Raw genomic sequence first — 288358 nt, forward strand, 5'->3', positions numbered from 1 at the left:
AGTTCAATTTAATTCTGTCTGACTGAAAAATGCATGTTCTTCCAGTGGATTTGAAATTTCAAAAAGAAAGTGTGATCTTTCCCCAAACTAAACAATATGGATCCTCAATAACTTAAGCTAAAGCCCTCCCTGTCCTGCCCCTTCTTCCCTCACTGCCTTCCCCCACCCCAGCTGTCCCCCATGAAGGCTGTCCTCCTGCCGCACCCTGGATTGCTGGGACTAGGCAGAAAGGTCTGGGTCCTCCCTGCCCACCACCCCAATGTGGATGGGGGAAAAAAGGAGTCACTTGGGTGACAATCGTGCGTGAACTGCAACCAGAGGGTCTTCAGTTGATAACACGGAGGAGGTGTGTCTGGTTGTGTTCCAAACAGCAGTGTGAGGAGAGCTGAACCTCACCCACGCTCCGCTCACCTGCCATGTGCCACTGTGAGGGGCTGCATCTGCCCCAGACAGGACAGCTTCTTCTAAATCACAAAAAGGCACCTTAGGGTAGTTGGGAAGGAAGAGGAGGTCGGGGAGGGGAAGGGGAATCCTGTATTCACTTGACAAGTGTGGCTTGCTGAGGAAGAGCCCAGGCTCTGTGGTCAGACTCCCCAGGGCCAAATCCTGTCTCCACCACCTGCCAACTGACCTTGAAGAGACGGACCTCTGTGACTCAGTTTCCCTCTCTTTAAAGTAAGATGAGAACAGTTCCTCCCTCTCCAGATGAGGCTTGCATGAGTTAATGGGAGGGAGAATGTGTGTTCCAGGAGGCAGGCTCATAAATAAGATGGACCTCAGCTGGCCACAGAAGCTGTGATGCAAGCCCAGACACTCAGGCGGGCCTGGGAGCCAGGGCCTCGGGACCAAGGCGAGGGCCACGAGCTCCCGACCCCAGCTCATGGAGCCTCTCCCCTCCAGTCTCTGCCCCGCCCCCAGGCCCCAGCCCATAGAGCCTCTTCCTTCTGCCTCCTGCCCCTCCATGGCCCAGGCCCAACACAGGCTGGCTCGCCGTTCCCACACTCCACCCCTCCTCTCCTAGACCCCCCCCCTCCCTCCTCCCTCCTTCTGCTCCTGGATGGCTCCGCCCCACTCCCATCTCAGCATGGCTTGGGATGCAGAGAAAAACCAGCTCAAATCCTGGTTCCACTGTGTTCTAGCTGATCCTCTGTGGCACCAGCAGGACTAAGGGCTCCATCCTGGCACATGCGGCAGGCCAGACCCCCATTCGTAAAAGGAGGGGACACATGACAAGAGTGGGGCTGGAAGTCACATTCCTTCCTCTCAGGGGCCACTCACCTCAGGCAAACCCTCTCGCCTCACCAAGCCTCAGTTCCCTCACCTGAAAAGCAAGCACAGGTGCTAATGGCGCCTTCCCCGGGGGCTGTGAGGGTGGGCAAAGGGAAGGATGGAAAGAATGAGAGCCCTGCCAAGCACAGCGAGTGCTCGTCCAGGGCTGTGGTCCTTGTCCCGCATGTGGTGCAAACCCTGCCCCACTCGGTGGTCTTTGGTGGCTTCTCACGGGGCCAGTTTCACCTCTACAGATGATTCCGAGTCCTCCTATAGAGCTGGCTCAGCCGTATTTTAGATGGAGAAGAAGATGGTCTTTGCCCTTGCTATCTCACTCTTAGCGGAGAAGCTAAGTCCTAAGGAACTGTGCTAAGTCATTGTCTCTCGCCTCCTGTTTGCACATGTCTGCATAACAAGCCACCCACACCCCCAGTGAATAAACGTTTGCTCTCCCACTCTGGGGTTCTGTGGGTGGACCGCGGTGGAGCTGGTCTGCATTGGACTTGCCCGGTGTGGCTCTGGGCTACAGATTCTATCCCCCTGTGCTCCACACTACCGCTGTCCTCTTCGGACCAGCAGCTGGCCAGGGCAAGCTCTTCTCCGCGGCGGGTCACCCACCAACAGAAGACACGAACGAGCCCTGCCGCACAGGCGCACTGGAAGCCTCCGCTCAGAGACCAGCCACGAACACCCGATCCGTCAAAGAAAGGCCCGCAGCTGAGCCCAAAGTCAAGGTGTAGGGAAGTACGGTCGCTGTATCCACAGAGGCCTAGGCAGGGCGGTGGATGTAGAATGTGGGGGTACCAAGACTTAGCACCCATCTCCTACTGGAATCTGGATTTTAATTCCTTCTGGACACAGTGGAGGTGTGGAAGCAGAGGAATAGAGATCGCGCTGGTTACATTGTAAGGGAGGGATTGCAGGAGGGAGGGTCTGGAAGCAGAAAGATCCTTTGCAGGCCACCCTCTGGGAACTCCCAGCCTGACCCTCGTGAGTGACAGAGGGATGAAGAGCAGGGATGAATCCGAGAAGCCACTCATACTCCCTAATGCTGTGAGCCAGTCCCAAGTGTTTTCCGATAAATGAAAATAGCTCCCCTAGGTCACTCAATAGCTTCTGCAAGTTAGGTCAGGAGGGTGAAATGATTTTCCTAAGACTCCATTAGCAAGGATCAGAGGACCACCAGGATGAGCTTTTCCTTTGATGTCCGACCAGCATGGCTTTCCTACACTGCAAATGCAAATTATTAGTTGCCATTTGAGAAGTCTTAATTATCTGGGTCCACTGGAAACCGTGTCAGTTATTTGAAACCAAGAGGTCGATAGCTCCGATCGATGCCTAGCCATTAAGGCACAGAGCACTCAGTGGAAGCAGCCCCAGCTCCAGAAGAACTTGCGATGCCCGAGGCGCCTTCATTTTCTGAAAAGAACAGAAAACTTTTAAAGTCCGATGGTGTGGTCACCGATGAAGCTGTAACCACAGCTGTCGGGAGGGTACAAAATTAGATTAGTATTTTTCATCATAGATGGTTGTGAAGCTTTTGCCTTTTATCCCCTAAGGAAACTTACTTATTTTCAAGTTGAGCCCCGCCTGGAGGGGGAGTTGGGAGTCTTCACCTGTCTTCCCTATAACCAAGTCTGATTCCAAAGCAGCTCTGCAGGGAAGAGAGCTGAGCTCGGCTCTGATACTGTCACTGCTCTGCTGGGTGACTCCTTTATCTGGTAGCATGGGAAGCATGCCTCTTGGGCACCCTTAACATGGATCCTCTGGAGAGAGACAGGAGGTACTGTCATGCAAAAAGCCCCAGAAAAGTACCAAGTTGCCAGACTGACTATGAGAGACCCACATGGGCAGCCCATGATGTCAAAAAATAATGAAAAATCTTTGCCACTGGTCATGGGTCATAATCACTTATTTGCCACATACAACGTGGATGCTTGGGTTCCAGCCACTACATCCTCATTCTAGGGAGCCAGGTGGAAAATGGGTAAAGGCAGAAGCATTTCTAAAAGCCTATCCGACAACTTTCATTTATCTTATTAACTGAACTCAGTCATATAGCCAAAGCCAACTACAGGGTCAGGGAGAAATGTAATTTCTCAGCAGGTCAATGTTCCCACTAACGAAATGAGAGTTTGATTTTTTGTGTTTTTTGTTTTGTTTTGCTTTGTTTCAAGTATCTCTACACTCAACGTAGGGCAAGAAGACAGCATTTAGGCCGAGGGGGAGGGGTCTAGGTGCCAAACAGGGTAGCTGGGTTCAGGGCAGTGCTCTAGCCCCACAACTGGCCCTTGGTCCTGTCAGGGACCAGGACCAACTCGTCTTCCACCCAGTACAGGATTGGGGAAGCTTGAGCACTGAGTTCAGGTGCGATAGTAAGGCAAGCAGCATGGATTTATAATTCATTATTTTCAATAAAATGGAGTTCTTGAGATTTTCCTCTTTTCCTTTTCTAAATCTTTTAAAATATATTTCAGCTCCTTCCATTTTAAAATAAGCCAGCAGGGCTTAGCTTATTATAAAATAATAATGTATTATTATATAACAATTATTATTAATATATAATTTAATTATAATTAATATATAATTTAATATATAAAATAATACTTATTATTGTAAAATAAGCTAATCACAAGTCCTGCCGGTGCTCTCTTCCACACCTTGGAGCTGAGACCCTCTTTCTGTCCCTACTGCTCTGCCTCAGGCTGACCCTCATCTCCTTGGCTCTGGACCATCTCAAATGCCTCCCTGCTTCAGGTATCCCTGCCTCAGTTTCCCTTGCCTCCAGGCCATCCTCCACCAACTGCCAGGAGTGAGGATTCTAGAACTGTGGTCCTGGCCCAAGTAGCAGTGGGCTTCCTGGGAGCTTATTTGGAATGTTGACCCCCTCCCATCCCTCAGGTTCTGTACCAAATCTACAGACTGAGGCTTCCCACATACTAAGTACGAGAGGCACTGTGCTAACTTGCACTCAACCACGGTGTGTGTCCTGGACCAGCAACTCTTGGGACCCTGAAACACATGGTCTTTCACTCCGCCCTCCCACCCACCTCTCCAGACTCATCTTTCCCCTTTCACCACTAGAACCTTCTGCTCCAAATAAGGTGGCCCCAGAAGGCTCTCTAGATAGTCCTGCTTGGCCTCAGAGGCTCTGGTAAGGAGATGTAGTGTGCTTACTTGAAGCTCCAACCTCAGTTATCCCATCTTTGGAATGACCAGGCTGAGTGTTCTAAAATGTCTCTCTCTAGGAAAAATTTGTAATTCTACATTATTCACAGAGGAGGTCCCAAGTAACTTGAGAGTTATCCCAGGTTTTTCTATGGTGACTACAAAATAGCAGCCATTGCTGCCTGTCACTTGGGTGGAAATATGGCCATATGTATGAAATTGATTTACTACCAGAGAAAGGGGCATTAATCCAGCTGCAAATTCTCTCTGCTGGGACACGAGGTGGTAAATTTCAGCTAGCCGGCAGCAGCTCTGATTCAGCATGAAATATAGTGCTTATGTTGTGTGTATGTGTTTTAATAAAGGGAACGCTTTTTCAGACTCTTAATTGACAATCACATTTTCCCATCTAAAAACCATAGCACATGATGAGATCGTAAAAATGTGAAGCAAATAAATGCCTTTTCCCTGCCCTTATTGGTACTTCAAACTATGGAGTTCATTGAATAAGACTTCTTGTCTGTAGTCAGGACATTCCAAAATCAAAAGGAAATTAAACCAACCAGAATAATTTATTGGACACCTGTTAAATGCAAGGTAGCTTTCTAAGCACAAGGAATACTAACCATTATTATTATGACTATCGCCTATTGAATGCCTACCACGCACTGGGAACCCTGTACAGCTCTCTCCTGTACATTGTTCAATAGCCCCAAAAGACAGGCTGCTATTACCCCCCATGCTTCTCTGGATGAGCGGGATGCTCAGGCTATCTTGCCCAGGGCTGGGCAGGTAGATAGCGAGCCACGTGTAAACCCAACGCTGCATGTTCCCCCCATATCACATAAAAGACCTTAGCAAACTCAACACCCAAAGAACATATAATCCAATCAAGAAATGGGCAGAGGACATGAGCAGACATTTCTGCAAAGAAGACATCCAGATGGCGAACAGACACATGAAAAAGTGCTCCATATCACTCGGCATCAGGGAAATACAAATCAAAACCACAATGAGATATCACCTCACACCAGTCAGAATGGCTAAAATCAACAAGTCAGGAAATGACAGATGCTGGCGAGGATGCGGAGAAAGGGGAACCCTCCTACACTGTTGGTGGGAATGCAAGCTGGTGCAGCCACTCTGGAAAACAGCATGGAGGTTCCTCAAAATGTTGAAAATAGAACTGCCCTATGACCCAGCAATTGCACTACTGGGTATTTACCCTAAAGATACAAATGTAGTGATCCAAAGGGGCACATGCACCCGAATGTTTATAGCAGCAATGTCCACAATAGCCAAACTATGGAAAGAACCTAGATGTCCATCAACAGATGAATGGATCAAGAAGATGTGGTATATATACACAATGGAATACTATGCAGCCATCAAAAGAAATGAAATCTTGCCATTTGCGACAACATGGATGGAACTAGAGCGTATCATGCTTAGCGAAATAAGTCAAGCAGAGAAAGACAACTATCATATGATCTCCCTGATATGAGGAAGTGGTGATGCAACATGGAGGCTTAAGTGGGTAGGAGAAGAATAAATGAAACAAGATGGGATTGGGAGGGAGACAAACCATAAGTGACTCTTAATCTCACAAAACAAACTGAGGGTTGCTGGGGGGAGGGGGTTTGGGAGAAGGGGGTGGGATTATGGACATTGGGGAGGGTATGTGCTTTGGTGAGTGCTGTGAAGTGTGTAAACCTGGTGATTCACAGACCTGTACCCCTGGGGATAAAAATATATGTTTATAAAAAATTAAAAATTAAAAAAAAAAAAAAAACCTGATTCCCAAGGCTGACACCCCTCTTCCTGCTCTGAAGTAAGCACTTCAAACAGCCTCCACTGTCCTCAGTCGGACCTGCCTCCTTGGGGTTTTCGGGAAGGTTCTGTAAGGCCCCATCCAGCTCTTTCCCGGATTTACTGATCTGAACTGGACCTCACGGCAAATGTCTCCTCAGAACAAGGTCAGTTGCAAAGGGTAATTTTCCTGGCCTTAACACGAAAAGGGTTTTTGCCAGAGAGCAGTCATTTTCGGCCCTGATTGCTCTCATTTCATAAATAGTATTGAGCCCCTCCTGTAGGTCAGGGAATGCCCTCAGCACTGGAGAGGCGATGGTGTGCCTCTCGTATTTCAGCAAGAAGAGAGGGAGGCAAGACAAGACAGGCAAGTTCATCACCCACACTTTGTACCGGGACCCCTGCCCCACACCCCCACCCTGCACCCGCACCCGCACCCCAGCCCAGCGCCCGATGGAGCCCGTCTTCCTGGAGAGCCAGCCCCCGAGACAGGTGGAGGTGGTCTGGCCAGCAAGCCTCGCCTCCCAGGGACAGAGGCTGGGAAGGCTGATCTGCTCATGCCCAGACTGTCCACCTGAGGACAGTCACGTGGACCCTGATCCCAGCCAATGAGCGTGAAAGGAAACGACACCCCCTCCCCACGGGACTTCCGACGGATGTTGCTTTCTTGGTTCAGAAGATGTGGGGGCACTGGAAGGAAGTCCGGCAGAGTGTGCGTGCGTGCGTGCGTGCGGTGGAGACATCACGACAGTCGGAGGAGCAGGGGGCGGGACTGAAGCCGGGTCGTCCATGGCCTCGGGAAGCCGCGTCCTGGGCTGTGCAAGGAAGAGCGTGGCCGCGAACGCGTGAGCCGTGGGTCGGGCCGCCGCACGTGCAGGCGGAGGCGGAAGAGGCCCGGCGAGCAGTGGCCGCTTCTCGATCGGACGGAGCGCGGGGTGCTCCGGGGGCAGACGGGGCCGTGCGCTCCGCACCGTTCCTTCTGCCCGCGCCCAGCAGCGCGTGTCGCCTCGGGGGTCCGCAGGCACCCGCCGCCACCCCGGCCGGACGCCGGTCCGCGCCGGCCCCGCACGTCGCACGTTCGCCGGCCGTTTCGGAGCGCTGCAGCCCCAGCCCGAAGTGCCCTCCTTCGGCAGCCCAGGGTGGACTCGAGCCGTCCATGAGGGAGGCAACGAGGAAAGGACGGTGGGACTGGCGAGAAGTAGATGAAGTACGAGAGGAAGCTCTCTCTCACGCATTTATACACGAGGACGTCCAACACAGCGCGTGTGAGAGGCCGCGTTTCCGTGCGCAGAAGTCACTGCAGGTCCGAGAGGCCGCGGGGAGGTGGCACGGCCCCCCGCTGGCCCCGCGGAGCCCAGGGCACGGCGCACCCTCCCGTCCAGGGCAGCCGCACGGCTGCTCCGGAAACACAGGGCTGGCCTGAGCCTTTCAGACGCGAAGCGGCCTTGGCTGTCCGCGCTCCTGACAACGGGAAGCGTCGGCCTTCCGCGGAGCCCCGGGCGCTCTGGGCTCTGACTCGGCCTCCTTTCCCGCTTCGCCCACCGCCGGTTCCTGGAGCTGCTGCCTCATCAGAACCAACCCACTCGCTTCTGCCCCCTTTACCCATGTTGTCCTTTCTTCGTACACACAACAAGCATTTATAGAGTGCCTTCTGTATACCTGGAACAGCAGCAGGCAATAGTATATATAGTATATAAGGAAGTAAACCAATTCCAAGTTTTGAAGAGTTGCCGAATTTCGTGGGGAAGACGAATCCATAAAGGGGTCATTAAAAGCAGTGTGCAGAGGAGGACCTACATGCTCAGGAGGGCTGAGGAGGGCGCTCCCACATGGGGCAAGAATAAGAGGACATACGCCCGCCACGGTGGGCAGGAGAGATTTTACCTACAGGAGGATTAGTCACACAAGGGAACAGGAGGATGGAGGCCAGGTTTCTCTCTGTTGCAGAAGGACTTATAAATACAGATAAGAATAAAAGAAGAAACTCTCTGGTGTTGGATCGGAATTGGACACATCAACATAAACATACTGGTTTTCAGTATGTTGGGCTAGATCTAGAGATAAACAGAGGTGTCCATTGAGAGCACGTGGGGACCAGCCACCCTCCTGCAGGAGCCTCTCACACCGAGCACACCTCTCACCTACCATCTTGGCTTCTAGGCACCATTCTCTTGTAAAGGGAGCCAGGGCTTCTTGAGAAATGGCTATTTCCAAGGCTAAGGCAGGGAATGTACAAGAGGAGCCCACAACACCCTGCGCCAGAAATCAATGTAGTGTTAAAAGAGTGATGGAGGGTTGCCTGGGTGGCTCAGTCAGTTAAGCATATGACACCTGATTCTGGATCAGGTTACAGTCTTGGGGTTTTGAGATCAAGTCTCGCATTGGCTCCACACTGAGCATGGAGCCTGCTTAAGATTCTCTCTCTCCCCCTGCCCCTCCCCGCCCCTCTCGCACATATGCCTGAGCTCGCTCTCTCTAAAAAGAATGATGGAAACGTACCCAAAGAATATAGAAGCTAGGGGCACCTGGGTGGCTCAGTGGGTTAAGACACTGCCTTTGGCTCACGTCATGATCCCAGGGTTCTGGGATCAAGCCCGACATCGGGTGCTCTGCTCTGCCGGGAGTCTGTTTCACTCCCTTCTCTGCCTGTTGCTCGGCCTACTTGTGATCTCTCCCTGTCAAATAAATAAATAAATAAAAAGAATACAGAAGCCAGCTCAAAGGAACCCACACTGGCCAGTCGGAGAAAACAATACATGAAAAGGAAAGTAGCAGAATATAACTTGTAACCTAGGAAGCTACAAATCCATAGTGATACAAATGAATAAACGAATGCATGGAAAATCTCTTGAGGAAAGGGATATCCACATACTTGGACTGTAACCTCCCTACAAACTGCTTATCACTTGCAAAAAGGAAATCATTTACAGGAGAAGCTCAGGACATCCCATCTTACTCAAATGTTAAAGTGATAGGACAAATCAAAGCCAGGCACCCATCACTTCTGTGATATTGTCACCAAAGGTGAATGCTCTGGATCTCCTGGGGCAAACATCAGCTCACTGGGAGGGATATTTACAAGAGAGCTGGACTGTGGTTTTGAAAATGTCAAGACCACCAAACACAGGGAAAGAAGAATTCCAGAGACACCCGACAACCAAAACAACAGTCTGTTTGCTCCACAGGAGGTCACTGGCTCAGCTCAGGAAATCCGGGAGAGTCCGAGGAGGGGCTGGAGGTGAGGCACGAGGCGGATATATGGATTTTGGGCCTTGTTTCAGGAAATATACACTGCACCACGGAGGGATGACAGTAGCAGGTCAGGGACAGACTCTTGAGTGGTTCCAGAAATGTGCCCCCTACTTCCAACCTTCTCTTGGTTTGCAGTTTCTGATATAAAAAGAAGTAAGGAAAAGTGCATGAGTGGGGCCATGCAGAAGGATTAGGAAGGCTGTGGCAGAGTCAGGGAAAGGGTGACTGAACTGCGGCTTCCTCCCTCCCATGCTCCTTCTCACCCTCAGTCACTCATCATTCATTCACTCACTCATTCATTCGCAGAAATAGTCACGCCAGAACCTTAGAGAGGGATGAGTAAGGGTAAACAAACAAACGAAAAAGATGAATTCCCTGCGTTCAGGGCCCAGGGATGTGGATGAAGGAATGACAGTCATAAATGCAAAATTAAATGTGCTTTAACAGTGAGGCTTGTGAAAATCAGAGAACACACCATAGAGAGAACTGACTGTGTCAGGAAGGTTTAAACAGAATCCCTGTGGAAGGAAAGATGGGAATGACTGAAGGAAGGTTCTGGGCTAAGGTTCTGCACTCCCAGGCGGACATGGGTTAGTCAGGCAGCCTGAGCTGCTGTAACAAAGAGGCTCACAGCTACAGAAGTCAAGGGAGACACTGTTTCCATCTCAGTCCGTGGCAGGGTGGGTCAGACAGGGGTTGCTTGGCTCCACAGGGAATTTCTGGTCTGAGTGCTTGCCCTCCCCTGCCTGCATGAAGCCAGCCACCTCCCACATCTGAATTCTAGCTGGAGGAAAGGCAGAGTCTCAGTGGAGGGAGGCAACAATTTCCTTTTAAAAACACAGAGCTGGGAAGTTGAACAGGTCACTTCTACTTGTATCCATTGGCTAGAATTTGGCCCACAGGAAATGAGATGCAGGATGGGGGGTAATTAGCAGCATACCCCAGACCCCACATCTGTCCTGTATGTCTGGGTGCTGGTCATTTCCAGACAGAGGCAGTAAGAGGGCTTCACTGACGCAGACCTCTTGCCCTGATAGGGTGTCCATGCTACCCTGTCTCCAGGCCTGCAGGGCACAGAGGGCCGACAGAGAAGTGGGTCAGTGATTAGGCAGGGAAACTGGGCAGCGTCCCAGGGACCTGGGGTATGCGAAGAGAATACCCAGTGGGTGCATTATCTTAAGAACAGTGGCTCTCATCACCAGTTTCCCAGGAAGCCTGTGCTTCCTGTCATGTAAGGCCTCTTCCCCTCTCCACACTGAGAAATGCTGTGAGTTCACAGCTGGACAGCCCAGGCTCTGTGCCAGCTTAACCCCTTGTTCCTGTGTGACCCTGGGCAAGGCTTTCTTGAGTCTTTATTCCTGTGGTAAAAACTTAAAAAGTGCAAGCACCAGCCCAAACCTGTGTACCTGTCTGTTCACGGTATTGAGCCTGGGACCCTCCCCCCACTTCTCTCTCTCTCTCTTCTCTTTACCACATTGGACCCCACTTTGTCTTTCACTTTCTCTTGGTAAACTTTTTCTCTGCTTTGGGACTCTTTGTCTCACCAAGTAACCATCCTCATCCCTGCCCATCTGGAGAGTGTGTCACACCATCGCTACTCCAAGTGTGGTCTACCAGGCAGCAGCATCACGGGGGTGGGGGGGCGGTGAGGGTGGGCTGTCAGGAATGCAGGGTCTCAGGCCCTGCCCTCATCCTCTTGGCTCAGAGGCCTTGGCCTCATTTAAGCAGGATCTTCCCAACTCCCTGAGCAGAGGCCTGTCATCGCCCTTTTCCAAATGAGGAAATGTGCCCCGAGACTGAGAAGCAGAGTGAGGACTCAGACCTGGTCCCCTGCCTGCCCCCAGAACCCTCGGGCACCCCTTGGCCCATAGAGAGAACTCGAGAGGGCGCACACAGCTCAGCTGGGCTCCCTTCGTGTTCCAATCCACCTCCCCGAAGCCCCTGCAACTCAGAATTTAATATTACTGTGGGTCACCTCATCACCACCGCATACAAGGTCACCAGGGGAACAGGAGAAATTAAAGAGATCAGCAAGGAAAATAATTACGGGGCTGAAAGACCTGATAATTGCCAAATGATTAAAGTTTGCAGAGAGCTGCAACTATGGAGATTGGCTAATTGATCTTCTTGACAAGGGTTAAGAAACAGCACCACTACCTGTAGCAGTAATGGCTGTTTTCTAGTCCCTGGAGGGAAAGGCGAGGTTCTGTCCCCAAGACAATGATCTGTGAGGTCACATGGATACCAGTCACATGCCCCGCCACCCCATGCTCTGCTGGCCCTCACAGCACAACGAGGAAGTACACATACAGGCTTGGGGGTCAGGGTGGTAAGCTTTTGAATTGTTGTCAGGACACTTACTGCCTACGTAGCCCTGGGCAAGTCCTTATTCTGTCCAGGCCTCAGTTTTTTCTTCTATAAAATGGGTTTAATACAAGGAGCACAAGGTACTGGAAACATTAAGTCATGTGTAAATTGATCATTACTGTTGGAGCCCAGAGAGGGTGGCGCCTCCCACAGGGACACCGTCTTCTGACCTTAGAAGCAGCACTGATAAAGAACAAAATGGGGGCAGAGGAGTTCAGAGAGGAAAGCAGAGCCAGCTCAACGCAGGGAAAGAATACGGATTATGGAAGAAGTCTCACTTTCTCCGTGGCTTCTCAGGGAGGACTCACCAGTCCCTCCCTCCCAGCTCTGCTACAGCAGGTACAGGCTGAGTCAAACCCCCCGGACCACACCAGTCCCTGGGCTGCCCTTCCAGCACAGAGCAAGTCAGGGACCTCTCACCTGGTGCTCACGCTCGCCTCGGCTCATTGTAACATTCCCTCAGCCCCCAAATTACTGTCTGTGTTTTTTGAGTCTAACCTTGGAATTGCTCTTTGGACTAATAACAGGTTTGGCTTCTCCGGGTCAGACCTTTGGTACTCAAGTCTCTCTCTCTCTCTCTGTTTGTGTGTGTTTGTCTGTCTCTCTGTGTGTCTGTATGTCAGTCTGTGTGTGTTTCTGTCTTTGAGAGGCTCACCTCTGCTCCCTAGCTCTCAGGAACCCCGGCCTTGTTCCCCATGCTCTGGGGAACAGTAGGGTTTGCGGTACTCTGTACCAGGACACCCCCAGTTGTCCTGGAAACCACCCATCACCACCTCGGCTCCCTCCTCAGGGATTCCAGCTCCTGTTCCTTCTCTAGGACCCTCTAGACCCAGGGGTTTTCAGGAATGCAATGAGACTGCCTACTTCTGTTGCCAGGGGTCAAAGGATATGAAAATCCCCCCATTTGTGCCTCTGAGATGCTGATAGCAAGAACATATCTGCCTAACGTGCTGATTATCTCACAGACTATAGTAACATTAATCCTGGCTTCCCGATCTTGGGCTCACCACATATTCCAGCTAGGTGGGTAATATTTCTATAGGCCTGCAATTCCCCTTTTTGGGGGCTCATTTGTTTTTGTTTTTGTTTTTTTTTTGACATATTTAACATACTATTTACCAGACATCCTGCTACTCTCAGTAAAAAAGCAACCAAACAAATATGGGTCCTATCCTTGCAGAATTTTCATATCAGTGCAGGAAATAGATTTTGATCAAGTGGTCACACAAATGGGTGTCTCAGCGCTGGTTCAAAACCTCGGGAGTGCCCTAGGCGGAATCTGAAACCAGCCCTTCTACATGGAGTGTAGGAGAGACGAAGAAAGAGGCAGACCACTGCGGACGGGTAGGCGGCTGTTTAATAAAAGGGACTCACTGCCAAGGTTTGTCTTGAGTAGATGCAAGATGGGTGGATCTCTGCACCGGCCCTGGAGAATCTTGAAAGTTTATAGAGAGACTTGAGTGGGGTTCAGTCCAGACGGTCTCAACAACACCTTAGTCTCTCAAGGCTGAACCCTTGGAATAGCTTCCATATGGAAATGGGATTGCATCAGGGCCAGCTCCCAGGTCAACCAGCTGTTCTGTCCTCACGAAAACCTCCTCCAACAGTCAGTTTGAATCCAGTGAAAGAAAATACCAACATCAGGACATTTTCACTTATAAGCCTAGCACTTTCATATGGTTCAACCTAAAATCTAGAATGATAAAGCCCCATGTCTTACTTTTCCAGCATGAGTGATAAACCACTACTGGGAATCTTTCTATTCGTTATCAACAGATTTACCCAAAGTTCAAACCAAATCTTACCTGTTTGTTTGAGTTTTTTCCCTTCCATTCATGCACTTGTAATTTTTTTAAAAAGAAGTGCATGCCCGCGCAAAACCCTGCTTTAACATCGGCTTTCTCCCCTCTTGTTTCCTTATATCCTGCATGTTGCAACTAACATTGAGCTTGAAATTGAAAAAGGGAGTTTGGAAATTCAAACCAAAGGTAAGCAAAAGAAAATAAATAAGTAAGTCCCTCCATGTGCCCTGGCTATTTGCTGATGTACCTCTTTCCTGACATTGACTGATAGCCAGCCTTTGCTGGGTTTCTCCCTCCCCTCCCTTCCCAGGCCACCATCAGCCAATTTGATGATGACGTATTGAAACCATGGCTGACATAAGCAAGTAGGACTCCATGGCGGCCACTCAGGTTCCAAAGTAAGTTTTCAGCAAAGATGAGCAACTGTGAAGGTCTCTGAGGGCAGCTCCTCACCCGCAGCCCTCAGCGTGCCTGGGTGGGCGGCCTGGAGACCCCCGCGGGTGTTCTCAGAGGGAGAAGCAAGACTGGCAACCACAGCCTGGTTTGGGATGGGAGAGGGCAGATGAGGACGGTGGGGCAGAGTGATGATCCCAGCTCATCTGCTATGGAATCTTCCAGAAGATGGCCTGTACTCTCCTCGTGAACTGTCCTACAGTCTTCTCTGTGAGCTCTTTCCCAGTATTTGCACAAATATCTTGCGGGATAGGGAGCTCAAAATAGAAGACGTCCAGTTCATGCTGGCCACCCCACATCACACACGTTGTTTATCCTAAACATCGGGTTCTTACATAGCATGACTGAGTCTCAGGACAGACTTTGGAACATAACTGGGGATGAGGAAATCAGCTCATGCCTCTACCAATGGTGTTTCTGGGCCTTCATAGAGTCGAGTTGGCTTTTATTTCCTTTTTTTTTTTTTTTAAGATTTTATTTATTTATTTGACCGGCAGAGATTGCAAGTAGACAGAGTGGCAGGCAGAGAGAGAGGAGGAAGCAGGTTCCCTGCTGAGCAGAGAGCCCGATGCGGGGCTCAATCCCAGGACCCTGGGATCATGACCTGAGCCGAAGGCAGAGGCTTTAACCCACTGAGCCACCCAGGCGCCCCAGCTTTTGTTTCTTCTATTGTAATGACTATGTCCTTTCTCCTTGGGCAAGTGAAATGTGCAGCAGTGTGCCTCTGATGGGGCTGATGCCATCAAGCAAGAAAGGACGAGGAAACTGACTCTTGAGCTTGACTAAACCCTGACTATGTCCAGCGTCAGTCACCCCAGATCCCCAAGAGAACTCTGCATGGATGTTGTGGAAGCCAAGGCTACTGTAACTTTTTATTTTTTTTTTTTAGATAAAAACATTACCGCATTATTATTTATTCATATAGTTGAATATTCAGCAAAGAAAATGATGGCATGATAGCTGAACACATCAACACACAGGAATCTTGATGCAAACCTTTGAAGAAGGAAGTTACAGAAGAATATACTGGGTATTACCACATTTATGTGACGTTTTTGAAACCGTGACATTAAGTAATATGTTGTTGGGGATGTAAAAATAACTTAAGTAAACTTTATATGAAGTAAAGGGAGGCGTAGATACACACACACACACACCCCGTGGTCCTCAGGAACTAGCCCATCCGCCTGCAGGTCTGATCTTAGGTTGAGCAGCTTGCCAGCCGCGGCAGTGACCACTAACCGAGGCCCTTCTCCGTGCTAAGAAAACAGGGAAGGGAGAGAAACGCAGTTCTTTCACTAGAGAGGCTCCAGGGAGTGGAAGAAAGAGAAACGGAAGGAGCTCACGTGCTCACATTGGGGCGACCTGTGCTGAGGACAGGCCCAGGCTGTGGAGGGGTGAGAGGTCGTCCGGAGCAGGCAGCACCCAGGCCAACCCCGGGGAGCCAGGGGGCTGAGGAACAAGAGTGCTGGGACTGGCCGCTTGGACTGAAACTCTGTGAGCCTCTCATCAGCTGGGGAACCGGGGCCTCGCTCGGTCTCTGTTCCCAGCGCCACAACCCTACGATGGACTAGAACCCGAACCTGCCTCCTGGAGCCACTGGGAGGGAAAACTAGCTGGGACATTCGGGAAATCCGTACAGGCTCACTGGGCTGGAGAACAGGTAGGACTGGCCACAGGAGCAGGGGCAGCTCCCGGGCCAAGGAGCAGGTGGCGCACCTGGGTGGAGGGCTAAGCGGGAGTGTGGAGCAGCGACACTTAGCGTCACATCCCTCTGCCACCGTGTCCTGGAGCCTGAGCCGCCTCCTCTCACCAAGGGACTACAACAAGGCCACCTCTGGGGCTGGTCAGCAGCCATCTGGGAGGACCCAGGACTCCTTCCCAGTCAGCCAGAGGCCGGCATCTTCTCCTCGGGCTCTGAGGACACCTCCCTAGGGTCAGATGCCATGTGACGAACTCTGCAGCCAGCAGGAAGCCCCGGACCCCGGACACTACCTCCAGCTCACTGCCGCCCCCGGGTCAGCCTTCATCATGATAGCCTGGTGGTCCTGCCCGTGGAAGCCTGACCTGGAAGCTTCTGAAAGGAGCCGGACTCAGGGTTTCTGGATTAATCCCAAGGCACTGGCTGTTACTTCTCATCAGAAAAAAGCCTGCATGACACCAAGCTCACCTTTCTTAAGATGCAAGGTGTGCGGATGGTGATGCATCAGGGCTTGGGTCCAGGCTTATCTGGCCTGTGCACCTTCGTAGCCTGGGATGGGGCCATGGTCCCAGTCCATGCGTCCCACACTGACCTCCTGGCTGGGCCCTGGGCGAGGGGCACATTTGACAAAGCAGGTGTCCCCCATCTCCTGCAGTACATGACAGGCCAGGGAGAGCAGGACCGTGGGTCATCGGGCTGAGGACGGGGACTCGGGGGTGGGTCCACTTCATCCCTTGCCAGCTCTGGGCCCTCAGCATCTCACAGGTCAAAGCAGATCATGGTTATTGGAACTCATGGAATCGTCAGGATTAACTGAGGTAACTCAAGGAAAGCTCTTGGCCCAGTGCTTGGCTCATAGCCAGGGCTGAACAAGTTTATCTAAGAAAGAAAGACCAGATTCGGTGCCCACGTAGGTGAGAGGCCTGTGGTGCAGACGGCCACCTCCCTGTCTCTCTGTTGCCTCTGCTCCAGAATCAGGCGATGCGCACACTTTTCGAGACTGGACGGATTCACCAAAGTTACCCCCCAGGGGTTCTCAGCACTGGCTGCAGTGATTCGCAGCCTGACACTGTGTCAGAGTCACCGAGGGAGCGTTAGGGAAATACCCTGGACCTACGAATCAGAGCGTTCAAGGCGGAGCCCAGGTGTGTGCATTTGAACTGTCTACACTGTCAGTCCTGTTGGGTTGCCTGGACTGAGGGCCCCAGGCTGGAGGCTCAGATGAGGGTTCTGTGGCTTACCCTTGGCCATGACCCTGGCCAGAAAGGCCGGTGTCCCTGATCGGTCACCAAGTTGCTGTCTCGTGAGCCTGGGAAGTTCTTTGGCCCTAGACCTTCTAATGCTCTCGTCCAAATATGGCTTTCCAGCTCCCGCACAGGTGTCAGGAGGCTCCAGACACTGCTGAAGGGCAGGCCAAGTGCCTGGCCCGGGAGGGTGGCTCCTGCCCTGCCCCTCCCCTTGCCCAGGATGGACAGCGTGGAGTCCAGCAAGGAGAGACGATTGAAGGCCTAGGATAGTTCCGCTGGAACATGATTCCCATCCTCACATTCTAGAAGTGTTGTCAGGCAGAGAAGAGGTTGATCGGTTTTTTATGCCTAAAAATCAATGAGTAGAAGCAATAAGAAAGCAAGTTTTAGGTCAATATAAGAAAGTACTACTTTCCCCCCTTTCCTACCTCTGCTCTCCTTAGATAATGGGGGGAGCGCCTTACTTCCCTCTACATATGTGGGATGACTGGGTATTGCATCCCAAGCATGGTGCTCATGGCAGAACATAATGGTGGGCTACACTCCCTACACTCCAGAAGCCCACTGTCCAGCTGAGGACAACAGATCCCCCCCCTCACCCCACTCCGGTCCCTCTAGCTCTTGTCCCAGCTTCTGTCTTGACACTTCCCACAGTGTCTTGCCAATGCTGTGCAACAAGGAACAGATTGCCTTGGTAGATAGTGAGTTCCCCATCAGTGGGGATGTGCAAGCCAAACAGAACAGATTGCCAGTGCTGTTTTTGGAGGATGGGTAACAGAGGGGTGGCAATCTTACAGTGAATGGTGGAAAGGATGATCACTCCTAAAGGTGGAGGGCTTTGGTCAAAGGGAGGCGACATTCCCTGTACCTTCACACATCGCCACTGTGGCCAGGACTGCTGACCAGCAAGGAGTCCTGGCCTCCCAGCACTGGGAGCTCCTCCACTGCTCCTCGTCCTATGACCCCTTATCCCCTCTGCATGGATTCCTAAGGGTCCCCACGCTTTCCCTGCAGCTGTATGGCTCAGTCCCACTGGCAGGAGGAGTCACTCCTACAGCGCTTGGAGACCATCACTCGCCATCCCTCTCCCCTCTCCCCTCCCTGGCTCCTCTCCGGCTCCTCCCCATCCCAGATGCTCTGGAGGCCCAAAGCTGTGCATGTGGGAATGGGCTACTGTGACATCTCCCCAGGGACCAGCACCCAGGGACACAGAGGAACGGCTTTGCCAGGCCTCAGAAGACCCTTTCCACCCTTTCTGTGGGGGCTGCCCGTGCCCATCAGAGGGGCCATCCAGCGGGCTCTTCTCCAAACTGCGGACCCGCTCAGACAAATGCCGCCACCTGCTCCGATGAAGAGCCTCCCCCTGCCTCTGGTGACCCGCTACGGCCGTGCTCCCAAAGCCATTCGCAATTATTTTAACAAAGAAAAAAAGAATAAAAGCATAAGTGGGCAATGTCACGATCCTCCCGCATCCCCTGTGCAGAGCTGGCGGCAGGCGTGAGCGGTGACGGGCAGGGTGGCGGTGGGGAGAGGACTGGACGGTGCGCGCTGTCTGCGCTGTCTCCAGTAGGCTCCGGGAGCCAAGCCGCCGGGGCAGTAAGTGCACAGCCCCTCCCTCTTCTTTTTCTCTTTAGGTTGTATAGTGTGATGATTTTTTTTTTAATTGAGACATAGTTTACATATATTAGTTTCAGGTGTACAACCTAAGTGATTAGACAATGCTATACGTGACAGCATGTTCCCTGTGATAAGTGTGGCGGCCATCTGTCACCACGCGGAGTTATTACAATAGCATTGACTCTATTCCCTATGCTGTACTTTTCATCCCTGTGACAGATTTATTTAGTAACTGGAGGTTTGCACCTCTTCCTCCCCCGCAGCTAGTTTACCCATCCCCCCGCGGTGCCCCAGCCTGGGGCGACGCCCGATTTGTTCTCGGTATTTATGAGTGTCTCTAGTGTCTCTATTTTATTGTTGTTGGTTCATTTGTTTTGTTTCTAGATTCCACATATGAGTGAAATCGTATGGTATTTGTCTTTCTCTGTCTGTCTCCTCTCCCTGAGCAGAAGAGCCTCCGGGTCCATCGCTGTTGTTGGGAACAGCGATGTCCCCTCCCTCCCTGTCCCCCAGGCACCTGGGAGCTCAAGGAACAGCTCAGAGACAGGCACGAGTTTTCAGTCCAAGTACCTGTTACATATATTTTTCTCTGCTGATTTTAAATTGTCTTTATTTTGTGTAGGGTGGTGTTTTTTTTTTTTTTTTGCTTCTTTTATATGTGTTTTAATATTGTAAGACTCCTCAAATCCTTTCCAAGGAGTAGACAGACTATAAATGATAAATGAATAAACACATAAATAAGTAAAAAGGATACAAATGTCTTTTCCAAACCAGTTTTTCACTCCTTCGTGGGTGTTTGCCATTCAAGGTAAGTGCCCCGCTCATGACTGTGCCCTGACAGTTTACCCCTTGGTGGCCTTTGCCCACTTAGCACGTATGAAGCACCTACTATGTGCTGACACATGCTGGGCCCTGGGGGCACATGGATGAGGAGAGAGGGTTCCTGCAGAGCACGCTCTCTGGGCCTAGGGAAGGAAGCAGCTTCCATTCATCATCAGCTACCCCCTGGAGCATGTGCACGTGTGGGTGTGTGGGGCAAGTTATTCCTAACTGAGCCTCTAGTGAAAAGATTAGGGATGTCTGGGAACCTGAGATGCCCAAGCCTGTGTTCCACTAACCTCCTCCACCAGCCCATCAAGATGCCCAAGGCCCAGGGAAACCAGATGAAGACAGACACAACTAGGGCTCGCGCCTCTCACCCCAGGACTGGACATTAAGCCTGCGAGCCAGACTCGATTAACTAGAGGCTGAAGAGCAGACCTAGAGGGCCATATTGAGGCTTTGCCCTTATTCCTAATTGGTTTTTGAGTGAATGGGGCAGGAGGAGGAGACTGCGTCCTTGGCCTTGACCCAGCCTCTACGTACCAAGATGAGTCCTGAGCTCCCCCTGGAGTCTTACCCCTAAGTCTCACCCCGTGTGGCAATAGGAAATTCCCAGATGCAAAGTTGAGCCCAGAGAAATCCTCTAAGTGTAATCAGGGCACCTCATGATAGAACCTTCCAGAAAGCTAGGAGACCTCTACCTGAAGTTGAGAAAAACAAAACAAAACAAAACTCTATGGTGACCAACACTTAGGGTCACTGGGCCTCACGGAGGAAGGCGCCTCCAAGGTTGTCCGATGTCCTTGTTTCCCAGCACTGCTCATGCAGCCTGGGCTCGCCGAGGGTGAGCACAGGAGAGCAGCCCGATGGGGTCCAGGGCATGGTCTTAGCCAGTGCAGTTCCTACTTCAGGGCTTGTTCATGTGGATAAGATTCTGCTTGGAGAAGTGTAGGAATCGCTTCCCCGAACAGGGGAAGCGTCCAGCAGCTGTCTGAACCACTGTGTAGTCCAGGCTGATGTGAAACCCCCCTCTTGCCCACCTAGAGTCAGAACCAAACAAGAACTGTAGGTCAGGTGAGTGGAGATTAAAACGGCACCTACTATTACTTGTTGCAGAGGCTGGAGATCGTTACACACTGTTCTTTCTCTCCTTCTCCCTTCATAGCATTATTTCATGCATGCTGTTAGAAGACTACATTACCCACCCTCCCTTCTAGCCAGGATTGCTAAGGACTGGACAAGAAGATAGGAAGTAAAATGCTGTGTTAGTTTTCCAAACAGTCGTGTGAGAGGAGCTGCCCTCGCTGGGACAGATACCCCTTTAGTCCTTCCTCCTGTTGCCAGCATGGAATGTAGAGGCAACGGCTAGAACTCTAGCAGCCATGTTGGCCTGTGAGGTGACTCTTAAGATGGAAAGTCTGTGCCTCAGTACAGACTGAGTGGAGAAGAGGAAGGTCAGAAGCCTGATGGCCCTGTAGTCATCGTACCTGCCCTATGTTACCTCGCTTATTTGAGGGAATCCTTTATGAGAAAGAAACAAACTTCTGTTATGTTTAAATGAGTTATTTGGGGTTTTCTAGTATATACAATTAAATAATGGTTCTTTGTGAGTAAGCTTGATGTGGCTAAATGGACTTGTCAACACTTTTGCCTCCCTGATGATCCAAGTCTAGAACTCGAGATGGTCCCCCTCTCTCCTGAGGGGTCTGGTTTTACACTGATGGCATATTCTCTCAGATCACGACTCCTGCTGGCCTTGCCCATGGATGTAGAGAAAAGATAGTATCCCAGTGTGCACAGGAGTCTAAAAATGAGCCCCCAACTGAGAAGGTCCAGGGGAGCTCCTTTGCATTAGGTTATCAAGGTGGGGAACACAAGTTCCACTAGCAGACACCCCTCCCTTCCTCTTTGGAAACAGAATCATTCTGCCACTGAAAAATTGATTGCTGGAAGGTTCCTTATCATACTGAGCTGGGAAATCATTTTGGAGGGGGTGATGCCCACTGGGGATAAGCTCTGCCCGCATCCACACAGACAAACATAATCTCTCTCGGAAGGTCTGGGGATGCTTCAGAACAAATGGAGACCCTAACTGTAGTGTCGTCCGATAAACCAAAGGGCATCCAATGAAATCTGAGTTTCAGATAAAGAGGGAATTTTTTTTTATGGTAAATTATGTCCCCAATATTGCCAAGGTCATGCTTATACTTGAAGACTTTTTTGTTGCCTATCAGAACTTCGAATTGTACATGGCATCCTGTATTTTCATTTTCTAAATCAGACAGCCCTGGCCTAGAGGCACCCAATTTCCAGACACTCAGATGGGCACGCTCCAGTGCTGGAGAAAGGATGTCATGTGAAGAAGAATGGCAGCTTATCTGGGACTCCCGCCTGCCCTGCTCTCCTCCCCCTGCCCACGGTCCTCCAGGCTGAGGCAAAGCCTGCCTTGCTCAGAAATCCGAGCCTTCCCTGTCCACCATAGCCCACAGCAAACCCACCTTGCATGGTGACCCCCACATACCCACCCGCTTATGGCAACTGTATCCCAATTTTGCCTTCCCTCACCTCCCACGCCCAAGATCAGCCAGACTCCGGCAGAGCCGATCAGATTCCTCGTTCTGGGGGCGGGCAGCATGTGACCCAAGTCTGTCCAGCAAGTGACGGCGGAGTTTTGGCTGGGTAAGGGTGGCCCACATCTTGCCTGGAAGGACACTGAGCGGCCTGAGCCCTGAGGACCGGCCAGTCCAGAGCCAGCCCCAAGAGACCATCTCATTCTCCCCTCTAGACTTTTTTGCTTACTGGAATCCGTAATTCCCTTTTGACAGAAAGCCAGGTTGTTCTGGATTTTCCTGACTCGTGCAAACAAAAGGCCCCGATACAGATCTCAAAGATCTGCTTGAGAATCCAGAGCTCTGTCCTATCCGTGGGCAAATTGCTGGTACAGTGCTGCCTCTCAAAGGTTTGGGATCCCTTACCCCTTCTGCGGTTCCCAGGGTGCTCTCACGTCACCCCATCACAGCTCTGCGAGAGATTCCCACTGCAGATCATCAGAGATATACTCATAAAAGTAGCTGCTGGCATCGGATCCGCACCCCAACTCTGAATTGAGTACTGTGTAGTCTACAGAGGAGGAGACGCGACCTCACCTGCCCCTGGCAACATGGATAGACCAGAGGTGAAGGTGAAGTTTTCCTGGACGGTTCCAGAGCCTGTGCTCCTTGTCACAATGGGCCCCTGTCCTCGTTATAGGCATTTTGAGCAGTAACAGAAGCCACCAGCTAAGGAATGTGGACAAAGTGCTGCTCCTAGGAGAGGGTCATCTCCTGGCCCCGGCCCTCTCAGCCCCAGAGAGGACAGCCTGCCCCCCTCTCCTCACCTCTGTGTGCTCATCTCCCCTTTAGGGACCTGAAAGCCCCCTTTTCCCTGGATTGGCAGCATTTGGTGTATAGGGAGGAGGAGGAGAGGCAGGTAGGTTAGGGATGGTGATTACTCCTTGCTGCCCTGTGCTCAGGGGCAGGGAAAGGAGCCCCACGAGTGGAGCCAGCTTGGGAGCACACAAGTGGGTTGGCCTGTCTTAGAGAAGCACCTCTGGCCACCTGAAGACAGCAAGGAGGTGGGGGAAGATGCTCCTTCAGCCACAGGGAGACCTGCTCCTATGGACAGAGCCTCCCAGGTACCAGGTGGTAGCAGTGGCTAGGGCTGGGGAGGGCGGGGGGTCTCTGGGCAGCCCAGGCTTTCTCAACTGACCACTGCTGGCCAAAACGTCCTTCCATACTGCCAGGAACACCCTGGGTTCCATCCGCTGCCTGGGTCTCCAAGAAGCAGGCTGAGTCAGGAGGGCCAAACACTGGGGATGGGGAGACCCTGGCTTCAGGGGTCCTTGCATCTCTTTCTTTCCTGCATGCCCCTTAGATGATTTGCCATGTAGCCTGGAGTGGGAGACGGGACGGAGAGCAAGCTTTGGATTCAAACAGGTGTTCTCTCTCCCAGGATTCTTGCTGGAGCCCTGGGCGGCCTCCAGGTGGCCTGCCATCCCCTTCCACAAGGCAGTTAGCTGCTACTAAAATGTGCATCTCTGGTGCCACTCCCCAGACTAAACCCCCTGGGGCCCTTCACCGCTTCGGAGTCAAATTCTAGCTCCCTGGCAAGGCGGCAAAGTGTTCGTGGACTTCTCAACAGTGACCCCCGTACCCCTCCCACCCCCTTTGCCGCCTCCCAGCCTCATGGCCCTCTCCAGCAACTCAGACAGGCTTGCATCAGCAACACACACTCCCCATTTCTGCCCACCATGCTCTGCTCACGGTGCTCTTGGCCTTCTCCTTCATTCTACCCCCCCAACTACACTATCCCAACCCGTAAAATGAAGTTCAAGCATTTCCTCTTCCAGGAAGGCTTCCTGGTTCCACCTTGTTGCCTTCTGCACCTGAACCTCTCTGCTGCCCGTGGCCTCCGGCTGATGGAGGCTCCTGTGTGTTGTCCCTGAAGGTCGTACCTTGTGGTCCCTTGAACCTTTGCAGTTAGCCTCATTCAATGCTTTTTGTTTTGGCTACTGGAATGCTCAGGAGCCCCTCTCGGGCTTTATGGGGTGCATGTTCCGCTCCAACCACACCTTCCTCTGGCTGTAGCTCATTATCTCAAGCCCACTGGCCTCCCCCACCACCACCACCATTTCCTCGACTTTTCCTTTTCTGCTCCGGTACAGCGCATGCTGAAACCATCCCCAACTCCTTCTATGTGGAAAGACACCAGCGCCCAAACAAGGCCACAGAAACTACAAAACTCCCCCAGCTTCTATGAATCCAATTACGTAACTAATACGAGCAATTTCTTGGGAGAGGCGATGAGATAGCGTGTCTTCTCCTCACAGAATGAAAAATGTTGGTGGTATTGTTATACCCGAGTTTTCGCGTCCAAGAGACCACCAAGGAGCCAAGCACTGATGCAATCACACGAGGGTTTATTTGACCCTCAAGCTTAAGCTTGAGCCCAAGTATACCTGAAACAGCGGAGTAGGGACTTGGACCCCGAACCACATTACAGTCAGAGTTTTTAAAAGCAGAATAGGGGTGGACTCAGCGGTGGGTGAGGACTAAGGGGATTATGGATGATGTAAGTCTCCAAGGATTTTTAGAAGCAAGGTCTCCAGGACCTTGCAGGGCTAGCTATTGTTGGGAGAAAGGTTATTTATTACCAATAATAAAAATCTTCTCGTGAGACCCTTTAGATGTATATCAGTGGACCATATACTTGGGAATGATTCTTGACACTGTCTTGGAGGTTTAGAGATAAAGGAATTGTTAAAGTAGACTCACAGGATCCTGGTCGGACCCATTGGGGTAGGAGGTTGGTCAGGCTAGGATTGTCCTTAGCAAAATCTCAAGGGGAGGGCAGTTAAGTCCCCAGGGGAGAGCCACTCTGTTTCGAGGGTTTGTCAGTAGGTAAGGAATTTCAGTGATTTCCTTCTGCCTCTGTTTCCCACATCAGCTAAACTTGAGGTGGGATGGCCTTAATTTCCTCGGCCTCCACAGTATTTAAGGGAAAGGAAAAAGAAATCGCTCCGGCTTCTTCCTGCAGCCCACCTCCCGCTGAGTCTTTTCCTAAGCAACCCTAGAAATCCGTCAGAAAGTCAGAATTAAGAGGTCGCCTGAGACTATGGACTCTGAAAAACAATTTGAGGGTTTTGAAGGGGCAGGGGGTGGGAGGTTGGGGTACCAGGTGGTGGGTATTGGAGAGGGCACGGATTGCATGGAGCACTGGGTCTGGTGCAAAAAACAATGAATACTGTTACGCTGAAAATACATTAAAAAAAAAAAAAAAGAGGCCGCCTGAGTCACCCCATACCTCCCGGCTTGTTAGAGGAGCAGGTTGCCCCCCAAACCTTGAGCCCGTTTAAGCACAGTCTGGGGGCATGGAAAGGGCTTCTGAGCTGCGCATCTGTGTCCTGAGGCTGCAGGAACAAGTCACCGAGACGCGGCAGCGCACACAGCACAGACTTACGGTCTGAAAGCTCTGGGTTAGGCTCTTGCCGGGTCTCTCTGGGCTAACGTCGGGGTCTCGGTAGAGTCCCCGATCAAGTTCTCCAGCGGAGAAGCCGTTTCCTCGCCCATTCTCGCTTCTGCGGAGACCAGCTGACCCCTCTCCCCGGCCTTTCCGGCCGCACTTACTGCCATTCTGATGACACTCGGCAAGCGATGCCTTTCGTCTGGTGAATGTCCCCGAAAGGGCCTCAGAGAAGGGGGCACAGCTCAGGTAGCGCTCGGGACCCCCACCTCTGACGTTCTCCCAGCTCTTCGCTGCGGGGCTGTTCTTGGAGGCAGAGGGAGCGCGGCCAGGCCCCCGCAGGGGCTGGCCCCCCCCCCCCCAGCAGCTGTTGTGTCCAGCGTCCAGTCTACAAAGCTGGTCAAAGAGAGCGCAGCTGTCTAGAAACAGAAAGCCACTGCGAGCGGACAAGTGTCTGTGCTTGTCCTGCGGGAGCTGGGGCAGCTTTAGTTTTCCTTCTCTGTCCCCTTTCCGCTGCCCTGCCCTGCCCCCCGCCTTCTGGTCCCAGCCTCCCACGGGCTGGGGACCTGCGTCTGCTGAACCCAGGTTTCGCTTTGATCCCCGCCCCCTGCCCTGTGAGGCTGGGCCATCACTCCAGTTTGTCAGCTGAGGAAACCGCATCTCAGAGGGTATGGGACTGTCCCCAAACCAGGAAGCCAGGAGGTGGTCGAACCCAGAGGGGAGTGGGTGGAGCTCAGGGGGAGCGTCCTCACGCGGCACCCACCACGGCATGCCCGCCCGGGCACCATGTGCGGAGACAAGAGCCACGTGCCCCGGCTTCTTGAAGAGATGCGAGGAAGGGTGGGGTCCCTTTCCCAGGGAGCTGGTCCCAGGGTGGCGTGGCCCTGGGTTGCTCCCAAGCTGAGCTCAGAGCTCTGAGCAACCCCCTTCCCCAAAGTCGGCCTGACACAGCTGGTTTCACAGGCACTGGCCCCCCTCCCCCTCCGGGGGCCGTGGCCTTGGCCCTTACAGGGAGGACAGCCGTGCACATGGGGACCATGGACCCAGCACAGGCCCTGTGGGATCTGATGTAGGCGGAGTCCTCCCTGCACAGTTCGCCCTCCTCCCAGCCTCTTCCATTCCTTCTCGGGCCCTGAGGACCCATTCCTGGAAACCGGCAAGGACACTGGCCAGTCCCTGACTCTACATTCTGGCTGCTGCCCTTTCAGGGGTCCAGGCTGTGTGGGGATCTGTGGTGCAACCTCACCATGAGGAGCCTCTCTGTTCTGGATTCCAGCGCCCCTCCCAGCCCAGTGTGCTTTCAGCTCCTGCCGGGGGCCGGGGTGGAGCCCTTCCCCAGTGAATTGGGAGGCCAGCTCTCTGGGATGGGGATTGTCTCTGATGCCTTCTGGGAACAAAGCCATATAGAAAGCCACAGGCACGGATCTGCAAAAGGTCCCCGCCTAGGTCCAGGAGGTCCTGCCTCCACGGAAGCACTGGCCAGGACAGCTATAAAGCAAGTATAGGAATGAGAACCTGCCCACTTGACGGAAGGCCCCTGGGTGCCAGAGAGGCTGGAGTTGGGGGAGGCAGGGTGCTCTGCGCCGCTGGGGGGGTGGGGTGGGGAGGGGAGGGGAGGTCAGATTTGGCTCTTTGGCGGCAGTATCTCTCCTGCCGCTGATTGGGAGCCCCTGTGGCAGGGCCCCTCTTTTCTCTGCTGCGGGGGCTGCTGTTGCTAAGTGTCCCTGACAGGCTTCCAGGCTTGGGGGCCATCAGGCCGTCAGCGAGGAGAGGGCAGGCTTTCCCCGGGGACTGGGGATGGGCACCACTCCCTTCCCAGGCCTGTGCTGCCAGGGACTCAGGACACGGGCACTCAGGAAGGCGTCTGTGTGGTTGAGTGGTTCAAGTCACCATTGTGATGGCAGGGACTGAAGCGGACACTCTTTCTGGCTAACTTGACTTCCTCCCGCCTCAGGACAGTGAGCCTGGAAGATGTCTCGCCTCGGGGCGGGGGATGCCAAATGCAAAGGAGGCCGAGGGGTCACCAGCCCCCGCGAGCCCACAGGGAAGAGGGACTGGGTGACACCGCGGCTTGTGCGAACTGAGGGCCGTGTGGAAAGCGAGGCTCCAGATCATCCGCTTTCTCATGAAAAGCCAGACATTTAGGGATTTGTGGGGCGATGGCTGGTAACCGGTGAAGTCAGCTGGAGGACTGTGTGAGCCGAGGAAACGTGCTGGTGGGGCAGGAGCGGAGACACGGGCATCTCATTTAATATTGTTTAATGAAAAGAAAAATTTCTCTGGAGCATCTGCAGTTTGACCTCAATTATTCAGTATTATAGATTTACAGGAAAAAAGGTCTGAGGGAAATAAATATTCTGTAATACAATTGCACTGTTTGGTTTAAGATGGAGACATTGAGTCGTGGACGGAACATCACCTCAGTTAAGCCTGTGTAGTCTTTGGGTTGATTAATGCAACATGTGCTTTTTCACTATGAAAATAGGTTCTGGTGGCCCTTTAGGAGTGTTGGAGCCTTCCCCATCTGGAGAGCTCAGGCCGAGAGGCCTATACCACCTCTCCCTCCTAGAACTTTCTGGATTTAAACCTCGTGTACAGATGCAGACACAAACAGCGCTGTGGCCACAGGGCCCAGACGTGTGGTCTTGGACTCCCCTGCTCCAGCTTTGCTGGCCTTGGCCTTCCCTCCTGTGAGGAGTTTGGATCTTGCTTCTGTGATCATCTTCTGGCGTTCTGGAAATCATGAATCTCCTGCCGGAAAAGGGAAGCAGAGCCAGTTCCCTTTGTCGGCACTGTTGTGTTACCGGGATTCTCCCTCAGCAGCTGCAGGCTGCCGCCCTGGGGCGTGGCGTTGGGAGAATGAATGAGCACATCCCTGCCTGCTGGTGGGGGACAGCCTCCTGCCTTTTGTTCACCAGGAACACCGAGTGAAGCTAGAGATTTGAACTGTTCTCTGGATTCTGGTTTTTACAGAATGTGTGTGTGACCCTCCAGCCACCTTCTCGTCTCTCCTCAGTCCGTGAGTTACCCGGGGGCAAGCATGTCCTCCCTTCCTAATGCTGGGGCACCAGCCCCACAGCCAGACAGCAGGAGCTCAGCCCGCGCTGGAAGAGTGAATAAGCCACAGTGACACTTTCCTTCGTCCTGCCTGGGGCCCACTATCTACACCAGCACCCAGCTTCTGAGGGTCTCTCAAAAACATTCCAGGGCCATCCTCAAGAATGTCCATTTCACAGATGAAAGCACTAAGACTCGGGAACAGCTCTCCCCGCGTCACTCGGCTCATGGGGTAGGAAGGCAGAAAACACACGCCTGGCTCTGGAGGGCCAGTCTGGTGAGAGGACACCAGGGGCTGCGAGACCTGGCGCCCTGCCCGAAACCCAGGTGGTCTGATCTGGAAGAAATGGGCAGAAGAGCTACTCGCTCAGCCTCTTGCTTCCAGTGAGTCTAATGGCTGGAGGCAGGGTCCAGCAAGTGGCTCCAAGATGGGGGTCCCCCAACAGAAGAGACGCAAGAGGAGAGCTAGGGCTTGGGCGGGGGGGCTATCGATGGCCGGGGCGGGAAGAGTGGCAAAGGCTGAGCCCCGCACACCAAGGACAGAGCATGTGGTGGCTGGCAGTGTCGAGGCCGCACCGGCTGGTGGGAGGGAAGGGGCTGCCAACTCCCCGAGGTGGAGGACCCAGACGTCACCCGGCAGGCCTTTCCCTGGGCGCCTGCTTGTGTGCAGAGCCCGGGTCATGTGGGGAGGGCGGACCCTCAGGAGGTCCCTGGTCTGGGAGGAGACACAGCGTGATGGCGGAGGATTTTCATTCCTGCAGAATCAGGGGGTGACATCTGTGTTGAAAGTGCATGTGTGTGAGGGCGTGTGTGCGTGTGCATGTGCGTGTTTGCACGCGCGGAGGTGTGTTTCTACAATAGCTAACGACTAATTTATATCACGTGCTTACAAGGTGCGGGGTCTCCCTCTGCCAACCCCCTGGAGGCAGGCGCGGCACTACCCTCCCCATTTTGTAGGTAAGGACGTAAGGCTCAGAGACGGAAGGTGACCTGCCAGGTGCGGTGGGGGGTGGTTTCCAGCACTGTCCCCCGCCCCCCAGGATCCCTGCCTCCTGGCGTTTGCCCCCAGCTGTGCAGTCACCTCACACTGGAGTGGGACTGCCATTTGCCAGTAGCTGCTGGGGAGGTGACACTGTTATATCTGGGATTCGGGTATGAAGGCCTGCGGCTCGGTCTCGTGTGTTCTCTCTTGTGGACTCTCCTTCTTGGACCACTTGCTCTGGGGAAGCCAGCTGCCATGCTGTGGGGACACGGAGGCAGCGGTGGAGAGACCCGTGGGGACCCCTGGCCAACAGCCCGGGAGCGGCTCCGTGAGAGGTCCCTGCGGCCCCAGCGGACTCTTTGCCATCCCGTGAGAAACTCCAAGCCAGAATGTGACCCAGACTCCTGACCCTCAGAAAACACAGGACATTGTAAATGTTTGCTCTTGTAAACCTCTGAAGTCTGGGATAGCTCGTTCAGCAGGAATTGATAACTGAGACACCAGGTGTCCGCTCTGGTTAGCACCGGACTCTGACGCGCTGTGCTGTGCTCTTGCTAGAAGCCCCAACAAGGACCGCTTTGGAGGAAGGGCATCTTGGGTCAAGGGCAGAGCAATGGAAAGGCGCCATGTGGGGCAGGCTGCGTGGGAAGGGCCCACATGTAAGTTCTGGTGTGTGGACAGGCCGCTGAGTGGGACCGGGCCCATTGGGACAGAGGTCAGAGCTGGACATTCAGCGAAGGGTCTGCAAGGAATGAAACCCCGAGGTCACTGCTGAGCAGGGCCACGGAGGAGGGGCTGTCCACTTCCCACAGAAGCACCTTTTTCTCAGAGCTTCCGGTGGGTCAGGGGTACAGCCCCTGGCCCAGGTCGCCCTGCAGAAGACCCTCAGACCGCACGGCAGCAAGCGTAACGTGGACAGCTCCGTGACCACTTTAAAAAGCTAGCTTCAGGATCGACTACAAATGCGTTGAAAACCCCATCAGCTGTTGTTTTTAAGACCATGAGAAGTCACTGGGATCCTTTGCAGTCCAAGGCTGGAGCGGCTCTTTCAGCTGCCCTGCCCGGAAGGCTGCAGGGAGCAGCGGAGAGGACGCGCAGGAGCGAGCTCAGCTGCCGGAGACCGACTGGAGGGAAAGGACAAGTCGTCAAGTCGCGTTTCACATCTACAGGTCTCCTCTGCTCACTGGCGCTCCTGGGCTCAGTGATCCACTCTCAGGCTTTCCCCAGCCCCGCGGTGTGATCTGTGGGGACGCCCAAGGGGTCCTGGCCAGGTCGGGCCCTGGGCCGAGTAGGGAAAACAGTCCCGAGAGGAAGTCTGTCCCGTGAGCCGGAGCCCCGGAGCCCCCAGAGCAAGGGGACCTGCACCCTTGGAGCCCCTGCTGGCCCCCCACTTCCCACCCTGCTCCCGGGGCGCCCTGTGCTGCTGGGGCCCAGCCTCCCCTGCGGATCCCTCCCCTGCGCCCCTCCCACCTCCCTCATTTCGGCTACACCCTCGCCAGCAACTTCTCTCGAATCTGCTCCCCGCTCTCACTCTGCGAAGACAACCAGGGTCACAAAGGCCTCTGCGTGTCCCCACCGCCAATCCGTAACATATCCCTGCTCCTCCTGCATTTTCCCATCGCAGGGAGGGGATGCATTTCCTCAGTGGCCCTACGCCAGATTCTCTGCGCCGTCCAGTGCCACTGCCCTGCGCGCCACATCAGCCCGTGGACAGGCTTAAGGGCTCTACTTCCCAGGCACGTCGAGCTTGGCAGGTCCCCAACCTTTGCACGGCTGCCCGCGGGGCCAGGCTAGCATTTCCTCTTCCCTTCACTGCCGTGGCCTCTGAGGAGGTGCCTCCAACTGGCCGCACGACAGCCTGTTCTCAAGGAGGCTGCCAAAGTGACTTAGAACACACGTTGGGTTACACCACTCCTCTGCTCAAACCCTCCTGCACAAAGTTCTCTTTTAAATAAAGCTCTCAGGCGGCCCTACATGCTCCAGACGGCCCCCCACCCCCGCCAATCTCACTGTCCTCTTCCTTGCCCCTTGCTCGTGCCACCGCTTCGACACCGACACCCTCCCTGCTCCTCAAGCCTCCAAGCCTGTCCCCACCTCAGCCCCTTTGCACTTGCTCGCATCTTGGTGTGGCTCACACGCTTCCTTTTCTAGGTGCTGCTAACCTGCTGCCTTGTCAGTCGAACCCCCGTCTCCCATGATGGTGCACTCCTGTTCCTCAACAGCACCAGCACCACCCGGCCCTCTCCGGGCTTGTGGCCGATGGCCTGCCCCCTCCTGGTGGAACGTGAGCTCCCCGAGGACCGGCTCTCTGATCTGTTCGCTGCCCGCTCTAGCTTGTAGGGTAGTGCCCAGCACGGAAGAGATTCTTGACAAGTATGGGTTTCGTGAGCGAAGTAAGGGAGGAGTGGGAGTGAGGAGAAGGGGACAGACAGGAGAGGAGCTGGAGAGTTCGAGTCCCTGGGACTGTTGGTAGGTCTACGACTAGTGTCCCTGACTCTGTGGGTGGAAAGGCTGCAACCAGTGAGCTCAATTTTTTTTTTTTTCCCATTTGTAACAATCTGGCTTATGGTTTGAAGTTCCTGGTTGTTCAGTTAATTTCAAACAAAGGGTCCCTGGAACGGTCACTGTGCACCGCCCTCCGGACCGAGCACTGAGGGGCGCTCACAGCCTCAGGGGCGGGGCTCCCACCTGCTGCCCCTGTGGCCTGTGCTGCACTCTCTCCGAGCTGGGGCTGTCCGTCCTCGAGCTTCTGAGATGCACATCTGTGTATGTGACAAGTGCAAAGGCATGATGGCCGAGTGAAGACTGTTTTTTGGATGCATCATGAGAGGATAAAGAAAAGTAAGCTTCTTAGAAGTTACTCGACGGTTAACACAATGCTCCCAACGTGGCATGCAGTCGATGTGAATGCCTTAGAGGAAATGTGTCTTTGAGGTAGGAGAGTGACAATTTAACAATGCACAAGACTGTTCCTGAAATTCCAAGACTAGGAAACATGTTGTGTGAGCTTCCAGCAGAAGGAATAAAACATCCTCCTGGGGCATACGGAATTAAAGTCACAATGCAACAGTAAATGAAGAAAGGAGAACGAACAGAATAATACTGTCCACAGGGATTATGACCTTTATGTTCCATAACAAATTACAGAGAGGCATGAAAATCAGCTTTCTTTTCTGGCTGTACCACTCTGCTTCCTGCAAAAGCCTTTATATTAACCTTTTATGTGACAGGATACTTTTGGAAGAACACGTCCGTATTTATTGGTCCATCACTGAGACACACAAATCATTTTCAAATCTGGATTACGTATATAATCTGGACTTCTCTCATTGAGTTTCCAGGCATAGATGGTTCTCAAGTGTGCAAAATTTAAAGCTTGTTGAAATAACAAGACTTTGTTTTTCTAGGTTTATAGTAAAGTGCAGGAGATTGAAATGGGCAGCTTTTATTAAGTAACACACAAATCATTTGTTTGTTGTTGTTAGGAGACCACAAAACAAGATCGATTTTCTTTCCTTTTTTTAAACAGGCTTTCCAAATTAAAAAAGCATATCATTTTATAAAACATTTCACAGGACATAAAATTGTGAAAAAAATTCAGATGATTTTTATGCTCCCAAGTGAATTCATTTACTGACTAGGCACGTTGGTGAGTCGACGAATTCTAAGCAGTCCATAATTCGAAGGAAAGCCCCTGAAAGAGAGGAAGACGAAATACATTTGTATACATCAAGAAGCTAATAATTATTTATGCTCTGTTGGGGAAGGCAGGATTTAGGCAGAGGAAGGAGGCAAGTAGAAACTTAACAGAAATAAGGATATTTATGGAAAATGAGGCAAAATAAGAATTACAGACATTTAAGAACATAAAATATTTGTGTTCAGTAAGGCAGATGCATGGTAAATTAGTATGAGGAGGATCAAAATACTCTCCATTACAAGGTTTTTGGGTGTGATTCCAGAACGGCCCTTGTTTGACATGGAACCTCTAATACCAAAATGTAAAACGGGTCCCTAGGGGTACACACTGGACAGTCCTTGACATCCTGTCCTCTGAGATGAGACCCAACGTTCAGATGTATTTACAAGTTTTTATTAATTAACACCAAGGAATATATTTTAATGTGCTACACAGAACATAACTGTTGTTTCAAAAACCCAATGGGCATCAGGAAGGAAGAAGAATGAACCCAATCAGCATGGAGAAGTGGCCGTCACAATGCTTGTTCCTCATGATTCTGGTCACACACCCTGGCCCTGGGGGGACCTGTCAGCACCATACTATTCGTGGTGCCCCATGACCTGGCCCCTCCCAGCTCCCCGGCACTGTCCTGTTCCTCTCCCAGCTTAGGCACCTGCTCAGGTCCCCCCACATGGCGCAGCTTCCTGCCCTGGTCAGTGCCTGCTTCACTCACCTACACCAGCCTGTCAATGCCTGCCCATCTCTGCGAAACCTTTTCCTGCCCCTCTGCCCAGGGTTCGCCCCCTTGCCCCCCGGCTGCACCACCTCCCCCTTCACTTAGCCTCTGATCGCTGCACATGACCTGAGACAGGAGCCACGTCTCGGGAGCCATGTGGTGCCACCTGCGCGTGCTTCGGGGGGGGGGGGGGCTGGGACCCATCGATGCCACCTGAACTGAAAGGCTGATACTGTAAAAGGTAAACATCGAATATAGTAAATCTATTAATTGGGATTTAGTTTAGTTCATCGATGGGTCCTTCCAGAACAGCCTGATGACTGTTTCAGGGCACACAATGTGACGGACGCATTCCTGACCCTGAGGGACTCTGGCCCAAAGCTCCAAATTAGGTGTTTGCCAATCGAGTGCCAGCAGCCAGTACTCTCAGAGTGAACAGAAAAAAGGGTTCTTGGCAAAAGAAGAGAGGGAAGATCTCAAAGCGTGGGCAGGATCTGGGGAACAAGAGCACAGGAAAAGCTGGGTGGGGACACTGCAAAGTAGCACCCCGGGCCCCCCGAAGCAAAGCCACTCAGGCTCGGGAGTTGGGGGCTGTAATGAAGGGGTCTGGTGCCCCCACATGCCTCACTCATCCACACCCAGACCTGACCACACCGTGCCAGCCGCCATGCTGGGCGCCCACTTGGAGTGGGGCACAGGTGCTAACCGCTGACAGTGAGGAATGCATGCAGTATGTAGGGTTCAAGTCTCCTCAGGAAAGCAATACAGTAATAGTCATAAAAAATGGAAAGGTTCAATGACCCTACTTCAGAAATTTGTTCTTAAGTTGTATACAAATGTGTGCAATCACAGAGATGGAGGGCTAGGCTTTCTAGCACTCGCATTGATGAGTGTAAAATGCTGGAGGTGAACTTCATGTCCATCAATACTTGTTTAAATTATAAACCACATAACTATTATTCAGTCAATAAACAGAAAAAGGTAGCTTTACAGAATGATAGAAAATGAACTTTAAGATATCCTCTAAAATGAAAAAAAGGTGGTAGTAAACTGTGTACTGTTTCATATGCAAAAAGCTAATAGAAAAGAAACATGTGCTTTGCTCATGTACAGACTATCTCTGGAAAAGTATACCAAAACCAATGCCAACAGCTTCTTGGGGGCTTGGGGGTTTCATCATATACCCCTAAAATTTTTGGATTTTGTACCAAGCACATGTATTAACTATGAAATAAAGGACATATTTTGGCTTTCCAGCTTCCCATTTCCTTCCACTAAACAAGTCAGCAGTTGCAGAAGTAACTATCTTATTTCCACTAAGAAACCAAACTAATATTGCAAAGTGCTCAGGGCTGGCATTTTAAGAATTACAAGGTTGTTGGCTCGTTCCCTCCCTTCCTCTTGTGTTCCACACCGAACACCTCATCAGCCCCCACTGTGTGCCAGGCATGATGCTGGCATCTGGGTGGACCAGTCAAGACAGACATGATTCCACGTTCAAAGAGCCTCGTCTTAGAGTTGGTGAGAAAGACCCGTCAATGAGCGGGGCAGAGACGGAGCCCGGGGACAATGCCTCCAGCTCCAGCCCGGCTCACTTCACACAGCGTCTGCCCATTTCTTCTCTCTCCCCATTTCTGGCCCTGTCAGGTATGAGGCCGCAAACACGGACACATGAGCAGGGCCCGGGTCTTGCCAGCAGTGGTGGTCAAACGAGACTTTTGGGAATCTCTGTCTACACCCGAATGACCACATTAAGAACCTGCCAAATTCTCTCCAAGTTCAAGGATGGCTCTAACTCCACCTGGTAAGGCCAAGGACGTCCCAGTCCACTCTCCTCTACTGTCGAGACCCTGAAACACCTTGTTCATTTCACTCACTCGCATATTCAGCTGCTCGTACACGGATCCTTTGCCGGGCAGAAGCATGGGGCATACACTAGAGGTTTCTATGCTGGTGCGGGTGCGTGGAGAGGAGCATGAACGATCCGTTGAGGGACAGTTGTTGCAGAATTCAGGCAACTCCAAGAGTTCTCAGCAGGGATTCAACACTAGGCCTGAGGTGGAGACAGTGTGCCAAGGAAGGCTTCTGGGACAAGGGGAAGCTTCCAGGCTCACTTTGAAGCTGGACAGACCTCAATGACTCACTGGGCCAAGAGCTGGCTGAGAGGGGTAAGGAAACGTGATTTCAGGCAGTGGACAACCCAGACAAGAAAGCACCAAGGGGGATGTCCAGCAGTAAGGCTGGTGCAGCCATGGCACTGATGGCGCTGGAACATAATCACGCTGGGCTTTGGGTTCAAATCCAAGAGCCTGAGTTCTACCCTGCATGCCAGTGTGTGTGTGGGGGGGCAGGGGGGTGGGGCAGGCAGCGGGGGGGGGCTCATCACACTAAGGTCTGAAACAATTTTGGTGCTAGGTTCCAATCACTGAAATCGAATCCTACTGAGAATCAACCTCAGTTGGATGGGATTTTCCATTAGGTAAGAGGGGGATGCAATTTAGATCTGAAAATGTTCTACAGCCTTTCTGAAAGATGGACACAGAATCAAGACAAAGTAGATTTCATGATTTTCAATATAATCATAGGGTTTTTTTCCCCTTTCTATCTGTACAAGACACTGAATATCATTGCAAATAGATCTTATTTGCATAGAAAATAACAAACTTTATTATTTATATTCATTACCTAAACCCGATAAAGTGGCTTCTATTTTGGCTAATTAGACTTTTCATTACATTTTTATTTTTTTCTCCAAATTATTGGTTTTAGACTCTGGGATCTATTTCTCTGTACACAATGACCAGAAGCACTGTCTAATTTTGAGTTAAACCAATGGAGCTAGACCTTCTGAAATATAATCCTGTGGACAAGAGTAAGGTTTTTGTTTTTGTTGGGGTTTTTTTGGTCTCTGCTAACTATTCCTAAGCACCCCTGACGCTGTCTGCTAGGAACCCTCTCGATCCGCTGACAACGTCCCTCTCTCATATTCACTGACTTGCTGAACACTTACTCTGCTGAGAGGAGACTGAGAGGGTAAAAGGTGGGAGCCCTATTTTCTAAGACACTCTGTGTCTGGATATCAGATCAATAGCCAGTGCAAACAGAGGGCGGTACGGCCGTTGAAGCGGAGACTGACAAGGCCCTCTCTGCCTAGGGGGAGGGAGCGGGGCAAGCGGAGAGGTGAGGAGGATGTCACAATGGAAAATGGGGTCGCCCTGTCTCAGCTTCTTAGACGGGCGTGTGCGACCCTTCATACGTGCTCCCTGCTGCCCTGACAGCACATCTGCCGCTTTCTCTGCTTACCTCATCTAGCTGCCGGCTCCCAGACAATCGTACTTTCTTATCATTGCGTGCATTTACATTAAACAACAAACAAGCAAATACCTACATCAGTGTTGCACGCGGTTCTAATCCTTCCCCAGTAATACCGAGGTAGAGGTAGCCGGCATTCCTGTGCCATTTTATGGGTGGGACACGGCCATCTCAACTGTAGTTCTGAGAGGTCAGGCAATTAAGCAAGGCCATCGAGCTGGTCAACGACAGAGCTGGGATACGAATGCTTCCCAGAATGCCTTCCCCTCTGTGCTGAGGTCATCTCCTACTGGCACTTACGCCCCTGCTGGCACCTGCCTGGCAGACACGTCTCTCTTCCACGTGCCTGCACCTGTGCTACGAACTCCTTCCTCGCCCATCTCCCCAGCAGACTGTCGCGTCTTCAAGGACAGGACTATGTCATTGGCACTGAACTTCCAGGATCTGTAGCACAACGTATCTGCATGGACACTGATGTTGATTCAAGCCGACGTCCTGATCAGAAGATGATTCAGAACCTAAGTACCATCAAAGAACATCCAAAGGAATCTGGTGGGAGAGTGGAAGAGACAGGGAAGGGACTATGGGACAGGAGCTGTGTGCTCATGATGCTCAGGGCTCTGGGAGTTACAGGAAACATGTCGACTAACCCCTGCGCTCAAAGAGATGATGGGGGAGTAAGTGCTAGTCCAGAGCCTGGCCAACAACAGAGACTCTGGATTAAAGTTTAAAACTGGCTCTACCAGTTGCTGGGTGTGAGTTTTTTACCTAAATGATTTCACGTTTTGAAGCTTAAGTGTCTTCCTCTGTAAAATGGAGGCCACACTTACCTTCTTGTAGTTGTGAGGATTCAGTGAAATCATTTACTGAGAGTGACAAGCTTATGCTTGGTCGTAATGGCAACGTGTGACCCACCTACGTCACTAAAATGAGTATAAACTCAGCATGCTACTTCAGAGAGGGCACTGGGCCACGTCCTGAGGAGCGGGCACGATTTCTGTGGGTGAAGGAACAGGGGCGAGCACGCTTCCTTTCCATCCTGAATTGCCGCAGTCTGAGGAAGGCCCGCGTCTTAAAGATCTTTACGTTCCCGGTGCCGCTTCTATGTCTAGTACAGAACTCAAGCTCAGTACACACTGTAAAATGAGGAGAGAAACTAATCCCAGGAGGGTAGACGAAGGTTAGGGGAAAAGATCTGGGAACGATGCAACGTGCTCTGAGGGGTGGGAAGACCGTGTCTACAGCAGAGTCTTCATGTGGAAACCGGAAGCAATAAGGCTCGGCAGACTATGTGCTAAAAATGGGAAGCCCTTGGAAGCCAAGCAGGAGGATTCTTGTCCAAAAGTATTTCTACTGCTTCCTGACCTTTCTGGCTCATGATCCCTTTTTATAGTCCAATGGGGCTATGGGTTCTCTATAAAATGAAAATAAACATAACACTGAACACTAATTCCTATGAATTAGCTCTGAAGACCATCTGGGGGTTTACCCTCTAGGGACCTATTTATAATCTCTCAGTTAAGAAACCTACATTATTATTCAATATGCTAATCCCCCCTCCAAAATTACTTACTAAGGAGGAAAGAGTGAAAAATTCCAATATTAAAACCACACATTGAAAAAATGCATGATGTGTCACATTCTCTTTCTAAGCAAGAAAAGTCCCCCTGCCCCACCCCCCAAATACCCCTCAAAACCAAAAATCTTATTTTGATCCATGAGAATAAAGAGACCTATTCTCTTCCCAATAGTTAAGGTAATTATTTCAGGTGAATTTTGACTATTGGAGGGGAAAAAGGCTCAGCTATTTCCCATACACATTAAATACAGGCATTCAACTTGACAATTAAACTTCACATTTACTGTAATACTTTTTAGGTTACAAAACACTCACAATATTAGCTCAAAACACTAACAGTATTAGCTCACTCAATTCTTAGTAACAACTATATGCATTAAGCATCATTCCCCTTATGCTGATGTCCAAAGGCACATAGTCAGGGGCAGAGCTCAAATACAACTACTTTTAAAAAGCAAGACACTCTGTGATGTCAGGGCCTAAGTAATGTTTCTGATGGTTTAGAAAAAAAAAAAAAAAAAAAAAAAAAAAAAAAAAAAACAAGACAAAAAACAAGAATACCCTGAATCAACCAAACTAATGATACATTTTCCTTACAGATCCCTAACTTAAAAAAAAAAAAAAGCGAAATAATTCTATAAAACAACTGTTATGCTACTTGTCTTATACAAGTAATAACTTGTTTTGCAAAAAGGACAGAAAAGTACACACACAAAGTCATACTTTCACAAGCCTAAGATAATTATTGTCAAAAATCTGGTGCATACCACTATAATTTTTTACCTACAAATATATAGCAAGTACACACAGTTTTAAAAAAAAATAAAATTGGGGGTGCCTGGATGGTTCAGTGGGTTAAAGCCTCTGTCTTCAGCTCAGGTCATGATCCCAGGGTCCTGGGATCGAGTCCTACATCAGGCTCTCTGCTGGGCAGGGAACCTGCTTCCCTTCCTCTCTCTGCCTACTTGTGATCTCTCTGTCAAATAAATAAATAAAATCTTTTAAAAAATAAAATAAAAAATAAAATTGGGGTCATATTATACGTTAGGCTTGATAAACTGCTTTTTTGCCTTAATAGTTTGGACATTTTTTCATGTTACTGCCTGGGCTTCGATTTCTTATTGAAGAAAGCAACCCAAGTATCAACTGCTGTGACGACTTACGCCTCTGCCTTCCGTGGCACCAGCAAGGCTGGGTGGGTCTGACTTGTTTATATTCAGGGAGCTTCTGTCCTGACTGGAGGAGTTAATTTGCCGTAATCACCAGTGCTGGTAATAGGAACCAGCGTGGGATAGTTTCCATGGGACTTTAGATAAGCATGAAATTGTCTTCATCTTCCGTAACACATCACAGTAATTGGAACAAAAGGCACTCACCTTTGTTTGCTCCTTGGGCACAACCAGTTCCTCTGAATTCCCAAGATGGCTGACATTTCCTAACAAAAGAAAAGACCTTTTTAATCAAAGAGAAGGAAATCTCTTAAGAAACAAAAATTAAACATTTTACATCATCTACAATTAAAAACAAAAACAAAAACAAAAAAAACTTAAGCCAAATGATTAAAGAATAACTTTATTAAAAATTTGTCAGTTTTAAGAAGTGCCCTCAATTACTAACCAAAGAATGTATTACAAACAACTAGTTATGAGGTTTTACATTTGTTTAATAGGGAATAATTGGCCCCAATTAAACTGACTGAACTAAGGCTTTTTAGATTACTAAAACAAATTAAACTTTTTAAAATGAGAATTTAGGTGATCTTAAAACCTCTCTAAAATGGATAATGAAACTTGCTAAGTTGTAATCTCCCTGGTTTTATTAGTTATATTAAGATAAATTAAGTGAGATTAAAATCTTATTTGATTTATTTACCTTTGACAATGAAGACCGTTTAAGGGTTACACATCCTCAGCCTTGGCGAGTGCGACCTCAATTAGTCAAGTCAGATTGTCTTTAAAAGCTTTGTGCTTATTGCTTCCAGCATGGAGCGAGGTGTTCATTAAGGTACCAAAATTCTCATAAAAAATCCAAAGTTGCACTAGTGAAAAAACGCTCAACAAGATGAAAACTGATCACATCTTTTTCAGAAAATCAGTAGTTATTTTAAAACCAGTTTTTAAACAAGATTTGGTTTTGCGTCGTTTTAACGTGCTACTCACGCAGCTTAACACCATGTGGACTCTTTAAACAGCATTTAAATCTACGGTGAGTATAGAATGGTACATTTAATTTTATACCATTTTTTAAGTCAGTTGTACAATGTTTAGTGTGACCCTTTTATGACAAGCGTTGTTAAATGAACTCTTTCCCTGTTTACAACTATTTATGAAGGCCTTTTTAAATAAGAGAAACATGAAATTGTTAGCTCACACACACGGAATTTCTTTCAAAAGTTTATTTAGTATCAAGCAAGAGAAGACTTTGCTCAACACTACAGAACATTTCAAGACTTGAGTTACAAAAGAATACCACATTATTTGCACTTGTAATTGGCTTCCCTTTTTACGCATGTTGGCAAGAAAAAAAAAACTAGCATATGGCTGAAAGATAAAATAACTAATTGCTATGGAAACCTTTAAAATGAAAGGTGAGGCTTATGTTAAAAGGATGGATTAACATATTTAGTAAACCTAGTTTTTTGTTTAACACTAGTTAATCAAAGTTATTTTTTTCCTTTTGATGACCTATTTTTTTTCATATACAGACTGGAAATAACAAAATTTTACATGTCTTTTTTTTTTTTTTTTCTGCCCAGGTTGATGTTTCCACAAAGTAGTTTTAAACTTCCATCCATTCAGGTTTTAAGCATTTTGATTTATTTAAAAAGGGATTGTTCATAGAAAAACATTACTTTGAACAGTACACAGGACTGGTGGAGACTGGCTATTTCACAACACCAGACAGTACAATCAGTATCTGCCGTAGGGCTGGTCTCTGTAGACGCCCTTTGAGGTCCTCGCTGCAGGTGCCTTGTGTCTCGAGTTAGTCCAGTCCTCTTGCCCTAAAATCAGTAAGATATCGAATCACAATTAGATCATTGCCATGGATCCCGCTGGCTTCATTTTTCAGAATCTACCTTAACCCTAAACCAGTGGTAGACATTATATTGAAGACAGATAGCCCTGAGGTACTAGGGGTAAAGAACAAAAACAAAAACAAGGGTAATTACTTAGAGAAAAATTACAAACACAATAGAAAATGGTCGCCCCACTAATAATACCTATCAGTATGGGGAAAAAAATGATTTTTGTATCTTAAATGGCAACCGACTTTGCAAGAACTTTCCTTTTAGTCACTCATTTTTAACAAAAGCTCACACACTCAAACAGCAAACTGAACCGCCTTTTGCTAAATGTTAAGACATTTATGAATGGGAAAGAGAAGGGGAAGAGGATTACTCAGACTTCTTTTGACAGCAAAAACAAAGACAACACAAAGATTTGTGCAGGCAGGAGCAGACAAACGCGATGAGCACTGTCGGGGTGGGCAGGGTGGGAGGGAGTCCCGGGTCCTGCTGCGGACAGAGTGAACGGAAGTCGTGTTCGGGGAAATGTAGCCTCAACAATACTTTCCGCATATGAAATAAACTTGAAGACAGAATGTCAAATCTCACTCATCATAATACTAAATCCATACAAGACAAGTGTACAAATAACAAAAGGCATTCCATCATCTCCATCTCCTGAAATTAAACACCTGTTCCATCCCAGGGCTCTCAACAAGTCATCTACAAGTCTCCAACTACCAACAGTTAACACCTCTGCAGCAACATACAGCAATTTAAAAGCCATGTGTCCACTGAGACCAATTTGAAAAGGCTGTGAAGAAAAAATACTTAAAATGACCTCTTCTTTTGAAACAAGCATGCAATCAACGTCATTCCCTCAAGCTAACTTGCATCCATTTAAGTAACTTGCATCCATTTAAGTAGACAGCATTCAGCAAACCAAGGTATTTCTCTTAAGTGTTTGTTACAAATAACCAAAAAAAAAAAAAAAAAAAAAAAAAATCCAAGGTGAGGTCATCACGGCTTGGGGCAGGTGATATAACAAAATGCACTTCAAAAGGAGCACCGGAAAATGGTTTTTCAGTTATGTTCAGAGAAATGTCAGAACATCCATTAACCAGAATCCTGATTCACTTGCACTGGGTACTGGAGGCATTTATCAGAGCTTTGCCACTGATTGAAGCTTCCTGTTCTCTGATCTCTTTGCCCTCCGGCAAAGGAGCTTCTTACTATCATTATGTTGCTGCCGCCAATTCTTTTAATTAAACCTGTCCTCCTTCTGCATAGAGACTTTGGACCTGGATTCCCCAGCATCTCTACCAGGTCTCCCTGAATTAAGTGGGGTTTAGCTGTCTCCCCATAAGCCTGAGAGAGCTTTATGGCCCCCCACACCTGGCTCAGTGCTTTTGTAACCTTCATGGAGTGACTCCCACTGTAACATTTTTCGAGGGTTTGGGATCAGAGATGAATTAAAATATGAAGATGGGGGTGGGACAATCCTTTGGGAGCTGCAGTCTCCAGGGCTTCATTTTCCTTCACTGTCAAGAAGCAAAGACACTTCAAAAAGTCCCAAGCTATCAAGTGTCTGCAGTCTGGCAAACGACTCTATAAATGAGAAAATCAGCACATGGCAATCAACCCAAACAGAAAATCTAAGTTGAGAATGTGAATGCAGGCAATTTTCTTTGAGTTTTTAGTCCTCTTTAAATATTAAATTTAAATCTTAAAGGAGCGGAAAATAGCTAGATATGCACAGACGAACTGAAAGGGGAGCCGCTGTTTCAGTCAAAACGTCCGTATGGATTTCTCCTCAGTTCCGTCTTGAAGGTGTTCCTGGGGCCACGCTGCCCGCTGTGGGCCAGCTACTCACCGTAGGAATCGTAGGTCTCTTCACTGAGTCCATGTCCATAATCATAGTAATCAGCACCACTGTATTGAACAAAAGACGCCAAAAAAAAAAAAAGGGTGAAAACAGGATAAAATAACTTGACCATGAGCTTAAATCATATTCAGTGAAGTATTCTAAAACTTAAAGATAAACCAATTAAGGGCAGGGCTACACACTGAAAGAAAGAATTCGCACTGAGATGACAGAGATCTAGCACGGAAACTTTAGACCTCAGGAATATCAAAGATTTCCAGCTGTAATACCTGAAAAATGTGCCAGGCACTTTAGCCACAGGCTTTGGCCAATGAGCACCACGTGAGTGTGTCTGTGCAGAGGGATACACAGCCTGTGCATCCTGGAAAGGCAGGGTCCGCACACACGACGGGTGTGCCACGGACAGCACAGTGCTCCGGGCCGGGCCCCATGGCCCTGGAGAGGACGGAGAACCACAGGTCCAACAGAAAGAAGGCGAGGACGTTCCTTCCTCTTTAACTCCTGCCTACCAGAAAACCCAACGCTGAGCAATCTGTAGGCTTCACAGCGCTTTATAACCGGGACTGAGGTCTAATGTTCTGTTTTACCAGCACTGTGGCATTATTGTCGGGAAGTCGGTGTGATGACTGTGTTGCGAAGGACAGCAGGGTGACTCTGTGCCCTCTGGTCATGGCCCCCTTGTAATGTCCATGAGGATGGAGGCGGAGCATCTTTGCACAGCACAGGCACATCTGTGTTCTAACGTACGGCATCCTTGAGATATGGGGCGGAGTGGGGGGCAGAGGGAGCCTGTTATCAGGGCCTTTCTGCAGATAATACGAAATAGGCTACAATTTTTTACAGGAACAAACCTATGAAAAATCTAGATTACTAAGCCATGGCAGATATAAGTAGTTTATGATGCTATTCTGGGTATCCGGGGAGGAGCTTCCACTTACCCTCTCAGGCTTTGCGCTTTCCCACTCTACTTAATTTTGTAGGGAAACAATCGTCCTGAATTTGTTATCTTGGACTGTCATGGAAATAAACATTCTCATTATTCCAACCTCATGCAATCAAGTAAGAAGTTCTAATCAAAATAGAAAATGATCCAGCTCAGCTGCTTAACACCTTAGGAAGTTGCAAGATGAATAATAAAATCTGCGGAGTGAGTGTTGCTGAGTGCCAGCTGCCGAGGTTCCACGGAGTCCCCACAGCAGCCCCTGAGGTGAGTGGGGCTGTCATACCCATTTTAGAGATAAGGATGCTGCTGCAGATCGGAAAGTCAGGATGCCAGCCAGAATCTCAGAGAACAGATACGTGACACACTCGTCGATCAAATCCACACCTGGCTCTCTTCCCACGCGTCCTGTCAGGTAAGCGGCATCAGAGACTCAGCCGCTCTGATGGCTGCAGCACAGCAGAGCCATCCTAGGATGAAGCAGTAAGCAAGGGAACAGCTTCTTTTTTGCCTTAAGCACGTGCAGATGGCTCTTCACCTCTACTCCTCCTTCTGCCAGAGATGTTCTTTGTTCTCCTTCCAATCTCCGTGCTGCTCAGTCTGTAGTCCAGATGCTGCCTCCTTGGAAAACCTTCCCAGTTTCCCAGGGGCCGGCTCCCCGGGATGGCACACTTTCCTTGTCCCCCCCTGCCCACCCCCCGCACCACGCCCAGCCCCAGGACCTCCCTCTAGATGCACAGAGGAGGCGTGCCTCACCAGCGGCTGCATCACACGGCTTCCCAGAGAATGTAATGTCAGAGCAGTTCTGAGCCACCCGCCAGGAGGGTGAAGCTGAGGAAGGGGTGCAGAGAAGGGACGGACAGGTAGACAGTGGCGGGGGCCTTCCAGGCAGAGCAAACTGCACACGTAAGGCACAGATGCAAGAAAAAGTCTGAACAATCCGAGTGTCTACAAGTACCTCCACCGCACGGAGTTAATAAGCACTGATCAAACGCCGGGGCTAGACTATTCCTCGGTAGAAAATGCTTCCTCCACGTGCAAAATATAGGTCAGATCTTGTTATCCTGGTTTAATCACATCCTCACTAGTTAATTAAACACAGTGCAACATACTGGTTATGAAGGGAGCTCGCCGGAATAGGACATAAGCTCTCTGGAATGTGCCATGTTAAGAAGTTCCACGGCTTTTTACATGTTGCCCAGGAAGAGAACAGTCACTCCTACAGCTGACCTATTATACCACGTGGTAACGTGCAGCTTTTCTGAGGAGGGGCACGTGGTTGCAGTTTTATAAAAAGGTCTTCAGGCTGAGAGCTGACACTCCTAGAGGACGTGGGAGGAAGCCAGCGAGAGGGAGGGTGGGCACGCTGCTCAGTGAGACCCCTTCACTGACCACGTCTCCATGTCAATCACTGTCCTTGAAGACGGAGCAGCAGAGGCTCAGTGAGGCTGGGCCACCTGCCTGGAGTCACACAGCTCAGAAGGGACAGCGCCCACACCATGTGCTGAAGACCTACACCAGTTGCGGGCTGTGCTCACTGTGGGGCCACCTTGCACTGGTGGGGGTAGAGGGGAGTTCCCTGTCTCCTCTCACCTGCTCTATCGCTCTTCCAGAATGTCTGACTTGCCCCCTCTGGGGCATCCAGGATCGCTCCTCATGCTCGGAAATAGAAGGATTTACACAGAACTCATTGCCCTGTGATCATGGTGAATTATCACTGCCTTCTCCGCCTGGTCTCAAATTCCCTCTCTCCCTTTCAGTAGCCCTCACTTTCTCTCGAGGCAACAAATTTATCTCTGGTGAGAAGCAAATGGGAGGAAATAGCTAAAAAAGGATCAAAGAAACATTTATATTAAAAAACAAAAATCCAGCAACACCAAGGAATATAAGAATATTGCTTTCCTACCTTTTAAGGTTTTATAGCTTTAAATATGAGAATTACCTTTAAAGTAGAGTATTTTCTTTTTTTTTCCCATCTTGAGTTCAGAAATTCAGAAACTAACCCCCGATGAAATGTCAGTGTCAAATACTGGTCAAGACACTGGAGTCTGAACTAGGGCCCCCACCTGCCGGGCTCCCTGGGACATCGGTCCTACCTGCTGCCTTTGTGCTCCATCCGTCAAACCACAGGCCTGTTCTAGAAGCTACGCAGACCCCGGGCAGCTCTGACATTCTCGATGGCTCACGCACAGCATTTGGCCACAAAGCAGTCAAAATAACTTCTCATTTTGTTGCAAATAAATTGGCTAATGTTTCATAGAAACTCAGCACTAAATTAAATGAACCTCAGTCCTCTTTCCAAAGGTCAGAAGTTACAGCATAATGGCTCCTTAGACAAATAAAACCCTGATGTTCTTGAGAATTGTATCTGTTGCACAAAGTGAGTTACATCTTCACAGGCCTAAGAGAATATCCTTTACAGAGGTCCCCTCTATGCACCTCGACGTTGTAAATGGCAGGCACTGAAGCTCACCAACAGAGAGGTTGAACAGTGGCTTTTTGACCCAACCAAGTCTTGATCAAACGGACATCACATCAGTTTAGACTGGACATCGGTCTGTGAAGTGCCCTAAAACTGTTCAGCATAGAAAAGTCCGGGGCGAAGAACGTTTCCAGTGAACAGGAGGATCAGAGAGAGCGCAATTTGCTGCTCCGGCAATGGTCTGGTGATAAGACCATCACGGTTTTGACAAGTGAAAACTTTAAACTGACATTTTCTATCATTTCACCCAGTTTCCGATTATTTATTGCAAGACTGTCACTGAGCCAGGAAGCTGGGAGCAGCTGAGCCCATTCTCAGAGCTGTCAGTTCCACTGAATTGCTTTGCCAGCCCTTCAGCACGTGCCCCTCAAATGTCTACTAACCAAAGATGTGTCCTATTTCCCAAGGATAAACTCAACACCCAACATATGACAAAGGGTAAAAGACATGAAGAATCTCTTCACTTATGCATATGACATTATACTATAACATTAATAATAGATTGGAAAACACATTAGGCCAACTAGGCCTCAACTCCATCACAAGGGATCCATGAAGCTGGTCCCTGAACAGATCAAGAGTGGGCTGCTCATGCTGGTACTAAGGCCATGTCTGCCCAGGGCCTTTTATTCCTCCACATTCTATCCCATCCCAGTAGCTGAAGGAAGTATGAAGATGCGGCCTAACTCTTGGCTTTCCTAGAGGTTCTTGGTTCCGTCAACCAGCGTCAAGAAGCAGACAACAGAGGGGCCAGGGAGCAAACTGCAGCCCTGGGACTAAGTCCACTCTCTAGACCTTCCACTCTCCATTGACAGGGGTCTAAGAGGAGAACAGAAACTCTGAGGCCCTTATCACCTTGTCCCTGTGGGATCAAGAAGGCAATCCCGACATTTATCTGTCTCTTGCCCTTGCAACCTCTTCAAGACTCTCAACCAATTTCTACTTTAAAGTCACTGAAGCCAATCACATGAGACCCCTTCCTTGTATTTATGTTAGCTCAGCAAGCCCTAGACCACTAGGATGCTCTTATCCACAGGCCTCAAAGTCCTGCCCACCTGCTGCTGTCTGTCCTCAGCTCCTACCCAGCTCTGCAATCCTTTCTCTGTACCCCCTGGAATTCATGGCCCACCACTGGCAAAACTTCCTATATAGTCAGTTTCCAGTGCACTCAGGGCAAAAAAAGTTGTGTAGTCATTCTTTTCACCAGCCATCCCCTTTGCCTAGAATACTCTGACCTCTAGATATGTGTGGCTAACTTCATCTTTCTAAGACTTTGCTCAAATGAGGCCGTCTCAACAAGGTCCACTCATTACAACTGCAACCCCCCTGCTCCGGCAACCCTCACCCACAGGACTCTGCTCCATTTTCTTCTACAGCATATGTCGCTTTCTATCATGCTACATGCTCATTTCTTATACGTACTATTTCCTCTCAGCAGAATGAGAATATATGCTCTTCAGGGAGGGACTTGGGGCTGTCTTATTCAATGACATACCTCAAGCTCCTTTAGAATAATACCTAGTACAAGGTAGACACACAGTAAAATTTATTAAAATCACCAAAGCAGTGCAAGAAATACAAAGTGTTATTAGTGAATAAAGGTGAACGACACACTACTCCTCTTGCCTCACTTCTAAAGGTACAAAATAAAAGGACTTAAAGGATTTAATATTTTGGGGATGTTGAATAGACTTGGAAAATATGGTGTGATCATTACTCTCCAGAAGCTAATGAAGATGAACAAGTACATTTCCACAGAAGAGGGTACAGGTGTGTCTGAGCACAGAAGGGGTGGCCAAAATACCTTGGGATCAGAGTCTCATTACATTGGGAGGTGAGAGGAAGGTAGGAAGGTGACACGGATTGGCTGAGGGACTGAAAGAGGAGGGAAGAGGCAATAGATGAGTCAGGGTCAGGATACAAAGAAATTTATGAACTCTCAAAAAAGGGGGAATTACTCCACTAGTAGTGGTCAGCTGGTATACACAGGGGCATAGGAAGTGTACACCCATGTGTATTTTTTCTCATTTAACCTCATGACAAATTGATGGAAGTAGATATTATTCTATCCCTTTATATATAATAAAATTTGAAACTCTCGAAGTTACCTAAACCATCCAAGGACAATCATGAACACATAAGACCCAAAGCTGTTAAGCCAGGTGGGTCTGGCGCTATAGCCGATGTTTATCCATTAGGAGCTGCCCTATCCTCTTCTGTAACGCTAGAAAGTTTGAAGTTAATCCTAGAAAGTTTGAAGTTAATCCTTTCAACAGGAAAGCTAGGGCAGTATGCTTATCCCTGGCCCTAATTCTTTCCTCATCTCATGTTACATTCACAGCTCTCTGCACACTCAGTATGCCCTTCAATATAAATAATAACTTGTGTCTTCAACTTCTCAATTTTTTCTTTTATGAAATTCTCTCTTTCCCTTACTCTTAGTTTTTTTCTGTCCTGGTAATGCCAGTTAGGTTACTTATGAAGTTTCGGGTTCTATCTTCCATCCATTTTTTCTATCCTACTTGGTGACTCTTTATCCTTTGGTGATACTCAATGGCCTTCTGCTGACTTTAAACCCAGGCTTTCTAACTGGTTTGGCCTTTGTGGCTTTCCATGTCCTCTGACCCATATGAAGATTTAACTACTTACTTTAAAGAAAAATTCCTTCTACTCTTTGAACTCTGTTCTGTCCAAGTATTAGTTTTCCAGTTTGCTGAGTGTTTTTTTTTTTTTTTTTAAATGCTCTGGACTCGCTGGATGTTTTTGATTTGAGATTTTCAGTTTGTCTGTCTAGGGATGTTACCTCTTATTGTTATTATTTTTTAATACTGAACAGGGCTTCTTTTTATTAATATATAATGTATTATTAGCCCCAGGGGTATAGGTCTGTGAATCGCCAGGTTTACACACTGCACAGCACTCACCATAGCACATACCCTCCCCAATGTCCATAACCCCACCACTCTCTCCTGACCCGACTCCCCGCAGCAACCCTCAGTTTGTTTTGTGAGATTAAGAGTCTCTGATGGTTTGTCTCCCTCCCAATCCCATCTTGTTTCATTTATTCTTTTCCTACCCCTCAAGCCCCCCACGCTGCATCTCCACTTCCTCATATCAGGGAGATCATCTGATAGTTGTCTTTCTCCGATTGACTTATTTCGATAAGCATAATACCCTCTAGTCCCATCCATGTCATCACAAATGGCAAGATTTCATTTCTTTTGATGGCTGCACATGTCACCTCTTATTTAAAATAGCTTTATTCTGGTGGTTGTGGAAAGGGAACAGAGTGTACTACTGGGTGGGATACATCAGTAATTTGTCTCCTTTACCTGGGGCTCCTGGTTGCTCTACCGGGTGACACAGTCAGCTTTGGCTTTGCATGGCCACAACAGTCTGGGAAGAAACACTACCGCTTGGCACTGCTGAGTGCCTCTCAGTAGCCAGACTAGCCTGGCTACTCCAAATGCAGCTCTCCAGTCAATTCTCTTGGTGCCCCATGTTGATAGCCACGTGTGGGGTTGCATCTGCCCTAAACCCCCCACCACAGCAGCAAACTTCTCTGCCACGGCTGGGCTTTGTTTCATTTTGCTTTCTCATAGATTGCCTTCCATTTGCTCTCCCTCCCTCAGGAATCTTTCAAACTTTTTCCTGTCACTTCCTGGATTCTGAAAGGGGAGGACGGGTGGATCAGGTAAGTGTTCTTAGCCCATCCTCCTGACTCAATCTTCCTGTCTCTTTTTAAATCCTTTTTTAGTTTTATAATGCATTACAGATTATCCCTTAATCCTCAAAGCCCCTGTCTGAAGCAGACATTTTTAATTTTACAGGTGAGAAAAATGAGGTCAGAAGATGGGAACCTGTCTAATTCGTAACTGTCTTCTGTAGAGATCAGAGGAAGACCGATATTAACACTAGGACTGAATCCTGTCCATGTCTCAATCAAGAGTCTAAGATAAGGATATCTTGTTGCGATGGTTTTGGCAATTTTGGGGGGTGGGGAGGTGAATCAGGAATTCATCCCAGAATTGATCTTTAGTGGATCTCTTCCAAAATTAAATTAGTAAATTCTGCGCTGTTGAAATTTAACATAAAAGGGTTGGTGTTTTTCTGGATTGTCTTGGCTCATTCCTTTGAGAAAAAATTTTATCTATAATCCTTTGGCAAAAATTAATATTTGAGCAGGCATTTAGTGAAAATTCATTATGTGACAGGAAAAACTACAGGAAGGGGCACACATGGCCCAGGTAACAGTTCCAGTCCGGCGGCCCGCAGGCCAGTGCTTCCATTCTTCTTGGAGCCTGGGATCCTCACGCAACCATTAAGAATTTTTATAGATACAGCAGAACAGATTAAAAGTCATACTTAAAATGAAATTCTGGGACTACTCTCATTTTCCCATTATGACAGATAACAGAAAGATCTGAAATTCCTTCAGGGTAAGTGACTAAAAAACGTCCAATACGCTCTCACTGAGTCCTACTTCTCGAATAGTCCTTTTATAATATTTAATAATATTTTCCAGGGAAGATGCTGAATAAATACATTTCAAACTCGGTTGCACAGGTCAGATGGGAGAAGTCTAGTCATTTGCTCACTGCTCTGCTACATTTGGACCTTCCAAATGTGCTTGGTCACTCCAGCTCCTACTGGGGCTACTCTCTGAACTGAACCACTGCCCTCTGAGATGGGAGAGGTCAAAGCATGACTTTATTCCCATCTTCTGTGTTCTGCTAAGTGTGTTGCAGATCTAAATGCAAGGCTATTCATCTTCTGCCCCTCTTCCCCTGAGGACTACAAATTTGGACAATGTAGCTTTGATATGGGAGGGAGGCAAGGGCCAGCTGCTCTTCCTAGACACACATGGGGTTCACAGTATCCCATTGTGGGACAGGCACCCAGTGGCGATATGCCTGCCCTCGGGGAGTTTATGGTGTGAGGACAATGCACTGAATGGGAAGGCTGTACAAGGCTTACCCTTAGAGAACTTGCTTCATCCCTCTCTTGCTGGTGTATCCATCTCTAACTTAGCGCTCTCTTAGAGCATTAATACAGTCTGCATCTCCAAAATTGGAGGGGGAGATGAATCATGAGAGACTGTGGACTCTGAGAAACAAACTGAGGGTTTGGGAGGGGCGGGGAGTTGGGAGATGGGTGAGCCTGGTGGTGGGTATTAAGGAGGGCACGTATTGCGTGGAGCACTGGGTGTGGTGCATTAACAATGAATCTGAGAACACTGAAAAAATAAAACAAATAAAGTAAGGGCTGTGGACTCCCAGGAGCCCCTGCCATCCTACAGGGGGCCCACCAAGTCAAACTATTCTTATGAAAACAAGCGAACACTGTTCATCTTTTCACTGTGCTCATATTTCAAGCAATGTGGTGGGTAAAATTTTCAGTGCTTTGGCAAGAACCAAGGCAATGGCATCAAACTATACTAACAGTTAAATTAAGAAAAGTACTATCATTTACAAAATATCTTGTAAAACAGTAAGAACTGCTAATCTTAATAAATCTCAACTGTTAAGTCCATGCCTTTTCATGATTTTGCGTGATGACATGAAAGTGTGCTTACAGGAGCTCTGCTGCTGGGTGCAGGACAGGCTGAGTTCAGGCTCTGCTCCCAGCACCCCTTTCTACTTGCAGGACTGAAGCACACCAGACCACGGCTACGCAGACTTACAGATGTGGCTGGTGTGTTCTCAAAAATGAATGAAGTGAGCTTGTCGCTTCAAGAAAAAATGACAGTATTTGTTACCAATGATAAAATTCAAGCTTGTAGGTATGAACTACAAATCTGAAAAATTATTTACCCCTGTAAACTGAGAGCAAGCCAGTACTTAAAGACTTCTCTATTGAGACTGGTGGGGGTAAAAACGAATATGATTTTTTTGATCTTGCACAAGGAAATGTGTCACAGCATTGTGAAAATATGCACAACTCAGTGAATGAGGACTTTTTAAATGACCATTTTTCCAAATCCACCAAGGGTAAATGGACCAAGGTATTTTAACGTAACTGAGTATGAAAATTTTATGGACATGGTTTCAGAACCCATATTAAAGCTAACCTTTAAGAAACTAGCACCTGCCAAGTTTTGGTGGACTATCAAAGACTAGCCACAGTTATGCAGAACGCTGTCAAAATACTTTTCTCTTTTCTAGCCAGGTATATGTTGTCCCAACTACTTCAACCAAAACAACGTATAACATCAAACTGAATACAGAGGCAGATGTAAGAATCTAGTTAGCTTCTGTTAAGCCAGACATTAAAGAGACGTGCAAAATATAAATCAACGCCACAATTCTTACTAATCTTTGTCTTAGAAAATAGTGAATTTTCCATAAAAATAGACTATTTAATGTTAACATGCAATGGGTTAACTCCTGTTATATATTTCATGATTAGTAACTTTTTTATTTTATTTTTTTTTTAAGATTTTATTTATTTATTTGACAGAGAGAGATCATAAGTAGGCAGAGAGAGAGAGAGAGGAGGAAGAAGGCTCCCTGCTGAGCAGAGAGCCTGATGCGGGGCTCGATCCCAGGACCCTGAGATCATGACCTGAGCCGAAGGCAGAGGCTTTAGCCCACTGATCCACCCAGGTGCCCCTAGTAACTATTTTTAAATGTTTCTGTTTTAATTTCAAATATGGTAGATGTTAGCAGATACAAGCCATACATGCCAAACCACAGTGACTCTAATTTTTGAGAGTATAAAGTATAAAGGAGTCTTGAGGTACAGGATGCTTGTTGGCAGGAAGTGTGAGGAAGGTAGAGTGACTATTACATACTTGCCTGAAGAATGATTCTTTTATCTGGAAAAACGTCTCACCGTCCATGTAATGATGGGGAGGAAGGGCTCACTCACAGAGCTAGTCCGGTGGACAGAGCTCAGTGTCACAACTGCCTGGCCAGAGATCTCACACACACCAGGACTGAAAATCTAGATATTATGGGGTAGACAGGCAAAAAGAGTCAAAGGAAACTTAGACTTCTTATAAGCAAGGCAGATGTGTAGATCCTCCAGACTCATCAGGCACAGTTTTAACACGAGGGTAGTTTCAATCCCCTCACTGGTACATGTCACTTTTTAGTGTCTAAAATGTAAGAAAACAAATATACACTGAGGTTTGAAATAAATAACTCTCTTTAGGACTAAAAATTACAGACATGTGTCAATAATTGGAATATTTAAATATTCCACTTAAATGGCCAGGTATTATTTATAGTTTAATCAGGGAATCCCTCTTTCTCTGAGAGGAAGCTTCAGTTATTGTATTAGCACAAAATTTTAAGGTCTGACTTTCAGAATTCTGAACCTTTCAGAGTTGACATCATTAACCTGTCAGATATTCCATTGCTTGGAAGAAGACCCATCACAAGACTGACAGGGGAGGGAAAACAAAGGCAAATTTAAAAATGATGTTGCCTTGGGGCGCCTGGGTGGCTCAGTGGATTAAGCTGCTGCCTTCGGCTCAGGTCATGATCTCAGGGTCCTGGGATCGGGTCCCGCATCGAGCTCTCTGCTCGGCAGGGAGCCTGCTTCCCTCTCTCTCTCTCTCTGGCTGCCTCTCTGTCTACTTGTGATTTCTCTCTGTCAAATAAATAAATCTTTAAAAAAAAAATGATGTTGCCAGATGTCTGGGTGGCTCAATCGGTTAAGCCTTGGAATCTTGGTTTCAATTCGGGTCGTGATATCGAGCCCTGTCTCGGGCTCCACGCTCCACAGAGTCTGCTTCACTCCCTCTCCCTCTCCTCCTGCCCTGATTTGCAAGTGTGTGTGTTCTTTCTGTAATAAATAAATAAATCTTTAAAAATAATTTTACTATGTTTTTTAAGCTCGGAAATAAGATTTGGTAAAAAGAGTAAGTGGAAAATGGGGTTTAAAACAATGTGGGGAATTCGTTCAGCTCCCTAATCAATTAAGAGTTAATATAAATTTCAGTTTACAATGGAATCCTATTTAAAAAATGGGTTGATACCAAATACATACCCCATGAACATATTTTAAAAATTGTAATTGACATTTTTTCTCCTTTGTTTTCAGAGACAAAATAGGATTTTAAAGATTTACTTACTTACTTGAGAGCAAGCCAGCAAGCAGGGGGAGGAGCCGGGGGGAGGGAAGGAGAGAGAGACTCTCAGACGCCCCACTGAGCGTGGAGCCCAACAGGAGACTCACTCCCCCCGCCCCCCCCGCACCCCCGACGTCCCCCGTCCTCCAGATCATGACCTGAGCCAAAGCCAAGAGTCAGACGCTCAACCGCCTGAGACACCCAGGAGCCCCTCAGGGATGAAGTAGGCTTTTAAAACGATGGGTGAGAAAACAGAGCTTTTTCTTCTTTATTAATAAACTAATAACTTAAAACAAAATAAACGAAACTGGTTATATTTAAATATGTGTTAGCCCTCTAATTTTGTAAAACTGAGACTATTACAATCTGAATTTTACTGGGACATTAACAGCAGTTCACGATGCTGGAAGAAGAATACACTCCCCCGACTCAGCCAAGTCTCGTCACGGCTGAGGCGCGCCCCGCGGCCAGCGCGCAGGCGCACACAGCCCAGCACGCGGCCCGACTTCCGGCCCTCGGGTCCCGCCTCCCGCCGCCGTGCCTCCCTTTACTGAAGCCAATGCTGCGAGCCGCGCGCCTGAGGCAGGCATTCCTCGGTTCAGTCAGGGACTCCGTCACACAGAATGCCCACCGTCATACAGCTCATGCTCTGATGCGAGCGCGGACAACGAGCAGTTTGTAGGCACACACAGTGAGAGTAAGAGCCAGCAGACCTGCCTGGCCGGCCGAGAGCGGTTCCCTCACAGCGCACCCGAGAGCGGCCGTCAGGGTGTGCTGTCAGCAGGTCGGGAAGGCGAGGACGGAGGCGCAGCCCGCGCCTGAGGGGGCAGGGCCCCAGCAGTGGCCGTCGGGTGTAGGAGGTGGGCACGTTCCTGGGCCTCGCAGGGCCAGAAGGGCAGAGCGGCTGGCACAGAGCGCCTCGGCGGGGAAGCGTCCCGGACCGTGGGAAGAAGGCGGAGCTCCCAGGCCTACAACCGCGGATGAGGAGGGAAGTTACAGGGACGGTCCCACTAACCAGCTCGCGCAGGGGCGATGAGGGGCCGGGCCGGGCACCCGCCAGGTTGGAGGAGCCTCTCTGACTTCTGGGACCGGGAAGCCACCGTCGGGAGACGCCGCTGCAGGCACCGCAGACATAAATCTGGAGTCCTCGCCACACATGCGGCCCTTACCACCCGGGGAGGAAGACAGCCCTGGGGGCCTGCACGCAAAGGCAGGGGCGCAGACTTGGGATTGGGAAGGTTCCCTGGGTTTTGAGGCCTGTCCTTGCATTCGGAAGTAGTGTCACCTTGGGCAGGCAGCCTGTTGACGTTCAGCGGCTACAAGTGTCCGAAAACAAAAGGTGCTCAATAAGAGCACTGCAGGAAGGAATGAGGGAGTGTCTGGCTCACAGCTGCTGCTCAGGACAGACCGAGCAGCGGGGGCTCTGGGGAGAGGGTGTAACGATGAGTAATAATTAAGTGAGCTCCTGTCCACAAAACACTTGTCACGGGCTTGCCACGTCGTCGGAACAAAATAAACGGTGACTATTATTCTTAACCCTACTGTGGTAATTACATCTGCAAAGCCTCATTTCAGACGTAACAATTACTTTGTCAAATAAAAAGATTTTAAATGTTAACACAGGTTCGCCACATAATCAGAGACCGAGTTCGCGGTTTACAGCGGATGCTCCACTTCTCCACCATGAAATGCTTGGGGATTCGCCCCCACTACAAAGTGCAGGAACTTAGAGGTGCTTTGCTGAATCAAAGGGAAGAAATCGACCTGGAGAGACCACGTGGCCCATCCCCTGGCTTCAGGCTAAACTGTCTTAACCGTCTGAGGGCAATGATTCTCTCTCCACTTTCCAAGACTTCCAGAAATGAAGCCCAAGTAACCTGCCACAGTAACACACCTGAGCAGCCCTGCCAGAAAGTACTTGTTTCATGTTTAACCTTAATCTCTCGTGAGACACTCAGAACCCTTTTTCTTTCCTTCTGTTCTCCACAGAGGTGGAAAGTACCACCTTCTGTGTAAGACAGCTCAGGAAGACAGATCTGCACAGACGGAATGGCCAGGAAGCCTGTGCCCTCCAAGTGCCTGGCAAGCCTGATTTACAGAGGACCTACTTCAACAACCAGGACCGGCCGATGCTCACCTTTGGGGGCCGGACCTGCGAAGATTTAACGTAAGAGTAAGAGCAGACAACACTTGCCAAATGCCTACTGTGAGCCAAGATCGTGTTAGGTACTCCCCACAAAGGATCTTTCATCTTTAGAACAAATTTACGATTGGGTATTATCTCTGTTTTAAAAGTTTAGGTTAAAAAATAGTAACACTTTTCCACTCTTAAAGAAGAGACTCTTACTTGTTACACTATCTCTTGAGAAAGATGGTCTTAGTAGAAGTTAATGAAATTCAGGTATCTTCACTGAACATTGTTCAGCAAATACTTATGGAACAGCAGCTATGTCCCAGACACTGGAGATGCATCAGTGAAAAAGATTTGGTCATTGGGTATTTTTTGTTTGTTTTTTAAGCTCTTATTTATTTATTTGTTTACTTATTTATGTTTGTCTATTTTTATTTGAGAGACAGAGTGTGAGTGAATGAGAGAGAGGAGCAGGAAGAAGGGCAGAAGGAGAAGGAGAAGCAGGCTCCCCACTGAGCAGGGAGCCCAATGCAGGGCTCAATCCCATGACCCCGCGATCATGACCGGAGCCAAAGGCAGAGGCTTAACCAACTGAGCCACCCAAGATTTGGTTTTTGTGATAAAATTCGCTTGGTCTGGTGTGCAAATCAGACAGTGTTAAGTGGGCAAAGGGAATAATATGACAAATGAGACACCCAGAGCTCTAAAGGAACTCAGAGGCAGGGTGTCTGAATCAGTCTTCGGGGGTACGAGCAAGCTTCCTGGAGGAGGAAAGGTCTAAGCTGACTCCAGAGGGAGGAGCCAGGCAAGGAGAAGAAAGGCGTTCCAAGCAGAACCACAACATTCACAAAGTAGCCAGTCAGAGACAAGAAGTGACTTCTCTAAAGTCAGGTGTCTACAGCGCCATGGAATCAGGGTTAAGTCTAGTTACCGTCACCTCCCAGACTGATTCTTTCCACACCACTAACCTTGCACCACTATCTAAGAACTGTCTCACCGTATACTCGAAAAAATAGGAAATACGTTTGGGTCCTTTTTTTTTTTTTTAAAGCCATGTAATTCTGGGAGACCAAGAGATGATGGGAATTAGCTATTCCAGAGAGCCAAAAGCAAAAGCCAGAGAGCTCTGGAGTGCCGGACATGTCCTCCTGGTTGTAGGGGTGCACACACAGGTAAGCAGTCACAGAACCACACACTTCGGGCGGGTGTGAATTTATGTGCTTTGCTGTATATACATTATATATAATGTTATTAATTATATTAATATTAATTATTGTTGTTAAAAACAAGAAAGTCTTAGAGAACAACAACAACAAAAAAAACCCTAATTTATATGCTAAAAAGTAAGGTCATTTGTTGTCTGTTTAGCACAATTTTCCTTTCTTTCTTACCAAAAGACTCCTTATAAGATGGGGGTATGGTGCTAGTGATAAGGCATCAGTCCCCAAAACTTCCTTTCTTAGATACTTCCGCAGGTTCACAGAAGCAAACGCACGGACTGAAATTTCTGGGAAGTTCCCTAACAGAAGGCTGACCCAGCCAGGAGGTATGGCCTTTTCCTCTTCCTCCTCCTCCTTTCTGCCCAAGCCCCACTGTGATGGTTGACACGTCAACAGCCGTATGGAGACTGGGAGGAGCCTCAGGACACAGGGTGGAGAGACAGGAAAGAAGGGGCCTGGCACTTAGTAACTATAAAGATGTGTCCCAGAAACCTGCAGTTGCTTACATTCTCACACGAGAGAAAAGAAAACTCTCATTTGTTTCAGTTTATGGGTAATTCAGAGCTCATCTTAGTCCTAATAAACAGATACATTCTGAAATAAGGGATGTTGAGTATCTCTTTTTCTAACGCAGAAACATCCCAACTATGCTTTTTTATTTGAACATCAAACTCCTCTGTTGTGCGACTTCTTCCTATCAAAACCCTGCTTAAAAGGTTGCAGATGGATCTCCATACCTTAAAAAAAAAAAAAAAAAAACAACTATGAATTTTGATTAGATTCCAGGAAAAAGGGAAGAGTAAAAAGGAAAGAATTTGTTTACAAGAGTATCTTTAGTTCACATTGTGCCTTTCTTCTTCCTCCAACAGCCCTGAGCCATACCTGCAAGCCGGTCTCAGTGATGCTGGGTGTCTGTTTCCCAGCCCCACGCACTGATGCTGGTGGCACGATGTCCATGCATGCCTAACGTGACTCTCTTTAGAGACTCATACTTTCTTTTTTTTTTTTTTTAGAATTTTAACAATTTTTTAGATTTCTTTTCAGCATAACAGAATTCATTGTTTTTGCACCACACCCAGTGCTCCATGCAATACGTGCCCTCTATAATACCCACCACCTGGTTTCCCCAACCTCCCAACCCCCGCCCCTTCAAGACCCTCATTTTTTTAAAAAAGATTTTATTTATTTATTTGACAGGGATCACAAGTAGGCAGAAAGGCATGCAGAGAGAAAAGAGGAAGCCCGCTCCCCGCAGAGCAGAGAGCCTGATGCGGGGCTTATCCTGGTATCACGATGAGCAGAAGGCAGAGGCTGTAAGCCACTGAGCCACCCAGGCGCCCCGTCATACTTTCATTTTTTAAGCAGGTTTCTTTTCTTAGTGTCATCATTTTGGAAGACAGCCTAGAATTAACAGTTATGAACCAGGCTTTGGAGTTGAACAAAGGTATTATCAGAAGCCAGGCTCCAGCATCTACTGTGTATATAAACTGAGGCAAAGTTAATCCAATTTTCTCACCTGGAGACAAGTTTTAAAACTAAATCTTTCAGGGGCATCTGGGTGCCTCAGTTGGCTAAGGGTCTGCCTTTGGCTCAAGTCACGATCTCAGAGTCCTGGGATCGAGCCCCACGTCTGACTCCCTGCTTATCAGTGAGTCTGCTTCTTCCTCTTCCTCCCCCCGCTTGTGCTCTCTCTCTCAAATAAATACAATCTTAAAAAACAAAACAAAACAAAAAGCTAAATCTTTCATAAGATTGCTGTCAAGTTCATATAAAATAATGTGGTGCATATATACCTCAAGGACAGTCATTATTAGTATTATTAAAGCAGAGGGGCGCCTGGGTGGCTCAGTGGGTTAAGCCGCTGCCTTCGGCTCAGATCATGATCTCAGGGTCCTGGGATTGAGCCCCACATCGGGCTCTCTGCTCAGCGGGGAGCCTGCTTCCTCCTCTCCCTCTGCCTGCCTCTCTGCCTGCTTGTGATCTCTCTCTGTCAAATAAATAAATAAAATATTAAAAAAAAATAAAAGCAGAGGTTCTTCCTAAACAAGTATTATTTTTCTCAGAGTTCTTATTTCGATGTTACATCATTTATTTCTGCTTAGAAAGAGAGGACCTCACATTCAGTGATACAAATCTAACGACAACAAAAAAAAACCCCAGCAGCTAAAGGTTTCCTTCTGTTTGCACAGTGCTCCACAATTTCATAACCTTATTTAAGTTTCCAGAGGTAAGTACTGTTTTGTCTACTCACTTTATCAATTAAATACAAGGTTTCATGAGGCTTACTGCCGGGCTGGCTCCATTCGCACAACAGAAGACAGAGCGGGGTTCAGTTAGACCCGCCTTTGACTCACACATCAGTATTTGTACCACAGCTGTCAACTGCAACAATGAATTCATCTCACAGAAACACTAACATTTAGAATGAAGATTTCTTATGAAAAAAACACAAGGAAACAGATCTGTTTTTTATAACATTTTTCTGGCAAAAGAGGATATAAAAATTGTTATCAATTATGTATATCACCATGAGACATCCCAAGAAATTCTAATGCGAATTCTCTGTATGAAGCATCAAGACTGTGGATTATAATGTGATGGAATATAACTGTCAAGACAGATGGGAGTTTTGGGGGGGAGCCCGTGAAGGCAAAGGGTCAGAGATGGGTCCCCAAGTGACAACGAGGTTGGGAAGGTTGCAGAGAAGTTATTTCAGAAGCATGAAATATGTACCTACAAGTTTAAAAAATAGAAGAAGATATTTTGGACAGAGAACAAAATGGGGGTTGGGTTGATGAGCCTATTTATTTGTATCTGTGAAGACCCATGTCCAACTACATTGTGTGCCAAGGCACATAATCTCTCCATACCGGTTCCTTTGGCTCTTTCCATTGCATTCAGAATGGTCTGTCAACATTTTATGAGCAATTTGCAGTATTTCATGGAATCGTTTGTTAATGGGAGTGTTCATGGGATCTTGAATTTGTTTTTGTAGCCAGTGCTTCCATCTGCTCTATGGAGGTATCTTCTAGAAGAGATTTCTGACACATCCGATAGTGGGATATCAAAGCAATTTTGTGTTACTTTTAAAGAAATTTGATTGTGATCAGCAATATCTATGCACGTGAAATATTACGTGAGTATGGAAGGAACCTCATTTGACTTTTTGTGGGATTTTCAGCATCCTTGTGAGACAATGTAGGACTAGCAAATGGTTCTCAGTCTTTCTGGAGAAGCTGGTAGACACTAACTTGCATCAATGCGCATATCAAATCATTCAGTCTCACTCTTCAAATATGTAGAATTAAGATAATTTTCAGCTATTCCACCCATAACAATTGTTTTTAAATTCAAATCCAACATTAAGAAGTTCAAATCATATACCTACTCTGTTTTTAAATTACTGATGTGAAGTTAAATTCTCTACCTTCCCATTTTAGTCAATAAACATTTACTGAGCATTTTCTGTTTTAGGTGCTGTGCTAGGCACTGGGGGGGATGGTATGACGGTAAAAAACTTCAAGCAGACAGACACTGATCAGAGAAATTAGTTCAACATAAAATTGCAGTTATGAAGAAAAATTGCTTAATATCATGAGAAAATACAATCACAGCACACTTGGAAAAAAATCATTTAGCTGCAGTACAGAGAAATGACAGGAAAGTGGTTATAAGTGGAGGTGGGGCAAACAGCACAGAGGCTACTAGTATTCTAGAAGCAAACAAGATGATGCGGGCTTGGACCAGCATGGTGGTGGTGGGCATGAAGCACAACTTGGTCTAAAAGAATCAAAAAACCATGTCATATTCTTTAGCCTGGTATTCGGGTCCACCACAAACTAGCCTCTACTGATCTTTCTCTGGACACTTTCTGCACCCTCCTGAGGCACTTGAGGCCTAAGCCTCGCTGAGGACAACTTATTATCAGCACACACCAAGTCAGTGCCCTTCACCAAACTGTTCCACTGGCTTGCTCCCTTCTCCCCTTTCTGGATTGCCAGATGCCGGGTAAAACGACCATCTATGGTCAGTGGCAGTTAAGTAGATGACGATTAGACACCAACTCAGACTGAGAGCTTTGTAGCAAGTACTTTTTACAAGTTTTCTTAGTTTCATCCATGTTACTGCAACCGCCATGATTCTGTTCCTTTTCACTGCTGAACAGCGTTTCATGGTCTGAAGACATTACGGCTTATCCCTTTGTGGAAGGGCATCTGGGCTGTTACCAGATTCTGGCTCTCAGAAATAAAGTCACTTTCAACACTGTTAAATAAAGCTTTTTCTCAGTACATATTCTTATTTCTCTGGGATAAAATTATTAGGAGTAGAATTACTGCTATATAGGATACATATATTTTCAACATTTTTAAAGAAACTGCCAATCTTCTCGTCGTCATGCTGCTCTATTCATGTATGAATTTTTTAGTTGCCCAATAACCTTGTCAACATTTGATGTTAATTTTTATTTTAGCCATTTGAGTGCAAGTATAGGATATCTCACCGAGGTTTTGATCTGTATTTGCACTTCCTCCATGACCTATGACTCCGACCACTTTTGCATATTCTTCATGGCTGTTTGAATATCTACTTCTGTAAAATTTCTGCTCTAGGTTTTCTTATAAAAATTGGGTTATGTTTTTCTTGATGAGTTGTATAGTTTCTTTATATCGTATAGATAAAAGTCCTTTGTCAGATGTATGTGTTGCAAAGATATTTTCCTTGAGACTGTGGCTTATTTATTTTCTAATGATGTCCTCTGATTAGAAGATGTTTGAAATTTTGATAAAGTCAAATTTCTAAATCTTTTCTTGATTTCTATTTTTTCAATATTTTCTTCTATAAGCTTTATAAATTTAACCTGAAATCTCTAACCATCTCAAATTAACATCTGTAAATGTATGAGAGGGTGTGTGTGTGTGTGTGTGTGAAATCAAAGCTATCCCCACCTACACAAATATCTGTCACAGCATTACTTACAGAAAACATAATTCTTTACCCACTGAATTGCTTTGGTCCCCTCGAAAGCAATTACGTGCGGGTCCACTCCTGGATACCCACTGGCCTGTTACCCCTTCCACAGCACCACCCTGGCTTCACTACTGGGGTTTTATACACCGAAAAAGTCAGTATTCCAGACTTGTTCTTCATTATTGACTACTTTGGCTATTCTAAGTCCTCTGAATTTCATGTATTTTAGAACCATCTTATCATTTTATACCAAAAAGAAACAAAACCCCAAAACAAACAAAAAAACAAACCAAACCAAACAAAAACAAGAAAACTCATAGGAGTTTAGATTGGAATTCTACTGAATTTACAGAAAATTTCAGGGAGAATCAGTGTCTTTATCAATATTGAGTCTTCCAATGCAAAAACACGTGGTATGTATTGCTATTTAGTTTGGCCTTTGTTACTTTCGATAAGCAAAGTTTTAGTAACGGTTGTCAGTATAGAGATCTTGCACATTTTTGTTATAATTATCCTTAAGAATTCTCACACATCACTGGTAGAAATTTAAAATGATAGGATCACTTTGAAGAATCAGTCGGGCAGTTTCTTAAAAGGTCAAACATGAAATTACCACTTGAGTCAGCAATTCCACTCCTAAATATCTACTCATGGGAAATGAAAACACAAGCTCGCAGACTTGCACGTAAATGTTCATAGTAGCGTCACTCATAAGCGCTAAGAAGTGAAAAACAACAGTATCAGTCACCTAGTAAAAGTATAAACAAAATGCAGTGTATCTATAAATGGAATACCATTTGGTAATAAAACAGGAATAAAATACCAATAAATGCTGTGATGGGGATGGACCTCAGAAACATAACGCTAAGTGAAAAATACCACTATAAAAGATCATATATTTTGATTACATCTAAATGAAATGCTCAGAGAAGGCAAATCTATAAAAACAAAAATGAGATGAATGGTGGGCTGGGGCTAGGAAAGGAATTAATTGCAACAGAGATGAGGGAATTTATTGCAGTGATGAAAAAGAAAAAAGAAAAAAAATGTTCCCAAATGGGATTATGGTGACAATCACACAACTTTGTAAATTTACTAAAAGTAGTAAGTTTTTAACTTAAATGGTGAATTTTACTGCATGTAAAAATATGTCAAGAAGGCTGTTTAAAAATGATCCCTAAGTATTTTATGTTTTTGACGCTATTGCACATGGTGTCTCTCTGGGGTTGCCTTCCACTTGCTAACTGCTGTGGAAGTCGAGTCTGTGGAAATACAGGACTTGTATACTGGCTGCATTACAACTGACAAATGGACTGAATAGACTGAGTAGTTTTTTAGTGGGTCCCTTAGGATTTTCAACTACCTGATCATGTTATCAGTGAATAAGAACAGTTTACTTCTTCCTTTTCAATCTGTATGCCTACTGTTCCTTTTTACTCACCTTCCTGCCTAGATCAGGCCTCTTAGCACAACACTGAGTTCAAGTGGAGAGTGGGCAAATCTGCTTTGTCCCCATCTTAGCAGGAAAGCATGGAATATTTCAGTAAAGAATGATGTTAGCTTGATATGTGTGTGTGTGTGTATGTGTGCGTGTTCTCTTGCAGATGTCTTCTATCAAGTTGGGGAAAACATTCCCATTATTTTCAGTTTGCTCAGACCTCTATTTGTTATTAATCATCAGTATATGTTAAATTTTGTCAAACATTTTTCCTGCATTTATGGAAACAACCACATGATTCTTCTCCATTAGTTAATGTGGAGAATTATGATTTACTTTCATGTATTATACAAATACTGCATTGCTGAGAGAAACTCTGATCATGATAAAGTAACCGATTTTTGATCTGCTAACATATTTTGGTCAATGAATTTGTGGCTATGATCATGAGGGATAATCTCCTCATCTTAAGATCCTTAATCACATCCGCAAAGTCCCCTCTTCCATCCAAGGGAACATAACTCTAGGTCCTGCGGTGAGGTTGTGGGTGTTTTTGGGAGCCATTATCTACAAGCCAAGGCCATCACGGGCCAAGACAACAGTCTCCTTATCTTCATGGTTTTAAGTCTGCAAGCTCCGTCAATCATACTGAGACTCACAGACAGGAAGAAAAATTACAACATATTCTTGGACACTTAAAACATTTTGTTCCAAATTATTCAAAATTATCTTATTCCAAAGGGAAATTTGAAGCTTCCTATTAAAAACTTCGAATTACAGACTCAAAGGGAAGACGACAGACGTTAAGGATGCCAGAAGACATGAGACAGACCCCATCAGGGGTCTTCTGCATAGACCCCTGCTCCCACAGATGGCCCCTCGGGCGAACACTGTTACCTCCTACAAGTCTTCCACCACCGCCTCCATGGAGCTGAGCACGACTGCCATATTTAAACATGAGGAGCACTAGAATTTAATCTCTACAAGGGCATGATCCTTTCCTTTTTTGTTCACGGATACTTATCAAGCACCTGGGACGGGACAGTTCTAGGAAACAGTGGGTACTCGTGTTGTTCACTGAATGAATGAATGAAAGCCATTACAGAAATTAAAACACTGTTCTTCTTTGGGAAACAAACATTTACTTAGCAACTATTTGGTAGACACTGAGAAAGGTTATATATATATATATATATATATATATATATAAAATCACCTCATTATGTAATGCTTAGTAGTCAAAAAGGACATTTCTCAATGTTGGCTGCCTACTGAAATTATCTGTAGTTTAAGAACTTTCAGATAGCTATGCTACATCAAAATCCAGATTAAAAACAAGCAGCAGCAGATTGGTTTGGGCACCTGCTTGTTTTTTTTAAATTCTGTATCAGTGACCCTTGTATACAGCCAGAGTGTGGACAATGTGCATTTTCACCAGAGACTTTCAATGCATCAGACTTTTTACTGTGTTTCCAGAAAAGGAACTTTTAAAACAGATACAGACTTCTTAAATGTTATCCATTTAACTGAAAACCACAGAGAGATCACTTCTCTGACCCGTAGTGTCCAAGGTATGGGGAACAAAAAGACAAATAAAAGGGTCCTTGCTACTGAGAGCCTCTCTGTATAAAAAGGAGACAGAGTCTCAGTAGTCTAGTAGGTATGACTGGAAAATGGAGTCGAGGAGAGTGTTTTGAAAACAGAGAAGATCAGCTCAGTGCTTAACAGCACACGGGAGGAAGGGGGGTTGGGGGAAGCTCGCTGGATGGCAAAACCCCTCATTCAAGGAACTGCCGCTCCACTGCAAGCAGTTTGGCAAGGAAGAAAAGGCAAAGAAAAACAAATCCTCCTGTTTGTGCTTTCTTAGAAAAGTCTAAAAAAAATGCACGTAATGTTTATAGAAAAATATGGACTCTGAAAAACAATCTGAGGGTTTTGAAGGGGCGGGGGGTGGGAGGTTGGGGAGCCAGGTGGTGGGTACTAGAGAGGGCACGGATTGCATGGAGCACTGGGTGTGGTGCAAAAACAATGAATACTGTTTTTCTGAAAATAAATAAATAAAGAAAGAAAGAAAGAAAGAAAGAAAGAAAGAAAGAAAGAAAGAAAGAAAAGGAAAAGAAAAATATAACCACAATGTCTTTAAAAGGTGTGTGTGAAGAAATAATTGAAGGAGCCACAAAGGAATTAAATTTACTGTCCTACTTCATGCTTTGACATCTACTTCATGAGTAATCGAGCAAATTGCCCACAATTCAATGTAAGGTTAGAGCATCTGGGGCTGACGACATGAGGCTATAGACAAAAATCAGGGCCAAATCGAGAGAGGCCTGGCTCCCATAAAGGCTCCTACTGGACAGGATGGTTCCCTCCCTATCCTTTAGTCCATCCTCTTTAAAAATTAATTGCTAGCATTCACAAAATTATGGACATTTGCAAGATTACAAACTGCCAAGACTGAACACCACGCCCCCTTCAGAAATCTCCTTGTTTTTCTATTTGCCATACACGCTTTTCTTCTCTCTGTAGTCACATTTTCCTTGATCATAAACTTCAAATAATCCAAGGGGTAATCACTCTCCTGGAGAAGCACAAGCAGACTCTACTGGAGATGTACAACATATGGTATGCAACTGTACTATCTTCCCGAATTCAGAAATTCTGAATCTCAGACTCTTAGCCCCAAGAATTTTAGATAATTACAGTAATGATAGCTAATGATAGCATGTACAGTGTGCCAGAGCTGTTCAAAGAGCTTTCTGTCTATTAACTCACTTAACTCTGTAACAATCCTACGAGGAGCTTACTGTTACCATCACCCATGGTTTCCAGATGCGGAACCTGAAGGGCATGTTCCGTACTGGGACCTCAGCCACAGTGCTGGTCAGTGCCGAGCCCGGGTTCAAATCCAGGAGACTGGCCCTCCGCCCTCACTGACCAAGCCCTGACTCAGCCTTTCTTAAGGCACTGTTTGACCTGTTACTTTGGCTGAGGTGATATGGATAGGTTTCGTTCCCGTATCTAAAATGTTGTAACTCTTTCCCTGAACTTTGCCAAGACTGTTGGTTCTTTTTAAAGAGCTTTTAAACGTACTTTCTTACACTGTCGCCTACTCACTGTACAGTAAGCTCAGGCATGTACTGTGCAATTGCTGAGTCAAGGGTTACAAACACTTCTGAGGTGGACACTTGCAAGGGGTGGACATCCCTTCTGATGGACACTTGCAAATTACTTCCCAAAACGAACATATCCCTTCATGATGACAAACAGAGGGGGTTAATACAATTATACCATGTCTGAATTATTTCAGCCGCTAAAGTCGTGAGTCCAATAAATGAGGTTTGACTAGATTTTGAGAAATTCAAGCACCCTGACGTTCGCTATTATAAATCATTCTTCACAAGTAACTTCAAGCTTTGACCTCAAGTCTGTGCTTCCAAACATGTTATGATTCTAAACAATCTAAATTAAATGAAGCCTTCAATACCTTTCTACTTCACAAATGAGGAATCAAAATGGCAAGTATAATTTTATTCAGATTATTTATTTGTTAGGATCTTACTGACAGAAGTCTTCCTCAGAAAAAGACTGCAGAAGTTTCTAGACGCAGAGATTATACTCCTAACAGGCGCATGGAGAGGAGTAGAGCAGAGTGCTCAGACTGTCGGGGCTCACACAGGAGCTCCAGCACTTACCTTCTGCGTCCTATAAGGCCTGTGCCTCAATTTCCGCATCTATGAAGTGGGGTAATAGCAGCAGGCTACTGCACAAGGCTATATGGTGCTCAGTCTCCGACGTGAGTGGGCTGACTGAGCTGCTCTTCATGTCACATAGGCCATTTCATATAATCTGTCTTCTAAGTCAGATATTGTCGTCATTTCACAGATGAGGAAGGACTGGAGCAAAACCATGCAGCTAAGGAAGTGATGGGGCTGGGGTTCAAACCCAGGTGTTTCTGGTTTTATAGCCCACAGTCTTTTAAACTAAATGACATCACAATGTAACTAAATCATATAGGATTTGTCAGGAAAATTCTTCTAAACATCAATAAAAACACATTTTAAGGATGTGTGAGACATGAGGAAAGGAGACATGGGTAGAGTCAGAGCAGATCGCTTTCTCTAACAGACCTTAAGACTTTGTAGTGAAGGTTTAATATCGGGGTTTGAAAAGCAACACCCCGACTTTTGGGCACCCTGTCGCATAGTCCACGTTTCGGCAGTGCCCCTCCTCCCCTGCGTGCTCCACGGCATCTGTCGCTGCTCTGAACGGCTGATCATAAGCACCGCTTTAGTCTTCTCAACGCCATTAAGCAGATGGCAGCGCTAAATCCGAATGATGTAGTACATCTCCCCGGTGGACTGTGTTTTCACATGCTGCCATTATTCTGCAATTCCTCAGTGATAAATCTCATGAGTTCTCAAGAACACGAAGGACTGAATTGACAGTGGCAACTGACTTACTACCACTAGCCTGTGTCTGCCCCATCCTGTGTTCCCGTGGACTCGTCTGCTTTGCGCGTGAAGATTTCACATGGCTGGCACGAAAGGTGGGTACTCTCCACGAGGAGAGGGACAGGTTTGTCCACTTGTTGCCTCCAAGGGGAGCAGAAGAACAAGGACTTGGGCTCTCAGAGAGCTGGGTATGAGGCCTGACTTGTCAGCTGCATGACTTCGGTCAGGCTCACGTTCTCTGAGCATCTGCTTCCTTCCTGATGAACTTACAGATTTGTTCTGTCCCCAGAATATCCCTATTTTGGGGACAGAACAAAATGGCAGGCATCAGAGCCTCTGACAGGGTAATGAACGTTTCCCCAGTACTCAAGTGATATTTGACTTCTTCAAAGTGTGCTCACCTAATAAATCTGGAAACTTTTCCTTTATTTTTTTTACTACTTTAATTCTAAGGAATTTCCTGCTGAAGCTATAAAACTTCTTGGCTTGCTCTCAATATAGTCAAGGTATTGAGTTTAGTAACTCCAAATGAGGCCCGATCATGGCCCTGGTTCACTGATCGCCCCTCCCACCTCAGCAGTGGCATACCCCAGGGGGCCAGTCCCCAGAAAACAAACCCAGTGCAGTGTTGGTCACACTGCAGTCCCTCCAGGACGGCTGTCAGGACTTCTGTCACCCATGTGCACCACTCATCCTACCAGTGACTGAACAGTAGTCTCTGTATCGACTCTGATTTTACCTCCATGGATCAGAACTGAATTGCAGCAATATTCATAGAATCGTGTGCTTGACATGCTAAGTATATTTTCCCAATAATTTTAAAATCTATCATAAGAACTGTAAAAAGAGGTCTGCCTGTGTGCCATCTGAAAATCGTGTTGTGAAACATCAGTGGTATGTGAACTACTCTTGGAAAAACACTCCTATAATAGAAAGAAATGGGCTGAAATCAAGTCACCAAGTGAGTAACTTATTAAATCTTTCTCTGGGTCTGTGTTCCCAAGAATGAGCTGGGAGTGATCATTTGCACCTGATAAACAGGTTAAGCTTCACACCAGAGGAGACAGACACCACATGCACGTATCTCTCGGAGTGTGACCCATACTCTGCAGGGCTGGTCAGCGTGCAGTGATGGTCCTCAGAGCAATTCTCAATCCTGCCAACACTTTAGCCTGGTCTGCCCTTCCCTCCTCCCTTCTAGGTGCTGGCTTCCCCTTCGCACAATAGCCCCCCTCCTTTCTTACTACAGAGTCCTTGGCTGAGAATTAAGGAATTTATGGGTTTATGGTATAATCTGGGCTGGTATCTCTGCTTTTCGCCAATGTCTATACAACACAGGAGGGACGTACTTGTTCGTCGACCGCTCCCACTGCCTAGTCTGCGCTCAGCGGCATCATAGGTAGCCGTGCAGCGAGCAGAACATGGCCCAGGGGAGGCGGCTGGGTGAGAGCACACTTGCAGAAATCTGACCAGGCAGAGTGAACAAACCCTGATCCACACCAAACCATTACTGCCTTTAAAAAAAGTCCTCGACAGGCAAACAAGACACCACACACACACCGATTATCTTCTGAAAAACAGTTACATTGATGTTGAAGTGGTTATAATTTAAGCTAAACAACAGGTCCTTGTTTCCAAAGTGAAAATCCCAAATCCTTCTCCGACCTCCATGGTCGGCTCTTGAGAAGGCGTTGCTGGACATACAGTCCCTCCAGCCGCCAAGAGCAGGGACAGCAAACAGGCGCTGGGCATATGGCGACATTAATTTTTGTCTCACCGCTTTCCTTGGAATTGGTATTTGAAAACAAACCCAGGGCGCACAGCTTCTGGCAGCTTCCGTCACCCTGCCTATCCGGATAGAGGGCATAGCTGCTGTTTTACAAAGACAAGTCAATACGATTCTACATTTTGAAAAATTTTTCTTAGCTGAATAATGGTTCTTGGCATTAGACAAAAACCCAGGCTCCTCCAGCACTTCTCAGCTGTGCATTCTTGGGAAAGTTGCTAAACACTGCTCTCCTCAACTTCTGTGTGCGGGGCACTCACCACGTGCAGCCACTGTGAAAATCGGAGATACTGACTGTGAAGAACATAAATGCTGAGTGCTAGACTCAAGAGAGCCTCCAAAACAGGCAGCTATTATTCCGAATTCTTTCCTTCAGAAATTTTAAGTGCTTTCACAGAGATTTTGGAGGATGGAATGAAATATGTACGTGAAAGTACGGTCAAACCACAAAACTCTTGGGAAACTGGAATGTCCTATTAAACTCATCCAGAAACTCATGATTCTTACCACATAGTCATCCACTAACACTTTTCTGAAACCTTTTTGTTCTACTTTCTTTATGATCACAATAGGAATCAAATATTCTTTTGAGAATTCATAATTACTAGGTACACAATGAAGATACCTTGATATTTAATAAACGTGATGACTTGATTTACAAATTTATAGCAAGATGATTATTACAGTAAAGCTCTTAACATATTCTCTCCTCATACTGTTGTTACCTTCTTGTGTGTAAGAAGCCTGCAATCTACTCTCCCGGCAACTTCCTGAATCTATGGTCATCGTGTTTTACACCACAATTATTTTAGGATAAATAAAACGTTCAATAAAAAATGAATTCTATTTAGTTTAGAATGAGATGGATATATTTACAAGTGATTTCTCAGAGTCAAAATTAGGACTTTTGTGAAGTCTCGAGTCATGTGAGGGGAGGGGCAGGTGTCTGAGGGCCGAGGCCGTCCATCACCAGCTCTATGTACCATTGCTGTCTACAGAAGTCCATCATAACTATTTTTTTTTAAAGATTTTATTTATTTATTTGACAGAGAGAGATCACAAGTAGGCAGAGAGGCAGGCAGAGAGAGAGGAAGGGAATCAGGCCCCCCACTGAGCAGAGAGCCCGATGTGGGGCTCAATCCCAGGACCCTGAGATCATGACCTGAGCCGAAGGCAGCGGCTTAACCCACTGAGCCTCCCAGGTGCCCCCCATCATAACTATTTTTGAGCCAATGTATATTAGAACAATTCCAGTATTATAAAGAATAGTTCATATTTCTCTTCGCAGTAATTTTGTGGACAGCTTGTCACTCATTAAATGTGTGACGTTAGAGAAACAATGCCTTGTTTTACACTACCGTATTAGCACTATCAAGGTCATTAGAAAAATCAGTAGGGAAATGTAGCTGAACTATACTGAATTTTCTATCACTCTGTAGGGATTCTCGTTTGTACTAATTTTAATACAAGGTATTTGAAAATCGGGAGAAAATAATTCCTAGTTTACAAAACCTCCTGAGAGAAACTGTTGTTTCTACAGTAAAATGGTGTCATACAATGATTACAGCTTATGAAGTTTAAACGTCATTAGTGAAAGGGACCCTTCTGCAGAGCAGGTAAAAATACCCCGTGGCCACCCATATGAGTCTTCTGTTTTGCTCTATTTTCTTTTCAAGTGGGTTCTAGCTGCTCAGTTCTAGCTAATCCCAGTTTATGTTAAATACTGATACTGACCATCCAAGGGGGAGGAGCCCTCCAAAAGGTCCCCTCTCTTCTCATTTTCCTTGTAAATCATTCACTCACACAATCCTTCCAGATTTTCTAGTACCTTGCCTATGTGGAATGAGACGCAGAACAATTTAGAACTGGGAAAGGAAGGCAGCAGCCAGGATTTACTCAGCGCAATGTGCTAACTGCCTTACACTGTGCCCTAACTGCCGTACACAGATTACCTCATTAATGCTCTCACAGAAAAGACACTGTGGATGACATGATTTCTCCCTACCCCCAACAATTCCCACAGGCTATAGGCTTTCCATTCTCATTCAGCTTGTAGGCTGACCATCTACAGAAGAAACAGAGCTATACCTTCTAAAGCTGACGCTTAGAGAGGTCAAGTAACTTAGAGAGGTCAAGTAACTCGCTTAGAGAGGTCAAGTAACTTGCCCAAAGCCACAGAGCCAGCAAATACTGAAGTGGGGTCTAAATACAGGTCAGCCAGACTCTAACCACTATGGCCCAGACCTCCAGAAGTTTTTGATAACACATCTGTTATCAGAAAGAAAACTACTTTTGATCTTATACCTGTAACTGTTTTTGTGTAACATGTGCACTAGAGTATTAAACGGTTATATTTACACATAACACGAAACATCAAAATAGAAATTTTGAAAGTATGAATACAAGTTGACCTTCCCTAATTCTCTTTCTGCACCTGGTGAGCTGACTTGCTTCTCGGAAGGGTGTGGACCCTAATCTGGAGATGCTACACTGTGTGCCAGAGAGACAGAGTGAGCCTGTCTTTAACTCTGCATTATTCAAGAGAACTCTATAATTTAAAGTTCTCTAGTAGCCACATTAGAAAGAAGAGGAAGAGGAAGAAGAAGGAGGAGGAGGAAACAGGTAAAATAAATTTTAGTAATGAATTCATTTTACATTCTTTATTTCATGCTAAGTTTAGGACTCTGGTGAACGTCCTACATTTCCAGCACACCCCCATCTGTACCAGCCACATTTCAAGGTACACCGGCCACATAAGCTAGTGGCCACCGTGGTGGACGTGCAGGCGAACCTCTGCTCATGCTTTCTTCCACACCATGATGTGCCAAAGAATATTTCAGAACAGCTCTGTCATCTCAAAGCAGATCAGGTGAAGAATTCTGAGTCATACTGAACCTTACCACTACGGCACAGAAGGGGAGAGCCGTGGCACTGGGAATGCTATTTGCTGAAAGGATCGAATGTAAAACTGGAAAAACAAGATCCTTCATTTCATGAGTCCTGGCGTACAACATTAATATACAGCATAAATGGAATTTTAGGTGTGATTAAGGCAGTCCAATCTGATAAGGAAACACCTCCAGTTCAGATGGAGGCCTGATGCCTGATGCCTATGGGATTCTAAAGCCCCATGAAGTATTCGATTACTGAATACTGTATATGGGAAATACTAATAGGAATTCCCCCCGCTGGAATCAAAGCCATGACAAGGGGAGAATGGAGGCAAGGGGACACAGGACAAAGAGGATGCTGTGGCGCCAGGCTGGGTCTGGACCACGCTTGGGCTTCGGAGTGTGGTTGAGTCACTTCACCTCTCTGAACCTGTACGGGAGGGGAGGACGTGAGTCGTAGGAGCAGTATTTTAGGACGTGCTGAGAGGGAGAGAGGACGGACAGGACCAGGCGCAGAGGAAAGGCTCAACAGCTTAAGACAGTGGTGGTGGTGATTTCCTTGTTAATACGCACTATCTGATCCTAGGGAGGCTCTCAAAGTTCGCTATTCTAATTCTGACATACAGACTGTTGTGCTTAAAGCGCTGTCAACATATGTGCCTGTTATGGGCCGGACCGTGTCCCCCGCCCAAAGCACATGCTGAAGCCCCCAGCCCAGTACCTCCGAAAGGCACTGGAATCAGAGACAAGGCCCTCGAAGAGGTGATTCAGTTAAAATGAAGCTCTTTGTGGATCCTAATCCAATGTGACCAGCACCATCAGAGGAGAAGAAATGCGGACACACAGGGACACACCAAGGATGCATGTGCACAGGGAAAGACCATGCAAGGCCACAGCGAGGAGGTGGCCGTCTGCGAGCTGAAGGAAGCAGCCTCAGGAAACACCAAATCCCCCAACACCCAGACCTTGGACTTCCAGCCTCCCAACCATGAGGAAATAAAATTCTGTTGCTTAAGCCGCCTGGAGTGTGGGAATTTGTTACGGTGACTCCTACAGACTCCCACAGAGCTTGAAACCATCTTTCCAGCCCACCCCACAGTACAGCTGCTTCCCTTGGGTTTATCGGACGGAGCTGTCCTGTGGGGCCTGCAACGCTGCGGGGAGGACGCGTGTGGCCGCGGACCCCGGGGGAAAGCCCGCTCCTCTCCTTGTAAGCTGTGTGGTCCCAGGCAAGTCCCCGCGTTCCTGGAAATCACAGTCTCCTTCTCCTATAAAAGGGCTCATGTCTATGTCGCAGGTCATGAGGATTAAATGAATACTCAGATTACCTAGCAAAGAGTGGCTTCTACATTTGTCAGTGTGGGCAACCCGCACACAATTCTCTGTCCTCCTTCAGGTGTGATGAGTTGCAACACTGAAAAAATCACTTCAAAGAAGGCAGACTGGCTGTCAAGCAAGACGTCTCTTTAAGTGAGTCTTCCATGACATTGAAAGGCCTTATAACGTACCAGCCTCTTAATTGGTCCCTACCTCTCGGCTCACCACCTGTCAGTCCAGCCCCTCCGCTGCCCTGGAATGACAGTGAATCCAAGTCGAAAAGCACCGTCCCCGCGTGTAATTCTACGGGCTGCCCCCTGCTCACCGCCTGCAGCGCGGGGCCCCAGCCCCCTGCAGGGAGTCGCGGGCTCCCACCTCATCGCCTCCCGCAGAGCCAGTGCGACTCCAGACGCCACTTATGCTGCCAAGCCCCGGCCCTGCTATTCCAGCTCTGTGAAATGCCCTTCCCTGCAGGGACCCCAGTGACTCTCCCTCCCACTTCCCCTTTCGCAGTGAAATGTCCTCAGTGTTCTCAAGCAGACATTAGCACTGCCTACTTCCAGAAATACTGAATTTCCCCTCAGACCTCTCATAATGACGGTCACATTACACTGCTCTTGAGTATTTTGTTGTTGTTGTTTCCTTCTAGACTATGAGCTTTTCAAAGAAACGGTCTCTGTCTCAATAATCTTTGTATTCCAAGCATCGGGCACAGAGCCCAACACACATGGACATTCGATACATGTGGGTGAAGGAACGATGGAAGCAGTGAATGTTTGTGACCCGCCATATTAATACTGTCACCATCCTCATCGTGACCACTATCACGGCTTAAAGTGGAAAGGCGATACGCTTTCTAAGTCTGGGCTCACACTGTGGATTGGTCAGTGACTCCTCTGAGCCCTTTTCATCATCTATAAAACAGATACAGTAACTCCTGCTGTTACCATGCAGATTAAATGAGACATGTGAGTAAGGCTTACACTCCACCTGGGACTTCTGGCACATTACTCAATCCTTCCTCTCTACAGTGGGAACAGGGCCACACGCTTGATATGGTTGCTGGGACACTAACAGGAGGTACCATATGTAAAGTCTCGGTCAGCACCCACCAGTGCCAGTCCCCCGGCTGTGCCAACCCTCTCAAGGACACGAGTACAGTGCACCAGGCTCCTACTCAAAAAGACCAGTGGAGACTGCAATTTTGAAGGCTCTTAACTATTATAAGTTATATGAGAAAAAAATCTGACATGAGCCAAAAAGAAGAAAGAACTTCTTATCCATGTCAGCCTCAGTGCCAGAACTCAGGAATAACAGGACCAACCTATTCAAAGTTGTCCGGCACGATATGAGTTCATTGAAACAATCACATAGTCCTTATTTTTTCATGTTTTGTAAAGCCAGTATTTTGTATACATGTCAATTTTTGTACTCCACTTAGAATTTTAAACAAAAACCAGAAGGTTTCTAGGCATTTAAGAAAACATTCTGAATAGGAATAAACTGATTTTATATATCAATGAACATCAAGGTATATTATATCACAAGAGGTAACTATAAAGCTCTGTTTTGCCTTGGATAACACTTACTTATTTCTGGGTAAATACCTCTTTAGAAAATGAATTGGAGCTACCTCATTATTCACAAATAGGAATCTGAAGTTGTTAGAAAATAGGATCACTGCTGCTAAGAAACAGAAACGTTATGTGAATGCCAAACAAAACTTCTGGGTCTTTACACCGCAGGCACTGACAATGTAGGATATTTACACATTGCTGATGTGGTTTTAAGACTTAGGACTTGCACAGCCACAGACTTTGTAGACACTCTTCCTCCTCAGAATATACCGAACACCTAAGTTAAATTTTTAGAGTAAAAAAAATTCCCATTTTTATTTGTCAAGCCTATTGCTTTAGCACTATGATAAATTTGGGAGGAGTAAACATGCTAGTTGGTAGGATAGAGAGTGCTTCTCCAATTAAAACAAACAAAAAACAAAGCAAGCCAAGTCATGGTACCCTTGCTGTCCGATCATCCCCCTTTCCCAGAATGTACATATGTGGACAGAGAAAAGTGTCTGTTAATGGGGGTCTAATCAGAGATCGACTCTTACCTTTGGGCAGGGGTGCTATAGCTGTTATCATAGGAATCATAACTCTGTTCGTCATAAGCAGTGCCATATCCATCATCATAGTCCTAAAATAAAACAGGAGAAGTATAATAAAAGGTCAGAAAAGTTTCTGGGAAAAAAAAAACAACAACAACACTCTTCTTTCAGTAACTCTTTATTAATTCAGCTAACATTTAAATATATATCTGGTATGGTACAAAGAAAAATGTAAGTGTGACATCAGTGAAAATGATGAGTAAAAACCTCCAAAAATTTTCTCTACAAAAGGCAAAAGAAACTGGGAAAATTCTCAGAATCCACAATTTCAAAAGTCTGAAAATTAACAAAAGGTTTGCAGAGATCTGAGGAGCATTTATTTCTAAAAACTTGGCTGAATCTTGGTACAAGCAGTGAGCTCTGTGATGTTTTAATGAGTCCCTTTCCAACCCACCATTCCCAGCTCGGCAGGAGCCCTGAAAACCAACAGCTGTAACCACAGTGGACACCAGCAATCTGGGGACCACTGGAGGAAGCAGAAAAGGGTGAGGTTCTTCAAAACCTCATTTCGCGAGTATTGTATTTGACCTGACTTGGAGCTCATCCAGTGCAAAATGCCTTTTCCCTGGGGGTATTCAAAGAAAATAATTAGAGGCAATTATATAAGATTTTAGCTGCTTGAGGTAGTGGAACAAACAGCAGTCTAATCAAAAGCCAGCAAGAGAAGTGGGAGGACAAGATATCCATTTGCCCTTTGAATAGTTCTGACACACTCCTGGCAATCTAGAAGATTACATGTCTACAGAGTACCATGTAGAAGCCCAGGAAAGACCTGGGAAGGTCCTGAGCTCTCCTCTCCAGGGATCTGAAGGTTCAGCACAAGAAAGAAAGGCAAAGCCAAGGAAGGAGTTAGTTGTAAATCAACTGGCTGAGTCTTAACGACTTGTTCCAACATGTTAGGGACTTAGTTTCCAGGCATTCATTAAAATCTCTGTCCAATCATTAGCTAACAACTAAGGTAACAGGAGACACTCAGTAACAACACATAATAAATCTCACAATATTAGCTTGGAAAAGTCATTAAATAAAAAAGGAAAACAAAAAATACTGGAAGAAGGAGCATTTAGTTTCCACAGTTGGCACATTAAGTTACATATCTACTTTTATTTTTTATTTTGGATCTTATTTGTTTATTTGAGAGAGAAAGAAGCAGACTCCCCACTAAGCAGGGAGCCTGATGTGGAACTTGATCCCAGCACCATGGAATCATGACCTGAGTTGAAGGCAGACATTTAACCAACTGAGCCACCCAGGAACCCCTAAATTTCTAGTTTTAAAAAGAAATTAGGTGATATGCAAAGAAACATGAAGGTATGGCTCACACAGAAGAAAAAAGTAATCAACAGAAACTGTCCCTGAGGAAGCTGAGACACTGGACTTACCAAAGACAAATAAGTTACTTGAAATATATTCAAGAAAGTAAAGGATACTCTGTGTCTAAAGAACTGAAGTATGAGAACAATGCCTCACAAAATACAGAGTATTAATATAGATATAGAAAATAATAAGGAATCTAAAGAAACTTTTCAGTTGTAAAGTACAAAAAGTGAAATGGAAAAATCACCAGCGAGGTTCAACAGCAGATATAACTAGGCAGAAGAGAGAATAAGTGAACTTGAAGGTAAATCAATTGAAATTATCCAGTATGAGGAAGAAAATACAAAAAGATAAGGAAACAAGGTCTCAGAGACATGTGGGATACCATCAAACATGAATGTATGCATAATGTGGTACCCAGAAGGAGAGGAAAGCAAGGAGCAAAAGATTATATAGAAAAATAATGGCTAAAAACTTCCCAAATTTGATGAAAAACTTTAATCTACCAACCTACCAAGAAGCTCATAAAATTCCAAGTAGGGTAAGCTCAAAGAGACCCATGCCTACGTACGTCATCATCAAAATGTTAAAAGACAAAGAGAGGATCTTAAAACAGCAAGGGAGAAGTCACTTATCATGTGAAAGAGATTCACAATAAGATCAAAAGCTGATTTCTCAAGAAAGACCGAGGAGGCCAGAAGATGATGGGATTGCACATTCCAAGTACTAAGAGAAAAAGATTGTCAACTAAGAATTCTATAACCAGCAAAACTATCCTTCAAAAATAGAAAAATTAATGTATTCTCAGGAAATAAAAACAGAGAGTTCATCAACAGGTGATACGTTCTACACAAAATAGTAAAAGGAGTCCTTAAGGTAAAGTGAAAGGTCATTAAAAAGTAACTTGAATTCACATGAAAAAAATACAAGTAACACTGATACAGGTAGCTACTTAAAGAAATACTAAACTATAAATGTGTTTTTGTTGCAATTCCTTTTTTCTCTTGTTTGATTTAAAAAGCAACTGGATGAAGAACTAACTACAATTCTGTGTTGATGGGCACACAATGTATGAAGCTACAACTTGCATGACAGTAACAACACAAGAGTGGGCAGGTAAGGACATAGCTAAAGAGGAGCAAAGCTTTTGTGTACTGTTAAAATAAAGTTGGTATAATTTTGAAAAAGATTGACATAAGTTAAAAAGCAAATTGTACTCTCCAGGGCAGACTAATAAAATAAGAAACAAGAAAAGAGAGGGGCCTGGGTGGCTCAGTTGACTCAGCATCTGACTCATGGTTTCATTTGGGTTATGATCTCGGTGTTATGAGACTGAGCCTGCTAAAGGCTCTGCCTGAGATTCTCTCTCCCTCCCCCTTTGCCCCTTCTCAGCCTACACATACATGTGCACTCTCTCTAAAAATAAATCAATAAAATCTTAAAAAAGAAAAAATATCCAAGAAGGGGCGCCTGGGTGGTTTCATGGGTTAAAGCCCCTGTCTTTGTCTTGGGTCCTGATTCCGGGTCCTGGGATAGAGCCCCATGTCTGGTTCTCTGCTCAGTGGGGAGCCTGCTTCCTCCTCTCTCTCTGCCTTCCTCTCTGCCTACTTGTGATCTCTGTCAAATAAATAAATAAATATCTTTAAAAAAGAAACAGAAAAAAATGACAATGCAGTTAAAGTGATCAAATTAAAAAATCTAACAACAGAAAGAGATAGTAAGGTACAAAAAAGACACAAGACACAGGGAAAAAATAGCAAAATGGCAGATATAAAACCAACTTTATCAGTAATTACACTAAATGTAAATGGATTAAATAACAGAAATTGGCATCAATGTTTATGAGATCCAACCACTTGCTGTCTACAAGAGATACACTTTAGATTCAAAGATAAAAAATACATTGGAAAAAAAAAGGATGGAAGAAGATACACCATGGAAATACGAATCAAAAGAGGACTACCATAGCTGCACTAATATCAGGCAAAATAGATTTTAAGATAAGAATTGTACCAGAATAAAAAAGCACATTTACTTATAATGATAGAAGAGTCAGTCTATCAAGATGGTAATTATAAAAATGTATGCATGTGTGTGTGTGTATATACATATATATACACACACATATATATAAATATATATAAATACATACAAGCATATATTTTTATATATGTTTATATATTTATATATATTATATATATTTATATATGTGTGTGTGTATATATATATATACACACACGCATACATTTTTATTATATGTGTGTGTGTGTGTGTGTGTATAAAACAATAGAGCTCAAAATATATGAGGCAAAAACTGACAAAATTTTAGGAAGAAAAAGATAATCCAACAACAATAGCTGGGAACTTCAACATCGCACTTCAATAATAAAAAGAACATTAAAAAAAAAGATCAAAAAAGAAATAGAAGATTTGAACAATATAATCTAAGTATACCTAACAGACAGATATAGAACAGTCAGCCCAGTGAGGGTGAAATACACATTCTTCTCAATACACATGGGACATTCCCCATGTTAGATCATACATTCTCTCAATTCAAAATTCACTACAAAGCTAAGTAATCAAAACAGTGAGGTACTGGTAGAGATGCAGATCAACAGAACAGAACCAAGCGTATAGAAATAAACCCTTACAGCTATGGTCAACTCACTATCAACAGACTGCCAGGTCAACTCACTATCAACAGACTGCCAAGACAACTCAATGGTGAATAGAACAGTTTTCTCAGTATATGGTGTGGGAAAAACTGGATACCCACACACAAAAGAATAAAGCTGTCCTGTTACCTCACACCGTATACAAAAACAAATACAAAATGCATCATACATCTAAGTATACAAGCTAAATTATACAACTCTTAGAAGACATCATAGGTGTAAATCATTGTAATTTTCAAACAGTTATGAGTTTCTTAATATGCCAGCAAAAGCACAAACGGCCAATGAAATATAGACAAAAATAAACTTCATCAAAATTAAAAAACATATGCATCAAATGACATTAGAAAGACAGTGAAGACTGTCCACAGGATGGGAGAAAATATTTCCAAATCACATATCTGATAATGGTCTCATATTCAGAAAATAAAAAGAACTCTTACAACTCAACAATAACAACAACAACAAGAGCAAAAGCCATCCTCCTAGTGCTACTGGAGACAGGCTTCAAACTGAGGACATTCTGCAGATTTAAAAACAAGCACACTGTAGTTATTTGAAAAGCACTGTGGAAGTCAAGAAGGTCCAGAGAAATGACCATTTTATAAAATCAAATTAGATATATTACAATGACATTTATGTCCATGAACGTATGAATCCTACCCTGAAACTGATCATCAAGTTTCTGGTATTAGTCAATTATATAGTGACCTTGGATTAATTGCTATATGCTTAATATTTAAATGAGCCTGAAAAAAACACCTATTTTGGAACATTGGTCTTACCAGTATTAATCAGTTTAGTGATTACCACCAGGATCTCTTGAAGTACAGAAATGTGGTCAAGGGGTGAGAGAAAGGATCTGGAGTTAGATGAGCTTCCATAAGTTACCATCAATGATTTTAGGCAGGCTCATTCCCATATCGAAATCTGTTTCTTTACCTGTAAATTGTGAATCCCTTAAATATTCTGAAGGGATGGGAAATTATATATATATATATATACATATGTACAGATTACAGCAAAAGCGCACAACATGTATTAATAACTTTATGAAGAACAGCTTATATAATTATTATATTAAAGCATTACCCATAAAGACCTCTCTCCTGGATTTCTCAAACAACACAGCTAACAGATACAGATACAGAACATCAGAAGCCACTGCGTGCAAGGGTATGAGCCAAATAACTTAGTGAATAACTTAGTCTCTTTTAAAAAGCATCTATTAAATATTAGACCTCAATTTACTTGGCTTAGGCAATCACAAATATCTAAAAAATTATAATGATTTCCATTTTGTAAAACAAACATCACACTAAGAGGCAGTACTGTCTCTGTAGGAATGAGGCTCAAACATTTTGCACAAGATCACCTATTTTTCTTTTAGATGCTTTTTCACAAAGGAGGAACTTAGTATTTGTTGAAGAGCTGCATGTCTAGTACTTTGGGCACAAGACAGAATAAAACATAAAATGAAAACTCAATAAATAGGGGCAGAGGAAAAATAAAAGTGAAGAATACACTTAGCACACAATATATAAACCACAGTGTTCCTCACAGTCGCAAAAGGCAGATTATTCATTTGGTGATCTTCCAACGACCAATGCAAGGAGAGAGCTATCGGACAAGATATAGGCAAAGATTACAACAACAAAACTGATGGGATTTTAATAACACAGTAAGTCATACAAATGCAGGTATTACTGATAATCCTGGTGAGTTCATAAATTAAAAAAACCTGGTGTTCCTAATAGGAAGAGTAATATTAAGTTAAATTAAAAAACAGCAAGAACAAACCAAAGCCCTTCCGCTTGCCTCCTACCCTGTTCCTAGCATTCAGTTAGACATGACGAATGGAACAGGAGTGTCATTGTCTACTCTGGTGTGGTGCAAGGGAGACAACGGACCCCTAAAGAGATAATGATAACACCACAGGTCAGATGCTGTGGCAAATGTGAGCACTGAGGTGGCACAAAGTTGCCCAAAGGGAAATGGGAATGGAGAAGACGACCCTAAAGTGCCAATGTTAGCACTTTGTTACAAAAGCCGAGAAAAGCAAAAGCAGCTGTTGAAATCATTAAAAATAAAAACCAGGCAGAATGAACAGCAGGTGCCAAACAGCAGAGGTACAGAAATCTGAGAACCCTCACATCCAGGAAAACCAGCAGCTTGCTGGGGGCACCCTGTAAAGAGCAGAGAGCAATGAAACTGAGAAACCCATAAACAACAGCATGGATTTGAGTTCTGAGTGACATGATCCACCTTGTGGCTTAGGGACACAGGAAACAGGGTGCAGACACAGAAGACGACGGTGAATCTGGAGGGCTGGACTGGTCATTAGGTCATGGCACTGCACAGTGCGGCAATGAGGAGCTCAGGGTTCTCCAGGAATGTGTTAGGAGCCTGAAGAGTATGGCTTCACCAAGTGAAGAATTCCACGGCTCTGTTTATTTAAAGGATCAAGATTGTAAATGAGTGGAACTTTCAGTGCTATACTAAATGTTCAGTGCTATAGTAAATGTTCTAAATAACTAAATGTTCAGTGCTATACTATTTTAACCCTACAGTTATGTCATTCATTCCTTGTTCAATTATTGTGTCAGATATTACAAGGCTAGAAATGTACTTGCATTTTCAAATTGTTTAGGTCACTGAATTATTGACTTCCATGTTTTTACACTGAAGATTTTAAAGGATGAAAATTGCAATTCTCACATAATTTCTTTCATGATGATTTCACAGATGGATTTGGCCATGGGGGGCAGAGCTCCTCCCATGACAAAAATTGTCTGTTCGGTGGACGACACTTGAATAACACAGGGAAGCGTGAAGAACAACGTGACTGGAGAGAAGAAAAGCTCAGTGTAGGTGCAAATACGTTTGTAAGTTTCTAGGAAGGAGTACAGGGGTTCTTGTTGATCATCGGCCATCTTACTGCAAGGCAGGAGAGGAAGTCACTCATAGACAATCGGGGATTTCATCAGAAAGGATTCAAGATCGTTACATGAGGAAGGGCGGCAGGCAGAGTGAGAGCCCCTCAGCATTAGGTTTCTTTGTCTGAGAACCAATCTGGGCATCAGCAGTGCGCTCTCACTTTTGGTTTCTCTTTTTTGTTCTTTTTTTGAATGCTCTTAGTGTTTCCAACTACTGCTTGCTGGTTTTCTTACTTATTTAATTTGATATTAAGAAATTCCTCTTTGGATTTTTCTGAGGCCAGATCAGGGATTTTAACAAACAGTGAATACATTATTTGTTACAGATTAACATGTAATTGGGTAGAAATCATAAATCTAGTAGAGACGGGGCATCACAGACTTGGGTCAATCACACCACTAAGCTGAGAGTCTACTCTAAAAAGCCTTTCAGAACCTGGTGTGGGGGACATCTATGTCCCTGTTGGCAGTGCACAGACGTGTTGAACGATTTTCTTTACACTTGAAATCTTCAGGTAATTTCCCACATTTCTGTATTTTCTCCAAGAGAACATGCCCCTTTGTGACATGGCCTAGTCAACATGTCAGCCTCATTTTTTACCGTACGTCCTGAGCTGCTCCCAACAAGCCTCTGCATCCCCACCCTCTGCCAAGGGAATTTTTCACTCTGAGGCTCGAAGGACTCTCCTCTCCTGCTGTATCTGCTCAGTCCCAAGACGCCGTGTGATGCAGTGACTGAGCAGATACGCACATCTCCATTCCTGGGTGGGAAGGAATGGGCCTTGGCCTCCCCCACTGTTACCCACACAGATAGTGTCTTGTTTACTCTTTTACACAGAGCAGGAAGAGTGCCTGGAGCCTAGGAAGGGCGGCTCGATGCATCAATGCTCATTCGATTGCTGGACCGAGTGCCTGCAGAGGAAAAAGCATGCAGATGCACCCCCGCCTGGTCCTGGGTCCTGCCCTGAGCATGGGCCTTATGAACTTGCTTATTCCAAGAACCTACTGAATTCCCTCAGAAGGAAGCTTAAGAGAGTTCCCTGACTTTATTCAAATGCAGTGCAAAGATGTTTTATCTCCTTTGCCACACTTATAAAAAACAGGGTCCTGTACCTGTGAGTGGGAAGGCACAGGAGATACACATGTCTGTTAAAATGCTGAGAATCCCTGGTCTCCACAAAGTTCTCTGAAGGCACCTTCATCTGGGCAGAGTCAGTGCCTGGGGCTTTCCCCTCCCCCCAGCATCTCCCCCGGCAGGAAGTCCTCAGCTACCTCCATGCCATCGCTGCATCCCCATGATGACTGCGGTACAATCGCCCAGAAGGTCTCAGCTGGACTCGTAGTAAGATATTCTAACTCATCTCCCTGGAAGTGCTCCCTCCTCTAAACCTTCCTCCAGAAGTAGCCACTAAAATGTGGGTCTGAGCTTGCTGCCTCCCTGCTTACAAATCTCCACTCCTGACTCGTCCTGTTTCTACAAAATAAAGCTCACCTCGCCAAGCCTCGCATGGGCTCGCCTCAGCATCCTGCCCAGAGACAGCGCAGGGTGTGCCACAGCACCTCTAGAAGCTTCCCCGCTTCATGCTGTAAATGCTCTGCACCCGCTGCTCCCTCTGCTACCCCCTTCTAGGTTTTCCACCAGAAGACCTCAGGCTTAAGTTTCACACCCTCCTTTGTGCTTCCACGATAACTGAGAACTCGCTAATACAAGGGACCTGGAATTATCCCTCCGCCTCCCTTCTTTCCCCTGAGTCTGCAAGGTCCTCATGGGTAAGACCCAAGCCTTGCTTGTTCTCATATGCTCAACGTCTGCCATGTTGGAGGCTCACAGTGACCTTGTTGAATAAATGAATGACGACGAAAACTAAGTATGGACCAAGCAGCAGGAAGTAGACCAAAAACTTCTTTAAGATGAATGCAAATTAAGGAGATACTGTAGAATCAAATGCAGTATTTATTATAAAATACGATAAATGTTGGCAATGAGACCTCACCCGAATTCTTCTGTCAAACATTACCTACCGGTCTTACATCGCCTGTCCTCAGCAAAAATTCCCTTTTAAAACTCTGTATGCTATTTCTGAAAGTCAGAACATTATTAAAAACCGCAAACAAACATGGACAAGAAATAAATGTATATTGATATGAAGTCTTGCCTTATTAACAAAGAGTTACTGATTCAACAGGTTACACCTCCGAGTTTTCATCTTTAACAGTGAAGACGTCTGTCTATGTGGAATTTAACTGAGAGGGTGACCTGGACACTTGCTTGATGCCAGAGCTATATGAGAAACATGTTCTCACATAGGTAGAGATTCTCTGTTTGCCATTCCCGACCTAGAAAACTCCAACCGACACATGGTCAAAATACCAAAGAAATCTTGCTTTGAAAAGAGATTTTTCCGAGATAAAGGAAACAGCATGACCTATTTTTAATTCTATTTCTGTCACAAGTAAAATCAAGCATAACATTTAAGCTGGGAAAAGCCATTTTAAACAGAAGAATTTATAAAAGACTTGAATTTCAAAAATAATATTTCAGTTTTATGTCCTTTTAAAAGGAAACAATTACCCTATATAACACCTCACTTTAATTAGGGTGATATCTAGTCATTTTGAAATGCAAGAAGTTTTAATTTATAATACAGCACTAAAACATTAAAATCTATAGTCTTGGGGTGACTGGGTGGCTCAGTCGGTTAAGCGTCTGCCTTTGGCTCAGGTCACGATCCTGGGGATCGAGCCCCACGTCAGGCTCCCCGCTCAGCGGAGACTCACTTCTCCCTCTCCCTCTGTCTCCCCCAACTCATGCTCATGCTCAAATAAATAAAATATTATAAAACATCTATAACCTTATAATGATTATTTTGACTTTATAAGATAAACATTAAGCTAAAAACAGTCTTTTCAAAAACACATTTTCCTGGGGTTCTGAGTAATAATATCCTTGTCAAGTATTACCAATGATCATGAACATATCACATAACTAAATTGATTTATAATTAAGGACAAAAATCACAATATTAATAATAATTCAAAATAAGAATCTTTTCCATAATCATTTAAATATCATTAATTCAACAATCAAATCACATCCTTAGGTATTGTTTACAGCTAGGAGGAATATACTATACACAGCTTCTAGACTATACAAATTCTTCCCATCAGCCTTTGGAGTCTGATGCTGTGTTCAAATTCCAGCTCTAACTGTGCAGCATTGGGAATATCACCTAACCTCCTCAAACCTCAATTTTATAATTTGCCAAACGGGAATCGTGATCCGTGTTATGGTTATTTCCAACGATTAACCAGAAAGTATATACAAAACCTGCTTGACTCGCCCAATAAAGGTAGATTTATTTAAGGATCTATCCCTTTTAACATTCTCAAACTCTTAAGCCAGAGAAACAGCAAAGCTATCCATAGTTTTGTCTTTTATAGAATGTGATCAGTTCTTAGAACTTTGTCTAAAACTGCACTGTCTGCGTGTCCATTCAGCAAATGCTGCTGCCGCCATGGTTCTGGATGAAGCAGCAGCTGCCCACGACCAGCTGTGATCCTCTCCACAAGTGAACCCAGCTTGGGAAAACAGAGCTACGTCAGTCATTCACAGAACGATTTCTCTCCTCTCAGCTCATACCTAACAGCCACAATTACATCTGTTTGGATTTGACAAGGTGTTCAAAAACACAATAAAGGAAAATTAGATAACAAAGAGGTTAACCCAGTAATTCCACAAACAAGGGAAGGGAAAACTGTATACAGAATATTAAAGAAAACCAAATTAAACCAGAAATCCCATGAGGATGGAAGAAAGGGGAATTACTAAACTGCATGAAGGCCACATTATGCAGATCATGCCGAAGATTTTTACATCTATTTTTCTGCTTTCCAAAGGAGGTAGGCATTTGTTGAATGCCTACTACTTGCCAGGCATCTCTCTAAGCACGGGGGACACAGTACCAAACAAACAAAACCAAAATGCATCCTTGTCCCTGGGGGTCTGACATTCTGGTGGGGCGGCAGACAGAGAACACCAAGCATCCCAATGATGGCACAGGGGAGGTGGGGGAGGCAGCCAGAGGAGCCTTAAGCAAGGACTCCCGTACCAGTGTGAAGAGAGTGAGGAGCTGCTTATGCAGATTTGTTTAAGGGGGTGGGGGGTAGATTTCAGGCAGGATGAATGACAAGCACAAAGGTCCTAAGCTAGAGTCAGCCACGTTGAGTGAGCCAAAGCAAGGACAGGAGCCAGGTCATCTGGGACCTGCAGGACTTGATGTGAGGGAGGTGGCCACCAGAACCTGCTGGGCCTCGCGAGAGTTTCTGTGTTGTCTGAGATTGTCTTTCTGCTTCATTTGAATTGACTTCTTCAACATTGTTTCTTCCTTCATCTGCATCTAATCTGCTAAAAACCATTTACTTAGTTCTTTTTGTTGCATTTTACAGTTCTACAATATCTGCTTTCTGTATTTCTATATTTTCCAGTTCTCTGATTAAACCATCTATCTCATCTTTTAATTCCTAGATGATATAGAACATAGAGTTATTTTAAGTTTATATCTGATATCTGAATCTACTATCTCTATTTTTTTCCTCCATTTATTATTATGGGGACTTCAACTTGTATTTATATATAAAAAATCAACAGAAAAAAATTTAAAGTCTATGTTACATATTTCTCTCGAGAGAATTTATATTTGCTTTGGGTGGAAGGATAGGAGAATTAGCAAGTCCAGCTTAGCCTGGCCCAGAGGGACTGGGACCTCCAAACAGCCTTCCCACGTAGGTGCTTCTCTGAGCTCCAACGCAAAGCCTACGGGGTTATCAACCCTCTGCACCCAAACCTGGGGGGCCTTGAATTCCATTTTTTTTTTTTAAACCTTTTCAAACTCCAGGTTTTTTAAAGCTCCATTACCTTCTCAGCAGCCTCTTCAGGAACTGGCAAAAGGCCCCCCAGGGGTTCCCAAGCAGGGTTCTACCAGAGAATAAAGCCCAATACTCCAAAGTGTACAAAGTGAATTCACTTCTTTCCCATGCATCTAGAAAGGCAGTACTTTCCTAGCACCATTTGCTACATCCCGTGATAGAGATGAGGCAGCCCAGTTGAGAAAGGCTGCCCAAGGGAAAGCGCGCTCAAAAATGCTGAGCTCACCTATTTGGCGTTGGTCAAGAGGCTAGCCAGTATCTGTTTTGTTTGCATTTTGCTCGCTCTTATACCTCCGAAGACGTTTTCTTTGTTGCTTCTGTCTCACCCCTCCCAGCCACTCTCGGCAGGGTCTGGGGCAGACTCTCACGTATGGGGGCTTCCTGTCTTTCGGGCCACCATGTTCTCGGAGTGCCGAGAGGAGGAAGCATTCAGTAAATCCTTTCTGCATCAGTGGGTCAACAATGAATGAGCAACAGCTGTGGATTCATTCACTCACTCTTCCCAGTGAGAAGACAGCTCCTGTGAGAATGACAGCTGGCCAGGAGGGAGGCACCAAGTGACTCCAGCGTCACCAGGAAGAAGGGCCTCCTGGAACACAGAAATGCACACCTACTGCACAACAGAGCGTCCTCCACAAGGAAACCAAAGCCCCAGACAATCAGAGTTTACACTGTTAGCACTAAGACTGCTCTGTGCTTAGCTTCGAGGCAGAGAACCCTTCGGGTCACCACCTGGTCTAAGGGCAGATATGCCTGCAGGAAGTCGTGCTGTTGTGTGATGGACAGAGTACTGGGACTGTCTGGTACAGCATTCTTCAGACACATATTGGTCATATCTTAAAACCATTTATCCAAGTATACAACAAGGCGTAAAAACCCCAAGTGTGCTGCTTAGTGAGTGAGCAGGGAGTGCGCACAGCACGTAACCAACACTCAGATCAAGGACCAGAACCCCCCGGCCCTGCTGCGAGGCCGTCCCCATCCTCAGTTACTACCTACCCCCGGCAGTAACCACGCTCAAGTGAGCGTGAACTTTCTATCAGTGGAATCCGGGTAACTACCGCTCTGCCCAGCACAGTGCCCTGAGACCTGTCCTTGTCGTCAGAGGGAGCTTCAGCAGGAGAAACCATCCTTTCTCGCTGCCTGAAAATACGATCTGTATCGTTACACTGCGGCTGGTTTATCTACTCTTGTTCTGAAAGGTATTTGGCTTCTTTCTAGTTTTTGCCTACGTGGCCCTTGCACAAGCGTTGTGTGTGTCCTCGTACGTTCCCAGGAGCAGCACCGCGGGGTCTCAGGGAAGCACGTGTACAGCTTTAGCGGGGGTGTCCAACAGGTTTCCGAACTAGTGCGATCAGCCTACGTTTCCACAGCAGCAGAGGAGAACTCCTATTGTACTCCGTTCCATTTCAAACTGGAAATTATCTTTTTAACTATTTCTGTAGGTGTGAACAGCACTGGGTATTATGCTTATCGTAAACAGCAATCCCCACTTATCCAAGATTTCGCTTTCTGAGGTTGTGGTTTCCTACAGTCCACCACAGGCCAGAAGCAGATGGTCCTCCTTGTGGCCCCTTGTTAGAAGGCCGACAGCAGCCTCCCGCTCCGCCACAGGCCTGCGTCACTCCCCTTGCTCCTTCTGGCCACGTGGACCTTTTATCACCCCACATCCTCCCAAGAAGAAGGGTGCGTAGCACAGTAAGATATTTTGAGAGAAAGAGAGACCACATTCACATAGCCTCCATTACAGTATATCGCAGTAGCTACTCTATTATTGTTGTTGTTAATCTCCTATGGGCCTCATTCATACATTAAGCGTTATCATGGGTGTGTGAACAGGAAAAAACAGTGACTGTATCATTGAATAGTACCTACAGCTTCAGGCATGCCCCGGGGGACCTGGGACAAACCCTCCGCAGTTAATGAGGGATTTCTGTATCAATGTCCTGGGCACAGTTAGCAAGGGTCTGGCATGAAAGACAGAGCTACTTGGTAAACTGAGGAACTGAGATTTCGGACCAAAACTCAAATGACTTATACACTACTTTTTACGTGCCAGGCACTACTACTTTAAATACATTTTTTTAAAGATTTATTTATTTGAGATAGAGTGAAAAAGAGCATGAGCAGGGGAGAAGGGCAGAGGGAGACTCCCCTAGCAGCTCCCTGCTGAGCATGGCAGCCCCACTGTGAGAGCTGGACTGGGGCGGGGGGGGGGGGGGTGTCTACCCAGGCTCCATCCCACAACCAGGAAATCATGACCTGAGCGGAAACCAAGAGCCATCTTTATGGCTGTTTAACCCACTGAGCCACCGGGTGCCCCTAGATACTTTGCATATGTTAATTTGTCTAATCTTCATAACACTATGTGTTAAACAAGTACTAATATTTCCACTTAAAATCAGGAACTGAGGGATAGAGCAGATAAGAAATTCACTCAAATGACGCAACAATTAAAGACACAGCAAAGATGTGAATCTTTGCTTGTAACTATGGCTTGTAACTATGGCGATAAATACAGGGCTCATCCCCATAAAACAGAGGATACTATACTATAATCAGCTCCCCGGGACAGGGCCACACTCTGAGGACACATCTGGACGGCCAGCCGGCCTTCCGCACGTGTTACCAAACCTGACAGTGTACTTTAGTCCTGAAATACATCTTTCAAGGTTCCATGTCCCTCACATTCTGCCAACGAACTGGATGAAAGCAAAAGGATAAAGATAAAGATAATAATAAACCTCATCAGTAAGATGGCACCACCACGCCTCTGCTGGCCGCCCCGACATTCACCGGCACCTCCCGTGGGTCTCTGCCTGCCTGAATGCTGCTAGCGCCCTTTCTCTGTTTGGTCTGCTCACGTTCCATCAAGCAGCAGTCTTCCCTGATTGGTCCTCCTGAAATACTCTGTATGTGTGTGTGTGTTTTCTTTGCTGTATTAAGAAATCAAATATTGATTACTACGCTGGGCACTATGGATAAAAAGTCATGGCATCTATCATCAACAACTTGAAATGTAAGAAAAATAATGATATAAGTGAAGGGAATGATCACATTGTTCTAAGAAAGTATCTTAAGTAGGGTGTTTACACATAGACATGACAAAGAACCACCACCTGAAGCAGACAGAGTCATGGGCGGGTTCAACGTGCACAGCAAAGGTGTGTCTTCCTAGACCCTGATCTGCTTGACCGCAGGGATGGAGTTCGATGAACGTTGGTTAATGCATGAAGAAAATGACAAAACTAAGATGGCAGGTTCTTGTAGGGGATCCATTAGAACAGAGGGCCATTCCCATGGTTCTCAAGGCCCTCCCTGCCGCAGCCCTAATTCACTTGAGGGACACGACACCTCCATCCCAGTAGCTCAGATACAACCATCATCGCTCGCTCACTTCAATAGCCAAGCCCTCACTGCAGAGGCCAAAAGCGTTCTCCATGCCCTAGAGACACTGTCATTCTGGAGTTCTCCATGCTCTTAAAATGCTTTTCTGGTTGGTTTGTTTAAAATACAGAGAAGAAAAACAAACAAACAAAAAACAACCTCTAAATACATAAATTTAAAATCTGAAATCATTTCTCAAAGTTCTGTGTTTCCAAAATAGGTCAACCTTTCCAACAATTTAGGAAAGAGATCAACTTATGAAGGTCCTGATAGACATTTCAAGTAAATTGCATGTGGCTCTTGCTTCCGGTAAAATGAATGTAAAAAATTACAGAACCTTCATCTTTTTATCTAAAATAAAAAGGTGTCCCTAGGCTTTTCAATTCACATTTAAAATGCATTTTCATAAATAACCTTTTCACAATCTGTACTCTGTTTTAATTAAATTTCTCACTATGGAAAACAAGATAATTGAAACAATTTAGAGATTAGTTAACTGTCAAAAAATTACGCCAGTAGTCACTGCACTGGGAAAATTTGCCAACGGTACAACGTTTTTCTGTAACTAAAGTCCCCAAACTAGTCATGTAATCAAAACTTCATGTGAGCTCACAAACGAAAGAGGACAATGGCTTCACTGAGTCTTCAGAACAAAATCTACATCACAGATTTACACTTACGTTCAAACACTGCATTTGGTTTTGCACGGATGTTTCCAGTCACCCAAAATTTGTAAGAGTTTATCCCTCTGGCAAAAGAGTCCGTGGCAGTCCCTGCGTGGCCAGGTGTTGGAGGGGACACCGACTATGGCGGGAGCAGGCTGCCTGCTTCGAGCCAGCTTCATCTGCCGCAGCGTTACTGCGCCGTGATGCGGGAGAAGAGGCAGAAGAGGCATGTCTGCTTGTGAAACCCACCCTTCAGATTTCTGCTCCCATTCAAAACTGTCTGTGACTTTTTAAACCTGGTTTAAGTGAACAAATGGCAGATGTCCTGTGAGGAAACGCCTCCGAAGAGCTGCACAAGACAGTCCTGAGAAGCCCCATCCCCACGGGGCAGAGCACAGGCTCCGGGGGGGCCTCCTTGTGCCCGGCCGTCCCCCGGCACGACTGCACCCCATGAGGGAGGCAACCCAGAGGGATAATTAGGGCATATCAAGTACCCGCAGAGCTTCCATATTCAGAAGAAGTTGTAGGACTTCTAGAGCGCCCTACCATGTTCATGTTTAAAGGGGATCAACCCATCCGCTCAGCCTCCAAAGCCTACAGGGATTCACAGGAAGACAGCGGGGACATCACTGACTGGCACGTACTTCCTGCGAAGAAATAGATGGGTGACATGGGCATCATTAAATGAGTTAGAAAAGAACATGATTAAAGTTTCGAAGATGATTTGAGTTTGTACATCCTGAATGGTGAGTATGCATTTGAAAAGAACTCTCATTTTTAAAACATTTTTCAAAACTTCTGTTCTAGAATTCAAGAGACTCAGAGCCACTCACTCACTTTCCACTTTCAGCTTGTTACTCCCATTAACATTTAGTTTGCTGTGTTTGTTCTGTGACTTTCTTTTCAGTACCAAGATCTCTAGCTGATGAAAATGAAGTTCTTTATTATAAAAAAGCATTTCTGGGTGACAGAATGAAGAAAGCTTCAGAAAACAACCAATTACAGAATTTTAAAGTTGGAAAAAAAGTTAGGACAGTGTCTGGCCTAACCTGCTGGTTCCTTGGGTGAAGTACCATGACCGGCACTTTGTAGTCACAGAAACCAAAGCCCAAAAGGTTAAACAATTTGCATACGAAACAGTGGTGACACTGATAAGAAGGGAAACAAGAAACCAAGTATTTGCCTCACAGAGTAACATTCTCTTTATTAAATTGTATTGTCTTCCACATTTATTAGTTCACTAAATGAGCCATGTTATGTTGCTAAAATCGGTGCCAGATACTTAATTTTACTTCACTAAGAATATTTAACAGTGCACATGACACATGGAATGACACCATTCATTGGTGGTAACGAAGACCACCCTCCACATGTTAATGTATGATCTCTGAACTGTCAGGCCTGTGGCAGGCTTTGGGCAAACTCAGAGGAGAGGAGAGGGAAGAGGGGAAGAGAGAGGAGAGGGGGGTGGGGAAGCAAGAGGAGAGGAGGGAAGAGGCGAGGGGAGAGGAGACGGCCGGAGAGGACCGATGGAAAGCTGGCGGCAGGTGAGACATGGGGACAAGCATTACAGACAGGTGCAGACGGGGACAAGTGCAGGTGCTCCTGGAGGACATGGTCACAGCATGTGAGCGGGATGCTGCGAGGGAGGGGTGTCTCCCGAGGGGGGCAAGCACCTTAACTAAAGCTGGGGTGACATGAGGAGCTGGAGAGCAAAGAGCGATGCAGATGTGAAAAGACTCGGTTTGCTGTCTGCTTACAGGGAACGAGAAGAGGCACCGGTGCGCCCTGCCGCCTGGGGATATGCCGACCACCCTCACCAGCCTCTGTGAGCCCACGGGGCTGGCCCAGGCCACAGCTTTGACAGTGCTGTGCGGCACTCTGGGACAGAAAGACACAGGAGGTGGACACTGGACGGCACGCAAGGGAGAGGTGAGACTTGGAGATTTAGATCAAGTAGTTACAAGCAAGCGGTGTTTATTGTTGTTGTTATTGTTTTTTAAAAGACTTATTTATTTGACAGAGAGAGAGCACACGTAGGCAGAGAGGCAGGCAGAGAAGGGGAAGCAGGCTCCCCGCTGAACGAGCAGGGAGCCCGATGCGGGGCTCGATCCCAGGACCCTGAGACCATGACCCAAAGCAAACGCAGAGGCTTAACCCACTGAGCCCAAGTGCCCCGCTAACATGCAGTGAAATCATGGAAATGGACATTTTTCAGCGACAATAAAAGATAGTGAGCGTTTAAAGAACATGGATCTATTTTGATTGTGTGTTTTCTCTGCATGTGGAGCCTAAAGTGATTTATCAAAACTGGTTTCATTTTAGAAATTCATATGTAAATTGGGCTCTGCCAGGAAGCATCAAACATGTCTTTCTATGTAATTACACCAACACTTTGAATTGTTAAAGTGCTCTCACTGAATGTACTCTGGGTTATGTTAATTACTTTGTCAGTTATTTAATTATTTGGACACAAGTAATGAATCAATGTCATTTTGGGGAAGAGGTACTTCTTGTTCTCAAAAAAGAGATGAGAAGTTACAGTAATTATGTCTAATTTTACTAAGTTAAAAGTGGAGCAGAAGGTCCCAAATTTATTCGCAAATGGTTGAAAACATATCCATTATCTGTTTTCTTCTCTCCTGGAAAAAAAAAGCTAATCATGTTGAATTGTCTTGTTTCCTTAGAGTTACTCTTAAAAGACAAGCGTTCACTGACAGGAGGATCTGGTCTTCCCGACGTTGAGTCTGTTCCTCACGCATGGCCCCTGCCTGTCACCTGCCCTCTCCTCACGCTCCTCTCCTCGCAGAGCAGCAGACTGATTTGCCAACAGATGTTCTTCTCAAGGACACATGCTCAGGGAGCATTTGTGACAGTGACTGTGATGAAGAACAGTTGGCCCAGGTGACATTAGAAATGATCAAATATCTTCGCACACACACCTTGAGAAAAATCAGTCCAATTTCAATAGGCACATTTTGACAAGGAAATACCTTCAAATTATCAAGCTTTCTCACTGGGGCTAATCAAGTATATTCTTATAACAGGCCACTCTAATGCTCACCACTCGCTGAGTGTTTGAGCCTAGTGCCACACGGGGACCCCTTCAGGCTGGCGCACGTACTCTGAAGAACATGGAGTATTTTAAGGACTGAAACGTGTGCTTTCTCAAAAAAGTAGCAGCTATGGCAGGATCTGAAGGAAGAGGATGTTACCCCCTTTTTGGTTTAAATAAGCAACTGATAGGATTTTTTTGTCTTTTATTCTGGAAATAATGTCCTCAGATAATAAATGTTAAGTGGAAGTTAAAATGAAAAGCAAATTGAATTGGTTGGATAGAACCAAACAAGTTCATAGAAATAAAACATTTATCACTATGGATGTACTTCAAAGAGGATCTTTAAAAATCGCATTTCTAAGTTCCAAAGGAATGACATGCCTTTTTGAGAGTTACAGGTGCTCTGAAACTCTTAAAGAAAAAGCTATTTTTGGTTTTTTTGCTAGTAAATACAACACTATTGTCATTTATTATTTTTAAAATTCCTAAACCCATCCTGTTTTTCCTAATTATTTTCAATTTCCATTTATCTAGTTAAGGTAGCTTAACACAAGTGGCTGACTATATGGCCAGGCCACAGGGGTCATCTGACACAATCTCTTGTCTCCTGGCCCACAGTCCTGGGAAAGCAAGACGAGGTAGCCGATGCATTTTCTCTAAAGAGGAGAAAGGCCGATAGTCTCATCTACTAGAACACGGTTCTTCATAAAGCACTGACTGCTAGAGACAGACAGCCCCTGAGTCCTGAATCCCGCATCTGCTCCGTCTTTATCTGCCACGCAACTTTAGGTGAGACACTTAACTTCGCACTTGCACAACAGATCATAACATCTCCCTGCGTGCCTATGAGAAGAACATGACAGAACATACATGAAAATGCCTTGTGGAGAGTAGCTTCTCATTAAATATTACATCGTCTGGAAAGTTCATTCTTATACTGAGATAAGAATTATGTTACTCTGCGACTTTCAGGAGCTACACAGAATTAGTCTTATCTCTTTGTAACCTGTAACTGCCCTTTGAACACCAGGGACACGGATAACTAAGGCAAGATGTTTTGTTAAATGCCAACTCTCACACTGCTTCCCATCGGATGGTTACAGTATGACTTGGAAAAGATCAATGGTAACCTTCATTAGGAAAACTTACCGGGTATCTAATCCAGTAAAGATTTACTAAGTGCATATAATGTGCTGGAAACTATGCTACAGGCGAGAGAGTGTTTTTCCCTAGAAGTTTATAATCTGCTGAGAAACAGATGTATACTAATGACTGCACTATACAGCTATATGCCAACAGTGAAGAGAGAGAGAGAGAGCACAAGTAGGGGGAACAGAGCAGGGAGAGGGACAAGCAGGCTTCCTGCTGAGTAGGGACCCCCCCACCCCCCGACCTGGGACTCGATGCCAGGCCTCTGGGATCCTGACCTGAGCCAACAAACTCAACAGACTGAGCCACCCAGGAATCCCTTAAAACTCAGTCTTGAGAACAGTCACTCATTCAGCAAACACTTAGTAAAGACCTTCTATGTGCCAGCCAGCATACTAGGTGAGGGATCCATATTCTCAGGGCGTTTAGAAACTCCTTTACATTCGTTCCAGTTCAACGATATGATTTTTTTAAAGATCAACTCCAACTTTCCCACTTGCCGCATGAATGAAGAACTATTTGGGGGGTTATAGGATCTCAAGCTTTCTAAGTTGGATAATGTTTAGGATACCCACCTCTTCTAAAGTCCTACAAACAAACAAACAAACACATTTTTAAGTTTTCTTTTTTTAAGTTTGGGCATTTTCTCCTTCCTGTGCTCCAAAGCTAAGCATGTTGTGTGAATAATCTTCAGGATTTCAAATAGTTAGGACCAAGGGCCAATGTCTGGGAATAGACCAGACACTGCAAAGCTGTGGTCAGGAAACAAGTTGAGGTCAAAAGAGCACACCTGAGAGGCAGAGCTACCAGAGTGAGCCGCGGAGGTGAGGGGACTGTGTCTCCTCCTCACAGTAGCTCCCAACATTGTTTGCTGTGTACAGTGTTCCGCTATTGAAGCTTTCAGTATAGAACAGCATAAAAGGCCTGCAAAATGCAAGGCAAAATGGGGAAAATCCTTGTTCTTGGCTATAACTTCCGTAAGTGTTTCCAGGAGTAACAGATACAAATCAAGAGGGAAAGGTATTGCACATAATCCAAACTCTTCATGATAGCAATCCGACTTGGGGAAGAGGCCGTACTCATGACAGCGCAGCTGACCCTTGAACAATGGGGGGTTAGGAGCCCTGACTCCCATGCAGTTGAAAATCTGTGTATAACATTTGACTGACAAAAACCTAATTACTAATAGATAGCCTACTGCTGACCAGAAGCCTTCCCAATAACATACACAGTTGAGTAACACATGTCCTGTATGTTGCATGTATGAAATTCTATACTCTTATAATAAACTAACTCAGAGAAAATATTAAGAAAATCATGAGAAAGACAAAATACATCTATAGTAATGTACCATTATTTTCAGAAAAATCCACATACAAATGGACCCAGGCAGTTGGAACCCGTGGTGTTCAAGAGTCAGCCATCTTTCTTTTGTGTATGTGTCCGACTCCAGCGCCTAGAGCACATTCAGAAAGCAGGCGCATGTGCAAGGGCTATTGTGTGAACATGACAGAATTGCAGATGCCGCACTCCAAGTAAGTTTAGATGAGTGAGGGAAACACAGCCGTCGGTTAACTGGGAAAGGAAGAGGCGGCCACCCTGGAACTGTGGCCGCAGCCACAGTTAGTGCCTGAAGGAGCGCCAGGTGAGTGTGGGACCCGGACCGTGAAAGCTCCCTTTCTCCCCGAACCCCATCTGCTCCTGGGAGGACACACGGATTCTTCTGCATGGCCACTGTCGCATCATCCACGTAGTCCATGGGAAGGGCAGTAAATTAACTCAACCGAATACTTCTCAAATCAATTGTTTTAACACCTTTTCTCCTCTGGACTTGAACTTGTCCAGAAAAGTTCATTTGTATTCATCTAATTGCATTCTGGATTCACTAGAGTGTACACCTAGAGACAGACGGAATTCAATCCATCTGAGTGGAAAGGTGAATTAATGTATGGGGAGAAGGCAACAGCTCTTTCTGAAATGTGACTGTAAAGCCCAACAAGCAGTTGACAGACTCAGATCACACTGTCGGCGCCAGGGGCTGAGGATCCAGGCTTTCCACACCCTCTGTCTGAGGGTCTGGCGACACCATCTAGCCACACCTACATTAATCCAGACCTAAGAGAAAGCCCAGGTGGAAAACGACAAACACCGAACAGCACTTTCCCCCCCGGCTGCAGTCTCTACTATTCTCGGGAGACGCCGCATCTGTGGAAGAGCTTGAGGCATGATTATTATTGTCAGTTTGGTCAGAATATCAGGACACAGGAACATGTCAAACTGTAAGAAAATAAGGAGAAGACATAGAGGTCACATCCTTTCCCGACTGAATAGCAAAATGGTGAAAGTGTTATGGGATTTATTTGTTAAATTCACTGAGTTCCCAGGATCCATTCTCTGCCGCTCATAGATACAAGCCAAACATCCTTGCCCCTCCAGAAGTCCCAGTGTAGGTGGGAGAGAGACGTGTGACTCCAGCAGTAATGCTCAATACGGCAGCTCCTGTCTCCTCTGACTTTCCCTAGGGATAGCTGACCTGGATTTACAAGGACAAACAGGAAGCATGAGATTCCAAGCAGAGAGCAGCACCACCAAAGGTCTGGAAGCCCAAGAGGATGCAGCACACCGAGGGAAAGACACAAAGTTCAGTACATCCAGGACAAAGACTTTGATCTTTCCAGTGGCTGCTGATGCAGCCGAAGATGTCCCAGAGAATGAACGCAGCCTTCCGGACACCATGCAGGGGGCCACCGGGCACCCAGCAAGAGCTCTCCCTGACATAAGACATGAAAACCCATCGGTTCTTGTACTTCAGCCCCATCACCCGTCACTGCTTCTCTTTGACAACCGTTCATGTACTGTTTCTTTAAGACTTTCAATCACTAACATGAAGCACCCATCCACCACTTATTTTCTTTATTTATGTTAAACTCAGAAGTCACAAGAAGAATCCCAGGGGGCTTGTATTCTTGTTGCAGAACGCCTCTGTCCTTCCCCTCTACTCAGTTTCCATGGATATATTTTCTTTCTCTTATATCCAGTAAATCTATGAACCGTATCAAAGAATTATCGAATGGTAATGGAAACACATACTGATTTGCATTAATATAAAAAATTGGGAACTTTTGTTTTTTTCACTGAAAAAAACTTCAACTAAGAATCCATATTCAATAGCAGCACTTAAGAGGAAACACTTCAGGGTAAAAACAACTTGGTATATGTGGGTGATTCTTTTTTAAATGACTGAATTACTCAGAGGCAACCTGTAGTGGAACATGAATGAATGACTGTTACATTAAAACCCGTAAGAGCCTGATGACAGGTCTCCGTGATCCTGGGCTAGAACCTCCCCACCACCCAGATTCATCCTCCCTATCACAGATATAAGTTACCTGACAAAAGAGGCTATGTCCTTCTCAGTTCTTACACTGCTAGTATCACATCTCATTTGGCACTCAGTAAACGTTCGCTGAACTAAGGTAGCGTTTTTGAGGACTACAGCAAGTGAGGGTGGACACTTGGTTATTACAACAGCCAATGCTGCGTGTGGTCGGCTTGATCAGACCGGCACAGCTGCTGCATGACTCCTTCACTTACATAATCTCCATACGTCTCTTGTGTTGGGGGTGGTGGCGGAGGTCGGTACCCAGTTGGCGGAACTCCTCTTGCTCTGGGAGTGAGAAGTCCTCTTCCCCGACTCACTGGCCCTCGGGTGGAAAGGACTCCCCTGGAAGCTGGCGTCCCTCGTGGTACACCAACTCCAACTGGCCGGGCTGTGACTCCTCCCCTTCCCCTGCAAGCAAGAGGGGCAAGTTAGCAATAGTCATCATTTCTCTACCAGGCCACGGTTCACATGCATTTACACCTCAGGAAAATCAACATTCCATATTACTGTAAAAAGAAAGAAGGAAATCAAATGCAAAGTGAAGATTAGAGCAAACAAAAAACAACTACATCCTGAAAGGAAGTTAAGTCATTTAAGGCTTATCCAGTGGTCATGAATATTCTAACATCAAAGAAACCCCAAGACTCAATTTCTGGCTAAGACACAGAGTAGTAAGCGAGGACATGTGGGAAGGCTGCATCATCTACTGAGGACTTCTTTGTGATGCCAGGCCAGGGTCACTTCCGACCTTCATGCCTACATCATGAAGTGGGCTATATTCTACTTGTCTACGGACAAGGAAACTAAGGCTAGAAAGATCGTCAAACTGAGAACACAAGTATACATCAGAGTTAGATGAAAGAGAAAATTAAATGTAACTTCCCAAATAACGTATTGAACACAGTAATTTAAAATACCATTCTTAAATTAAATAAATACAGGTATTTTCTAAGGTAGAATTCAACTTATTTATGTATGTCTAACATAAAATACGAGATTCCAAGTCAGAGAGGACAGAAGAAACAAGCTGTATCAAGAATAGCTCAACATAAGCAAAACTTGAGAAAACATTTAAACTCTGATGAAATAAATCAAAGAAGAAATATCCCATGCTTAATGATTGTTACAGTCAATACTATTCAGTTGCCAATCCTTCCCATCTTGACCTATATTATATACTCAATATAACCCAGTAAAATTCCTGAGAACTACTTTGTAGACTGACAAACACATTCTGGAGAATATATAGAAAGGCAAAAGACCCAGAACAGACATCAAAATACTGAAGAAGAAAATTTTGGATGATCGCAGTATCTGATTTCAAGACTTATTATAAAGCTATAATAATCAAGGTAGTAAGTATTGATGGAAAAATAGATACACAGAACAGTGGGACAAAAGAGACAGACCTGAAACTGATTCACAGAAATATAGTAAAGTGACAAAGTTGCAAAGAAAATTCTATGAAAAAGTCTTTTAAACAAATAGTACTCAAGCAAATGGACATCCATATACTACCAAAAGACAGACAGACAGACAGACAGAGAAAAGAACATAGAGACATCTTTCATAAAAATTAATTTAAAATAGATTTTAGACCTCACATAAAATATAAAACTCATAGAAGAAAATTCAGAAGAAATCAAGAAATCAGTGTGATTTCTTGGGTTTGATGATGAGTTTTTAGAAACAGTATGAAAAACACAATCTACGAAATAAAAATTAGTAAGCTGAACTTTCTTAAAATTAAAGACTTTTCCTCTGAGAAGGACACTGTTAAGAGATGAAGAGACAAGTCACAGAAAAGGGGAGAATGTCTACGAAACACGTATCTGATAGAAAACACGCTGTCCAAAATATACAAAGAACTTTTGAAACCCACAATAAGAAAATCCAATTAAAAAATGGGCAAAAGAAGAGACAGCTCACTGAAGAAGTTATACAGATGGCAAATAACCAAAGGGGGGAAAAATTCTATATCACTTGTCATTAGGGAACTGCAAACTAAAACAAACCTATTAGAACAAATAAAATCAAAAGAAACCAAATATACCAACTGATGTTGAAAATGTGAAAGACAAGTGTTCTCAATCATTGCCAAGGGGCAAGCAAAAGAGTACATTCACTCAGGAGGACAGTTTGGCACTTCCTTATGAAGTTAACATGGTATTATCATACAACCCAGCACCTATATTCCTAGGTATTTACCCACCTGATTTGAAAAGCTGCTTCCACACAAAAACCTGCACATTAATGTTTACTGAAGCTTTACACATAGTGGCTAAAACAACCAAGATGCCCTTTAAGTGGGGGATGGATAAGCAAGCTGGGGAGCACACATATGAAGGAATATTATTTGGTCCTGAAGAGAAATAAGCTCACAAACCAGGAAAAGCTATGGATGAACCTAAAATGTATGTTTCTAACTAAATGAAGCCAAGGCTACGTACTGTTTGACTCCAATGATAGGAAACGGTGGAAAAGAAAAAAAAACTAGCGAGGAGTTAAAAAACCAAACAAACAAGAACCAGTGGTTGCTGCAGGTTAAGGGAAGGAGGGAAGGTTGAACAGGTAAAGAAAGCCGTAGGAACACTTCAGGGGGCTGACACTATTCTGCAGGATGCTGAAATGCTGGATACGTGACACAAAGCCATTCGTCAACACCCACAGAACTTTATAGCATGAAGAGTGAACATTAACGTATGCAAACTATATATATATATGTGTGTGTACATATATATAATTTAGGAAATCAAGGGCTTCTAAGATGTAATGCTAAATGTGACAAAATATTTTAACTACATTAAAAACATATAAAACATCTTTATGAAGTTGAGAAGTAAAATAAATTTAGAAATGAGTGAAGCTTATAAGACTAGGCAAAAGAAAATGCACGTAAGCACTGCTCTAGGTGACAGGCTTATTTCCCATGAAGAAGCATGCAGGTACACATAATGATTCTGATATACTCTGTACGTACACTGGACACAAGCAATTAAATGGACGATGGATAATGGAAGCTACACTTCTTGTGTGGGAGTGAAGGTTACAGGTGAGCAAGCGGAAGAGGCTAGAATGAACACTATGGTTATGGACTGGAATCGGAGACATCAGTATCAACTCTTGATTCACTTACTATGGGTACAAGCAGTCACACACAGAAACACATACACAGATGTGTATACATACATGGGCTAGTAGAATACATATGTTTCCTCACTCTGTCAGCCGACAGGGCCTGGAAGCAAGGACCTACCAGCAGCAAGAAACAGAACCAGCACCCAGATCTTGGTCTCTCACACCATTCTCCAATAAAAGGAACTGGGGCTCCTTGGAGAAATGGCCAATTCCAGGACTAGAGCAGGAAGTATGCAAGATGATGCTGGAGCAACTTGTAGGACAGAAGGCAAGGACGTACTCAAAAAATAAATAAATATACATATGTACATATTATAACCAATAAAAAAATTATGAGGGTATATGAGAAGAGTAGAGAAGCCAAATAAAAGAATACCCACAGGCCAAAGCTAAGACAACATGAGTAAAATAAAGCAGTATTGGATTTTAACCCAATGTATAAAATATAAATATCCGTAAGTCCACACTAATATAAACAAATGATTGAAATAACAAACTGGAGAGAAGAAGAAAATCCTGCAATAATTTATGTAGGTATTCTACCCTTCATGGGGGAAAAAAATTCAACTTTAAGTAGGGAAACCCAACAACTATGACCTTAGCGCAGTTACCAAGGCAACATCAGCAGCACAAAGTCATGTGGACAGTAGACACCACTGATAGGACGTGATGAAAATGACAGGACGAAATGAAAATGATACTTCATCTTCGTGGTTTTTGTTCCCTAAACCCGTAACCCCAGGCTTATCTTGAGAAAAACATTAGACCCATCCAAGATGAGGGACATCTTCAAAGAACCTGACCAGTACTTCTCAAAACATTAAAGCCATCGAAAAGATGCAAAATCTTAAGACTTTCACCCTTAGGTCACTTGTATTATTCCTTTTGTAAGTATTATATAAATTAGGTCTGTTTTTGCTCATCCTAGGCCATACAAATTGGCACAGTAAAAGTGGTGGTCAAGAGAAAGGTCACGGGAGTCAGACCTGAATTCAATTATAGACTATGTTTGTTACTGTCTAAGTTCTGCCTTCCAGTTAATATTCAAACAAATCAAATCTGAATTTTCCAAGCCAGTTACTCCACTGTGAACTGGGTTACACAACCCATTTCTTAGTAATAGTGTGCAGAAAAACGACACAGGACACAGAAAGTACCTACCACATCTCCTACTCCATCAAGATCAACAATTTATGTACATTTCAATCACTGAATTACAATGACAGACACTATAAATTGTCTTACTCGTATTTTTATCTCCAGGATATATCTAGAAACCTCTTAATATGATTAGAGAAAAGAGTAGTTTCTAATTACAGTAGATCTAATTCATATGTGATATTTCAGTTAATCTGTGTATATCCAAACTAAGGCTCCTGCTTCCTTATCTAATACCCCATCCTTGCCATCCAAGGTACTATATGGACCACAAAATATTCAACATGGTTTCTCAATCTATAAATTAAGTGTTCCATTAAATTGACAGACATAAATTTATATATTCAAAAGGCTCACAATTCTTCCCCAGCACCATCAACACTGTTTGGTTATGTGCCCTCTGGGTATATGGAATCACAGTAAACTACTTGTTACAGAATTTCAGACAAGTCATTTGATATATGTAGCTCTGGATACTTATCTAGGAAAGACCCTTCGAAGATTCATTTTTATGTGTTTGCAATTCCATGGGAACTGCGTGAAACAGTATAGTTGCTTCAAAGGATACTCTGGTGAGACGGAGACATGCAGGAAGTAGCGGCTAACATAAAGATCCTATGCAGAATGCCCCCCGTATGCGACAAATGAAGTTCAGGGTAAAGTTTAACAGCTGGAATGATAATATGGGGATAAGAAAAGGAAAAGTGTCTGTTAAATGAGATAATAATCAGTGGGAATTTATTTTTTTTTTTACTTAAAAAATTGATTGAAATTGATAAAATTAGGTTGCCACACTGTTCAGAATGAGGCTAATGAGAAAGAAGGAAGATCACACCTCTGAACAGAAAGCTTTGTAAGCCGAGGAATCGGTGTAATGGTCACGGTTCTTTTTGTTTGTGTTCTTCAGCACTGAGAACCTGGTTCCTGGTTTGAAACTCACATGTGGAAATAATCTAGAAACGTCTGTGAACAGGTACTTTCACGGGAACAATAATTTGAATGACTCATCAGGAACCAATTATTTATAGACTGCCAGCCGTTTTAGCATGTGATGAAAGAGTACATGCCTTCAGTTCCAGCATTCCCATCCTCAAATCTGCTCTGTCCCTTAGTTGCTGAGCCTCGGTTTTCTACCTGTAAAATAGCCTCACTAATACCTAGCTCTCACAGACAGTCATGAGAGCTACACACAGAAGGTATAAAGTGCCTAACCTGACACAGCCATTTAGTAAGTGGTAATTATTACGCAGTCTTCCACTTGGAATCTGTCCTGACACCTTCCTTGGGCCACTTACCAGAGGACAAGGGGAGAACAAAAGAAGATATCAATCACATCGGTTAGCAACAGCACCTTTATGTACACTCTACCCTTTTCACAGCAGTAATGCAGTCTGGGAGAGAAAGAGAATAAACATATACTATTACACTGTTTGGCCTTTATCTATAAATTTTACGAGGAGGAAAAAGTACTGGGTAAAACAATGACTTTGGTGGCAAAAGCCCTGAGTGCTCAAGTCAGCCCCGGCATTATTGGCTGGGCAAGAACCACAGCTGGTCACAAGCTGGGTGCCCGAGCGAGCCGAGGGCAGGGTCTTAGCTTGGTACCACCAGTATCACAGCGGGAAGCTAACCTTCCCAGGGCGCTGCCTGAGGCCCATGCCCTGGTGTACTAACCACCCAAGGGGCAATTATTTCTCCCACAGACCCCCGAACAAACTCATGGACTTGTTTTCATATCTGCGGTTTTCTGAGAGGAAAACTTAATTATTCGGAGACTTTCCCTTCTTGCCAGAGGTTGACAAGTGAATGAGAGGCTAGGTAAGAGCAAACAGGGAACACAGCCTAAGGTTATAATCCCTCAGAACATGCAAAAGAAATTGTCAAAGCCAGTGACGACGGAAGCTTCCAGACCCTCTGGCAGCCCTTCCTCTTAACACCTTTAAAGATGATCTGAAATGTGGCTCTCTGGCAGCAGGTCCACACTTGTGCGTCCTCATCTCCCACTGAGGACCTGTGTCGGGAGCCAGGAGGTCTGGAGTTCCATTTCCAACAAACTCTTGCTGCTCCTGGTTTCGACCCAGAATATACAGACCTGTTCTTCATTCTGGGATCCATCCCATTTCCAACACAATTAAAAAAAAAAAATTATGAGCAACTGTTTCATTATCCTACATTGTACAGAGTACAAAATAAATCTAAGGCCATTTGTTTCTTCCTCAAAAAGTTACCAACTAGTTATTAGCAAAACTACTGGCAATTTAAGACACTATGAGAAACACAACCTCTTATAAAGTGCAAGAAATGCATTTATCTTCTCTTTCCCACCAGTGATGTATCCCCCTGAAGACAGAGAGCTCATTACTTACTTTGAAGCCTGTCACTGTCTTCCAATTCTGTAAGCATGCTTGTACCTTTCTTCTTTATTTAAAAATAAAAATTGCAAAAGTCTTTATCATTTCTAACTAACAGCCCTATTTCTGCCTTTGCAACTTTGAGGACAAGTCTTCCTCTCTGGTAACAGTGAATTAATAGTAAAGGAGATTAAGAGAGATGCGTACTTTGCCCAAGGTCCTCCATAAGAATTCAAATTGCAATGTGGGATCATTTTGTGTAATCGGAAAAGGAATCATGAACAGTTGGGCTTGAATAAATTAAGCCCACGGACATGATAAAAATTAAGCGGCGTTTGGATTAGCATGTGCTCAGTGTTCTAGCTCCATTTTACAGATGAGGAAACCAGGGCTTAGCTTGGGGAGAAACCCGAGGAGGCCCTACAGCTCCAAAGAGCCAGGGAACTGATTTTCCCAGAGTCACACCCAAATTGCAAGCACAGTCCCCATCTTTTCTGCTTTCTAGTCTCTGCTCCTCCGCTTAGGATGACCTCCCTCTCGCACTCTCCTGCCCTATACCCATGTCCCCCATTCAAAGTTATTTGTATCCAATGGGGCACCTGGGTGGCTCAGTCAATTAAGCATCTGCCTTTGCCTCAAGTCATGATCGGGGGATCTTGGGGTTGAGCCCCACACTCCCTCTCCCTCCCCACTCCTGTGCTCTCTTTCAAATGAATACAGTATTTTAAATAATTATTTGCCCCCTCATTTCTCTTTCCATTCCACTTGTTTTTATATCTCCCATCCCCTTTTTACACTATTCTGCCATAATTACTTGTTTCTCTGACTTCTACTTCTGAAACTCCCTGAAGTCAAAATGACGACTTAGCCATCTCTGTAACTTCAATACTGTCACAGAAAGAGCTCGAAGAAACGCTGTGACATTAAATGACCTAACAGCAGGAATAGACGGACTGATTTTCAAAGAGGAAGAAATGTGTTAAAGCTTCTGAACAACCGAGGTGTGGTGGGAGGAGTCCGCTGCAGGGGAACACTCTGCGGTCCCGTCTGCCTCCAAATGGCTCAGCTTATCAGTAGATCTCGTTTACCGTTATTGTAGGGAAAAATCAGGCGGTAAATTGGGTGTCAAAAACCTTCCTCCAGTTGGCACTGACGCCTACAGGGGGCTGAGAACATTGACCTGACTGTGTGCTGCACCTGACACATGTGCGGCCGACCTCACCGTGACCAGGAGACCCGCGCTGTGCTGCCGTTCTTACCTGCCTGCCCCTGGCTGGCTTCGGAATCACAAGTTCTTACACCGAGTTCTCACACTCCTTATAACACTATTTGCCATGGATTTTGTCTTCCCAAAGCCTATTAAAATGATTTTAAAGAAACCACACATTTTCCATTTTCCCCTTAATCCACTCCAGTATGGCCACTCAGTAATATGCCCCCAGGGACCGTTGGAACCGAAAGCAAGTGGATACTGAGGAAGGAGGAAGCAGCTCAGTAGGAGAAATCCATGAACCTTATGGCAGGAAAAGAAGAGAAATTCATTTCCCAGGGAAATCCTCTACTACTCTCTGCCTGGGAAGTACGGCATACATGTCATGTACCAATACCCAAGTTTTTATGAAATCAGAAGGAAAGAAGGAAAGGGTGAGTTCTGACAGTTTGGTGGTAGAATGTCCTGAGAAGGTCAGTTCAACAGAAAATCAAATAATTTAAGTTATATCTCAAGGAAATGTTGTTATTTTTTAATAGACAACGTGTATCAATAATGTGGACTAGTAGAAAAAGAAGTATATTGTCATTCTCCTATATCTGTCCTTTCCTTATTTAAAAAAAAGACCTTTTAATATAGATGGGTAGATTAACACAAATCTTATCATATACTAGCGAAATATTTAAGACTCTTATTTTAACTATTCAGTGTTCCTGATAACACTTCTCATAGCTTCCTACACTATGGGAGAAAATCTATCACTTTCAATCACTGAAACAATCATCAGCATCTATGATATCATTCACAATGGATTTAAAAAACGGTGAAATCACATGGAAATCAATGTGAAGGAGGACACGTGACCGCCAGGGTCCCATCCGCCCCGTACGTAAGAGGTTAGATAGCGCTCTACAGAACGTGCCTACTTGTTTGCTCAACACAGCAACTGCCAAACCACTGGTTTTACAGAGAGAAGACATCAATGGGGCACAATCTAATGTTGAAACTATAAATAACTCCCTTACGCTGAGAGCTAGAGTGGTGCCCACGCGATGCTGAGAACTGCGGGGTCCCGGGGAATGCCGCAGCACCCTAGCACCTTGGCAGAGAGTTTGGGTAATACCACCCAAAGATTTACTGTGGAACTTCAGTCCATGAAAGAAAAGAGGAAGGAGCAGGTAAGAAAATTATAGAAACCAGAGTTGAAAATGTCCCCACTTTAACGAAAGCTTATAATAAGCCTTGAGTGATTGAGTCAGCTTCATATCCTGGGTCCAAACCACCACATTCAGCTCCCCGTGCTGATGACCATGAGTCACTACTCAGAAAGACAGCCTTCATCTGCTTGGTCCATTCTTCTTCCTACTGTTTTTGGTCTCACCTGCAGGGAGAGAAGGGCCAGCTACCTGGGAGGAAGGGCCAGCCGGCCAGAGTAAAGGTCAGCGGGAAAGCAGCACAGAACAAGCCAGCTGTTTCGAAGAAGGTGTAGAGGAGCATCCCCACGGGTCCAGGACAGCCTGGCCGAGACCACTGGGCAGCAGGTCAGGGTGGAGGAGGGGGCCTGCCCAAAGTATGCTGCCTGCAGTGGCCCCCTCTCCAGCTTCCCTCTGCTCTTCCACAGACCCCGAAGGGCCAGCAGGCCACACTTCACAGCAGCGTCCCTGGAGGCATGCACAGGACAGACCGGAAGTGAGGAAACTTCCTCACCTCCTGAGTTATAACAGGTGTTAAGTTTAGTTCTCACATTTGAAACTGAAATGAAAGACTTATTTAGAGTTTATTAAAACTTCTCACTGCAGGATTTAATTTTAGGTCATTTACATCTTTCAGCAGAAAAGTATCCTGAAGTGATAAGAATGGGAAACATTCATGAAGCCTCCAGTAATAATTTACTCCACTCTGAACTTCCAAAATGGTGATAGCCACATGACCATTCCCACAAAGCTAATCCCCTAGTGCATTCAGTCATGGGACAGCGAACTACATCAACACAAAATACTGCAAATGACTGACACTTGATCAGCAAGAGCCTAAAGGATTTGCTATTGTACCGCAGTCACTTAACAATTATTTACTAAGTGATTCCTTTATGCCAGGTCCTAGGGACACAAGAGTCTTTATGGGTTTATATTATCCTGAGGAGAAGCCAATGAAAATGTGAACAAAAAAGGTAGAATTCAGTATGATAAATGCTACGAAGGGACCCCAGCTTTGGGACTGGGGGACAATGACTCTCAAGAAGGTGCTCAGGAAGGCTTCCTAGGCATGGACCTGTGTCTGCCTACCATGTGAGGCCTGGACAAAGCATCCCGAGGTGGGGTCAGTGGGGGCAGTGAATGCAAAAGGCCTGGGAAGGAAATAAGCTTGGCCAGCTGGTCAGAGAGTTAGGAGGCCAGCCAGACCACAGTGCAGAAAACCACAATGTCCGAAAGGGCAAGGAGATCACTAGGTTATGAGTGTGTCCCCGAGCACAGCAGGAAGTTTGGACGTTCTCCTAGAGGCAAAGGGAGCCACCCAAAAAACTGAAGCAGGGAGAAGACAAAATCTACTTTAACAGGGTATTAAAGACTGCAGATGAAAAGTGGAAGAGCACTGTGGCTAGACTGAGGTGGGGAGGAAGAGGTGATTGATGAAAACCAGACTTCAGGTTTATTTTAAAGGTAATATTAAAATGGCGTACTGAGGGATTGGATACAGCAAAGGCCTACTAAGACTGTGTACTGGAGACAATTCTCACAGGTCTCAGGACCTCAAAGCCCTGTGCTTCGAGGAGTATGTTTGTCTTCTGTTTTATTACTCTTTTAGACCCTGAAACAGTGTGATTCTATGACAACGTCTTCCTAAGCTCTGGCTACAAGGAAGTTCAAAGCAAAATTTGAAGACCATCTCTGTGACTGTACTCCTGTGTGCTAACCTAACTCTTGGGGTTTGGTAACCTTCTGTCCTAATTCCCACAACCATTTATTTTTTATTCTGTGAGATGCGCATACTAGTCTGGCAAGTTACTATATGTGATTTAATGAGAAAGTAGTAAAAAACATAAAAGTATTTCCACCATAGATTGTATTAAAGGTGCCATCATGGGCTGCAATAAAAGTGCAGTGAAAGGGACAGAACCAAAGCTCTATGGAGGAAACGCAGCAGCACGATGGATGGAGAGAAGCCCAGCTCTAGTTGAAATGCAAGGGAGGACCCAAGAGAGGAGAAAGGCATAGACGGTGGAACCAGGGTCTATAAATCTTGGGCGCGTCATCACCTCCCTCCCTTGAGAAATGGTGAGTGAACACACCAGTGGCCCTCACAGGGCTGTTATGAGGCGTAACCTAGTTAATATCTGTAAATGCTTAGAAAAGTTCTCAGTCAGTAGTAGATGAAGTAGAGGTGTTAAAGTAAGCTTTGGTGTGAGACACAGAGAACAGCAGGAGGTAAAGAGGTAGGGGCTGGGAAGGACGCAGAACTGCGGGCAGAGGGACCATGTCCACGGACGTGTGGGAAGGACGGGAGCCCCCGCGCCATGAAATAAACAGTTTCCAGCGGGGGGTGGAACACAGGAGATATGGCAAAGTAATCAGTAAAGACTAAACGGAGTGAGGCCTTAAGAAAGAATACAGGACGGCTCTGGGTACCTCTTCGAGGAAGAGAAAGGAGTATTTGAAAGGTCTGGTGCCGCGGAAGCCCACGGTCAAACGGAGGACAGAAGGTAGGGGTGTGTGATGCGCTCTGCCCAGCGCCGACTGCGATCCAGCCACACCCGCCACAGGGACGGTACTCACTGAGGCTGTCGGTGGCAAGCCATGGACATGCGTCATCAAGAGGAATAATTTAATTTTTCATCTGGGTAGATGGAGGGGTTTCTGCAGATACTATACTCAAAACACCAAAACGTTTCTGCTTTCCTCATCTGTTTAAACTTAATTTAAAACCTGATAGTGAGGGATGCCTATGGCTCAGTTGGTGAAGCATCTGCCTCGGTTCGGGTCCTGGGATCGAGTCCTTTATCAGGCTCCCTGCTCGGAGGGGAGCCTGCTTCTCCCTCTGCCTGCCACTCCCCCTGCTTGTGCTCCCTCTTGTGCTCCCTCTCTCATTGTCTCTCTCTCTCTGACAACAAAATAAAAAAAAAAATCTTAAAAAACAAAACAAAACAAAACAAAAAATCTGACAGTGAAACGAGAACTTATCTTCAGTCAAAATGATAGATCTGGTTAAGGAACACAGCATCCCCTAAAAAGTGCCCTCAACAGTGACACTGAGTGAGCTCTCTTCACTCCGCCTCCGTCCGGGAGGGTCATTCTGTGAATGTTGCCTTCTTTAGAAAAAGGGTGTTTGCAGACGTGATTATCAGCTGAGCATCTTGGGAAGGGAGGAGTACTCTGAATCACGGGGCGGGGGGAGTGGGGGCTAAATGCTATCACATGGAAGAGGGAAGCAAACAAGAGATGCCAGACCGGACAGAAATCAACATGCAGAGACCAGAGTGATAAGGCCACAAGGGAAGGCAAGCTGGCAGGCACCCGGAACTGCCACCAGCAAGGAAAGGATTCCCTGCTAGAGGGGAACCACCACCTCCACCTTGACTGTGGTCTGCCCAACACTGATTTTGGACATCTAGTCCCCGGAACTGATAAACCTCTGTTGTTTAAAGCCACCAAATATGTGGTCATTCATCACAGCAGCCCCAGGAAACTAACGCAGTGAGTACAGTGGACCCCGGAACAACACGGATTTGAACTGCATGGGTCCGTCTGTGCACGGATCTTTTTACAATAAATACAGTACAGTAGTGTAAATGCATTTTCTCCTCATGAATTCCTTTTTAACACTTTCTTTTATCTAGCTTATCTCATCGCAATAATAAAGTATTTAACACATGCACAAAATGTGGTCATCGACTGTGTTATGGGTAAGGCTTCTAGTCAACAGTAGCTTATTAGTAGTAAGTTTTGGGGGAGTGAAAAGTTATACACAGATTTTTGACTATGCAAGAGGTCAGTACCACTATCCTCCCACAATGGTCAAGGGTCAACTGGAATTTCTTATGATTTAAAGTAAATTTAGGGGCACCTGGGTGGCTCAGTAATTAAGCTTCTGCCTTTGGCTCAGGTCATGATCCCAGGGTCCTGGGATCGAGCCCCACATCAGGATCCCTGCTCGGCAGGAAGCCTGCTTCCCCCTCTCCCACTCCCCCTGCTTGTGTTCCCTCTCTCCCTATGTCTCTCCCTGTCAAATAAATAAAGTAAATTTAATGGTAGAAGAAATAAAAATGAGAGAAATTTACCATTTACTGAACACCTACATAAATTATTTCATTAAACCATCAACAGCGATCCATTATTAGCCTTTTTTAATAGAATAAACGCACTTGGTTCCATGAGCAGATCTGTTTATTTTACATTGCAAGAACACCTGTTTGTAATTTGCTCTCTTTGACCATACACTGATCAACAACACTCAATAAGAAAACTGACTTTTGGGATGCCTGGGTGGCTCAGTTGGTTAAGCAGCTGCTTTCGGCTCAGATCATGATCCCAGCGTCCTGGGATCGGGTCCCATATCAGGCTCCTTGCTCAGCGGGAAGCCTGCTTCTCCCTCTGCCTCTGCCTGCCATTCTGTCTGCTGTGCTCGCTCTCTCTCCCTCTGACAAATAAATAAAATCTTAAAAAAAAAAAAAAAAAGGAAAAAAGAAAACTGACTTTTATTCTCCTAAATAAGTTGGAGATATAAAAGAATGCTATTTGAAATTATTTCATTCAAAATCGATCTGAAAAAATATATATGTAGTCACCAGTGAAAAATCTGCTACTTCTTTCTACTGAGTTCTTTTTGGATGCAAAGATTAAAAAATTAAAAATATTTTAAAATATATCTGAGATACATCTCAATATATTTAAACTGTCTTATGAATTCATTAAAACATTTTTTATTTTTCATTATGTTCAGCTAGCTAACATAAAGCACATCATAAGCTTTTGTTGTAGTGTTCAACGATTCATTAGTTGTGTATAACACCCAGTGCTCATCCCAACACATGCTTTCCTTAATACCCACCACCCAGTCACCCCACCTCTGCACGCCCCTCCCCTCCATAACCCTCACTTTGTTTCCTGGAGTCCAGTCTCTCTCACGGTTTGTCTTTCTCTCTGATTTCATTTTTCATATTAAAAGTAGTCATCAGTCCAAAGACAGAAAAAAAATTCTGTGTATCTGGACCAGCTGAGGAGTTTTCAGATACCACAGAGCATTCACAGTGAATAAAATGACAACAGGCTTCTGGATACTCACTTGGTGCCTGACATGGTGCTCAACACCAGAGATGTGGCAAAGAACTGGCCTAATCCTGTACTCAATGGGGAAGGCACATGCTTCCAAGACTTCAATTTGCGTATCAATATTACTATTTTAAAACAAGCCTCATTTTAAAAAAATTTAAAAATTAATATTAGGGGCACTGAGTGGCTCAGTAGTTAGCCATCTGCTTACGCAACGGGTAATGATCCCAGTGTCCTGGGATGGAGCCCCGCACTGGGCTCCCTGCTCAGCAGGAAGCCTGCTTCTTCCTCTCCCACTCCCCCTGCTTGTGTTCCCTCTCTCACTGTGTCTCTGTCAAATAAATAAATAAAATATTAAAAAAAAATTTATATTAGAGTGATAAATAAACTTGCCTATAGTCATCAGCCAGTAAGTGGTACAGGTTCTATTTAAACCCAGGAATATCTCACTCCAAGCAAAGTGAATCCCCTTAATTACAACATCATAATGTGTGAATATATTCTTGCAGGCTTTGTGAGGATATACTGATAGAGCTGTTTGACTATTAATAAAGGACACATTAAAATGGTTGCCATGGTACCCTATTCTAATGACAAAAAAAGTAAGTCAATTAATAACACCTACCTGGTTATTGCTGGGGTGGGTACACCTCTTGTACGCAAGGTGGGTTTCCCTCGAACAACTGGTACATCCGCATTTTCTGAACCACCGTTCAAATATGTTAATTCTTGGAGCTGGGCTTGCCTGATTTCATCATTATAGTCCTACACAGAAGACAGAGGACAACATAACTCAGCTCATGTGAAAAATACAAAAGTATTTAGGACAAGAATAAAACAATTTTTAATAGAAGAAAGGACAAGTAAATAGCTGAATTCATAAAATAAGATTTGAGACTGTTGAAATGAAAATGCATCAATAAATTGTTATAAAAAAGGGGGGGAGCGTATTTTTACCAAACTATAATTTTCTACAATCAGCCATTATTCCTTCTGCTGGGCCTACTTTCCAAGTAAGATACTTATAAGCAAGTTAAAATACCATATACAGACACATGGCACTGTTACTTACAACTCAGTTCAACTAGTAGTTACCGCGATCTGTGAAGGACCACTAAAAGAGCTAGAGGAGGAAGCCTGGCTCCCTACAGCCAAGGAGCTCACAATCTCACAAAGGAGGAGGACATACATACAACAGGAGAGCTTTACTGGAATTAAAAACCACGCGGACACGTTCTTCTTGTACATTTCCATTTGGATATTATACTAGAAAAACGCACCATTTTCAAAGCTGAATGTATCTTATTCTTGGAGACTTGCTCTTCTTTATCTTACGACTGTTTAAATACTCAACTGAAAAACCCAGGGAGCCATCCTTGAGTACTCCCTTCCCGATTATCTCCAACCCCACTCAAGAATCATCAAGAAGTGTGATCTGTTTTACAATAAAACGAAAGTTCAGGTCTAAACTGTCAAAAAGGAAAGTCTTGTAACTCAGCTGTAGGCAAGAAGAGCAGGTTCCCAAAAGAAGTATCATCTAAGGATGAGTGTGAACTAACTACCAGAAGAGGGGCAGTACAGTACTGTAGCTGGAGGTAAAAGCACATTTTAAGACCTAAAGAAATGGTGTCCAGGGAACATGAAGAAGTGCCATACGGCTGAATTACAAGATCAACTTGGGGTGTGTTTTTTGGGGGAGGGGGGTTGGGCTCAAAGTGGAAAGGAAAGCAGAAAGCAAATTAAACAAAGTCTTCAGTCATTTTAAATATAACTTTAAAGGTTTAAAATTAAGGGTACTAAAAGGCACTTTAGAGTTTTAAGGAAGAAAGTTGCATATCTAGGTTTGTGTTTTAGAAATATTATGAACAATTGGATGCTATCAAATTAGGTAACTAAGATGACAGAAAGACACGGATGAATTTCTATAAAGACACAAATTACCAAAACTGACTGAAGAAGAAATGGGAAATCTGATAGATAAGCCAAGAGACTAAATTAGTACTCATTAAGTGTTCTGCAAAGAGAAGCCTAGGCCCACAAAACTTTAATGATGAATTCTACAAATAATTAATAAAGAATTAATGCTAATCCTTCACAAACTTCGAGAAAAATGAAAGAAGAGGGAGTACTTCCTCACTGTTTCTATAAAGCCAGTACTGTCAGGGACCACAACAGACAAAGACATTGCAAGAAAAGAAACCTATAAATGAATATCCTTATGAACACAGAAACAAAGGCTCTCAAAAAAATTAGGAAGCCAAATCCAACAGCATGAACAAAATAAAAGGGGGAAATATACACAAGAATAAGTAAAACTTATTCCAGAATTGCTAGTTGCCTTAATATAAAAAAAAATCAATTAATATAACAGCATAAAAACAGAATAAGGAACAAAAAAACGATTATTTTAATACAAAGAAACCAAATCACTTGTGAGAAGAATCCAATACTTTAATGATACAAACACTCAACAACTAAGAAATCCCAGAGTTAACACCATATTTAATAGTAAAAATGTAGAAGAATCATCCTGAGATGAGGAACAAGATAAGGATGTCTACTCTCACCCCTTCTATCCAACATCACACTTGAGGTTCTAGTCGGGACAATAATGTAAGAAACAAATAAATAGCGTTCAGATCGAAGGGGAGAACTAAACAACCTTTATTCATAGATGGGATAACCCTGTATATAGAAATCAAAAGAATCCACAAAAACATTATTAAATAATCACATTACAAAAGGTTTCAGGATATAATGAGATCAATATACCAAAATCAATTTTATTTCTTTATGAACAAAACAAAAATAAAATTAAGACAATAATTCCACTTAAAGTATCATAAAGAACAGCATAGGAATAAATTAAAAAATAAGAGCAAGATTTGTATACTGTACAACAAAATACTATTGGAAGAAATTTTTTAAAATCTAAGTAAATGGAAACATACCCAATGTTCATGGATAGGAGGACCTAATATTGTTATGATGACAATATCTCTACCTTACTGTCCCACCTCCCAGACTGATCTACAGAGATGAGGAAATCCCTATCAAAATCCCAACTGGCTTCTTTGTTAAAATTTCTATGAAAATCCAAGGGACCTAGTATATCCAGCATATCCAGTATATCCAGCATAATTTTAAGAAAAAAGAACAAAATTGGAGGACTAATATAATCCCATTTCAAAACTTACCACAAAGCCATAGTAACAAAGACTGTGCAGTACTGGCTTAAAGGGTAGACATAAAGATCAGTGAAATAGAATTGGGAGCCCAGAAATAAGTTACTATAGATTGATGTTCAAACACTCTCTTTAACAAGTGGTACTATAGTAATAAGAACACTGAAGATAATGGAAGTCTTACACCTTGCTGGCGGCAATGAAAACTGGTCCAGCCACTTGGAAAAACCAGTTAGCACTACCTCAAAAATACTTTTTTTTTTTCCTTAAAGATTTTATTTATTTATTTGACAGAGAGAGAGAGAGAGAGAGAGAGAGATCACAAGTAGGCAGAGAGGCAGGCAGAGAGAAAGAGGGAAGCAGGATCCCCGCCGGACCATCCTGCTCCATCCCAGGACCCTGAGATCATGACCTGAGCTGAAGGCAGAGGCTTAACCCACTGAGTGACTCAGGCGCCCCTCAAAAATGTTTAACACAGAGCTACCATGAAACCTAATAATTCCACTTTTGGGTCAGACCCAAGAAAGTGAGAACATACATCCCTCCAAAAATCAGTACACAAATGTTCACAGCAGCATTCTTGATAATAGCCAGAAAGTACAAATAATCCCAACCGAAGTCCTTGACTAATAAAGAATGGACAAATAAAACATAGCATATCCATACAATGGAATATCACCCAGCAATGAAAAGCAGCTTCAATGCGCTGAATGAAAGAACGCAGGACAAAAGACTACACATACTGTTCCGTTTTACACAAAATGTCAAAAACAGGCAAGTCCACAGAGACAGATTATTGGTGGTATGAGACAGAGAGCTGAGGGACAGCAGGGGACTGGAATGGGCACTGCTTGCTCAAAGGTATGGGGTTGCTCTGAGGAATGATGAAAATCTAAAACAGATTGTAGTGATGGCTCCATAACTGTGAGCGCACAACAATCCAGTGAACTCTGTGCGTTTAATGGGTGAACTGTAGGGTATGTGAATTTTATCTCCATAAAGGCTGCGTAAAATGCAAAAAAGTGAGTGAGTGGTTGACTAGGGAGGAAGAAGAATGGGAAGTCACTGTTCATTACGAGGTTTACTTGGGGGTAATAAAAATGGTCTTGGGTTATGGTAACAGCCACAGAACTCTATGAATACACGAAAAGCCACTGAATTATATCCGTTATAGGAGTGAATTTTATGTGATGTGATTTAGATCTCCATAAAGATATTACATGGAAAAAAGCACACTAGAGGCAGAAATCCCAGATGGAAGCTGATAATTCCAGTATGTGGTAAGGACAACCTGGAGTACAGAAGTGGCAGGCAGGATGAAGAAAGGTAGTTTTGGTGTTATTTATAATGTTTAATTTTTCTTAGAAATGGTAATATCCTAGATGGCAGAGGTATATCAGCAAAGTCAAGAATGTCAGTGGACATCTGGAAAATAAGAGGGATAATATATCATGTTGTAATCAGTTTGGTACAGGTTGACTCCACACTGGCTTATGACACATTAATTCTGAGAGGTCCTGTAAAAATCAGATATAAAAACTAGAAATTTAGAAGTTAAAGATATGGATACAGAAGTGGACAAGGAAGGGTTGCTCAGGTGCTACACAGCACCGAGCAGGTGCGGTCGTCAAGGTGGGCCTGTGGCTGGCCCCCGGAAGACAACCTCGAAGCCCACAGAGGGGACCGCCTGCTAAGAGATTCTGTATGCGTGGGTTTGAGGCCAAGTGGTGCAGTGGGGCCAACCAAGTCTGCCCTAGTGATGGGATCAGTGGGGAACCTTTGTTTTGGCTCAGGAAGTGGCGTGGTGGTGCTGGACTGGGCGCAGCTGAGTTCAGACCAGGGGCGCCGTATGTGTACGTGATGGATCCCCAATAAAAACCGTGCAGCGGGGGACGCCTGGGTGGCTCAGTTGGTTAAGCAGCTGCCTTCGGCTCAGGTCATGATCCCAGCGTCCTGGGATCGAGTCCCACATCGGGCTCCTTGCTCCGCAGGGAGCCTGCTTCTCCCTCTGACTCTGCCTTCCACTCTGTCTGCCTATGCTTGCTCTCGCTCTCTCTCTGACAAATAAATAAAATCTTTAAAAAAAAAAAAAAAAAAAAAAAAAAAAAAAAAAACCGTGCAGCGGGGTGCCTGGGTGGCTCAATGGGTTAAGCCTCTGCCTTTGGCTCAGGTCATGATCTCAGAGTCCTGGGATATTGAGCCCCACACTGGGCTCTCTGCTTGGTGCGGAGCCTGCTTCCCCCTCTCTCTGCCTGCCTCTCAGCCTACTTGTGATCTCGGTCTCTGTCAAATAAATAAATAATATCTTTAAAAAAAATAAAATAAAAACCATGCACGCCATGGCGCAGGGGAGCCTCACTAGTTGTTGTGTGTGTTGTCGCGCATCACTGCTGGAAGAATCAAACATGTTCCTGCGGAATTCCCCGCAAAGGGACCCTTGGAAGCCCAGGCCAGACTTTTCCCTGTGCTCCTTTTCTGATTTTGATCTGTATCCTTTTGTGGAAATAATCCATAATCACAGTGTATAACCAATTGTCTGAGTCCTATGGGTCCTTCTAGAGAATTAATGAGCTTTTGCGGGGACCTCTAGCAAGAAATCATCTGTGTACAAATGTCAGCAATAAGCAGGATTGTTTGGGACATGTTACTGGAGCAGGAGAAGGGCTCTGGACAGCTATGCACGGTAACAGAAGAAAAGCCACCCAGGGGAGATGGATAAGGGGAGGCAAGCACCTGAGAGGGACACGGAGTTCAGCCTAGCATGAAAAACACAGGAAGTCAATGCTGCATCCCATGGGATCCCACAGGATCCAAGAGTAAAGCCAATACTGACTTCAGCAAGGGTAGTTTTGGGAAGGGCGGAGCTGGAATCCATCTCAGGGGAAGGGAGAGGGAGGGGGACAAAGTCACAGACACAGAGCAGGCAGGCAGGTTCTCCAGCTGTGTGGCTCCATGAAGAGGAAGAGGAGGGACTGCCCCTGGAGTGAGGAATGGAGGCTCTTACGATACAAGTGTGAATAAAAGATTCAGGGGCAACAGTTTCCTGAATTATTTAGAGTTTAAAATACGAAATAGACTTCATGCACTTATTAAAAAATAAAATATCTGCTATCTCTTCCTTACTTTTCCAAAAGCAGAGTATAAAAAATGACTTGAATTCTGTCGTGGAAGGCACTGTGGAATAGGAAAAGTAGTGTGAACATCAGTCGAAAAGAAAGTCCAGAGAAGGCTGAAACCATAAGAAGCAAACACTTGCAGAGGCAAATTCAACCTGCCATGATTAGTGGGACGGGCACACGACCAGGCGTCTAGGTTTTCTTGCAGACGGAGGTTCTTTCTCTAACTTATTTAGGGCACTATGATCTCAAAAGACTCATTTCAATCTATCATTATTTCACCCTCTCTAAAATAAGCCTTTTAATATGCTCCTTACCATTTTACTAAAAATGTGTGAAGATTCATAAATTATTTGTAAAGCACATGCTAAATAAAATGTGAAAATGTGCTACATAAATGCTAAATATTTGCCCTGTTGGAAAGTGCAAGGAGGTGTGACACAAAACTGTATGTGGTTCCAAAATAGGTTCATGGGAAAAGAACACAGCATCCAAAAATACCATTAAAAATTTTAAACGGAAAAAGAAACTGCTCTAAGTGATTACAATGGTGTCACAAAAATTAGAATGAAAGCCCATTTTAGACATCACCTTTGTAAAGATACATTCTCAAAAAGACAGACTGTGTAGTCAGAAACAAATTATGGAATTTGAGTCAACACATCTGGGTTAAGCCTGAATTTAATGAACTGGACTCATCACATTTGTGATGTAAGACAACTTTTTAAAATTTTAGGGAACTGTTTCTGTCAGATAGGACTATTGATAAAAATCATTGTAGTTATAGTTTTCTTGGTCTGTAATATGATGATTTGAAATCAAGCGAGAAACCAAGTGACATATATTAGCACACAGACTAAATGATAATTCTACATTTTAAACTAGTCATTAGTAAATTAACATTTTAACTTCCTATCAGAAAAGTGAAAATATTATCACACTAATTCAAACATGTCATCAATTGTGAAGAGTGGAAAAGTGATCAGAATTCTAATTACACAGGTACACGTGGGATTTTCCTGTCCAGTAAATTCAGAACATACTTAGATGTGTTAGCCTAGAGAATGGGAAAAAAACTTTTTAAATGAAATAATTAAAAATAATTCATTAAAATTTAGTGGATACTCAGCTATGAATGTTCTCTTCAGATATATCTGCCCAAATACACCAATGATTATGTCAAAACTAATCGTGGGATCAAAGTCTATATTATAATCTACAGAAATAACATAAATGCTCATTATTTGAAGACTGAATACATACTTCTAGAACATGTATATGATGAAATATACAGACATCAAAAAGAATGAAGGGAAATTTTATACATCCTCATATGGTCAGAGGTCCAAAATACTCTTTAAGATTTCAAAAAATAAATGTTATGAGAGAATATAGGACTTGTGATATAGCTAAACATGAAGCTTAGTAAAACCTTTCCATAAAAAGCAACAATAAAAGCTGACCACACAGTTAAAATCAACCATTTCAGGGGCACCTGGGTGGATCAGTTGTTAAGCATCTGCCTTCAGCTCAGGTCATGGTCCCAGGGTCCTGGGATCAAGCCCTGCATCAGGCTCCCTGCTCGATGGGAAGCCTGCTTCTCCCTCTCCTACTCCCCTGCTTATGTTCCCTCTCTTGCTGTCTCTCTCTCTCTCTCTCTCTCTCGCTGTCAAATAAATAAATAAATAAAATCTTTAAAAAACCAATTATATCTTAAAAAAAAAAAAAAAACCATTTCCGAACTCTGGGAACTGACTGAAGTTGCATAAAAAAGTGAAAACACAGTAACTTTATTAGTGTCAGGTACAAAACGTGGGAGTCTGGCATTTTTTCTGGGGAGGCTGCCATCCCTCTTCCCCACTCCAGATGACGTGTCAGTTCCACTGCTAGGGAAGGGCATGAAAACCAATAGTTTGCTGCAGGAGGAAGTTCACTTAATTTGGAACAAAGTGTGGGAAAAAAAAAAACAAAACAAAACATGCCCAACAGCACTGTCAATATCAGTAATAATTCTGGTAGCAAATACATAAAATTCCAGTGAATTAGCAAGCCTAATATTCAGGTTTGGGGTGGGGCAAGCAACAGACTGGAGGACTAGCCAGAAACTTAACAGTCATGGAGAGTCCTGATGTGTTCTCTGCACATCTCTGCTGAATATAAGGCCTGAAGAGAGTGTAAAGCTCCCCCCCACCCTCCCATCCCTTCCCAACAGTGACTCTAGGCATGTGTAAAGGACATACAGAGATCAAGACCTCAAGTCACAAGTCAAGACTAGGGCAGCTGGGACAACTGACCAGCCTATGGGCGCTCCCCCCAGTTCCATCAGCAGAGGCTGGAATCCTTATCAACACATGCGTGTTAGCACGGCCTTTGGTTAACCGCGAGTGATGCTGATGCCGAGGGCGCAGCCAGTGGCCCAGGTTAGAATACAAGTGAGGTGAAAAATGAACCAAGCCATAAACCATGAAGTAGACAGACTGCACATTTAGTCCAACTAAATCACTAGAAACGAAGGGAAAAAAACCCACAACAACAACCCTGGAGACTAAAATGAATCAGAATGCAAATGTGCTATAATATGTTATCTGAAGTGTGGAGTTCTTACGAAAAGAAAAGTTAAGAGACATGCAAAGAAACAAGAAAATGTGACCCATATACAGAGAAAGCAAGCAAGCAAGCAAGCAGGTGAGCAGTAGGAAGAAACTGTCTTGGAGAGGGTCCAAGATGTTGGGGAGAAAAAAAAGAGAGAGAGAGAGAAAGATTAAAAGAAAAAAAAAAAGAGAGAAAGTACAGCAACTACAATGAAATTTAACCAAAGGAGTTTAACAACAGATTTGAGATGGCAAAAGAATGAGTCTACAAACTTGATAAGCCAGTTAAAATTACCCAGTCAGGAACACAGAGAAGGAAGGATGAAGAGAAAGGAGCCTCAGAGATGTGTCAAACACCGTCAAGCACACCAGCACACGAGTCAGGGGACTCCAGGACTGATGGGAGCAGAGGAGAAAGAAAAAGGCAAAAAATCCTAAAGAAACAATGGCTGAAAACGTTCCACATTTCAAGAAAAATGTACACTTATGGATCCACAAAGCTTAATGAGTAAGAAGGATAAGCATACACAATTACAGTCCAATTAATGAAAATGAAAGACAAAATGTTGGCAGCAGCAAGAGAAAAGCAACAGATCATGTACCAAACAACAAAATCATTAAGGACTTTTTTCATCAAAAATAACGAAGTCCAAAAAGTGCAGACTGGTGGTCTCTACCACCTGAAAGAAAAAACTGTCAGCCAGGAATTATATAAACTATCGTTTAGAGGACAGGTGAAATAAAGACATTCTGAGGAAAAAAAAAAAAAAAACAATTTTGGGAGGTAGCAGATCAAGGTTACAAGAAAGACTAAAGGAAGTCCTTTGGGCTGAAAAGGGGTAGTACCATATGGCGACTCTATCCACAGGAAGTAACGAAGGGCACCAGAAATAGTAAATGTGTGGGTTAATACAAAGGTTATGGAAATATTGCTCTACTAGCCAATATCCCTCATGATTATAGATGTAAAGATCTTTAATAAACTACTAGCAAATCAATCCTAGCAACATGTAATATGACCAAGTGGGATTTCAGTTGGGAATGCAAGGTTGGCTTAACAACTGAAAACCAACTAATGCCATACACTATTATTAAAAAAAAAAAGAGGGGGGGGGGATAAATCACATGATCATTTCAACAGGCAGAAAAAACAACTCGCAAAATCCAGCACTCATCCACGATAATATTCTCAAGACCCAGGAACAGGAGAGAACTTCCTCCACAAGGTAAAGGGCAGCAAGGGAAAGCTTACAGCTGGCGTCATATTTAATGGTGACAGACTAAGAGCAACAAGCAAAGATGTTCCACCTTCACCATTCCTGCTCAACAACGCATCCAAAGTTCTAGTCAGTGTGATGGAGGAAGAATAAAATAAAAAACTAAAGGCATTAAGATTTCAACCGAAGAAATAAAACTTACTTTTTCCACAGATAACATGATTCTGTATGTAGAAAATCCTAATGATTCCATAAAAGCCAAAGCAACAGACCAATATAATCACAAGGCTTTTATACACTGATTATCAACTGCATTTTATACACTGATTATCAACTGCATTTCCATATCCTGGTAACCATCTGAAAATGAAATTTTTTTAAAGATTTATTTACTTATTTGAGAGAAAGGGTTAAAGGGAACACGTGCGGGAGGGGCAGAGGGAGAGGGAGAGACAATCTCCAGCAGACTCCCTCACAAGCCTGGAACCTGATGTGAGGCTTGATCCCAGGACCCTGATATCCTAACCTGAGCTGAAACCAAGAGTCAGATGCTCAAACAATGCACCACCCTGGTGCCCCTGAACATGACATTTTTTTTTTTTAAGATTTTGTTTGACCTAGAGAGAGAGATCATAAGTAGACAGAGAGGCAGGCAGAGAGAGAAGTGGGCTCCCTGCTGAGCAGAGAGCCTGACACAGAGCTTGATCCCAGGACCCTGAGATCATGACCTGAGCCGAAGGCAGAGACACAACCCACTGAGCCAAACAGGCGCCCCGAACATGAAATTTTGAAAGCCCCATTCACAACAGCATCGACAAGTATAGAATACTTAGAAATAAAGTTAATGAAAGAAGTCTAAGACTGGCACCTCGAAAACTATAAAACACTGTGGAAGGAAACAAAAAATATCTGTTAAATAGACACTTCACAGTCATGGTCGAGAAAACTAAGTATTAAGATGGAAATTATCCCCAAACTGAGCTACAGATTCAATCCTCTATCAAAACCTTTGGAGGTTTCTGTTTGTTTGTTTGTTTTGCAGAAATTGACAAGCCAATCCAAAATACATGTAGAAATGCATAGGAACTGGAATAGCCACAACAATTTTGAGATAAAACTTTTTCTTTAAAAAAGCATCAATAACCTGGATTTGAACCCAAATTGCTAGAAGGCTAAAGTAATTAAGAGCATGACACTGGCATAAGGACAGGCATATAAATCAATGGAACAAACTGAGAATGCGGAAACAAATCCAGAGATCTTTCAGTGGATTTTCAACAACGGGGTTGCAGTTCAACAGGAAAAGGACTGCCTTTTCAACATACGGTGCTGGGATAACCAGCCGGATATCAACACAGAAAAAGACAGACCCAGATCCTAACTTCATACCATACATAAAAATTAACCTGAAATTCATCATAGGCTTAAATGAAATAACTAATACTAAAAATATTAAGAAAACACAGCAGAAAATTTTTGTGACTCTGGGTTGAGCAGAGTTCTCCTGGTCAGCCCAGGTTCAAGGGGAGAGAAGTCAGATCCATGTCCTGGGGGAGAAGGCTAAAGGGGATGGTGTGGGACGTCCTGTGGCAGCCCCCATGGCTAGGTCAGCACTCCCTAGTCCACACTGAATGACCACTAAGACATTAAACTTCTTAGTCTTGTCAGAGTAGCTTATATGAACAGAGTAGTTTGTATGAACATCTGACTCTTACCTGTCCTCCCATTACATAGACTCTAAAGGGGCAGAAAAAAAGAATTCTTTTATTACTTCCCATGTATCTATCACATAGGAAGTACTAAAAACTTTGTTTCTACACTGAATGAACAGGGGAACCTGGTTGGCAGGGTTGGTTAAGCTTCTGACTCTTGACTTGGCGCAAGTCACGATCTCAGAGTTGTGAGACTAAGCCCTGTGAGACTGGAGCCTGCTTAAGATCCTCTCTCTCGAGGCATCTGGCCAGCTTAGTCAGTAGGTGGGTGTGAGCCTTCAGCTCAGGTCCTGACCCTGGGATCAGGATTGAGCCCCACGTCAGACTCCCTGCTCCATGGGGAGCCTGCTTCTCCCTCTCCCTCTCCCTCTGCCTAGTGTTCCCCCTCTCATTGTCTCTCTCTGTCAAATAAATAAATAAAATCTTTGAAAAAAATTCTCTCTCCCTCACCTTCTCTCTCCTTCCTCTCTAAAAAAATAAAACTAAATAAAAAAGTAAATGAATAAATGGATCTTCATATTGGCCTTAGGGAATTAAGGAAGTTGAACCATTTTCAGCTCCCAAGTAAAATAACTTATAGGATCCATGTCTCACCTTTTCCAAGGCAATCATGACTTAAAATATCCTTTCCCTATAAATTCAACAGTTTTCCTCACAGATAATATAGTCTTGATGCATGTGCTGTGTATGTACACACCTGTGTATATAAGCCAACCCACTAGACCAGCCTGGGATTGCTGAACTCAGTCCTACCTCAGGCAACTGTCTGGCAATAGGACAGCTTCTCTATATAAATTGTCTAAAGAACCAAAGTGTTCAATGTCTGTTTTTTTTTCTTTTGTTTTAAATCTAGTACATGTAAATTATATAAAAAACCTAAATTAACTTTCCTAATAGAGGTATGGGTACGTTCTCTTTAAGTTTTCACATTCTTAGCAATGCCAAAGTGTCTGGGAAGGGTTAAAACAGAAGAACAATTGTTATATTAACAAAGCATAAGGGGCACCCGGGTGGCTCAGTCAGTTAGGCCTCTGCCTTCAGCTCAGATCATGATCTCAAGGTCCTGGGACCGAGCCCTGCATCAGTTCTCTGCTCAACAGGGAGCCTACTTCTCTCTACCCCTCTGTGATCTCTCACTCTCTCAAATAAATAAAAGTCCTAAAAACAAAAACAAAAAATAAACAAGAAAACAAAGCATAAAACACTTGGCAGAAGCCAGCTAACTGTCAGCATGGTGCCTTTCTTCTCTGTGCTCCTTGAATGCGTACGTCTGTAGTTATGCTGACCATGCTATACTGAGACCACTGGCTTAGGCTTCTCTCTTCCCCTATACTGCATTGCCCTGGAGAGGATGCCTCGGTCTTTTATTTATGTCTGCTGGTGCAACACCACACACAGCGCTTGCTGCAAACTAGTATGTTAATTTTGGAGAACAATGGATTTGTAGGTGATTTTAGTGTCACAAAAAGGCTTAGGACGTGTGAGTTCTAAAACTTGAACTAGTGCTTACGCTCTTCAACTTTCTTGGCTGTGTAGCCTTACCAGTATTATCTAATCTCTTTAAAAATACCTTGCCTCATTTATAAAGAAAGAAAAACGCCAATTCCCAGGGACAATTTTAACAAATAAAATGCTGTGTAAATAATACTTACTGGTAAGCATTACCAAGGATTAAAATAAAGGAAGAGCTTTTAAAGTATAAATTAACTATCAAGGAAAACTGTACTAACAGGAATGAGGAACTTTTTGATTTCTTCCAGTGCGTGTCCCATCCGGGCATATGCTTCTGCTGGTGGAGCGAAGACTTCAATGAGAACATGGAGGTCATCATTGAGGTGAAAGTACTTGGCCTCTCCACTTTTCCTCAACTCTTCTTCCTGAAGAAAGAAAAACCATGCTTGAAAGGGTGTCTGTGTAAGAGGAGACACAGGAACGCTCCACAGAGCTGATCCAGCACGCAGCCATCACAGAAGGTTTGCTCAAGGGCAAGCAGCACCCTCAGGAGGAAGGATTCAAACACAAATCTGATCCTGCCATGCCCACCTTCCATGAAAACACCCAAGGCTTCGAGATTCTACTGGAATAAGTCTCAGCTCCTGCCTCTGGCCTAGAGGGAGACCCTCGGCCATACGCTCCGGCTGCTTTGTCTCCTCCCGTCTCCCCCAGCCTGACACCCATCCAGCGGCTGCTCAGACCCCCGGTCCAGCCGGCTCATCTCCTAAGCTCCCTCTGCACCGGTTATGGTGAGTATCCGTGATGCTGCCACAAACCATTTCCACTGTCAAATTACTGAAAATACCTATTGTTTACTTGATTATTATCTAATTTTCCTCACTGGAGGTGATTGCAACAGAACAAAAACCATGATTGTCTTCTTTGGCGCTCATTTTCCTTGTCTAAGAAAAGTGCTTGGTATACAGCTGACACTCTACAACTGCTTCTGAATGAATAGGTAAACATTATTCATCGTTTCTATGTTCATTTGCTCATTCATACATTCATTCAAAAAAAATTTCTATATGCCAGGCCCTGTGTCTGAGGATAAAACAGTGAAAAAAAAAAAAAATGAAAGATTTTATTACAGGATATAACAAAATTATGATACACATTTTTTTAAAAAGTGTTTTTTTGTTTGTTTGTTTACATAATGAAATTCAGGGGGAAAAAAGAGGAGGAAAAAAACCTAGACCAGTCAGCAAGAGACAAATGGTTTTGGTCCATTATTTTCTCCTAACTAGTATTCATTATAGTGGTGATTCATTATAGTGGCATTAAAATGACAAAATCTGGGTCTTTTAAAAGTCTTTGTTTCCAACATTCAAATCATACAGACAGATTAAGATGAGTAGGTACCTACACCTAGAGTGACTTCCAAAACAGGGAAACCTTCCCAGCCTCTTTAAAATACCAAACCCATGAGAAGGAGAACCCCAGAACTCCTGGCAACAACACCTTTTAATTCCACCATAGGCCAAGAGATCAAAGAGGCACAAGCACCCTTGATTTCACCATTTAAGCCTTCAACCGATGTTACTTCACTAATCTGATTGCTTTTAAAGAAAGAGAGATCTCCATCTAGAGCATGACTAGGACATGGGGTTTTGAGTCAGATATGCCCAAAGCGTAGTTGTGCCAGACACCAGGTGCATTTGTTTAGACTGACGAAATGTAACCCAACCCTTAATTTGAAAACTCAGGTTGGTGTTAACATAAGTGTATTAATATAGGACCACTGAGAAGAGTGAAAGGACCAACTTTCCATAAATGCCTGGTGAAGGAGATCACATACACACACCCAGCACACTGCTTTACACACGCCAGGACTGAGTATATGCCAGTTGCCTTCGCATTTACAGAAAGTAGCTCAGAAACTGAAGGAAAAGGAAAAATGTTTGAAGCAAGGAGGACGAATATAAGCTACCATAATATCCTCTGCATTTCCTTCACACTTGGTCACGCATAAGAAGAATGATTCTTTTAGGCCAACTATAGACTATTATTCTAATCAGAGCACTTTCTATCCCTTGATCTGATACTCTGCCTTTGAGAGCTGAAGCTTTAAAGTCCACAGAACCGAATTTTATGTTCAACAGTTCACTTCTGAAAAGCATAAGCTACTGACGTAAACACTGTCTACCTATGGGAATACGGCATCGCACTGGGGACATTCAGGAGAGTTTGTGACTGATTCACAGGGCAGCGCTCTGCCACTGCTGCTGCAGATGGAAACAGGAAGGCAGGCCTTCGTAGCCCAGCCGGTTGTCCTCATCTCCACACGGCCAGGGGCGTTACCAGCTCCTTTCCTGGGTTAGTGGGGACAGGCACGATGGAGTTTGGGGAAGAACGTAGACTTTGTTTGGAGTTCCGCTTTCAAATCGCAGATTCAACATGTACTGTATAATTTTGGACAGGTTACTTTATCATCTTAAAGAGGTGATTTTCAGTGAAGAGTAATAGTATAGTATCTACTGCTCAGAGGGTTTTTGTAGTAATAAAGTTATCAGAATTGTAATTAGAAGTTATTAGTAATATACAGGCATTGTAGTAAAAAGGGAGTTTCATGTTTGAAGACATAAAAGTCTTTAGAACTATGCTTAGTACATAATAAGCACTCAATAAATGGTGACGGCAGTATGAATTAGTCTATTAGTCTAGAACTCAGACAATAAGGGCAGAACAGCTCGCATGCTTGGCTCAAACTGAAGGCTCAGCAGACCACAGCATTATAGTGACTATGATGCTACATAACCAACGGACAGGAGTCAGTAATGACTCCCAAAATTTCATCAATGTATAAAGTACAACAATTAAATGAAATATGGTCTCATTAGAACTTAGTGAACACTTTGAAAAGCTAAAAGATGAGATTTGTAATAGTAATGGAAATCTCTTTAGCAATAAACATTATTAACTGAGAATTTCTGCAGACTAAAAGGAACAAGAGAAATCAGCATTCAAGAGTTCTGGCAGTGAGGACCTGGCTGCCGTACAGGACACGGGATCCCCGTGGTCTCCGCTTCTGCAGCAAGCCTGTGACTTGAGTTATGACCTATGGTGATATCACTGAAATGCTTTGGAAGGTGTGACAGTTGGCCATGTGGGGCAGAGGCCGGCCACAGTATGACGCACAAATGGAAAACAAGGCAGGGGTAGCGGGTAAAATTGTACTGAAGAGTTCTAAAAAGAAAACAACAGACTCAAGATTTGACCTGATGAGCTCAAGCCTGAAAGAGCCAGAAGAAGTCTAGAAAGTTTACTGCTTATGGCCACGGGCTGAAGGGAGCCAATAAGCAGAAGCAGAGTTGAAACCTGTGTGCTTCTGAAGGACAAGACAAACCGCCTGGCCCCCTCTTCTGTGAGGTTTAGGAAAATGTCTGGCGAACACTGGAGATCTGAAAACCGGACTGGCAACGCTGGGGAGGATTCGAACAACGCTTAGTGTTCAAATGAAGAGCCCAACTGAGCCTTCCGCAGGGGCAGAAGCCTATCTGGTGAAATTTGTCCTACCTTGTTCTGAATAGCCAAGGTAGTTCCTTGAAAGGAGATGACAATTCTCAGGCTATTTTTTCTTTTAAGATTTTATTTATTTATTTGAAAGAGAGAGCAAGAGCAGAGAGCATGTGCATCAACTGGGGGGAGGGGCAGAAGGAGACAGAGAAGCAGGCTCCCCATAGAACAGGGGGCCAGACACTGGGCTCAAGTTCAGGACCCTAGGACTATGACCTGAGCAGAAGGTAGACACTTAACCAAGTGAGCCACCCAGGTGCCCCACTTTATTACTGCTTCTTGGTATGACCTCCTGGTCTAGGATCCGATCCTTGCTTGCCCCGGGGATGCAGAGAATAAGAAAGCTAATAATAACTGTGAACACCTCCTGTGTACATGTGACACGTCTTCCTTTTCTTCCCAACAGGGGTCTCTTCCTAGAGTGACTATGCACTGAAAAGAAGAAATATCCAAAAAGCCTGAGGATTAACAAGCTTGACTCTGAGTACTCGCTGCTCCACTGAGGACCACTGGTGATGGTGGGGGGTCTATGTGGTCGAGATATAAAGGACTTCTCATCCTGTCCCTTGAGAGCAGCTCTGTTGGACTGTAAGCCCCAAATGTATGCTACTTCCCCAGTTCCTGGGTGTCCTGATGGAATGGAAGTGATCAGCCACTTACATTACAGCACCTCTATAAAGATTCTCAGACCAATGTGGTCAAGGACACAGAAATGAGAGGATTCGTAAAGTGCTGGTAAGTGGTCTAGGAAAGCAGCCTAGACCCACTGAGTATGTAAGAGAACAGGGTGCCCCACGCAATGAAGAGCAGGCACTCAGTAACCAGGGAGACGAAGGGACTCATTTTAGTAGATGGCAAAGCACCTCATTCCCCAGCCACCTCAGTGCTACTCAAAGGACTCGAACAAAGTGTCTTTGGTGACATAGAGAGAGGTTATATATCACTTCACAACACAGACTCCCCTTCAGAAAGGACTCTTGGTTACTGCACTCCTGAATGCCCAAAACACCAACAGCATAGACAGCCCTTAAAACGACACATAATATAGAACCACCACCAAGCCCTGATAGCAAGGGGATGATAATTAGAATCCCTTTTATTAAATGGCTAGCCAGGCACTTGCTATTACTTGGACATACAATCTAGCTAGAGACTTGCCTTCCCGGCTTCTTTTGTACAGTAAAATTATCCATGGATCCCTGACCACTGCCACTGTCTGCCACAAAACATTGCTTCTGACCAAAAAAACTCCCTTAACAGCAAACAAAATAAGCAGTATGTTCACAAATTTCATTGGTCATATCATGTACCTGATGACCAGAAGGCCTTACTAAAGACCTAATTAAGGTATCAGCAAGGATGGACTATAACTTTCCTACAAGTTATACAAAACTTCTGACCAACTAACCAATATGGTTCCTTTCCCTCCAGCTTCCAGAACAGATGAGTCAGGCAATCAAAGTAACACCATCTGAGACAGCGATGCTTAGTGGGTAGTGAGCCTAACCTGGCCATGCATTAGAATCATCTCAAACACCCATGGAAAATTCCTTTTGAGGTTCTACCCTGAAAAGTCTGTATGGGGATCTATATTTTAAAACCACACTCCATGTGAGTATAATACGTAGCCCTACTTTAATCAAATAATTTAACTTTGCTGATTAACCCAGATAATATACTCAGGTTCTCTAAATCTAAGTTTTTTTACCTGTAAAATAAGGAAAATGTTATACGTCTTCCATCATTTTTCTAGGGATAACACAGAGTAACACACTCACAGTAGCTGTCCGACAAACAAATGGCAGCCATTTTTTATTATAAAAGCCTTTGTCTAAATGGACTTTTTTGTGCATGCCAGGAGGCTGGATTTTGTCTATATAACTTTCTTGCCTGACACAATCATTGTTCAACATTTCATGGAAAGTGACCACTGTATGTGGGTTTGGTTTTCAGTAACCTCAATCTTTCACAGCGACAGAGCAACAAAATTATAACAGAGAACAATATAAGTGATAGCACATTATGAAATGTGAAAATTTCTTTCAGTAGTGGTATATTTAAGAAAGAGATCAATAAAAATAACTCAGTGATTTTAGGTTACTACAAAAAAAAAAAAAAGAGGCAGTTAGCAGGAATAGAACCAACTAGAGCTACTGTGTGTGAGAATACAAAGCCACTATTAAAATATTGAAAATCAATTTTAACTTGATAAAATGTATAGGGTATCAAATGGAGGGCAAAAGGAGCAAATCAAAGCATGTTCTTTATAAACGCAACTATGTGAAATACAGGCATAGAAAAAAAGCCAGCAGGAACTTATCCAAGATGCAAACAGTGGCACTAAGACTGCAGTTAACTTTGATTTCTCTTTGTGGTAATTTCCATATCGCTGTACTTTCTATGAGGTATTGCTTATATGGTCAAAACCTCAGGCACTGCTATTGCATTTTACAAACAAACGTACATGTAGCACATCATATATTCTGAAACTGGCCCGAGTGACTCAGTTTTCTACACAGTATCAGAAACTCCATCACTGTATACAACATTTTCACATAATTTCATTTGCAATCTTAGCTAGCTCTAATATAATTTGTGTTAATACAATGCATAACCTAATAATGCATTATATAACTTGTCTGCAAAGCAGCCATTTGTCTATGATGAATGTTACCTTTGCCTTGTCTCGCATGGAACCTTTCCCAAGGATGGACATTTTTGTCAACGTTTCTTCTTGTAAACGCTTCAGAGAATTGCCACGGGGACCCAAAAGTTTCCCCACAAAGTTGAACTAGGGAAAAAACAAACAAACCAAATTTGTAACATTCATATCTGAAGGCAATTTATTAATCTTGAATGTCAGTAAACACTACAATATGCTATACATCACTAATTAATGCCAAATAAATAAGTTCCTGTGATATGCCTCGCGCTGTACAGTTTTCCATAAAGCACATATAACGGGGCTAAAAGTTGTAAAGTAAAAACCAATCATTTCAATGATGGCTAGATTTAACAAATTATAAATTAAGCTAATTCCCAGAAACCCTAGGTTGCTATCCCAACAATTTTAACACACATTTGACTTCAGCCGTGGGAGGGGAAGACGTAAGGTGCTCTGGCTGGTCACTGTGGAGGGTCTGGGTCCTTCCACCTAAACAGCACTTGAGCTTGGTTAGTCAGCCAGGGAGTGTGCTGGCCTAGGCAAGTCCTCAAGCATTCAGTGGCTCACAAAGCTTCAGGACAGAATCCATCTATCTCTTCTAAAATAACTAGCTACGGAAATGATGACAAATTATTTAGTCTTGATTCTTAGGGTTCTTTATTTAATAAGCAGAGCAGAAGTGAATTCATTAACAGTATTGACTCTGAGGCTACACTGCCATAGTTTTAAAACCCGGCTTTTCCATTTACCAGCTGAGTAACCCAGCTACATAACTGGGTTACTTGACCTCTCCGTACGTTGGGTTCCTCGTCTATGAAATGAGAACGGTGAAAGACAACAGAACATAGCCCCATAAGGCTGTTAGGAATATTAAAGGTGTCCATATAAATGAATCAGAACAATGCTTAACACAGAACTGATAATAAATATATCTTGAATGAAAGGATTATAATCAGGAATTTCATACAACTTTTATGCCTTACCATGATTAAGGTAAGTCAAGAATACTTCTTGTTCCCAGAAGGAAAGTTAGCCCTATTGACCAGGAGGGAAACTGTTCTCTTTGGCAAGATTCCTGATTACAAACTCATGCAGCTGCTGCTTTGGTATCAGCTCTCCTCCATGAACTGTGCCATTGCTGTGCTATTGCCGTTTTTAAGAGAAAATTGTTCCTCAATTTCCCTATAGTAATTGAAGTAATTTTCTTAAAATATGTACTTTTAAAAAGTCAAAATGGTATTTTTTTTTCTTGGCCTACTTTTAATTTTACTGGTCTTCAAAGAAAACTCAAATATTTACAGTATTTTTAACCTTTACACGTATTTTTTGCTTTTTAAATTTAATTTTAAGTCAATCATTTCTTAAAAATATAGAAACGTTACATATTAAGTTAAAAATATCAAATAATACAACATAGGGGAAAAAAAAATCAGTGTCTCCACCAACTCATCTCTACCTTATTCTTGGTTCCCCATTTACTCTGCTTCATCATTCTGGAAATTCTACCATTTCGCTATTAGGATCTCCTGAGCTGGACACTAAATTTCCCTCTGATTTTTCTTCTTTTCCTCTCACCTTCTCTCTCTGTTTTACTTTCTGGCGGATTTAAGTATATTTCCTACATATCTATTGATTTTTCCATTTCTGCTATCAAATGTTTAACTACTAATAGTATTTTCTTTTATTTGTTCTTTTTTTTACAACATTTTAAAAACATTTTATGGAAGTGATATAAAGTCTCATATTTCTGAATATATTAATGGCAGTGCTCCCCACCCCCACCCCCACTGGGAGCTTATCGTGTCTGCTTCCTCCAACAGATTCACATTTTATGAATTGGTCTCTTTCTACATCATGGGCTTTCCTCAAGTGACTGGTCATCCTCCGCTGCCTGTTCTTAAAATTTAAGGTTGAGGCTCCAAAACAGTAGCTGAAGTCCTGCTTTCATCCACAAGATTTGACAACTGGACTTGACAATTCACTTTAGGATAGGAGACCAGTATTTCATCAAGAGTTACTCAAGTATCAGTATCTGTGTTTCTCTCTCTTGGCCTAGGTAAGCATCACCCTGAACAGGAATTCCCCAATCTCCCAGAAGGAGGTATCAGCTTGGCTACTGGAATGCTGGGATTCCCAGTAGTAGGTACACACACTTTTATTTAAGGAAAATAATTTCCTCATTTTCAGTGTGGCATCTCTAGCCCTCAGTCATATCTCTCTGGCTCTTAGAGTCCAAGTCTTCTTTATTCAACCCCTTCGGGCAGTCTCTAGCCTACTGTGGTTCCGATGGCAGATACCTAGTTTTATCAGCGAGGCACAGCATCCAGTGGTCTCAACACTTCTCACCCAAACTTAGAACCTAGTCATCTCTTGTTCAGTCCTGCCCACCAGTCCACCTTCTCAATAACTGGTGTCCAGGATTCCGGAGTCTTCTCTAGCTATTTCTGAACTAACACGCCTATTTCTGGGACACTTCCTCTTGCCTGTAAGCCCAAATTCTGCTTTCTCTTGTTGCCTAAGTCATTACCATGTGTCCATTTATTTGCAGCCACCACAACTTCACTCCCATCATTGGTCTGTTATTGCCTCAGCCTTCCATTCTTGTCTTTGAGGATTTGTGCCTGTTTCCTTCATTTATATTCATTTTGGCAGGTTTCAAAGATGGCATGAGACAAAACTTGTGGTTGAGAAGCCATACTTACATCACACCTTTAATAGCTAAATATTTTCCCACTAAAAAAACCAAGACACCTTAGAAATCATCCAGTGCAAACATCTAATTTTATACTGATGAGGAAACTGACATCCAAAGAATGATATGACTTATTCAAGGTCACTTGCAGAACTCTATATAAGAAGGAAAAATGTTTTTATAATTTTATATGCCTTTAGGAGTTTTCTTTCTGCATTGAATTTCTATTAACCTTTCATTCAAAAAAGGACATAAAAGAGCGTTTTGACAGTCAGAAACATTTTCACTCCCTTCTCTGTCCAGGCACATACTGTGCAGGAGTTACATATTCCAGATCAAGTCACAGTCATGAGTCCCAGACTTCAGCTACAGCACAAGGACTGCACAGCCTACTGATTGATGAATCAGTAAATATGAATTAAACAGAGAAAGGTATAAAAAAATCACCTAACAGAGCAACCAACAGACTGTGTACACTCCATGCCAAATTAGTAATAAATTGATGAATTCAACTATTATGGACATACATAAATTTATATGAACAATACCCACTGATTACCGGAAACTAACTCCCCTCCATCTGCAAAGCTACCAAGGAAGCCAGCACACTGAAACGGCAGGACTGTGCCCAGGCCACCCAGGCGAATCATGGAGTTGGCCTCTGACTAGAAGTCAGGAGAGTCTGAGGTTTAGAACTGAGAGTGCGACACTCATGCCCTTATTGCTGAGTCACAACAATGGCAATGCGCCCGGCTGCTGGGTGCTCGGGTCCTCAACCCGAGTGCATCACCTCCCCAGGGAATCTGGAAATACTCAGCACTTCTGTTTTGTTGTCACGATGATGTAGGCCAGTACTGGCATTTAGTGGGCAAAGGCCAAGGATTTCACAAACCGGAGGTGGATGGAACCGCCCTTCACAAGGAAGATGGGTCCTGCGGACAATGTCAGTTTTGTCCCTGCTGAGAAACGCCGCTAGGGAGAGCAGTCACTGACGCCGGCTCCTCTCTCTTTCTTCGGCTCTAAGTCCCTGCGGCTGTCCTTCTTGCAGATTACAAGTTCCATTTCTCTATAGATTCTACTAGGTACCCTTCATGCTTGGAAAAACAAATAAAAACTTAAGCTAGCCCAGGTTCATACTTGCAGCAAGAAAAGGTCAGAGTGACACTAGCTGAATAGATGTTTTGGATTCTTCAGACAACATGAACAATATACAAATCGGGCAGCACGGCGGTCTCATTTGCTCTGAGTACTAGGACCATCCCGCTGGAGCTCCCGGGCCAGAGCCTCCTGAAGCAGTGGGGTACCCTCTTAGCAGCAGTGTGACCAAGGCAATTCCTCAGCCTTCCTGGTCCTCAGGAAGTCAAGTCATGGCTTATGAGAGACTTCACACTGAAGGGTTATCAGGAAAATTAAGGTGCATCAGGTAAGTGCTGAGCCAGGAAGATGCTGAATTTAACCCAACCCTGTGCTCCTGACTAAGAGTGACGATGAGGACAAGTTCAGGCCCTCTTCCATTTCTAGGAATGGCTCAGTGCAGTGAACTACTCCTCCCCAGGTGATTTAGGGAGGACTTGTGGAGGACCTACTGCCCACCTATGACAAAGCCAGACAGAGACCCTTTAAATTCACATTCTCTGCCCCACCAAAGATTAGCTGACCTGTTTGTCCCCACTAATCAATCAGAAAACGCCCACTAACCTGACCTGATCAAACTTCAGGCAAGTTCTCCCTTTCCTCAGGCCCCTGAATATGACCCACCAGCAACCTAGGCTACCATACAAGCCCTGAAAGACACCCCCCCTGCAGGTGCCAGCCTCAAGGGGAACATTCTCCGATCTACTGTCCCTTCAGTAGGGACGCGCTGCCTCCACCCACTCCTCCCACTTCCCCCACCTTGCTGGCCTCATGCCCTCTCCTCATAAAAGCAAAGCCTTTGCCATCTGACTGATCTCATGAGGCACAGATCTTCTATTACAAGGCCCCCGCCCTGCTCTTGTAATAATATTTCAAATAAAGTTTTCCTTAACTGAAGTCAGGATCTGATTTTTGACTACCATATTCTAAAATGATAATGTAATATATTTTAACTTTCAATTTTATTAACATTTTCATTTGTGATACAGATGTAGTGAAAAGAAGGGTCATATGCATCCCAGTGTTTATAGCATCAATACCCACAATCGCCAAACTGTGGAAAGAGCCAAGATGCCCTTTAACAAATGAATGGATAAGAAGATGTGGTACATATATCCCATGGAATATTATACAGCCATCAGAAAGGATGAATACCCAACTTCTGCATCAACATGAACAGAACTGGAGGAGATTACACTAAGTTAAATAAGTCAAATGGAGAAAGTCAATTACCATATGGTCCCACTTATTTGTGGAGCATAAGGAATAGCATGGAGGACATTAGGAGAAGGGAAAAATGAAGGGAGAGAAATTGGAGTGGGAGACGAACCATGAGAGACTATGGACTTTGGGAAAAAATCTGAGGGTTTTAGGGGGAGGAAGGAAGGGTGATGGGTGAGCCTGGTGACGGGTATTAAGGAGGGCACAGGCTGCATGTAGCACTGGGTGTTATCCACGAACAATGAATTATGGAACATGACATCAAAAAACTAATGATGTACTGTATGATGACTAACATAACATAATAAAAAATAAAAATATAAATAAATAATTTGGGGTGCCTGGGTGGCTTAGTTGGTTAAGCGTCTGCCTTCGGCTCGGGTCATGAACCCAGAGTCCTGGGATCCTGGGATCAAGCCCCGCATCTGGCTCCTTGCTCTGTGGGAAGCCTGCTTCTCCTTCTCCCACTCCCCCTGCTTGTATTCCCTCTCTTCCTGTCTCTGTCAAATAAGTAAATAAAATCTTAAAAAAAAAAAAATAAATAAATAAAATAAATAAATAAATAAATAAATAATTTTATTTGTGCCTAGATTTGAATAAAAGGTAAAAGTGATATTTCCAAAGCAAATTATATTTTTCCAGATGTTAATTATTACATTATAAATACATTACCATATTACAAGTGTTACAATTGTAAATAGGAAACTTTTCAAAGATGGTAAACCAACAGAGTTTTCACTGCATAATGTATAAGATCCCACAATTATGTTCTTTGTTGGTAAAGACTAAATGCTTTTCTGAACTGGCTTTAATTGGTTTAAACAACATGTGTGATGTGACACTGTTCCTCAGGGAGCAATTACATTTAAGCTGTCATTTCATAAACTAAGCCTCAAGAACATGTCACTATCTTCATTAAAAGTTCCCCTTAAGGGCGCCTGGGTGGCTCAGTGGGTTAAGCCGCTGCCTTCAGCTCAGATCATGATCTCAGGGTCCTGGGATCGAGTCCCGCATCGGGCTCTCTGCTCAGCTGGGAGCCTGCTTCTCTCTCTCTCTCTCTCTCTCTCTCTCTCTCTCTGCCTGCCTCTCCATCTACTTGTGATTTCTCTCTGTCAAATAAATAAATAAAATTAAAAAAAAAAAAAGTTCCCCTTAATTGGGTGCTCACCAAAAAGTTGGTTAGTCCAACAAAGGACTGCTTTAATGACCTTCAACTCAACCCTACTGCTGAACTTGTAACCTGGGCCCTCGCAGCGTCAAGCGTTATCTTCCAGAGCTCCTGGGCCCAGGCAGCCGCCCTGCCGTAGGACCCTGACTCTAGCCAGGAACCGGACATTCACTCTGTGATGGCAGTGATGGGGCCTTTGGTGCCCACAGCTCCAACACCTGTGCAGAGAGAGCATTTCATAAATGCTCACTGGACCCATGAGAGCTCACCGATGTCTCTCACAGTCTACTCTACTGCAGTCACACCACAAGCTCCCAGCCTCTGCCACCATCCTCACTCACCTCGCCTGCCACAGAAACCTTTCGCCTAATCCACCTCTGTCTCCTCAGTTAGCACAGAGCTCTTCACATGAAGCTCACTTGGATACCTCTCTGATTCAAATACAACCCCCAACCATCTTCAGGGTCAAGTTCCAGTGTCCTGACTCAGCTGAGCACGGCTCCCGCCCTCCTCTCTGGCTCCACTACTCTCCTGGCTTTTGACTTTAGCCATTTCTGGTTCTCAAAACTACCAAGAACTACCCATTTCAGCTCAGATGCAGAGCTGAAAAGAAGGTCCCTCATGCCCTGTGAGACAGACAGGAAGAGAGCTGGACAGAATGCAGGTTAACTCCCAAGCCCCAGGGCAAACACCAAGTGGGTGGGGGGGTGGGGGGGCACCCAGGCAGAGTCAGGTGCCGGCAGGGAGAAAAGAGCCCCCAGCATTTGCTTCCTGCTTACCTGGGGTGGGATCCCGTGAGAGCGCAGAAGCCCTAAAAGCTACAGAATTAGGAGTTGACACTTGCGCAGAAATTCAACACTCCTACCTCAGCCTCCGGGTGTTCACAGGAAGATCAGAGGGCAGGAAGACTCCCGAGCCACTCTCCTACATGCCATGTGGGCGAAGGAAGCAGCCACTGCTGAGATCTGCTCAGACCCATGCCCTCATAACTACCCCCCACCCAGAACAAAAGCTTTATCTGCAGGAGCAAGGACAAGACCACTTTGCTTTGTTTTTTAAAAATATTGCCAAAGTCAACAAAGCATGTAGTTAGATCAGGTTCCAGCCCTCAGTAGATGTTAAGACTACACACGCTGGTGAAGAGGCAAGCCCGTTCCAGGGGCCGAGTGGAAAAGAGAAGGAGCTGATGGCCCTGCTGACGCGGACTTTCATGCCCAGCAGTAAGAGCCCCGTACCAAGAACAGCTTACACAGAGACGACCACACTGCCAAGCTGGCAGGGAGCACGCAGGGCGGGGGATGAAAGCACCAGAGAGCATCCCGGTGCTCACAGAGGGCTGGCCCATGATGCTGCGCGGGCGCTGCGTGCTGAGCAAGGGCGTGGGTCACTGTTCCCTGCAATGTGACCAGCTAGTGCAAAAGCCCTGGGGCACAACAGGGCTTATGAGAACCAAGAAGCTGGCAGCCTGAGAGGAGCAGAGCAAGTCGGGGCTAGAAGGAAGAGAGGGTCAGAGACAGCCAGCAGGCCTCACAGGACACTGTCAAGAATCCAGACTTAATTCTGAATTTAAGATACAGATGGCAACCTGGGTGGTTTCCTTTTCTTTTTGGATTTTGGTCACTGCTTACCTGTTCTCTGTTGATAGGAACTCACGCCTTTCTTTAAGGAGGGCCAACTCCACACTTGAGGGAAAGTGAGTGCCTGGGGACAAAGTACATGCCTGGCCAGTCCCTACTAATGGCCAGTCCCTGCACACAGCCTGTCCCTGCTCACAGCCCATCCCTGCTCAAGGCGTACTCCGTCTCCCAGGCCCAGAGGGCTCCTGCTGTGGGGGCCTCCCAGCATCTTCCTTCTCCTCCTGCTTTCCTGTGTGACTTATCAAGCCAGATTTTAGATTCCTGAGAGGAGGGAATGTATTTTACTCAACTCTGAAACCAACATCTTAATTCCCATCTCCACTCTCAACACACTGCTACACAGGAGGGAGTTGTGGAGAAGGGAATTGAGGGAAATTGGAAGGGGAGGTGAACCATGAGAGACTGTGGACTCTGAAAAACAATCTGAGGGTTTTGAAGGGGCGGGGGGTGGGAGGTTGGGTCAGTCTGGTGGTGGGTATTGGGGAGGGCACGGATTGCATGGAGCGCTGGGTGTGGTGCAAAAACAATGAATGCTGTTATGCTGAAAATTAATTAATTAATTAATTAATTAATTTAAAAAAAAAAAAAAAAAAAAGGACAGGATCAACAAGAGAAAAGAATAAGCTCATGAGCCCTGGGACCAGAGCTCCAGCCTCCGGCTGTCACTGCTCCATTCTGGGAAATCCACAGCTGTACCAGCTGTGTCACAAAATAGAAAGCACTCTTTGGCACAAGAGGAAGAGTTTCTAACGGTCAGGTTCTGTCTGGGGTGGAGTCCCTCCTGGTCACAGTGACAGACACGCTCACAAGTGGTACGGGGCCTTCCCTGACTGTAACTGAACTTTCTAATGCTCCCTGCACCTCCGCTGTTTTTCTTAATGCATTTTACTATTCATTACCAAAATGAAATCCTGGGCTAACCCTGACCAACCCCTTCGGTACATGATGGCACTTCTCCCCCTCACAGCCCTGCCACTCCCACTCCACCTCTACAGTCCTGGCGTGCAGCCGACACAGGCACACACGGGTCATTTCACACACCCGGCCTGACCTGGAAGCGAGAAAAGCACGCTTTAAAGCTATTTTGGTTATCTACAGCTACACTACAGCTGCAAACTAACCCAAAACTCAATGGCTATCAACAATAACCATTGAATTACTTGCTCACAATTCAGCAACCTAAGCCCCAGGGGAGTTTCATGTGGCAACGGCCAGATCAGCCGGGGCAGGGAAGACCCACTCTCAAGATGGCTTTGCCCCATGTCCGGTACTGCTGATGGTCGCTGTCAGCGGGGGTCCTCAGTTCTCCCTGTTTTCACTGATTCTACCCCACCTAGGTATCCCGGGTTCCCACTTATCCTCAAGTGGCCTCAAGGTGGCCAAGCTCCCTCCTGGCCTAGGGCTCCGAAGATCACAAAAGGAGAAGCTGCCCATTCCCCTTAAAGCACATGCCCAGAAGTCAGCATCCCATTACTCTGCTGCAAGTTCTCACAGGAAGGTTGCCGCAAGGTCAGGGCAGACTCAAAGGAAGGGCAGGGAGTGATCGCTCGGAGCAGAGCCGAGCACAGAGAACAAGGACAAAGCAGTCATTTATCAAAAAGTTAAGTTTTCATGGCCTCAAACATCAGTCTTTTCTAGGCCTAGCAATGTACCTGCCTACCTATATCCCCTAACGGGGGCAGAGGTTGTGGCCCTCTGAGGGCGGAGAGCCTGTCTCATTCATCTGTGCAACAACTGAACAACTGTGTACAACAGCACCCAGCTTCTAACAGCCAAGCAGTGTCTCATGCATTCAAAGAGAATGATGAATGTCAATCAAAATTAATGCCCAGAGTATAACAGTCACTACCCAGGGGTTTAACACAGTTTAGTTAACATAAAGAAAACCTAGAGGATGCCACACAAGCACAGACGGAAGGCAGCAGATTTCTGGTATTGGGGTCCTAACTGGCCAACAGCATCTTGTAACTGAGTGTCTTATAAAATCTAAAGTTCATTAAAATGCTAAAAAAGACAACTGAGAAAGACTACAAAATAATAGGGTACCGCATCAGACGGTGTAGTCTAGTAATACAGAGATGGGTCTGAAGTAGGACTGTGAAACAAAGGAGAGGATATAAAGAATTTTTTTTAGATGCTTGGATGCAGGAAGAAGTATGTCTCTCATTAATTTAAGAGCTAAGAAGATGTAACAGAGGAAGGAGGACAAAGGGAGCAGGTCACCAGTGATGGCGAATGCAAAATCACCTTTGGGACTCTGCCTCAAGTGTGGCAAGATCTTCCATGAGACAGCAAAGAATGATCTCCACAACTGGTTCCCACACCTCTCAAGGAGATATATAAATGTACACACACACACACACACACACACACACACACAATGTATTTATGTGTGTACATATGTGTCGGTGTGTACATATGTGTTTGTGTGCATATGTGTATGTGTGTACATATGTGTCGGTGTGTACATATGTGCATGTGTGTATATATGTGTCTCTGTGTGCATGTGTGTATTGTGTAGGCACTCATTTATTTTAAAATTCTGTATGTCTTCTATCATTGGCTAATGTCGCTAATACTTAGGGCAAAAGATTCATCATTAACCATACTGGACATAGAGAAATACTTCCAGTTGAGAAGATTCTTCTTGTCATATCCAACTGGATCACAATTCTTTTTACTTTGCTGCAAGGCAGCTTGGACTCGGTGCAGGGAACGATCAGTGCCGCCATTTTTCTTGCTCACTTCAAATGCATTTGTAGACCTTTAATTCAAATGCATTTGTAGACCTTTAATTTACAGTTTCTTTTGTAGTAATCTGTGCCCATTTAAAGGTAAATTTAACTAAAACTAGCTAATGTAGTCCATGAATCCATACCAAGGCACATATCACAGCCTTATGCCCAGATATACTGAAAGAAAATTAAGACCTAGAGAGACCTTCTACACTGTGGAACCCCCCCTCCCTTACTGGAAGATATGGCCTCCACATGCACAGAACTGCAGGCACTATCATAAACCCTGTAATGGAATCAGCATTCACCTAGGTACTAAATACTAAATTAAATTTCATTTTTTGAACAAAAGCATGGGCTCTGGAGCCAGATTTTTGGGACTCAAATGCCTGTTACTTAGTAACTGTGTAACCCTTAGCAAATTAATTCTCTATTCTTTTTTTTTTTTTTCCCATATGTGAACAGGAGATGATCATTCCCTCCTAAAGTTGTGAAAATTATTTACATGTAGTTAATACATATAAGATGCTGGAAAAGTGTCTGACACATAGAAAACCGTAAGCTATATACATATACATTAACACAGAAGTTCTAGCAAGTGTTTCTAGCACCAAAAATATTGTTGTGCATACATCCCACTTTGGAAAACATCACCCGAGCATTTGCTTTTACCTTACCTGGGAAAGAGAATTAGACACTCAAGAAACACATTTTGTTCATAATCTCCACACTCCTCTGATTCCCACCCAAGGGCAAGAACGGAAAGTAAAGAGTGTACAAGATTTATCTTACGTGCCTTCGCTGGAAAGGAAAGACCAGATCACCACTTTTATTAGCTCTACGGGCCATTTTAGATTCCAATAATGTAACCACTAACCCAATGGTTAGTTAAATAAATCCACATTTTAGTTGATATTCAGAATACTCATCTTATTTGAATTAAATCGATGTCATAAATGCCAAACTCCAAACAACTTTAAACCTATTAACAGACTCGGGACCACAGCATCCACATGAAGGAGTGGATGTTTCAGAAACAACATGCTTGATTCTTAGCAGAGCTAGTAACTAAGTCAAGTTTTAGAGTACTGACTTCCATGGCATCTCTACATAGATGAATTTCCTAAGAATAAAAGTCATGCCAAACTTGTTTAAATTCCAAACTTGTGTTTAAATCAATCATTCCTAAATTTTAAGAGGACTTTAAAGAGTAAGTTCTTTCAGAATATAGAACACCTTCCCCTATACATTCTAGTTGTCTGTCTCAGTGTCATCAGTCTTCCAGGGCTCCCTCCGGGCTATGTAAAATTCTGATGCCCAAGTACAGCACTGAAGGCTGTAGTTGTCATCATTCCAGTGACTGCTACAACCTACTATTTCCCATAATTAAATCATTCTGGCTCAATAGTTACTTTGCCCACCCCTCTGATCTCTACTTATTTAACATCCTGAACTTACACTTAGAGACTAAATCTAATTCCGTCTGTAATTCTTTCTCCAAAAATAGCTCTCTTACATGTTTAAATTCTTGTAGTGTCTGTCTGCCTCTTACGTTAATTTAGTATTTACCCCATATTATTTAGTGAAATGTACTCTGTTTTTCCTATTAGAGTATCAATCCTTTGGGAGTAACTGGGACCCATAGTTGAGTCACCATTTTTCTTACATAACGGTTTCTCAAGAAATACTTGTGGAATTAAAATTTATTTTATCCTGGGACAAATGGCACTAGTCAACACAGTTTTTATTGATTTTCTTTGCTGCAGAAATTATTGTGATCTATTAAAGCTACAGATAAAAATAATTATTTAAGTTTATTAATTTGCCAACCGCAAATCACTAAGTATTACTGGTAGTGAAGATTATTTGGTGCTGTCACATTGATTGTAACTTTAACATAGTATTAAACTTCTAAACAGCAAGGAGCTCAACTTATTTAGACATCAGCAACTCTAAAAATCAATGAAACGTACAAAGAACTCCAGGAGATTATATGGGCAAAATCCATACATACAGGCATCCACAAATAATGTGCAATATGAAATAATCTACATTACTTTTTATCTCTCTTTGCTCAAGGCTGGGTTCTACTCCTTGGGAGGGCAGATGACAAAACAAATTAGAAAAAGCAAACTATCCAAAAATGAGATTGAAATTTTAACCAGAAACTCCCAGACTTCAACATTCTGGCTGTGAGGTTATGAATCTAAAGGCAAGAAACTGATCTGGACAAGAGCCTGTTACATAAGATGGGCAAGGGACAACAGCATAAATTAAGGAGTAGGAATAGAATACAAACATAGAGATGAACTGTAATTAATTGAAGAAGTAAAAATAATAAATGTAAAAGTCATGGCATTTCAAGAATGGAGGGGGAGGAGGTAAATCAAGTAGAAGCTGGTAGACAAAAATCACACACCAATTTCAGGCGTGGGAACTTAGGTATGTATGTGTGTTGTCATTCAGTGAAATAAGAACACAGGAGAAGGTGTAGGTTTGCCAAGAAGAGGAGAAATTAAAGTAATAAAATTTGGTTCTATGTTTCAGGAACATAAATAATATTCTCCAGGAACACAAATTCTTTTTTTTTTTTTTAATATTTTATTTATTCATTTGACAGAGAGAGATCACAAGTAGGCAGAGAGGCAGGCAGAGAGAAAGAGGGGAGGAAGCAGGCTCCCCGCTGAGCAGAGAGCCCGATGCGGGACTCGATCCCAGGACCCTAAGATCATGACCTGAGCCAAAGGCAGCGGCTTAACCCACTGAGCCACCCAGGTGCCCCCAGGAACACAAATTCTTTCAGAAGCCCCGTAATTTATGCCTGGCTGTTTTTGGAGTCCACTTAACAAATCTAAACTTGGTTTAAGTGCTACTTTCCTGGTCAATAATCAAGAACTATAAAGAAAAACCAATCTATAAAGAATTAGAAAATTATTTAAAGAGAACAAAGGAAAAGTCACAGCATAAGATTTGAAATTTCTTCATAATATTTTTGAGTTGCTATCATATTTACAAATACCAATTTAAATAACTTTCTAATTATCATGACACCAGAATGTGTCACAAGATCACAATAGTGGGGAAAACAGCCTCTGCTGATGTACCCCTCCATCTCTACCTGCGACCACACGGCTCTCAGCTCCCTGAGAGGTGTGGGCTGTTGAGATGGAGGGAGGTTGACCTGGATGGTTCATGGTCAAACAGCAGCCTTGGGGCGCCTGGGTGGCTCAGTGGGTTGGGCTGCTGCCTTCGGCTCGGGTCGTGATCTCAGGGTCCTGGGATCGAGTCCTGTGTCGGGCTCTCTGCTCGGCGGGGAGCTTGCTTCCTCCTCTCTCTCTGCCTGCCTCTCTTCCTGCTTGTGATCTCTCTCTGTCAAATAAATAAATAAAACTTTAAAAAAAAAAAAAAAAAAAAACAGCAGCCTTATAGGTTAGTACATTCCCTGAGGCACTGGAGTCCAGAGTGACCTTCCTACTTTATCATGGTGTCCCAAAAGTTAATGCATAGCAGGAGGGAGACTAATCGCAACTTATCATATCAAATACATGTGTCTTGAAGAGAATTTTTAGTATCAGCCTTCCTTGATGTCAACAAGTTTCAAAATCCCCACAACACCAACGTCAACTTCTGTAATGGTACTTAACATACATACATACAAGTACCATACACACAAGTATGCTATCACGTTATTTCTACAGATAAACTACCAAGTGGACACAAAAAATAAACATTATTTTCACACTGAGCCTCTGGAAAAATAGTATATGTTTCTGAAAATCAATTAGGAGTCACATAAAAGGCAAGTGTTAACATACCAACATAACTGTCAAAATACTACTGTGGGAAATTTTTAAACCCATCAAGATTTCTATGAAATAGGTTTCTACCCTGTAGTAAATTCAGACTTTTACTTATCTGCAACAGGCTACAAGCAAAAAATACAAACCAACTTTTAAAAAGAAAAGTCTTTTTGAGCTTTAATTCAAACTCCACGACGGAACATGTTTCTGTAAGTACTTCTCTGTTCTCTCTCTTAAGACCCTTAGCCTAAGAGCTTCTGTGAAACAGGAAATAAATCAAATTCAAAATATGGTCATAATAGGAAGACATTCAATGTAATAAACCATGTTGATTAATATAATGTTACTTGAAAATAGTATGCATATATTAGAATAGTATGCATATATAATTAGTATGCATATATTAGAATAGATTAAACAACTAGCAGATTAAGACCATTAATAAATCTAACTCAAGCTTACAACTAAAACTGACAGAATTTAACTCAGTACCCTAAATCTTAACAATCACTGTTCAAAGGTCTCTCCCAAATTAACAATTGCAGGTCCATTTTCCCCCCAAAATGGCAATCTTTTTTTATGCCAGTTATAAAAGATGCACCAACTTGTTGTACATTGAAGTACGGATACCTAAAGCAGACAGTGGCACATGGTCCTACCTTCTACATAGCATCTGCTCTAGAGTCAAGTGCCTTTTTAAATTTTCCCTAAATAACCGTCCAACTGGGATTGTCCCCTGCTTTACGTGTTGCCTCACTGTAGCCGACACCCGACCTCAGCAGCACAGCATCGCACTTCCTCGGAGAGCCAGCCTTCCCGACGCGTGCCCCGGAGTCCGCCCCAGCGCGGCTCCGCCCCAGCGCGGCTCCGCCCCAGCGCGGCTCCGCCCCAGCGCGGCTCGGACGGTTCCCAGCACCAGGCGCCTGGAGAAGCCCCGCATCCGGCCGCGCGCTCACACGTCACTTCCTGTGGAACCGCCGCAGCCCGCGCTGGCCGGCCCTACCCCGAGCTCCGCTCTCTGGTCACTTTATCTATTACTACTCTATAAAAATCCGCACTTCTTACTGAAATTGCCCTGTTTCGCCAAGTAAAATGGCTTATAATTTCGCAACTGCTCTCTGCCCTGGGCCTCCCTGTCACCGCTGCCCCGCGACCTCGCCCTGACTGACTTCCGACCCAGGCCCAGCCAGCTTCCTCAGAGACAGCCGCTCCCGGGACGGCCTCTCCCCGAGTCCACACGACCCTCCTCTCTGCCTGCCCGGAGCACCCGGCCCGTGGGCCCCTCATGCCATCTCCCGGACATCAGGCTGCTCATGTTAGGAGTAGGAGTGGACGGACGGATTCAGCCATGTGTGAAACGACAACAGCGACAACAACACAACGTAACAGGGAAACCACAGAGGCCCTCCCGGTTCCAACGCGGACTTGGCACCTACGGCGCATCAGCCGCCGCTCAGGACCAAGGGTAAGGGTTTCTCCACAGGAAAACTCTGGAAAACGATTACTACAGCTTTAGGTCTTAAAAAACACCCCATAAGACAGTGTTTACTTTGAGTTTCGCACTTTACAAGCTCTGGCGCGAATGTGCCTGAGCTCTGCTCTGAAAACACTCACGTCCAGGGCTGTCCCCCGAAAGAGTTCGAAGTGGTTCACTGAGCGAAAACATTCAGTTAATGGAAAACCTCTCACTGGATGGAGTTTCACAAACAGCACTGCCCTCTTGCCCCAGCAGCTGAAGGCCCGTCGTGTCAGGTAACTGGGTGCCCACCGTCACCAGCTTCCTTCAGCTGCTCTACACACGGACACCAGCAGGAAAGCAGGAAAGCTTCTTCTTGGAATGGCCGCAAGTGCCAGATTAGCCTTCACAAAAGTCTGGCTTGAAACTCCCAGGCTCAATTTGGCGAAGCAGAAATCTCTTTTCTCAGCGTTCTGGAAGCAGTGGAATTCTAAGCAGCCTAATTCAGATATTGTATGTACTTGAAATAGACTCTGCTCTCTGTTAGACACACAAATTATAATTTGTCTGCCCCCATTCTCATCAAAGCTGACAGTGAAAAACAATATTTGAGATTTTATTTCAGGTACTTTCACACCCATATTTTATTTCATATATTCGCTCATAATCACAAAGTATTAATTCCAGATTAATCACCTACCAGACTATGAACTATTTAAGGACAAGAAGAGTGTTCATCTTTCTATCTACTGCATATTTTGCATATAGTGTATCAAGCATAGTGGTCAATTTATAAGGTTTCTGTAAGCCAAGGTATGTTTAGTAATGAATCTGTCTATGAAATGTTCACAACATAGTTTTCTCTTTTCTAAGAATATGTATCTTCAGTTCTGCAAGTATGGCTGTGTAGGCCCCTAACAGGATGACCATTTATAGACAACAACTATAAATTCTTAAACTGCAGACAAAATACAAAAACCAATTGTCTGAAGCCTTTGGAGAATGATTAAAAACAAGGGGATTCTGGAAGGGAGTCAAGACTTGGAAGAGTGGGCCTGGACAAATTTACTGGTTTAGAGTTTTTAGCCTGGGTGGCAGAGTCTGAGGCAACCACAGTGCCGAAATGGGAGCGAGGGATACTAGGAAAGATAGAGTCAGAGACTGGGGGGGGGGGGGGGGGGGGGCTCTAAATTTGTGTAAAAATCTGCCCAAATCTTGACCCCTAGGACCCTGTTGCCAAAAACAAATGCAGAAGTCAAACTAAGAAAAGAACTGAACTGAGATGTGCACTATACTCAACAAGTCTGCTGTCTGAATCCAAAGTCACCGACATTCCTCAAACAGCACAAGAGAATCCAGGGTCTTGATAACACAACACTCACCACCCCCAGGGTACAATCCAAAATTACTCGACACACAAAGAAACTGGAACACTATGCCTGACTATCAAAATAAGTTTATCAATTCAGGCCAAATCCAAGATGACTAGGATTTTAGAATTAGAGACTTTAAAGCACCTATTTTATCTTGACTCAATAACACAAAATAATGTAACACCTATAATGAATAAAAGCAGAAAATCCCAGAAGAGAAAGAACATTTTTTGCATATACATACTTGTATAGGAATCAAATAATAAATTCTGAAACAGATTGTTACAATGCCTGATATAAAAATTTATCTGATGGGCTTAACAGAAAAATGAAGATAATGTAAGAGATAATCCATGAATTAAAGATTCAGAAGTATAAGTCGATCTGAAGAATGTGGCAGGGAGAGGGGAATAGAGAAAAGAGATAGAGGAACCATTCTGAGAATATCAAAATGGTGACCATACGTGTAACTGGTTTCCAAAGGTAGAGAAAGAAAGGGGCATAAAAATATTTGAAAAAGTAATAGCTAAAATATTATGATGAAATAGATAAATCTCTTGTCAGGGGGTGGGGGGGAGACCACAAAAGATGAAATGGAAATCTGATTAGCACACCATGTCAATTAAAGACTTTGAATTCACCATCAAACTGAAGGCTCAAAGGGTTTCAATGGTGAATTCTATCAAATACTGAGGATGAAACAGCATCAGACTGACATAAATTCTTTGGGGTTAAAAAAAAAAAAAAAAGGAAAGGAATACTCCTCACTATATGAAACCAGCATAACACTAATATCAAAATCTGACAAATATGTTATATATGAAAAAAAATTATAGGCCAGTATTGCCCATGAACATATAGGCATTTGAACCCAACAATATATAAGAGATAATAATAAGTAGGGTTTAACCCACGAATCCAAAGTTGGTTTAATTTAGACAAATCAATCAATTAAATTCACTATATTAACAGTATAAAGAAGTAATCTTATACGTTCATTTCAATAGATACAGAAAAGGCCATTCAACGGAATTCACCACCTAGTCAGGATCAAATCTCTCAGCAAAACTGAGACAGAAGGGGACTTCTTTCACCTAACAAAGGGCATCTACAAAACCCCCTGGCTGTTACCACTCTTAATGCTTTCCATTCTGGGAACAAGGAAAGAAGGCCTAATCTCACTGCTTGTACTCAAGCATTACACAGAGATCCTAGCCAATACAATAATGTAAGGTAAATAAATAAAAAGCATAAAAATTGGAGGGAAAGAAGTAAACTGTTTTGTAGGTGATAAGACTGTATACACAGCATATCCTAAGTAATCTATAAAAAAAACTCATGAAAACAATTGAATTTGGCAAGGTAGCAGAATGTAAGGTCAATATTCTAATTTTCTATTAAAAGGCAAAAAATGGAAAATAAACTTTTAAAATATCCATTGTACAATAATATCAAAAAAACATAAAAAGATTTAAGAATGAATTTAACAAAACGCAACTAAGAGTTTTACCCTGAAAAGTATAAACTGCTAATAGCAATTTAAAAATTTATTAATAGAAAAAAATTAAAAAATAAATAAAAATCTATTAATGGAAAGATATACCATGTCAAGGAAGAGAAGACTCAATGCTATTAAGATGTAGTATTTCCATAAATTAATCAATACAGTGCAACTGTAATCATTATCCCAGCAGAATGTTTTGTGAAACTTAATAATTCTTAAATTTACATGGAATTGAAAAGGACCTCTATATAAGTAGTCTTTAAAAAGAAAGGACAAAGTTGAAGGGACCGCATCACTCAACTTCATGCCTTATTATAAAAAGCTACAGTAATGAAAACAGTATGGTAATGGCATGTGGATCCATAAATAGATGAATGAAACAAAAATGAATGTGCAAAAAACAGACCCCCATTTACACAGTTATGTAATTTTCATCAAAGGTGCTAACACCATCAATGGGAGGAAAACATTTTTCAACAAAAGGTACTGGAAAAACTGGATTCCTACATGGAGAGAAAATAAATTTTGAACCCTCTGTACCACAACATAAACAAAAAGCAATTTGCAATGTATCATAGACCTAAAAGTAAAAACTATAATGGTAAAGCTTTTAGAGAAACACAGGAGACTAGCTTTATAACTTATAAACAACTCTAGCATCTCTTTGAAGCTGGCAAAGATTTGTTAGTCGACAGAAGGTAATAATCATAAGAGGAAAGAAAACTTGATATAGTAGACAGACATCAGGAAATTAAAAACTTCTACAGATCATAAGACACTATGAAGAAAATAAGAGGAAAGCCAGAGACTGAGCCAAATATTCACAAAATACATCTAACGAAGGACTTATTTTGGGACATTTAGAAAAGCTCCTACAACTCAATGACAAGAAGACATGCAGACCATTTACAAATAGGCAAAGGACCTTAAAAGACACTTCGAAAACAGAAGATAAAGGAGGGGCCAGTAAGTACATGAAATGGACACATCATTACTAATCAGGGAAATGCTAATAAACACCACAGGAAAATACCAACATATGATCCAAATGGTCAAAAATTCAACAGATTGAGAACATCAGACACTGATGAGGATACAGAGCCACTACAACTGGCTCACACTGTTCCTGGAAAAGCAACAAGGTATGGTTGCTTTGGGAAAAAGTATGGCAATTTCTTGGAAAATTAAATATATAGCAAGTTAAATCTTATGTGTATATTTACTCAAAAAATATTTTTGAGTAAAATATATTTACTTTCAAAAGAAATAAAAACATAACACAAAATGTATGAAAATGTATGAAAACTTGTATGAAAATGTTCACAGTAATTTAATCTATAATAACCTGAAACTGAAAACTGCCCTGGTGAATGAATGAATAAATTTATTGTTGTGTATTCAGATAATGGACTACTACTGAGCAGTCAAAAGTAATGGACTACCAGTGTATGTAACAGTATGCATAAAACATGCCCAAGAACACTCACCAGAGAGAAAAATAAGATAGAAAGAGTATCAATGTATCAAATCATGCCAAACTTAAAATGCCAAGATTTAGAATCAGATAGAAACTTTAAAGCACCTATTGTAATTATGTTCAATGACATAATGCTTGCAATAAATGAGAAATAACATTTTTCTGGAACAGAGAAGCAGAGTAGATAACATTTTGAACATTCATGTATTTACACTCAATGCTAAGCATTTAATATGGATAATCTTATTTAATTCTTAACAATCCAACCTCATCTTACAAATTAAGAAATTAAAGTAGAAGTTACGTAGGTTATCCAGAGTCACATCACTAGGATGATTCAGAAGCATAATTCTTTAGGGCTCCCTAACTCACATTAAAGTCAAACAGAAAAAGATAAGATCACTAAGTAAGTTTTTAATTTTTAATTAACTTTAAAAGTGTGCCTGTGTTGGTATGAGGTAGGGGAGGGCTATGCTAAAGGAAAACACCTCAAGAAAATATCAAACAGAACATAAACTCAGTATCTGCTCCCTTGTGATTAGGTTTGCCACAACCTGCAAACCTCGCTGTCTTACCTTAGGGAACTGCTTTACAGGGATTAACACTTTCTGTCCCAGCTTCATGTTCTTATTAATCACCACATCGATGTACTTTTCTTCATCCTTGCCTTCTCCTTTTTGAAACTTTTCTATTTCTGTGGAAGAAAAAAGATAACCATGAAGTGTCTGATTTAAAACCCCAGAGGTTGGAAGTTCTTGTTAGCATTATTGTGGTATGAAATCAAGTACAGAAATACGGACTATCCAATCAACAGGAGTTTTTCAAGTAACGGCTTATTTCCCACTTTATCAAACCTCCTTCACCAGCAGAAAAAAGGCACGTACCATGGCTCTGCAAAGTCAAATCTCAACAGCCCACGTTAATGGACGGAACAATGAACTAGCTAAAAAAACAGACACAAAAATAAGTTTCTTGGGGCCTTCTGGAATCCTAGTGAGAGGCTGCTCAAACCATTGAGAAGAGTCAGAAAACATTCTCCATTCAGTGTTACCAGGTACTGACATCCCTATCCATTAGCTTCTGGTTCTCCGAGGATTACACCACAGGCACTGATTCTTTATGATGGCATGAAAAGTCCCACACAACTTTGTGCGTTGACCTCCCCAACCAAATCTACCCTTCTCATAAGTGACACGGATCAACTACACATTCATGTCTTCATTAATGTTCTTTTCGCTGCCTGAAATGTTATTATTTCAACGTCATATACCTCCTTCAAGATTCAGGTACACTGAATACTATCTTTTAATGTGTGACAATCCCTTTCACCAATGAGGCAGGCAGGAAGGAATCAATCACTGCCACCTTGATGCTCAGAAAACACTTTATATACAACTCTACTAGGACTCCTCTTGAAAAGAAAATGTGGTGCCTCCATAATTTATCTCTGTTACAGACAATGTCTGGAACCTCCCATTCACAGGTTGAAATCCTAATCCCCATCGTGATGGTCTTAGGAGGTGGGGGGTTCTCAGGAGGTAATTAGGTCATGAGGGTGGAGCCCTCAGGAGAAGGACTAGTGCCTTATGAAAGAAACTCTACGCATGGAGCTCCTTCACCCCTTCTGCCACATGAGGACAGCAAGAGACCTGCTGTCCAAGAACTAGGAGATGGGCCCTCACGTGACACCAGATCTGTAGGTGTGTGAGTCTTAGACTTCCAGCCTCCAGAACTGTGAGAAATAAATTTGTGTTGCTCATCAGCCCCCCAGCCTCTGGTGTTCTGTGAGAACAGGCCGAGTGGACCAAAATACTCTCCCACCAGAACATAAATCTCTCTTAGGTAAAAATCTGTCTCTTCATCCAATAAACATCTGCCACTAAACACATATCCCGTGCACCTCCCAGCCCCTGGAACATTTCAGATGCTGTTTCCTCACGCTGCTGCCTACAGCATCTGGCCATCCAAGAGGTACACAAGCAGGTGTCTTGAGAGCTGAATGAATGAGAGCTGAATGAATGCGTACACACACTGCTCCTTCCAGAAGGACCACAAGATATGCAGGTTCAGGGAAGGGAACCACAGCATGGAGAAGACCCAAAGATGGCACCTGGTGTATAAAAGGGGCAAACATATTCACTTGTTCTGCTTGTTGGGTTAGGACTACTTAAGAATTTAATATGTGCCACATTCATGACATAATTCAATCCTTACAAGAGTTGGCAAACAGGAAGTTCTGAAAGGTTACTTTGCTGATAGCAAAGGCAGGATTTACCTCCAGTTTTGCCTGACCATAAAGACAGTGTGCCACTTCCGTCTCTCCCACCATTTTTTATGTCATGTAAGATAGAAAATAAAATTGTCATGGCACCTTAGGATACATGGAGGCTCTGCTGACTGGAGACTTCAGTCACCACTAAGAAGCCCAATGGCATTGATGCCTCCCCTCCCCCGCCCCCCACTCCTCCATCTGCTCCTCAGAGCTAAACGCCCAATTGTCTTGCTTGTATTCAGAGCTGAACCTGATCTCTCTTCTCCACAAAACCGTCTTGTCACCTATCGTGATAGTCCCGAATAAAGTCGTCCTTTCTATTTTAACAAGTATCAGAATAATTTTTTCTTTCACAATGCACGGTAAAAAGTCAGTATATATGTGGGACATAATAAAATATATATTTGGTCTTTGTCCCAGGTTCCTGGCACAGATTTCCCAGAACCCTACGAGTTTCCTGAGAGGCAGGAGTGCACTTTATCATTCCTAACAAGCCCCTTTCAACGATACAGGCCTTTATGCTAATGAGATGACTTGGAGGAAGAGGGAGCTGGCTGCCAGAAAAACCAACCATGTGAAAAACCAAGCAAGTGCCAAGCTGGCACGTTCAGCACTCCCACCCGTGGAGAGAAAAGAGGAGCTCGAAGGAGTTCAATCATCAATGACTTAGTCAATTGTGCCCACATAATAAAAACACCATAAACCCCCTCAACAACAGGGTCTGGGAGGGTGGAGTGCCGAGACAGGGCAGGGAAGACCCGCGTCCATCCCCAACACCTTGCCTCCACACCACCTCTTCTGTTTGGCTGTTTCAGACTTGTATTTTTTAGAACAAACCATAATGGGAAGTAGAGTGCTTTCCTGAGTCCGAGAGTTGCTCTAGCACATTCCTGAACCTGAGGCTGAGTCGTGGAAGCCCCACGCTTGCAGCTCATCAGGCGGCAGTGTGGGTAGCCCAGGCACCCCATCCGCAGCTATGTCTGAAGTGAGGGCACTCTTGCGGGACACAGCCCTCCTCCTTGTTTGGAGGGGGGGGGTGTCCGCTCCCCTAACTCCAGGAGCCACTGTCAGAACTGAACTGGATGGAGCTGTTGGACAGCCAGTTGGTGCTGGAGACCGGGCTGGTGTCAGGAGACACTACACAAAAGGGATTACAAGTGCAGGGGAGGAAGATGGAGACAAGCAGAAAAAGCCCAGAAGAAAATACTAAACTTCCAAATAAACCGATTCTTTTGTCTGCTTTCTTGTATTATCCTAGGTTTTCATCCAGAAAACAGATTCTAAACAGAATCTGTATGGGAACAATGTACACGAAGGTAGAAGAATGTGAAATGCAAAGATTTACTTAGATGATTCTTGTTACTGTTGTTGAAAACACCTTTAAGGGTACTTTGAATTTTTTCCTATAAAAATGAAATATATACATGGTAAAAATTTAAAACAGTATAACAGGACACAAAATCAAAAGAAGAGGGTCCTCCCACACCCATACTCCAGAGGTTAAGGACTGTAACAGTATCATACCCTCTTTCAGAAGTTTTCCAGGAACACATAAGCACACACTTGCAGGTGCGTGCGCACACACATGGGGTTTAAACCTGGAGGACTCGTGTACGTGAGCTAAACTAGTTCCATTTTCCTCGGTAAAGAACAGTAAGTCGCAGGCCATCTGCTCCACCAAGTGTAATAATTCATGACTTCAGCTTTAATTAGAAGAAAATTAATTCCACATTTTTATTTATGCATTTATGCTACAGTTGGAAATGCCTTTAGCATATAAGATTCAACAAAATTAGATATAATTTGTAGAAAGAATAAAAGAACTTTTAACATACATAAATGTTAAAATAGGTGTAATTATCTATTTTCAGATAACACTGCATTTTTATGATTTTAAGCACTTATAATGTACGGACAACATGTAACTTCAGAGTCAGCATTCAAATGTTATTCCTAGCATCAGTGACAGTAAACATTTTAAGCAACACATAAGATCATAAAGATTAAAATATTAGAAAAATATGTATTTTATAATATGTTACATTAAAGTTTGAGATACACCTATGATTTTGGAAGGGAAAATAAAAATTTTTTAAAATATATAAAATATCTAATTTCCTCTGTAGACCATCAACTTTGAAAATGTTCTGTTGCTAAAATATCTTGTTACTTTAAGTAAGCTTGGAATTATGTTAAAATAAAGTATTTCACTGTGTAAGATTTATTTGAAAATTGTGAAGACCTGAGGCCATTCCACGAGCGTGCTGGCCTGCAAGGAAAGGACCCAGCAGACTGCACAGCGGCAGCGGCAGAGGGAGCCCCAGTCCCAGGGGTCCAACATGCCTGGCTTAAATCACGGCTACTGTACTTTCCCCAGACCTTCCAGCTACCAAATTCAAAACTGGTCAAAACTTCTGTGGTCTTTTTAGGGACTATTCATTCAATCAACAATTTTGTAATTTCCACCTGACTGAGGATTATAAGTAATCTCATGTTTTCATTAAGTCCCATAAAATACAATGCAAAAAAAAATCAGGGGGAGGGGGATTGTACAAAATGAGGTATGAAATCATGGAGCAGCTTTCTGGTATTTACTCCTCTCCCTTCCTGGGAGTTTCATTTTCCAAAGCCCATGCAACCACCTCTCTCAACTTCTGTAGGGAAGGAAAGGTACTTGACCCCCCACAAGGTGGATATGACCTCTTAGTTAACTGTAGCTAGTAAAGGCCAACCATAGAGAAAATCCAATCCGGTTTCTGAGGTCGAATGTATGAGGGATTTGACTTTTACTAATCCCCAGATTACATTTGTTACCACACAGTGCAGTGTACCAATGACATCTCCCAGCTCCGAAATAATAAGCAAATGTGTGATTAGGTTTTAGATAATGTAGGGGATTATAATGTTAGGCTTGCAAACCAAGGACATCTTTTTTTTTTTTTTTAAGATTTTATTTATTTATTTGATAGAGAGAGACACGGCGAGAGAGGGAACATAACCAGGGGGGAGTGGGAGAGGGAGAAGCAGGCTTTCCGGTGAGTAAAGAGGCCGATGCAGGGCTTGATTCCAGGATGCTGGGATCAGGACCTGAGCCAAAGGCAGATGCTTAACCACTCAAGCACTCCTGCAAACCATGGACATCACATTTCTGTCATCCCAGAAGTCTAGGGTCAGTTACAATGTCTTTCTTTTTTTACAATGTAATTTTTATTTGTTCATTTCTTTTTTGTTTTTGCCTTGGGTGACTACAGAGCTTCCTAAGCAATGGCCATTTACCTTTTTATTTTAGCCCATCAAATACAGTCAAGTCCGATAATCCTCTACAAAACAGCCAAATTATCTTTGGATTTACATGTGTTAAATTTTCAGTTATTCATTTAAAATATTAAATAATTTGAGCACCATAAATTCTCATTAAAAATGCTTACATTCAGGGCACCTAGGTGACCCTCAGTTAAGCATCTGACTCCTGATTTCAGCTCAGGTCATGATCTCAGGTCCTGGAATTAAGCCCTACAACAGGCTCCATTCTCACTGGGGAGTCTGCTTGAGAGTTTCTCTTCTTCTCCCTTCCCCTTGCTCTCTCTCCCCCTCAAACAAATCTTCAAAAAAAAAAAAAAAAAAAAGTTTAAATTCTCTCACAGAATCAAGCATATTTAAATTGATATCTTCCTTTTTCCGAGCAGCTCCATTTTTAAGAATTCACCCACAGACATGCTTAAACGTAAAATATTATGTACAAAGCTTCCAGCATTGTCTTTAATAGCAAAACACTGAAAATCGTCTCAATGTCTATTAACAGGAACCTGGTTACAGAAGCTAGGACACACATGCACTATGAAATAGCAGACAGCTACTTTACAAGATTAAGAACTCTCTGTTCTGATAGCAAAAGGCTCCACCAGATACATGGCTGAGTATACACAGACACACAGACAAACACACAATGTAAAATGAAACAACAACATATGTTTGTATTTGCCTGTATATGCGCAGAAAACACCCTTCCACTTACAGATAAGAAACTAGCAACATTGATAACTAGCAGACACGAGGGAATCAGGTGACAATAAACAGGACTTTATCTTTTATGCTGTTTCACACTTTTTTTTAAAGATTTTATTTTTTTATTTGACAGAGATCACAAGTAGGCAGAGAGGCAAGGCAGAGAGAGAGGAGGAAGTAGGCTCCTTACAGAGCAGAGAGCCCAATGTGGGGCTTGATCCCAGGACCCTGGGATCATGACCTGAGCTGAAGGCAGAGGCTTTAATTCACTGAGCCCCCCAGACACCCCTGTTTGACATTTTTTTTTAAATATTTATTTATTTGACAGAGAGGAGGCAGCGAGAGGGAACATAAGCAGGGTGAGTAGCAGAGGGAGAAGCAGGCTTCCCTCGGAGCAGAAAGATGCAGGACTCCATCCCAGCCAGGACCCTGAGCCAAAGGCAGACATTTAACAATGGAGTCACCCAGATGCCCCTGTTTAAAATTTTTGAAACATGAATATTTTACCCATTTAAATTACATAAAAGTAAAATTCTAAACATTTTATAAAATTTTTGAAAATAAACAGAATAGAATAAAAATTTGTAAAGAAAGGGCCATGATTATATTTTGCATCTTGGCTAGTAACCCAGAGCCTTACTCTCTCTTGATCATTCATTTTAAGTTATTCACTCCTGTGTTATTTTAATGCAACTGTAGGGGAATTTACCTGGGCTGCTTATTCCACTTGAAGCAACAGGCAGATGTCCGAAAACTACATGTAAAACATTTTATTTGAGAATCCGGTTTTTTAAATGCAATAAGTTCACTCAGGTGAGCAGTTCCCTTAGGTGAGTCACCTACCCAAAAGCAAGGACTAACTGGGCTCTGATATGTTGAGGACAGGGACTAGGAGCTGGGAGCAGAATACAGAGAATGTGTGGCATGGAAACAGAGAATACAACGCACACAGTGCTGCAGGAAAGCGACTGGCAGCTTTGGAATTTGGGCAATTATTTGAAAAGCTAGCTCCAAGGCAAGGAATGGAGTTTGTCAGGCAAGAAAATGAATTTTTCACTGAAGGTGAGTAGCCCTGTGTAACACGAGTTCCATTCGCTCATTCCATGAGTCAGACTGTACAGTCGATAGAAGTCTTACTAAGATAGCAAAACCTATTTTTCCCTTTTCTCTTCAAACAGTACAAAATGGAATAGATCAGACGAGTAAGGATGACAAGATCCTGCCATCACAGAGCCCGTCAGGGAATGAGCTTAGGCATGAACTCCTTTTCCTGACTCCAAGCCCTGGCTTCCTGCAGAAGGATGGGGCGGGTACAGGGTGAGACGAGGGGTCAGCACAGAGAAGAAGTGAGGGCAAGAGCATCAAAGGGCAGGCCAGGTTCCGGAGGCCAAAACTTAGATCTTAACAGATCAGGCATAGGGAGCTACTACAGGTCGTCAGGTGGGGGGTGCTGTGCTGGAAGACGTCCTTAAGGCCATCCTGGCCACTCAGGAGCAAGTGGCATGGATGGGACAGAAAGAGAAAGAAAGAGAGAGAGAGGCAGGTTAAAACACAACTAGATAATAAAGCAGTCTCTTGGGATGAACAACCACTGTGAGATGGCACCAGACAGTTTATTTATAGTTGACGTGGACAGATGACAAATGTGAATGCTGTCAGAGGCAAAGTCTTCATATTTAGAGAAACCATCTAGTTTACTGAAAATGCAATCAGAGAAAACACACAGGAGGAATCTGTGCTCCTGTCCCCATGCTGTTTCTCCTAACCCATAACACCCACTGTTGTCCACAGCTTCTAATGCACCTCATCCACCGTGTCACATGTAGGCTTTTGGTCTCTACATGTGGTCTCTAAGACTGGAACACTGTGTAGGCTTTTTGCCTTGAGGTATCTTCTCTTGGTACTGCCAACTAAATTCTACTTCTTGGAAAAGCTGTCCTTGAATTCCCAGACCAGTTAGCCAAAAAAACACAGCACTCTAGCATGATGCTTACCACAGGTCTAACCTGCTACTTCCCGTCTGGCTTCTCCAACAGACTGTCAGCCACCCCCTTTCAATCCCTTCCATGATGCCTGGAATGCGGTGAGGGCTCCCACACACACGCTGTGAGACTGGATGGTGAAAAGAACTCATCATTAAAATACACGTGCTTATAGCCTTGCCTTTTATTCAGTCTTTTTGCTGCTCTGTCTCCATCACCCTGACAATATTCCAGGACCGGTGAGCATTATTCACATTTTACACATGACGGAAGTTTGAAAATGCATTTCTAAAAATCCTACAAATGTGAGCAACATCACCGAGACTCAAACTGAGGACTCTGAATGAGGACACTTTCCCGACATACTCCATCCACGGGTCATTAAAACATTTTCTCTGGCTAACAACCCACTGGAGTCGTAGCACATAGTGTTTCTATAGAGGAAAAAATGCATTCTTTATACAAGGCCAATGAAAGAATGCATTAACAAACCCACACATTCCTGTGCTGAGCCCATACGGAATTGATCTTTTAGGTCAGAAACTGTTACTAGAAACCCTGAGATTCCGCAACTCTGCCTATTCCTAGAGCTTCTGTTCTTTCCCTGGGTGAATGACTCAAAAAAGAGGATTCCAGAAGGGAACACATGGCATTCAAACGGGGTAATCTGAAGCAGCTTTAATTAAGGGCCAATGTGTTACAGGTGCAGAGAATCTACAAGAGCAACAAAGAATGGTCCAGCACTCCGGGGTTACCTAGCAAAGGAGGGGTGACTGCCCCAAGACATGAAGCACGAGGGGGCAAGGGAAGGCAGAGAAGGAGGCTGGCTGGCGAGGGCAGCCTGACAGGGGTCAGAGACTCCCACGGAGGGACCCAGACAACTCACGGTGACCTGACAGGGAAGAAGCCATAGAGAACAAGCGCCCTGACCTCACCTCTCCCTCCCGACAGTCATCCGCGGGGCCTTCCACGGGGCAGGTACCGACCCAGCCACAGGCCGGAGGGCAGGAGTGTCTGCTAAGACCGCCGTCGTGCCATGCACATCGGCGCCCTGGGCACAGAGCAGAGAGGAGAGGCTGGAAAGAGGACGTGGCAAGGCAAAGGGCAGCTCTCCGGCCCTACATCTTCGGTAAAAACCAAACGAGTCGTTAAAAGAACTTCCGATGTCTCCTTTCCACATGAGCTTACCACATGGAACATCACACAGCCGAAGGCTGACCGGTAATGACAGCCGCTTCAGGGGCCACTTCCACCAGTACTCACGAGGTGATTATTGTTACTATTCGACTGATAATCATTCACCACGTACAGGGCTCTGTCTGACTTACAGCCTCTCTTTATTCTACCAAATCATGATCTATCATGTCCATTTTACAGAATAAGACCTGAGGGTTCAAATGGTTAACAAGTTTGACAGAAGTTAGGTAATGAGGACTTGGTCAGGATTGACAGCAAGGTCTATCGAGGGTCAAAACCATCTTACTAGTTGTTTAAGAGCTTCTTAGCAGGTACAGGGTGGCTCAGTCAGTTAGGTAACTGACTCTTGATTTTGGCTCAGGGTCATGACCTCGTGGACCTGAGCCGCACCTTGGGCTAGGCACTGGGTGGAGCTTGCTTGAGAGTCTCCCTCTCCTCTCTCTGCCCCTCCCCCGCTGATGCATGTGCGCTCTCTCTCTCCCTCTCTAAATAAAAGTAACTTAGTAAAAAAATCACTTAAAAGGGTCACAAAAGTGTTGATAAATAGCACCAATCAGCCTGCACAATAAAGTCCGAGTGGGGACAGAAATGCAGCCAGGGGAGGCCCTTTCCAAGCACCGCACCCTCTACAGACCAATCAGGCAAGACAGGACTCGGTCCATACAAGGAGGAGAATCACTACATGCTCGACATGCAGAAACCCAGTTCAAAATAACACAAGAGCCCAGCTGGAGGAGTGAAGCTGATCTTAAAAGATGTTATAAATAGTGTTCAAGGCCACTGCAAATTCTATTTGACAGATTACTAAAACATTACTGTGGCTGCTGGTCTGAAAAGAAATTTTTTAACTTCCAACATGACAAATGTTTTCACTAAAGAATTATTTAAGTAATCCAAACCTAACTGAATACCTATTAGACTCAAACCAGAGTTGAATACACTAAACCTTCCCAGACTGGATTGATTCATACAGCTCATGATCTTGCAAATCATCTTCCATAAACAGAAATAAACGGCACCGCAGCATTGAGATGCGTTATCACTGTCTAACAAGGATGGGCAGACTCGTCATAAACACACACACAACATCCAGGAAGCAAGACAAGAGCCAATACTCTAAATATTACAAATGTTTGGAAGTAAACTATTTTTATAAAGACAGAACAGATGTTTAGGCACAAATATCCTTAAGTATATATACAACACATAAGCTTAAAACATATATAGAAAGAAAGGAGAGTCAAACTGCTCCAAGAAGAAAGAAAGGTTGATAAAGAGGAAGGGAGGAATTCCTTCTACTCATCATAGGTAATTGACAAAAGTATAGCAGTAATATAGGCGCCGGGATTTATCTGCTCTCTTCCAGGTAGTTAATCCATGGAACACTGCAGCGACGCAGCTGTGATCTTCACTGTACAGAAAGGGAAGAGCTGCTTAGAGACCTCCAAGGGCAGAGCTGAGGTCCCAAACATAGTCCCGACTCAGGACCCCAACCATCGTTCACCTCTTCCTAAAGCTATGCTCACTCCAGTTTCTGGTACTACTGTAGCACAAGGACCTTGACTCTGAATGAGAAAAAAAAAAAAATGCTTTGGATTATTTCATTTTTGCAGAAAGCCACCAAGCTATTGAAATATCAAAAGAAATAAGGTTTATCACAGTGCTTTAAAAACTATTACATATAGAATAAATATAGTCTAGCATCTCTCACTTAACACAGCGTTTAATTTGCAATGATTGATTTACAAGTATCTCATTACAGAATGGATTTCGAGAAGAATCTGTGAAAGCTATAGGATTCTAAACAAGAGCTATAAGATTCCAAAGAATCAAATCCAGGTAACTTCTGAGCACTAGTCAGAATTATTATGAACATTTTGTCAAATTTTTTTTAAGGAAAGAAAAATGCACTGGCATCTCCAATGCACTGGCATCTCAATTTCTCCTGAAATATATGCAGTCACTCACCAAACAAAGAAAAAACCATCATACGAAGATACAGCATGATCAATTCAGTGCCTCAAGGGGAAAGACTCAAAGACCTTCAGAAATCAGTAGGTTACTGGATTTTGGTTCTAAATTCTAACACTTTTCAAAATAAACTTACAAAAGAATTTTCCCCCCTCACAATTTTAAAACAATAAAGACCAAAGCATGTAAACCAGAGCTGAGATGCCCCTAAAACTGGTAGAAGGTGTCTAACAAGTTAAAAGAGTTCCTACACGCGAGACAGCACACTGGAGGCTCTACCTCCAGTCACTGCCCCTGACTCCTCAGAGCGATGGGGCCGCGATCCTCACCCTCTTTTCCCTTATACCGGATCAGCAGCAGAGCTGACAAGGGACTGCAGGATTATGGACTCTCAAAGGTTTTGCTTCTTTTGCAAATTACCATACAACTTCGGCTTCAAAACCAAACAAAACCTTCCAAGCCAACAGGTAAGCACAAGAGATTAAATTCCACCATCAATAAATGAACAGAATGTTATAGGAACAGTCCGTCAGCTGCATCTACGGAATGCCCACTGTTTACTGAGAAGCACGACAGAAGCAACAGAGGGAGTTAAAAACATAATAAATGCTCAGCAGAGCAAAATCTTTTCCAGCCTGCTGCTATGCAGAGCGGCGAAGACAACCAATGACCGGGGCTCTGGCTCACCTGTGGTTTTACCAGTTCTAAAGGTGAATGCTGGCAAACTTCTATCGACCCATTTTCATCTGGTAGCAAAGAAAGTTCAGAAGAATTTATTGGCATTGGCTACAAAGAATGGTTCAGCTTCCACTTAAATCACCCGAACAAGGGAGGCAGGGAGAGGCTAGGAGTTCTTGCCTCCCCAAACAGACCAGTACCATGGCTGCTCCATATGCTTCGGGACTATTCTTGATAGAACCTAAGACATCTGTCCAATGAAGATTGGGTAAACCCATAGATTAAATGCAGAAAACACTACATGAGGTGAATTCAAGTTAATAATGATTTGAGTTGCTGACTACTGAAAGGGAGGATGGGAATAAGTACTAAAGACTGAAATAAGGAAACTCTACTTTTTAGTTATACCTGCCTGAGGGTTACACCACATTTCTCACTTTTAATTGCAAACATCATTAAGTATACTGCAAAAGACCAGCTATCTTAAACAATTATCAGGCTCCAGAGGTCACCAATTAGAACCCTGCAAGGATTTGAATTTAAAAAGGTTTTATGATTAGGTGAAGTAATGATCCAAGAAAGAGATTAGTTCTGTTCCGACTGTACTCATTATAAAACCCATTTCCTTTGTGTGAAGATTCAGTGTCTTTCTCATTTATCCTGCTGGCATTACCACACTTGGAGATAGAAATATGACTGTACTAATGATATCCTATAACAACCATATAATGCAAGCATTTTGCTATTACTTTCATATCTAATAAGATTACCAATGAATATTTTCTATTGGTTAGAAATTCCAAATACAGACTCTGTGGCTATGATGGACTATTCAAAATAAATTCAAAGCAGGATATAATCATGCAATGTCTAGATAGACATTTTTAAGCCAGTTTTATAATCATAATCAGTCTCTATTTACACAGCAAAAAGAGTAATTGAGAGAAAACAATCCTTAAGATATTAAATCATATTTTTCTTAAGCTGATAAGGGTCACTTTTATAAAAAGAATACAAAAAAATTAATAGCACATCAAGGATTGCAACAAGATTCCAAAGACCACATCTACTCTGACACTATTTAAAAGTATATTAACAAAACCATGGGATATGCTAGAATAATGAACACAGCTAAAAACAACAACAACAACAAAAAACACAGCTTAGTATTAATATAAAACATAAAAGATACCTAAAAATACTGTTATTTCCCTCATAATTCAATGTCTTCTAAGATACCTGAAAAGTGCCAAACAGGCATAAAATACTTTAAAAACAAAATACAGTAATAGCAGAGACAAACATTTTGTCACTCAAACTTCATCATCATGGAAGCTAAGACACTGATTAAAAAAATGAATCTGGAAGCACTTTAACAGTCCCAGCTTCTGAGGACAGGAACACGCCAACACAGATACATACAGTTCACTGGAAATGAGGACAGGCTTCCCAGGCCAGCAGAAAGTGGGAAGAGTTACCCACACAAGGTCATTCTCCACCTACATTTTGTCATGGCTTCTCCTTAGAGGAGTCAGATGCCGTCTCTTCACAGTGGACGTTCCCACTGGGAATTTTCTTAAAGGTATTTGTCAAGCAGGGTACAGATCTTCACTTTCTAAAGCAAAATGTGCATTAAAATCCTCTAGGGATCTTACAAAAAAAATCAGCCAGGGTAAAGCCAGTCAATTGCATTTGTTTGTTTTCATTTTGTCTTTCAACCATAAAGAATTTAGTTAAGCAATTATGCACGCTAGTGGGTTCCACTTGTCAAATCTCCTGACAACTGACTGATTCATTTTAAGGCTGAAAATACAGATTACTTGCTACTTTCCAGAACTGGCCTACATGGCCTGTCCGGGCAAATGAGACAGGATCTAAGGACGGATACAGGGCTTTACTTTGACTAAAACCAGCAATTACTACCTTGGGTTGATGTTTGACAGTCTTCTAGTCTCTTGTCTTTGTCACTGGAGGTGGGATAATTGGCTGTTCTAGTCTACAAACGGATGAACAAACTAAGATGAGAACACGAAGGGGAGCAGCGCGGCCAGGAATCCAGAGAAGCATTCCTCTAGACCAGCTTCAAGAATCACCCAATTCGTGTAGCAGCTGCCGGTCGCAGCAGATACACGGATACACAGTGGACCCTAAACATCACTGACTCATGAGAGAGGGAGAGGCTTTTTCCCCCATAGTCATTCCTTCTAAAAAGACTCTGTAAGGCAGGAAATAATGGGGAAAAGCTGAAAAGTGCTGCCTGGGAAAACCAGCTGAAATAACTGAAAATTCTTATCCTAAAGGATAACATCATAACTCATGAGAAAACAGAATGTACGTACAAATATTTCTGTATGTCACACACTGGGGCTAGATCTGGTCAGGACAAAGTCCAGTGGTACAGTTAGGACTGAAAGGTAGACATCAGAAAGACGAAGAGACTAATGACTAGTGAGCTTCAGGAGACTGAAGTTCACCTACAGAGCTCCGCCCCGACACAGATGAGCCGACCGGACAGGAACGTCACAAAGAGGGCTCGGTCATCGGACGGCAAGTTGAACTTGGGAGGTTCTTTTCAACCCTGAGATTTACACACGTCCTTATCATCTGTCTACCTGATCAGCTCTTACACACACAAAACTATGTTCTTCATCACCACACCCCAGTACCTAGTTCTCCGCACCAAAAATACAGTATGTGCTGAAAACATCTATTGAGTGAATGACAGAGAACGCTGGTACGCTCCACAACCAGACCTGATGAAGTTTTGAGAATCCCCACAGGTTTACTTAACCCAAACGAAAGGCACCTGTCTGTCTCTCGCTTCTATAAACCAACTGTCCCTGCGGCGGTCTCTCCATCTGGATGCGGACTTGCTCGAGGAGAGACTGAGGGCGCTGACTCTTCCCCCTTTGGCTTCCAGTTCTGGGCAGCATGTCCACATGCGGTTTCCAATTTGAGCCGTGACGGCGGTTCCCCCACCGTCCCAGAGCCACACTCACTGTATTTCCTCAGCAAGCCAGGACCCTCCACTCAGAGGCCCAAGTCCCGGCCCTTGAGCTCCCTTGTCAAGCTCCCTGAGTAACACACAGACGGGGCCTTGGTCCCAGCTCCATGGAGCTCCTCCTCCAAGTTTCCTCAGCTCCCCACGCCCTATGGATGAAGGTCTGACTACTGTGACTAGTCAATGTCACTTCTGTGCCCTCACTTGCTTTGCCAGCCACCCAGCACGTGTCTAACCAACTCGGGGTTTCAAAACTATGGGCCAGGCCCCTGCTGGGCCTTCACTGGGACCCTCAAGGGTCCCAACCGAGAACAAAACAGGCAGGGGAGTGGCAGGAAGCACAGGGCTGGAAGGGTAGCCTGGGCTTGACCACCAGAGCATCTCCGGCAAGTCCCTGACCCTCCCTGAGGCCTCATTTCCTCACATACAAAAATGGGGAGAAACCCGGGCCTCTGGGATCTGCCCCTGACACCTGGGGTTGGGAGTTGCTAATCGAATGGCACTGAACCGCTTCTAATTTGATCTTTCTAGTTCCGTACTGCTTGGAAACTCAATTAAATTCTAGACTGGTTATTTGTTAATGGTAATGAGGCCCCGAAGAAAAGGCCAGACAGCTTTCCCGGGCACACGGTCTACTTGTGCGGCGTCTCTGTCACCCGCGGAGAGTGCAGTCTTACTACCTTGGCCTCGGAGAGGTCTGAGAGGGCGAAGAGCAGAGGCTGGGAAGCAGGACGGAGGTGACGAGCTCCTTCCCCACTCCACCCCGACTGTACCATAAAGATCACAGCAGAGCTGGGAAAACCGCATCTCTGTAATGGCATTAGCATAGATGTTCTCTATACAGTGGAGCCATAATGAGTATCCTGGAGGCTGAATTATCTGAGCTAAATTTCTGATTTCCCCTGTGAAAAGCACAGAACACAATATAATCTGGGAATGCGCGACGCAGGTGACGTCTACCTTCAGAAGCACACCTACCCGCATTCTAATTTGAGGAACACAGAGTAAATTCCTATGAATATATAACCATTCACCGCATTATTCAGAGGGAAAGTGTTTATCATCTTCAAAACATTTGCTATTCCAGGAACTAATTAAGTTTACAAACTGTGTTGTGAATACCAGAAGGCAGTAGATGTACAAATCATATTGTTAATTATGCCTCTGACAAAGAAACTCTATCACAGGTATTACATGCAAATGCTACAACCAGCCAAGTCCTTTAAATTCCATGATCTCAGGTTTGCGAACAAATGAAGCCAAAACATGAGCATAAAACGAACGTAAAATTAAGTTGCTTAGAGGAAAACTCAAAAATATCCCCAAGTGAATGGTTACTCGGGTTATTTGTCACCTGTTTTTGCTTATGGCGCTCCCAGAATAGCATATTAACCTACAACCCCCAGACGAACACAACTGTCTAGCTTTCTGACACTTGTAATAAGAGTATAAATTATAATATGGAAAGAAGAGCTTAATTTAGTGAGACCTGACGTGATAAAAACGAATAAAAACAAGGGTTCAAACCACAGATCAGCACTTGCTTACATGATGACACCGGAAAAAAAGGGAAAAAAAAAAGTCAGAGGGTTCTCCGTCCCCTTGACAATCAACCAGGGATGCCGACACCTACTTCTGCAGCTACGCCACATGCCAGGCCTCGGCACCGCGCACAGAAAATTCCAACCTCCCACACATCCCATATTCTGCATATTCATGTGAGCAGAAGTATATAGGAAGAGAAGGCTAATAAAACTTCAACGAAAAGTTTAAATATTAATTTAATTAGCAAACGAAGACTTGCAGAGAAACTAGAGACATAGTAACTCCCGATTCTCCTGCGGTCAGCCACCGGAGCAGGGGAAGTGGTGCCCCCGTTGGGAAGGCTCCGGGCAGGGTCACACCAGGGTGGCCCACACATGAAGCTGAAGATGCTTGAACACATCTGTCCTGACTCACTTGAAGCAAATGCTCTACTCGGGGGAGTGCTTTACCCTCCCTGAGACTCCATTTCCCTACCGGTAGAACGGGGCTCACCTATCATCTCACTTGGTCAAGGTAGAAATTCAAAGAGAGACCGTGTACAAGACGCCTGTCCACAACAACCTGCGAGAGCGACTCGAGCGTCGGGGACCGGCGGCAAGGGCCCAGGTGAGCCCCGGCTGGACAACTACTACCTCCAAGCGGCACAAAGAAGCCACAGACCACAGGGCACGACGGGGAGCCTTTCCAGCTGCAGTTATTGGAAGACCTGCCAGGTGACTCTACACCTCCCGTTTACAGCTCAGCCGCTCTGGAAGCTCAGACATGAGGAAAAACACATCTGCTTCCCTCCAGAAGGCAGTGAAGAGTGTGTGCTGGGGGAGGGAACAGTTCCTGAGAACAGGGAAGAGAGTGGGGCACAGGCAGTGTCTAGAGCGAACTGTGCCTCTGGGATGATCCAACAAGGCAAGAATATCAAATTGGAAAGTATTCTGTAACAGTATACGCAGGTGTATTTCCACAAGACAGTCTGTGCACTACGTCATTCCCGTCCTGACAGTACGTCACACGCTCATACCACAGGTACACAGGCATTCTCTAGAAGGCAATCAAAACCGCACACACCAGCTCAAGAGAACCTTCTCTGAGGATGGAAATGTAGATCCAGGCGGTCCAACAGGTGGTCACAGGCCACGTGTGGTTACTGAGCGCCTGAAATCTGGCTCGTATGACTGAATTTTTCATTTTATTTCACATTAATCAATTAACTGAATAGCTTCGGGATGGCTGGATGGGTCAGTGGGTTAAGAGTCTGCCTTCAGCTCAGGTCATGACCTCAGGATCCTGGGATCAAGTCTGATGTTGGGCTTCCTGCTCAGGGGGGAGCCTGCTTCCCACTCTCCCTCTTCCTGCTGTTACCCCCACTTGTGTACACCCTTTCTCTCTCACTCTCTCTCTGTCAAATAAATAAATAAATAAATGAATCTTAAAGATATTTAAAAGGCAAAAAAGAAACTTTGAATAGCTTCAAGTGGCTAGACGCTACAGCACAGATCTAGAATATAGCTGAAAACTAAAAAGAAAGTGAAAAGGTATATGATCGGCAGAAAGAGAGGTCATGAAGTTCAACAACTCACTGAGCCCTTACAACATGCCACCCACACTCCCAGCCAACACCTGGATGGGATGGACAAGTCCAATGTGGACTCTGGAGGCAGGCAGCCCTGGGCTCTATAAATGGAGGTTGTTACTGAATCGTGTCATGATATTGACCCCATCCTCAAGAAGCACATACATGTGGCTACTCCCAACACAACCTATATATTTAATCACTTTAAGAAAAGCAAAAATGAAGTACTGCAAAATTTAAAGGAGGCAATAAGCATTTCCAGGTCCAAGATCAAAGGGAACCTGGGCATAAGCATTAAGTTAGCAGAGCCTAGATGAGCGGGCCTGGATATGTGCGGGGGGGGGGGGGGGGGGGGTCCCAGGCATGGGGAGCAGCACCAGCAGGGCTTTGTAGATGGATCTGTGGCAATGTCTGCAAAGACAACAATGTTGTTGGGTGGAAAAAATGGGGAGTCAGGGGGGAGTGTCTGGTGACAGAGCTGAAGGGGCAGGCAGACCGTGGGCAGGTCAGGAAGGGCTTGCAGTGCTGTGCGAAGCAGCAGCTCCTTCAGGACGGGCTGGGAAGCCTGGAGCACTTAGACGGGGCAGGAGCAGCAGGGGGTCTGGTCTTCCGAGGAGAGAACCGCATCCTGCGGCAGTGCCCAAGGGCTGTTCTGTTCTGATGATTCTGTGTCCACAGCTGTTTAAGGCTAAACTACTTCAATAAACAAAGATCCCACCAAAAGTATGTACAGGAGTGAAAACATATGATAAAGAAAAGTGAGTTCTGAGACCTCTACAGGCCTTACACATCAGAAGTAGGAAGCAAATTAAAAGCTTTAACTCATGCAAAATGTACAAGATGTAACGGTATGAACTTGAGTGGAAAACTCACGGATGATATGTCAAACCTAGGGCCAGAGGAGAGGCTGAAGCCTGCAGACCATGAGAATCCCCAGAGGGCAGCCCCCCAAAATGTCTTCTAGTGACCGCAAGGCCATTTTATTTTGAGACTAAAATGTGAAAGAGAATTCTGTTATATAATACCTATGAAAGAAGAAAAAAAAAATCCTTACATGACCACTTTTCTACAAGACAGGATGAAAAAGACAGATAAGCTACATTCTGGGACATCCCGTAAACAGATACAAATCTCAATGGAGGTTGGGTAGAAATGTAGGATTTCAAACTTCTTTTCCTCTAATCTACGTGTAACTCAGATCTCTTGAATTCATTCCTCTGTCCCTCAAATGCATTCAGATCTCTTAAACATTCTGACACTGTTTCAGTTTCTTGCTCAACAGGTATATGTGATTCTTCTCAAAATGACCTTTACAGGGTTGCCTGAGTGGCTCAGTGGGTTAAAGCCTCTGCCTTCGGCTCAGGTCATGATCCCAGGATCCAGGGATGGAGCCCTGCTCAGTGGGGAGCCTGCTTCCTCCTCTCTCTCTGCCTGCCTCTCTACCTGCTTGTGATCTCTATCAATCAAATAAATAAATAAAATCTTTTAAAAAATGACCTTTACAATTCATAGAAATAATATGCTAACAGGGACATTGTTTTTGCCTGAAACAAGCACCACATCATGACTGTGATTTTATGTGGACTCGTAAAAGTCTTAATGCCAGGACATCACACCTTTATGTATGTCACCAACTAGATATATTCAAAGGCCCTAATTCTAAGAAAGAAAATATAGGGAACAGGGCTCCAAAAATCAGCCAATGCTGTTTATGTCTATTTTCTAAATTAAATTAAATGTTTGTTCAGCCATGCACTATATTGCATATGGTGTAAGGAGAGACAGAGATGGAGGTCAGCATTGCTGAGAAGGCCTGACTATCAGAGAAGTATATTTCAGGCACTTTTAAGTATCTTGTCTTAATTAATCTTTGAGGGAGGTAACAAACAAAGGGAGCTCTTGCCTACCAAAGCAACAAATGGAAGTAACAGGTACTGAATGCACATCTGATTAAAGGCCCATGTTTTCGGCTATAGCAATAGCATTACACTCTTCAGGGAGAATATTTAAGTTCAGTATACTTAATATAAGCTTCCACTAATTCCTGGTTAATCATTTTACCATATTCCCAAAGCACTCATCCCAGGCTGCTTTGTAGCATTTACCATGACTGTGTAGCTCCGTAATCATGGCTAACTTCCACCACTCAGGATGGTGCTACGGATGTATGGAGCACTGGATGAATGAATGAACACACGGTCTTCCATGATCATAAGACATGAATTCCCTGCTGGTTTTTACCATGAAGTAGTTAAATGACCGTTAGCGAACTACAAGTTTTCTGAATTTTATTTTCCCTTTCTTCCAGGAAGTATTTTTTGAGCTCTCTATCTCTTCCTACCCCACTGCAGACAGCCACTAGGGACAACTGGAACTAACAGCCTCTGAGACGATGGCATGGTGACATCTGCTTCCTTTCTAGACAATTCCTCTTTGAGGGCCCGTTGCTCCTGTCCATTTCAAAACCTACTACTATCATCCTCCACTGGCTCTGATGTTCAAGCTCTGGTGGTGAGTCAGTTTCCATTCTTTGGAAACAAAGGACTGTGAGTGATACCATGTGAAGTAAGACACCCTGTGTCTCCTCCACACAGAACAGTCTCCAATAACATCAGTTCATCTAATCACTTTATTTATTAAAAAAAAAAAAAGTTAAGACCAAATCTCAACAGGATCCTGGCTTATCATACTTCACAATGAACTGCATTTCTCTCACTGGCCACTGGACTACTTTCAACTGAACTTTTGTCTCTTCTTGAAATCCTTTTGTCCGAGTTTTTAGGGCTATGTCTGACCTACCTTAGCTACAGGGATTTTCTGAGATGAGTGAAAAACTTTCTTCAATTAAGAGATGCAACGTCGTTAAGTATGACAACCTGATTTTCTGTGGAAAAATCCTGAAGGTAATTGCAGCCAATACATAACAGCTTTAACTCCATTGCAGAACTAACAAAGGGCAACTGTACTGTAAATGTAACGAATATTTTCTATTTCATTTTGACTCTGTAGAACTGTAAGTGGGGCAAGAGCTCTAGCAAGGAAGGAGGTTGGATAAAAGGAAACTGCTTAAAAATTTTTTTTATTGTCACCTAATACAAAAAGTATCTTTGATCAAATAAAAATCCGAGTAAATCTCCTCCTCCTGGGGAAGCTAAAAATTCAGGAAGCAAAAGTTAAGGTAAGTGAGCTTAAAACACTCTGCTGTGTTTCTAGAGTAAAAATTAATAGTTTTGAGAAGTGCAGTAAAAGTAAAAACTAAGATGTGTAGATACTGTGCCAGAACAAAACATCAGCTGCTGGCTAGATTCTGTATCTCAGATTTTAGAACCTGAAAAAGGAAATTTATAACGAAAGGGTTGCAATTTTCATTTTGTGTAATGGGACACACACACATATAGCTAAGTGTGTTAGGAGTTTTAAAGGCATCAAGGCAGATTTACAGGAAGACGAGAGTTAAAAATGGGTGGAAGTAGATTTAAATGACATCCCTGACCCCTCAAACCTCCGCAACTTTGGTCGAACCACTTAATCTTTGACACTCTCTTTCTTTATTGGCCACATGTAGACACTGATGCCTGCTATGCAATCCTGTCAGAAGCAACTAAAACAGTAAATGAATACAAATAATGCCCAGCAGGCAATAGACACTTTTATTATCTGTTAATATTGTTATATTTATGTACTTTTAAGTGATATCCCCTTATACCCAAAACAAACAAACAAAAACCAAACACCACACACACTGAAAATACCTACTTTTCCCAACTGAAATCTGCAACACTCCTTCCTTTTCTGCACATGATTCACCTAGAAGAGGCCCCAAAACTGACTGTGGCCGTGGGAGGGTGAGAGAAAGATGAACATCAAGACAGTTCCAGGGGTGGACGCAGTGACCAGAACCAGTGTGACCTGGATCTAACCCACATTTACAATAATGAGGATTCTTTCAAAGGCCAATACCCAGTACTGAACAGAACAGAGGGAGACAGACAGGTAAGAGTGGGCGGTACAGACCACGCCCACCACAGGAACCAATGCACATTCCCTCCCCACTCCAGGGGGTAAGCCCCCGGCGGGGGAGCAGGGACAATGCCTTTCTTTCTTCTGCAGCCTTTATATTTCAGAGTAAATTTTGCTCAACATACTTTAGATTACTAAATTAATAAGTGATTAATATATGTGTACTTAGTGATCCAAAAAGAGTAAGAAAACTAATCTTCACTCATGGGTTCAAAATCATTTCATTCATCTATTGATTGAATGCCTTTCCCATGCCAGGGGTCATGGTGGCTGCAGCGCTCTTTCAGAAACCAGACAGACAGAGTTTCAGTGATCAAAAAACTTAAAGAGCAAGGAAGGCAGACATTAGGCAGATAATTATAGCCAAGGGTGCTCGGTGTCCTAACAGGTGAGTGAACAGGCTACGAAAGACATTAGCAGGTCACAGAAGGCAAGTGGAGGCTAAGACTTATTGAAAGATTTTCAACACAAGAATTATGTGCTCTGCTCTGTTACACGATCAATCTGGCTCTCACCTGCCAGGTACAGAACAACCCAGCAAGGCAGGAGATCCGCTTAGGACACTGCTATAGAGATATTTCTTAATTACAACCAAAAGTGCTGGTACTCATCAACCCCAAAATCCCCAAAGACAGTGTATTTTATGTACTATGGTTTCAATCCCTCCAAGCAGTGCAATATGGATAGACCACAATCAATTTTTTTTTTCATCTTTGGGTCTGTGCACATCTTGAAGAACTCATTCTGTTCACAGAGAGCCATGCAATACCCTTAATTTGACACATGACCTAAGAATTGGTGCACAAACCACAGGGTGGCACAAAGAAAAGGCTGTTCTGTGCGGTGGCGATTTACTGCCCAAGGACAGGGCTGCTTCCTGTTTTACCACCGCACAGAAATCATCTGATAGTGACCCAATTAGTGACAGAATAATCATATATTTTTGAGAAGTTAGATGGAAGAGTACCCCCACAATGGCTAATTTTTAGCCTTATGGCCTCAGATAAGTTACTTATCCACTTGGTTACACGTTATTCACTTGTAAAAACCCTTTTCATGGGTTACTAAAAAACATTAAGTCTAGTGCATAAAGGAAACCTACCCACCACAGTACTTGATGATCATAAATGCTGCTTTTAGGCGCATTTACATTGAAGCATACTGACACTTTCTTCAATTGCACAGAGGCAGCCTGATACCCTTACAAATCACCGACCTTCCACTCCCCATCGCAGCCTAAGAAGGAGCTTTCAGTTCGTAACAGACCACAAGAGATGCCTATGTTAAAGCTAATAAGGTTGAATTCATGCAGAAAGGAAACATTTACAAACTAGGAAAGCCTTCAAAACAGCCATTCAAATGAAGCATAAAGAAGAAAGGGCATGTGGGAGAGGCTGGTCAAGCCATGGGAGCACACCTTCTTCTCAGAAATACCCTTATAAACCTACCATTAGGTCACATGGAGCATTGCTGGCACATCCACTAGTGAGCGCGTTTCCTACAGCCCCGAAAAGGCACCCAGAGCCCTGCCAGGGAGCGAAGGAGGGATAACCACGCTGCCCTGCTCCAAAGACCGGCAGGAAACCTTGCTTCTGCTCATCACGCTTCAAAGCATACAGGCGCTGGCAATTTCTGTGCCACTCCCCCATGGAGACAGGGGAGTCTAATTTCCCCTTATATCTGGGCTCATTTTCGGGACTTAAGCACAAGCAGGCAGCAGAGGTGGCACACTGGGACTTCCAGGCGTGGTCATAAGAGGCATTCAGGGTGGTGTCTGAGCCTCAGGAAATGCGCTCTTGGGACACTCCCCCTGGGCACCCTTCCCCCACCCCACCCCACGCCACCCCATCCCCCGGGTGCTAAGGGCACTAAGAAGCCCATGAGGAGGCAATGGGCAGGCCAGACGGGGTGGTCACCCCCTGAGGCTGGCTCCCAGCCACGAGGAGCAGGCAGCACCTGCCAGCTGCCGGAGGGGGCAGCCTGGACACTGGCCCTGCCAGGCCTTCAGATGCTGTAACCCTGGCCACGGTCTCAGTTCCACCACGGGGAGCTCCCACGTGGGAGCAGCTCTGCTGAATCCAGAGCTTTGTGAGCTCACACCAGACTGGCTTGCGCTACTTTAAGTCTGGGTAGTTTATGACACAGCAGTAAAGAGAATAAAAACATTGGGCTGTGCGGATTTCAAGTTAAGGAATATTATCAAGGTAGCCACTTGCCTAAAGCTTTAACTAGCCTCCCTCATGTTCAATTGGCAGATTAAAAACAAAACAAAACAAACAACAAAAAAACCTGGTATTTGCTGGGGGGGGGGGGGACTGCTTCTCAAAAGTTTTCTTCAATTCGCTGACCTGTCTTCTGGACAAGTTTCTCTCTGTCTGCATGACCTCCCCGCCCCTGCAGTTTTCCTCCCATTTCCGCATCCGGGCTCCTATGGGCCGGGTCTGCAGCTCTGCAGCTCCGCCCCCCGCCGGGCCCTGAGCTCATCTGCAGGGTCCACCCTGAGTTCCCTGGAAAGGAACACTTTCTCTGTAGTTCATATTTACATTTCAAAAGGAATATTTACTTGCTTAAATTATGCTTCCTAAAATATTTAAAATGCCACACATTTATGTTTAAAATGCAATGTCTATATAGTTCAGTGATTCCATTCCAAAGTTCTCTAATCATCTCCCTGAGGCAAAAACAAGACTGTTCACACACTGCTCTTGTCCCAGCACTCACTGCTCTGGTTCTGCATCTATTCACCCCACTCAGGCACCAGGGACTCTACCTCCACCAGGAACACCACACCAAGGAACCAGCCTCCAACCTGAAGGCACTCAGCCTTGGTCAGAACAAAAGGACCCATAAAGACAAAACCCTGATACAACCCAGTAAGGGAAATATGAAATCACAACGGACCCACAAGCACTCGGGTGGCGTAACCGCTTTCAGTAAGGAGCCCAGACCACCTTCCTGGCTGATGCAGTGCCCTGATCTGAACCAAACTCAGATTTCCTTCCTCCAGCTGTGGCTCAGCTACTTCCTAGGCTTCTCAAGGTAATTCGCTGCTTACATTTCAGAGTCTCGCAGGCTGAGGCACAGCTTACACCCACAATGCAGGCAGCAGCAGGACAGCATGGCTTGCTACTTAGCACGGACAGAAGCTGGAAGATCCACAGAATAATTTGTGAGTCCATCCGAAAGCTGAGATACGAACCTGGTGAACTGAATCCTAAAGCCTGGCCGGCTCCTCCAGGGAGAAATGGGACCCAAGAAATCCTTTACCCTTGGCAAAGCATGCAAGTGGCAGCCATAAATGAAAGTGTGAAGAAAAAACCTGAAATTTAAACAAATTCTTAGAGGCTGCCTGGAAGCCAGTAGGACAGTTTAAAATGCCTGGGAAAATATACCCACTCACCACAGGCCTCCACCAGGTGCTTAAGACCAGGGAGGAACAGGAGATTTCAAGCACAGTTTCTAGGTGCGACAAGCAGTGACAAGAAGCCACTGGGAGGCAGAAAAAATAAAAAGCCCTCTGCACCCCAGATCCTTCTCTCACAAAGAGCAGTTGCATCTGTCACTGAGGCAGGGTACACAGCCCGCACGGTGCCCTCCTCACCTGCAGTCAGAGGGCTGGAAGCAAAGTCATAGCTCACTGAGGGTGGAGGTGAGCAGAACCCACTGGGGAAGATTTTTAAAATCTGTTTAAAAACAAACAAAACAAAGCAAGTGAACAAAAAAATCGGCCCCAACACACATACTATATTGACAACAGGAAAAAATGCATCTGCTACCAGAGGAAGAGCAGGAAGCCAGACTGCTCAGCATCCTGCACTGAAACAAGGCTATTAGTGCTTACATTTCAAAGAAAAGAGTCTCAATCTAATGATGTAAGCTTCCATTTGAAGAAACCAGAAAATGAAGAGCAAATGAAGCCCAAGCAACAAAGGAAGGAAACAGCAAAGAGCAGGTATCAATGAAATTGCTAAACCGAATCAATGGAACCAAAAGCTAATTCTTTAAAAAGCTCAGTAGTGATACAATAAATCATAACTTATTTATCATAAAAAAATAATAATAAGCCTCTAACCAGACTGATCAAGGGGGAAAAAAGTGAAGACATAATTACCAGTATCAGGAATGAGAGTGACATCACCGAAGATGTCACATTCACTGAAAGGATAAGAAAATATTATCAATAGTTTTCTATCAATAAATTTGATAATTTCCGTGAAATGGATAATTTCCTTAAGACACAAACTACCAGGGCACCTGGGTGGCACCTGGGTGGCTCAGTGGGTTAAAGCCTCTGTCTTCAGCTCAGGTCATGATCCCAGGGTCCTGGGATCAAGCCCTGCATCAGGCTCTCTGCTCAGTGGGGAGCCTGCTTCCCCCCGCCCCCCTGCGTCTCTGTCTACTTGTGATCTGTCATATAAATAAATAAAATCCTAAAAAAAAAGCAAAGCCACTTTTTGCATTAAAAAAAAAAATGCAAACTAACAAAGATCACTCAAGAATCAAAAGATAACATGAATAAGCCTCCATCTATTAAAGAAACTGAATTCATTGTTTAAAAACTTCTCTTAGAGAAAACCCTAGGCCCAAAGAGTTTCACTGGTAAATTCTACTAAACACATAAGGCAAAAATAATACCAACTGTACACAAACTCTCCCAAAATAGAGAGGAAGAGTAAACATTTCCAAACTCATTTCACTAGCCTAATACAAAAATCAAACACAGATTTTAGAAGAAAGCTACCTATCAATAACCCTCATGAATGAGAATGAAAAAGTCCTTAACAGAATATTAACAAATTGAATTTAGAATATCTAAATAGGAGAATACATGACTACCAAATTTGGATCATCCCAAGAAGACAAAGGCTTAACACTGGAAAATTCAATGTTTTTCACTATACCAACAAACTGAAAAAAGAAAAGCCATATGGATATCTGAATAGATTTAAAAGTTTTTTTTTTTTTTTTAATTTATTTTTTTCTAAATAGGCTTCATATCCGAAGCGTGGAGCCCAACCTGGGGCTTGAACTCACAACCCTGAGATCAAGACCTGAGCTAAGATTCACAGTCAGAGCTTAATCAACTAAGCCAGCTAAGTGTCCCTAGGAAAAGTATTTTATTTTTATTTTTTTAAAGATTTATTTATTTGACATAGAGAGAGATCACAAATAGGCAGAGAGGCAGGTGGGGGGGTGGGGAGGGGAAGCAGACACCCCGCCAAGCAGAGAGCATGATGCGGGTTGATCCCAGGACCCTGAGACCATTACCTGAGCCGAAGGCAGAGATTTATAAATTTAATGCAATTCCATATCAAAAGCCCAGTAATTATTCTGTAGAATTGATAAGCTAACTTAGAAATATATATGTATGATTTTTGACAAAGATTCAAAGGCAATGCAGTAGAGAAAGATAGTCATTTCAACAAATTGTGCTACAACATTAGATATACTTAAGCAAACCAATGAATCTCAAGCTTGTCATATGCAAAAACAAACAAAGAAACAAACTGGAAATAGAACACAAACCTATATATATATTCCACTTCTGCTTCCCACTTCCTTTGATTCATCTCCACTCCTTCTCCATCCACACAGCTTTCTCCAAGTGGATTAGTTCAACAGATAAACAAGTACTTTTAATTACTGTGAGACAGTGAATGAAAAATGCCTTTCTAATTTAATATGCACAAAGTTCAGTTGAAAAAAAATAAGGCAAAGTACTGCAACTCACAGATCTTATGCTAATAATCCTGTATATTTGTTCAGCAGAACCCACCACTCAAAATGTTTCTGTATCCACTATGTAATATTAACACATCATAGCATCTGTGGTTTTCGACAAATAGTTATTAGCATTCCATTTGGTACTTCCTGTCTTGAGATTTATCAGGTTACCAATCTATATGTTTGTCAAATAATCGTAGAAGGGTGATCGTAGGTACAGAACATATACAGTAGATATTTAAACCTATCCTTATTAAAATAGTGGCTTTTCCTGTTACCAAAATATCCTTAAATGTATAAAAGAGTTAATTATAAAATAGCCTACTTTATTACATTATGATAGTAGTTTATACAGAGTAAGCACTTACCAAATAGACAACCAGAACAACACCTAGCAATGTGTGAGCATCTATTGGCCAAGAAATTCAATTTATTCATCAAACAAAACCTTCTAGGGGCGTCTGGGTGGCTCAGTGGGTTAAGCCGCTGCCTTCGGCTCAGGTCATGATCTCAGGGTCCTGGGATCGAGTCCCGCATCGGGCTCTCTGCTCAGCAGGGAGCCTGTTTCCTCCTCTCTCTCTCTCTCTCTCTCTGCCTGCCTCTCTGCCTACTTGTGACAGATCTCTCTCTGTCAAATAAATAAATAAAATCTTTAAAAACAACAACAACAACAACAACAACAAAAAACAAAACCTTCTAGAATTCTGCAAATGTACTAAGCATTATCCTAGATGTGGAACATGGTCTCACAGATCTAAGAGTTTCCCATCTTTTTGATCTTAGGACCCCTTTAGACTTAGACTCATACAAATACTTAAGAACCTCAGAGAGCTTTTTGTTTGCATGTCATAAAGTATTAATATTTACCATATTCTGAATTAAACCTGAGAAACTTTAAAACATTAACTTAAAAATAACAAAAATAGAAGCACCTGGGTGGCTCAGTGGGTTAAAGCCTCTGCCTTCGGCTCACGTCATGATCCCGGGGTTCTGGGATAGAGTTCCGTATCGGGCTCTTTGCGAAGCAGGGAGCCTGCTTCCTTTCCTCTCTCTCTGCCTGACTCTCTGCCTACTAACTCTGTCGGTCAAATAAATAAATAAAATCTTTAAAAAATACATAAATAAATAAATGATTACATTGTAACATAAAAATGTATTTTCATGGAAATAACTGGAGTTTCCAGAAAAAGAAGAATAAGAAAAAATTAGCAAGAGGAAGTGGCACTATTTTACTTCTGCATACTTCTTTAATGTCTTAAAAAAAAAAAAAAAGCTGTATTCTCTTGTGTTTCAACTACTGCAACATCTTATGAGAACATACAAAAACAAACAAACAAACAAAAAAACCCACGCCAGCATTCATCTGGAGAAAGGAGGCATCTCTTTAGACAATTGTGGATATTCTTTGTACACCACTACTTAATAGGCACTAATTTCTTGAAGGTCGGACGCAATAAGGAATCTGAAAGTATATCAATGAACTTTTCATACTCTGTTAAACTATAATCTATTTGGTCTATCTTGCACTAGAAGGAATCTTTACTCATGTGTAATTCTGTAACATCACACATGTTATGTAGGTCTTCCAAATGCAAACACATTTCATTTACAATATTTAAAAAGCACAAGTTTTTATATCACTACTCTCCTCAGAATCTTTAAGTATTAGGAAGCAATTAAGCATGTGCTTAGAATTTCCAAAAATCTAATTTTCATTTGAAAGCTCAAATGTATCACTGGCAACAAATACTATGAGCTCCTTAACCTGAAGGAAAGGCTCATTTCATTCATTTCTTGAGAAAAAGTCTGTAAAATGCTCAAATCTGAATAACCCTTACTTATCTCTCAGTGTCAAACTTTCTTTTGAGTAAAATTGGATTTTTATGAAAAAGTGGCTAGTTCAGCTAACAACTCAAACAACCACACGTGTTTTTCTTTGAGACAACTGTCTACTACTAGGGTATTATCCGTAAGAAGTACCATACACGGGCTTCCCTTTTTGTCACAAGGAATATTAAAAAGAAATGTATCCAAAGGGTGACATTCAATAGCATTAACACTTTCTGCTCCTCCAACAAGAACATTCTTAATGTTCTGTTTTGTTTTGTTTTGTTATCCTGCCCAGCACCTGGTAGTGGTGAACAATAAAATAACTAGCAAGTACAGTCCGCTGCCACTGTCTTGATATTTGTGCTAAGGGGCCAGGGATTTTTCCTGTATTACATCTGCATTACTGGTAAAAATGTTAACACAGTGAAAAAGGCAAAAACATCCCTTCTTGGAAAAAATTGTTTTGACCTCACAGACCCCCTTCAGAGATTCACAGACCACACTTTTGAACACTACTGCTTTAAACTACTGACGAAAGTACATCAACTCTCCCCTGGGTCTCCAACCAATAGGACCACTGACTCTTATCTCTCGGGGCCCTCTGGTCCTCAGCTTTATAACCAAACCAATTTTCATATATTTTAAGTTAAAAATGAAACACATACACATACACAACATGTACCTTTGCCCAGACTAAATTCTTACCTGCATGAAAATAAAGCTTAGCTAACTGAGTGCAAAAATTCCACTTCATTTTCTTCATCTTGTGCTTTTTTACCTTTTTGAAAAGGGAAACATTCTCATTTTTTCTAAAACCCAAAGAGTTCTTTCTAGGTAAGTAACAGTGGTCCGACGCAACATAATGAATCTGTCCCTGCCAGGGGGAAGGTAGGGAGGCTCTCAAACGTACCAAGGGCTGTGTTGAGAAAGCCCTTCTCACTCCTATGGCAACGTGGAAAGGAAGGGACTCTATTCCAAACAGGGAGGGGAGGGAAGGTAAGTCCATGTGGGTAACCTTAGTTCACTCACGTTCTTGGGTTAACTAGAAATCCACGGGTCAGCCTGGAAACCAAGGGAAAGTAAGAAAGAAAACCAACATCTATTAATACACCACTATGTACTGGACACTTATTAGGATTCATTCATTGTGGTTTCATGAGGGCATTTAAAGCTCACAGCCCCTCGTATTTCCACAGCTAGTGAGTCACAGGTTGGTCAAACACAACCACATATGCTAAGTCCAAATCCCACAGTGACTCACACCTTTAAAGATGTGATTTTTGCATTGAAAGATGTGTCAAATTCCTAGTAACAATTTGAATTAGAACAGGGTTAGAAAACTTTCTGTGGAAGGTCAGGTGGTAGATATTTTGGCTTTGCAAGTCATAAATAAGTCTGTCAGAGCTCCTCAATTCTGTCGTAGCACAAAACCTACAGTGAAATTACAGGTATCAGGTAAACGCGTGACTGTGTCTGTATTCCACTAAGACTATTTATGGACACTGAAATTTGAATTTCAAGTAACTTTCACGTCAAGTTTTTTTTTTTTTTTTTTTTTTTAACCATTCTTAGCTTGCAAGTCAAAAAAAGCTAGATTTGGCTGACAGGCCGAAGATTGTGAATCCTGATTTAGAATATACAGGCTAGAGACTGCTGTTAAGTATTTTACATTCTTCATATCTTCAAAACACTTTTTTAACTTTACACGTATTTTTAGCTAGTGATAGATATAAAAGAATCAGAAGCCAGAATAAAGGGACTTTATTTCTAGTTGTGATAATGACTTACTCAACAAGAAGATACTTTTGCATTAACTCTACTCACTATTGTGATCAGCTTCTGCTCAGGAAAATACACTAAATGTTTATATATAAAAAAAAAAAAGTTGACCAAATTGTCTGAGATATTTGGAAAAACACACAATCTATTCTTTAGTTTTGAGACGCCAAATTTTTAACCACTTGATTAGAGAATCTCCTGATCAAAAACTCTAACAACCAAGGGGAATATTTACTTCAATGAGTTATTAGAAGAATCCTATGAGCTAATGGACTAAGCATGTGCTACCACACAGCATACATTTAATGAATATTATCCAATACTGTGCTTATAAAATAGCAAAAATGAAGTCAATATTCTAAAGGAATAACCTGAACTAGGTTCATTTTTTTTTTTTAATGCACAAAGAAGTTCACTGCACTGTTATTTATAAAATCAGGGGACACTGAAAATCATTTCTGTAAAATTAAAATCATTCAGTAAACTACTATATCTATAAAATGAATTATAGCACTTTTTAGTTCAGAAAAAAATCAAAATTTTGCATTTTAATTTTTTAAAAGATTTTATTTATTTATTTATTTGAGAGAGAGAGCGAATGAGGGAGAGGGAGCATAAGTGCGGAGAGGTCAGAGGGAGAAGCAGACTCCCCACTGAGCAGGGAGCCCGATTTGGGACTTGATACCAGGACCCCAGGATCATGACCTGAGCCAAAGGCAGTTGCTTCACCAACTGAGCCACCTAGACACCCAAAATTTTACACTTTTTTTTAAAGATTTTATTTATTTATTTGTCAGAGAGAGAGAGAGAGAGAGAGCGCGCACAGGCAGACAGAGTGGCAGAGGGAGAAGCAGGCTCCCTGCGGAGCAAGGAGCCGCATATGGGACTTGATCCCAGGACGCTGGGATCATGACCTGAGCCGAAGGCAGCCACTTAACCAACTGAGCCACCCAGGCGTCCCCAAAATTTTACATTTTAAAGAAGGTTCTGATTCTAGCTTCCGTGAAAGTGGAATTAAGTACATTCTACCAGTTATCTCCCAGGAATGTGACCCAAACACGCACAGAGTGTAGACGGCAGTTATCTAAAGGGCTTTAAAAGCACATGGCGGCAGGAGACCTGGGGAAGGAATCCAGAAACTGTAAATAAGATCCACCCAGGGATGCCTCCTTTGTTTTCCTCCTATTTCTCCCATCCTAGACTTAAAGGCAGCCCAAAATCTAGAACTCTGTGCCATGACCGACAGAAAGAACTCCAAGAACAGCCCTCTCTTTCTGGTCTGAGGAGTTGGAAAGAGAGCGCTAAAGATGAGAGGAAGCTGGGAAAGTCCTACAGGTAAGCCTAGTCTTTCAGGCTGTTTACCCCTTCTCCTGCCCCTGCTACCAGGCAGTCCCCCAGCAGTGAAGGCAAGAGCAGCTGATGCCTTCCCCACCTCCGGCCCACCCTGCGGACACCTAGCTTATTCTCAACCAGAAGACTGGACCCAGGCATCGCCATCTCCTACACTCCGGTCTGGGTTACGTGTCTGTGCTCCTAGGAAGCTTCTGCTCTAGTTCCATCTACAGGAGGACAGTCCCTTCTACCCCACTCACTGAAATGCCCTAGTCTGGACCTCAGAGAACTGACTGCTCACTGGATATCCACTCTGGGTTTCCTTTTCTGTCCTGTCCTTCCACTATAACTCAAGTCCTGCCAGAGGAGGATCCCGGCCACACTGCTCATGACTGTGGACCTTGTGCCAACAATGAGTCCAACATACGGAAAACAAGAAATGCAGGCTATGTGAATAAATAAGCATTCTCAAATTGTCTTCCTTTTTGATGAAAAGTATTGTCATACAATGACATTGTAAAACGCTGAACACTTCACAAGCACACACAAGGTTCTAAAATATGGTATTTAAGGGCCTTTCCAAACTGGTCAGCATGTAACCTGTACAAGCCACCTCCAGGCTGCTAGGAAAAATTCTTATTTAAACAATTCTTTTTTAATCTGAATGAAGCTTGAGAAAATAACAAGACATTGTAGCCCATGCAAATTATCATCATAGTATGTTTAGTTTTCTCAGTAATTACTTCAATTACATTTATACTGTCTTATTACAAGTTTATATGTGGCCATTCTGATTTTGGCATCAGACATTTGCTTTCTCACATGGACCTCTACGGTTGGCTTTTGGATTCCATCTACTCTCATACCTTCATCTGCCAAGTTCAGTGCTGATGAGGTCGGGCCTCTTTCATGGGCACCCAACACGGACTGAGTACTTCCCATGTCTAGCGCACCTGACAATAATTCTTTAATCTTTGCAACAACCCAAAGAGGGAAGTTTTAACATTCCCACCAGAAGAAAGGTCCAGAGCTGAGCTGACTGGAGCTTTGATTCCATCTATGCCTGCTCCCCTGACCAGCCACCAGACACCCCACTTAATTTTCCTCTGCTGTCCTTCCTACATTTCTCAACTTTAAAAGTGGTAGTGCTGGGGTGCCTGGGTGGCTCAATGGGTTAAGCCTCTGTCTTCAGCTCAGGTTGTGGTCTCGGGGTCCTGGGATCGAGTCCCACGTCGGGCTCTCTCCTTGGCAGGGAGCCTGCTTCCCCCCTCTCTCTCTGCCTGCTGCTCTGCCTATTGGTGATCTCTGTCAAATAAATAAAATCTTAAAAAAAAAAAAAAAAAAGAAAGAAAGAAAGGAAGGAAGAAAGAGGCACCACTGTACACTCTGGGTTCTCTTTGGGAACTGATTAAGATAAAATGTTAAAAATTATTTATTTTGTTCTAAAATATCATTCACAATAAGTACACCTACAAAGTGGCACATGGCATATATTACATAAATGTTAGATACACAAATAAAATCAAATGCTAAGTGCCATTGGTTTCCAATACCATTACTGTCATCGCCTATTTTTACGATTTGTGTTTAAATCTAAAGGTATTACCCAAAGAAGGAATTTAAAAAATTCCAACACAAAACAAATGAACAAAAAAAAAAACCCGAGAACATTTATTCATTATTCACTATTAATGTTGGCAGACACTGAAGTTCAGAATTTCTACCCCCAGTGACACTTTCTTTTCTCAATAATATGCCCTCAGTCTGCTCCTTGGCTTTCCTCTTAACACCTGATTACATAATACCTTGTATTAGTCACTCACTTTCATCTTATTCAACTGTTCAAAGCTAATTATAAAATATGTTGAATCCCACACCTGTGTATCAACAGCCCTGAAGATACCAGTGGTGTTACTGAAGCACTTTGGCTTTGTGTTTTCACTTTACAAACTGAGAGTCATTCTCACTCTTCCATTGTATCACCCATTATCTCCATGTTAGAGGTGAGGAAGAAGAAGGGACGAGCAGAGAAGTAAATCATCTGAGACACAAGAGTCAGAGACGGGCTCTAGACTACCAGACATGTGCAGGCGTGGGGACAGGGAGGGCAGGCACTTTCTTGCATGTGACAGTTCTGGAACCAGATCTCCTCACTTAATAAAGACCAGCCAATTTCCTCCAGCTAAAAGATATAAACCAAAATTATAGTCAACATGTCAAAAGTAAGAGACACTGGGTAGATGTGCTCTTTCTCAGAGCTGGAGAGGTCATCAAAACCAACAGTCACTGGCCTTGGACTGTAAGGCACTTCTCCAGGTATAGAAACAAGCCGTTAGCTTCTCTTTCCCGAGTTAAGAACCCCAATCTTCCCCAGTTATAAATACAAGTCCTGATGCATGGGGAGGGGTTGAAACCAAGCTAAGTGTTCCATCACTGTGAAATGTTAAACTACTTCTGCATCTCCATCACATCACAGCTGAGGGCACACAGACAGGCGGCCTGGAATGAGAGAGGACAGGCACACATGCCAGTCCTGCACCCCAAAGCAACACGGTACTGGGACAGACACACAGCGTGTCCATTGATCACTAAGTGGACCAGAGTCCTGCTCTCTGTTCAGCATGACAGACAGAGAGGAAGGAAACACAAACAGGCCCTGATCTTATAGGGGACCACGGCCTCGTAAGGGAGGCAGACTGTGTAAAGGAGAAGGAAGAAAGGGGCTCGACAGAATTGCCAACGAAAAGAAGCCTGGTGAACATATTGCCAGCTATCACGTGCTGATAAGTTAAAATAGCTGCTTCTGTATTCTGGCTGGCCATCCACCACCTGCACGTACTTTACTGGGCCATGTCACACAGTATCTCTCATTTTCAGAATAGAGAACACTTAAAAAAGATAACTTAATCTAATGCACAGATAATAACCAGCATTGCTGGGACCTGAACTCAGGATTAGCTGAGCACACTCAACAACCTCCACTCAGAAACATTCACTAAGCATCAAGCACGAGCAGGAACTAACCCTACACTGAGTCCGCAGGGATGACCAAGACCTGTCCTGTTTCCGTGCAAGTTACACGGCTGTACCATTCAATTCAGGATGCTGTTCAAGAGCCTCTCACTGAACACGGGCTCCAAGCACAGCCAGACTCCCTATCAGACATGAAATTCACACCATGGACACCAGTAGCCCTGCGTCCTCATCTTGCTCTAGTTCTCAACCTTCTCTACCTTTTTTAGGATTTTTATTTATTTATTTGAGAGAGAGCGTGAGAGAGAAAAGCGGACTCCCCAACATGGGGCTCGATCCCAGGACCCCAGGATCATGACCTGAGCTGAAGGCTTAACCAATTGAGCCACCCAGGGACCCCTCAACCCTCTCTATTGCTGAGGATGGAACAGTTTTTTGAAAAGATGTTGAGCACCAGGCTGACACTTGCTGTCCTTAACTTTCTCTAATCTCTGAATGCTGAATCTTAGTAGCAGTAAAAAAAAGGGGGGGGGGCATAATTTAATCTTTGTTTAAAGTGTTTTTCTTAATAAGCTGAACTTGGAGGAGGTCTCTGGACTTCTTTTTTTTTTTTAAAAAAAGACTTTTATTTATTTATTTATTTGAGAGAGAGAGAGGTCACAAGTAGGCAGAGAGGCAGGCAGAGAGAGAGGGGGAAGCAGGCTCCCCACTGAGCAGAGAGCCCGATGTGGGGCTCGATCCCAGGACCCTGAGATCATGACCCGAGCTGAAGGCAGAGGCCTAAACCACTGAGCCACCCAGGTGCCCCAGGTCTCTGGACTTCTTAACCCTGCCAGGCTGCAGGATCAGGTCACAATAAGAGGGATATTTTCACAGCCTAATAATTAAAAGAAACATGATCTCTCCAGAAACCCATAATGTATACCTAATAAAGCTGATTATTCAATAGTTTGGTAATAACAATTAAAAGATCTATAAATACACTACCCTCTTACTTCTTTTCTGAGATCAATATGGTAATAATCTCCTCTTCACAAAGCATGACCAGTATGAGCAAGTGTACAAGTTAAAATTAAATACATAAAATACATAACTTTATGTAAAACTATATACATACATTATTTTCTATAAATATATTTATATACTGTATGTATGTGTGTATTTTTTCAAGATTAGTATCCGACATACACACATGTACGTAAATACCCATATACACATGCACAGCTACCCATGTGCACACACAGCAACCATTTCTGAAAATAAGGTACATTCAAACTGAATTTTTTAGCACTGATTTTTAAAAAGATACCATTTTTGAAGTACTTCTATGTGTCAAAGTACAACAGTGTTTAAGCAGTCCTTAAAGCCCAAGAATTATAAAGACTCCCCCAGTTACTCAAGCCAACATCCGTGTTCTCCCTGTTAGCACAGATACTGAAGTGGAATTCAGGCAAGCTGGTCCTTCTCTCCCTTCCTTACCGAACCGTCCACCCAGAATTCCTCACCAACCAGAACCCACCGTGCTCTCTCCAGGTTCCAGGAGTTCATGCTGCTATCCATTCCCCCCTTCTCCTTCACCTGTGTAGGCTTTAAGTTCAGTCTGTGAAGTCTCCTTCCAAACATACCGCTGAGTTACACCCCAAGCGCTCCTCCAGCAGCGGGGCCACACTTCCTTCAGGACACCCCCCACCCCCACTCCACCCAGCTCCTGCAGTGCCTAATACAACAGGTATTTAATAAATTCACTGATTCCACAAACATCTGCAGCCTACTATGTGCTAGGAAATTCACACTGAGCAGAGACACCACACTTGTCCTACCAGACCTTAAATGGTAAGTATATTAACAACCATTGACAAAAGATGTCAAATGAGAACTATCCTTAGACATTAGGTGTAAAATATTTAAATGACTTAAAATGTTGGGGAAAAAAGACAAACATAGAGGAAAGAATGCAGGAAGAAAATCTGTTTCATATAGATCTATAGGTTTGAGATCAAAATGCCAGATAGAAGAGAAAAATCTTTTTATACAAATTAGTTCAACCATCCTCTTCTAGAAAAAGAGACGGAATCAAAAAGAACTTGCTTTTCCTTCATCAGAGATGCTTCTGAAAATAAGTATTTGTTTGCAGAATGATTCATGTTTGATCAGATCTGATTACAGTATTTCTGTGAATCTATTTGTCACAATTAATTATGTCAATTTATAATAAATATACACCATATAAGAATGGGTTTTGCTACACAGGTAAACATCACTGTTATTATTCAAACTGTGTGCATATACTGAAAACACCTGGGAGACGAAACATGAGACATCCCTCCCTAAACATGCACAAAGTATATATAAACAACAACTAATGTGCCTTTCTGAGGGAGCTTGTGTGCAGATCATTAACTCTTCTCACTTAGGAAACAGAACATGCCCCCTCCTAGAAGCAAACCTCTTTCTGGGAGGAGTTCAGTCCTCTGACCTCCACATCGCCACACATAGGAGCTCAGAGAAGAACCTAGAGCAAGTAGGCTTCTTATAGACAATACTGCTCCTGAAATAGTCCTTCATCCAAAATGTTCACTGAGCGTCTTCTACATGCCAAGCCCTGTTTTGACTATTTGCACCAGCAGCAAATAATATAAAGACCTGCCCTCATGGAGTTTATGACTTGCAAAGGGGTGATGCCTTTAGAAAAAATATAAAGCATTATACATGATATGGGAAAGGGATAGAGTCTCACTGACCTCTTCATTTGCTTTTCAAACCATGAGGTCTGCATGCGGACCCTGAGCCAGGACAGCCTGTGGACACTCAGAAAGCTATTCCAAAATGGAATGCATGAACCACATTGCCCAGGCATGTTGCTCTTTACTCTCTGGGCCCAGAGTCCAGGGTGGTCTTACTGCCTGGCACAGGTCAGTAACAAAGACACAGGTAGAACCCAGGAGCCCAGGCTTCTGGCAGTGATACAACAATCCTGACCTATCTTTGTAAGCCATTCTGAGTGCCTAGGCTAGAAACCAGGGTGCCCATCAATTCTGTACATCTTATGGTGTTATCAAGAGTCTCAAATGAAACAGCAGGTGAAAATCTTTGGTAAAAGCCCTATAAAATGCTCTCAAATGCCACCACTGCTATCATCGCCATCTTTATCATCATCATTTGGTCATCGCCATCATCATCATCTTTACTCTCATCATTTGGTCATCTTTACCATCTTTACCATCATCATTTGGTCATCGTCATCACCTTTACCATCATCATTTGGCCCTACTTATGTTTGATTATAACATGGAGAAATGGCTGATATTCTAGAAATTAACTTCCACCAAAAAGATCAAGCTATCATATGGAACCTTACAGGAAAACCCTTCCTGCAAGGAGCAGAGCTAGAGTTTGCATGGAAATGATACTGACAATTAAGCAAGCGACCAAACAGAGAACAAACCCCTACAATCTGCAGGCAAACTGGCCATTGGGTGATGCGACACTGAGGGTGACCCACTCCCCTCATTCACACCACCCCTGCATACCTCCAAACCTCTGGTCTTCTGGTTGTCATGCTCTCCTCCAACCCTGCACACAGCTGGCAAGCTCTTGTTCATTCTTCAAGGTCCAACATAAAAAGTACCACCGCTATGGCTTTTCTCATCCCATCCAGACTAGTTCTGGGTTTTCTCGTCAGCACTGGCTCATTCATTGTTTCTTACTGAATGCCTACTATGTGCCCGTCAGTGCTGGAGCCACAGCACTGAACAGACATGCTATTCGCATGCAATTTCTATTCCAGCAGGGAAGGGCAGACGACAAATGGGCCATGTCAGACGGTAAAGGGGTGCTCTGAAGATGGAATGGAGCAAGGAGGGTAACCGAGGCAGGGAGAGGACATTGTCAGGGCAGCACACAGTTCCACAGTCCAGTGGGCATGCCCACAGACCATGGTGGCCTGCACCAGCGCAGCTCTCCACAAATGCCAACAACAGAACGGCAGCTACCATGGACAGCTCCCATCGCCCAAGCCAGGAGGGCCTCCCATGTCACAGGGTTTCATCTCCACCCCCAGCCAGACCTGCAGAGCTATCTGCCACATCAGACCCCGCCTGAGGACATCTGGGCAGGAAGGGCTTACACTACTTGGCCAGGACACATAGTCAGCAAGCAGGAGCAACAAGGCAGATCTGAATCTAAGCCAGCCAACCCCAGAGGCCTTATTCTTAGTCACAATCCAATACTGTCTTCCTATACTGGACATTCAAAGTCATCTTACATCAAAACAAATTGGAATTGTGCATTTTGCTCTACTACACATCTAGAAATGGCTTGGACTGGCCCCCAAACAGAGTCTAAGAGCTCCAGGTGGGGAGTGAGAATGAGCAGGTCATGACTGGATCACCCGTGCCAAGGTCTCGGGGCTGTGGAAGAGCAAGCTCCGCTCTGCAAGAGGAAGCGGGAATCCCCGCACGCAGCAGAGTCAGGCACCTGAACGGGCTACCTTTAGAGCACAGCACACTTATTGGAATTCAGAGTATGAATCTGATTCGTATACTGTATCCTATTTAATTCCAAAAACTAATTAGCTTCAAAGATTCTCAAGTACAGACAAGGCCCTCCGCCCGCTCCCCCAGCCGCCATGCCACAGCTTCAGCAGCCTGAGGTCGACAGCAGTCACAGGCATGTGCAGACAGCTGTAAGCCACAGCGAACGCGTCCCCGGGCAGCTGAGGGTGATTATCTGCCACAATCCATCATGCTTCGGGTTTGGTGCCGGACAACAGTGCAACTATAATAACGACCGGTTTGAGAAGATGTTTTCCGACAGGTCTGACCATTGTGCCACGTGCTTAAAAGAAAGAAAAGGGTCCATAAAATACGATCAGCAACTTTCAAACATAAGCCAAGTTCAAAGAGGACTGAATTAGTAAATACAACTTTTCAGTAGAGAAAACCATCAGTCTGACCTTTTCAATGGGAAAGGGGTACAGAGAGAGGGAGAGAAACGCAGGGAGGAGGGAGGTGATATCTGGAAATGCTAGGACAACAGCAAAAAGGATCTGTCCTAGGAACAAGCACAAGAATGGAAACAAAACCCCATGATTTATTTAATGGACTTTCTTTTCTAAATGATCTGACAGAAAGAGCTTTATGAAAAAGAAAATATAAACACTGCTGGGCACTTGCTACATGCCAAGCACTAGTCAGACTCTTGAAAAGTGTTTCACTTCCCGCCCGTTCAACCTTCTCACCTCCCAACAGCACCGCTGGTGAGACAGTGCTCTCCACTCTGCAGAGGTGGTTTACCTTGTATGAGTCCTCACAGCTGTAAACTAGACCAGAGCACCACTAATATCTTCTCTCCCAGACTAAAACTTGCCCAAACAAGGAATCAGAATCTCAAACAGCAAGCTTTCCCCAGCTTCTAATGCTACTCCTCACCTATCCCAAAACACAGAAAACACACACACACACACACACACACACAGAAAGAGAAAGAAAGATGGGGAGAGAGGAGGGCACACCATGGAGGTGTAAGGACAACTGAGCATATCGAGGATAGAAAATTATCTCGGAGGAACACAAGGTTTCTCCCAGAAACCGGTCCTGGGACACAAGAGCTCAGTCCTGCTTTCTCTTTTCATTAGTATTAAGCCTGATAAATAGAACCAATTCCTATTTCACCAGGGAAGCACTGTAAATTGCTTTATAATTCCACTGCAGGTTTTATCAGATGCAAATCCAAACACTAGATACATCATTGCTAATTATTTTTCTCTCTGTTCTGTGGACAGCTTTAGCTATTTTGTTCATCTGCCCAACAAGAAACTCTGACCTTAGATATTAATGTAATACCCAATAACATGTAATACCATGTAAATACTCAGTTTTTTTAGCTCAGTGAAGTAAGCTCCCATGACCAAGGAAACATAAAAGGTGACAGGCTGACAGCCTCCATATATGCTCTCTACTTAGCATCTCCCTAAATAACCACAGCTTAGGCAAACAATATAAATTATCCTGGTAGGGCGCCTGGGTGGCTCAGTGGGTTAAGCTGCTGCCTTCAGCTCAGGTCATGGTCTCAGGGTCCCGGGATCGAGTCCCGCGTTGGGCTCTCTGCTCGGCAGGGAGCCTGCTTCCTCCTCTCGCTCTCTCTCTGCCTCTCTGCCTACTTGTGATCTCTGTCTGTCAAATAAATAAAATCTTTCAAAAATAAATAAATAAATAACAAATTATCCTGGTAGCTGAATCACTATATTGTACACCTGAAACTAATATAGTACTATACGTGAATTATGCTAAAATTGAAATTTTCATTATTTTGTAAAAAAAGAAATTATTAAGAATGAATTTTTTTAAAAATATGATTCAGAAGACCTCATTTAAATATATGTACATACACTACTACCTGGCAGAAAGTTTAACTGGTACAACTCATCTATAAATCAATTTGGCAAATGTGGGTCAAGAACCTTTACAATGCTGATAAACTCTGACCTCTTTAAACCAACTTCTGGGAAACTGTCCTCCAGAAATTACCTGAATGCCCGCTGCAGAGTTATGTGCAAAGAGGTGCACTGAGGCACTCACTGAAGACCTACTATGTTCTAGGCATGGTGGATACATGGTCCTTGCCTTCAAGGAGCTCAACCCATCAAGAGAAGACACACATTGGATGGAAATACCAATCCAGTGTGAAAGACTAGGACAGAGGGAGGCAAAAAAGGGAATCAAGGAAAACCAAGCCAGAGGTGACAGTGGATGGCAAGTAAGTTTCTCTAGGTGGGGATACCCCAGCTGAATTCCTAAAAATTTAAATGAGTTAATTAATAAGCACATAGGAAGGGAAAAGGCATTTCTGTTAAAAAACAAAACACAACACACAGTCTTCAAAAGAGCATATGGTTTTCACGAATCAGACAAGAAATCCAGTGTGCTAATAACCTCAGGACCCAATGACAGAAATAAGGCTGGAGACCACAGAAAGGATGATACTTTCCTGAGAAATTAAGATTTTACTGTTAAGATATGAAGAAACAGTAAAATCTTTTAAACACAGGAATGACTGCTTAAAAAGATTTCCTTTTATTTTGATGTTATTACTTTTTATTATGTTGCTAACCAACATATACATAGTACATCATTAGTTCTTGATGCAGCATTCGACCACTCATCAATTACATAGAACACCCAGCGCTCATACATCACATACCCTCCTCAATACCCATCAGCGGGCTCCCCCAACCCCTCCCTCCCTCCCTCTGAAACCCTCAGCTTGTTCCCCGAAGTCCAGAGTCTCTCATGGTTTGTCTCTGTCTTTGTCTCTGATTTCTTCCTCTTCAGTTTTCCGTCCCTTCCCCTCTGGTTCTCCACGCTATTCCTTAGTTCCACATATGAGTGAAACCATATGATAGTTGTCTTTTTCTGCTTCACCTGTTTCACTTAGCATAATCCCCAATGGAATATCACTCAGTCATCAGAAAGGATGAATAACCACCATTTGCACTGCTTCCTTTCAAAATGCAAACCTTAAGAGAGAGGAGAGAAGCACCAGTGGTAAGGACGCAGGTTCAGGCTGTCATACCCTCGAAGCTAGGGCAGAAATGGACAGGCTGCAAAGCAATGGGACAGACAATTCCAAATTATAATTCCCAAAACTGAAAATGCTCATTTGTGAAGAATCAGTTGAGTATATGGTGTCTGCATAACATGGAGTACTACATAGCCGTGAAAAACAGTGTTTTCAACTTCACAATGACCTAAAAAAACAATTATATTAGAACATTAAACTGAACACAAAAATCTAAAATTCTATATGGAGAAGGAAACTAAAATACTGACAATGACTATTCACAAATGATAGCTTTCTAGGGAATGCAACTTTAAATAAAAAAAAATTTTATACTTTCTTTTTTCCAAAATAAGCAATCATTTATCAAATGCACCAGGCACATGTGCCAGAACTAGTTATGCAGTGGTCTACAAAACAGACATGCTCCAAAAATAAGACTGTATTTATCAGAAAAATACTCATTTTTAAATTTAAATCTAAAAGCAAAGGAAGGAAGGAAATGTCTTGAAATCATTAATTAGCTTTAATAGACTTTTAGTAGAATCCTTATGGTTTTCTATAAAAGATCTGTCATCTATGAAATACAGTTGATCATACTTCTTCCATGCCAATGCCTTTTATTTCATTTTCTTGCCTCACTACCCTGGCTTGAACCTCCAGAACAATGCTAAACGTATGGGTGAAGGCTAAAATATTTGCTTCTTCCTCATCTTAGGGCAAAGTCTTTCACAATTATGATGTTATCTGTGGGTTTTTCATAGATATTCTTTATTACCAGGTGTGGAAGTTCCCTTCTATTCCTAGTTTGTTGAATGTTTTATCATGAAATGATAAATGAATGTTTAGAACTGACCAAATGCTTCTCCTGTGTTTATTCAGATGACTAAGTATTGTTTTGTTTTGTTTTGTTTGTCCTGTATTCCATTGATGGTATATTAACCAAATTTTCAATGCTAAACCAACCTTGCATTCCTAGGATAAATCCTATCTGATTATAGTATGCAATCCTTTTATTATATTGCTGGATTTGGTTTGCTAGTATTTTAAGGATTTTTGTTTCTATATTCATAACAGAGGTTGGTCAGAGTTTTTTTTGTGTACGTGATGTCTTTGTCTGATTTTGTAATAAGGGTAATACTGGTATTATAGAACGATTTGTGAAGTATCTATTTTTTTGGAAGAGTTTGTCAAGAGTTTGTATTAATTATTTTTTAAATGTTTGGTAGGATTTACCAGTAAAGTCATTTGGACCTGGGCTCTTTTGAATGAGTAATTTTTATTTTAATTTTTTTAAAAGATATTTGACAGAGAGGGAACACAAGCAGGGTGAGGGAGAAGCAGGCTTCCTGTTCAGCAGGGAGCCTGATGCAGGGCTCAATCTCAGGACCCCAGGATCATGACCTGAGCTGAAGGCAGATGCTTAACTACTAAGCCACCCCAGGCATCCCACAGTCAGTACTTTTTATTTATCAATTCATCTCTTCACCATTCTATTCAAATTTTCTATTTCTTCTTGAGTCAATGTTGGTGGTTAATGTTCTTCTAGGAATCTGCCCATTTCAATCAAGTCATCTAATTCATGCACATACAATTGTTCATAGTATTTCTTTACAAGCCCTTTGATTTCTGTAAAGTCAATAGAAGGTACCCCTTTTCATTACTGATTTTAGTCATTTGAATCTTCTCCCTATTCTTTTAGTCAATGCAGCTGAAGTTAAATATTGGTGAACTTTAAAAAAAAAAACAACTTCTGGTTTGTTGATTTTCTCTATTGTTTTTCTATTCTCTTTTTGATAATTTCCATTCTAATATGTATTATTAGCAGACATCTACAGAAGACGTTCCCTTGACAGCAGCAGAAACTAATTTCTCTTAAGCCACATGGAACATTCTCAAGAACAGATCAATCTGTATTATTTCCTTCATTCTGCTTATTTTACATGTAATTTGTTTCTTTTCATAGAGCATTAAGAAGATTAGATAACTAATTTGAGATTGATCTTCATTTTTAATACAGGTATTTATAGCTATAAGTTTGCCTCTAAGTGATACTTTAGCTGCATCCCATAAATTCTGCTATGCTGTATTTTCATTTTCATTCATCTCAATGTATTTATTTTTTTTAATATTTTATTTATTTGACAGAGAGAGAGAGAAATTACATATAGGCAGACAGGCAGGCAGAGAGGGAGGGAAACGGGCTACCCGCTGAGCAGAGAGCCTGATTCGGGGCTCGATCCCAAGACCCCGAGACCATGACCTGAGCCAAAGGCAGAGGCTTAACCCTCTGAGACACACAGGTGCCTGAGCCACCCAGGTGCCCCATCTCAAAGTATTTTCTAATTCTCCTTGTGACTTCTTGTTTGGCTCATCAGTTATTAAAGTGTCTATTAATTTCCACATATTTGTGAATTCCCCAAGTTTCTTTCTGCTATTGATTTCTAATCTCATTTCACTGTGGCCAGAGAACATCCTTTGCATAATCCTTTAGAATTTACTGAGGCTTGTTTTATGGACTAGCATATGATCTGTCCTGGACAATGTTCCATGTGACTTAAGAAAACTGTTGTTTCTGCTACTGTCAAGGGAACATGTTCTACAGATGTCTACTAAGTCTAGTCAACTTATAATACAATTTAAGTCTTCTATTTCCTTACTGATCTTCTACCTAGTTGTTGTATCCATTACTGTAAAAGTGTATTGAAGTCTCAAACTATGATTGTTAAGGAACACATAATAATTTAAGAACATTGTATTAGTTTCCTATTGCCACCATAACAAATCACCACAAATTTAGACACTTGAAACAACAACATGAACACAATACATTATAGTCCTGGAACTTCTAGGATAAGTATATAAAGAAGCAGGTCTTAGAGAGGTTCCAAAGAAGACTTCTACCCCATGTCCTCCCCATCTTCTAGAGGCTGCCAGCATTCCATGGCTTGTGGCAACACCACTATAATCACTGCTTCCACTGTCATATGCCTTCTGTCTGACTGACTGCTCCTCCACATCTCCCTTATAAGAACGAGTGAGATTAGACCAGGCCCACCCAGAGGATCCATGATAATATCTCCATCTCAAGAACGTTAATAATATTTGCAAAGTCATTTTTGCCACATAAGGTAGTATTCACAAATTCTAGGGCTTAGGATATAGACATATTTGGGGAACACTGATCAGCTCACCATAAACATTACTTGAAACAAATTACTGAATCAAATCTGACACAAATTGTTGAATCAAGTCCTCCTAGTTTGTTACAGGTCACTGAGCTCACCAGGGTCAGTAAAAACCAAGCACCTTTTAGCCCTACTTTTGAATATATAAACTTGTGCTCTTCGGGCATTCTTTATCAATTTAATTACTACATCAGCCATGTTTAGTTTCTTTTCTCTATATTTTCCTCATATTTTATGGAATTATTTCACATGATCATGCTGAATATGTAGGACTGAAGCATGAATCTGTGGACAGTTACGCCTTCTACAGCACCACAGAAAAGAACACCGGTTTTTGGTCAACAGAGTTTGGTTTTAATCTTGCCCTTCACCTTTGTCAGGCCTGATTTTGTTATAAAATGGGGGTGTTGACATCTATCTGTATAAGCTGCTGTAGAGAGTAAATAAAGCGATGCATGAAACAATACAGAAAATCGTGGGAAGCAGGGACGAAGGAGGAGCTCAGAAAGCACTCGCTCAGACTAGGAGGGTCTACAGACAGGTAAGAAACAGAAGGGCAGGGGAAGGAGAATGGAACGTCAGGTCAGTCAATTAACTACCTGGTCATTCTGACACATGAACCAAACAATCTTTGACAAACGCTTGAAAGGTACTCTGAATATTATCCAGATAACATCTTCCGTATGATGATGAGGTCCACAAGGCCCTTACATCTTAATCCACTGGAGTAGGGAAGCAGATTGAAAAAATCCAAAGCACTCAGTTACAGTCTGGCCATGTGACATGAGACCAGGCACAACTTCCACAAAAGCCTGTTTTCTCCCCTGTCAAATGGAATCTGTGTCTTTTATCTCAGAGACCTGCGCTAAGAATTGAGAAAAATATTGTCTGTATATCTTGTGGCACTTAGAGAGACTCAATAACAGCTCATTATTACTAATAATTATGTGACGCCGGCAACTTGTTAATATCTCTGGAACCCCTGATGTATAATTCGAGATAATATCGTAACACATGAAAATCCCTAAAACCAGGCTGAAGATGTCCTTGGTAACTGGGCAAACATCAGCATTCTGCAGCCTGCCCTAATCCCTCTGTGGTAGGAAAAAAACCCATGTCTCCCTCAAAGACAGCCATACAACCTCATCTCCAGAATCTGTAAATGTTAAGTTTCATGGCGAAGGAAAATTGCAAGCTGCAGATAGAACTAAAGTTGTTAATCGCTAAATCTTAAAATGGGGAGCTTATCCTGGATTATCCAGGTGAACCCAAGGTAATTACACAGAATCCTACAAATAGATGAGAAAAGCAGGAGAGAGAGGCCTACAAGGACAGCTGTGTGGAAAGAACCCAGCCTGACATTGCTGGCTTTGAAGATGGGGTAAGGGGCCCGGTGCCCTGGGCTGTGGGCAGCCTCCAGCAGCAGGAAGAATTAGGGAACAATTCCTGCCCTTGAGTGCCAGAAAGGGCTGCAGCTCTGCTAACAGTCTGACTTTAGTTCAGTGAGAACCATTCCAGACTCCTGCCCTCCAGAACTGGAAGATAATAAAGCCACAAAATCCCTGGCAATTTGTTATAGAAACGGTAGGATACTGATACACTCTCCCATCCTGTTTTTCAGTTTTATTGTAAATAAGTCACAAATAACATCTGAACCTAGAAACTGAAAAAACAAATTGTTTTTCTCTACCCAGATGGCCCTCACCTTTAATGAAATCTCTTAAGAAAATCACTTCTTACTGAATATACTGATGAGGGATCTGAGCAGTGCTTTGATTCTTGGCCCTTGTCATAAAAAAACAGAAGATATTAAACAATATAAATGGACTCATTATCATTTTGGAACAATGGTGTTAATAATATAATTAAGGTATAACCCACTGCATACATTACCTGCTGTTAAAAGAAGCAGCCAACTCAAGAGAACCCTTTTTTATTCAAAACGAAGCAAGACATGGAACCTACTTCCCTTGGGCATCCTAGCATCAAGTATACTGTATATTAGGTTTCGAGGCAAAGTTTATGGTTTGAAACCTATTGTGATTTTGCTTAATAGAGGAAATACTGCTTCTTTAACATAGATGTATTGACAGCGGAGGCCAATATTCACTACAAACAAGGACCCCAAATCAAGGTACTCAGAAAGCTTATTATTAGTATTTTTCAAGCCAATGGCAAAACTATTCTAGAAAAGGGTTTTGAAATGTCACTCAAGGAGAAAGTAACAACTTGAGGCTGTAAATTAGGACCTAGTGTTTCATTAATTCCTAGTATGGTCTGCGGCCAAAGGAGCTAAAATACAGAGAGTCACTGACACACTCGCATCTGTGGAGGATACCAAGGATCCTTGCTGTCCCCCCAAAACCAAGACATCACCACCCATGAGAAAGAACTGTGGTTCCATGGACTCATCTGGACCACCACAGTGGGTCCAAGCACTAGAAGGTGACAATTCCAGGGCAAGCAGACAAGAAAATAAAAAATATCGGATGAGGGAACCTTTCCAGACTTTTCTCCTGGAACTCGCCATTTGGGGCCCATTTTTGCACCGGCTGTCCCAGGAAGAAAGCCGCAGGCTCTACCATTGGGATGAGGTTTCTACCACCCACGCCGGAGGCCAAACAGCAACACTAGGGGAGGCAGCACGAGGCTGATGATGAGTGTCTCCTTCCCGAAGCCCTCGAGGAAGGGAGGTGGGACCCATCAAGCCGCCTCGGCTGCTGCGTCCAAGTCCTGCGGCCCCCGTTCTCTGCCGGCAAGGGCATTATGCTGCCCCACAGTGGTGTCCCGGGGAGCCTCTGAAGCCCTGCTCTTCGGCTGCAGGTTGGGCAGCAGGTTTCAGCTTCGGGATGGATGGCAAACCCACCCTTACTGCTGACCGTAGCAACAAGAACCCAAGCGTTCACGAAGAAAGCAGTGATCTCAACAGGCCTCTGCTGGTGAAAATTAAAAGCCACAAAGCATTTTGCTCAAATTCAGGCTCTACCGGGAAAGTGTGAACCAGCTCAACAGTCAGTCCGGAAGACGTGTGCTCACGAACGTGAGCGGACGCCGAGCCAGGAAGCTCTGCGGACACACACCCGGACAACCTGACTGCTCCACCAGCCACTTGAGGCTGGAACCGGCTCGGGGCTGGAGAAACCTGCAGAGATCCCGCTTTGCTTAAGCATCACTGGCAGCGACAAACTTCAAGATTCCTATGTGAGGAGAAATGCATCACACATGCACACAAAAAAAGCTTTTAAAATACAAAGTTTCAAGTGTAATTTACATGGCTGGACTCACACGCCCTTCATGAAGTAAGAGAAGGAAACAACAGAGGGTTTCTTCACCTTTGCCCACAACCCCAGTGTGGATGCGGCCACAAGGGTCTCTTTGTCCTTTCCCCTTTGCGGTCTGCACCCTCTCCCCAGGGAACCTCCTCCACCAGGGTTTCAGCTACACACAATGTGTTCTCAGCACAATCAGACATCTGGGAATACCACGCGGAACTCTGAGCTCACACACTGTCCCACCTGTATTGTTCAACGTCCCATATGATCCAAAACATGCAGCTGGTTGAACGCATCCACGCTCCTTAGCCATCTGTTTACAGGCCCTGCACATTCGAGTCCCTGCCGGTCCCGCTACCTCACTTCTTAGCACATCCCTGCTTTTACTTTGTGCTCTGGACAAAGAAATAGAAGGTGCTTCCACGTGTATTATCCATTCAACACACACCAAGTGCCTACTGTGTTAGGCACCATTCTGAGCACTAGAGACCCAAGCAGCTCAGAGTCTCTCTTCTATACAGTGTTGATGTGCATCACTAAATCCTCGCAAGAAGTCGGGGCGGGGGTGACGGGTAGGCAGTACCGTACCTACTTGAACAAACCAAGGAACTGCGTTTGGAGAGGTGAAGGTATGTGCTCACCTCAAATGAGATGAAAACACTCTCCATGTTTCTTCAACAAAGCACCCTGAGATAATGAATTCCTTGCCCCTAACGCACAGAACAAGAATGTGAGACCAATTGGCCCCTCATCCTACAAACATTACTGAGACCCCCTATCTCCCAGGCACTGTGCTGGGCACCGGGCAGGAATCAAAGAGAGTAAGTCACGTTTCCTGTCTGAACGACCTTGGACTGTTGTGGGAGAAATAACTCCTAACAAGTCATTACCATCTGGAGTGTGATAAAGCCAAGGACGGCAAAGAGGAGGAAGGGTCCCACTGCAGGGGACACATGAGGGAGGAGAGGAGGAGCCCCCTTGAGCACACTACCTGCCTGACCGGGCGTCCTGTGATCAATGCTGAGGCGTTAACTGACCGGTGTCACAGGTGTGTCACCCTCTGCAGCTGCCCCAGGAGTCACACGTGGGTCGGGATAACTTACCACTCCCAGGCCGTGCCAGAGGACCCGGCGCTGGTCTTTCCTGTGGCGCTTACCACCCCGCTCTGTGTGTATCTTTTAACTTGGCTGCTTCCCTACTGAGCTGAAAATTCCTTCAGCCCAAATAAAGTACGACCCAGCGCTGTGTCCCCACACTTAGCCCCACTGAGGAGCACGATCCTTTCTGAAGAACACCCTCCAGTCTCTCCATACCTGTCTCTGAGAATGGGTTCACTCCCTGATAAAACCCATCTGTTACTGCTATAATGAAGGTCTTTTTTTGAATAAATTACATAATGAAAATTGTGAAGAAAAAAACCTATTCTGAGGCAATAAAAGAAGCATGATTTTGAGATTTCTCACCCAGTCAGTTGGTGCTGGAACTATGTCTTTCAGCTGAGGACTACCCAGACCAGGAGCTATGCTAGACCAGAGCAGAGGCATGCGTAACGCCCACACCTCCCGGCTCTGTCTTGAGAGATGTCTTCAGGAAGAAAAAGGTAAGCAATTTATCATGGCGAGATAAAACACTCCCAGGAGTTCTATGAAATTACTTTTATTACTTTGCATATTGTGCATACTATTTTTTGAATATTTTATTTATTTTTTTGGCAGAGATCACAAGTAGGCAGAGAGGCAGGTGAGAGGGGGAAGCAGGCTCCCCACTGAGCAGACAGAGAGCCCAATGAGGGGCTCGATCCCAGGACCCTGGAATCATGACCTGAGCTGAAGACAGAGGCTCTAACCCACTGAGCTACCCAGGCAACCCCATACTATGTTTTTAAGACTCACATCTTGCAAATTAAATCCCCAACAAGTCAACATGTCATAAGAAACAGACATCCAAAATATCCATCTAAGATGAATGAGTGGTCTGCAACAGAAACAATGAATGACTGATTAATCCCCTCATCCCAAGGGCACAACCATGTGTGTGGATGACATTGGAAAAGAGAGGCAAGGCCTGGTCCCTGCTCTCCCGTAGCTGAGCGCAGGGAAGGGCAGGCACACTACGGCACACGGCCTGTTTCTCCGAAGTGCCGTCAGGACACAACCGGTTCTATACCATCTCCAGCTGGTTTTCTGCTGCGGCAGTGAGCTGAGCGGAATGCACAGCCTACAGACGATCCCCTCCTGACCTCTTACAGGAATCTGCCGGTCTCCACACAGCTTCCTGCGCAGCTGGTGGCCACCCCCCACAGACACACACCCACCTCCTGCCGTCCAGTCAAAGGGCCCAGAAGCAATGACACCCCAACAGCCCCAACCCACATGGTGAACGACCATCCCACATGAGAAACTGGGTAACTTGGGAGAAATGGCTGATTTTAGAGCCACAGCAACGACAAGATGTGCCTGGAACAAAATGCTATTAGGAAGTTAAAAAAAAAAAAGAAAAAAAATACTCAGAAGACGCACAGGGCGCTCCTGTCAGTAGGACCAGGAGCTAGAACACGGGGCTCCCCAATGGACAAATCTGGGGCAACTTGTCAGTTTATACTGTGACAGTCAAGGATTAAAACCAGTTGAGTCAAGAACTTACACGGATCGATGACACCTGGAGGGAGGGAGGAGGGAGAGAAACCTTGAACATGTCCCCCCAGCACAGCATCGAGCAGCCCCTGCAGATGCAGTGAGTGAACACGAAGACCACCACCTCACGGCCGGCACAGTAAGAACTCGGCCGAGAAACACCAGCGGATGCTGAAGTCTGTGACGAAGAGTTTATCATGAGGAACAGGGTACTGACATAGTCTCAAAGCAGCTCTCCGCTGAAGCACAAATGCCCTCCGCAAGGAAAACGGCATCTTTGCAGGGGAGACAACAGCAGCACCTGAACCATGTAGCAAACGGAACCTCACGGGGAACAGGGCGTGACAGTGACACTGTGCGCCTCCCCATCTGAGCACGGAGGACACGCCACACCTCCGCGGCGAGCCGGCTCAAAGCGCACACACGTGAACCCAGCATTAAGGAAACAGACAACCCGAACCCAGGGCCAGTCTACCCAAACACCATCAAACGTGCACCCCACCAACGGTGAAGGAAGACAGGAAGTCTTCCAGATGAAGCCGCTGAAGACCCCTGACAGCCAAAGGCTCGGCGGGATCCTCACCCGCACCCGCACCCGCACCTGCACCCGCTGAAGAGAAGTGGGAGCGGAGGGCAAGACAGGCACGTGCACAGGAGCCGAGACAGTCGTAGGAAGCGGCCACTAACTCCCTAAATCTGACCCTGCGCTCTAGGCTGCAGTTCCATAAGAGAAGGTCCTTATTCTCAGAAAACACACACCAGGGTACTTGTGTTTGTCGGGGCCCGGGGAGGTGACACAGGCACTTCACCTCCCCAGTGTCAGGAACATACGCAGATACGCGGAGAGGCCGGCAGGCCAGCGTGGGAAAATGTGAATGACCGGTGAACTCAAATAAATGGGCATAGGGAGTCTCAGCACTTAAAGTCGTTCCCAAACGAAAGCTTTTAATGCCAGGAATAAGCCCTAAAGGTCTTCCCATCGGGACGGGGAAGGGACGAGGACAGAGCAGCACAGACCTGCGGCACACAGGGATGTGGAGGATCACAGAGGAGGGCGTGACGGGACGGGACACAGCAATTATCTGGGGGAGTCGGGAAAGGTCCGTGTCCCTGCCCAAGACCTCCTCTCGCCTGTGGGGAGCTGCGTCCAGCCGAGTCCTCCCCGAGCAGCACCCCTCCTGGCCCTGGGTCCGCTCCGCAGGCTCGGAGCCCCCGAACGCCCCCACCTGCTCCCGCCGCGGCGCTCACTCACTCACAATCATTCCCTCGGCTCGTGCAGCTCCCTGTCTGCTCTCTGGATCCCAGATTCCGGATACAAACTGTGAAATGAAGATGCTGATGATCACGACGACGAGGACGAAGGCGGCGGCCGCCCATGACCCCGCGCCACTACACATCCCCCACGACTGCACAGCTCCCCCCGCAGCCCGTGTAAACTGCTCGAACACTCCAACTGGCTTCCCGGTTTTCTTCTTTAAATGACCATTTTACAGTCACGGAAAACTGAGCTGAGCAGGGTGCATGTACCCAAGGTCACTGCACGAAGGGGCAGAGCTGAGATGGGAACTCCACGCTGGGTGACTGAAAACCACCCCTCACCTCTCCGACCTACCAAACCGTCCGCACCTCATCCCGTATTTCTAGTTCGCCGTGGTCTGCCCTTGTGGGGCAAACAAAACGTAAGAGGGATTTCTCTAAGAACTCTGCTCCGTTCATGTCTGCCGGCACAGCCAAACCCACAGCAAGAAGCGGAGGAGGCGCAAGGTGGGAGGAGAAAGACAGCACGAAAAAAACTGCCAGCTTGGGGCGCCTGGGGGGCTCAGTGGGTTAAGCCACTGCCTTCAGCTCAGGTCATGATCCCACAGTCCTGGGATCGAGTCCCGCTTCGGGCTCCTTGCTCAGTGGAGAGCCTGTTTCTCTCTCTGCCTCTGCCTGCCACTTTGCTTGCTTGTGCTCACTCTCTCTGACAAATAAGTAAATAAAATCTAAAAAACAAAACACCAGCAGATAACGTACTCACTGGTAGATAACCAGGAGCTGAGGTAGGAAATTCAGATATAAAAGATACAAGAGGAAGGTGTGTAGTGAACTCATATTAGGACAAATATGTGCTGTACGTTAAAATCTTAAACAAAGCAAGCACCACATCGTCGTCATTCTGCCCTAGTGAGGCACTAGGCAGGCACCCCTGCCTGCACAGATGAGGAGACGCGGGCGCAGGGAAATGACTGGCCCGGAACACACGGCTACAGTGAGCGCCGCGGGTACTTCACAAACACTAGTTGAATAAAATGAAAGAAACCTCAGCAAACATTTTGGAAGGCTTATGGACTCTATCCAGTATTCAGCTCTGCTAAAATTACTAAAAATGTAATCGTGGTTTTGTCCAAAATTTCTCCCAGGTTTTGGACCTGGTATTGATCAAGCCCCTGACCCCAGGAGGAAGCAGGAATTCCTACGGCAGCTGACAAAGCTTTTGTGACAAGTGTTTGCTTCCTCGCACAAATCAAAGACTTTGACTCCTATGCTCCAATGCAAACAACAGGACTGTAATTTTCCGCACAAAATGAATGAATTTGTGGCCAGCAGCCATCCACCGGACGAGCCCAGGTGCCCCACTTACCCTGGATACAGTTTCAGCTCAAACACTTTGGGAACGTTTTTCCTCTAGGGACGGCAAGCCCCCCACCGTGACCCCGCACAGGCCAGCTACCCCGTAACCTGCACGGACCCATCTGCAGGGCGAGAACCGACCAGCCTCGCGGGCGGGCAGCGCCTGGGACACCTGAAGCCCTCGAGAGGGTGCCTTCAGGACGGAAGTCATGCTTCTCTGCCACTACTGAGGGGAGCTCCTGGGTCTCTCTTGCAATCAGAAACGTGAAGGACTGATGCAGGAAAATCCAAAGCAACACAGGCTGCGGACAAGCCCGCGCGGGCTCCGAGAAGCTCCAGGGCGCCGGGAGGGCAACCAGCTGTGCGCTGCGCCATCTAGTGGCGCGGGAGCAGAGCACCAGCGGCGACCAAGGGAGGCCGCGGGCAAACCTCCCCTGCTCCGCTCGCTCCGCTCTCTTCCCCCGCGGAGCTCACACGACAGTGACGCCCCCAGAAGACGGCTGTCAGAAAGGGCGCTCTCACATCCTCGTGCTCTTTACCACACCGACGAAGAACATCAGCGATACGCCAGGAGCACCTTTTCAAGTCCTTGAAATAGCAGCAGGGGCTGATTGGTGAAAAATTATGGAAATGCTGAAAATGATGGAAATGTACAGCTTACCAGTTCAGAGCAAGAGATCTCGTGCTTGTGGAGAGGAGCTGCTGAGTGTCCACCTATGTTTTAAGAGGGGCGGTCACAAAGCTGTTTATGGGCGCTCGGGGGCGACCTGAAACTCCAGGGGCTCCCGCACCTTGAGCTGCACAGGGACAGTCAACCAGCACCGCTAACAGTCCAGCCACCACTAAGGAGGCTTCCCAAGAATGAGTCTGTCCTTCAGTATTTCCTGCGCTGGAAAACTAAACTCATCCCAACACAAAACATCACCCTGAAAACTGAAACTACAGGATTAAGTTATTACAGGTTTTGCGTCTGGAAAGGACACACATCGGTCTCAGGCCCTCGTGTAAATAGAGCAGGTAACGTTTACCAAGCACCTGGCATGTGTTAGACACGGACTCGCATCATGCCTGAAGCAACAGCCCAACAAAGGAGTGTACGGGCTCCGGTGTTAAAGATGGGAAACCAAGGCTCCCAGATATAAGTAATGTGCATAGGCTCTGACTACAAAGTCTTCGCCTCCCATAATCCCAGGGCCACCTCTGGAGCAGCTCTTCCCTTATTAAGTAATCCTAGTTCCCATGTAAATGCCGCCCGCCACACCTTCCACTCTGCCACTGTCACAAAGCTCCTGCCCCCTTTGGTCAGGCCACCGTGTGCCCCTCTGCACAGCACGCAGTCAGCCCTCCTCACACACCACCAGGCTGATACTGAACAATGACTCTGCCGAGCTGCAGGGCAGAGAACTTCCCCTGGAAGTCCAAGGTGAAACTCCAGCCGGAGGGGAAGCTTCCGGCTCTGCTGGTGCTCACAGGTGAGCTGTCTGTTGTCTGGGAGGCGGCAGATAAGGACTTGAATCCTGGTTTACCACTTAGCTGTCTGACCTTAGGCAAATAATTTGTCCTTCATGCCCTTACTTTTCTCACGTGTAAAATAAGGTCAAACGATTTACTCCTTTAACATTGTGAGAACAATTAAGCACAATAACACACATAGAGCATCTAACCCAGGAAAAGTTCTTGATAAATGGTGACTATTACTATTAGCAATTATGAGGCAAAGATAGTCAAACATCCTCCCCACCAGCCCACTGGCATCAGAGAGGGAAAACCATTGTCTGTGAGAATATGTTCTTTTATGTTCTTGGCACTCTTTTCCCTCCATTTTTTGAGCCTATTTTTAGAGAATGGAGAATTTCTAAACATACAATAAACTGACTAAAAATCCCTGATACCATCCTTTCAACCAAATGTTTCTGTGATAAATATTAAAATATAAAAAGCTTTGTGCCTCTGAGAGGTTCCATCAAGACAAAGAGCCATTGTCTTAGTGACTTTCCACAGTGACAGTTTTCCTATTTTCTCCCTGACCACTGAAATACTCATAATTAAGAATCCTTACCTTAAATGCCTACTGAAGACTGAGAAGTGCTCCTGGAGAATGTAGGGAAAAAGTGAACTTGTCTTTTTGTAAAACACATTTTAGGGAGACCTCTTTTAAAAACTCATCATCAGCAGTGGAAATTCCTAACTGGCTTCTACTATAATCAAACTTGTTTGTAAAAAACAACATCCACTTCCATCCGTGCATCTATTTTTCTTCAAGCATCCTATCAGAACACCGCAGACTCAAAATTTCAGCCTGGTTTTTGAAAGTTGTGCACCTTGACTCGGCAAGCTGCTTTACATTTTTGAGACTCAGATGAGTCATTTGGAAAAAAACAAAAGAGGCAGGCAGGGGACGGAAACCACCTACCTTGCAAGATTTTTGTGAGGATTAGAGATAATGCATAGGAAGCACCTGGCACAAAGAGGCCCTCAATTTGGCAGCTTTTATCATAATCATTATCCCCAATGCTAAGGAACACTTCTATTTTTTGGTAAAAAATATAAACCAGTCTATCTTCACTCAGTGGGAATGATGACAACAAGCAAAAGGGTCTTGTACTATCCGATCCGCTGTGGGCATTCAGTCTGCAATCCCGGTTGCTCCCCTGGTTTGGGGTGTCTGTCTGACCTCTGACCTCTGAGTTTGAGGATTAACTCCTTCGGGCAAGAAGGCTTCAGCCATATAACGAGGGCTGCACATTTCCAGGCTTTGTCTGTCATTAGGAATTTAGGGAAGGAGAGCTAATTGTATTAGAGCATATTGGCTTAATAAATTCCTTAAGAAGAAGAAAAGTAAATAAACGTCTGATGGCGAACAGACCCGCTAACATCTCCTCATGTCTCCTGGAGAAGAGCCCCACAGTCCCACCACATGCAAAGGGCACGGGGCCTCCTGCTGCTGGTCCCACGCTGCATCCCGCTGAGAGCCTCTTTCACTGGGTCTGTGCCCAGGTCAGATGCCCTCCCATGACAACACTCCGAGTCTTCCGCCTCTGTGAAAACTGCAACACAACACTGAAAGAAGGCAGGAGTGGAGAGATCTCAGAGCTCCATGAGGTGCTCAAGACCAAGCCATGGAAGCCCCGGCCAGCCAGCCAGAAGCTGACGCTCTCCCACGGAAGACACGTCCTAATAACATGGCGCAAGGTCGACCACACCAGAGATGTAAGCACCAGCTGCTCTGGGAAGAAACGGGCCACCTAAATCCATTCGGGGGGAAGGATATGATCCCAGGAGATCCCTTAGAGCACAAATTCCAAGGGGAGCTATAAAAAGGGACGGCATGTAACCTGGCTTCCGATCGCAGCCCAGCCACGAAGGGACCCTCTCCCTCTGTGGGCCAGTGTGGTTCAGGAAAGAACAAAGCTTGTTCCTTCACTGGGACATTTTGCAATGTCCTGGGTAACTCACTTTAGTTGTTGGAGTCTCAATTTCTACAACTGAAAAACTGGGATAGTAACCTCTACACTTCTGAGCGGTTACAGTATTCACATTACAGACATGACCCAGCACAGAGAAAAACCTCAAATACATCCCTAGGCTGACTGAGTTAAACCATCTAGTCACTCGGCACTTCAAAAGGACAGCTGAAGGACAGTTGAAGACTTTCCTTAAGAAAGAAGAGGACACCTCCACGCTGGACACTCACTCTCGGATTCACACACGTGGGCACACTCCTGTCTCAGGAGCAGAGTCTCCCTTGCTCCTCGCTCGCCCCCTCCACGCTCGGCCCAGGCCCTGGCCTGGCAGCTTGTCCAGCAACACGCCACTAATGCTCAGATACCGAAACACTGTCACACGCCAACCCCTGGATCACTTCATAGCACGCGCCACAAAACTCAGAAACAGCATCCCCTCCATTTTCTAACAAAAAAATGATTAAAAACTCTGAAAACCCTAAGAAAAACAATTGAAAACTAAATAAACCACAGCCTCTTTTGGATGAAACAGAGAATCACACACTACATCTAAATATAATTCTGCAATTTCCATTCTCCTTCATCTTTTTACTCCACACATCTGACAACAGTCAAGCAAATCACAAACATTTTCCAAAAGGGGTCACCAAAAAGGAAACATTAGCCATCAGGTTTTGTTGAACAAAGAGACATGGCACATCAGGCTAGTAAAGATCCTCCCCTTACACACTTTTGCCCCCACACACATCCTGAATAACGCGAAGAGTACTGATTCTAGAGAAACTGATGTAAGATGAAAAATTATTTTGAAATACCAACAACTTTATCAATCTGGACACAAACGACCAGCTTAATCTTGAATCCTCTGCTGCACTTCCCCTGTAACCAAGCACTAAATATAACTTGGCAGTGAATCAGCCACCAATCCATATATTATATCAGATAATTAAAAATACGGGGTTATGTAATCTTATTTAATGGTTACTTGGCTTGGATTGAAAACCATCCAAAGGAGTACCAGAGAGCTGGATTAAATTATAATGCATAAGACATTACTAAAGACGTTTTTTTTGAAAGAGTCAGCACATCCCCTCCTAGCAAATACAATACAAAACATGGGACGCTACTTTCATCTCCAATTAACCTCCTTGGCAAGAACCAGCAATGTCAATTCTCTACAGGCATGGAAGTGGGGGAAGGGGGGTGATACCAAAACCTATCTTCTTTGATTCAGTTTTAACATCGAGTAAACATTAACCATTACATTTGGTAGAAAAATAAAAGTACTGAGTATTTAGGGGGGTGGGGGAAGGGAAGCACTTAGCCTGAGAAAATAAAAAGAAAGTCAGCAACTAATGCCCATCATGAAACACAAGCCTGGAAAATGTATAAGAGCTAGACTATATTAGCTTGGGAGCACACATCCTGATGTCATCTCAGCTCAAGTTCTTACTTAAAGATTAGTAGAAAAAAAAATAATTCAGCTAGGAGATTGATCAATGTTTACAACTACTGATTAAAAAAAAAATGGCAACATCTCATTTATAAACTGTTTCATTATCATAATGTGTTGATTACAAAAGTAATAAACTGGTCACAGGAGGGCTTTAATGCAAAAGTGCCTCTTGGCCGGAGCATTAAAATCCTGTAGGATAAATCTGCTAGCAATGTCTGTTTTTTTAAAAAGACCACTAGATAAGTACACAATGAAACTTTTTTAGAAAATCAAGATAAGTCAACCAGAAGCAAGCATATTAATGATATTGATTTCTGCAGGGTTTTAAATAAGTATGTGTGAAGTAGTTTATTCTGTCTTTGCAGGAAGACCTAAGTAGCAGAACAATGGCTTTAAGAGACAGAAGACCTGAGTTCAAATTATGTCTCCGTTGCCCACAAGCTTGCATAACTGGGTTCCTCAGGTGCCTCCCCAGAAAAATGGAGATACCAGTGTCAACCTCACCACGGTGCAAGCGTGAGACAGGAACTAGACATCATGTACCCTGAAGAGACTTGGAAACTTGAACACACTCCATGCAAACATGAGGTATCGCGTTCACTGCTGACCATCGTCATTGCACAAGTTACTGTCAGAACACTAACACCAGTCTAGAGATTCAGAATAAACTCTGAAAAAAATAGTTTCTTTTCAAGGCAAAGAGTAAAAAATATTGTTAAATGAGAATAAAAATACTTTTCTGTAGCCAATAACAAGATGCTTATCAGATTCAAAATCAAAGTTTTCTAATAACCATTCAGATTCAGATTTAAGATACTATTTAGAAATGCACTATGACTTACATAATTAAGCATGATTAATATTTTAAATGATAGGGCTTTGCTTTCTGGATATCAGCTTATGATTTAAAGGGAAAACATGCTTGTCTGAAGTAATCTAAACAGTAACAAGAGCATCTCAGTATCACCTTTTCCTTCTTTCACATAACTGTTCAATGTGAAAAAATGTACTTCTTACCCAAATTACACTTTTTATGGAAAAAGTAAGGTAATAAGATTCAGCATCGAAAAAAATACTAAATGGCAACATTGTCCAATATCTGTTTCAAGTAACTAGAGACCATCAACACTAGTAGAAACAGATACCGAAATAATTTTGAATGCATTAGCAACACAGTACTATAACAACATGGCACAGAGAAAAAAAATTCTAACTTTCAAAATAACTCATTACACTTTTGTTAAGCTGTTTCCTTAACTGAGTGTAACATAACTTTGTCAACTTCTTTATTTAAAAAAAAAAAATGCACTGGATTTCACAATCTAGAATATTTCTAAAGCCATTGATCTCACACAACATACAAAGAAATTTCTTTCATAGAAATGACGTCCCAGCAGGCAACAAAAGATATATGTAAATCATAAAGAGCAAGGAGTAGAAACCTAAGTGCAGAACCGTTCAGAAGAGCATGGGAATAAAGCTGAAAATTCTTTCTCTCTAATTTAAGAATCTAAGCCCATTACTTTTTCACAAGCCCACCTTATTAAAAAAATAAAAATAAGTCTGCAAATATAATAAAATGGGAAAGCTCTGAAAACCAATTTCTATTCAACAATTCAAACGGCATGCATGCTTAAATTCTTGGAGACACTGAGTCTCACCCCTACCACCATCAGTCCACAACACACCCTACTCCGAAGAACTGGTTGAAATAGGCAAATGCTGGAGATTGCTGTTTTAAAATATAGACATCTATATACAAATAGAATATGTCTGCCTCATCCTTCACTTCCAACAATAAAAGAACCAGGGACAGCATTAAGATCAGCAGACCCGATTTAACTTGGGGACCACAAACTGCCACTTCACGGAGTGATTCATGCGAAGGGTAACAGATCTGACCAGATACTATTTCTGCCATCACCCAGAGAAAAAAGAACACCAGTGGCCCCCAAACCCATCTTTATCCAAAACATGGATTAACAGATACAGAAGGAACTGAGGACTGTGCCTGGGAAGGCAGGCTTGATTTACCTTCCATCCCAGATTACTCAAGAAGCTGGAGGAAGAACAAGCCAGGAAATACTGTCCTAGGTAGGCACGTCTCCATATGTCCCTGTATCCCGGTGCCCTGTACTTCCCAGGGCTGTTCACACCCTGAACTGGCTGAGCAGTGCTGAAAGGCAGAGGCAGCAAAAGACTCCTTGCCCACTCTTCCCCACCCCTAGCCAGCCCCCAGCGAGGGTGACCCACCCAGAGCTTCCCAAAGAGAAGACAGGCAAGCCAAGAAGGGCGCAATTGCGTGGGCCTCTTCTCCCCTACCAACCCCTCCAAGGCCAGCTTGCAATCCTTGGCTGGAGCTGCCCCCACCCCCTCCCAGGAAGGCGGACCACGCTGCCAGGGTGGCTACAGCCTCGGCATGGGAGAAAAAGACGGGTAGGAGAGGAACTGGGCTCTGCCACTAAGACCGCCAGGTCCCTCTCCTCTGAAATGCGCAGGGTCTGACCCCAAACCTCCCCTAAGGTCCTCAAACTTCACTAGCAATCCAAGCACCTGTTCCCTTCACCTCGTGTGCATTTCATCCCCTCGCAGCCTTCCATGCTGCTCCAGCTCTTTCTTCAGCTCCCGGGACACACCAAACACACGAGGATCCCCGAGTCCCTCACAAACTACCCTCCGATAAGATCATTTAACCCCCACCCCGCCACAGCCCCCAGATGTTCAACGTCCCCTACGCATAAGTTTCCCTCGGGTATCTTCGAGTCCCCAAAGATCTTCAAGTCTCAGCCGGACGCCCCAACCTTCTGCCCCCGCCAAGCCTCCCAAAGGCACATCTCCCTTCCCCCCCAGGTATCCCACGTTCTCCCAGGTCCCCACCCAAATGCCCCCAGATTACTACCTGGGTCCCCTCCCGCCTCCCCAGGTCTGTTTCTAGCCAACCCCACAGGTTCGCCTACCCAGAGCCCGGCATTTCTACCCGCTCCGGACCCTCCCCAGTCTCCGCGCCCCCGGCCACCACTCCCCCGGCCCCAACGGCCGAGGGCGCCCGTTAACGGCCGGCCAGCGTGCGCCCTCACCTTGGTTCACCAGCCGCAGAGCGTGCGTGAAGGAGGGGTCCAGGGAGTCCTTCTCCGCCATCAGCTCCGGCAGGTACTTCTCCTCCATGCTCGCTGGCCGCCGGGCCCGGGACGCCGACGCGCGGCAGGCGAGCAGCGGCGGCCCCGCAACCCCCGACCCCGCCCGCGCCCCAGCGGCGCGCAACCCGGGCCAGGCGCCGCGGCCGGGGCGCGGCGGAGCCAAGCCCGGAGGTCGGCCCGGCGGAGGCGGCACGGGGCGAGTGTCGGCCGCGCGGCTCCGGTCCCCGGGGGTGGCCGCCGACTGCCCCGGGCTGGCGGCCGCTGTTCCGGGACGCGGCCCCCGCAGCTCCGCGGCGGGTCGAGCAGGAGCGGGCGCGGGCCGGCGCGCTCAGGAGGACCCTCGGGCCGGGCCGGCGGCGAGCTCGGCGAGCCTGAGGCAGTCCCGGGCGAGCCCCGCCAGCCGGCGCCGGCGCCCAGCTCAGCCGCGACCCGCACGCCGCGCGCCGCCCCGCGCTCTCCGAGCCTCCGCGCGGAGCGCCCGGCCCGCCGCCCCGCCCGCCGCGCCTGCGCCTGCGCGCCGCTCCCGCGCCCCCCCCTCGCCGCTCCCGCGCCCCCCCGCCCCGCCCCCGCCGCCCGCCCCGCCCCACCCCGCCCCGCCCGCCGCCTCGGGGGACCGCCCCCAGCCGCGCCGCCGTCCTCGGGGAAGGGCGTCCCGGCGCCTCCGGCCCGCGGGGCGCTCTGCTCCAGCTCCGGGGCGCGGGGGGAGTCCTGCTGTAGGGTCACGGCGGTGGCAGACGCAGAGGCCGGGAAACTGAGGCCCGGAGAGGTCGGGCGGCTCGCCCAAGGTCACCGGGCGAGCGTTCCCGGGAGGGGAGACAGAGGCCTGGCCGGGAGAGCGGTCCGGGCGGGGAGTCCGGGCCGGGAGAGCGGTCCGGGCGGGGAGTCCGGGCCGGGAGAGCGGTCAGGGCGGGGAGTCCGGGCCGGGAGAGCGGTCAGGGCGGGGAGTCCGGGATCGCCCTGGCGTGCTCTGGGGAGCGGCAACCGGGCGAGCCGCCCGCTCTTTATAAGGCTCTCAGGACTTCCCGAACTTATTTCGCTTTGCTGTCCCCTCTTTGCAAGGAAATAAGGCGGGCGCGCCGTCCTTTGTTGACGCCTGGGCTCTCCGTGCCTAACGAGGGACCCCAGGTACCGATGTCGGTTACATAAAAGCGCGCGCCCTTCAGGGCGCCTTCGTCATCCCGACTTGCCACCGGCGAGTGTCTCTTCTCCCAGAAAGAGCTGTGACTGGAGGAGGAAGAGGGAGCCTTGCAGGAGCCTGTCCCCTCATGGGGAGAGTCCCCTGGACACACGTGGATGCTGATGTCCTAGGTCCCCTTCTGTCCCCTTCCCCAACAAGCCCTCCCTCAGGACGTTTTCAGGTTTCCTCAGCATGTGGAGTAAAATGTCCCTGAGCAAGCCAAAGACTCCTGAGTCTGTCCTAGGTTTCCCCTGCCAAACCCCATCCCCAAGTCCTGGCCTCGATGTCACCTTCCCTGGACAGCTTTCCAAGACTTCCTCTGCAAAGCAGTCCAGGCACCATCCCCTCCTCCCCTCCCTCGACCTGGACCTGCGCTGGCCAGCCCTGGCTCACAGCTGTAATTCTGTTTCCAGAAGACCCTGAGCATCTCAGGGGCAGAGCTAGAATTTTGTTTTGCAGCATCTGGTGCCTTTGGGACAGGTGTGGGGGCACCAGAAATGTTTGTTGAAGGAAGAGACCAGTGGAATGCGGATCCTGTGGCCAGCTGCCTGGGGCAGATCTTCCTCCCAGGCTCATGAAGGCCTCCACAGCCAGAGATGCTGAGAGTGGAAATCAAGGATCGCTAAGCTGCTCTGAGTCTCAGCTCCCAAGCACCCACTCATGCACAAACACCCCATCCCCTTTTCCACCCCTAGACTGCAGTGGCTCCCAGCAGAAGCGTCCTTTCAGAGTTCCCAGAAGGAATGTTCACGTCTCTCTTTGTTCTGAACTCTCAAGAAGCAGTCAAAGGGTAGGTTAATTGTGTAGCCTCTGCGACCCCCAGAGCCTGAATTTGCCATTTTGACTCTCCTGCTCCTGTGACCTACCAGTGGAAAGGAGAGATGAGAATCCAGATACAGATACAGATACAAATGTGGACCACATCTCCAAAACCAAGGTTAAGCGAGCAGCCCTCGGGGGCACTGGGAAGGATTCGTGGGGCTATGTTTTCTCTTAGAGCATTGGAAAGGAATGCACGTACCTCCGGCTTCTGTTCCTGCATCACAGGACCTACATGCTAGGGTGTGTGTCCCTGATGGCCACACTTAAAGGGTGGAAGGGAGAAGGGGTGTTCTGGGATGTCGGTGAGCCCCAGGGGAGGAGAATGGGGACCAGATGCTGGACGCTCAGCAGCCCCCTCATCACTTGGTCTTACAGCCTCCTTTCCATTCAGGCTCTCTGCCCAGGTAACTGCCCACACTTTGAGTAATTGCTGTTTTCATTAAGCACTTACTAAGGGCCAGGCTCTTTCATTCACTATTTCCAGTTTTCCCAACGACCTGTAAGGAAGATACTATTTATCACCACTTATAAATAAGGAAACTGAGGTTCAGAGCAATTCCATACTTTTGCTTAAGTCCCATGGCTATCAGTCAGGGATCCTAGACTCATAGACCCTAAGGCCTCCTCCCCCCTTCCCTGTTCTTCCCTCCCAGGTGTCAGTTCCTGACAGCTGTGAGCGGCTCCAGCCCTCCTCCACCAGCAAGGCGGGCAGACACGTCCCCCTGGCAGCTGGGGAGGAGGGCTGTACACCAGGAAGCTGACAGCAAAGGCACTGAATCTTCCACTCTGGACCCTCCTTCTCTCCGAACCTTCCAAGAGGGCAGGTGCCTAGCACCGTGAGTACCCACATGGGGTCCTCCAGGGAGGAAGGAGACGAATGTCTCTGTGAGATGCTCAGGAAATTGTCCCCACCCACCAAGCTGGTCGACTGCTGGCTGTGGGGCCCCCACGCACCTCTCCACAGACTCTGTGGGTCTTCGTGAAATGGCCACTCCACAGGGCACTCGTCGTCAGATCCCTGAGATGATGAGAAAATCTGGTGTTAGGAACAGTTCCGATTACTTCGCAAGCCATTGCCGCTGGTACTCAAACTCAGGTCTTCTGACCTTCAGACCAGAGATCTCTGCAGGCACCCGCCAGTATTTCCTGAGCACATGCCAAGGGCAGGGTCTGCTTTGGGTACAAGGGACCAGCCGTGAACCAAACGGACTTCCACAGAGCCGCTTCAGGCAGGGCCACAGGGGCCACTTGTCCCATCTGCATATTTTGCATCTGGCCTGGAGAGGACGCCCTGGGCTCCAGTAAGAAGCTTTTCTCCCATCGCTGGTGTCTCAGGGGTTCACCTCCCAGCCCTGGAGACAGAGGGGCTCTTCTACAGCCAGCCTTATCAAGTGTCGCCATTCCCATGCCATCTCGGGAGCAGCCCCGCTACTTGAGCCAACTGGCACCACGGCTGTCTGTCAGAATCCCCCCCGAGCCCCCACCTACGGCCCCCATGTGTTGGAGTGCACAAGTACTGGCCAGCCTCTCAGACATCGCCACGGCAACCGCGTGCCTCAGACAATACACAAAAGCAGGCGGCGTGTTTCGGAGCGAGTTGTCATGTTTGCTACCAGATTGCTGTTCACACCCTAAGCGTCCTATTCCTTCGGTTCAGGAAGGGTGAGCACTATCCCAGATCTCCCAAGACCCTGCAGTGCCGTGGGGGGTGAAGTTGAGAACTGGACCAGGAGCTCGCGGCCTCGGGTTGACCCCTGGCTCTCCTGCTCTCTAACTGTGTGATCTTGAGTCAGATACTCAGTGTCTCTGGGCACTGAGAGAGCAATCTGTGTCTTCCAGGATGGTGGCAAAGCAGATTCCTAAGGTTCATCATGGGCACTAAGTGACCGTGCTGAAGGCTTTTGATTTTCCCTCCTCCCTCCTCCCCACAAGCATGGTCCCCGCTCCTGTGCACCTGGGCCACATGGCACTGGCGTCCGGGTATCTGCGGACCCCTCTGCCTGCACAGCCCGAGCACCTGGCTGGGCGGTCAGTTTGCCGCAAGCCCTTGACACCCATTCAAGTCCACTCTTCTGAAACGCGGCCTCTGACAGCAGCACTTCCCAGCTACCTGAGACAAACGAGTTTGTCATGTAAGACAAGCACCAAAAGATGGCACAGCCTTACCTAGAAATCACTCATTTACGTGTCAGGAAGAAAGGCACCAGGCACGGGCGCTCTGATCCCCGGCTCCAGACAGCGACAGGAAATGCATGTTCAAACCTTGAGCAGATTAAAAAGGCATAACACGTGAGGGGGAGGACACGGAGGAACTCCTCAAAGTCCGGAGCCTTCCAAAGCTCAACGCCCAGCCATCAGCCCCGAAGGGCCTCACTGAGGACCCGTTGATCTGTCAGGGGCTCGGCCCTGTTTGCTCAATCAACCTCCCCAGCCTCCCGCGCTCAGTGTGCAGAGACACGGCGGGAAGGGGCCGCAGTGGGCAGCTCGCTCACGAGTTACTCGCTTTTAGAGGTGAGGAAACTGTTGCCCCGAACATTTAAGTGATTGAAGGCAGGAAGTGGAGATCTGCACACACACATGCACACACGCGCGCATGCACAAACGCACACGCGCGTGCACACACACACGCACACACACATGAACACAAGCGCGCACGCACGAACACACATGCACACGCAGGCGCGCATACACACATGCGCACACACACACATGCACGTGTGCGCGCGTGCACACACACACATGCACACAATCGCGCGCACACACACATGCACGCGCGCTCACACACACACATGCGCACGTGCGCAAACACACACACACTCCACCCGCGTCTAACGACAGGTGGAGTGGGACCTTTCAGCTCAGGCACTCACATACTGAAGACGCCTGTTTGTCTCTACATTCGTGTTCCCCGAAAGTCCAGTCCCTCCCCTCGCTGTTTGGTAGACTGAAACCCCGGGCCCTCCAGCAGACTCCTCGGTCCACAGGGAGGGAGCCCTGGCCGGTTCTCAGAGCCTCCGAGGAGAACCACAGTATTGCGCACACGCCCCCCCGTGGCCAAACGTGGAAGGACACACCCTCACAAGTTCCTGCTGAGTCAGGTTGATCTCCGCTTGGATTGGGGCTTGGAAGCCGCCAAAAGGGAATCACAGGTAGGATTTAACTCCTTCCCAGGAGAGAGGAGAGTGAAGCATCTTCTTCGGTGGAAGACTGAAACATGGAAGGTAAAGAAAAAGAGGAGAAGGAAGGGGAAATAGGAGGGAGGGAGAAGAACTCAGGAGCAGAAGGAAGAGAAAAGATGAACACAGAGTAGGAGGTGAGCACGAGGCCAAGGAAGGTCACGGGAGGGATGTTTCTCTATGCTGAGCCTCTATCTGTTTCAAGGATAAGTGCGCGAGGTAACGGAAAATAACAAGAATTGCCGTGTCCAGGGTCGGTGTGTCACGACCAGTCAGGTGTGTACGGATGAGCAGGTCACCCCTTGACTGACCCCGTCTCTGTCTGGCTCAGCAATCTTTCCAAAACCCCACTCTTTCTCTGTCTCTGTCTCTGAGGTTGTAAAGGAGTCGCTACCAGTTGTTGTTCTCATCCTCTTTTATTGAGATCTGATGAGAACAATAAAGATTTGCAGAGAAAACCCCGAAACGTGCTCGGAGCTCCCAGGTATAACCATCGTAGAAGTGTGTTTTATTATTTCCCTCTGTGCAGCCGCAGCCTTCTGTCTCCCGCTTCCTGGACTAAAAGGGGGTATGTGATGTTGGACTGCCAGCACACTTGCTATATTTCAGCAACACATCAAATTATCACAACCTCTGGTGCTTTGTAAGGTGCTGTGATTTGAAAGTTGTTGCTGAAATATAACTTATTATTGCCACAGTAGTAAAAAGATCCACGTCCATCTCCTAACCCACTCTTGCTTGTCGACGTGCATAGAGCTGTCCACAAAACAATTCCAGCCACATTATCCAGACACTTTACAACAAACCTGCGCATGTCTGAGTTCGGCACAATGCTCATACAAAGCATTTCGGGAAGTGTCAGGTTCGTGTCCAATCAGCTCTCAAGGGAGTGATGACATTTGGAGAGTCTCCTGCAAAGCAAACACATCCAGGTCACATTAAAAAAAAAAAAAAAAAAAAAATGCCAGTGGTTGCTTGCGCTTTTCTGTTGTTAAAAAATGAGGAGCTAATCTTAACAAAAATGGCTGTGGAGGAAGAAGGGACATGAAGTCAAGGTTCTGTACTCACACCCACTGAATTGCATGAGAAAACATTTCAGAACAGGAGTGGACTGTTGTCAGTAACCATGGGCTTCCCAGGTGTCCCTATGGACTCCATGCTTTGGGTTCTGTATCACCTGGCACTAGCTTCCCCATGCACAGCGTTCATCACTACCCTGTATGGATATATAATGGTAGGATACACACCTCGAAATCCTTTGCTTGCTGTTATGGGTGAGGGCGGGGGGGATAGGATACCCGATACACTCACGCAATCTTGATTCACTTGATCCAGCCTGGAATGGCAGCTGGTACGTGGGGTATGTGTGCGAAGTTCCAACTTCCTCTGGTGAATCGTAGCTGCAGAATGAATTCTCTCCGGGTTTCCGAGCCACACTCGCTGGTAGCAGCCTTGCAAAGCTACGGCAGCTGGACTGCACCAACCACGGTAATCCGGGCACAGTTCTATGCAGTAGGTTACCCTTGAGCACAGAATGGCTGCAGCCACCAACTGAGGATCCAAACCCAGCCACCGGTCTACCCACAACCAAAAGAGAGCTTTGTGTGAAGCAGCCTCTTCTGGCCTCAGCCTGCCCACTTGCGGAAGGAAGACAAGATCATTCCCACAAGCAGTTCCTTTAAGATCTCCATGAGTAAATGGATGTAAAGTGCTCCACACAGAGTCTGACACCCAGCAAGCCCCAAATGGAGAGCGTATATGTAAAATACCCAGAAATATAATGGGAGCCACAAGTGCAATTTTAAGATTTCTAGCAGCCACATTAACAAGGTGGAAGAAGGATGCCTCAGTGATTCAGTGGGTTAAAGGTCTGCCTTCCACTCCGGTCATGGTCCCGGGGTCTGGGGATCCCGCCTCGAATCAAGCTCCCTGCTCCGTGGGGAGTCTGTTTCTCCCTCTCCCTCATACTCTCTTTTGTTATCTCTCTCTTGATCCCAAATAAATAAATAAAATCTTAAAAAAAAAAAAGGTGAAAAGGGACAGGTAAAGCTCATTTTAATGACATAGTTTCTTTAACCCCCTATATTCAGAATAATTTTTCAGCATGTAATCAATACTTTTATAATATTGAGATATTTTATGATCTTTTTTCCTGTTAAATTTTTGGTGAAATCCGGTGTGTACTCTGCACCTATAGCCCTTCTCAATCCAGGTGAAAATGGTTACAAAAAAGTGCTGTCCTATCAATACCATAAAGATACATTTTCTTTAAGATTGATTTGACGCGGGGCGCCTGGGTGGCTCAGTGGGTTAAAGCCTCTACCTTCGGCTCAGGTCACGATCCCAGGGTCCTGGGATCGAGCCCCGCATCAGGCTGTCTGCTCCGCAGAGACCCTGCTTCCTCCTCTCTCTGTCTCTGCCTGCCTCTCTGCCTGCTTGTGATCTCTGTCTGTCAAATAAAAAAAAAAAAAAAAAAAAAAAAAAAAGATTTATTTGACGGAGAGAGAAGCCTGACATAGGACTCAATCCCATGACCCTGGGATCATGACCTGAGCTGAAGGCAGAAGCTTAACCCACTGAGCTCCTATAAAGATGCATTTAATGGAAGAATATCTTACACTGCTCCCATTTTAAAATTCAAATTCATTTAAAACTTAATACCATTAGCTCCAGTTCTTCACAAATAACTAGCCCCAAATCAAGCGCTCATTAGCCACATGTGACTAGTGGCTGTGGTATTCGGCAGTACAGATCAGAAGAAGAGGTTCGAGGTCACAAAATAGAAACCCCAGCTGTCAGCGCTCAGCCAAATAAGACATGTCCCGGTCTCACCCCACGTGGAGTCCAAAACCGGCTACAAAATGTGCAGCGAGAGGTCAGCAGTGTGCCAAGCTCCTTCAGTCTTTCTGCCTCACCCACGTTAGGGTGTCACAGTGGGATGTCTCCACCCCTCCCTGGGCATCCGACCACATTCCAGGGTGGAAAATGTGGGGAGGGGGAGGGCTGCCAGGAAAATGATCTTTACCTGTTGAGTCTGCTCTGCTGTTAAGTTTTATGAGAAGGCCCACGTAGTGGTTCTTGCTTAAGTATCTATAGCCAGAACCGTAACACACACAGCCAACCTTACTTGCCCAGGACAGAGCTGGTAAATACAGAGTTCTACCTGGACCTGTGGATACCCCCACAGAAGTGGAGTTCCCCCGGAAGAAATAGGAACCAACGGACATTTGGTGGCCCCTGTCAAAGGTGACACCGCAGTTATCATTACTGATACTGCCAACCTTCACCAAGAATCCTTAAAGGAATAAAATAATAGGAGAGGGAGGAATGTCTCTTCCTTTACCCTGTTTGAGCAGATACTGTAGAAGCAAATGTTCTGAGCACCTGAGCGTGAATGAAGGATGTGACAGGGCTCATGAGGGGTGGGTCCCCATCCTCAGGAAAAGGAAGGGTAGCACAGAGCCTCTGTCCCTTGTTTCTGCCAAAAAAAAAAATACCTCGCTCAAACAGAGGGCTGCTTGTATAGCACTGAAGATCATGGTCTACACAGCCAGCTTCTCTCTAGCTGTGTGACCTTGAGCTCCTTGATGTCTCTGTGTTTTCTCACTCCCTCTGAGGAAGGGGATGACAGGGGCACCGACCTCATCCGATTATTATGAGAATGAAGTTAGCTAACATTTGAATGTGCTTAAAACAGGGCCAGGCACATAATACGTGCTTTATAAACGTTGCTTAAATTGAAAAATCTCAGCTCCGTAAACAAATTTTGGCTCATTGATTTCCTCAGAGTTCGGTACTGGTCTGAGATACTGTTCTCCCTCCACGGCTGAATGCAAAGCAAAACTCTGTCTGTCTGTCCAGGAATAAAAGACAGAAAATGATGAAGTCAGCAAAGTCGAGAGATCTGTTCACTGACACAAGTCCCCAAGATGCACTGTTTGGCATTCTATAGCCTGAAAAGGCTTTGATCCTTTTTGTCTTCTGGACAAAACAAAACTCTCCCAAAACTTCAAGACCATGAACGAAGGTTTAGCCGACCGGAAGTGAAGTCCTACCTCTTCCCTGCCCAGCTTGAATGTGTGACTTGGCCAAGATGCGCTGCCTTTCTCTGAGCCTTCATTGTCTCATCTGCGAAATGGGGCTCCTAACGCCAGCGTCAAACATTCCTCCAGGCAACACAACACTTTCTCAGTGAATGCAAGTTGTTTCCTCCCCTCTTTTGTCTTTGAAAATCTGTAAGGCAGGAGGAAGTTTGGAAGAGATCTCTTGACAGACTGAATTTCCCAGACAGGCTCAGTGACTTAAACATTAACAAATTTGGAGCCGCGTGTACGTCAGGGTTTGTTTGTTTAATTAAGTCACGTTCAAGGGATGCATCTTGCTTGTGTGGATCAGAAGGCTCCGCGCTTTTGCTCTGAGTGTTTTGCTTTGGGCTCATACCTCAGAGGCATAGTGGGAAGAGCCCAGACTTTGGAGCTCAACCTGTCAACTCCTTTAACAAGGGACTTTTCTTTTTTTTTTTTTTTAGCGTTAAAGGGGCTTTTCACTTCTGAAAAATCAAGACCATTTAACTTCTCTAAGCCTCAGTTTCCTTAATCTAAGTATCTACCTCACAAAATATTGAGGTTGATTACCTAATATTGTGTTTATAAATTACCCGGCACATAAATTGGGGGCTTGGTAAGCGATAATTGTTACAGAAAGTGAATGATAGAAACTTTGGCTTCTTGTCAAATCACACAGACTCCGTAAAGTGGGTAGAGAAAACAATCTACAGAAATGACCTCTTTGGCTGATGATTTATTTTCTAGATTTCCCGGAATACAGAGTGGAAGAGAACACTCCAAAGCTTTACTGAAGGAGCCGTCAGCTGTTAGTGGTGTGAGGACAGTGGACTTCAAGTGAGGTCCAAGGAGATGTGCGATGCTAGAGAATTGCTTCCAAGCAGATCTTTAAAATTGGCTGAGGATTGGGACACCTGGGTGGCTCAGCTGGTTAAGCTGCTGCCTTCGGCTCAGATCAGGATCCCAGTGTCTTGGGATCCAGTCCCGCATCGGGCTCCTTGCTCAGCAGGGAGCCTGCTTCTTTCTCTGCCTCTGCCTGCTGTTCTGCCTGCTTGTGTTCTCCCTCTCTCTCTCTCTCTGACAAATAAATAAATAAATTCTTAAAAAAAAAATGGCTGAGGATCTGAGGCTGTGTGCAGAGCAGTTAAGTCACTGCATAGTTGCAGCAAGACGTCAAGTTGGCTCTTAAAACAGGCCCCTCAAATTAGTCTAAGAGCCCTTTTAACAAACGAGCCTCTGATTAAGAGATTAATTTGGTCTTCTTTTGCATTTGCTTCTTTGCCTTTCATAAAATAGTTATCTGCCCTTTAAAAATAGCTTTTATTTTACTCTTCTTCCCAGCCCCACAAATCCTACTCTCTTTCAATGTTTTCTCTCATCCAGTGTCCTCTCTGTCATTCCAGAAGCCTGGAGGCCACTGCCTCGCCTTCAGCCCCACAGTGATTCTGTTAGCAGTACCTGTTGACTTCTTCTCCCAAATGTCCCCAGATTCCCCCCATTTCTCTGTCCCTGCTCTGCCTTTTCCTCAGAAGCCTCCTGCCCTCTGGCTTGGAGCCTGGCCCTCTTCTGTGTTGCACCCAAACTGATCTTTGCCAATGCAAGTCTGCTCATTTCCTTCTGGCTGAAAACCTTCTCCACTGCTGGTAGTTCTGATGAAGACCCAACCCCTTTATTCAGCCAAGAAAGGCCTGTGGATTTGTCCCTGTCTACTTTTCAAGTCTTTTCTCGCTCCCCCAACAATGATCTATGGGGTTGGGGGAAGTACCAAAAATTCACTGAATGGAAGCTTCATAATCCACAATGGCTTCCTTTTGCTCCAAACATCCCCCTGACTCTGACTCTGTTAATCCATGTCCCTTCCTCCCCTCTGACAATGATTGTTGACCCACATCTCTTCATTTCCTCCCCACCTCTTTGCACACAAAGCAAAGAGCTCTTCTATGACTGGCCTCTCTCAGTGGGGGCTGCAAAGGAAGTATGGTTCACTGGTCCATCAGAACATACTGCTGGAGAGCTAGGACAGATTCAACCAATCTCCCGTAGCCTCAACCCATCAGAACATCACACACACACAGATACAGGCACCCACAATGCCCCCCCAGACTATCACAGTCAAGCCAGTGCCCGGACACTAGACAAGCACTAGGGAGATGAGTGTGGCCAGAGATAAAGCAGCCGTTTCTGAGAAAAAAAGGCACATCTCCTCACCAGTTCATAATCCTTTTGTGTTTTTCTCCTTGGTGTTCATCTGTCTATTGATCAGTGTTTACAGAGTATATAATCATGTGTCAGTTACTGCTCCAGGCTTTGGAACAGGGACACTGCCCTCAGAAAGTATAGAGTCTAGTGCAGGAGATAGACATGCTACTTCCTGGCTCTATGACCTTAAGGAAGTCACTTAACCTCCCCTTGTCCCAGTTCCAGTTTACCTATAAACTGAAAATATGATGTCACCCTCACTGCACTGTTACGGAATGAAATAAAGTAGCATATGTCAATTGCTGACTTCATAAGGTTGATAGGAGCTATAATAAGATACTACAAGAAAAGGGCTTAGAATAGTATCAGGATAACGTCTTCAATAAACAACAGTTTTGTGTATTATCATGTGAACGGAGACATGTCGGGCTGCAGATTGTACCAGTTCTCTGAAGAAAAGGAATTGAGGCCCTGGGGGTGGGGGGGATGAAGGGAGGAACTTCTGTGGGTGGAATGACCAGAGGAGGCTCCTCTACAGAGGTAACCATTAGGATGTGAAGGACTCCGCTGTGAGACTCAGCAGAGCCAGAGGGCTCGGGCCTGGGATGTAGCAGAACCAAAACGGTTGTCCTGGGCACACAGATGTGGTTCAAACATTTTCTCTTTAACTCCTCAGGGAGTATCCTCAGGTGAGACTCATCACCTTTTGGAGACTCCATTTTAATGACAATGTCATAAAGGTAAGAGTAATGAAGACAACAATGTCGGTGTGGTAGATTTTAAATAACAGAACTCATGTAAGTCACCGAGCAGAGAACCTTACACATGTAAGCATTTAATAAATGCTGGGCGGCATCTGCTCCTTATGCCAAGCACCCTTCGAAGTTAATGCTTGCCTCCTTGGGACCATTTGCATAACCAGTAAGTCAGACTTGGAGGCCACACCAATCTAACTCCAGATGCTGTGTCTTTCCGCCTTCACCAGTCTGTCAAAGCCCAGACCGTTGCAGTAGCTGATACCTGTCTGCAACACTGATTCTAACTCGCCTTTTCCATGAATTCTCTCTTTACTCCTCGCGGTGTCTCAGTGAAGAGGATTCTATGCTTCCCCCCGTCTTACAGGGGAGAGGGGCCCCGAGAATGCAGTGTCTTGCCCAGCTTTACCCAGCAGTGGCCTGCCCAGAGTGTCCTCAGCCTGTTAGCCAGGCTCCCGCCCATGCGCAAACTTCCTTCCAGGGCTGGCACGGAGGAGGGTTTGTTCTTGTGTTCTCTGACCCCCTCCATTCCTGAGGCTGGATCCTACTCTTGACTACTGCTCCCCTCTTTCAGCAAGGTTCTGTTTTGCTCGGGGCCACAGTGATCTGAGCTGAGCTGGAAGCATCCACCATGTTTAGTTGTAAATGTCTTGCTTGTGTGTGACGGATCTACCCTCCAACGGGCTGAAACTGCACCTCTCTTCCTCGCCTGCATCTCCTGTTGGCCACTGCAGAGGTCTGGGGAGCTGCTAAATGGTCAAGTCCTGACAACAGTGGAAGAGAAGGGAAGGAAAGCAAGGAAGAAGATTGATCCCTGTGATTGTAGAGGACAGAATGGCATTATTTCTTAATAGCTAGAAGAAGTGCTGAGTAATCTCTCAACTATAACAGCACCTTTTCTGAGGAAGCCACATTTTCTGAAATAAGAGTTAGGACACATTTCTGAGAAGAGAGGTATGAAGAGTCCACAAGGTTCGGCTGTTAGGATCGGGTTGGGGGGAGTTGTTGGAATTAGTGTCTTGGCAGTATCCACTGAAGGCTAAGGTCATTGCCATTTCACAGATGAAGAAATTGAAGCCCAAGCTCATTCAGCTTCTGAACCACTGGCGGCACTGAACGAAATGGTGAAACACTTTCTCCTTGAGAACCATCATGGTGTGTGTCCATGCCTGGTCTTGACAGGTTTAGCGTAAACCTTCTGTGGTCCATATCACGGATCATTGGAGCTTCAGTCCGCGTAAGACCATGACTTCTCACCACATTTCAGGACCCACTCTGACCTCCCCTGTCAAAACACCCATCTGATGATGAAATTGTTAAGTTGTCCGAAGCACCCTGGAGAGCAGGCTGCAGGACACTTGTCTGTTCCACGTTTGGGCTGCAGCACCTGGGACAGCTGTAGTCTCCTGCTCTTGTTCTACATCCCAGAGGATCACTTTTCTTGCTCCCTGACTGCACCACAAGCTCCTCCTGCCCCCCTGGATCCTCCCATTCTAACTGGAGAACTCACCTTGACATCATGCCTTTCCTAGATGAGGTGCCCATCCTCTGGGCTCCCAGAGCCCGGACTTCCCCATGGTATCACGGCCTCCTCCAAATACTCATCCCTCGTCCTCACCGGGCTGTGTTTTCCTGGAGCCCAGGGACCACAGGTGTTCAATAAATGTTAGTCGGGTTGATGAACAAATGACTCATCATTGTCGTTGCCGTCAGTTTGTGGCATCTTTCCTCTTTCCACGTAATCAGTTAAGCAAAATTGGGTTTAACATGCATCACGTAAGCCATCTGCATACATTATATCTGACATGTTATACTGGATAGATGGCTCTGAACAGTGGTAGTTTCAGGGAAACTGCATACAGATAGCTAGTTTCAGCGTTTAAGTAAAAAAAAAAATGCTATAGCTATTATCTAGATAATTTTAAGGAAGTGGAGGTGGGGAGAGCTTCAAATACAGGGCATTCATTTCCTGTACTCATGAGAAGCATCAAATTTCTGGGTTTTATCAGCTAAAAGTTTGAACGTGTGTTAAATTACTTAACAGTTTGTTATATGTCAGGTGTAGAAAGCCAATAATTTTCAAAAAATGAACTCTACATCCATTTTAATAAAACTGAAACCCGTATGCCCAAATCTTATTTCTGTTTTTGTGTTTTCTCCTGTAACCGCTATCCAGGAAATTCAGGTGATAGTCCCGTCCACGGTGATCAGACTATGTTTCAGTCCTTCATTCATTCATCCATTCAGCAAATCACTGGGTCTCTCTGCCGGGCTCCGCAGAGCTGCAGGGTGATGGCCTTGGCCTCAGGGAGCTGCAGTCTCTGCTCCTCGTCTGGGAAGACACATCTTACACCACTAAGCTCACATACCTGCATGGAAATTACACATGTAATAAGTGCTCTGAATGCAGAACAGCGGTGACCCGCTGAAGTCAGGTGGTCAGGGCAGTGCCAGCTAGAGGGGGAGCACTTTGTCCTCATCCTCATTCTACAGATGGGGAGAAGGAGGCCCGAGCATTTTGACTCTTAGAGAAGGCCAGGGTTGCAGATGCGATAGACAAAAATCTTCTCTTTCCAGAGCCCAAGATTCCCCGACTCGTCGCAGCCTTGCTTAATTGGTTCATCTGCACAAGCACAGAATAAGGCTAGGTTATTTCTGAGATCTTTCTACCTCCAGCAGTCAGTGATCTTACTTGATTAAATCCACTCAAATCCATGCCTTTGAATATTTCCCTTTTTTTCTGATCTCATTATGAATCATCGATGAAAACCAATCATGGTGATTCCATTGGGGGAATTATTTTCATACCTATGTTCCCTTTTTTTTTTTTTTAACATTTTCTCATAATGTCTAAAAACTGTTTTTCTTTCCCCCTCACACAGCATCATTTTTCTCTGAAATGAAATTTTGTGCTAATAGATACAGACACAAACCAATTGATCGAAGATCCATGAGGGGGAAATTGAGGGGAAGGAAAGATATAGCCAAATCATCCATGTTTATTTTAATATCTATATGCAAGGCATTTTCTGAAATAGCCTAAAATAATCTATATTTCATCAGATGGAACTGTCAATAGAACAAAGTCTCGTCACAGAATAAATTCTCTTCAATCTGCAATTAATTAAGCAAAGGGACAAATCATACTTAAAGATCTGTTGAAAGGATATCAACACCATTATTTTTCTAATACAAAGTGCTTTTCCCATAATGCACCTGACCCCTCTTTTTTCCCCTCTATAATGCTTGATTGCAAAGAAATTCTTAAAATAGGCAGAGCAGAATCCTCATTAGAGAAGTTTAGTTGTCTCTGGAATATGTCTCAAAACCCCCAATACTGTCTTCTCCACCTCCCCACTGTTCTCTGAGATTTCACTATACTGGTTCCATTCTCTCTAAGACAAATTCCCTGGTAGAGGCAATTCACATGTTCCTCCCTTCCTTTGGTCCTCTCATCTTTCCACCCCATCTCCGTGTCCCCCAAATAGGAAAACACCTCAACGTTCCGGTGATGTGGAGCTGGCACTGGCACCTTTGCATGGAGTGGACAAAGCCCCACAGACCCAGGACAGCTCTAGGGCCCCCACTCCTCTGCACAACAGCACAGCCAAGGCGCGGGGGGGGAGGTCTCCCTCACCTCAGCAGGGTACATAGAGTCGTGCCCAAGCCTCCTGGCTCCTCAAACAGTGATGCTAATTGAGCTGAGTTAAATCTAGATGTGCTGGATGAGAGTCGTGGAATTTGAACCTGGTTCTACTTTGCTCAAGTAGCTGATGGAGAAATATTTGTCCAAGTGGGAATAAGGCTTTTCTTTTCATGATCTGATGAAAAGTCATAGGTACATATGTGTTCAAACCCAAACTTTTCTTCACAGCAGTAGTGGGACCTTGGACAAATCCTCTCACTCCCAATGGCCTCGGGGTCCTCATCTTAAAATAGGGATAATACCATCCATTGGGTTGCTGGGCAGATCAGGGGTAAGCTGATCTGATCTCCTGCAGGGTCTGACTCACAGTAGGTGTCTGCTTCACATTCCCAGTCAACGACAGCATCATCATCTGCACCGCGCAGAGGGTGGCCTTGTGAGCCATGACTTGAAGCTTGGCGCTGTTCTCTAACACGTGTTTGCTGAATAATCAAAATTCCACCAGCTTATGTGTTAAGCACCTGCTCTACCTACACAGGTTTTCTGCTGGGTAAGATACAAGAAAAAACTAAGACGGGGTTCTAGCCATCAAGGAAGTAACTATTATGTTTGAATAGATCATTTAATCCATCTCATTACTCGGTAACAAACTGGGACAGCTGCAAACTCCCCTGGATGCAAATGGAAAGAGGAATTTAAATAGTTTATTCCAACTACCTGCCTTGTCTGTTTTGAGCGCCGGAGAAGAAATAAGAACAATTATTGCCTTGTCTTCATGGCCTGTTGCCAAATGAGACAGGGCAAGAAACTCACAACCAGCTTCCCATTTCCTTTATAAGCTTAAAATCTACCATGGAGAGATGCACCTTTCGGTGGAATACTGGAAATATCGGAAATCAAAGCTTCCTACAAATATCTTATGATTTTGAATGCATACTAAAAAAAAATGAATGAATGAATATGTAGTATACATAATTCTGGGCTTTGCTACTAACCATGTCCACCAGTATCTAACATCAATCGAGCACCTGCTGTGCCTCAGGTACCATGCAAAGTACTTAACCCCATTATGGCAGATCCATATACCAAACCTGTAAGGTGGTTACTATGATACCCATTGTGCTGATGAGGAAACTGAGGGTCAAGGGGCAAAGTGATTTAACTGTGCTTCTCCTGTTAGTAGGGAGCAGAACCCAGTTCCAATTCCAAACAATACTCATGTAAATAACAATTACCATATGGTAAATAACAAATACCATAGTTACCATATTACAAAATCCTGCGGTTTTCTGCATCTCATTTCATTTCAGCCTGTTGCAAGGCTGAAAGACTTTTTCCTCTCCTATGCTACACTCAAGCCAACAAAAACTCAGGTTCCTTTTACCTTCAAAATAAATCCAGAACGAACCACTTCTTGTGACCCATCTCTACACTATAAGTGGGTTGCTGTGGGTCTCAGAGGGCTCTGGCTGCTCTCACCCAGCTGGCAGCAGGCTGCCATGATCCCTGGAGTTGGCGCTCGCCTGTCCCGTGGCATTTGCACGGGAAGAAGGCGTTCACACCTCCCAGCAGTTTCGCCATATGATCCACGATTTACATTTTGGTTTTGCCCTGGAGTGCCTTTCTCCTCCCTCCAGAATGAGGTCAGCAATCTTCTTGGTTCTCTGATGTATTATTTCTAGAGCCAGCCACATAGTAGGTGTTCGATAAACATGTGATGAATAAAGGAATAAAAGTTGGATTTGGGTGTTATTCAGTGGCATCAAGATGACATAATAGCCAAGGAATGCAGCGACATCTGAATCTAGGTCAGCTGTGGACTTCTTTCCCAGGGAGGACCATAGGAAGATCCATACAGAAGAAACAGTGTAAGGCAGAAATTAGTTAATATTTTATTGCCAGCGGGCGTGGACACCAAACCCCAAAGGAGCACTCTGGAAAGCTGGGCTAGACCAGTGGCCTCAAGTGGGGGGCCTAAGAAGTCTTCTACCACCTTATCCCCACCAGATTTCCAGTCTTCTCCCCTGTTGACCATCACCTGGAAGTCAAAGAAAGAGAGCCTCTTAGTACTTCTGTTGTCAGTGCAAGAGAGGAGAAGGCAACAGAATCCCAATCAGTAAGGAAGGGAGTGGGAGAGAGGATCACACCCATGTCTTGAACTTTAGGTGCAATAAATCAGCAACCTGGAATCTGACCCATCCAAGGAGTGTGGCCTCCTCGTCGAAAGAAGGCGGGCTATATCAGAGAACACTGCCCTTCACCATGTCTTGAACATCAGGCTGTATGCATACAATCTTTGTTGCTTTTGTTCACTCAATGGACCTACACACATTTTCCTGAGTTACTACACTACTGCAGTGTGCAGCCTGCCCCCCCCAGATGCCCCAGATGCCCCCCAGCCCTGTGCAAGGTCTCCATGCAAAACCATTGTGCTAACACAAAACCTAGTTCCCCCTCCACCGGGGATTGCATGAACAGTTGCGTAACATGTGAACCTTAGTCCAGCTGCCTCAGACAAGGTGGCTGGCGGCAATGCCGTTCCAGGAGCTTCACTATATAGAAAAAGACCCCAAACTTACCATTTTATTTCATGACTCTACAGATGGTCTGGGCTCTGTTGTACAGGTCCAGCTGGGGGGCCACCTGGTGAGGCAGCTCATCCAGGAGCCATCCAGGATGGCTCCCTCACGTGGCTGTCAGTTGATGGCGGCTGTTGGCCAGCATCTCCTCTAGGGCTGATGAGTCGAGCTTCGACACGTGCCTTCTCCACTTGGCTTCAGCTTCTGCATCAGAGCGGCTCATTCCAAAAGCAAGCACACCAAGAATGAGCCTCCTACCGAGGTCCAAGTGGAGCTTAAAGTCTTCTTAGAATCCAGCCACAGAAGTTCCAGAATATCACTTATGCTGCATCCTATTACTCATACAAGTCCCTCAGGCCAAGCAGATTCAGGAAGATGGGCAGTAAACTGCACCTGTTGATGTGGGAAGCTATGTGCATATATGGGGAGGGGAGGGATGAACGGGGGCCATCCTCGAAACCATCTACCCCAGACTCTCTTCCTGGAAGAATCAAAGAAAGCAGGCAGAGTGTCCTTGCATAAGAACCAAGGAAACAGAATGGAAGCTAAGACATAGGAGGAGAAGTAACATTGCAGATTCAAGGTTTTTTTTTTTTTTTTTTTAAAGATTTTATAGATCTATTTGAGAGAGAGAGAGAGAGAGAGAGCATGAACAGGGAGAGGAGAAGAGGGAGAATCAGACTCCCCATTGAGCAGGGACCACCCCACCCCAATGTAGGGCTTGATCGCAGGACCCTGAGATCATGGCTTGAGCCAAAGACAGACACTTAATGGACTAAGCCACCCAGGCACCCCGGGCAGGTCAAGCTTTTAAGTGAAAACTTCTCAGCCTTCAGATGAAGGCAGCAGATCAAAATAAGACACACGGGAAGGTAGCCTGGGGTTGAAGGTACTGGGCGCATCAGGAGACAGGAGCAGACTCCGTCCAGTCCAGCTGCCATAAGCTTCGTTCCTATCAGTTGGTATCCTATCATTCCTATCATTAGGATAGCTCCTAGAGGCTGAAGAATGAAGGAGTTTCTGCCAGTGGAATCCAGTGAACACACACCCCTCCAAGTGAAGGAAGTGTGCTAATTTGATCAGTGCAGATAATCCAAGAGGGGGGAAAAAAGTGTTTTTTTAAGAAGGGAAATCTGATCAAGCAGCCCATGTCTCAGTGGGCCTCCATCGCTCAGACTGGTGCTCCCCACTGGGCTACTCAACCCCAGCTGAGTGCTGAGCAGGACACAGCAAAGCACAGATGTCCTGCCTGGGTCAGAGTGTTTCATAGTCACAAATCGAACATTGTTATTAACTTCAAACAAACAAACAAACAAACAAATACCAAGATACCTTGGTCCGATGTGCCAGCTTCAAATTATTCAGGTAAAAGTTGACATTTCAAGACATTCCCCACTTTGGTGGCTGGCCTGGTCCTGAGACAGAAGACCACCCTTATGAGGGGTTTCAGGCAGCACGTCTGGGGAGGCACCTCCCTTAATGATTGGGGTCCTAGTTGCCTCTTCTTCCTTAGTCAACTAACCCAGTTCAACAACCATTTCACATCTCATCAGCGGCAGCCCTGGGAAGTGGTTACAAACAGAGCTGCTACCCGTCACTGGCTGGGTGACCTGGGGTGACCCCACTACTAGCTGGCCTGACATCTCTGAACCTCAGCTCCGGTTTCATCTTTCCTTAGTCTGGGGTTAGCAGCAGCACCTGCCTGACAGGCTGTAGTGAAGACTGACTAGTAATTAGCTCAATAAGTACAAATAATGGTTTTTATTATATTCTAGGAAAATAGCATTATGCTCTCATGCCTCTGAGCCTTTGCGTGTGTTAGTCTGCAGGAGCCAGAGCTCGGTCTCCATGTTGTGTCCCCAGGAAAGCATTCTCTGACCTCCTCCTGCCTTGCCTGCCTCCCCAGTGGGCAGTCAGGTTAGGGAGTGTTTCCTCTGGGCAACCCCAGTCTTTAGGCTTTCATCTCTCTTAGCGTACAGCACCTGTAGAACTCTGAAGAGGAATTACTTAACATACACACACACACACACACACACACACACACACACACGATTATCTTGAGCCCTGAGCCTCAGAGGCAGGGGACTCTGTCTTTGGCAGTCAGTGTAGCACAATGGCTAAGACTCTTAGGAACGATGCTGCCCGAGTTCCAATCCTGCCTCTGCCCCTTTTTTTCACCCTTTGACCTCGGGCAAGTTATTTAACCCGTGCCTTGATTTCCTCACCCACAAGGATGGAGTCAAGACGATAAGAGCAGCAGTACTGCCCTAGACCAGGGCAGTCTGGGTCACATCCCACTGGGATCCTCTGCACCCCCTTCAAGACGGGGTTTGGGGTGCATGGGACTCTGGAATTGCCCTCAAGCAGCCACTAACCTGCTGGGCTTCTGGAGCTTTCTTCCCTGGTCTGTTCTCCCGAGGCCACACAACACTATGGGCACTCTGAGGCCTCGCGCGTGGCTACTGCTTGGGAGATGTTTCTAAACTGAGCTTGAACTTGAGCCTGAGGACAGGAAGAGAAGGGGACAGGGAGCTCCCTCTGTTTGTTGGCCTCAGTCTGCAGGAAGCCAGGTGATGTGTGATTCTGTCCCTTTCCGCAGCTGCCGAATCTTCATTAAAGTTTATCAAACTCATAAACGCCTATTATGAGTGGAGTGTGCATGTGTGTGGGTGGGCGTGCTTCACAGAAGTGGGGGATGAGCCTGCAGTCATGTTGGGCTCAGCATGCTGTAGGACAGAAAGAGCACAGACAGCAAGAGACCTGGGAGGCTGAAGGAGCCCTGCGGAAGGGAGGCTCTTGGACTTAGCAGAAATCACACAGGCAAGTGCGGGCTCTCCAGGGGCTGGGGAAGGATCGGAATGTGGCTGACACTATTGTATCAGTATCTATCAGGGGCAGGAGATGGTGGTCGACACACGATTTGCACAAGAGCGAAGCCAGGGGTGATGCACAGTCATTCTGGACCCTTGCAGTGGGGAAGAGAACACAACACCGTCTCAGGACAGTGCAGACTGATGGGATAATGGCAGAGACCGGGAGAGAGCTGCAGGTGACTCAGAGATGAGAACCCCGGGAAGAGGAAGGGTATAGGTGGAGGGAGAGCCTCATTGTAACTGATTTCCTCAGTCGGTCACTCCTTGCTGGGGTCTCTGCTTCTCACAACAGATGCTGGGTCACATTCATCTCTGTGTTTCTAGGGTCTGTTACAGTGCCTGCCAGCATCAAGGCACTAGTAAGTGTTTGTTGAATGAACAAATTAATGGAGATGTTTCTGCATATAAAACACAATATGTTGCTTAAAAATTCAATTTGTGCTCAGCTTTGCAGATGCACATCTGTTTGGATAGTTGGTTATTTTAATTACATTCAGCTTTTTCTATGCAGCATTTATGAAGTGGACTGTGGCAGTAATATAATTAAACTAATCAGCATAGAAAGCAAAATAAGATTATCCAAGGTAGATTTTGACCCTCAATTATATGATATAGCTACCACTGCTCCAGGCAGAGTAAGGGGCAGTGTGGTCCAGTGGGATGATCACAGCCCTTGGACAAACCACCTAGGTTTCAATCCTCGCTGTCTCTCAATATCTGTGTGACATTGGGCAGGAATCAAAGTCTTCCTCTGTTATACGAAGGAAGTAATACCCAATTCCTGAGATGTGAGGCTTATGAGGGATGGCATGGGTATATAGTAGGATTACTCTGATTTCGAGCAACGCTATTCTTGAATTCAAATCTGTCATCACTGTAGACTCAGGTGAGGGCAGTTGCATTAGGGATCAGCTCCCACTTAGAATCCAAGTGCCATGAATGATGGGAAGCTTGACTCTGCCTGGCTTTTATCCAAATCCCGTGACCCAGTGTTCATCGGGATTCAATATGAAGTCTGATCCTAAGTACTGAAACAATATTTAATATCAGCCCATTGTGCCCCTGAGTTCTGCCGTAATCTGTTTTCAGATTTGCTGAAGTTTTCTTTTCGATTTTATCAGCAATTATTTCAAATGAAATTGGCACCCGACAATTGGATTACTGAATCGTTGACTCTCATATCCTGGTAGACAGTAAAAAGCAAATGCAATTTTCACCAGTTACCTGTCAACTACTCCATGTTGTTATAGGGAAAAGAAGCTTTGGCCCAGAGAGACAGAGTGGAAAGGAATCTGAATGGATGAGGAAGCTGGATGCGAGCTCCTGCTACAAACGTTGTTTCGTGCTTGTTAGATAGGACGCGAAAGCTTTTATAAATCAGATCCTTATTGTTTTCACAGTATGTATTCATATTAATCAAACTTCCCACTATTAATAATAATTTATGCTCATACACTAAATGTCAATCCTTTAAGATGACATTTTAGCATGCCCTATTCTCCAAATAATTATTCAAGGGAAATAGGTCGGATGAGGGGCAGGGCGATAGGGCCAGATAGAACCAGATTTAATTCTTACAAAGGTGCTGTTGGGGGAGATCACTAAGAGGACATGGTCACCAGTTGACCTGTAAGTTGGACCCCAACAATGGGAGGCTCCTCACCTCTTGCCTTGTCCTTAGAATGTGCATTCCAACCCCCCCCCCCCCAACCCGGCCCCGCTCTCCCAGAAGCTGCCCCAAGGACACAGCTTTGAGAGAGTGATGTGGTGTTGAGACATTCTAGATGGTCTAGGCCACAACCCAAAACTCCATATAAACTTTTCAGATTTGGCTAATAGGTGCAGAGATCGACTCGTCTTGCGGTGCCCAAGACAAGCCTTATAAGTAAGTTCTCTTGCTTATCCTGCCTGCCGCCTCCCCAGCTAGAACGGCCGCCTCTTTCCTCTGTTTCTTCCTGTCCTCTACAAATGGGGGTCCGTTTCAGATTACACTCTCAAAGGTTCCCAAGGAGGTTCCCAACCAGTAGACGCTTCATTGGAATATAAACATTGTAAGACCTTCTGGCAAACCTGTTATAGAGATTAAAAGAGGTAGTAGTATACAGGAACATCCTAGCCATTCTCAGTTCTTGCCCTTTTTTTTTTTTTTTTTTTTTTTTTACCAATGTAGCTCATCTCGTCATCTATTTGGTAATACTTTTGATAGATCCCAGGTACGGTAGAATGTACTTTTATTCTCTATCATTTGCTTTTTCCCTGTAAAAGAATTACATCCTTGCCATTGCCTGGGCCTTTGAATGTGCAAACACACAGAACAGACCTGAATGCAGTCTGTGGCATTGACGAAGACATTGTCACTCACTCAGGTTTGGCGGTGGGAGGTGTGTGTTGATAGTAAGCGCTGATTCACTGTTTTGGAGGGCGGAGGATGGAGGAAGACACACACTGTCTCCTGCCTCAAAGAAGTCACAGTGTAAGAAAGAGAGAAGCTATACAACAACTAGTTAAAATAAACTCTTCAGGGATCTATGATGGGCAAGGGAGGAGATATGGAGCTAAAAGCAGGAGACTCCATCTCACTGACAGGGTCGGTGGCCACAGAGGAGGCCACAGGCCTGGGCGTTTTCTTGTCTTGTCTAAGAACCATAGTATAGATCTCATGATGAGTAAAACAATGACTTCTTAAGGCACCTGGGTGGCTCAGTTGTTAAGCATCCAACTCCTGAATATTGGCTCATGTCATGGTCTCAGGGTCCTGGGATGGAGCCCTTGCATTGGGCTCTGTGCTCAGTGGGGGGTCGGCTTGAGATTCCCTTTCCCTCTCCTTCTGCCCCTCCCCCACCTCTCACTCTTCCTCTCTCTCTCTCTTTCTCTCCCTCTCTCAAATAAACAGATAAATAATGGCCTCTCAAAAATGTCGATGTCCAAATCCCCCAGAATCTGTGCGTGAACACGTTCCACAGCAAGGGGAATCAACATTGCAGGTGGTTAGGATAACCCTCCAGCATTCCTTCAGAGAAGGGAAGTATCCTGGATTATCTGGGTGGGCCCCATGCAATCCCAAGGGTCCTTGAGGGTGGGAAAGGGAGGCCTAGGCGTGCTGATCAGAGTCAGAGGGAGACTAGATGGCTACGCTGCTGGCTTCGAATGTGAAGCAGCAGCCGTGGGCCCAGGAAAGCAAAGAAGGTAGCAGCAGCAGGAGAGGCAAGGACCCCGAACCTCAAGAAGGATGGTGGTCTGCCAATGCCTTGATCTCAGCCCAGCGAGACCTGTGTCAGGCTTCTGACCCTCCAGGACTGGAAGATGGTAAGTGTTGTTTTAAGCCCCTAAGTTTGTGGTAAAATGTTCTAGCAGCCAGGAGAAACTCATACATATCCAGCTCTCTCTCCGTCTGGAGCCTTTGTTTTCTGAGGAATGACTTTCCATCTCCTCTACGATTCGTCTTCATTTGCTCTGAGCCCTTCTAGAAGAATCAGATTAATCTGCCTTCAGCACCAACCCTATTGGTGTCAGAGGAGCCACATGGGTGGGAGCCATCAGCCTGATATCCACTTTCTGACGGTGGCACCCAGGTAGGCTGTCCCTGGGAATGGGAGTTGCAAGGGCACAGAGGGTGTCAGGAGCAGGCATTCCTGTCCCCTCCAGGGTCCTTCTACCTAAGGATCAAACTGACACAAGACAGACATTAACAGGAGAAAATAAAATTTAATAGTGTAGGTACTGGCAATCCACACAGACACAGAAATTAGGCAACATGAGGTAGGCGTATCATCCTGAACGAAGGAAAAGGGGCAGTGGTCTAGGACTTCGGAGGAAAGGAATGCACTTCGTGGGTGACAGGAAGAAGAGCAGGTGTTTGGTGAGGAGATGAGAAGCGTCACGCAGGTAACATTTATCTCTCCTAATAACCCTTATTCTGGGCAAGATACCCCCACCCCCGTTTAGATTCTTCTACATAGTTAAGGGAGGACAAATTTTCTCTTGCGTCTGCAGGCTCATGATTGCCTTCAGCTCAGAATAATTTGCATGCCGAATGGGCACATGGCGGGGGGGCTGCTGTCCCGAACTCCTTTGAGGATCACCCAGTCCATCCCTCATTTGATAGATAAGCGGCTACGTTTTGAAGGGTCAGAGCAACTTGTCCAAAGTGTGGGGCCCTAGAGGAAGTGGGCTAGTCCAATCTCCTGACCTGCCGTGAGGGTGTCTGCACATAAAGGCAGTGCAAACACCGTCAGCCAACTTTGGTGCTGCAGGGTAGTAATTATCTCTAGAGAACGTGGGGAGGGGGAGTGAGGCGTTTGCAGGCACTTGACCTGTCTGAAGGGCAGCAGGAGGAGAATAAAATTCCTTCTGAGCCTTGGAAATGTGGAGCAGGATACCTCTCGGGGGGGGGGGGGACGTTTTCTTTCATAAAATTGATCAATAAATCCACCAGTCCATCTCCAGCGAAGACAGGCAAGATGGGATTCCAGCATTCCCCGAAAAGACCTGCACTCGTCCTGCAGACTCCTTGCCTCACCTGCCTCCCAGGTCGCTTCTCACCCTGAGCTCCTGGCCTTGGTGAACAGTGGTGTAGGAAGGTCAAGCTCCCTGACAACATCTTTAAAGCTCGGGGTCTTCTCTTCCCCTGGACCTCCCCACCCTCTCTTTTGCCAAATCAGCAGGACCAGCTTTCAAGTTTGTGCTTTGTCACTCCAGTCTTTGTACCATGAGCTCCTCTATTCCAAGCCGCTGGGAGATATATTTGTCTTACTTCAAAACAGCCCAAACAGTCAGTGGCTGTTGGGTGAAAGGCACCACGCTAAGGATGAGCTCATTTGTGAGCGGCCCTCTCTGAGGTTAGGATCTGGCTCGCCCAGAACCAGCCAGAGCCTCCTGCGGCTTCCCGTCAGCCTGCTGGGCCGTCCTTGTCCTGCTGTCTCCTGACCCCACCTCTTGCTTCTGTAGAAGAAAAGCTCCGAGTGGCTCCATTTCCTTGGGGCCGGGACAAAAGTCAGTGATCATCATCCCAGGCTCCGAAGGGTTCTGTCCAAGCCTCTGAAAGGCTCAAAGAAGCCTCTGTAGACCTCTGTGATGTTTCTGCCAGGGAGCAGGCTGTGTTTAGGATCTGGAGAATGGAACTGGAAACATGCAATTAGCATACACCTCCACTCTTTGGGGCCCCAGCCAAATCTCCCTTTCCCCCCTGGTACCAATAATAGATTTAAGATGTTTTCCTTAGCTCTGGAAAAATAACCATGATGGCCGTATTATCTCGTTTTGGGGTAAGAAAAACTCTTGTGGGGTGGGAAGGAGGGTCTGGTGGTGAGGGCAGATGATGGCAGTGGCAGGTTACTCCCCAGAGGCCCAATTGCAACAAAGCAGTGCCCTCCCCGTTCACTCGCCACTGAGGACTCAACTTGGAAAGGTCACTGATCCTGGTTGTGATGTCAGCATGTGTGTTGCTGTTTTGCATCTGTGATTTTTCCTGGTGTGTAACTTTTCTCCCTCTTTTTCTGGGTTGGCTGTGTGGGAGACAGGAGGACAGACAGAAGGACCCAGCAGGGCCCCCATTCCTTCTCATATGTCCACAAGTTCTCTGGTGCAGGGGGAATCTTTTCAGATTTGTCAGTAGCAATTGAAAAAAAAGAAGTTCTGACGGAGAGTAGGGAGGGATGTGGATACCATTCAGGAGTCAAAAAGAAGAAAAGGATTTTTTTCCCCCTTGGATGTTTTGAATTAAAAAAAAAAGAACAAACAAATCTGGGCTTCCTGAATGTTTATGTAAGGGAGGTAGTGGGGACTGGGGAAGTCACCTGAGTCCTGGAGTTTTTATTTTTTATTTATTTTATTTAATTTTTATTATTTTTTAAAGATTTTATTTATTATTTGACAGAGGGAGATCACAAGTAGACAGAGAGGCAGGCAGAGAGAGCGAGGGAAGCAAGCTCCCTGCTGAGCAGAGAGCCCGATGCGGGACTCGATCCCAGGACCCTGAGATCATGACCTGAGCCGAAGGCAACGGCTTAACACACTGAGCCACCCAGGCGCCCAAGTTTTTAAAGATCATTTAGAAATTACGAGTTATTTTAGAACATTGTTCTTTTCAAGGTATTATTATTTTTCTATAATACCTTGATTATAATACTCCCAATGTAGGGGCACCTGGGTGGCTCAGTGGGTTAAGCCTCTGCCTTCAGCTCAGGTCATGATCTCAGGGACCTGGGATCCAGCCCAACATTGGACTCCCTGCTCAGCGGGGAGCCTGCTTCCCCCACCCCCTCTGCCTGCCTCTCTGCCTACTTGTGATCTCTCTATCAAATAAACAAAATCTTAAAAAAAAACCACTCACAACATAAATAGCCATCTTCTGTACTTCATTAAGATCATATTGAGATGGGGGTTCCATCCTCATACTGGGCTTTAGTTATAAGATTTCTTTAGCCTTAGAGGAAAGGTGGAGGGAGAGAGGCTCTGTTGAATGCCCTTGTGCTGTTAAAATTGTTTCACACAGGCCCAGGCCCCATTGGTTCACATGGTCCCAGTCCTCTGCTCAGAGCGGTTGAGTATGTCCTATGCATGCACAGCAACAGAAGGGCGAGATGGACCAGATCCAAGCATGTTCTGTTGGGGGTGTTAGGTCAGTGCCTCCAATAGCAGGTGTCCTGACACAGTCCACTGACTGTCTGGCTGACTTCTTCAACCACCTTATTGAGGTTTCTTAGGAAACTCTTGATTCTCCCTCCCCCACCATCCTTGGAGTCCAAAAATAGATTCTCCTCCCCAGTGCTACAGTTATCTATTGCTGTGCCCCAAACTATGTACAAACTTAATAGTGAAAACAGCTATCCTTTGACCAGACCTTATAATTCTGTGGGTCAGGAATTCCTGCGGGGCTCAGCTGCATGATTCTTCTCTTCCATATGACTTCGACGGTGGTCACTAGGTGACAGTCTAGGTGAGAGTTCAGTTGGCAGATGGGCTCTTCTGCGGGATCCACTCACATGCTCTGTGCTGTGTGGGGATAGCTGCAAGGCTGGGTTCCACTGGGCTGTTGTCAATGGAGTGTCCCTATGTGGTGGTCTCTCTAGCATTGTGGTCTTAAGGGAAGCAAACTTCGCCTACGCCTATAGCTATGTATCTCCTGCACACACTGTACAAAAGGTCAAGTCTAATTCCCTCTCCTTGAATATGGGCTACTAGCCTTAGAGCTTTGCTTCCAGTGAATGGTAGTGATGCGCTGTGACATCCAGGGCTAAGTTAGGAAAGGGTGATGCCATGTCCACCTGGCTCACTCTCTCAGCCTTGGAGTACTGGGCTGAAACATGCAAGCCTGGTGCTCCCAAAGCTGCCAAACTGGAGAGACTCAGCAGAGAAACCACAGTTAGAGATGCCCGAAGGCCTCCAGCCTCTCCAGTCCCCAACTCTTTAAGTCTTCCCAGCCCAGGTGCCAGTCCTGTGAGAGGAACTTCGGATCAGTCCAGCCTCCAGCCTTTGCGTATCTAGTGTGACCAAGTCGAGAAGAGAATTCTAAGCATTCTCGACTATGTTCTATATGAATTTCTGGTCTTCCAAATCCATGAGCATAATAAGTGTTTGCTAGACATCAGGAGAATTCTGTATAACTTGTTTTGCAGTGATAGTGACCAGAACAATAACAGCCCAGGGACCAAGGATTACATGCTGCAGTTAAGAAGAGTGAGACTTCCTAGTCTTTTATGCTGGCCTGGGACCACAGTCACTTCTTCTGTACTTTATTGGCCCATGCAGTCACAACATTCAAGGGGAGACAATACCCACCTCTTGGGGACAAGAAAGTAAGAATTTGCAGGCGTATTTTTAAAATCTCTAAAACCAGTGTTCTTCATCTTAGTGACATCAGCTTCTATGCAGCTGCTCAAGCCAAAAACCTGGGACTCATTCTTCATTCCTTTCTTTTATTCCCCTCCAAATATAATCCACCAGCAATTAGCAAATCTGGGTAAATCTCCCTCTAAAGTATTTGCAAATCCATCCATGTCTCTCCCTCTCTCTCCTGCCCTAGTCAGAGTTCCCAACATCTTAAGCATGGGGTATACCCAGAGTTCCCTGCAGATCCTCTCCTCTCCTCTTAATCCTCCACAGTATTATCCATACATCACTAGAGTGACCTTTTCAAACAGTATGAATTGGATACTGTCATTGCCCTACTAAAAGAGATGCCTCAATGACTCTCCACCATAGTTATGGAGACTGAAATGATCTACTCTTTTTTTCCACCTCTAATCCCATCCACGTCTTTCTCCTCCGCCTCCCACTGCTCATGCCAGGCACTTGCCCACCACAGGGCCATTCTACATGTTGTTCTCTTTGCTGGGAACCTTTTTTTTCTAGGTTCTTTGTGTGTCTGACTCCTTCTTGTCCTTTAGGTCATCACTTAAATGGCACCATATTGGTAAGACCCCCTCCAACCATGCCAGCTAAGAATGTCCACTACCCACCTCCCTGTTCTACAATTCTCTCTATATACTTTGTTCCTGCTGTTGTTTATGTAGCAGAATTGGAATTTACACACTACAACTCAGGCGCAAAAATGATAACTTAATTTCTTCTCTGTAGGTGATCTCATTTTGCCCCAGAGCCTTCCTCATTCTGGCTGTTGGAGATAGTAATGGGTAGTGGGTGGTGGGGAGAATATGAACTCAGTTTCTTCCCATCTAAAACAGCCCCTTCAGGTTTAGGTCTCTTGGGAAAATACTCCATCCATTCTAGGTCTACTCTCTCTCTCTCAGAACCCTTCCTCCCCTTTTTACTGTTCCTTTTCCATTCATCTTCCTGGATACTGTCCAGGTACTCAGGGACACTCTACTTCCCCAGTACAGGGTCCCCCACCATCTGAAAGCAGAGCATTCCTACAAAAATATCTGTAAGCCCAAATGAGGTAAAGCAAAAAAGCAATTACCATTCATTCATATGGAAAATGTTTTGAGCATTCTCAGACCAAAAAATAACCTCCCTGCTCTTTTCTTATACCTAAGGACACATCTTGCCAAGATGCACAAAATAAGTGGAGATAAAACACAGATGCTCACACAGTTCAAAGCTCGGGGGTGGCTGCTGAGATGCTGTGTGTAGTTCCCGGAGAAGGAGCTGGGTGGCGCCATTCTCCCCGCTCCGCAGCAGCTTCTGTAGGGCACCTCACTGAGCCCCAAGGTCTTTCTTTGAGTGATATCTGGGGATCCTCTAATAGGTGAAGGGGGATAGCCTCACCTTCTCTCATCCTTTACCATATTCTTAAACTGAGGGAAGGCTTTAAAATGACTCATATAGAGGTGCCTGGGTGGCTCCGTTGGTTAAGCGGCTGACTCTTGATTTTGGCTCAAGTCTTGATCTTAGGGTCTTGGAATAGAGACCTCCACTGGGCTCTTGCTCAGTGAAGATTCAGTTTGTTGCTCTCCCTCCCACTAGCCCCACAGGCTCGCTTTCTCTCAAATAAACAAACAAACACATAAATAAAATCTTTAAAAATTTAAAAAAAAATAAAATTACTTATGTAAACTATAAGTACTATGAAAACACAGGAAAGGGTTCCTATCAGTACCTTCTTTGTTTTTGCAAAGGGGAAAGAAGAGAGGTGGTCCTCAGGAACAGAGGATGGTTCCAAATTGTTAAAGCACTTCCTTCTAGTCCCTTCAAAGAAAGATTTCCAGCTTTAGGTTTGAGAAAAGCCAGAGACAAAACTGAGTGTTGGAAAGCAGGAGCCCAGTGAACAGGCAGCCCAGGGCTCTGCTAGGGGAGGGGAAACTGTGCATGAATAAAAGGAAGGAAGTCGCAGGATTTCAGAGTTCAAAAGGACCCGCAAGATGATCCAAGCCTGAAGTTTTCAAACCAGAGCCCACAGAGCGAAGGATGCTGAGGAGCTGCCCAGTGAGGTGGTTGTGGAGGGTCCCTCAGCACCTGTTCCTTTCTTGACTGAAACATTTCTAATGTTTCATGCTTTATGTCGCCTTTCTGCACAAGATTGTGCTTGGAATGTGGGTTCGGCTGTTGCTGCATGAAATGGGCAAAGCCCTGCTCTGTTCCCATCTGCCTCTGTGCAGGGAAAGAAGGATGTCCCGGAGAGAACACAACCCTCCCAAGCACACAGCTGGTTGGAGGCAGAAAATAGAGCCAAAGCCAGCACCTGCTTTAGTGTCCAGAAAGGAACAAAGAGGGTAAGTCCATTCCAGTCCGAACCTGTTGGCGTTACTGTGGCAATGGAGGCATTTCTGAAGTCAGAGCAAGTGACCCCGTAGGACCCCGCTGGCTCCTCTGCCCATGGCCAGCGGCCAGTGGCCAGGGCCAGGGCTGACCTGCCACCTCATCTCCATCAGGTGCCATTTCTGATTAACAAACCTGGGACAGGACCAGGATGCTTCAATTGTTTATTATCTCAGCCAAGGAAGATTTGACCAGGAGAGAAAAATACCTCTTCATTCATTTGCATCAAAATGCTCTCCAACCTTTTACTCCAGAGCTGCCTTTGTTTGCCCAAGAGCTCTGTTATCAACTTTCTATAAATCTGGCAGTCACACACCTCATTTGCATATGCCCACGTGGGCTTTATAACATTTTCTAGGTTGTCATGACATTCAGAGAGGTGAGACAGGAACAACCTGCTTCTTGAGCCTTCTTCTCCTCCTAGGTGGGGATGACCCAGTTCAGGTAGGGGTGCAGGCTGGGTGCCGGAGGGGCTACCATCACTGCGCATGTGCGAGAGTCAGCACCGCCTGCCCCAGGTGCTCTGCAAACACCTCTCCTGTGATCCTCGCCACAGCCCTGAGAGGCGAATATTTTTTAGTTAGAATAGGCTAGGCTCTGCTGCGGTAATGCATGCACTTTGACAGCTCAGCGGCTTCACACAGAGAAAGTGTATGTGTTGTGCAGATCCAGTCCCAGGGTTGCAAAATGGTTGCCCGGCGGCGGGGGGTGGTGGGGGGCGGTTGTTCTTCCTCTGGGCTGTAGCTAGGTCTCTCTTACCCAGTCTAAAATCGAACCCATCTTGCTGCCTCTGGATTGATTCATTCCTCCTTATTTATGGGCTAGAATGCACAAAACATTCATAGGTTTCCTATTAGTGAAACTCGTGTCCTATTTCTTGGGAAATAATGCAGTGGCCTTGTGATGGCAGGAGGAAGCAGCTTCTTCCTGCCGGGATTTAAATTATAATGCTTTGTACACTGTGAATGAAATTAAAGAGTATCACACTGCAATTCCTCCTTTTTCTTACCTGGGAGAGGAGATTAGAACTCTCATTTCACCCCACCACAAGTACAGCTGTTCCATGAAAAATGGCAGTACTGATTTCATATGCATGACATATCTTAAGGGGTGAGAAGCAAGCACTTGCAGCACAAATATGGGGTTTAGTAGGTTTGGTAAAACTTTTATTATTAGTTATAAACAATCAGGTTTAATGAAGCAGTACATCTGCTCATAAAAAGTATGATTATTAGGATTGTAGACAAAACATTCCCACTCACAGAAAGCCTAATGGAATGAAAACAGTAATTGCCATGACAAAAATATTGTTAAGTGTTAGAATTGACACCAGGAAAATGAAACACTTTACTTAATTTTTGATAACATTACATGTTGAGACATGACATGCCTGGCATTTCGATTGACACAAAACCTTGCTTTTTAGCTCAAACACATTTCCTGTGTTCACACTCTGCTTTGCAATGTGATTTCCTGAAGCTTGGCCTGGCTCCAGCGGATGGTAGAGTACCATGGGTCCAAGTTTTATTTCTTTTCTTCCTGCACATCACCTAAACTCAGGAGTTTTGCTCTGTTGTTGTTTGTCCTTTTAAATGTACACCTAATACTGTGATCAGGATTCCCACTGCTAAAAAAATGTCAGCTCTCTTCCCAAGAGAATCAACACACTATGGACAGAAAGTGTGACTCAGGACCCACAGAGATCTGATAAACCGTGTTTCACACAGTGCTCCTAGGATATCTGACACTGTATAAGCAAAATGTAAAATGGTCTGGTGTTTTTGGACAATCAAAACATTGCCTAGTCAAATGGCTTACCACTTCTATTTTAATACGCCCTCCTGTAATATATTCAGCTTTCTACAAACAAAAGGAACCCCACAAATTTCAGTAGGTCGACACTCTGAAAGGGCCCTCTCCTCAGAGCGCTGAAATCAGCACCATTTGAACAAAGCAACCTGTCCTTTTAAGAAAAATCCCTCTATAGAAATGCTATAATTTCCCTGTTACAAAGGAGCCTTTTTCTGAGCACGTAAAGTGCCAGTTTGTTCAGTGTGACCTCTGCTTTCATTCTATCAAGGTTGTATCTGATTACAATATAAGACAGATGAAGGGGATGCCGTTCTAGGAAAGAAGGAAAAAAAAAGTTTTAGTCTTGGGTCACTTGCAGAAGTGGTTCATCACTTTTATTGGCAATGTTTTCAATAACATTCTAGGGTGTGGGGGGTTCTTCTGTGCCAATCCAAAAGATCTGTCTGGGGTGTATTTTCAGGTGCTTTGGTGTGTGTATTGGAATCTGACCCACATGGGTAAATGCTGGGTTGGGCTACTGCTCTCCTTCTGGAACAATGTGGCACAACAGGAGGAGTCTCGGCAGACATTTTGTCCACACAGCTTCCTTGTGTCTCTTTGTCATTCTTTTGCCTAAGCCTGTGCTGGCCCACAGTCCAAACCCTACAGGAGGTGATGTGCCTCCTGGAAGTAGGGGGTGCTCCATAAACGGTAAAGGACAATACAAATATTTTTTGTGTATCAGTGGAGAGAGAAAACCATTTTAGTAAAGAGTCCTTCAGAGGCAGGTTTTGAAACCAGGTTCCACTACCTACTAATTCTTGCTAGCATTCTATATTAATTATATTAATGTGGGCTAATTAGTTCCCTCAGCCTGTTCCATCATCTGCCTCCCAGGGGTGTTAAGAGTTAAATGAGACATTGTAGATTGTTCTCTAGGTACGGTGCCAAGGACATAGTAAGTGCCCAAGAAATGGGAGGTGTGATTATTATTTGTAGTTACAGTACTTTTATGAAGGAGATAAAGCCATGGAAGTTCTTGCCTCTCTGAGAGCAGTGTGAGGAAATATAGTTTGCTGTAATAACAGGGACGTTGAAGTGAGACTTATATCCTGTTCCCAGTTCTGAGACCTTGGTTAGAGCCCTTTATCTTTCTGTCATCGAACTTCCCAAGTATTGAAATGGGGATAATACTTTCTACTTCTTAGTGCCTGGCCTACAGGATGAACCGTAAATGTCCCATGAATGCAGGGATGAGGTAACAAGTGTAAAACACTGGAAATGGAAGAGATGCTTTAAAAATGTCATAATGTTATCCCTTTCTCAATGGGGAACTGTGATCCCCTCAACTCTACCTCGAAAGCACTGCCCAGGCTCACTGCTGTCCCTCTGCCTAAACCCTCAGCCCCTGCTGGGAGCACCAAACACCTCCTTCCTACCCCTGGGACCATTCAACCTTGCCAGCCGTTCCTAGCCCTGCAGTCCAGAAGGATCTTTCTAAAAATATGCAGTGCAGCATGTTGCTCCCCTGCTTGAACCCTCCAGTAGCTTCTCACTGTCCTCAGAATGAAGCCATGATCCCTGCCTGCGCCATCCTGGTCCTCGGCTGCCCATCCAACCTCAGACCTTCTGCTGGGCCCCATCTGGCTACATTGCAGTCCTTGCTGCTCTGCTACCACATAGAAGACTGAAATGTTCCCTCTCCCTGGACTTGTCTTCACCCAGATCTCTTCCTCTCCCTTTTTTTGGGTTTCCATTCTGGGGTCTTCCTCAATGAGGCTCCCTGACCATGTCATTTCCCCTCTGCCTCTGGTTAACTTTGGACCATCAACGTCTTATTGTCTCCATGGCAATAGTGACTCCCAACACTCTCCTCCTTGTGACCTTGGTTCTTGTCTATCTCCCATGAACCCAACCTCTCTGAGGTCAGGTGATTTGTGTGTATTGGTTACTCTTGTGTTGAGAGCCTAGTACAGGTCTTGGTGTTAGTATGTGCTTAATCAATGTTGGCTTGATGAATATTGATTACTTACTATGTACCACGCACTGGTTAAGCTGTCTGCAATTCAGAGATGAATGGCTGTTTTATTCTCAAAACAGATAAATATTGCAAGAGAGATAAATGTAGGATATTATGGAAGAACAAAGGAAAGACAAAGTCATCTAAGTAAAATAGGGTGATGGTGGTTGGAGTAGCACAGTCTTCCCAGGGTGGCCAATACCTCAAAGACTGTGTACCAAAAGATAACACTCCACTCCCCACCACAGACTATTGTATGAGTGCAAACAGGTTACATAAAAAAGGACTTTGTGTTCCTTTCTTTTCTCTTCCTGCAAAGAAAGCCCTTAACCTTCAGCCTTTGACCTCAGACCTCTGAATTCATGAGGAAACCAAGGAGACCCTGGGTGGTGGGTTTAAAGGATCAGAGAGGCCAGCTGGGGTCTGAGAACTAGCTGCTGTCACTGAGAGGGGATGATTTTACTGTCAGAGCCCTCCAGCCTCACAGCACTGTCAGGAGGACGCCTGTACGAGGCTCTCACAGCAAACTTGAGAAGAATTCCTGTGAAAAATACTGTGACAAGTTATACGAACCACTGAGGAATAATCCTGAGTTTCTCAAGAGCAAGACAACTGTTCTCTCAATCATAAAAGCACCTGCACAAGCAAGAACAGTAAATGTAATAAAATGGGGGGAAGATTGTCAAGCTCATAAAGGATGAGGATGATTACCTAGTTACAGACCTTCATAAAACCCTTCAACAAGTAAAGGGAGGGAAACCGGGACAGCAGATGATACCTCCATCATGCTTGCTAACCTAGACTAGATCCATAGACTGAGAAACAACAGAACCATATCATCATTCTAGTGAATAAAGGTGGGCCTTCAGGGAGTGACCTGTCATTTTAGGGTCAGCCCAAGACATATTCTACCAGTAGAAAACTTACTGGACTGGGATCAAGAGACCAGGGTACTGGGTGTATCTTTTTCTGAGTTACTATGTGGCTTGAGATTATCTCTTAATGTATTAGGATACTTAACTCTAAAAGTTATAACAAACAATTCCTTAATCTTGGCTTCCTAACCCATTAGATGTTTATTTCTCTGACATCACCATACAACATGGGTCAGCAAAAGACTTTCTCTCGACCATCATTCAGGGACCCAGCCTAGTGGGCATACCATTTTTTAGTACATCATTCTCAAGGTTTTCTTAAGGAAGTGTTAATCTCCAAATGCTGTCGGTCAAGAAAGGACATGGAGTACCGCACAGGATATTAGGGATCTGGGAACTTATGAACTAGAATTTAAAATTGTCTCTTCCCCTGATGCACAATGGTGGAGTAGGGAGAGAAATTCCACAGTAAAATCTCCCACTCACAAAAGGAGAGGAAAGAAGGCACATACTAGTCATTGATCCATACCGAAGCGGAAATCCTATAGTGTAGAGATTATGAAGCTTCCTTGCCTTAGCAGAGAGAGGTTCCCAAGACTTTTGTTCTGGTCTTTGGGCAGAACCAACATGTCCATTTTCCTCAATGGCCCCAGCATTAACCCTCTGGGGGAATCCTTCTTTCCTCATTTTCTTCTGTGAGCACATGTGAGGTAGATGCTGAGCAGAAGATCTCCTGGGGGGCTGTGCAGTTTTTGGAGACTATTGTTTGCTTATAGAAGGCTGAAGGAGTGATAGTTGTTTCAAGTCTCAAATCTTCAGGGATCTTTTTAGTCTGAAATTATGGTTTCCTTGGTAATACAATCCTCCCAAAACCTTAGTAGACTTCTGATCTTTTTGCTTCCTGACAGTTCAATGAGCCAATAACAATACCAAAAAAACTCTCCTGAACATATTTTTCAAATCTATTTCTTCTTCTTCTTCTTCTTCTTACTCTCCTTCTTCTTCTTTTTTTTTTTCTGCTTCTTCAGTCCCATGCCTTTCTCTTTCAACTTCATGGTATATGGGACTGTTGGGATTAAGTGGGAAAGTCATACATTCTTAATCTCATCTTTGTTGCAAGGTTTGTTTGTTTGCTTGCTTGCTTCTTTCTAGGCTTTCTAAATCTTATTTTCTACCAGCTGGAATCTAGAGTCAGGTTTTTCTGATCCTGCAAGGTCCCACATTTCTGGACTCTCTCTATTCTCTTTTATTTTTGCTTATAAACCAGCTAATGGTCCCCTGAGTACATCTTGTTTTTGTAATGCCTTGTCAAACAGCCAATACTCGCCAAGCACTCCCAATTTTCGATTTTCCACTGGAGATGAGGCCATTACTACCTTCAGATATAACCCCGTTGGATGTCCTGTTCCTTGGATCCACCCCTGTGACACGTACTGAAGCATTTGGGGTGTGTTTCAGAAAAAGATAAAGACTTTCAGGTGTTCTGAAGAGGAAGGGATTTAATATAGGCAGTTAGAATCTTTCTCAGTCATTGGTAGTGCTACGGAGAAAAGGTCAGGGAATCCACTGCACCCTCATCCAAACCCTTGGAGAGGAGGATGGACAGTAAATTGCTATTGAATTTAATTGCTACATAAGGAATATGTCCTGGAGCACTCTGAGAGTGTACTGCTTGGTAACCTACTGTAATCTGGGAAATGAAGAATAGATTCCTCTTATTTCCTTTGTTCAGTATTCAGTGGCAGGAGAGGGACTAGCATTCCACATTTTCCTGACATGAGGGTACTGTGGAGATTGGCTCTTCTAAGCCATACTAATTAGATAGATGCCAGGTAGCAAAAATTCTAGATAAAAACAAGAATTTAGATTAAAGTATAGTATCTGGACTCAATACTAATTAGTAGGGTGTTTTATCCTCCATTACTTCTGAGTTAAAATCTGAACTCTTTAGCATGACAGGTGAAGGTATTCATGATCTGACTTCTTACCTTTTATCTTTTCTGTTGTTGGGTACTACTCCTCTATTCTGCAACAGTCATACAAAATTAATCTTCATTCTACAAACTTGGCATGTTCCCTCACTCCTCCTTGCTGTGTCCTTGACCCAGAATGCCTTCACCTTGAGTTCTTCTCTAATCTGAAGGGAAATTTAAAAATATTTTGAAGTAAATCAAATTGAGAATCAAACTTATAAAAAACTGTTTGATGTAATGAAAAGAGAGCTGTGAGATAATTTATTTCACTGGTTTCACTTGTGAATCCTACAAACATTTAAGGAACAAATAATAACAGTTGTCCATAATCTCTTTCAGAAAATAAAATCAGAGACAACATTCGTAATTCATTCTATGAGGCCAAAATTATCCCAACACCAAAAGTAGTTTAAGAAACTACAACAAAAGGAAGTTATGGCTCAATATCTCCCATGTAAAAAATCTTCAACAACCTATTAGCAAATCCAATCCAATCATGTGTAAACAGAATTATACACCATGACCAAGTGGGATTTCTTTCAGGGATAGAAGGCTGGTTTTACATTTCAAAAACAATCAGTGTAAACCACCATATCAACAGTTTACAGATAAAAACCCATATGACCATATTAATTTATGCAGAAAAAGCTTTTGACAATACCCATTCATGATAAAAACTCTCAGCAATCTAGGAATAAAAGGGAACTTCCTCAACTTGATAGTGAGCAGCTGTAAAATACCTTACAGCCAGCATCCCACTTCATAGTGTAAAACTAGGTGCTTTTTCTCCAGATCAGGAACAAGTCAAGATGGCCTCTCTTACCATTCCTGTTCAGCATCACACTGGATGCTGAACAGACAGGAAGAAAAGAAATAAAAGGTGAACAGATTGAGAAGGAAGAAATAAAACTGACTTTGTTCACAGATGACATGTTTGTTGATATAGAAAATCCCTTAAAAAATACTTTATTTGAGAAAGATGGAGAGCACAAGTTGGGGGAGTGGGGTGGGGCAGAGGGAGAGAGAGAAGCTAAGCAGGGAGCCAGGCACAGGACTCAATCCCAGGACTCTGAGATCATGGCCTGAGTCGTAAGCAGATGCTTACTTGATTGAGCCATTTGGGCAATCCTGATGTTGAAAATCTTAAAAATAGCCCAAAAATTCCTTATTCTGGAAATAAGTGATTATAGCAAGGTTGCAGGATACAGATGAATATAAAGAGTGAATTGCTTTCCTATATACTGACATTGAACAATGGGGATTTATAATTAAAAAATTAGTGTTTATAGTAGCAACCAGAAAATGAATTACTTATGTACAAGATCTGTATGTGGAGAACTACAGAACAGTGATGAAAGAAAGATCTAAATAAACAGAGAGCTAGTCCATGTTTGCAGGTTGGAAGGCTCAATATTAACATGTTAACTCAATGTTAGATGTCAATTCTTTACAATTTGCTCTGTAGATCAATGCAACTTAATACAAATATCAGTAAGATATTTTGTGGATAACAAAATGATTCTAAAGTTTACATGGAAACTTGGCAAAAGACCAAAGCTAGCTAACACAATACCAAAGAAAAAGAACAAAGATGGAGTACTAACAATATCCAATTTCAAAACAAACTCCAAACCTACAGTAATCAAACAGCATGGTATTGGTCAAAGGATAGACATGTTAGTCAACAGAACAGAATAGAGTCCAGAAATGGACCTGCATAAATAAAGTTAACTGATCTTTGACAAAGGAGTAAGAAGAATACAATGCAAAGGGGATAATTTTCTCAATGAATGGTGCTGGGAAAAAAATGGTACTGGAAAAACTGAATGTTTATATGCAAAATAATAATAATAATAACAACAACAAACAGAAATAGAGGCCTTATATTTTTCATAAAAATGCACTCAAATGGATTATAAAACTAAATGTAAATAAAAAACTATAAAATTTCTAGAGTAAAGTATGGAAGAGAATCTACATTTAATTCACCCTGTGAAAGATAAGGTTAAGAGTTTGAAAAGTCAAGCCACAGACTAGAAGAAAATATTTATAAAACAATATATAAAAAAGACTTATAACCAAAACATACAAAAAATCCTAACTCAACAACACAAAGCAAACAACTTAATAAATAAGCAAACAACTCAAACTCTAAAGAACAAACAACCCAATTAAAAAATGGGCAAAGGACTCGGTAGACATTCCTCCAAAGAAGGTATACAAATGACCAACAAGCACATAAAGAGATGATCCACATTATTAATCATTAGAGAAATGTAAATCAAACCGTAATGATACGGATTTTCACACCTGTTAGGGGGGCATCATAAACAAATAAAAAACACCAAGTATCAGAGGATATGGAGCCTTTGGAACCCCAGTGCACTGTGGTGGGCATGTATAGTGGTATAGCCACTATGAAAAACAGTATGGCAGCTCCTCAAAATATTAAAAGTAGAATTACCATACTATCCAGCAATTCCACTTCTGGGTGTATATCCCCAAATACTGAAAGAGACTTAGGAGATATTTATACACCCATGTTTATAGCCACATTATCTGCAATAGCCAAAAGGTGGAAACAATCCAAATGTCCATTAATAAATGAGTGGATTAAAAAAAAAAACTAGTATGTACACACAATGAAATATTTTTCAGCTTTTAAAAAGAAGGAAGTTCTGATGCATGTTACAATATAAAACATTACACTAAGTGAAAAAAGCTAGACATAAAACAACAGATATTTTATGGTTCCACTTACATGAGGTTTCTAAAATAGTCAAATTCATAAAGATAGAATATAGACTGATGGCTACCAGAGGCTGTGGGAAGGGAGGATTTGGGGAATTATTGTTAAATGGGTATAGAGTTTTAGTTTTGGAAGTTGGAAAAGGTTTTGGAGATGGCTATTGATAATAGTTACACAAGAATGTGAATATACATTTAAAAATGGGTAAATGGTAAATTTTATGTTATGTGTATTTTACCACAACTTTTTAAAAGGGCAAAAAACCTAAACACACTTCACTAAAGAAGATATGCAGAGGCAAATAACCATGTGGAACAATAGTTGACATAATTTGCCATTAGAGAATTATAAATTCAATCAATGATCAGATATTACTACACACCTATTAGAGTGGTTAAAATCTTAAAGAATGGACAATACCAACAAGCATACCTACCACCCCAATGTTGGTTGGTAATATCATTGTCCAAGAAAAGGAACCAAGATTTCTTCTAGAAATAATTGATTCTAAGACTGGAGCATGAAACATACCAGACAAGCTTTATAATGCCATAAAGTATTTCTTTTTTAATGTCACAGTGATAGAGGGGAAATCTATCAAAAGGACACAGAAGCCAACTGGAAGAATTCCCAATGGCCAAAGCTGGGACAATTCAAGCAAAAAATTAAAGTTCCCTTGGATTATAACCCAAATTGTAAAATAAATATTCATGGGTCATACTGATACAAATAAATGGTTGAATAAATAAATAAGTGGAGAAGAATAAATAGTCCTCTGGTGCAGAAGAATTCCAAATAATTTATGTAGATACTCTCCCCTCCAGGAAGTAGAGCACAGTGCCTGACTCCTTAAGTGACTTTCTTCTTAAAAGTAGAATATGGAATGGTGAGGAAAAGAGTAACTTCACTGTGGAGAAAGCTGACAAACACTATCTCAGCCAGAAGATCAAGATTTACATTAAAAGTGATGTCATGTTGATAGTATGCACCCTTGATATAATATGATAAAAATGGCAGTTTTCCTCTGTAGTATTTCTTTTAAAAAACCCATACCAAAAATCTAATCATGGGGAAAATATCAAACAAATTCTATCTAAAGGACATCCTACAAAATACCTGATCAGTATTCATCAAAACTGCCATAGTCATTAAAAACAAGGAATATCCAAGAAGCTGTCACAGCTGAGAGGAGCCCAAGGAGATATGATGACTCACTGTAATGTGGTATCCTGAGTGGGATCCTGAAAGAGAAAAATTTCATTAGGTCAAAACCACAATTATATGGTCAATTAATCTTTGACAAAGCAGGAAGGAATATCCAATTGGATAAAGACAGTCCCTTCAACAAACAGTATGGGGAAAACTGGACAGCAATATGCAAAAGAATGAAACTGGACAACTTCCTTATACTATACACAAAAATAATTTCAAAATGGATGAAAGACATAAATGTGAGACCTGAGGTCATAAAATCCTAAAGGAAAGTATAGGCAAAAACTTCTTTGATACAGGCCATAGCAACCAACTTCTTTCTAGATATATCTCTTGAGGCAAGGAACACAAAGGCAAAAATAAACCTTTGGGACATCATCAAAATGAAAAGCTTCTTCACAATGAAGGCAACAATCAGCAAAACTAAAAGTCAACCTATTGAATGGGAGGAAATATTTGTAAATGATGTATTTGATAAAGGGTTAGTATCTGAACTATATAAAGAACTTAAAAATTCATAAAACTTATAAAACTCAACACCCAATTTAAAAATGGGCAGAAGATATGAACAGACATTTCTCCCATGAAGACATATAGCTGGCCAACAGACACCTGAAAACTTGTTCAACATCACCAGTCATCAGGGAAATGCAAATCAAATCCACAATGTGATATCACCTCACACCTGTCAGAATGGCTAAAATCAACAACACAAGAAACAACAGGGGTTGGCAAGAATGTAGAACAAAAAGAACTCTCATGCACTGCTAATAGGAATGCAAACTCATGCAGCCATTCTGGAAAACAGTGTGGAAGGTCCTAGAAATCAGCAATCATACTACTGAGTCCTTACCCAAAGAATACAGGAACACTAATTCAAAAGGATACACGCATCCCTATGTTTATAGCAACATTATTTACAATAGCCAAATTATGGAAGCAGTTCAAGTGTCCATCAACAGATAAATGGATAAAGCTGCAGTATATCTACATAATGGAATATTACTCAACAATCAAAAAGAATGAAATTTTGCCATTTGTAATGACATGGATAGAGCTAGAGAATATTATGATAAATGTAATAAGCCAGTCAGAGAAAGACAAATACCATACGATTTCACTTATATGTGGAATTTAAGAAACAAACAAATAAATGGAAAAAAGGAGATAGAGAGACAATTCAAGAAACAGACTCTTAACTATAGACAACAGGCAATGGTTGGTGGGAGGATGGGTTAAATAGGCAATGGGGACTAAGGCATGCACTGGTCCGTGATGAGCGCTGAATCATGTATAAAGTTCTTGAATCATTATATCATAACCTGAAACTAATATAACACTGTATGTTAACTAAGTGCAATTAAAGTAGAAACTTAAAAAAACACACACGTACAAATAAAATTATTATTGGTACAGTTGCCAAAAAAACAAAAAAACCTAAGGAAATCTAAATAAACCACAGACTCCAGTTAATGATAATGTATGTAACAACATTGGTTTAATTACAACAAATGTACTATTACTAATGCAATGCACTGGTATTTGGGAAATTGAATGTAGTGTATATGGTAACTTTCTGTATAATCTTCACAAATTTTCTGTAAATCTAAAACTATTCTAAATTTAAAATTGTTTTTAAAAAGTAAAAAAAAAATAACTTCTATTTATCAAATTCCATAATGAATAAAGTTGAAGACAATTAAATTGCTGGAATAGATTATTTTGATATTTTCATGAACATCCAGAATATAGAAAATCTTTTCTTTAATCATTTAGAAAACCAAGAAGTACAACAGAAAAATAGGCAGAGGCATAAAAGAAACACATACAGCCAAGAAACAAATGGAAAAATACTCAACTTGTTTAATTACTAAAGACACTCAAATGGAAATAAATCAACATTTTCTACCTCTCGGTTTGGCAAAGATTAAAGGTTCATAGTCCTGGGCTGGGAAGATGTATGGAGATACATACTTTTAGGCATCACTGATGGGGGATGAATTCGTTAATACTTTTTAGAAGGAAATTTGACAATAGCCATCAAACTCTAAAATGCACACTTGGCTCAAGTTCTGCTGCTCTGAAAACATTCTAAGTAGAGAATCATTCTTGGGCACAAGTGCATGAATTCAAGGATATTAACTAGAAATTTATTTTTAACATTGAAAAGTGGAAACAACCTAACTGCCCATTAAAAGGGAAGTACTCACAATCCATGGACCGTGTGGGGAGAATAGTCAGGCACCGCATGGAATGAGGGCTAAGACTTATTTTAAGAGAAAACAGCAATTTGCAGAACCACGATTACGTTGTTATCTCCTATGTGTTTGAGGGCTAGGAGAAGGGTAATGTCCACATGCAATGCTAGGTTAAATCTGCCCCATTGGGGAACAGACAGGGTATGAGGGACTTTCTTGCCCTTTACTATGTATTTTAGTATTACTGGAAATTTTCGCAATGGAAATATAGCCATGGTTCTTGTGATACTAAGAAAAAAGGCAAACAAGAAGACAAAAGGCAGACAGGCCAGATCATGGTGACTCATTCTGTCTGAAGTTACCTGGGAGCCTCTCTTTCTGAATGAGCCCTTCCTGCCCCAGGTTTGAGAAACCATCAAGGTCTACAGCACCTCCCTACCTTTTCTACTATGGCGTCCAGCTCTCAAAATTGCATCTCAGAGACCAACACTGACCACTCACATGAACAGCCAGCTTCTCTCAAGATCTGAAGATATGTATATGTGGGAGCTCACACACAAATTCATATGAACCCACAAGACGTGTGCCCTATTAACGTACTGCCTGTTGATCACACATCTCAGTGTGCTATCAACGGTAACACAAACCACAGTAGACCATAAGATTTCCAGAAATCCACCACTATCAAGAGGCTGTTTATGGGAAAGCTTTGTTTCTGCCGACACAGGATTTTTTGATGGCTTTCTTCTGTTACAGCTGATTGTGTCAGTGGAGGGCTTTTTCTAAGGTGCTGTGTGGATATCCATCCTAGGGATGCAAAACAATCCCACCCCACCCCACAACTCTGTGGCTTAAAACAACAGACATTCTATTTCTTAGGAGCCTGTGGATCAGCTGGACAGTCCTGCTCGCCCAGCCAGGTTTGGCTCATCTTGGCTGGGCTCACTCACATGCCTGCAGCCAGCTGACGCATCCTCGGAAAGCTGTGGAGTTAGGGTAGAGTGGCCAGCTTTAGCAAATGAAACTACAGGCTACCCACTTATATTTGAGTTTCAGGTAAACAATAATCATCTTTTAGTAGACTATGTTCCAAGCAATTATTTGCCCCATGCAACCCCGATCTAGAAGGTCCTCAGATAAAATGATCCAACTCTCCTCATTTTTCTCACATCCCAGAAAGCCAACTGGCAGCAGGAGGAGCCTTTCCTTGCACAATGTTTTCCAACACCCTAAGGGCCAGAGAAAGTCACATGGATGTGCCCATCATGAGAAGAGCAGGGAGTCACAAGTTACAGGGCAAGGTCATTACATAGGCCTTCAATGCTACGGTAACATAGGACTCCAGGGAAATTCTCCTAAGAATTCAAGAGATCATCCTGAGGAACAAGTCCATCTCTGATTACCAGAAAACTCTAAGTGAATGAGCTTCTACTACCCAGCACAGGGTCTGCTGCAGAATAAGGAACAGATAAATGTTTGTGACTTGAACTTAAGGCTGAGTCTAAATAGGGTCTGTTTTGGGGGGTCAAAATGATTTTTTTTAACTTGAAAAGATGTGTAAAGAAGCATCTAGGAGTATATATGCTCCCTCAGTGCCAAATGTCTATGGAGTTGAGATGAGTGTAGGGAGCTGTCAGCCCGCAGTGCCCGAAGGGGGTCCCCATCTTTCCAGCCACTTGCCAAACAGTTTTTACCATTAACAGACCACATGTTCTTTGCAAAGTCACAGGACCTCTCAGGGATACTGTGTTACTTTTTAATTTTTTTTTTTTTTTTGCTCTGTAAAATTAGGTGCATGGAAAGACTAGCGTCTTCCCAACTTTTGTTCCATGCAAAACACTTTCTTTGAGCAATGTTTGCATGAAAGGCTACTACACAGAAGGGAATCAAAACATTGTTCTGTGTAACTTAAGTGGTCCTTGAGAACACTTGGTAGATGTCTTTTGATTCTCAAAACATACCTTGAAGTATCTGGACCGAATAGTGTTTATACGTCCTTTTGGAACATTGAGAATTACACAAATGACGTGCTAGAAGGGACTCTTACCTGCCATTTTACCTCCCAAAAATGTATGCTGGCTTCTAGGGAAATAAGAAATAAGAGCCACATCAGGACAGTTCTTGTGAATTGTAATCTCAACCCTGAAGTTGGGCAGTATACAACCCGTACAGTCATTCACAGCTTGTCCTGAATGGGTTGTGCATTTTCCTAAGGCCCTCCCTTGCATGTTTCTCAGGGAATGCCCTTCATCCGATGTTAAATTCCTTCTACTTTGGGGGGCTTTTGAGAAATGCTGAAATATCCTCTCTTTCTAATACTATATGGAGGAGTTTTTTTTAACTTTTTTTTTTTTTTTTTATGTTCTCGATTTACAAAACACAAAATTGGCCTCCCGCTATCTGTCTTCAAAATATTCAGCAAAATTTCACTGATACATCAAATTCCAAATTCTGGAAACCGACAGATGGGATGTGGGACTTATTTTTTTTTTCTATTTTTCATATCACAGAGTATTTTTTAAAATTTTTATTTATTTTTTAATTTCTCTTCACTGTTCCAAAATTCCTTCTTTATGCACCACACCCAGTGCTCCATGTAATACGTGCCCTCTACAATACCCACCACCAGGCTCACCCAACCTCCCACACCTCTCCCTTCCAAAACCCTCAGTTAGCTCCTCAGAGTCCACAATCTCTCTAGTTCATCTCTCCTCCAATTTCCCCCAACTCCCTTCTCCTCTCCATCTCCCCATGTCGGATTCTTCCTCCCCTACAGCTCCCCTAGTGGAGGGCATTTGGGCTACAGAAGTCTGGACTGTGAAGTCTCCTCCTTAAGTGAACAGGAACAAGTCTGGTTCTTATCTGTACTTCAAGAACAATCACGGGGCAGGGATATATTTATAGTAAAAAGATCTCTACCTGCAGGTTGGGGTCTAGATTATGATTCTAGCTCTGCCTCTTAGTAGGTTATATAACTGGTCCTCAGCTTAAAAATCAAGATAGGAGAAATAAGCCCAGCTTCTACTCACTCACGAGGGTATGGTGAGCTTTAAAGAAACTAATGATTGCAGTAAAGCATCCTAGAAATGTAAGCTAGGACCCTATTGTTAAAAATAGCAATGTTGATAATGTTGAGATCATTACTATTTGGGTCCTTCCTGCAGGCTCCAGGGTCACCTGCCCTGGGAGTCCCCTGGGGAGCCGCTCTCCACTGAGCCATATCTGCCTCCAAGACCCACTCCGCGCCCTTCTCTCTCCTTCCACAAAGTCAAACGTTAATATGCCCAGCTCCTTTGTGCTCCTTGTTAATAGAAGTCCTTGTCTTTCAGCAGTGGCCTTGCTTGCTGTCATCAGAAAGGGACATGTGGGGCCGTTTTGCATTACTCCAAGTGACAGGCTGAAAGTACGTCCCTCCCCTCACTAGCCTTGGATTTACTTTTGAGAGGGAAGAGCTGGAAACATGAGCTTCAGGACTTGCCCCCCCAACTCTGTCCTGCATCACATGACCCTGGGACATGACAAGTATGACAAACAAACGAATGAGCCAAATGATGGTGGTGATGAGGATGACAAAAACTGCCTCATTCTAAGAGCTCTATAGTAACTCACTTAATTCTTACCCCAACTCTGAGGCAAGAGCTTCATTATCCCTGGGTTATAGGTGAGGAAATGAGATGCCAGGAGATCCAAAGCTAAGAAGCTTTGGAGCTGAGATTTAAGCACAAACATTCCTTGGGTCTAAAAAGTGGGCACTTAGAGTGGTGAAACTATTAAAGAAAAAAAAAAATAGAGCAAGAATTTTGAAATGGATGTATTGCATCTTTCCTCTTTCAGTCCTGACTGTGCCTCATCAAACATCTCATCGTACCCTGAACATATTTACTCCCTCACATACCCGAGGTCCGTGCATGTACTTTCCCCTTTGTCTGGACAACATCTGTGCAATTTCACCTGGATGGATTCTGGCCCTTTTCATGACTGAGCTCAAAGGTCATTTTCTCAAGGCAGCCTTCCAAGAGTATTTCTTCCTCTGGGTTCTCACATCCTCCAGAGAATTGGGTCCTACAGATCAGCACAGCACCCAGTCTTTGTCTTCTTACATATCTGGGGGATATTTTATCCTTATTTAACTTTGGAGCCAGACTTCTTAAAATCAAATCCTGGCTCTGCCACTTGCTAGCAGTATGACCTTGGGGAGTTGAAGTAAACCTATTACCTCGGTATTTTTATCTGTGAAATGGGACTGATAATGTTGTGAGGATTAAATATACATAGTGAGGATTTTAAGTCTACTCACCACTGAACTCCAAACCCTTTAGAGCTGAAACAACAACTTTTTTGTTGTTGTTGTTGTTCGCCCATGCTGGTATAATATCTGGCATATACGCACTCAGCAAACATTTATAGACTAGCTAAAGACATGTGTTAGAAGTCCCTGGCAGAAGGCACAGGGACTCACAGGCACACCAAACAGACCAAGAAAAATTCCTTCTCAGTGGTACAAATGTCCCAGCTGAATCCCAGGCAAGTAGGGTGGGGAAGGAAAGAATAGCGGGCAGCATTATGGAAGAAAGTAATGATAATCCACATTCTTATAAGTAACCTGATGGTGGCAGGAACAAATGGGTATGGCTGGTGAAGACCAATATGGCTTGGGGAAGACCTCTATGGTATGGCTAACCTTACCCCAGGGGTGGGGGTAGGGAGGCTTGCTCTATTATCTATGATATGGGTGGCTATAGCAAGCTTATGACCCTCCGAAAGGCTGGGTCCTTCTGTCCACCAAATGGGAGGCAGGAATTAGCAGTTGCTATAGGCTGATTATTTAAGTCTCTCCAAAATTCATGTAATGTAACGTTAGCCCCCAGTGTGATGGCATTTGATGGTGGGGCCTTTGGAAGGTGATTATGTCCTGAGGGAGGGGCCTTGGTCTGATGGGATTTGAACCCCAGGAAAGCCCATGTGAGGACCTAGTGACCATATTGGTCCCTGATCTCCGACTTCCAACTCCAGAACTCCAGAAATCATTGTGTTGTTTTTGTCACCTAGTCTATGGTATTTTGTTATGGCAGCGTGACCTGGCTGAAGCAGTGATCCAGCCTCCTTTGTCTTTCTGTGACTTGCTTTTTTCTCTCAGCAGTGTGCTTCGAGACGTACCTGCACCCCCATTCTCTATCAGTAGATTTGGTTTGTCTTCTGTGTGGGTAGCCCATTGACCACAAGACCGAAATCATTGATACAGTCCCTCATGGAAGGACAACTAGGGACTTTCCAATGTGTTTTCTTTTACAAAATCCATGACAATCAACTTCTCTGTGCCTGTCTGCTATGTCCACATCAAAGGGTTCCTCTGAAGAGTATACCTGCGAGTGGATGGCTGGGAATTGCTTATGCAGATGCTTTATTAGCAACTGCCAAATGGTGCTGCAAAGTTGGTTGCACCAATTTATACTCCCAAGCTGTGAAGTTTAGAATGTCTTTGAACACTGCTGTTCTGTGAATTTATCATCTTCTCCCTTCCCTGCAAATGTCTCGTGTTCTCCTGGAAAGAAGCAAAGCACCTTAGGACTTTGGGAGGTTGCAGCTCTATAGTAAAAGTAAAAGTGGCTGTTTTCCAGACCCCAGAGAAGGACCCGACCCATCATGTCTAATGAAAAATCTTTGTTTCTAGCTCTGCCAGTAATCTCCTGATACTTTGGGTGGGTCCTCACCTCTAAGTGCCTGGGCAAGTCAGGCAGTCTTGTTTAGATTAAGTACTGAGGGCTGTATGAGATACACGAGTTGGTGGCCAGTGCCCTGTGCATTCTCTGAATCTCTGCCATGTGCTGGCAGCTCCACAGAGCAGTGGGGGATACAGAGGTGACACTATCTCTGACCCTTATCTCTAGGAGTTGTAGAGCAGTTCAACAAAGTCTGGAGGTAAGTGTTTGCCAATGTGGGGAGGGGCTTTGTTGTTCACGGAGGCACCCGAAACTCTAGGCTCTCTTTCTTTTCCATTCTACCATTAGTCTGTTCATTGTCATGCTTGTCACTTGGTGGTTGCAAAGAGGCTGATGCAGCTCCAGGCATCGCACCATGTTTAAGGCAATATAAAGGGAGCGGAAGCAATTCCAAATGGTGATGTCCTCATCATTTGAAAAGCAAAGCGCTCTCAGAAGTGTGCAGCAGTCTTCCGTTTGCATCCTGTTGAACAGCACCACATCTCATTGTCACTCCTAGCTACGAGAGAGGCTGGGAAGGTATCTGGCCCTCCAGCCCCCACAATGGAAGGTGGTGAGGAAAAGTGGTAGTGGGGCCGGGTTGTAGGTACAGATGGGAATAGCTATTGGGCTACCCAGACTACAATGTCTGTCATGTATGCTGTAATAACATCTGAACTTTTTCTCTGCAGCACTTAACTACAATAGAACTTAGAAATGACTTGTATTAAGTTTTAAAAAGGTGGATGCTCCTCTATGTTTTAGTGTCCATGGCTCAGATTGGTTAATGAATGTCTTCTATGAGGTATGGAGCACTTTCTGCATTCTTTATATACTTTTTCAGATTCCACACCCACTAAGTTCTCCTTAGCTCTCTCTTGAGGCTTCCTCTCAGGTGTACCCATCACTCTCTCCCCTCTTCCACTGACCCTTCACTTCATACCCTCAAGTGTGGTATTATGGACTGAATGCTTGTGTCCCCTCTAGATTGTTAGATTGAAACCCTATCCCTAGTGATGGTGTTATGAGGTGGGGCTCTTGGAGGCAATTAGGTTAATCATGAGGGTTGAGGGTAGAGGGATTAGTGTCCTAACCAGAAGAGACATGGGAGAGATGGTCTCTCTCTTCTCCATGCAAGGGAACATCAAGAAAACAGCTACCTGCAAACTAGAAAGAGAACTTGCACCAGATCCTGAATCTATTAGCACCCTGATCTTGGACTTCGCAGCAACTAGACTTACGAGAAACAAATGTTTGTTGTTTAAGATCCCCGGTCTACCTGTTTTTGTTATAGCAGACTGAACTAAGGCAGATGGCTGTAACACACAGACAATAACAAGTATTCAGCCTGGAGAGAAACTTGAACCTCATATGCTGCTCGTGGGGAAGTAAAAGGGTGCATCCACTTTGTAAAACACTTGGCAATTCTTCCTGTAGTCAAACATAGACTAACCACATGACCCAACCATTCTACTCTTGGGTGTATACTCAAAAGAATTAAGACAAATGTTCAAACAAAAATTTGGATACGAATGTTCACAGCAGTGTTTGTTCATAAATTGCCAAAGAGTGGAAACAACCCAACTGGCCGATAGATAGACAAATGTGGTATATCCATACAGATGAATAATCCTCATCCATAGGAAGGAATGAAGTAATGATGCAGTGTAGATGCACCTTGAAAACATTATGCTGACTGGAAGAAGCCAGACACAAAAGACCATATTCCATTTATACAAAATGGTCGGCATAGGTAAATCTGTAGAGCCACAAAGCAAATTAGTGATTATCAGGGGAGAAGGGTGGGAGAGACGGAACTGACTACTCACTGAGGTGTTGAGTTTCTTGTAGAGTGCTGACATATTCTAGAATCAGATAGCAGTGATGGGTGCACAATTCCATGAATGGGCTAACACCCACTGAACTGTAAATTTTAAAGGGATGAATTTTATGGTGTATGAATTATACGTTAATAACAGCAGCAAAAATAATACAAAAATAGAATAGGGCAGAGTTTCCCTGAACCCTGGATTTGTTAAACTTTCAATGTTTCAAAATAATGTGGAGTCTGGGGGTGGGGGGGGGTGCCTGGGTGGCTCAGTGGGTTAAGCCTCTGCCTTCGGCTCAGGTCATGATCCCAGGGTCTTGGGATTGAGTCCCACATCGGGCTCTCTGCTCAACGGGAAGTCTGCTTCCCCCCCTCTCTCTCTGCCTGCCTCTCTGCCTACTTGTGATCTCTGTCTGTCAAATAAATAAATTTTAAAAAATAATGGGGAGTCTGACAAGATTTGCCAATTGTTAAAAAATTTTACTAAAAAACTCATTAAATGAAAACCACACAGACTCTACTATGTACTACCACTCTAATTTCTTTTAGAAAGAGTATTCTAATTTCCCACATCAGAAACTGAGAAGAACATACTCTCAGAATTAAACTCAGTTCTTTAAATTGACAGAACTTAGCTTTGTGAAAAACACAATGCATTCATGTATTCATTCCCAAATGCTGGTGGAGAATTTAGCCGGCATCAGGCCCTGTGCTTGGCTTTGGGTGGGGCTGATCGTCCACTGGAACCTGCTAGTTCAGACCTTCCTCCACTCTGATTGGCAAGGACCCACTTCGCCATAGCAGCTGTGCCATATTTTGAAAATCATCCTTCATGCTGGACACCCAGAGGTGAACCAAACAAACACGGTTCTTTCCTCATGGAAAATATCAGCTTGTAGGGAGCCATCCACATACATCTATAATTAATGATTTGGACAAATGCTCTGAAGGACAGGATTTGAAAGAACAGAGGATTCACTTACAGTGTAACAAGAGAGGGCTCCCAGATGACTTTTCTCATTTCACCTTGGACGCGTGAAAACCTCATAAGTCTGTGTGGATCTGTTCTGGGAAACAGGGAGTAGGGAAAAGGGCTCCCTGAGAAATGTGTGAAGAGACAAGTGTGATAGGAGAACATAGGATTACGGTAGAAGTTGTTCGCACTACACTGCTGAGGTATCTGTCCTGTGCCGCCTGCTTGGGCAATCTTTCAAAGTGAGAAGCCAATCTGGTGGGAACAGTTGGACAGGAAGGTGTGATCTGTGAGCTTGTTACATTTCTTGTCACTTTCCCAAGGAAGTCCAGAGACCTTGCCTGATCATCATCCCTTTTATCCAACCACTACCTTACAGGCAGAGATGTATTCCTCCAGAGACAATGGGAGGAGGAGGAAGAGGTGGGGGAGGAGGTGGAGAAAAGGATGTGGACAGATTGCTTCCCGTGTCACATGTCCTACCAGCTCCTCTCTTGACCACAGTTACATGAGCTCCCTCAGATGGCCAAGAGAGTGGGCTGGTCTGGGCTATGGACCCATATGGAGATGTGGCTTCCCTGTGCCACAGCCTAGGGCTAGGGTTGTTTCCTGAGCCAAGAGCAAGGCCAAGAACTGGATGAGTGAACCAAGAAAAAATCTGTGAGGAAAGCCAAGGTTCCAGTTTTGATTAAGCACAGAGGGATACAACTTTCTTCTAGGTGGGAGTGTCAGAGGTTGAATCAAGGGACCTGAAGTCAATGGCTCTTGTTCTCATTTTATAGAGGTTTAAATAAGTCAGTCCTCTACCCAGTAATTTTGTAGACCCAATATAATTTGGCAAAAAAAAAAAAAAACAACAACAACAACAAAAACTGGTTGACACTATATAAAACATGAAGCACAAATAACCAAATTCAAATGACTTGAATGTTTGTCCAAATTAAAAAGAGAATTTTTTAGGCCAGGGGGTCGGTGACTATGGCCCTTGGGTCAAATCCAACTCAAACTATGTTGTAAATAGTTTGATTGGAGCCAACCACACCCATTCATAGATGTAGTGTCCGAGGCAAAGCTCAGTGGTTGTGGCAAAAATCCTACAGCTCACAAAGCCCAAAATGGTGACAATCTATCCTTCCCCAGTGCAAGTTTGTTGACCCTCACTCTAGGTCTTTGGTACACTTAACTTTATCTACCTAAACGTATTGTATTCATTTATTCATTCAAGGAACAAATACTAATATGCAATGTGCCAGGGCCTGGGAAAGGAGAACCAGAAGACCCTGTTCCTGCCTTCAGAGAGCTCTTGGTTGTGGCTGGGTGGGTGGGAATTACCATGGAGATGGCAGGCAGAGCGGACAGCTCTAGAGGTGCCGGAAGGATACCTAGCCCAGGTGAACTGGGGTGGGAGATCAGAGTGGGCTTCTGGTGGACAAAGCCTCTGTCTGCCGAGTTTGCCTGAGAATCAGTGCTGCCTCTCCACTCAAAGTGAGGACCCTGGGCCAGCAGCCTGAGATCACGTGGGTGTGTGCTCCCGGTACAGACTCTCCACCACCTGCCCATTCCCTTCACAGGCAGGTATCTACATTTTAACAAGCTCCTCAGGTAATTTGTTTGCATATTAAATGTAAAAACGCTTTGACTTAGGCAAAGTATGTTCCAATTACATTCACTTGTGCCCCCACCAGAGTAGTTCTCGGCCTGGCCATGTCCTTTAAGAAATACCCTGGGGGTGGTTCCGAGGTATAATGGTGAGCACTCTGGACTCTGCATCCAAGAAAGACTCTGGGGGTGCCTGGGTGGCTCAGGTCATGATTTCAGGGTTGTGAGATAGAGCCCCATGTCAGGCTCCTACTCGGTAGAGCATCAGCTTGAGATTCCTTCTCCCTCTGCCACTCCTCCGCTCATGCAATCTCTCTCTCTCTCTCAAATAAATAAATATGTGAATAAAATCTGCAATAAACAAATAAATAAATAAAATCTGAAAGAAAGAAAGAAAGAAAGGAGAAGGAAGGAAGGAGGAAGGGAGGAAGACCGTCTCTGGGTTAGAGGCAAATGTTTCCTTTCCCAGTGGGGCCTCCATCTTTGAAGGCCTGGCAGGTCCGTGGGCCCCAGTGAGGTGGGCAGGACTCAGGAGGTGAGCTCCATGGGAAGGACAGAGACTCCAGTGTGGTGTCTGAGCCAGAGTCCTAACAGATGCTGCAGTTCAGACAGAGAAAACCCCAGTCAGCTGTCCAGGTGAGAGGTCAGGACTGCGGCCAGGCATGAGGGATGAAATCAAGAGTGGGGAGCCTGGGGAAGCCAGACAGGAATGCAGAGAAAAACAAAGCGAAGAAGGACAGGGTGAACATCACCAACCAAACCCTGGGAGCCTCAGAGGGCCTGTCTGACGCCCAGGGGTGGCACCCAGGGATGGGTGGGGCTGCTTTAAGGAGAGGGTCAGGTCACCCAGAGGCAAAGGGTCCCAGGCAGTGAGCTCGATTCTGCCTGGAAGGACTTGGGAGCCCATCTTCAGCAGACGGACTCGGCTCACACAGGGCCTGCACCTTAGAGAAGGGTCCCAGGAGCCCTCCTTGCTACTGGGCGGTGCCCCGGTCTCCCTGCAAGGTTACGGTGTTTGCAGTGATGGCTTGCGGGAGACTGAGGACTCTTCTCTGCTTCTTTTGGTCTCGCCTGCTGCTTGGATCATGGGAGGAGGGATGTGGGGCCTGACATCTCGGGGTCCCTGGCATTCTCCTCCTCCTCTGCCAGGACTGACGTGCCTCCCAGCTCTGTTCCCCCTCTTCACGTCAGTCAGCACTATCATTTCTCACCAGGCATTTTTGTCACTTTCTGGGCCAATTCAACAATCATTTCATTACTCCCTCCCAGTTTTCCAAGCTTCCCTGCAGATAAGCATCACCTGGGAATCCTGTCATAAAGGACAGACTAGTAAAAAGTAGCAGACGTTGGGAGCCCAGCCGAGAAGCCCCCAGTGATCTGTAGGTTTCAGGAGTGACTTGGAGGATTTTTATCTTCAGGGAGCTTGGGGAACACTGGGCCCAGTAGTTAGGAATGCAGGTGCTTTAAAGCAGACCCCTGAGGTCAGATCCCGGCTTTACCACTTTCTTGCTCAGCAACCCTGAGTGAATTATGGAACCAAAGGAAGCATTAGCTTCCTGCTACCCGACCTCCTGTAGAATGAGGATAAGTACAGTATCTTTCCCAACAGCTTGTTTTGAAGATAAAATGAGGCGTGTTTATCCAACACCTAGCTGAGTATGAGGCATAGAGTAGCCCTTTGGTAAATGTTAGCAGTTAGTCATTTGTTAATGAATTAGGGCCGAGCTATATATGTTGAGTGCCACAAGCCACCCACTGCGCTAAATGCTGGGTACTGAGAAGTCAGTAAGATGGATTTTTTTCCCTCCACCATCCCTTCTCCTGGCCATCCTGCGATGAACACAGCGATCTTTCTAAAACGCGCATCTGACTGATCAGCTCACAACCTTCCCATGGCTCTGGTCATGCTCCGTTCTACAGTCTCATCTCCTGCCTGGCCTGTCTTAAAATGCCTTTAACATTTTCCTGCTTGTCTGCTTTTTTTCTTGCTTCCAGACCTTTTCTCCAGCTGGTGCTTAACCTGGAATGCCCACACCGCCTTCGCCTTGCCTACTCACCGGGTGCCAAGTGCTAATGTTCTGCTTGGCTCTTCCCTCCCCAGGATGAGAGCTCCAGTCTGAGCCTGGCTTAGGGCTGCACATCCTGAGAGTCCCTTGTGCAGAACATGGGACAAAGGACACCCCCCCACCCCCAGAGCAGAGCAGGCTGTATGCAAAGGCAGGCAGGGGGGCAGTGGTATCCTTTGATGGAAAGAAGATGTTTTGAGGGAAGAAATGGAAGCATCCCAGTGTGCCATTCCCAGAGATGAAAGGTACCTACTTCCATGACACTAGGCTCCCTTGTGTCAAGGGGACGCACACTGGACCCTTGCTGAAGGTGGCAAGACAGGCTTTGTTCAGACTCCTGCAGGAGGGGTGCAAGACCCCAGGCTAAACTGAGCTTAACTCCACCTAACACAAGGAGATGAAGTTTCTAAAGGGAGAACAGAGAGGAGAGGAGGAGAGGCCATGAGGAGTGGGAAGGCACTGGCAGAGCTATGGAGAAATGGAAAATCACAGAAGGCAGCTAAGGAAAGATTTACCGAGCCCGGTTTGGCGATGTGGGTTGGGGCAACATACATTTAGTGGCTTAGCAGCATTGACTCAGCTTGGAGACACCTTTAGGAAGACAATTCAGTGTAGGTAGAAGACAGGCTAAAGTTTGGCCATGTTCTTGGCATGGTGTTCTGGCAAGTTCTTTGTGCCTCCAGAGAGTCACTGCGACACTGAGAGTTCTTGCATTCTCTATGGGTCCAGAGCTAACAACAAAGCCGTTGGGTAAGGTCAGTCTGGCTTCCGCCTGGGATCAGAAACTAAGAGGAGGTTGGGTGAGCCCGTGTTGGGAGAAGAAGAGGCACCCACAGCGTGAATGTGCCTGTGGGGACCGCCGCAGCAGGAGCAGGAGCTTGGAGCCAGCCATGACTGGTGCCGTCAAGGGACCTCTGAGCCATGCCATGTACTACAGCCTCTGATTCTTCCTATCCCCCAGGCTCCCTATAACCAGTAGGTATTGGGACGACACAGTAATTCCTTAGAGACACCCAACCCCCAGCTCTCCGTGACTCATGCCACAAGGTTCTCATTCCTCTGTCCACCTCTCCTGGGGCAGCTGTGACCTTGCTCTGGCCATGGCTCTCCTGCACTCGGACTTTGCTCTGGGACCGGGATGAAGGAAGGGCACTGGGGGATTCTGAAAAGAGTGGTACAAGTTCCTTCCCACATTCCGCTGGCTACAGCCCTCCCGGATCCAGCTGTCCATGCGGCAGGGGACTTCTCTTGCTCTGCCTTCGCATGGCATGAAGTTGTTCCCAGCTGTCACAGCTCTAGGTCAGATGTCATAGTTCTGCTCTTGCAGGGATGGGAGGGCATTTGGGCTTGATGGCTGTGTTGCCACATGGCTCTTTCGCTGCATGTCCGTGTCTACAAAAACAGACAGGACCCCTAGACTCTGGGTCAGTGACAATGTCAGACACATCACCAGAGAACCCAGACTTCTGATGCAGGAGGGCCCGAGGAGTATGTCCAGTCCCTGGATTTCCCTTATGTCTTCCTCTCCTCCTCCTCTTCCTCCTGCCTCCAACTCCTATCCTTGTGCCTCTTGCTTTCCTTTTCTCTCCTTTCTCCTTCTTCTCTCCCCATCCTCCTTTTATTCCTTAAAACCAGAGGGCAAAATAAGTTAAATGACTTGCCCAAGGTGAGCATCGGAAACTAGAGTTCCTACAGCACGTCTAAAGTCTTCCATCCTATTTTGTAGGGCTGCAGTTCAAAGAACATTAAGCAAAATTATGAAGTAAAAACTCCCTTTTCAAAAAAAAAATTAAAAATCTGTGCAGCTAATATTAAACTGCATTTCAATAAATTCGTTTGATTCCAAGTGAAGCTCGCCTGGGCCGGGTTATGACTGATGTTCAAAGATCTCAATCATGAGGCCAAGGCCATGGCTGGCGATCCCACCTGGGCTGGGCTGTTATTCCACAGCCAGCTGTTCCCCTTGGTGAAGGCATTATCCATGTTTGATGTTTGCTAAAGGCACTTTGTGTCACAGCAGTAGTTACTATAAAACAATCACAATTTCTGTGGGATTCAGGGAAAATAATTTGAGAAAGATTGCTTACAGTGAGTTCATCAATCCTGTGTATGTTTTAGGGGCCCACAGTCAAAAATGACAACATTTTCTTGCGGCAAAATGCCCTTTCTTTCAATTAAACCATTCCTGTTGTCCTCACTGAAAGTCAGGAGAGGTTGTTTTAAAAAAGATCCTGAGTTGTGATGGATAAGAATTGATTGGTGCCCCTCAGAGGTGACATGGAGGGAGAAGAAAAGGCTCTAGAATCAGGCAGATGTGGTGCCAACATTGACTGGTGGTGTGACCTTGGGCACCTCTCTCAAACCCAGAGCCATGGCTCCTAAGAATAAGACACCTACCTCAAGGGTAAGGGTGGGCACCCATCTGACCTCTTTCCACGTGGTCAGTACAAGGAGCCAGCCTCCAGGCTGCATCCTAATTGCCACCACCCGATGGCCCCATTATCCTTGCTTCCTGTGTGCCTGAAACTTTATAAGCATTATTTCTTATCTTTGTAACAGCCCTGCAAGGAAAGGAGGATGGAAGGAAAGTGTGCAGCGCATTAATTTCTACATGAGAGACTGTAATATCTCACTCACACACACAAGTAACAGTCTAGGGTCAAAAACACCAATTAATTTGTGTTGTTGAATCTTGGGGTCGGCAGGGGTCTTCAGCATCTTGTTGTATACCCACCACCCGATGCACAGAACCCCTCCACATCTCCAGCACAAATGACGTGATTGCTCTTGGTGTTCAAGAGATTGTTCAAGCAGCCTGTTTGTATGTCAAATAGTTTTGACCATTAGAAAGCTCTCCTATATAATGAGCCAAGGTCTGCTGCTCTGCACCTTCCATTTTTGATTGTTGGGTTTATGCAGAGAAAGTCAAAATCATGTTTGGGTTGAGTTGATAGAACTAGTGCTGGGTAATACATCTCTTTTTTTTTATTTTGACTTTTAATTTTTTATTTTTTATATACATCTCTTTAACCAAATAGCAGGCTTTGTCCTTTTTCTCTTATGTTTTAATATTTTGGATACATTTAAAGCCTGGCATCACTTCATTTCCATGAATAGCAGAGGGCTGTATGTTGGTAAGAAGTGGTGTAGCACTGCGTTTTTTTATAGGGTAGCCTCCAGTGAACCTAGCACACACGTGACCTAGGTTCAAATCCCAGCTCTCCTGCTTACTGGCTGAGAAACCATGGGCCAAGACACTGATTTTCACACCTTCAGCTTCTTCGCATGCAAAGTGGAGAAGATGATAATGGTAATAACTGTCTGGGCGGGTTCTTGTAAGAATTAAATGTGTCATATGTGTACAGTGCTTAGAATGTGTATGCATAGTAAGTGCTCAAAGAACGCCCATTACTCTCCTTGGACACCTACTATGTGGTAGGGAGAATATTGGGGCCTTTCCAGATACCCATTCTAAGATTACTATAGCCTGCACATCCATATACAACCATGTAGTCTGTCCCAAATGAAGGTTTTGATTCGGGTTTCCCCAGAGAAGGAAGCCACCAGAGGGTACATTTTTAAAGCCAACTGCCATAGTAGGTCCTGGAGCTTAGCTCCATGGTGAAACCTGGGAAACGATGAAGAACGTATACCTCAGCATTATCCCACCAGAGGTTCAGGTGAACGGGGCCATTTATATCCCATTTCTGTCTGTATATCCCAATTCTGTACACCCACAGATACCTCTCTGACCAGCACCATCCCTGCCAAGTCACTGGCCTGTCTGTTCCCCTTAGTTTCACTGTGGGCAATGCTGATCTACCGGTTTCTCAGTCCCCAGCACCTAGCATGGATATTGGCAGTAATAGGTTGTCAGTTCATTGTTAAATGAGCAAAGGAATTCACCATCTGGCTTTGAACCTGGCTTTGAAGTTTAGAACTGGCTTTGAGGTGTTTTTCATGGACATTCCCAGATCAAATGAAAGTTAAATCTTTAAACAACTTTTTTTTCTTAAGGAACAATGTATGTGCCTTTCCCACTAATAGTAGGGACAGAGCTACTCACATAAACTTTCTGTCTAGCTATGCCTGCCACGTGGAAATTGGTCCAAATGCTAATTTGAGGGCTGGCCTATGTGCCTCTACCTGTAGAAAATCAGTGCACCTTGCTCAGAAATACATCTGCAGCCCAACTAGAAGCGTTGTGCAGAAATTCACAGCATGCTTTTCTGCTTAATGACTTTTCTAAATTCTGTTTTCATCGGAGTATTCCAGCTTAGTTTGCCTCCGCCCCCGTTTTCTAATTTATTTTTATTTTTTATCTTGCTGTGCTGTAGTAAGGACTTCCTCAGATTCTTTTCAGAACGGGGTGAGGTTTAAATAAACACACAACAAACAAACATGAGTCTTTGTGAATTCGCAATGACAAGCACTGAGGTGTTTGTTGGCTTTCTTTTTTTTTTTTCATTTTTTATTTTTTATAAACATATATTTTTATCCCCAGGGGTACAGGTCTGTGAATCGCCAGGTTTACACACTTCACAGCACTCACCAAAGCACATCCCCTCCCCAATGTCCATAATCCCACCCCCTTCTCCCAAACCCCCTCCCCCCAGCAACCCTCAGTTTGTTTTGTGAGATTAAGAGTCACTTATGGTTTGTCTCCCTCCCAATCCCATCTTGTTTCATTGATTCTTCTCCGACCCACTTAAGCCCCCATGTTGCATCACCACTTCCTCATATCAGGGAGATCATATGATAGTTGACTTTCTCTGCTTGACTTATTTCACTAAGCATGATACGCTCTAGTTCCATCCATGTTGTCGCAAATGGCAAGGTTTCATTTCATTGTGTCCCTTCCACCCCCCTCGGAGACATTAGTTAATCTACTCTTGTCATGCCAGATAAATCTTTACACCAGAGATTGCCAGGGTAGGTTTTAAAATCTCCCTACCTTGACACTAGGCATGAGTTGGCCGGTGAAACACTAAAAAACGTCACCAGGAGGCCTGTGTTCCTGTTTTCTAAAGCTTCTTGTCCCAGGACTGTTCAGCTCTGGAAAACAACTAAGGTACTACGCATCCTCTCTTCATCAAAAGCTTCAAGATAATTGGAATTTTCCAAGGAATTGCAAAACAATATTATTTTTATTTTAAAAATTTCATTAGAATCAAAGTTAGAATGTCAAACATTTAAGGTTTTTCTTTTCTCCTGTGACCACACTCTCCTGCCCCCATCATGGAAGAAAGGGGTGCACATTCCACAATCCAATAGTGTCACTATCAGCTTGTCGGATGCGAAAAAGAATCCAGACGAGACTCCTTACTTCTCAGGAGAGCTTCTTTCCCCAGGATCTCTCTTTTCCCCTATTCAGGCCTTTCCTCCATTTAGCTCCTTGTCACAGCCTCCCCCCCCCAACCCCCACCCCCACATCTCCCAGGGTATTCAGCTACCGTTGTGGACTGTCGTTCACTTATTTAGCCATCTGAGAGTGGTGGTGTCCAAACCCCCAGGTGTGGGTGGGGGTGCCCACCCCTTGGTCTGGTTCTAGACTGATGCGTTAAAAGGCCATTGGACCCGCCCATCACCAAAATTAACCTTCTCTGGCATTGTCGTTTCTGACACTAAAAGATCTTCTGTCTCCTATTGTTCCAATAAACTTTGCACATGCCAAATAACAGGAAATGTGGAGAGGAAAAGCGAAGGGAAAAAAATCCGTATTTAATATTTAATTTCCTTATCTCCTGGATTTTGTATATTATTATGAGATTTTTAATTAAAAGCTCATCTCAGATTCAATTTCTCTATTAAAAGGGGTAAAAGCAGATGTGAAGGGCAAAAAATTTAAGTTTATGAAAACCTGGGTTTCATTAACTATTCCCTTTTCAACTAAAAGATGGTAACACCACATCAGATAGCATTTTGTATTCCAGGCAACTTCCTAAGGAGAGATTAGCCTGGCAAGAAATTGAGTTGGACAATTGAATATTTTGAAAGAAAGGAAGAAAGTCCAAGCCAGGGGTGCTCCCGTGACCCTTGCTGGAGTGGTGGCAGGAATTCAGCCCAGTCCTCGGTCCTTCCCCGTGGTATATGTGATGGTGCCCAGTGTGTGATTCCTCTGGGGCTCTCCCCTATTCCCACTGGGGAGAAATGTCTCCTCACTCACTGGGAGTTTTCACTTAGGGGTCTCTACCTGGCACCACAGCTTTAGAAGCACCAGCCCCCTCTTGGGTTAAATGCCTTTCAGGGAGAAGGAAAGGCCCTCTTCCTTTTTATCCCACAGCCTTTTTATCCCCATAGTTTGTTCTGTGATGTTTAACAGAAGTTTCCGGCAGACTTGAGTAATAAGGGAATTACAGTTCAGAGTCCTTATACTGAGTGAAACCACTCTCATATTCTGCAGGAAGAGACTCTCCCCAGGCTGATCCGGTAAGAAGCGTCTTGTAACCACTCCTGGTTCCCTCCTTAAGCAGAGGCCAGCCTTCCCTTCCACACCACATTGGTAAGACACTGAGTACATCTCTGTCCTCCACTGGACAAAGTCCCCTCTCCATCTTGGTGTAAGGCCTGCCTGCAGATGCTTCTCCTCTGGGTCCAGATTTGCTCTTGCAGAGAAAGTCCACTCCCTCCTAGCAGTCCTACCCTCTTCTTAGAAGAATTGGCCTCATGCTGGGTCTTCCAGCAGGACAATCCCATCAGAAGGTAGTCATCCAAATGCAGCACAATGCATCTAGCTGGTGACCTTCATTCCAGAATCGCCTACTTAGTTTGGCTCTGTGTGGGACATCAGCAATCTAATATGGGTCAATTGCACATTCTCCTTGAACTAGACATGGTAGTCAGGGCCACATATTATTTTTGCATCTTTAAAGTCTCAATTCCTGATGTCCTGTCTTTGCTCTATGTATGCGGGTTGTGGGCGGCAAGGAAAGAAGGGGTGAGTTTGAAGGACAGCAATCCTCTTTGCCCATCTGAAAGGTGGTCTGCTCCAAAGATGAAACCAATTATCCATCTATTGTAGCACAGAGAATTTCTCGAAGCTTTGAAATGAGAAATTTCAAAGACCTTAGGATGATGTTTTAGTGAAGTTCAACATATAGATGTCTCTTACCTTATATCATAATCTCTGTCAGATGAGACTTCCACCCATGTGCTAGCCTCAGACTGGGAGTTTGGCTCTGAGAAGTGGGGTAGGGCAGGCAGAGGCTGGGCTTCCTCCTGTGTTATTCAGTGTGGTCTGCTGTAACAGTATACCATAGACAGGGTGGCTAAAGCAACATTTATTTCTGGAGCCTGGAAGTCTGAGATCAGGGTGCCAGCATGGTCAGGTTCTTGGTGGATGTCCTCTTTCTGGTTTATAAATGATCACCTGTTTGCCAAGTCCTTGCATGGTGGGGAGAAAGAGTGTGCTGGATGGTCTCTTCATCCCTTATAGGACCATCAATTCCATCGTGGGAGTTATACCCCATGACTTAATCTAAACCTACTCACCTCCCAAAGACCCCACTTCAAATACCATCAGACTGGGAATAAAGGCTTCAATATATGGATTTTGGGGGCACACAAATGTTTAATCCATAGTGCCCCCTCTTTGATATTATTCACAGGTTACTGCTTCCTCTCTCTATATCTCCCTCCCTCCCATCCCCTTCTGTGTGTGTGTGTGTCTGTGTGTGTGTGTATTTGTGAATGAGAGAGCAAAATGAACATAAATTTCATTAAGCATCCAGATGTTTTCAGAAATCTGTCATCACATAATTTTTGAAAGATATTTTCAACCAACACCTGGTTGTTGTTGCTATATCAGCTCAGGGTAAGGTGAACCAAATATTTAGAATTGGAAAGGACTATTTTGAGACAAGTCAAGATTATTTACTTCATATAATGTATCCATCCTCATCGTGTCCTGGCTCCCATCCTCTCCACCCTCACCTCTGGTCATGGTCCTGGCAGGGTGGGTGGTGCCATGCAGGTTCAAGTGCCCTGTATGCTGGTGCCGCCCCCCTTAGGCCGAGGCCAAGCATCTTTCTCACCCACTTGATACCCTAGTGCTGGTGGGTTGTATTTAGTAAGCACCCATGTATGACCTGGAAGGGCAGGGGTGTTACAACCCTCAGGGGAAACTCTCAACAGTGGGATGTCCTACTTTCCTGGTTGGTCTTTGGGAGGAAATCCCATGAGAGGTATTCTGGGCACTCTTCAGAAGTGCCCAGGAAGGATGGAGCCACAGATGCTCATAGCTGTGAATCCAGTAGTATGCCCTTTGTTGTTTTTCCTCACATGAGGGAATCAAGGCCTCTAAAATGTTCAATAAATATCTGTTGCCTATTAGTAAGAGTACCAGGATTCAAATTCAGGATCTTCCCTCTTGGAAGCACTCATCCTTCCATACCTTTAGCAGAAACCAAAGGGGATTGGTACTAATCATCCCTCAGCCCTGGACTGAACATTTTCCAGGTTCTACATCTAACCTTCTCTGGACATCATTGCTCTCCTTCTGACATAAACCCTGTAAAGAGGGTTGATCAAATCCATTTTAAAGATCAAGTATAAAGATGGGAAGAAATTTGCAAAACTAAAATGTAGAGAGTCCGAGACTCAAACCCAGGTCCAATTATCTGCAGAATCTTGAATTTTCTACTTTCATCCAGAAGGTCACTTTTTAAAAATTTTCCCAATTATACTTTGATCATTACCAAGAACCATGGTATGACACTGCTGATCTTTCTCCTAGTATAAAGAGTTGTTTAATTGTATATTATACATTTCATTCTTATATGTTATAATAACAATGTGCTTACTACATGTTAGGTATTTTGCTTAGTGTTTACCCTGAATTATTCCTCTCAATTCCCATGGCAATTCTAGAAGATAAATGCATTATTGGCTAAATTTAGCAGATGAGAAAATTGAAGTTCAGAGTGCTTAAATCACTTGCTCAAGGACATCTTTGATTCCAAACTATATCTCTTTATCTACTCTGCTATACTACACACTTCAGAAGCTCTTCACGTTGGAAGGAGCCCCAAAAGTGGAGTCTCTGGGACAAGAGCGAAAGGCTCTTGGTAAACTCGTTGAATGCCTGCGGTGTATGGCTATGATTGATCTCATTTCCATTTGATAAATTGTGCTTTCTGTGTCACTATTTTGTCATTCTTGGTTCCACTGGGAGCTCTGCTTTCATCTTCCTCTTTCCATTTTCCTGAGTCCTATTGTTTGGGTTCAAATCAGATCTGAGCAGGGAGAGTTATAGAGGGCACCTAGCACATTTTTTTATGTAGACAGTTGTAGTTGGAGGTGACATCTATTAGAAAAGAAACATATTGTCTGGATGGAACACTTTTTTTGGTTGTTCAAAGAGAATTACAAAATTGTGAAAATAAGACATCTGGCCATTTCACCTTGTTGACACATTTTCAGGCATGATTGATGACTCCGGCTCTGGCCCCAACATACACATGTGCCAATACTGTAAATCCTTTTATAGTCCATACATCTCGATTAAACCCCCGACACTGTTGATATACTTGGTGAACAAATATCAAGCACAAAGCCTCGGGAAGGGAAGCAAGCACAGGGAAGTAATTTGAGTTCATGTAAGTGAATTAGGCAGATGTCTCAAGAAGGGGACTCTGTCTGACAGACCTATAGCCATTGGAAGATGAAATGTGGGGCTGTAACCTGCCCCCCCAAGACCTAAGAAGACTTACAAGGCAGGTGGGACTCTCTAGTTGAAGGAATATGACGTAGATTACCCAGCTCTGATGTATCACATATTCACTCTGGCTCTCATTTCTTCATACACCAGACATCCACTGGGCACCTACCCTATCCTTGATTCTGTACTCGGCCTGGGGGGAACATATTTGGAGAAGCCACAATCCCTTCCACTAAAGGGGGAAAACCAAAAAAGAAAGCCAACCCAAATGCTATCATCCCCATGATATAACACAATTGTGATGATGGAAAGGAAACTAAGTTGACTTCTGTCAGGTGATGAGGTTTGTGCCTTGAAGAATAACCAGGACTGGTCAAGGAGAGAGGAGAAAAAAGGTGTTCTAGGTAGAGAAACAGCACACAATGGCTTAGGAGGCCTGAGTGTCTTAGAGTGTCCTATTTCCTCTACAAGCTTTGGGGCTTGTAGAGGAAATAGGACTGATGAGACTGAGAGCTTGGGAAGCAGGAGCCAGGTCAGTAGGTCTCTCAGACATTCTAAGGAATGTGGACTTTATCAGACAGGACTTCTTTTTTTCACTTTCTTCATACCCACAGCCATCAAAATGACACATTCTCCTTTAACATTATTGAAAAATTCAAGATGAATTATGCATTGCTACTAAAATAAAATGGAAGCAATAGTGCAAAGTATGGTTTTGTTTTCCCAGACATTGTTTTGAAAACCACTGTGAAAGGCCACAGAGAAGCACTGAGGGTTTTGAACAGAGATGGATGTGTGTGCTGGGGCTCCCTCGGTGATGCTGGAGGAAGTGCCTGCCGTGCCCATCCAAGAAGTCTATGGTGGATATATACCATGGCCTGAAAGCGTGTGTCCCTGAAAAATTCGTATGTTGAAACCTAATGCTCAATGTGATATATGAGGTGGGACATTTTGGAGGGGACTGAATTATGAGGGTAAACTCTTAGGAATGGAATGAGTGTCCTCACCCTTTCCACCATGTGAGGACACAGAGAGAAGACAGCCATCCGTAAACCAGGAAACTGGCTGCTACTCGACAGCGAATCTGCCAGCACCGTGATCTTGAAGTTGCCACCCTCCAGAACTGTGAGAAACACGTGCTTCCTGTTTATAAGCCACCTGCCAGTTTATAGCATTTTTATTATAATGCTCTGAAGGAACTGAGGCGTTATGACAACAGAGGAGATGGAGAAGGGAGAGCTGGTGGTGTGAGGGCCAACAGGGAGAGAAGAGAGGCTGGAGGGGTGAGGCCTGGTGGGGGAAAGGAGAGAGGCCGGTGTGGTGAGGCTTGCTGGGGAGAGGAGAGGCTGCCAAGTAGCAAAGTCCAAGCTCAAGTTAATGCCTGAAGTTTAGGAAAACACACTAGAAATTCTCTTGTAAAATGGATTTTACACAGAGCATACCCATTCTTAGGGAGACTAATGGGCACTAAACAAATCATAATGATAGACGAGTAGCTAAGTTATAAGGAGAAAACTTTCCTCCTGTCCAGGAAGCCAGATTACAAGTAGATTTGTGGGTCCCAGCCTTTGCTTTTTCTCTTTCCCCAGAAGGAAGATGACCGCTGGAAAATGAACTATTCATAAGAATTTTTTTGGTGGACATTCATCCACTCAGCCAATTTGTTGCCCTAGGAACTCCGTAGTGTGTGTGTATGTGTGTGTGTACATGTGTAGGGCATGCACCAGGATGGTGAAGGCAGAGAACTTGCACTAAAGTTGTCCAGGGGTCTAGTTGGGAAGATGAATGCATCAACAGCAACTGAGTACAAGAGAGAAGTGTCCTAATTCAAGTAGGATCTGGGCAGGCCAGAGAAGAGCAGAATCCTTCCTTCCATTTTCTAGAAATTGTATTTCTGTTGGGAAATGGTCATATCTGATTCCTGGTATAGCCCTTGGCAGGAAGTGGTGGTGTTTTCAGATGAAGTCATTAACAGAAATCCAATAGCAAGGGATTTCCAGTGAAGTAGATAATGTAGGAACTACTTATGTGTGATGACTAAGCATGTTCCACAGGGTTGGAGCCTATGTTAGCTTGCTGGGCCTGCCACAGAAAATGCCACAAACTAGACAGTTTAAACTCAGAAATGCATCTTCTTACAGTTCTGGAGGCTGGAAATCTAAGATCAAGATGTTGGCAAGCTTAGTTTCTTCCAAGGCCTCTCCCCTTGGCTTGCAGATGGCTGTATTCCTCTTATGTCCTCACATGGTCTTTCCTTTGTGTATGTCTGGGTCCTGGTCTCTTCTCATAAACACCAACCATATTGAACCCATGACCTAATTTCAATGACCTCTTTGAAGATCCTGTGTCCAAATACAGTCACATTCTGAGGCAATGGGGCTAGGAATTCAAATATGAATTTCGAAGGGACACAACACAGACCACAAAGGGCCATGTTGTGTGCGTGCTGAAGTTGAGATGTTTAAAGCCAAATCATTGCTTTGACTGGACCAGAATCAGAACATTTGTGAAAATACAAACCAGTGTGGTGTTATAAAACTAAATGCAAAGGGCCCCCATTTGGGGTGTCTTGATTAGCACTCATTGCTAGGCTATGGGTTTGGTTAGTGCTATGGTTTCCTGCATCGGGGCCCCCACAGAAGCAGTTTTTACTCTTAGTCAATTGTTGAAGTTGTGAGCTGCCTTGGATTTCATGTCATGTCATCCACCTCAACTGTGGAAAGAAGCTCTACTAAGGCAGCTTGAGATCATATGAATGCCTTCACCACCCAAGTTTGCCTTCCTCATTGACTGAACGCGAAGTGCACAATAATCCAGTTTTTTCCTATACATATTTTAAGTTTCATCTTTCCTAGGCTTTACAATCAAATTTTGGGACTCCTTTTCTGCTTCTCTCTTTTCCTTTCTTCCAGAACCTACTAGAACCTAGAACTTACTAGACGCTTCCAAAAGCTAGTGTAGGCATTGAGCTAAGCAACCTTCTAGCATTCACAGCATCTCCGACAGCATACTATTCAGCTCCTACTTTCTATCCCTTGTTATAGGATATTGGAGATATTTGCTTTTCTATAACTCCTCACCACTGGCCTTAGTTCTGCCACTTGAAAAATCAGAGTCACAAATTCTTCCCATGATCCTTCCAGGATATGGAGTAGAATTTCATATTCTACTGTCATCACCATGCAGATTCCTCTAAAGGCCATCAGTCCCTGCCATATTTTCTTCCATCTTTCTATCAGTCCTTACTCATACAGTTATTAAGCAGGATTTGTCCCAAAACTCAGACTGCAATGTGAAATAACATTTCATGAAATCAGACATACCATAAGGGCAGAAGAGATGCCTAGCTTCATTGCCACTGATCCCTCAGGCTTTACACTACGCCCAACCCAGACAGAGCCTTCGTTAGTATTGATAGTTGGAAGCAGAAAAGAAGGCAGGCAGGTCATTTCTTCCCTCAAGGAGAAGGAATTATTCCATATAGGAAGGAATAAGTAAGGGAAGAAGTAAGGACACAGTAGGGGCACAGATAATTCTATTCAGTGTGGTAAGTGTACAATGGAGGTGTGTACAGAAGACCACAGTGCATGACGGGAACCACATCTAGATCTACCTGGAAGGGCTTTGCAGAGGATGTGATCCTTGGACCATTTTATGGACAACTCAAGGTTTTCTGGAAGGAAAAGTGGGATTTCAGCAAAGAAAGTAGCATATGGGAATGCCTGGAGACTCACGACATGAGATAATGAGGGAGCTAAGAGCATGTCAGCATTTACTGACTCCTTGTATATGCCAAGAATGTTCCACGAGCTTTGGGTACCAGAGACTGCAGAGTGCCTGTCACCACTCGAGTGTTTTGATTCCAAAAGCAGGAGAGAATCAAGAAAATCCAAGTTGTGTTCCTACCTAGGCTTTGATCTGTTAATGACTTGTTATTCATTATTCTTCCATTTAAAAGGCACAGTCAACCACACAGCTACTGAGTAATGCATCATAAAGTACCAAGTAAAACATAATTACATGTTCCTGAAATTGCTTGGTGGTTATCCTTGAAATATCAAATCATTCTGATGAATTACTTGGTAATA

The 288358-nt window shown here is 44.6% G+C and overlaps 2 protein-coding genes and 1 long non-coding RNA gene across 6 annotated transcripts; 1 reads left to right on the top strand and 2 right to left on the bottom strand.

Annotated features, from left to right (window-relative positions):
• Positions 1-32976: 32976 nt before the first annotated feature.
• On the bottom strand, positions 32977-218578 carry KHDRBS3 (KH RNA binding domain containing, signal transduction associated 3). Of its 4 annotated transcripts, XR_014309145.1 has the most exons (11): positions 218061-218578; positions 155500-155618; positions 134737-134853; positions 128786-128932; positions 115860-115999; positions 101324-101519; positions 77560-77642; positions 43734-43792; positions 41708-41857; positions 40233-40291; positions 32977-33241 (listed from the first exon to the last, which is right to left on the bottom strand). XR_014309145.1 is itself a non-coding variant. In XM_082721608.1 (9 exons), the coding sequence occupies exons 1-9, from the start codon at positions 218146-218148 to the stop codon at positions 41766-41768; spliced, it is 1041 nt and encodes a 346-aa protein (XP_082577734.1). In that variant the 5' UTR covers positions 218149-218577; the 3' UTR covers positions 41237-41765. The 4 variants fall into 4 exon arrangements, 3 of the variants coding, with proteins under 3 accessions (XP_082577734.1, XP_082577736.1, XP_082577735.1); XM_082721608.1 differs by lacking the exons at positions 32977-33241; positions 40233-40291 and having other exon boundaries at positions 41237-41857; positions 218061-218577; XM_082721610.1 differs by lacking the exons at positions 32977-33241; positions 40233-40291; positions 218061-218578 and adding an exon at positions 217941-217959 and having other exon boundaries at positions 41237-41857.
• Positions 218579-219281: 703 nt separating this feature from the next.
• Positions 219282-225264, bottom strand: LOC309859495. The gene is made up of 6 exons (XR_014308731.1): positions 224607-225264; positions 224024-224206; positions 222286-222381; positions 221074-221137; positions 220571-220616; positions 219282-219344 (listed from the first exon to the last, which is right to left on the bottom strand). It is a non-coding gene; the product is annotated as an uncharacterized lncRNA (long non-coding RNA).
• On the top strand, positions 219338-228416 carry LOC309859494 (uncharacterized protein). The gene is made up of 3 exons (XM_082720230.1): positions 219338-220087; positions 220773-220955; positions 228107-228416. The coding sequence occupies exons 1-3, from the start codon at positions 220041-220043 to the stop codon at positions 228198-228200; spliced, it is 324 nt and encodes a 107-aa protein (XP_082576356.1). The 5' UTR covers positions 219338-220040; the 3' UTR covers positions 228201-228416.
• The last annotated feature ends 59942 nt before the right edge of the window (positions 228417-288358 follow it).

The sequence above is a fragment of the Mustela nivalis genome (assembly GCF_964662115.1).
Source record: "Mustela nivalis genome assembly, chromosome: 2".
Classification (NCBI taxonomy): Eukaryota; Metazoa; Chordata; class Mammalia; order Carnivora; family Mustelidae; genus Mustela; species Mustela nivalis.

What these genes read in the sequence shown, in the direction of transcription:
- KHDRBS3 (XM_082721608.1), bottom strand. Translation starts at nt 218,148, where the DNA reads ATGGAGGAGAAGTACCTGCCGGAGCTGATGGCGGAGAAGGACTCCCTG. An exon ending in CCATGCGAGACAAGGCAAAG is followed by an intron (nt 128,933 to 134,736) that starts GTAACATTCATC and finishes TTCTTTCTTCAG; the next exon opens with GAAGAAGAGTTGAGGAAAAG. An exon ending in TATAGCACCCCTGCCCAAAG is followed by an intron (nt 43,793 to 77,559) that starts GTAAGAGTCGAT and finishes TGTTCAATACAG; the next exon opens with TGGTGCTGATTACTATGATT.
- LOC309859494 (XM_082720230.1), top strand. Translation starts at nt 220,041, where the DNA reads ATGTTCACGTCTCTCTTTGTTCTGAACTCTCAAGAAGCAGTCAAAGG. An exon ending in TCTCAAGAAGCAGTCAAAGG is followed by an intron (nt 220,088 to 220,772) that starts GTAGGTTAATTG and finishes CTTCCCTCCCAG; the next exon opens with GTGTCAGTTCCTGACAGCTG. An exon ending in GAGGGCAGGTGCCTAGCACC is followed by an intron (nt 220,956 to 228,106) that starts GTGAGTACCCAC and finishes TTTATTTTCTAG; the next exon opens with ATTTCCCGGAATACAGAGTG.